The sequence below is a fragment of the Peromyscus leucopus genome, chromosome 4 (assembly GCF_004664715.2).
Source record: "Peromyscus leucopus breed LL Stock chromosome 4, UCI_PerLeu_2.1, whole genome shotgun sequence".
NCBI lineage: Eukaryota > Metazoa > Chordata > Mammalia > Rodentia > Cricetidae > Peromyscus > Peromyscus leucopus.
The window spans coordinates 60081341-60369698 of NC_051066.1; the positions used below are offsets into that span (position 1 = coordinate 60081341).

Sequence of the window (288358 nt, forward strand, 5' to 3'; positions counted from 1 at the left end):
GTTTTAAGCCTTCCGACATTAACCACTGAGCCATCTCTCTTGCCCCTGGCTTGGTTTTTGAGAACTGGGTCTCTGTAGCCCAGCTGACCTTGAACTCTTAAACAGTTCTTGCCTTGGCTTCCTATAAGCTGGAATTACAAAGGAGTTAGCCACTGGGCCTGGCAATGTATTAGACGTATTTTCAAACATTTTTGTGTATAAGTGTGCTTTGTACATGAGTTAGCTTTAGGATGTGAGTATTGTTAGTTGTTCATATACGTAAGCAACTCGAAGTGAGACAGATTTACACTGCACCACCACTTCTGAATAATACTGTTTCTATAGGTGTGCAGACATTTCCTTGAAGCTATTGAAAATAACAAGTATGGCTGGTTTTGGGTGTGTCCTGGAGGTGGCGACAATTGCATGTATCGCCATGCACTTCCTCCTGGGTTTGTTCTGAAGAAAGACAAAAAGAAAGAAGAGAAAGAAGATGAGATTTCATTAGAAGATCTAATTGAGAGAGAGGTAACAAATATCTTTTCTCTTAAAAGCTATTTTTAATTATTTTTGTAAATTCTAATATTAACCACTTGGGGGCAATAGCATGTTAAGAAAGGAAAAATAATATGCCCTTTTCCTAAAGTTACTGTACTTTAACTACTCTTGAGTATCTTAAATGTCAGGTTTACCATTTACATTACCAAACATGCTGTAATTATAGGAGTGTGTAGGGTATTGTTTTTAAAGCACTATCTACTGCTGTTTTCATACCATGGGGTTGTTTTACATGCTTTTTTATGCCTCGTGTTGATGGGACTTCTAGGTTCTTTGCTTGGTGTCCTTTTCTCTTTGTAACATACTCACATGAGTGTGGAAGGGAACCACTCTTCCAGGTTCTGGTTATGTTTCACCTATCCGGTTAGAGGAGGAGTGTCTGAGTGAAGAGCTTCTTCAGCTGCTGTTCTCTAGCTCAGTGAAGAAGAGGATCGTGTGAGTTGGAGGGCGTTGAGGAGAGGATGAAGTTGAGATTATTGGGGAAACTAGATTTAGGATTGTTTGCTTCATTGTGTGTGTGAGTGACTAATACTAAGATTGTATACACTCCGTGCGTGGCTGTGTTGTTTGTGTGTCACACAGGATGAAATAATGGAGTGGGGATGTTAGAGTCAAGTGTGCTGGAGAGAGCTTTTACCCTGGTTGCACCACTTCCTAACTGTTGATGCTTGATGAATGTCCTGCCACCCTCTGCGTATTTGTGGAGATCACTGTGGTAGTATAGAGAGCTTTTAGCAGTGCACGTTCAGCCAGTTCTTATGTTTTTACCCATTTATTACTTAAGCCCCTGAGAAGTGCAGGTAATATTGCGTTTTTTGGTTTTATCTCTCATCTGAAAGAGCACAAATGAAGTTTGGATTTATTATGATATTTTTTTAATCTATGAGTTTTACTAACAGTTTTTCACATCAAACTTTTCAAGAGATTTACCTCAGAGTGCTAGCTGGGTTTGGGGAGGGGGGTGGTAGTTGTTTCACTCATTGCCATGCAAAGTAAAAGTACCATAATGTAGTCTATTTACTGTTTTAGGGCAGTCACGGGGAAATGATTACCTACATTAAAAGGAAAATGCTGTTAAACAACTATGGGTGACTTTAAATCTCTTCCCTCTGCAGCGTTCTGCCTTAGGTCCAAATGTTACCAAAATCACTCTAGAGTCTTTCCTTGCATGGAAGAAAAGGAAAAGACAAGAAAAGATTGATAAGCTTGAACAAGATATGGAGAAGCGGAAAGCGGACTTCAAAGCAGGGAAAGCACTGGTGGTATGTCCCAGACTCACCCTGATGGCCCCTCATTCTTCGGTCTCACGGTTTTTTAAAGTGCAAGATTCTGTCTTGTCTTTAGTCAGTGTGTCTAAAAGTAATGGTAACTTCCCCTGAGATGATGATGTATTGTGTCTGAATAGATCAGTGGTCGTGAGGTATTTGAATTTCGTCCTGAACTGGTCAATGATGATGATGAGGAAGCAGATGATACCCGTTACATTCAAGGAACAGGCGGTGATGAGGTAAGACCAAGCTTTGACCTCCCATGTTGATCCTACTGGGGGGAATGGTAGAGAGAACAGAAACGTGGTTAAAAGCATCAGCCACTGGCCAGACTGGAGTTCAGGTACTATTTCCATCAATAAGAAACTTTCTCTAGACCTCCACTCTTACCTGTAGTGCAGGTAAGTAATTCCTAACCCAGGCTGCTTTGAGAATGAATGAGTTCATTGATGTTTATTTTTAGGGTTGCTTTCTTTATAGAAAATTTAGTATATGCTGAGTGGTGGTGGTGCACATTTTTGATCCCAGCACTTGGAACACAGAGGCAGGTGGTCCTCTGAGTTCAAGGCCAGCCTGGCATACAAGGCGAGTTCCAGGACAGCCACGGCTGTTACACAGGGAAACCCTGTCTTGATAAAACAAACTAAAACAGACCTTAGTACAGTGCCTTGATCAGTGCTATGTGCAATAGGTGTTTTTTTTTTTTTTTTTTTTTTTTTAAAAATTCCCTTAAAATTTGTTCTGCAAAAACAGGGATTAAGGTCACCACATAAATAGTAAAGAACATGCAAGAATGGCAGTTCTTTAGCAGTTCCACTAATACATCATATATTTTTTTTGTGTCATTGTCATGTAATTCCAAATTGAAAGAATGTCAAACTCCAAAACCATGATTCCAGAGAAGGAAACCTCAGATACAGTATTACTGCTTTTTTTTTTTTTCCTCTTGAAAGATTAAGGGGGCAAAATGAGTTTTCAAACAGTAGTTGGTCACTTGTTTGATAATTTTGTTTCCAGAAGATAATGTGTCAAGATTAAAAGTGAGTTGAGGAAACTTACTTGTAATAACTTTGCTTGCTCTCTGTTGTTAAGGTTGATGATTCTATGGGTGTCAATGACATAGATGTAAGCCTGTACATCCCAAGAGATGTAGAAGAGACAGGTATCACTGTAGCCAGTCTTGAAAGATTCAGCACATATGCTTCAGATAAAGATGGTAAGTATGCTGCCCTTTTCAGAGTTCCAAAGAACTAGTAAACTATTTAGAGGGAGCTAAACTGGCCTAGGCAAATGCAGGTAGGTGTATACAGGCTCTAGAATGGAAATGTGAACATTTGGCTAAATAAAAAAGGTAGTGGAAGCTGAATGACGTAATGGATATTGAAACCATGGACTAAACTTAGAAGGAAACTGAAAACGAGTTTAGAGATGTAGCTTTTTAGTATTCTCCAAAGTTCTGTGTAACTATCTACAGACAAAAAAACAGGCTGAAAGTCATCTGCACTAGGGTCAGAATGAATGAGCTCAGCTAGTCAGAGTGCATAGCTTAACAATCGAGAACATACTGCACACACCATTGTTACAGGGCAGACCAAAAAAAGTGCTTACAAAACACACAGCAATTGAGTGAAAACATTCAGAGACTCGAGTTTCAGGGGATAGTAGAATCACGGGTAATTTCTTAGTTGCAGTTAGAAAAAGGGATGCTGGAGTAAGATGCCTGCTGTACTAAGACAGTGGAGAGTTAGGGTTATTAGTTGCAGTTAGAAAAAGGGATGCTGGAGTAAGGTGCCTGTTGCACTAAGACGGTGGAGAGTTAGGGTTATTAGTTGCAGTTAGAAAAAGGGATGCTGGAGTAAGATGCCTGCTGTACTAAGACAGTGGAGAGTTAAGGTTATTAGTTGCAGTTAGAAAAAGGGATGCTGGAGTAAGGTGCCTGCTGTACTAAGACGGTGGAGAGTTAGGGTTATTAGTTGCAGTTAGGAAAAGGGATGCTGGAGTAAGGTGCCTGCTGTACTAAGACGGTGGAGCGCTCGGGAGAAGAGGACAAATGAGTGCAGACCAAGTGTCAGAAGCAATGTGGGCACGGGAGGGGCTTAGATGGGAGAAGTGTGAATATATGTGTCAAACAAGGAAAAAGGCTCTGCTAGGGGAGGAGGGAGAAGGAACAAGTCCTGGGGTCCCAGTACAGTTTACAGTGAGAGTGGAGGGAAGGCTTCTTTCTAAGTGGGGCTTTGGGGACAATGTCTGAAGTTCTGATCCCTGTGACCTGGTGATCAGAAATGTTTAAATGAACTAAAATTGAAACAAGGCTGTTAAATTGTCTTTCTGTTAGTGTTGTCGTTGACCAAGAAGAGGCAGCGTCTTTGGTTTCTCGTTTATGGCCTGACCTTGCTGCGGGAATTTCAGGGAAATAATTCTGGGAAAGGAAGACAGGCATCAGTCTGCTTTCAGTTGCCACTGTAATAATGTCTTTTATTTCTAGGCGTTACTGATTTCAGTTTTGTTTTGTTTTTGTTTTCAGAGAACAAATTAAGTGAAGCCTCTGGAGGCGGGGCTGAAAATGGTGAAAGAAGTGATTTGGACGAGGACAATGGAGTGGGGGGACAAGAAAATGGATCCATCGATGCTGTTCCTGTTGATGAAAATCTGTTCACTGGGGAAGATCTGGATGAACTAGAAGAAGAACTAAACACACTTGATTTAGAAGAATGACACCAAACAAGTCAAGGAAGAAAATCAGGTCAGCTCAACACGATCAACATGAACTGAAATTGACTGCATTAATTGCTTTGCCACCTAGAATCAACAGGATGTTTATTTCCCCGTGATGATTCTGGAGGAATACTGTCCTCCAAAAAAGGAATACTCTCCCTCCGTCTTCTCTTCTGACTTTGACTACATCTCCTAGTAAGTTCAGAGTAGTTGATAACAATTGAAAATGGTCATTACAGAAGATGATTGTTGTTGTAACTGTCCACTCCTGTAGGAAGTGTAACTGCTTCTCCAGCTTTTGGTTTTCATTGGGCATGTGTTATTTCCAGGAACAACAAATTCATACCTAAAATACTTTCCGTTTGATGCAGTTTTTAAAGAGTGGTTTCCTTTCCTTTGTATTTATATGTTTTAAAGACTGCCTGAAAGGTGGGCACTGTACTTGATAAAGGAAACTGCATATGCAAGTTCAGTATTGTCCATCTGGACAGTTAGGTGGACACTGAGAATGAACTTGGTCAACCTGACAGGGTCAGCTACAGTGCCCTGTATTAAAGCTGTTTAAAGTTCTCCCCTTTTTTTGCCAATAAAGTTGTAAATAAAAACCATCATACATCCAAATCCAACTCTGGTCTTTTTATGTTTTTCTGTGAAGAGTTTCTTAATATTCCTAGGTTGGTATTTTAATTAATATTGATTATATTGGCTGTGGGTGTCATAGACGCAAAGATTGAATGGATTTTCTTGGTACGTGTTATATAACCATGGAGTACTGACAATGTTAACAGTTGTTTTTCATTTCCTAAGTACCTAGTTAATGTACTTGTTACTTTAATTCCGGAATTGTTGGATTACCTAATTAAATGGTTACTACAGTTAAATACTTCCTTGGAACCAACATTACATAAAATTTGATTACTCTGTTTGCAAATTCACCAGTAAACTTGGGGCTGAGGGTCTTGGCCATTGATGTCCCTTGAAAATTTAGAGTAATAGCATGTTTTAAATAGACATTAAGCTTTTATAAGTATCTAAGGAAATAGCATTAAAATATCAGGTGACCTAATTCCTAACCTGTTTTCTGCCCCAGAGAAATTGAATCCTAAGTTTCTGGGTTTTAGTTTTTTATTTACCTATAAATTTTAATACTGATTGTGGGTCTAGGATATAGCTCACTTTCGAGTACAGAAGACCCTAGTTCTGAAATTGTTTTTTACAAACCTGTTTTCTAAAAGTGCTTTCAAAATCTAACTTAAGAAAAAGAAAGACTATTTATCTTATTAATTGATAACCTCAAAGTCTATAAAGAAATTTGTTTTTTAGCTCTTATTTATAGTTAACATTTTCAAATATAGAATATAATGAACCAAGTTTATTTCCTTTCTACTTTTTATATAAAAATACTGTTTTATACTTTATATCTACAAAGTATTTCTTCCAGTCTTTTTGTGAAGAAGTTTGATTACTTAATGAATTACCTAATGACAAAATAGTCTAAAGAGTACATCTTTTTTGTATTGTTCACATTAATGTCAGTCTACATTAATGCAGTTAATATGAAATTGAGTGTGCTTTTCCAATCTTAACTTTAAATAGTTTTTATTACAAATTTCTCTTACATAATTCCCATTGTCAACACATCTTTGTATTCTAATTTCAGTGTGTAACTATTCATTTTAAGAGATCTGGAGTTTAGAAAAATCATGAACCTAAATATAAGTTTGTAGATGTAACCAACCGTCTTATCAAATAAGAAACACAGAACCAATGTAAAAGAGAAAGCCAAAAGATCAGAGCTCAGAGCTAAAATCTCACCCTTCCTCCTGCAGTGGTCTTAGCTTCCCGAAAGAGAACTATTTCCCTGTGTGTAAGTCGGTTCATAGTCATTCTGCCTTCTCATTGGTTGTAAACCCAAACACGTGACTGCCTCGTCACTGTCTGTATGTACAGCCCCCCAGGTCTTAAAGGCATATGTCTCCAATGCTGGCTGTATCCCTGAACACACAGAGATCTATGGGATTAAAGGCGTGCGCCACCACCGCCACACTCTGTCTATGGCTCTAATAGCTCTGACCCCCGAGCAACTTTATTTATTAACATACAATCAAAATCACATTTCAGTACAATTAGAATACCACCACATAAGTTTTCTACAAGAGAGGAAATATAAGTTTGCACTTACTCCATATGCTCTATTAAATGAGCTCTTTTCTCCTTACATAAGTTGGAGTTCATGAGACCATACTTATCCTATGTTCAGTAAGCTCATTGTGTGACCTCATGTTTGACAGTCTAATTCAGAATAGTCTGAATTTCACCTTACCTTTGCATAATGGCTTCTCATAATCTAAGCCCCACTATACATGAACTAATAAAAATTGTATAATCGTATAATATCTCTAAGTCATCCATTGGATGATTTTTCAATATGATAGTAACAAAACTGCAGGTTCACAGGTTTAGATACAGATTATTAAGAAAGCCTTATAGCCGGCTCCAAACTTAAGCATGAACTCAACAGAGGGCATTTGGGACAGAAGTAGGTATATTATTGTGAATGTCTTGTTCATATCCAGGATGGAAGCTTTGTATAGAAAATATTGTCATCACAGACTATAGATCTTCATCACATCTGTTCAATATAGGACTGTTCTGATATAAATACTGTTAAGTAAATATTTGCAGGTACTTATCTCATTGTTGATACACTACAAACTCAACAGTGAGTATTTCTGTAAGTGAATTTCAAAAATACCAGAATTAAAAATGGACTACCAAAGCTGGGCGGTGGTGGCACACACTTTTTATCCCAGCACTCAGGAGGCAGAGGTGGGCAGATCTCTGTGAGTTTGAAGCCAGGCTGGTCTAGGTCTACAAAGCGAGATCCAGGACAGCCAGGGATACACAGAGAAACCGTGTGTGTGTGTGTGTGTGTGTGTGTGTGCGTGCGTGCGTGCGTGCGTGCGTGCGTGCGTGCGTGCGTGCGTGCGTGCGTGTGTGTGTGTGTGTGTATAACCAGGGTGGTCTACAAAGTGAGTTCCAGGACAGCCAGGGATACACAGAGAAAACCCTGTCTATGAATGAATGAATGAAAGAAAGCAAATGATCTTGTTTTGAATTTTTCAATCTTTAAGCATATATTTCTAATGATAACTTTGCTCAATAAAGATAATAGTTCTCAGTTAGTAGAGATTAATAGAAGCTAACTTTTATTTAAAGTAGAATTTGGTGATGTATCTTTCTTTATACCTTCATCGACATACCTGGGTAAAACATTAGTACAGGGTGCTTTTAATACTACTTTTTTTTTTTTTTCCAAGACAGGGTTTCTCTGTGCAGCTTTGCGCCTTTCCTGGAACTCGCTTTTGTAGACCAGGCTGGCCTCGAACTCACAGAGATCTGCCTGCCTCTGCCTCCCGAGTGCTGGGATTAAAGGCGTGTGCCACCACCGCCCGGCAATACTACTTTTCTTATGTTGTATATTTTCTCTTGTATTTTTGGTAATGTAGAAAGAAAAAGTGACTGTTTTTATTCATCCAGTTAGTAGATAATTTTACACTTTTCACATAGACAACATTTTTTTTGGTGCAATATATATAACCTGAACTATTTAACCTATTTTTAGATATCACCTCTTTGTGTTTTGGATGTATATTTTAGAAGGAGAATATCAGAAATAATGATAGCATATTATTATTTGGTGTATCTAGTGGCCTAGCTATTAATATAGATACTTTGCAGATAATCTGTAATCAGACTTTGCAGTGACACTTTGGGGGTTTTTTGTTTTGTTTTGAATCAAGGTCTTAATGTAGTTCAGGCCTTGAATTTGCACTGTAAGCCAAGGTTAATCATGAACTCTCTTCCAAGCATTGGGGCTGCAGGAGTGTGCCACCTTGATCAGCTTTTTGGCGATTTTGTTGTTGTTTTCTTTCTAGATTTCATTGTGGTTTGTTGTTTGGGTGAGTGGGAGGGGTGGTAATGGGGATGTCCTTTGTGAAAATAACATGGTGGATATTTATCATGCAAGAGTTACTTTGTACCTGGTCCCGAAGACCAAAATCTCTGACAGCTGATCTCATTTTCAAACAAATGTAACTAAGACTAGCAGACCCTTGTGGAGCTCAAGTACCAGGACCTAATGTACCTTAGTCCATCTAGTAAACCTTGCACTGTTAACTCAAAAGACAGTAAAGTCTGGGGATGTGGCTCAATGCTGCAGGGCTTGCCTAGCATGTACAAGGCCCTAGGTTCAATCCCTGGCACTGGATGGTACGGGGGAAGGCAGCTGTAAGTTATACTTGAGTTTCTTTCCAAATGTGCAGCTGTGTTCGTTTGGTCTGAATCCTAAATTGTACTTTTGTGTCTTAGGAAACGGTATGCAGTCACCATTATGACTTTTAATACTGTATGTTTTCAGAACGGCCTTCCATCGTGTACAGAAATGTATCAGAGAACGCATCATTAGGGGTGTGTCAGCAACTGGAACTTGACAGGCTGCAGGCATATTGTGTGATCATGTGCACTCACTCTAGATGTTTTTAGAAGTATCCATCCTTGAGTCTTGACACTGCTAATAATCAGGGGAAGGGAAAGCCTGAGCAGGTAAATCTGGTTTTGGTCAGTACTTTTGTATTTAACATTTAAACAGAAAACAACTAGATATGTGGAGCCAGGTGTGTTAATTACACACATTTCACCATTCTGTTGGCCTGGTACGCTAAGAGATATAAGATATTCCTAGATGTCTTGTACTGGTTACCCACAACAGAGGGAAGGGGTTGGAGATTTATTTTTAACTTCTTATTCTAGTTGGAAAATATTTTTGATCCATTAACTTTTTTATACTGGAGACCCACCTCCGACCCCCTACTTGGAAGGAAAGTAATCATTTGATGGCTTCGGCATGTTTCATGTTGTAAAATTAAAAGAACTGTAATCTAATTTGAGCTGATTGTTCCAATTTTTAGTGCATGTGTCATGCTTTCCCCCAAAGTAATTTTCTAACTGAAAGGACAATGTGTGTGCTATGTAGCCTGATGGGACTTGTCAGGGTGACGCTTGGGAGGCGGAGAGGCAGGAGGATTTTGAGTTCTAGGCCAAGCTAGACTGCATAGCAAGACTTTATCCTGAAAAGTTTCAAAAATAAATGCAGCCTCAGAACCACTTAGATGTACAGGAGGCCATAGACATCTGCCTTTGCTCTCCTGAAAATGGTTTTTTTTCTCCCTTCCCTTTCCTCCCTCTAAAACATTCCATATAACCATAGTTCCATTCTCCTTCAATGTCATGGCTCCCTGTTTCATTAATTGTTAACGCATGAGTATGGATATACATATATGCTCCTATGTAGAGCCTTCAGTTCATATTTTTATAAATGTAATGACCTCAAAATTAGTGAAAACTAAAAGTTAATAGCTCTATTACTTGGTAGTTTCTGATTATAGGCATCTGTAAAAGACAAAATTATGAAGGGTGAAAGATACTTTTATTAAAAAAAAAAAACAAAATACAAATAATAGAGGTATTAACAGCTGAATTATCTATAAGATGAAAACAAGTGAACTAGGGCCTCGTAATGTTTTTAAGGCCATATTATTAAACAAGTTTATTTAATAATATGCTAATATTTATATACCTCTGTGTCTATATGTAGCATGCTACTGTACAAATGCAAATGAATGCTGTGAAACAGAACTTATGCAGGACATGCTAGTCTGGCGGAAGGATGGACTCTGGACTGAGTCTACAAGTTGATCAAGTTCGAGGACTTGTCTGGAGGAGGTGGAAGGAGGGTGGGTGGGGGGGGGGGGGGGGGGAGTAGGGAACATGCTGATATGTAGAATTGAATGTATGTAAAAAAAAAAATATATATCACAAATAAAATAAAAAAAAAAAAAAAATGTTTTTCTAGGACTGCAGAGGTGACTTGGTGGTTAAGAGCATTTGTTGTCTTCTGGAGGGTGCATGTTTGATTCCCAGCAACTACATGGTAGTTCACAACTCCAGTTCCGAGAGATCTGACTCTCTGGGCATTAGGTGTGCATGCAATACACATAAATAGAACACTCATACATACACATACATAAATCTTTGAAGGGTGGGATTCCAGACAGGGTTTCTCTGTATATTTCTGGTTGTCCTGGAACTCACTCTGTGGAACAGGCTGGCCTCCAACTCAGAGCCACCTACTTCTTACCTAGTGCTAGGATTAAAGGCTTGCGCCACCACTACCCAGCTAAGATTCTTAAATATGAAATAACATTCCTCATGTTCCCTGAACAGAAATGTGTGGCATTAACAATCTTTACAAGATTGTCAATCTTTTTTTCATTTTTTTTTTCCTTAGATAGTTAAAGACAAAATGCAAAACTGACGGAACTTGTCCTGAGGCAAACATCTAAAGCTTAGGAACAAACTAAAGTGAGCCCCTGCGGTTTCAGGTGTTGACCACAGACATAGGCAGCTAACAGGTTTCTTCTTGTGCATTGCTGCTAACAGGTTTATTCTTGCACTTGGGTTTGTATGTCTCATTTCATTGCATAAGTGAGTAAGAGTCTGCACATTACCTATAGACGTTCAGAGACCTTTCTGAGAAAAATAGAGTAGTATTTTACATTGGGTTTTGCATGGAGATGTGGGCCACCATTTTAAGTAAAACTTTTTTAAACTGTGAGCTTAAATTGTAAACTATTAGATCACTTGGGGTGGTACACACCTTTGATCCCAGCATTTTAGAAGCAGAGTTTGAGACCAGCCAAAGCTACATAGTAAAATTGTCTGAAAAACAAAGAAAACTCATAAGTTAACACCTAAGCATAAAGTAAATCAAGTCTCAAAGATTCCTGTAATTTATAGGAATCCCTATAAATTTAAAACTAACGTTTTCAAATATCTTCACTCAATTTTTAACAGCTTTAAGGTAAGATTGGGACAGTAAACATCTGATATGTAACAGCTGATGTATTTACCAGTGAAAACATAGTCAATGTATAATGTATGCTTATCTTCCCAAGATTGTTCATGCGCCTTTGTAATCCTTTCCTAAAATGAGCACTTAATTTACGTCCCCAGGAAAGTAATAATCACTCTAGGTTAGTTTGCATTTTTATAATTTTATTGGAATCATGTTATTTTATTTGTTTATTTGCTTTCACTTGGTATAATTGGAAATTATAGGTAGTAATAGTACATTTTTGGAAATTGCTAAGTACTTTTTGAGTGCATATAATGCAGTTTGTCCACTCACCTGTTGGCTGGTATTGTTTGTTTCTGGTTAGGCACCTTTACAAATAGTCACCTGACTAGTCATGCACAGATCTTTATATGAGCAGTGCTTTTCTTTTCTTTTGACTAAATACAGCAACATATGGTTCCCGCTTTAAATTTTAAAGAGAATGTTAGAGTATTTTCTAAAGTTGTGCCATTTTTATTTCTAACAATGGTTTATAAAGTTTCTACCTTTCCTTGATGTGTGGTCGGTTTTAAAGGGGGTAGGCTAAAATTTTGTTTAAAATTTATTTCTAAGCCGAGTGGTGGTGGTGGTGGTGGTGCTGCTGCTGCTGCTGCTGCTGCTACTACTGCTGCTGCTGCACGCCTTTAATCCCTGCACTCAGGAGGCAGAGGCAGGTGGATTTCTGTGAGTTCAAGGCCAGCCTGGTCTACAGAACTAGTTCCAGGACTACACAGAGAAACCCTTTCTCTAAGAAACAAAAACAAAATGTATTATTTCTTTATATGTGCTGGTGTGAGTTTATACATGGAGGCCAGAAGAAGGCATCAGATGCCCTGGAACTTGAGTTACAAATGGTTGTGAGCTGCCATGTGGATACTGGGAACCTGAATCTGGATCCTCTGCAAAAGCAGTAAGCATATTTATTTAACCTCTGAGCCACCTCTCCAGCTCCCAAAATGCAGTTTTTGCATGTAGTGAACAATCCAACTGGTGTTATACAAGTTGTTGAAAAGACTGAATTCATCTTACTTTGTTTTTTTTGTTTTGTTTTGTTTTGTTTTTTGTTGTTGTTTTTTTCGAGAATGGGTTTCTCTGTGTAGTATTGCACCTTTCCTGGATCTCGCTCTATAGACCAGGCTGGCCTCGAACTCACAAAGATCTGCCTGGCTGTGCCTCCTGAGTGCTGGGATTAAAGGCATGCACCATCACCCGGCTTTCATCTTACATCTTTATAGGCAATCAAACAGTAGTTCTGTTTTTTGTTTGAGGCCCTTTTTTGGGGAGAGGGGGTAAGCCATATTCTAAGGAGTTATTTTCTTTCTGTTTATGGATTGTCTGCATGCTTTTGTGCTACAAAGGCATTCTTGCATTTTTATGATCTTAAATGGAAAGCATTCAGTAGGTATGGTGACTCAATAGGCCATCTTCACAGCATGCTATATTTTAATTTCTAGATTTAATTAAATCAATTAGCATATTGATGAATCTGTAGTTTACTTCTATTTTTTGGTGTTGGGAATTAAATCATGGCCTCTTACATGATCAGCAAATACTTTCATTATTTCATCATTTGAATCCATTCATTCTTTAATTCTATAAAAAGGGAATCTCCCAAATAAATTGCTGTCAGAGATCTTTTCATGTAAAAATTAGTGACAGTATATTTAAAGCCTTGTAGAATTTATGGAAGTTCAAGTGTTCAGTCTGTTGCATCAGTAAAGGCACAAACACAGTGCTGTGTTGTTTCCTGTTGGGTACCTTCTGAGAACACCATTAGTTTCATCATGGTGGGAACATGATAGAGAGCACTAATAGGAACCCTGATGATGAGGGTCAGCAGAGTTACATGGACAGATGTGAAGAGATGTGTAAGGCTGCTGTTGGTGTACTTCAGCATGCTGGTTTTTGTTTGTTTTTGAGACGGAATCTCATAGTGCAGGCTGGCCTCAAAACTGGGTGTGCGCAGAGGATGACAGGAGTTGTTGGGTTTGATCCCCAGCACCCTTATAAAATGTTGGGGTTGTTATTCCAGTGCTGAGAGGCAGAGACAGTGAATCCTAGGGGCTCACTGGCCTGCCAATCTTGCCTAATCAGAGAGCCGCAGATCCAAGTGAGAAACCCTGTCTCGGAGACGAGTGCAATGGTTTAGTGGATAAAGGTGCTTGTTGCCAACACCGATGATCTGAGTTTGATTCCAGGGACCCATGTGACAGGAAAGAACCAACTCCTGGAAGTTGTCCTCTGACCTCCACGTGTGTGCCATGGCACACAGGCCCGCACATAATTAGAAGCACAGTTCTGGTAGTTTGAATAAGATGTCCCCATAGTCTTGGGCATTTGAACACTTCGTTCCAGTTGATGGCACTGTTGGAAGTTGGGGAGCTGCAGTTTTGTTTGAGGAAGTATGTCACTAGAGGCACATACTTAGAGAGTTTAAAAACTAGAGCCATTTCTAATGCAAGCTTTTGGCTTCCTGCCTGGGATTAGCCGATCTTGCTACCATGCCTGCCATGCTTCTCTACCATAATGATGATTGAGTCTTACCCCTCTGGGACTGAATGCCCAAATATACTCTTCCATAACTTGCCATGTCATGGTGTTTTATCATAGCAATAGAAAAGTTAACTAATACAATGGTGAAAGATCGGCCAACCAAAAGAAGTGGTTCCCTTGATAAGTAATAAAGTCTGCATAGTGTAGATCCCCCCACAACTGCCTGAATTCATTGTACATTCGGCATTCTTAAGTGGATACATACATTTCTCTTCTAAGTAGGCCCTAAAACACATTACCTTCTTTCACAGAGAATTATAGCTGAGTTGGTATACTGTGTTTTGGGTTTTGATACAGTGTCTTATTATGTGGGCCAGGCTGGCTCTGAACTTGATCTCCTTTGTTCTAGCCTTCCACTTTTGCCAATAATAAACTTGATGGAAATATTAAGCAGGAAGTAGGCTATGAAGTTGCCCATAGGTTTCCTGACAGTTGGTAATTTCATCTGGCCTGACAGGGAAGCAGTTAACAGAACTGCCTGTAACTCTGTTTGAAACCTAAAATTGGAGGAATTGTAGATCCTTTCCATGTGCTCCAGGCTTTTCTGCCATCTTCGTATTCTGTCCCTTGCCAGCCTCACTTGCTTTCATGATTTCAGTAATCACTTCCACATGAGTGACTATCTCTAGCCCCATATTTCCAGTAAGCTGCTCACAGCAACATGTGTTTCCTGCAAGTATGTCAGATTCCAAACTAAAGTCATTGTTTTTCCAAAACCTAGATTTTTTTTTCCTCATTATTGGGATTTTATTACCCAGAGACTTGGACTGAAAACAACCAGTCACTGTACCACACTAGGATTTCTCCTACAGCACTGCTCTTTTCTGTTCACGTGGCCACTGTCTTTACCAGGTTCTTAGCTTTGTCCATAATTTGACACACATAGTTCATATTTCAAACCAGAGACATTTTAGAGTGTGAGGTCATGCCAAAGCAAGTTCTTTTAATAGAAATATTAAGACAACGGGTATACATGGGACTGTCCATTCCAACCTGAGATTATAGTCACCAAACTTATCGTTAACCTGTTTCTTTCCCAGGAAAATCTGCCCAACCAGATTTAGCTTTTAATAGAATTCTGTAAGTCATGAGTTCTCCATCTTTGTAATTCTGCATGTTCCTATTTTTTAAATACTCCACATTTCCAAATAGGAATAGCTTTAAGAATCTAAAGATTGGGGGCTGGAGAGGTGGCTCAGAGGGTTAAGAGCACTGGCTATCTTCCAGAGGTCCTGAGTTCAATTCCCAGCAATGAAAGAAGACTATACATAATAAATAAATCTTTAAAAAGAAAGAATCTAAAGATGGAGTTCTTTCATGCCTTTGAGTCACCAAAACAGAGGGCCCCAAATTCGCAGTTGTGCCTTTCTACTTCTATATACATATCTTTGAAGGGGAATTTTGTTATTTTGTTGGAGGAAGGTATTGGTTGTAAACTTGATATATTGGTTGTAAATTTGATAGGACCTCCCTTAGGAGAGGCCTCGAGGTATGCCAGTGAAGGATTTCCTGATAAAGTTTACTAAGGTAGGGAAATCCACCCTAAATGTGGGCAGCATCATTTCACAGGCTACATGAAAAAGACAGCAGAGCAGCAGCTTTCAGCATCCCCTGCTGCTTACCTGCAGTGCACTGTGAGGTCCGGCCTGCTGGTCCAGCCACACTCCCCTTCTCCACTGTAGTCGTCTCCCATGTGCTTATGGGCATGAGCCACCAAATCTGGCTTTATTTGCACACTTTGACTCCCATAGTGTTGTTTATGCACAACCAAGAACTCTTGTCATTCATTTTAGTGCCCTCTCGCATTTTGGTAATAAATATTTAACAATTTGATCATCACATGTTTTACCATCAAATTCATTTATTTTGAAACATTAAGACTGAGGCCTATGGTGCCTTGACCAAATATTCCATATTCTGTCATAGAAAGGTGACCATGACATTTAAGTACATTCACCTTATTCAACCTCACTAAAATTTTTCATCTTGTAAAACTAAGTTTATATTCATTAACCACTAATTCTCTTATTCGCTTAGCCCTTGACAAGCATCTTCCCACTGTGTTTATGTTAGCTAGTTCAAATGAATGACATCATACAGCATGACTTCATCCATGTTACCATGTGACTGGATTTCTGTTATGCTATGTAGTACTTCGTGTGTGTGTGTGTGTGTGTCGCATTGCAACATTTCTTTTGTGAATCTCCCATCTCCTGGTTGTTTTAAATAATGCTGTATTAAAAGGAGGGTAGCTGGACAGTGGTGGCGCACGCCTTTTATCCGCACCCGGCTAATAATGCTGTATTAAAAGGAGGGTAGCTGGACAGTGGTGGCGCACGCCTTTTATCCCAGCACCCGGGAGGCAAGTGGATCTCTGTGAGTTCGAGGCCAGCCTGGTCCACAAAGGGAGTTCCAGGAAAGGTGCAAAGCTACACAAAGAAACCCTGTCTCAAAAACATAAATAAATTAAGTAAGTAAATAAATAAATAAATAAAAGGAGGGTGTACAAATACTTCTGAGCTTCAAGTTTGAATTCTTTCTGCAGTATACTCAGAACTGAAGTTGATGAATCAGATGATGGTGATGTTTTCACTTTTAAAGTAATATCCATTTAGTCCTCATAACATTTCCACCATTTTACATTCCCTCTAACAATACACAGAGGTTCCAGTTCTCCACACTCTCCTCAGTTCAGCTCATTTTCCTTCTTTGGAGTAAGTTAATTTATAGTACAAAGATCCAAATTCATTTATTTGTAGATAGCTATCCAATTTGTTCTCCATTTATTGAAGAAATATTCTTTCCCCATTGTGTAGTGTTAGCATTCTTGTCAGAAATCATTTGACCAGACATGAAGAGAAGTTTCCCAAGACTCCACTCCAGATGAAGAACTCCAGGCAGGCAGTGGCTGTTGAGAGAGGATGAGTCGGTTGTTTCAGGGACAATGAGGGCAGCACTAACTGGACTCAGCAGGTGTGTTTGACAGTAATCACAGAAGGGGGCGTGTACATGAATTCAGGAGGGTATGTGGAGGAATTGGGTTGGGGAGAGCAGGGTGGAAATGATGCAAATAAAGTGTATGCAATCCTCAAAAAGCATAAAAATCATTGGCTGTTAAGAATTCTGCAGCCGGGCATTGGTGGCGCACGCCTTTAATCCCAGCACTCGGGAGGCAGAGCCAGGCGGATCTCTGTGAGTTCGAGGCCAGCCTGGGCTACCAAGTGAGCTCTAGGAAAGGCGCAAAGCTACACAGAGAAACCCTGTCTCGAAAAACCAAAAAAAAAAAAAAAAAAAAAAAAAAGAATTCTGCAGATCTACAGAATCTTAATGGCTGTTGCGCTGTAGTAAGTTTGAAAATCAGGAAGTATGCCTGGCATGGTGGTGCACACCTTTAATCCTAGGCAGAGGCTGGCAGGTCTCTGAGTTGGAGGCCAGCCTGGTCTACAGAGTGAGTTCCAGGGCAGCCAGGGCTACACAGAAAAACCCTGCATCAAAAAGAAAAAAGTCAGTAATGCTTCTCAAGATTCTTTTCTTCGGGGTCCTTTGAGATCCCATGAATTTTAGGCTGGCTTTTTTCATCTGTTCAAAGGATGCCACTGTGATTGTGGTAAGTATTGCATTGAGTCTGGATCATTCCTGGTACTGTAGGCGTTTTAATATGAAGTGTTCATATGGGCAGGAATGCTTTTGCAGTTACTTCTCTCTTCAGTGTTTAGCAATGTTTTACAGTATTTTGTGTACAGGTTTTTCACATCCTTGATTAAGTTTAGTGCATAATATTCTATCCTCTTAGATGCCATGGCAAATGAATTTTCTTTGTTGCTGCTGTTTTGTGTATGTGCATGCATGCATGCATGTATGTTTCATGTGTTAATTATATTTTGCAGCTTTGCAAATAGTTGTGGATTTTTTTTAAACAGGTAAAGCAATATTACCAAAAACCAGATAATTTTATTCTTCCTTTGGCTGCCTTTTCTTTCTTTTGTCTTTTCTTTCTTTTCTTTGTCTAGTTATCTAGGCAGTGTGGTGTACTGTGGGAATGCCACCTGTGAAGCGCTTTCCTTCATGTTGAGAGTATTCTGGCCCTTAGGTCTCATTTTGAGTTTCCTTCTGTTTCTATTTCGTTGAATACATGTTATCCTTAAAGGCTATTAAATTTTTTCCAAAGGTTTTTCTGCATTGAGTTCATGGTCTGTTTCTGTGCATTCTCTTAAAGTGATGTAATAAATTGATTTTTATCTACTAAATTGATGATATTATGCATTTCTTTCTTGTTTATATCATCTTACAAGGAGTATGCAAAATAAAATATAAAAATGCATGTATAAAAAAGCATATATTCAAGATAAGATCTTACTGTTTAAAACTATTTTAAAAGTTTAAAATGAGACCCAGATACATTGGTGTACACCTGTAGTCACAGAACTCAAGGATTTGAGGAAGGAGAATTGTGAGTTCAAGGCCAGCCTGGGTTTTTTAAGAAGTACAGAAAATGCAAAAACTTCAAATACTCTAACTCATAATACTCAATATTTTTTTTTCCATTGTGTTTTTTAACTCAATCCTAGAAGCCTTGTTCACAAGCCCGTGAGCTGGACCAGTAGGTAAAGACCTGATAACCTGAATTCAGTGCTGAGAACTGACTTCTGCAAGTAGTCTTCTGATATCCACACACATGCTATGCATGTACCCCTCATACACACTGAAAATAAATTATAAAAGAAAACCAACTATATTCACATTGTAATTTATAATAGGTTAAAAGTAAGACCATTGTTTTATGAGAAGCTCCTCATTCCTACTATGTATTATGGAGGTATTGTGGTCACTGATGTAAAAATTTGTACAATTTATGTAGAAGGAAACAGTCTATTCAGATACTCATTTGTAAGCAATGGGCTTGCAGGATGAATCAACGTGACCAAGGTCCAGCAGATCCGTTCAGACTGAATCGAACTCTGTGACCAAAAGGATTGTTCAGTGGCATCAGTAAGCTATTGTGAGTAGGATAGCCAGCTAAAGAGGTGATTTGTTGCACCCCTGGAACATGCCCACAGCAATTCTTTGAGCTATGACGTTGAGGTTTTTGAGACAGGGTGTCACTGTACAGCCCTGGCAGTACTGGAACTCACTTTGTAGACCAAACTGATCAAAATGTGCCTACTGATAATGTGTTGTCCAGACTGTGAGAACCTAAGCTTAGTTTGGATGGAAAACTCATGAATACGTTGTATAGTTCACTGAAGTCACTGTAGAACAGAGAGGGGTCAGTGGAGAAACTGGTCGTGAGTTCTGTCCTAGCTGTGTTTGGTTCATTCATTCTGTCAAATATGGGGGAAAATCTCAAATCACCATTTTGTTTGTAAAGCACCTCAGCTTCATTCAGCAAATATTTTCACAGCTACTTTGTGCCAAACTGTCTTCTGGGTATTGGGAGTAGCAAGAGCTTTAAAACAACCCCTTAGAGAATGATGAAAAATGAGAGCTGAGCTACTGGGGTGGGTTGTGTAGAGCACAAACATGAAAGTTAAACCTAAATTCCCAGAGTTCCAAGGGCTAAGCATGGCTGCCCACATAGGGTAGGGTTTCTTGCATCTGAACTTTCACAAGCCCAAAGGACTAGAGAATATAAATGTGCAGGCAGAGGGGCCCTTTGGACCTTACAGGTAGAAATTCATAGGTAGTGTGTTATTTCTCCTCCCGCTCTGTTAGAGCCTTGGGTGCCAAGTCTGTGTCTCATCTTTGTTCAGACACTGCCGGACACGTGTGTGGAAAAGTGTGGCTGATTTGGACTGCAGTGAGCTTTTTCTTGACATCATTTAACAGTCTAATCCGACACCATGAACAATTGCCTTGCCGTGTGAAAGGAAAGTATAACACTCTGCTGGCTCCAAATGAAAGTGGACTGTTAAAGCAGATTCTCGAGAAAGCTGAACAAAAGCAACAAGACGTTTGTAAACTAAAACACATTCTTGGCACAGCACAATGTTGAACGAGGCAGAGAATATTTTCGACAACAAAAGAACTGAGCAAAATGAATCGAAAAATGTGGATATCAAACTGAAGGAGTTAGACTATAGGCAATAAACCATGTGGGGCAGCCATCCCAACATAAAGACAAAACACTGAATTTTTTAATGTATGTGTTAGAATTGTTGGATAATGTTAATAGCCATTTCTAAGTGTTGCAAACTCTGGAGAGAATTAGATTATTTCTGCATGAATTGAAAAATGAAAGATAGGTTGATTGAGAAGGTGCCTGAGGATGAAATGTAGGTTGGTTGTGCAAAGAATTAAGAAACAAGACTGCCCTTTTTCAGTTTTCCTTGTTCTGTGAAGAAAATAAGCAGGCTATCTCAAATGATTTCTTTGTGTCCAGGATATAGCTCATCCCAAATAGCTTTTGCATTGCCTGGGAGCTCACAAAAGGAGTCCTTCAAGGATTTCTAAAAGCTATGAACTAGTTTGAGTACACTATGCTTTCTTTGTGTGTGGTATCCAGCAGTTCAACATTCAAATAGGCACTTAATAAATTATGTTGCCTTGAATAAGTTAAGTCAGTTTTTTTATAGTTTCAAATTTATTGCTACTGGGACAGTCATAAAAGTATCTTTTTTAGAAATGTCTCTATACTTTGAACCACATGTAAAAGTAAATTGTTTCTTAGATATGCCTTTTAATCACAATTCTTTGCCCACTGATAAGCAAGTTCAGGGAGATCCTTAAACCATGTTCGGTATAAAACCTCATTGTGTCTGGAAAGAACAGATGAGCTAATACATTTTCTGTTTCAGTTGATTCATGTTCTTGTCATCCTAGGATGGGTTCCAAGGACAAGGTAGAGTTCTGTGACTACATGGAGACACGTTTTGTCATTCTTTGATTTGTTAGAAGTGCCATGGAGAATTTGTACCCTTCATTGTTACAAAAGCTAACTGGTTGTAGGACGAGCTGGATGGTGAAAATACAGCCACATACCATCACCCTTGACATTTGCAGGCTAGAAGGAACTCTTGTTTTGTTTTTGCTTTTCCCACTTGGTTCCTGGCTTCACTCACTGGCTCAGTAAACAAGACTTGTTGTAGAAAGATTGAAAGTCCAAATGCAGCATGGTGGAAATGGCAAGAATTGAAGGCCTTTGTACAAATCTTCCTCTCCCCCTGCCTTAGTAGCTGGATGGACCATAACCTCCTGACCTCCCTCCATGGTCAAAGGCAGCAAACAAGATTCACCCTGAGGATGTGGAGCTCTGGAGAAGTGTATGTGAAATACAAGCATACAGGCAGCCAGCTATGTGTTGGCTTGCCTTGTCCCTTTTTATTCCTATTACACATCATATTTCAAGAAGAAAAAGCTGTCACACATTTCTGCATCTTTCATATACACAAATAATACATTCTTATTGATACTAATCATACAAATCTACCACGTGTAATATCAACAGTACTAAATCATGAGTATACTAGCAGCTCCATTTTTAAGTTTGTATTACATTTATTGTGTGTGTTCATGTACACACATGCATTTATATGCATGGACCCATAGCATACATGCAGAGGACAATTTGCTCTACTACATTAGTTCCAGGGACTGATCAGCAAGCTTTGGGGCAAGCACTTTTATCCAGTGAGCCATCATACTGGGCCGGGTAAAGTATTTTTCATGAGCCTTGATTTCTGAGTTGTTTGAATAATTTTCAGGATGCTGTAAGAAACATTAAGTACAAGGGTAGGCTACCATTGTTTGGCAAAGCTTGATCTAGACTTTTTTGTTTGTTTGTTTGTTTTTGGTTTTTCAAGACAGAGTTTCTCTGTAGTTTTGGTGCCTGTCCTGGATCTCGCTCTGTAGATCAGACTGGCCTTGAACTCAGAGAGATCTGCCTGGCTGTGCCTCCCGAGTGCTGGTATTAAAGGCATGCACCACCACCACCTGGCTGATCCCAGGAAACTCACTTTGAGCCAGTTGAGGTAAAGGAGGACTTGCATCTCAGCACTCCAGAGGCAGATGCAGGCAGAGCTCTTTAGTTTGAGGCCAGAGGTCTACACAGTGAGTTCCAGATCAGTTGGGGCCACATAGTGAGATGGCCTCAAAAAGAAACCAAGCCTGCCACTTGGTTGTTTTTGGCCTGATCCACAAATTCAGAACCCAGATAATCCAGAAGGAGAAATTCTTTGTGTTTGTGCTGTTTTCAAAGTCCATATGGATTCAATGTGTTGAAGACTTGGGCCACCCAGAAGATCATTGTAGCACTGCCCTCTGAAAAAAAATAAAGTAAATCTTTTGTCCTCTCTCTGCTTGTTGCCATTAAATCATACCCTCTTTGGACAGTCATGTTTCTTTATCTGTGAGCGTGTCCACTTCTAATGAATCCAACAGGAAAATGTGCCTTGGGAAGGCTTTGTGAGTCACCATTTGCAACGACTCCCAGGACACGTGGGATTTTGATCAATCTGTCTTACTTTTTTTCTTGTTAACATGTCTTGTTATAAAGAGTCCCTTTTGATAGGGAGCAAACATCACACTTTGCCTCTCACATAGCTGTTAGCCGTCAGAAAAGAGAAGGTGTGAGCAAACGTGTATTTACTCAGCAGACAGGGAGTCAGTGGCAGGCCAAAGTAAAGATCCCACCCAACTCCAACTCGTGAGCCGGTGTTGTACTGGAGTTATTTACAGGAGTGTGGGTGAAGGGCTTACTTATAGCAGCAGAAAGGACTCACAAGCTCCATCACCAAGGCCCACCCTAGCTAGCATAGGTGACTGCTCACAAGAGCAGGGAACATGGGGCACGCTGCAACCCCGCAAACAGCTCCGCATGCCCGAGGCTGGTCTCTTAAGGTGATCTGAGCCTTCTCCAGGCCCTGGGCTGACCTCTGCTTCTTCCAGGGGGCTCAGCTTATCTAACAGTGACTCTCCGCAGTCTTCACTGCTTACATATGGGGGAGGGAGGTGCGCTAAAGAACCCAGTCAACTTCTGGGGCTTTCTGAAATTATGATGTTTACTACCTGAGCTTGGTGAGAATGTGTTTCACCTGCCTTCAGAATATCCTGCTGTTTCATCTCTCCTTTAGCATCTTATAAGGAGCTTCCATCTTAGAGTAAACTGCAATGCATCGTGACCACAGTTCTGAAGAGAAAGAAGGTGAGAGAGAATCAACCAATGAGTTGACTGGAAAAATAGAGCCCTGGCATGGTAGCGTATGCCTTTAGTACCAGCACTCAGGAGGCAGAGACCACATAGAGGAACCTGTTCCAAACCAACAACCAAAAGGTAGAGTAGGGTCTCAACCAGTGCAAGGCATGAATTTGAAGTGGGAACAACCACCTAGCCACTCATCTTCAACTGTGTTCAGCTGCCCAAGTACGAAGCAGAAAAGTACTTTTGATTTTCGAGATGGTTTCTCTGTGTAGTCCTGGCTGTCCTGGAACTCACTCTGTAGACCAGGCTGGCCTCGAATTCACAGAGATCTGCCTGCCTCTGCCTCTGTGTGTTGGGATTAAAGGAATGCGCCAATAAACCTGGCCAGGAAAAGTAGTTTGGTGGGGGGGGGGGGCAGAACTTGTTATGGCCAGCACAGTAATGATCTGCAGGAGGAAAGAGGTCAGTTAGGTTCAACACATCTTAAGTCGCTGGTGTTAGTTCAAACTCCAGGAGGCTGACACCAAGTAGTTTGTTTCAGACTTAAGCACAGCACAGTTTGGTGAAAACCTTCCCTAGTGACTCAGTCCCATGTGCATAATAAAGCTTAAGACATCTCTACAATCATAACTCCTTGTAAACTACATGTGACACCTTCCATAAAGATGGGTTCTGTAGATGGACAAGCTCCATGATAAGAGATGATCCTGTGTGGTCTCGGTCACAATGATAGCACAAAGCTTACCAGGCTATTAGCCACATCTACGCCCAGGCTTCTGGGCAGAAAACAGGTTATGCATCCCTTCCTTTGAAGGGACAACTCTGTGTGTTTAACATCCCTGGTTCCTCTAGTGCCTATTTGTAAGCGCAAGGACCTCAGTACCTCCCATGGGGGGGAATGAAGGCTAGAGCACAGACTCTGGAGTCAGACTGGGTCCAAATTCTGGTTCTGCCTCTTTGTAGCTCCATGATCTTAAAAGAACTGATTATTTGTAAAGTGAGTATAATGCAGCCTTGTTTTCCCTTTGCAGAGAGATTAGAAGCAGAGAAGAGGTGTACATAATTCCAGGTTGATCTCCCAATCTGGAGTTAGACACACATATTCTGTCATAGTCTCACAGTGTAGACAAGTATAAAGTACACAGAATGGTGACTGACACATGCAAAGCTTGAAATAAGAAATTTGTAATCTGCTGAGAGAGTGAAATAGAAGATTGGGCAGGAAAGCTAGAGGTGTATGATGTAGCTCTGTTGGTAGAATGCTTGCCTAGCACACACCAGGCTCTGGGTTGGACCCCAACACCATGAAAACAGTTTGGTAGAAGTCAGAAGTTCAAAGTAATCATCAGCTATACATCAAGTTTGAGGCCAGCAGGGGCTATGTGAGACCCTTTCTCACAAAAAATAAGTAACAATAAATAAAAGTGAGGAGAGGTTAGAATGATGAATAATGAACTGGGATTCTACTTCTTTAGATCTTAGTACATATGAATAAAACTTTTGATGTCAGGGAAAGTCCTTCAGGCAAAGGAATGTTGGAATTTTTTTTTTTTTTTTTTTTTTTTTTTTTGAACCTCAATGACTGGGAGGCAGGCAGATCTGAAACAATCTCTCATGGAGTTCAATGATGAAAGGAGAAACGTATGCCAAGAAAATGACAAACACTTCATGCAAATATGAGTAATTCTGAGTCTTAGTTGAAAGTGCTTTTTTTTTTTTTTTTTTTTTTTTCTGCTGTAACTAGTTTAGTGGTCCAGGACTGACTCTAATCCCTGCTCCAAGGCACCTCACACATTTTGCATACTACTCATTTCAGGAGTTTATAGTGTTCCGTGGAGCTTGTCATGAATCTTCCATGTTCCATGTTCATTCACCTCAAATCCCATGTTCTCATTAGCATTTTTGGTCAAAGAAATGGCAATTTCCATGTTTGTTACTTTTATACCATTCCATCAGTTTCACTCTTTCCTGCTGCAGTGAGTATATCATGGTTTTGTTTTGTTTTGTTTTGTTTTGTTGTGTGTGTGTGTGTGTGTGTGTGTGTGGGGTGGGTCTTTTTTTAATGTCCCATAAGGAAACATCAGAGGCATTAATGAGGTAACAAAGTATTTACCAGTCAAATAATGAGCAAGCAAAAGTCTTGTGCTTAAAGGTGTGGCCTCTGGAGCCATCACCAGCTTTCACCTCCTTTCACTTCTGCTTGCTGGGCATCCTTGATTTGGGTTCTCAGTTTTCTAGTCTGCAGATAACAAGACTGGCTATGAAGATACATAGTGAGTACAAATGTTTAGAACAACACTTGATACTGTTATGAGCAGCCCACCAGAGATGACCAACTACTCAGACACAGTTTATAGCCAATTGAAAGTCTTTATTCCAGTCAGTTGGGACTACACTCAGATTTTCAGAGACCTAAGTATAGCCCTGAGCATTTAGACCAACAGGCTTTGAAAGGCAAAAACCACATCCGTTACCTTCAGCAGCAGCTGCAGGAAAGATTTGCACTAGCAAGCAGTTTAACAGAAGACAAGATAAGCTGTAAGTTTCAGGGGGAAGTCTGGACAAGCAAGCAGTTCAACAGAAGGTAAGATAAGTTAGCTGGGGCATCTTGACCTTGGATTCCTAGAATAGAGTTGGGTAATTTTCCATGGGATTCTCCATCAAGGAGATCAAATTCTAGTTAAACCTGAAATAGCCCCAGTAAGAATACAAATTGGCGAACCTCTGCACTGTCCTCCCCTGTCACAATATACTATGCTCTCAACAAAAATTAAACATCACAATTAAATAGCACATGCAGATTATCACTTTTTATAGTTGTCTTCCTAAGTACCAAAACTTGAGACTCAGACAAAAATATTTGCATACCCCATCCTTTTGGTTTGCTTTTAGTATTTTCTAAAGAAACCCTGGGCCTGTCCTTACAACAACAAAAAAAATCTCTTAATGATAACTTGGTAAGTGAGGGGAGGGTTAAGAAGTACAGCAGAGATAGCTCAGGTGGGATAATGAGTTCATGTTCTCTACCATATACTCCTTGGGGTGTTAGGGCTGAGTTAATAACGTGTACAGTTCCTGGTTCAGCATTTGCCCTCTGCTGCTAGAGAAAAGACAGCAGCAAGAAATGTGAGAAAGAACCACCTACCTGTATCCAAACCATCACTGAGCCTTCTTCACAGACCTGGAAACATCCATCCAGGTTCCTGCAGGACTATGAACATAGTTTCTCTACCTGCAATGCTCTTACAGCTCCCAACCCATTCATTCTCACCTCCACTTTTAGATGAGATCTTGGTTATTCCTACAGGATTTTCGTAGAGGTTTTGTTTTGTTTCATTGGCTGCCTAAGTCAGATCCAACTTCAGTCCTTTATTGTAGGGAAACTTCATCCTGGTGCTAGAGGAGGCCAGAAGGCAGAGAATCCACTAAACCTGGAGTTACAGGGGGTTGTAAGCCTCCATGTGGATGCTGAGAACCCAACCCAGGTCCTCTGCAAGATCAGTGCATGCTGTTAACTGTTAAATCATGTCAGCAGCTTTATTCTCTTTCTTTTCTCCCAGTACTGGACTGAAGCCAGAGACTCCTGCATGCTAAATAGATAAGTTACCCCTAAGCTACAAAATTTTCCCTTCTGGCCTTCTTACCCTTTTTTTATTTTGACCTAGTGTGGTGGTTTGAAAGAAATGGCTCCCAAAGGCAGTGTCACTATTGAGAAGTGCGGCCTTGTTGGAGTATGCATGGTACTATGGAGGTGGACTTTGAGATCTCATCTATGCTCAAGCCATACCCAGTGAGGCAGACCACTTCCTGCTGCCTGCAAGATGTAAGACTCTCAGCTACTCCAGCACCATGTCCTCCTGCATGCTGCCATGTCTCATCGTGATAATAATGGACTGAACCTCCAAACTGTAAGCAAGCCCCAATTAAATGTTTTCCTTTATAAGAATTGTCATGGTCATGGTGTCTCTTCACAGCAATAAAAACACTAAGATACCCAGGGTCTCACTGTGATTGCCCAGACTGGCCTTGAACTCACCCTGTAGCCCAGGCAAGCCTTGATATGACACCTTCCTGCAGTTGATTCCTAAATAGCCAGGATTGCATTTCTACAGCCAAGCCTAACTTTTGTAGCAGGAATCTTAAAAGTTCTTATTAATAAAAACAAACCCAGAGCCAGGTATTGGGGTGAATGCCGGAAGATCAAAGAAGCAGAACAAGCCACAGCTACCTCACCTTTACAATTCCTCAGCTGATTTTGTTTCCTCAGACTGGATGCCTCTCTGCTGAACTGTGCTGCTCAAAAGCCTAAAAGCTTAACCAGCTAAAGTTCCTAGTTTTTCACACCTTGTATACATTTCTGCTTTCTGCCATCAGTTCCTGGGATTAAAGGCTCACTTCCTGGGATTAAAGGCGTGAGTCACCATGCCTAGCTGTTTCCAGTGTGACGTTGAACTCAGAGATCCAGACAGATCTCTGCCTCTGGAATGCTAGGATTAAAGGCGTGTGAGCCACTATTTTCTGGCCTCTATATCTAGTGGCTGTTCTGTTCTCTGACACCAGATAAGTTTATTAGGGTGCACAATATTTTGGGGAACACAATACCACCACAAACTTTGTTCCCATTCTTAACACTTGGAGACTTTTCTCTTCCCTGTAACTCCTCCACTATGAATGACTGAAGAGTAACTGAAAGTAGTGTCCAGAGGAGAAAGGGACCAGTATTATACCAGTCAATGGCTATGTAAGTAGGGCAAGGAGAAAAAAATAATCACATTTATTTATTTATTTATTTATTTATTTATTTATTTATTTATTTAGGTATAAAATTGTGATGGTTTGAATAAGAATGTCCCCCATAGGCTCTTCTGCTTGAATACTTGGTCCCCAGTTGGTGGAACTATTTGGGAAGGATTAAGAGGTGTGGCGTTGTTAGGTGAGGTATGTCACAGGGTTGGCTTTGATGTTTCAAAGGACTTATGTCAATCCCAGTCTCTTTCTCTGCCTTTTGGTTGTATTTCAAGATGTGAGCTATCAGCTACTGCCCCAGCACCTTGCCTGCCTGCCTACCTGCCTGCTGCCATGCTTCCCACCATGATAGCCATGGACTCACCCTCTGAAACTGTAATCCCTGGTCATGGTGACTTATCATAGGAACTAAGGCAATGGTACAAGAGCTGCAACTGTTCTTACACACCTTAGCCACCTCTTCGCTACTGACTGCACAAGAAAATTCATCCAGTGTTTTTGTTGTAGTGCTTCTTGACCTTTTGGCTAAGATCAGTTGTAGTATTTTTGTTGAGGACTTCAGCCTACCACCTGCCAAACCAGAACTCTGTACAAAAGCAGAAACAGTTCCAAATGAGAGACACTTAAACAACACATTAACATCTGCTTTCTTTAAACACTTTTCTCTCCAAGACTAAAACCACTTACAAAGATAGAGTTCTCATAACTTAGCATGTCTTTTCGGTGGTGGTAACACTGGGGACTCAACTCAGATTGTCACACGTAATTTAAGTGCTGAACTGCTGACCTACATGCCAGCTGCAGGGCAAGCCTGGTAAACTCCTCCCTTCCTTCTTTCTTTTAAAAAAAAAAATGTGTTCATCTAATGTGTGAGTGTTTTGCCCACAAGTATTTATGTGCACCACATGAGTGCTAGATGCCCTCGGAGGTCAGCAGAGGACACTGGATCTTCTGAAACTAGAGTTGTGAATAGTTGTGAACCATCATATGAGTGCTAGGAATCAAACCTGGGTTCTCTGTAAGAATGGCATATGCTTTTAACCCCTGAGCATCTCTCTAACACAAGCCACTTTCTTTGTAACCCCTCATTCAAATGTCAAATGACTTTTTCTTTCAGAAATTTGAAAGGTCCTGGTGATACAGCTGTAGAACTGCTTATTAAGTGTACTTCAATAAGGAAACACAGTAACAGCTAATGTTGTGAAAAGCAACCACTTTTCTACATTGATACCAAGTAGCATAGATCCTAAAGGACTGAAAATTCTAGACTCAGGAAGGGGAAAAATTAAATTTAGTTTGATAATATTCTCATTTCCTTTTCTCCATTCTTCCTGGAAAAGAAAATTTGCCTGGAAACTTCTTTGTCACTGCTCAGAAACCTCCATAAAATTCCCCTAGTGACACAGGCCTGGTGAGTTTCACATTGCTCAGTCTATTTTCCCATTCTCCACATTCCCTCTCTACTTTGAAGAAAACATTCAATCCCATTTAGTCAAGGAACATAATGTTAATGTGTTAATAGGCTACTACCCAGTCTCAAGAAGATAATAACACCCTTTATCCAGTTAAAATCTTAGTTCCCAAAAAGCCCTGAGGGATGACTAATGTGGGGAATTTCTGCCTGAGACTCATGGGTTGAAATAAAGTTGAGCCATTGAGGCTCTCTGCTTCCTTTCAATGACTGCTATAGGGAACTTCCTGTAATTGACATGGGAGGGGCTGATTCAGAAAATCAAACAAGCAGTTCTTACCAATAAAACACCCTTACAGCCAAAGAGAGCAAAGAGTTCTGTGCAAATTAACAGTTGTTTCCCACAATAGGCATATTTTTTAAAGATAAAGTCAGGCAGGCCTGCATCCCAAAACTCAACAGACTGAGGTATGAAAGGTCAAGGCTATAGAGCTACATAGTGATACCATGCTCCACCCGGATCCCAAAAAGGAAAATCAGTGGAGCATGGTGGTACATCTCGTAATTCTAGAGTTTGAAGGATAAATACATGAAGATAAGGAGTTCAAGGCCAGCCTCTTGGCTACATAATAAGCTGAGGCCAGGGCATCCTGTCCTTCATGAGATACACTTTTCCTTCCCCCTAAGGAAAAAAAAATCATTTTCAATTAATATATATATATATATATATATATAACTAAAAGAAATGAAGCTTCAAAATAAAATCTCCACCTCCATTTCAGTCAGTCTGTATACTGAATTTTATAGTATGGTGCTACAAATTACTATTAGGGTCAGTGAATTAGGTAAGTCACAAAAAAATTGTTTATCCACAGAATGTATCACTTTTATATTATTTTTCTTTGATTCAATAACCTTTTCCAGACAACTTTGTTGTTGTTGTTTGGGCTTTTTGTTTGTTTTGGTTGGTTGGTTGGTTGGTTTCTCCGTGTTGCCCTGGCTGTTTTGGAACTTGCTCTTAGACCAGGCCTCAAGATTAAAGGCATGCACCACCATGCCTGGCTTCCAGACAACTTTTTTTTGCTTTGATTATTAAATGTATATTTCTCAAGTTACTTTTAAAACAATTTAAAAATATTTGCTGGAATCATTCCTTTGTTAGACAATGAGAGCTATGTGAAAATTCTTCTGTTTTTGTTGTCATAATAAATTTAAAATGTATAACAATCATTCTCTTAGTTAGAGTTACTATTGCTGAGATAAAACACCATGACCAAAGAAATTTGGGGAGGAAAGGGTTTATTCATCTTAGGCTTCCACATCACAGTTCACAATCACAGGAAGTCAGGACAGGAACTCAAGCAGAACAGGCAGGAGCTGATGCAGAAGCTAGGGGAGAGTGCTACTGACTCGCTTGCTCCCCATGCCTTGCTCAGCCTGCTTTCTTATAGAACTCAGAGCACCAGACCAGGGGTGGCCCCACCCACAATGGGCTGGACCCTCCCCCATCAATCACTAGTGAAGAGAATGCCATACAGGCTTACTTACATTCTGTGGGAATTTTAAATGAGGTTCCCTCCTTACAGATGACTTTAGCTTGCACCACATTGACATAAAACTATTATCATGTTGATCTAACCCACTAGATGCTGGTTGCACACACCTAATCTTAGCACTTGGGAAGCAGAGACAGAGAATCAGCCATTCAAGGCCAACCTCAGCTGCCCAAATCTTGAGGCCAGCATTGGCTACATGAGACTTTGCCTAAAAACAAAAAAACAGCAACAAAAACAAAACAGTGAGACGCCTCAACAGTAAGGGCACTTCCCACAACGCAAGTTCAATCCCCAGAGCCACATGTTGGAACGAGAGAAACAACTCCCACAAGCTGTCTTCTGACAGCTACTTTTACACCACACACACACACACACACACACACACACACACACACACACACACAAATAAATAAATGTAAAAAAATTTAAATAAATAAAAATGATACAGTAGAAAAAATAAGCAAAAGTTATGAACAGTAACATAAAAGAATTAAAAGGAAATAGCCACAAACATTTTGAAAATATATTCAAACTCTTTTGTAATGTTAATCCCACTGGTCAAGAATAAGACCACTACCACAATTTTAAGCCAAATTTGAATCAAGCTTTAATTAAATACTGGCCAGGAGAATGGTCTCTGGCTAGGATCATTCAAGGGTTCCCAGGAAATGGCCACAAGTCACATTTTTCAGAACCTTAAAAAGGCAAACCTACAAGGCCACAATACTTCCCGCCAGGTCCAATTAAGGGCCAGCATATCCTGACATACTTCCTGTAGCTGGAAGTTTCTCCAGTCCTCTACCCCACAGTCAGGGCAAATCTCTCCCACCCACATCCCTCAGCTACTTGGTCCCAAGTAAACACACAGTGGCTTATATTATTTACAAGCTACATGGCCTATGGCTCAGGCTTCTCGCTAGCTTGCTCTTACAACTTAACTCAGCCCATGTGGCTCACAGCATCTCCCCACTCTCCTTTTCTTCTCCTCTCTCCAGTTCAAATGTACCACCTCAGCTTATTCTGCCTCATTATTGGCCAAACAGTTTTATTTATCAACCAATCAGAGCAACATATATTCACAGTGTATAGAAAGATATCCCACAGCAACTTCCTACCTGCATACTCCCACCTACATCCCAATCAGGGGCAAGTGTACATCCTGGCATAATTCCTGCCCATGTACCTCCTGTCTACATGTGACTAAGCACATCTATTACAACTGAGTCAAACAAATTTGTTTAGGGGGCAAAAACATGTGGCTTGTTATCTTCCATAAACAAAAGCCTCCAGCATTTCAGGAAGTATCTGTCCTTGGGCAAGGGGCTTACAAGTTAGAGACATTTTTGTTCATGGCTCTCTTAGGCACAATAATTAAAACTTAAAACATGTCAGGTGGTGGTGGTGCATGCCTTTAATCCCAGCAATTGGGAGGCAGAGGCAGGAGAATCTCTGTGAGTTTGAGGCCAGCCTGGTCTACAGAGTGAGTTCCAGGACAGCCAAGACTACATGGAGAAACCCTGTCTCAAAAACCAACCAACCAACCAAATAATTAAATAAAACATAACTTTGGTTTTCACATTTCTCCCTTGAGTTGTGTCCTAAGTCAGATCTTTGACTCTGTGATGGGTATCTGTTTATATTGGGATCTGATAACCATCAGCTTAATAGTACCTAGACAAGGAATTATCAACCATTTAAGGCATTAATGATGCAAGACTCAACAGTAATTAGCAGAAACAGAATGGCCAAAGCCCTACCATGGCTGACATCAGAATTACTATCTAGGTGGAGCCTAGAAATGAGAATGGGACCAGTCATTTATTTCATCTCTGGTCCCGCCCCCCCTTTTTTAAAACAATGCTTTTTTAGTACAGTCAAATTATCCCAACTAATTCCAAATGGTTTGTATTGAAATAATTTTCTCTTAAAGCTATACAATATCCTCTCTGTTTATGTAGAGCAGGTTGAGTTCCCTATCATATTGTAGAACTATTTCAGCTAATGAATCTATCTGTTGATAGAGCTGGGTCAATTTGGTTTTAACAGGTGCCAGAGGATGTGGGAGTATACAGCAGATGACAACTAGTATTCAACAGGTCAACCTACCAGATGAATAATTCTCTGATGGGGAACAACCCCACTTGGCAAAGCCATGGGGTCAAGGAGTGTAAATGACTAGTTGTTTCTGGCTGTAATTTTTCTTATGTGCTACTACATTTCCTCCCTAAAAACTGCTATGGGTATTTTTCCCACTGCTTGTGTGTTTATCTCATGTATATATTCCATCTATTGGGCACACTTACAGCTGTGGATAGTCAGGAAGATGATTTCTGCTTAAGCTATATAATTCTGATGGATAGAAATAATACTAGGATATTTTTCTAAACTCAGACTAACATAGAAAAATTCTTGGCTACAAAGACAGCCTTTTACACATTTTCTAAGACCTCAGAGCAAATCCAAAATAGACTAAGTTGCCCTGGAGATGATTTGATCAAAGAGAAATTCTCAAGTGTCTGTTGAACCAACGTCGGGCTGATAATATTGAGACATGGCTTCCTGTACAGGTCCTCTCAGTAGTTGGCTTTCTGCACGTACTCCTAGCCTCAAGGTTCAGCCAACTAACTGTTTATTGTTTAAGTCCTGAATTTCAATGTCATTCTCTATGATGTCTCTTAGGCTACATGCTTACTTTACTTACTATGCCCAGTCAGCATGACCTCCCTAGCCTGGAAGAAACTGTGTGACTCATCATGTGTTATTAGAATGGATCAGACCCTGAAAACGTAACATATAGTTGTCCAGAGTTTGGTGTGTGCATGTGTACATACGTGTGTGTGTGTGTGTGCGCGCGCGCACACGCGCGCACGTGCGCTCAAAGGGAGATGTAGCTGAGTGTGTAAAGAGAGAATGTGTGGATATTTGTAACTGTGTGGAGACAGAGATGTACATGTAGGACAGAGATGTGTGTGTAGAGGAGAGTGAGTAAGTGAGTGAGTGAGTGAGTGAGTGAGTGAGTGAGTGAGTGATGTAGAAGAGAAATGCAAGTTATGGGTGAAGAAATGTAGCCGGGCAGAGAGAAGTGTGTGTAGGAAAGAGCTGTGTGAAAAGAGATGAAACTACATATAAAGATGTATGGAGAATGTAGCTCTCTAGAGATAGATTTTTAAAGAAAGATTTTTCAGATGAAGTAAAAGAGAAAGTCACCATGAGAAAGCATGTGCTTCCTTATTTTTCCCTCTGATAGAAAAGTCAAGCTCTCAGATAGATAAGATTTTTTTTCTAAGTCCTCACTACTCTCTAGACATTCTTTTTGCTACCCTGAAGGCTGATCTTCCTGGGCTGCCTTAAAAAGGTAACTTTCCTGGTATGCCAATAGGCACTATTGGTAGCCATTTTGTTCCCTGTGCCAGGGAGTTTCCTTTTGATCTAACATTCCAGCCTGTTGGGACAAGGGACAACATACCCTCTTCTGTAACTACTTCCTGCTGAAAAATAGGATTTCGTTGTCAGGGCCCAGGAGGGCTGAAGTGCTAGTCAAGGGTTGGAAGGGGATTCAGGCAATGAGGCACTCACCAGAAGCGGTTGTTTCCCTGACCCAGATAAGAGACAGGAAATATTTACTTGGGCTGTACTGGTCCACATCAGCTTTCAGCAAGTCCAGGGCTTGCAGTTGTTTGGAGCAGGTTATAGTCAGCACCTGATGCTTGGATGGTGTCTGTTTACGAAGCAGAAGTCTGCTGAGACAGATAGACTAGGGACAGAAGTTAAAATTTAGGAACTTAAAGGAAAAAATCTTACATTTGGAACTTCCAGGCCCATAGTCCTGGTAGTTGTGGCACGAACAGGAGGGAGGGAGGGAGAGAGAGAGAGAGAGAGAGAGAGAGAGAGAGAGAGAGAGAGAGAGAGAGAGAGAGAGACCCCATCCCCAGGAATAGACAGGTAGGGAAACTTAGGCTGTATTTATATGGAGTCCCTTTGACCTGTGAGAGGCAGATCCAATTCTCATGACTCCCTCAACTTCCTGAAACTTATATGAATTTTTTAGTTTACAAAAAGACATACAAGTTTTACATATATTAGCATGACTACTGTTTTAATTTTTACTGAAATTCATATTGTAGAAAAAGCAGCTAGCAGGTGTGTCTATAAAACAGCTGGAGTAGGCTCACACCTTTGAGTCATAGCAAAAGCTATAACTTTGGATTAAAAAAGGATGAACATTCTTTTTTCAGTCCAGAGGGCTGTATATATAGATTTGACCAAGATGTTTTTAGCCCAATGAGAAGCACCTTTAAGTCTATACTTAGAAGACAACCAAAGGAAATTTAAAATCCTGAGCTTGTGACTGATAATAGCAATCAGTGCTCTACCATCTTATCAGAACTCCATTGATCAATGTTAAAACTCTGAACTTTTGAAGTCTTAGTATAACAATAGCATAGAAGGGGGACAGAAGTCCAAACCATTTCCCATTTTTCACATACATTAAATCACTTTCTAACACCTTTACAACTTGTATTTCAGAACATATTTAAGCTTTCACATCCTTAGACCTTTATATACCTTAGCACATTTTCTTAGACCCTCAGAACTTGCATAGAGTTTTAACCCTTTTTCTTATAATATAACCATTTACCAGAGACTGCATAGTTATTACTGAGAACAGTCATTGCACAGTAGGCTCCTTTAGTGGAAAGTCACATCTGAAACCTGTTTATCACTTAATACGAAGCCTGTTAGCAAGGCAAACCTGTCTTCCTTTTTCTAACAAGAGACTTAACTGAGTCTGACCCGTTTCTGTCTCTGCAATGTTTCTGTCTTTGCAACAAAACATGTAGACACATCAGAAAACACAGACCCATCCACTCACACAAAACAGACAGACAAAACTTTCTTCATGAAACAGATGGGAAAAAAACCTTCCAACCAACTAGAACCAGGCAGGCAGGTGACATCTAGCTATTTGTCCTGGATGGGAGAATACTGGGATCCCACTGAACCCCCTCCATGTCCCAGATCAGGATCCTATAGAAAAAAAAACAGACCATGACTCATTGGGAGGCCTCCATACATGTGTGCTGCTTTTCTGAGCAGGGTAGTTCACCCCAGTGGTCAGAGAGCTGAAGGCAACCCCAGGGTCTTGGCACATGCCTCCTGAAATAGCCCCTCAGCTCTGGAGTTCTGTAGTGAAGGTCAGGCTTTAGAATTTGGGGAAGTGGTCTGAATCTCACTGGGGCCTCGAGAATATGACCATGACCACAACTTTGAGCCAAATTTGAAGCAAGCTTTAATTAAATACTTGCCAGGAGTATGGGCTCTGACCAGGACCATTCCAGGGTTCTCAGGATCTCCTGCCCACATATCTCCCACCTACATGTGATCAAGCATGTCTGGTGCAATTGAGTCAAACAAATTAGTTTAGGGAAGTGAAAACATGTAGCTTGTTACCTCCTATAAACAACAGCTTCAGAATTTTAGGAAGTATCTGTCCTTGGGCAAGGGGCTTGCAGGTTAGCGGCATTTTTATTCCATGGATCTCTTAGACAAAGTAATTAAAACTTAAAACACAACTTTGGTTCTCACTCTAACCAAAAAAATATTAGGTGAAGGAGCAATAAAATGTTAAGTTTCAAACCTGGGCAAATGGCTCCTTGAGGTGCCTCCTTAACATATGAAAGCAGACCTGGCCCACAGGTTCTCCCAGCATCCCTCAGTCCCTACCTGTTACAGGATATGGCTACCATACCCCGGCCCCTACCCTGAACTCTGCAGCCTAGGGGGCTGTGCTGCTCTTCCCTGTTTAATCCAACCATTGTCCTTACCCATCTTTTTGTACCTTTGCCCTCGTGGCTGCTGCACCTCGTTCCCCTCTCTTCCTTCTCCCTGGCCCTCCTCCTCTCTCCAGATGGCCCGGCTCAGCCTGGTCATGTCAATTCTGGACTCTCCCAGGTGTCTCTGCCTCTGGCTATGCTCTCCCTTTTATCTACAATAAACCTTCTCCTCCACTACACCTAGGAGCAGTCATGTTCTTTCCTTTTTTTTTCTTTCCATTCATAAGGCATTTTTAATATTTGCCAAATTATAATATATCAAAATTTTTGATATTAGCAAAGTTTGGAAAAGAAGAGAAATTCTTATTTTTATACTTTTGAATTTTTAAAAATTAATTAATTTTAAACCCTGACCTCAATTTCCCCTCTCTCCTCTCTTCTCAGTCCTTCCCCCCTACCTCGCTCTATTCCCACCCCCCAATCCATTTGTCCTCAGTTTCTGTTCAGGAAAGAGCAGGTTTCCCATGAACATCAACAAAACACGGCATATCAACTTGCAGTGAGACTAAGCACCTCCTCATGTATTAAGGCTGGGCAAGGCACCCAGTATGAGGAGGAGGGTCCCAAAAGCCAATAAAAGAGTCAGAAACAGCCCCTGATCCCACTGTTAGGAGTCCCACAAGTGGACCAAGTTACACAACTGTCACATGTATGCAGAGTGCCTAGGTCAGTCCCATGCAGGCTCCCTGGTTGTCAGTTCAGTCTCTGAGTTCCTATGAGCCCAGGTTAGTTGATTCTGTGGGTTTTCCTGTGGTGTCCTTGACCCCTCTGGCTCCTACAATCCTTACTCCCCCTCTTCTGCAGGATTTCCCCAAGCTCTGCCTAATGTTTGGCTGTGGGTCTGCACCTGTTTCCATCAGTTGCTGGATGAATCCTCTGATGACTATTGGGCTAGGCACCAATCTATGAGTATAGCAGAACATCATTAGACATCATTACCTTGACATTTTTTCCCTCCAGTCATGTTTGGTTCTATCCAAGGTCTCTGCATCATCCAGCCTGTGGGCCCTGGTGCTCCAGGTGTTGTCAGGGGGTTATTTTTACACTTGGGTTAAAAGTATAAAGTATCAGTGATACTTGTATCCACTGTGTTTAAAATGTGTGCTCTTTGAAAGCAGTTCAACATCTGTGTATCCTAGATAATATCCAACTGGATGCCCATATACAAAGCATAGAACCTTCTACCTTATTTCTAAAACTTAAATTAATAAATAACAGCCCTCTATATTCCAGAAAGAGCCACTAATTGATATCCAAGATTGTCCCCACAGGATACTTGAAACTATATGTACAATATTGGGGCTATGTCAGGAAATGGCCTGAGAGGACAATCTAACAGGGAAGAAAGAAACTGAGGCATCCATTTTAAAAGACAACAGTCTTAAGAATATCTTACATTAAGCCAGATGCGTGACCAGATTCTACCAGATCAATGGTAGAATGCTTACCCAGCATGCTCCAGGCCCTGGGTTAAATCCTCAGTACTGCGGGACATCAAGAAGCTCCACCCATTGGAGAATTTCTCCCTGGGAATTTCTCCTTTGGGAATCTGCGATGTCCACTGCTGCAGGCATTTTATCGTGTTTTCTAACTTTACTTACCCAAATATTCACTAACTTCTGAAGCTTGACAATATCCCCTAGAGATATGTAAACTCCATTCATGGTCTTCCTTTCCATATGGACCCACATCATATTCCCAAGGATGAACACTAAAGTCTGACTTAAGGAGAATCTGAAAGACTAAATAGCGGTGTACACTATACCACTAGCCTCAATAGGTTTACACACAAATGTTTTACATATATTACCCCAGTTAACCCTTACTGAGGTTCTACTGATAGGAACTCTCATGACCTGCATTTTATGAGTGAGAAAAGAGAGGTGCAAAGATTTGGTAACTTCCAGGATCCTTATCTACAGAATGTCAGGACTGGGGCTTGGAGCGGGGCTCCTCTCACAGCACACATGTGCCTCCTCACGTGGCAGTTCACCTGCACTACTCTTCTTACTGCTTTCCAACTTACTGAGCCAGAAGCTCCGCTTCCCAGGGTACTACCCAGCCCAAGCTCCCAAGATGTCACCTCACAGATAGTCTGCATTCAAGATCTTGACCCCTAAGAACCTGCATCCTGACCTCAGCTTCCTGCTCTTGATCCTCCCGATCACTGCATTGGCTTTAATCCTGATGATGTCCGTTTGCGCTCTGAACCCTCTTTACTCTTCACTTTATCCCCTTTCCTGGGTACATCTGCTGTGTCAGCAGTATGCTCTTAACTGCTATGCAGCATCTCTGGTCATGTTCATCGTCTCTCACTCCTGTCTCAGCATTTTTCAAGTTGAATGTCACGAAAAGCATGCTGCTGTCCCTGGTACTCCAGAGCACTTTCCACGGCTTGGGAGAGTCAGTATGCTGGCCTGACAGTGTGAAATGTGTCTTGTTTCTCTGTGTTCATGACAACTCACACTTTACATTCATCAGCAGACAACGCTCCACTTTTTTCATGCCTGTCCTGTCCTTCAGCTCCCACACCAGTCCTGATAATCTCTGGCTTTTAAAGTCACTTTCTCATTTAACACTAAGATCCAAGACACCTGACTGCCTTTGCACAGTCTCACTTTCTGGGTCTCAGGATCTCTCTCTAACATGTTTGTTCAGTCCTTCACTCTGTCTTTCAAAGAACAGTGATTCTTTACCATGATGAGGCTCAGCCTAAAGTCTATTCTCCTTCTTCCCTACTTTTCTCTGTGATGTTATTCCCCGAGAACCTTCTTGAAGGAGTTTTCCTTTACTCTTCCTAGTTGAACCCCTGAGAATACTCTTCCTCCTTATAAATTTCTTCTCTTGACCTTGCCACACTGTCAGCTACTGCCCGGCTTTTCTCATTTTCTTTAGCATCATAGCTCCCATATTCCTATCATCACTCATTTCCTTGGTTTCTGGAGGTTTGGATTCCACCCTTGGTTTCCTTTCTAAAAACAGCTCCTTCAAAAGTCACCAGTTACCCTACACTTGGCAATACCTACAGTTTTTCTCAGGCCTTTCTGCACCATTGAGCACAGTGGAACATTCCATTCTTCTGTGCCTTTATCCTCTCTTGGAGCCAGTTACTAGACTCAGCTGCATCTCCCGCATCACTGTTCTCTCCATAGGTGTCTTTTCTGGCTTCTCTTCCTCTCATCTCTCTGAGTAAATACCTACTGTGCTCGTCAGTGCTCCTTTCCCAGTGTTCCCTCAAGGATCTCGAATGGCACCCCTGTACATATTATTCTAAATACACCGTTAGTCCAGATGCCCTTGTGTCCCTGATACCCACAACAGACTGGCCTTCAGAGGTCCTCAGTCTATAGTTTAAAATATCTACATGTGCATCTACTCTCTGTAATTTTAGAGTGGGACAGACATAGAGAAGATCCTTTAAAGAACCCTTAAGGAAGGGCGGAAGGCTGTGTCTTCCTGATGCAGCCACAGTAGTGATCATGGTAGTAGAATCCTGATGACAGCCAACATTTGGGAAGGGTTGAAGGCATGCCAGGCACCATTACATTTAAGGACTTATGGAGTCTTCACAACTGGCCTGGGGATGGAGCTCAGTTGGTAGAGTGCTGAGCTACACGCTTGAAGCACTGGGTTCCATCTGCTGCACCACAGCAAACCTCCTGTGGTATCATCATCCACCTGTAACCCCAGCACTTGGGAGGTAAAGCTATGCCCGTCAGGAGTTCAAGGTCATCCTCAGCTACATCACGAGTTTGAGGTTACCCTTGGCTGCATGCCTCAATTTTTTTTTAATTTTAATGATTTATTTATTTTTATTTTATGTGTGTTGGTGTTTTTTCTACGTGTATTTCCATGGGAGTGTGCCAGGTCCCCTGGAATGAGAGTTACAGAAAGTTATGAGCTGCCATGTGGGTGCTGGGAATTGAACTTAGGCCCTCTGGAAGAACAGCCAGTGCTCTTAACCTCTGAACCATCTCTCCAGCCCACACACCCCCTACACACACACACATACACACACACACACACACACACACACACACACATACACACACACAACTTTTTAAAAATCTTTCAATGTGAATGCTACTAACAATAGACTTTTAAAGGGTTCTATACACAGTTTGTGCCATAAAAGTTGACAACATCAATCATTAATTATTGTCCCCATTTGACAGATGAAGAAAACCAAGGTTCAGATACCCAATAAGTGACAATGCTGGTGCTGGTGTTCGACCTCATCTCTAGAAGGATGATGATGGTGATGGCTATCGTTTCTTAGCACCTGCAGCACAAAATGCATATCAATGTTATCTAACTTTTAGAAGCCTCTGACACATTAGGATACCCACTTGAGAAAGGTTAAAGAAAATCGCTGTCGCTGAGGTAATAAATCATAAATTTGCTGAGGTACTCCCCCCCCACCCCCACAGGAAGAACAAAGTGAGCTAAAAGTAGCTAGAGTCATTTACCTACAGGTCCCGCTGGCTGTTACTCAAGTCTGAGCTAATTGAGTCATCTGAGTCATGGTTGCTGTTAGGTGTCAGTCTGAAGGCTGTGGGGTGGCCAGATGAAACACTGTTTCTGGTCATGTCTGGACCAGTGACTGACTCTGTGGCCTCTGGAAGGTAGACTACCAACTTCAGTGTGGCTGCCTGTCATCTAATTCGTGAGGGACTGGAGGAGACAAAAGGTGCTGGGAGGAAGAAATGGACCCTCTCTCTCCTTCCTGCCGGCCTGCTTGAGCACAGATTGGCATCATCAGTCCTCATGGTTCTCAGTCTTCAGACTTGGACTAGACTTTGAGAGGTGCTTCGCTTGGGGGCTTCTCAGGCTCCCAATCAATCATGTGAGCCCATGTCATATAGTAAATTTATCTCTCCCCCTCCCTCCCTCGTCTTCTCCCCTCTCCATCGCTCCTGTACTGTACTTGGAGACCCTGGTTGTGCAGAGACAGGGGTCAGCTGCGTTTGCTGTCTCTCCCGATGCCTCTTGCTCTCCTCCCTCCCCTCATGCCATTCCACTCTCATGGCTCCGCTCCTTCCTTAGAAGGCTTCCTGACTCTTATCCCGGTTCAACTTGTCCAAGTAACAGCCATATTAAAAACTATCTCTTCCATGTTCTTTTTCCTTGAAACATCCACATAGTAGTGATTCCCCCTCCTTTGAATTTTCCACCACGTTTTATTTTGCTTCTCTTACTTTAATTGTTCACCATTGTTACCATTATTTATGAAGACTTTTTATTTATTTATTTATTTATTTATTTATTTATTTATTTACTTACTTATTTACTTATTTATTTACTTAATTTGGTTTTTCTAGACAGGGTTTCTCTGTGTAGCCCTGGTTGTCCTGAAACTCACTCTGTAGACCAGGCTGGCCTTGAACTCACAGAGATCTGCCTGCCTCTGCCTCCCGAGTGCTGGGATTAAAGGCATGCACCACCATCACCCAGCATCTTTTATTTTGTTGATTAGGTTATTTGTTAGGGGGGTTGCAGACATGCCGTGGTGATGTGTGTGGTGGTCAGAGGACAACAACCTGCTGGAGTTGGTTCTCTCTTCACTGTGGGATCCAGGGGCTACATTCAGATTGTCAGGCCTGGGGACAAATGCCCTTACCCAGTGAGCCGTCTTGCCAGCTCAGAACTTATTATTTTTACTGGATTTCAACCTTCTCAAGCAAAAGAAAGTATATTAGTAACTAGTAGTATATAACTTGGAGTAATCTGCTAGAACACATTGTACAAAACAGAGCTGGAAAATATGGGAACTCAAAAAAGAATGATTCTCCTTTTTAAAGTCAAAATCAAGGAAAAAAAGGGTAGCAAATTCCTATCTTTACAGAAATACCGGCTTTATTACTGATTAAAAAACAGATTGGAAAATATGACCAACTTCATCTTTTACTGAAGTAGATTTATTACCCACCTGTCACATACGATCTAGATGTGCTGAGGTGCTCCCCAGGGGCCATACCTGATTGTGCAGAGAGTAGATCCGATTGTATCCAGTTATTTATTTATTTGGTTGGTTGGTTTTTCGAGACAGGGTTTCTCTGTGTAGCTTTGGTGCCTCTCTTGGATCTTGCTCTGCAGCCTAGGCTGGCCTCGAATTCACAGAGATCCGCCTGGCTTTGCCTCCCGAGTGCGGGGATTAAAGGCATGACCCTGGTGAGACCCTATCTTTAGAACAGAAATAAAAGGAAGGGAGGGATGGAGGATGAAAAGGTGCAGTGAGTTCTCTTGGCTCTCACATCCACTCCCTCCTCCTTCCCTCCGACCACATCCACTCCTTTGTGTCAGCCTTCTATCTGCAGAAACACTTTCTACCAGGGGCTCTCAGTGGCCACACAGGACGGAGACACAGGTAGGCAGTTTTCACTGTCCTTCCTGTCCTCCATGCCAGCCTCTGCAGATTCACGTTTGATCACGTTTGATCCTGCTTCAGCCTGCCTACCAGCCTCCCCCCTACCCCACCTGCCTACCCCACCTACCTACCAGCCTCCCCCTACCCCACCTGCCTACCAGCCTCCCCCCCCCCCGCCACCTGCCTACCAGCCTCTCCCTACCCCACCTGCCTACCAGCCTCCCCCCCCCCCCCCCCCCCCCCCCCCCCCCACCTGCCTACCAGCCTCCCCCCCCCCCCCCCCCCCCCCCCCCACCTGCCTACCAGCCTCCCCCCACCCCACCTGCCTACCCCCCCCCACCTACCTATCAACCTCCCCCCACCCCACCTGCCTTACCAGCCTCTCCCCCTACCCCACCTGCCTACCAGCCTCCCCCCACCCCACCTGCCTACCAGCCTCCCCCCCACCTCCTACCACCTCCCCCCCACCCCACCTACCTACCTACCAGCCTCTCCTCCCTACCCCAACTGCCTATCAGCCTCCCCTCCCCACCTCACTTCTCTGCAGACTCCGTATCTTGTTGCAGACTCAGAGCCCCCAGCTCTTTCCCAACAGGCTTCTTAGCCTTCCCCCCTGGCCCAGATACATTCTACTGTGTGAGCCCCTGATTGTATTTCATATCCCTTATGACACAGATGCAAAATTTCTAAATAAAAACTGAATCCAGGAACACATCAAAAGGAAAACCCACCATAATCAAGTTTGATTCATCTCAGAAACACAGGGATGATGCAACATACATAAATCAATAAATATAATTTACCACATAAATATATCGAAAAACAAAACCACCGGGCAGTGGTGGCGCAGGCCTATAATCCCAGCACTCGGGAGGCAGAGGCAGGTGGATCTCTGTGAGTTCGAGGCCAACCTGGTCTACAGAGGTAGTCCGGACAGTCTCCAAATCTACAGAGAAACCCTGTCTCGAAAAGTAAAAGAAAGGAAGGAAGGAAGGAAGGAAGGAAGGAAGGAAGGAAGGAAGGAAGGAAGGAAGGAAAGAAGGAGGAAGGAAGGAAGGAAGGAAGGAAGGAAGGAAGGAAGGGAGGGAGGGAGGGAGGGAGGAAGGAAGGAAGGAAGGAAGGAAGGAAGGAAGGAAGGAAGGAAGGAAGAAAAGCAAAACCCACATGACCATCTTGTTAGATGCAGCAAAGTCCTTTGACAAGATCCAACATTGGGAGACTAGGAATACAAGGGACATACCTCAGTATATTTAAGGCAGTTTACAGCAAGCCCACAGCCAGTACCAACCTAAAGAGAGGAGCACAAAGCAATTCTCCTAAAATCACAAACAAGACAAGGATGTCCACTCTCTAGATATATTGAATAAATACTTAAAGTCTTAGCTAGAGCAATAAAACAACTGAAGGAGATTAAGGGGTACGAATAGGAAAGGAAGCTGCTGTCTTAGGGTTTCTATTGCTGTGAAGAGACAAGTGGTGGTTTGAATGCAATTGGCCCCATAATCTCATAGAGTGGCACTGTTAGGAGCTTTGGCTTTTTTGGAGTGAGTATGACCGTGTTGGAGGAAGTGTGTCACTGTCGGGGTGGGCCTCAAGGTGTCCTATGCTTAGGATACCGCCTAGTGTTTTAGTTGCTTGCAAGATGTAGCACTCTCAGCTCCTCCACCATGTCTGCTGGCACGCCGACATGCTCCCCATCATGATGATAATGGACTGAACCTCTGAAACTGTAAGTGAGCCCCCTCTGTTAAATCATTTTCTTTGTAAGAGTTGCCGTGCTGAGTTCGAGGCCAGCCTGGTCTACAGAGCTAGTTCCAGGACAGCTAAGGCTGTTCCATAGAGAAACTTTGTCCTGAGAAACAAAACAAAACAAACAAACAAAAAAGAGTTGCCATGGTCATGATGTCTCTTTACAGCAATAGACACCCTAACTAAGATCATGACCCTGGCAACGCTTACAAAGGAAAACATTTAATTGGAGCTGGTTTACGGTTTCAGAGTTTAGTCCAGTATCATCTTGGTGGGAAACATGGCAGTGTGCAGGTGCAGGCAAACATGGTTCTGGAGAAGAAGCTGAGAGTTCTACACCTTGGTCCACAGGCAACAGGAGGTGAACTGTGTATCATACTGGGCATAATTTGAGCATATATAAGACCTCAAAGCCCGCCTCCACAGTGACAGCCTTCCTCCAACAAAGCCACACCTCCTAATAATGCCACTCCCTATGAAGGCCATTTTCTTTCAAACTACCACACAAGCAGGCACAATACATTTTCAGGTGATATGATTCTATACATAAAAGACCCTAAAAACTCGACCAGGAAATTTAGACCAGGTATCTATCTGTCTGTCTGTCTATCTTCTGCCTGTTTGTCTGTCTATCTATCTATCTACCTATCATCTACCTATTTATTAAGTGAAAGAAAGAACACAAAGTTAGATGAGTGGGAAGGTAAAGGAGGATCTCAGGGGAGTTGAGGAACAGAAAAGAATATGATCAAAATACATTGTGTAAAGTTTTCAAAGGATAAGTAAAAATAATAATTTTTAAAAAGAATCTGGAGAAAACTGAAAGGGCATTCTATCTTCTCTTAACACTAGTCAAGAGTTGTAGAACAAGGAACAGCAAATGAGTGGATTATGGAAGAACACAATCTTAGAGATGTCCTGGAATGCAATTCTGATGACAGTAATGACGACAACATGTGCTGCACTTTACAATAAGCAAGGGCACCATTGAAACCTTTCCTCTACGTTCAGCTATCACCCCTAGTTAACTCTGAAAAAAATGTACTCTTGATATTATCTACTGTTTGAGTAAGAAGAGCTGAAAAGGTTGGCCAGTCACACAGCTGCTGAGCTGCTGAGCTAGACTACAAAGATTGCCACCCTCTGTGACCCAGTTGTTTGTTGTGGAAAATATTAGTGGCCATATCCTTTACGTTATGCTATATGAATACCCCAACCCACACTCCATTTCTCCTCCCACAGCAACTTTAAAAGTGCATAGCTTCTTTTTGTTATGAATGAGTTATTATTGGTTTGCCTATTATTGTATGAGCACACAATTAGATGGTTACATTATGATGAAACCTTAGTTTGCCAGAACCTTGATGGCCTTCTGCAACAGCACCCTATAGTAAAGAGCATCCTCTATTTCTAATTTTCATTGTTTTTCTATTTTAAAAAATTTTAAGTAATGAAATTTATGCAAGAGAATTTTATTATATATGCATATATGAGAATACATACAAGGGCAGACATACACATATATATTTATATATATACATCTATATTTTCTCTATTCCTACTCCCTAATCCATGTAGGTATTGCTTTTTCTTTTAGAAATTCAGTTTACAGGGTTGGAGAGATAGCTCAGTAATTAAGAGTACTGGCTGCTTTTCCAGAGACTCTAGATTGGATTCCCAGTACCTACATGGCAGCTCACAATCATCTGTAAGTCCATTTCTAGGGGATTCCATGCTTCCTCTGGATTCTGGAGCACACAATTTTTTTTTTAAGTTTAGTTTATGAAATTATGCCACTTGGACTAGTAACACTCCCCCTAAGAACCACAGACTAACCAAACCCCAGCACCAGGCATGAGAAACCCCCTTGAACTAGTAATACGCCCCCTAAGAACCACAGACTAACCAAACCCCAGCACCAGGCATGAGAAACCCCCTTAGACTAGTAACGTTCCCCCTAAGAACCACAGACTAACAAACCCCCAGCACCAGACATGAGAAACCCCCTTGTCGGTTGTTAGTTAACAATATTAACTATTGCTCTTGCCCTTGGTTGTTTTCCAGGGGTTGAAGGTAAGTACCTATTGCTGAAGACACCATGCACTTTGAACACAGGACTCAGAGGATCCAAAGTGGATCTGACCTGAAAGCCTCCTCTCCCTGGATTAGCTTTCATAGTACTCAGACTATCTATTCAAGCTGCCAAGGAAGAAAAGTGACCAATGGTTCTACCCAGCTGTGACTCTTACGACCAGAATGACAAGATATGACACTTATATCTTGGAATTCAAGAGACTGCTCAATAAGCGGGAAATCACGCCTGATACTAGAAATGGAGCCAGCTTTTAGGACTAGCAAGATCTTGGATCTGCTACCACTACTGCCACTTTCCTAAATCAGCAGAACACCTAACTGCATTCTAAATACTTATTCTTGGACCCCCAGATAAGTGTAGCTCTTACTCCTCATCAAAGAAACTTCTCTTTGCAAAAGATGGAGACTATTCTAGAAAGCCACAGCTGGTCAAAATGCAGAGCACAACCGATCATGACATGCCCAGTTCCAATGAATACATCTCCAATACAACTTCTGCACCTAAAGCTCAGTGAACATTTCATTAAGGTGAAGAGGAAAGATTTGGAGAGACAGAGGACTGGAAAATCTGCTATGAGACTGTGTCTCCTAGAAATTACAGGGATGCTTCACCTGTGATGCCTGTGCCTGTTAGTTTTATATCAACTATAGTCACTTTTAAGGGGGAACCTCAATTGAGAAAGTGTCCTTACCAGATTGGTCTGTGGGAAAGCCTGTGAGGCATTTTCTTAATTGATGATTGATGTGGGAGGGCCCAGCTCACTGTGGGCAGTGGTCCTGGGTGCTGTGAGGAAGCAGACTGAGCAAGCCACTCAGCAGCATTCCTCCATGGCCTCTGTGTCAGTTCCTGCCTCCAGATTCCTGCCCTGGATGATGGACTTCAAACTGTAAGGTGAAATAAATCCTTTCCTTCTCAAGTTGCTTTTTGGTCATGGTGTTTTATCACAGTAATAGAAATCCTAACTAAGTCAATACCTCAACAACATGGCTGTCCAAACAAGATCAGAATAAGGACAACAACCGACATGCTCACTGCATTGTGGGGGAGGGGATCTCTAGGCTCCTGCCCCTAGACAAAGAACTACAAGTGACTAAGGAATGCTGAGAGATGGAGAAATCAGTTTTCCCAGAGTTGATTGATTATCCAGTACCAAGTGGTCAGCCCTTAAATCGCATACATACAAGTAACAATAAGCAGAATCAGCAGGTTGTAGTGATATGTATTCATACACTTATGTAACAATAACAAAGAACGAAAGGACATCACTTTGTGGGGGCGGGGAGAAATTACTGGAAAGAGGAAAGGGAAGAGGGAAATTATGTAATTATATTTTCATTTTTAAGCATTTTAAATTCGGGGCATATTTTTTAAGTTTACTTTATTACTAAGACTCAACTAGGAAGCATAAGCAGAGGCTTGTGTGACATCAAAGTCCTAACACAGCAATGAAGAATTCCTTGTCAAGTAAATCAGGCTTGGAAGAACTGAGTGATTATCTCTGGGAGGCTGAGTCAGAATTAATTAGAAGTAATGTCTTACAAAAAACAAAAAAGGTACAGGCAGCATACAGTTATCAGGCACAGCTGCTTCCAATGCTACCAGCAGTAGAAAACCCCAGAGTCACCTTCCTTCCTTACACACACACACACACACACACACACACACACACACACACACACACACACACACACACACACACACACACACACACACACACACACACACTCACACACATAGTGTAACAACTGAAAACAAAATCCCCCCAGTATTGCTGCAGGAGAACTAAGGGTGCATTCATTCGATTTAGAAGTCCCAGGACACTGTAGAGTGCGTGTGTAGGTTAGGGCAAGCAGGACGAAGTCTGGAGAGCATTGCACGCAGAGACTGACTTCCCAGCGCCACAGTCGCTGTGGCGTTTGGGTCCCTGCTGTAATGGAAAATGGCTCCATGCATGCTAGGTAAACACTTTACCAACTGAACTGTGCCCCGCCCTGGGCCGGTTTTTGTTTCTCTCTTCCTCTCCTCCCCTCCCCCACACACCTATTCTCAGGATCAAAATTCTGCCTACGTGCTTCATATTTAAATGGACACATTTCAACATCCAAATTGATAAGGTTACCTCTTAGTCACAACTGAAAGGTGGAAAATCCACTCTTCTGGAGTTGCCTGTGTTCAAAAGAACAATGGCATGGGGCCTAACTGCTAAAAGCAGTCAAACACCTGAAACAGTGTTTATATGTGTATATATTATACACATGGGCAAAATACCCTTAAACATAAAATAATAAAAATGTAAAATAAAGCGTAGGTGCTCCACTGAGGGGTTATACCATCCATCCAGTCACCCCAGAGTTGTTCAGGACATGATACTAAAGAACATGAGTTACAGTGACTTCATACTTGCCAAGATTATTTCCTGTTTTCAAGCCAGTGGATGTTCAAATGCTTCTGACTGTGTCACTTGTCTGTGGAAACAGAGTCGTCAAGTGACTGAATCATTGGACAGGTTGTTTATTACTACTGGTGTAATAGAGAGATGGGACAAAATATGTGAGGATGACCAGTGAAGCCCAGCCAGAATTATAGGCCAAGTGACTGGTATAGACAGAACAGCTAAGACTACTCAGTCTGAAGGGTGGGTCAATACTAGCCACCTTTTAATGAATGAATTCCAAAACAGGAGTATGTTTTCTCAAGATCCCTACTGTGTGCAAAAACAAAAACAAAAACAAAAAACAAACAAACAAAAACTTCAGCATGTTAACAGTGCCTAAAGCAAGTTTGAAAATTGTAGTAAACTAGCTGATCATCTATCTACTGGGCTTGTGACAATAGCCACAATTTTGGTTTGGAAATTCCCTCTCTCCACATTGTTAAACCATGTGGCTCCCACTCAGCTAATTTTACTCAGAACCTCTGGAGGGAGTCACGTGAGCCACATGTAGACAAAGAGAACATCATTTTACGTAGTCCATTGTTAGTTCACAACCAGGCCTGTCTTCGGCACTCTCAGACTTGGTCAGAGTCAACAGGATGGCAGGCAGCTTCTGTCTTGCTGAACTCCGTTTCAGAACATTTGTCACCAAGAAGAGCCTATCACATAGCACACGGAACCTGACACAGAGCTCAGGGTTGAGCCAAGAAACGGGTGCTAAGAGCTGCCCACACCTGATATTTCGGTTACAAAAACCAATGAATTCCCCGTCTTTAGCCTGTTCTTGTTTGAAAATTCTATTGTCTGGTTTTTGCTTTCCTTCTGTCTCCACAACTTGTGCATGTCTTCTACTTTGTCTGAAGCAAACAGTAGCTGATTCAAGAATTAGACATTCAGGAAATCCCCTTTCTCTTCGGTTCATTGAGTAAATGCTGTTTTGTTCTCCAGAACGTCCTGACTCAGGTAACCAAAGCCAGGTTATTGCTTCTTCTCTGAGGAAATTTCTCCACTCAGACTTGATCTGCCACCTGGCAGTGACCCAGAAGCTAGTGCGGTGGAGACTCAATTACTCCCCGCTCCATGTCTTAGCCCTGCTGCTTACTGGCTGAAGGACCTTGAAAGGCCCTGATTCCGGTTTCTCTTCTGCCTTCACTATTCCTGCTACCGTGGCTCTTAGCAGCTCTGCTGGGTGGTCATCACTAAGGAAGGGCCTTGTCTCTCCATGGAAGCAAAGATATCCTCTCCTGGTGTTCTGTTCTCTGCTCTCATAACATGGTGTGCACAGACTTCTGCCTGCTCAAAGCAAACAAGCAGTTCTGCAGCTGTGGACACTAGTGGGATGTCCTCTAGGCAAGTTCAGTTCGTATGTCTCCAGGCTCAGAACTCTGGCCCACATGAGATGCTATTTGCAGGCTCCCAGGTGCATTTGCCAGCATATCTGAATGGTTTGCTATTAATCAGAGTTTCCAGTTCCCCCTCAGCCAGTTTGATAGTTTACTTAAGTGGCTCACAGACTTCAGGAAAACAAACATGATTCCTAGTTTACTATAAGGACGATTCTGAGGGATAAGGATGGAGAGGTGCATGCCTGGTGTGAAACCTGCAGGAAAGGGCACAATGCTTCTATGCCTTCTTTGTGATCTCCATTTATTCAGGTTTCTGGAAGCTTTCTGAACCCTTTTTGGGAATTTGATTTAAGCTCTACTATATAGGTATAATTGGTTTAAATCCTTGGCCATTAGAACTGGCCTTAGGAATTCTCCCCACCCTAGAGATGGCGTGTGTGTGTGTGTGTGTGTGTGTGTGTGTGTGTGTGTGTGTGTGTGTGTAAGTCTCAACCCTTTAATTATGTTTTTTTGGTCTTTCCAGTAACCACCCACCCACCCCGCCATCTGTGTGTGTGTGTGTGTGTGTGTGTGTGTGTGTGTGTGTGTGTGTGACAAGAGAGAGAAGAGAGAGAGAGAGAGAGAGAGAGAAGAGAGAGAGAAGAGAGAGATGCTTGGGATCAAACCCAGGCCTCAGACATCCTAGGCAAGTACCCCTGAGCACATCTGGGCCTTATTTTGAAGTTGCACTGTGACTGACATCCAGTAAGTCAACTTATTAGCACAGGAAAAAAAATCAATTTGGAGACTCAAAGGATTTTAGGAGTTATATGGCAGAAAATGGAGATGAAGACAAAATGTGTCTTTTATTTTAATTAATTTTGGCTTTCTGTGACAGAGTCTCACTATATAGCCCTGACTGTCCTGGAACTCACTGTATAGCCCAGGCTGGCCTTGAACTCAGAGATCTGCCTGTCTCTGCCTCCCAAGTGCTGGAATTAAAGGTGTGTGGCAGGCACCATGCCTGGCTCAAAATATGTATTTTATAATATCCCAGTGGGAAAGCAACACTTTTTAAAATTTTTATTTTATTTTATTTTTCTCAAGACAGGGTCTTGCTATATAGCCTAGGCTATCCTGGAACTCACTCCATAGACCGGGCTGTCCTCGAACTCACAGAAATCCACCTGCCTCTGCCTCCTGAGTGCTAGGATAAAGGCATGCATGCACCAGCCCCGTCCGACTGAAAGCAACAGTTTTTAACACTTGTTGAGTACACATGAAGAGACAGCCCCTGGGGCTGGGGAGATGACTCAGCAATCACAAGCCTGATGATGTGACTGCAATCCCTGAATCCGTGGAAAAGTGGAAGGAGAGAGCAGACTCCGCAAAAGTCATACACACCCATAATACATACACTAATAATAATCAATTAATTAAAATTATTAAAGAGAGAGAGAGAGAGAGAGAGTGCTCCTACTAAGAGTTTCACATTGGCTACCTAATGGAGTTAGTCCTCTCAGCAATGTTGGCATGGGTTTATTATTATGCCCACATCATAGAACAGGAAACTCAGCCACATATCAGTTTAACTTCCCAAACTTAACAACCAGTAATTGACAGTGCCATAAAGAGAGACGGGATAGCGGGCAGGAATAACACACACCTCCTATAATCCTAGCACTCCAGAGGCAGTAGAAGGCGGCTCTCTGTGAGTTTGAATCTGGCCTGATCTACACATTGAGTTCGAGGACAGCTAAGGCTACACAGAGAAACCAAGAGAGACAGAGACAGACAGAGGGACTTTCCTGTATATTGCAGCCAGTCTTTTCTCCTCCTCCAGATACATACATACATACATACACACACACACACACACACACACACACACACACACACACACACACACACACACGATGTGAAGAGGCAGGGGAGGAGAGTGGGATCAAGCACAGACCTGAGGATTTGGTTACGGCAATAGAGTAAGGAATCCAGAACATTTGGAGGAAGATCTCATCCAGAGTGGAAAGAAAAGAACAATAGAACATAATTACAAGGACGCTGATGTTCTCCATTTTAATTACTCACAGCAAAGACGGTGCTGGAAAGAACCCATGTGCCTTCTTCCTGACAGGTTTAGACAAGAAACTTAGCCTTGCTTCTCTGAGCATAGTTTTCCTCTGGGTGTGCTCTCTACATATTCTGGAATTCAGCAAACCCCAGTGGTCTGTTTCTTTTGTTCCAGGTACTACCCCAAACATGGGAACATAATCACTGGAAAAATAGTCAGTGTGCCTGACCCCAAGAGCTTACCACCTAAACATCGCACATGTAAGAGTTAATCCTGATAAAAGGAAAGTCCTAGAAAGTTGGACCAAGGATGAAGATAGAGAAAAGGGGTGTTATTTAACAGCTGTAGGTGGAATCAACAAAGACTGTATTGAAATTCTTAAATCCCATCCTGGCTGACAATCCAGAGTACGGATTAATACACCTACAGATGCAACTTCACGTAGCATTTAGTTGGTTCATTAACCCTGTCACCCCATCCAAGGCAGAACTCTCGTGTGACACTGACCTTGGGGACACATAAGCAAACAGCTACTCCCAGGTAGGGAGCCAACGACAGAACAAAGTGAGGACACAACCAAAACCCAACTTGGCAAACCAATGAGTCTCATTGGGTTTAAAGGAATGTGGGTGAAGGGTTGCTTACGGAAGCAGAGAGGTTCAAAGCAAGCTGCATTACAAGCCTACACCAGCAGGAGTGACTGCTCACCTGTGATGGCTCTAAAAGCTGGAATCTGGAGCACACTGACAGCCGCAGACAGCACAAGAGCTTAAACAGCTTACTTTCTAGACAGTTCAGTTAGTCCAAGGCTCTTCTCGGCTGGTCTCTGATTCTTCCAAGTGGCTTGGCTGGTGTCTTAGGGTTTCTATTGCTGTGATTAAACACCATGGCCAAGAGCATTTGGGAGAGGAAAGGGCTTGTTTGGCTTACACTGACTGCCACACTGTGTGGTCCATCACTGTGGTGGTTTGAATGAGAATGACCCTCATAGGCTCGTGCCTGAATACATGATCTCCAGTCGGTGGAACTGTTTGGGAAGGATTAGGAGGCGCAGCCTCGTTGGAGGAGGTGTGTCACTGCAGTTGGGTTTTGAGGTTTCAAAGGACTAGTGTCATTCCTAGTGTGTCTTGTCTCCTGCTTGTGAATCTAGAAGGGAGCTATGAGCTGTCCTTATCACCATGCCTTTGCACTGCCATCACGGACTCTAACCTTCTGAAACCCTAAGCCCAACTAAACTCTTTTATAAGTTATCACGGTCATGGTGTTTTATCACAATAGAAAAGTATCTAATATAATCATCAAAGGACGCAGAAACCTGAAGACAGGAACTGACCTAGAAGCCCAGGGGAATGCAGCTTACTGGCTTGTTCATCACGGCTTGCTCAGCCTGCTTTCTCTTTGTTGTGCTTTTTTAAATGGTTGCTACCTTTTAAGCTACAGCTGTCTGAATCAGCAACTGTAACTTCACCGCTACCAGCAGCCGTTAGGCCACAAGGGCCGTAGCCGGAGGGAAATCTGTTCTCTCAGGCTCCAACTCTTGCAAAGATATGAAGAGAACTTAATTAAACCTCTCTCCCTCTAAAGAACTCAAGATTCAAAGGTTAAGGTGGAATTCTGCTCCTCAGAGAGGCTGAATAGCAAGTGGCTCACCTCCTCTCCTTGCTTGCCCAGCCTGCCCCCCCTTATCAACCCTTTCTCACCTGGCTCCTCCCTACCACTTCCTGTCAGGTAGTTGCTGACTCAGCCTCCTGACCGAAGGTGAATTTTAATCAAACACATCTTTGCATTATTAAACAAACGTTCCAGAGCATTAACAAGAGTAACACACCTTGAAATATTATTCTACATCTTTTACAACTTAGGACCACCTCCCTAAGGTTGCCATCCACAATGCCCTGGGCCCTCTCACATCGATTTGGTGGAAACATTTCCTTAATTGAGGTTCCTTCTTCTCAAATGATTCTGCTTTATGTCAAGTTGACAAAAACCAAAACAAAGCAAAACAAAAACAAACAAACCCTATCCAGGACAGCTGGCCTGAGCCTATTACTAGGCAGCTCAGCTCCTATGAGAGTACCTCTCAGCGTCCTTATAGCTAAACGTGTTTGGGAAAGGAGGGGCTGTTATGCAATATTTTGTTTGTGTTCTGACAAATAAAGCTTTCCTAGAGATTAGAGGGCGGAGCTAGCCACTAGTTAACCATAGAGTCAGGCAGTGGTGGTACACACCTTTAACCCCAGGACACTTGGGAGGTGGAGACAGGAATATAAGGTGGGTGGAGACAGCATTGAGGGCCCTTTCTATCTAAGAATTCAGATGGGTAAGAAGTCACTAGTGGCTGCTCATTTGCTTCTCTGATCTTTCAGGTTATTACCCCAATATTTGACTCCGGTTTTTAATGATAAGACTAATTAGTATCATGCTTCAAGGGGCCTAGTGTTTCTGATCAGTTTCAGTAACTTCCTTAAGCTACTGAATTGTTTACTTCCTGAACTTAAGTAGTTTCCTACAGGATAGAATGTTTCACCTCCCCTTAGAACATGTTGTTGTTAACTCCCTGTTAACATCCTGTGTCTTAACAAGCTTCCCTCTTAGAATAGCCAGTTGTTACCTGCTTTCTAATAGCCTATGTTTTAATGAGCTTCCCTCTAAGAGGGACAGTTTTAATCTCAATGGAAACTGTTGTACAACAAACGCCTATGAAGGATACTGCGCTTGAGGTGTCGTCCTGGAAGTTCAGAAGGACTGGCCTGCAGTAAAACTGAATCTGCAGCGTTCAAATTTAGCTTCTAGAATTTGGCATTGTAGCTCAGAAACTGAAAGCTAACTGGCCATTAATCCTGCTAGTTTTTTGTTTTGTTTGTTTTTTTTTTTTAATGAACTCCTGCTTTCTTTAGGATTTACTTTCTTTCTCTCAGCTTGCTAGTCTAACAGGGAGCTAGAGTTTGGACCCCCCTTTATTTATTTATTTATTTGTTTGTTTGTTTGTTTTTATGTGCATTGATGTTTTGCCAACATCTATGTCTGTGTGAGAGTGCTAAATCCTCTAGAACTGGAGTCACAGACAGTTTGTGAGCTGCCATGTGGGTACCAGGAATTGAACTTGTGTCCTCTGGAAGAGTACCCAGTGCTCTTAACCACTGAGCCATCTCTCCAGTCCCTTTTTAAAATGGATTTTTTTTTCAGCTAGAATGTAAGGTAACGGATTTCTTCATAGAGTCCAGATCTTGAATGTCTCCCCAAAGTCACGTGTTCATCCCCAGCTTCATCGCTGGGTTACTGCTGTTGGGCTATGGTAAGAACTCTTGAGAGATAGAGCCTGTGAGAGGTCCTCTGATCATGAGGGTGTGCCCTGAGGGGTATATTTGATGCTAGACCCCTCTTCTTTTTTGCATGGCTCATGATGCAATTGATTTACAAGGTCATAGACAATGTTTTTCCTAAAAACACTGACTCTTTGCTTGGCCCTACAAATACTCAATGCGTCACTAGAGCAGGCTATAAATGACCATTGCCTTTCTGCCACCATTTTGCCTCTGTCACCTTTGCTCTGAGTCTCTGTCCTCTGAAGCTACCTTGAGTTCCAAGAACAAAGAGACTGATGAGCAAATATCTTTTTTGTTTGGTCAGTTGGTTGGTTTGGTTTGGTTTTTCAAGACAAGGTTTCTCTAGCTGTCCTATAACACGCTCTATAGACCAAGCTGGCCTCAAACTCTGCTTCCTGAGTGTGGGATATTAAAAACATACTCCACCACACCTGGCTAGTGAATATCTTTGACAATAGTCAAATCTTCCCCAGGCAGCAATTACTTTCTGGTGACAAGAACCCACCTGACAAATCCTGAGACTGTGACTAATCTGACCACAGTTTGACCAAAGCTGTTTTTGTACGTCTTTACATCCATCCTCCCACTTTTCACCTCCCTCTATAACCTAAGAATTATGTCAGTACCAGCAAACACACAGCTAAGAAACTAATCTTTTGTCTTGCAAGTATGGTTATGCTAATTAAAGTTCTTTTACAACACTACTCTTTCTTTAGTTTCTGGGGTAAATGATTGGACCTAATTTGCTAGTGTACCCCATTACACACACACACACACACACACACACACACACACACACAGAGTCTGAAGCCTAAGGCCTAAGACTCCAGCAATACTTTTCCCCTGCCACCATGCTCATTGAAAAGGATTGCCTCACCACAAGTCCAAAGCAAGAAGACTAGTTCATCATGGGCTGAAACCTCCAAAACCAACCTGTCCCTTGATACAGTGACAGAAAGCTGACTAACAGAGTAATGTTCACAGCTAGGTCATAACTTGCTAGGACTCATTAATGTGCAAGGAGCTAGCCATGAAACAAAACGCTGCTGTGGGCTGGTGTAAAATTAACTACTAAATTTTATAAGTTGCAGAAAATCTTAGCAAATTGTTGATCTAATGAAATATTAACATCTTGCCTGGTGGTGGTGGTGGTGCAAGTCTATAATCCCAGCACTTGGGAGGCAGAAGCAGGTGGATCTTTAAGATCGAGGCCAGCCTGGTCTACAGAGCGAGTTCCAGCACAGCCAAGGCTATGCAGAGAAACCACTGCTTGCTTAGCACGCCCCTAACGCTAGGTTCTATCACGAGTGTCACATATACCTGGTGTGGCAGCAAATATCTATAAACCCAGCAGAGGTGGAGGTAGGCGGAGGTGGGGAGATAGGAGGCAGAAGTTCAGGATCTTCTAAATATAGTGCTTACTCAGTATTCACACGGTCCTTGGTTCAACCCCTACCACTGCTAAAATAATGAGTAAATGAATAAATAAATAAAACTAAAAGTTCAGATTTCTGCAGCAGCTTAAAGAGACAGGAAAAGAGGCGGGAGCCTGCTTTTACAGAGAGGAGGACCATGTTTATTGGCGAACACAGCAAAGGGGCATGCTTCCTCCTGAGGGAAGTCACAGGGCTCTGCCAGAGGACAAAGATGGCTGCCACCCTTTAGAGGGGTGGAAATGGTTGTAGCATGTAGCTCACGTCTCCCTCCCGAGTTGCCCACCCAGAGACAGGCTGTCCCAACAGACAACCAAGAAAGGAAGGTCGAGCAACATTATTTCTAATCTTGTAGGAATCTTGTTTTAAGAGTGAGGCATTCTATCAAGGGTCATACTCAGCTACCTATCCTGGAAGGAAAAGGAAAAGAAATAGAGATTTGATTGGAAGCCGTGACCTCTATATAAACCCATTGTCTTGTATTGCTGGGAAGAGGAGAATGGAAATGCCTCTCTTTGGGTTCACAGCAGAACATCTCTGTCTAGACAATTGCATTGAGGCATAACCGTAGGATGCCAATTGAAACAAATGAAAAAACACCTCCAAAAGGATAGTTCCATAAATAAGACCACAGGAAGTTCCTACAGCCAAAACAATTTTGGGTCGTGTTTCAGACACATAAGGAAATAACTCATCTTGAGTGAAGGCCAGCGGGTATTCAGAGATAATTATTAGACTCTCCCAGAACTTGGAAATGCAGAATAGTGTGATATAGGCTACAAACGTTGTACTTTGAAAATAAGTGAACACAGAGAGAAAGAGAAGAAACATTATGAAAAAAAAATTCGATGAAAAGGGGAGAGTGTAGATGTGAAAAGGGACTAGAGAGAATAAGTGAAAAAAGAGAAATACAGTCACTGAGAGGTTGCAGCCTATGCTGGAGGCCTCTTACCTGTGAGTGGCAGACCCAGAGCCCCAAACTCAGCTTAGGTATGATCGCCAAGCCACAGCAGCTCCCAGCAAGCCTGAGTCTACACTAGCTACTTCTGTATTGAAACCCTGCTTCTTCGACTTGGTGCATCTTCAGAATGAGCATATTAATAAAAAAAATTACATGTTGAAAAAAAAAATGCCGGGTGGTGCACACTTTTGACCCCAGCACTCCAGCGGCAGGGGCAGGCAGATCTGTGAGTTCGAGGCCAGCCTGGGCTACAGAGTGAGTTCCAGGTCAGCCAGAGCTACACAGAGAAACCCTGTCTCAAAAACCAAAACCAAACAAACGAAAGTGCCTGTTGAGGTGGAACATACACTAAACTGTAAACTCTTTTGTTCCTGTGGGAAATTAGCAAATTTAAAAAAATGTTCTGAAAGTCCAAGCAAAGCAGATCTGTTCAGGATCGGAAGAGTGAGGGACACAAGTCACAGAGTTCTCATTTCAGCTTCTGAACTGTGTGCTGTCCGCTATGCAGGGCTAGTCTGGGCTAGACAGTTAGGAGACTGCTTGGGATCATGGACTGCAGATGGGATGTTGGGGGTGCTGGTGACGTTTAAGACGATGGAGTTGAAAGGTGTTTAGTATTTTATGTATGTTATGTAGTTATGCATTTATTTTACTTACTTAGTTTTTATTCGGTTTTTCAGAGCAAGGTTTCCTACTGCCTCTGTCTCCCTAGTGCTGGGATTCAAGGCATGCATCACCACTGACTAGATGGGTATTTAATATTTTAAAAATTTGCTTACTGCCAGGCGGTGGTGGCGCATGCCTTGAATCCCAGCACTTGGGAGGCAGAGCCAGGTGGATCTTTGTGAGTTCGAGGCCAGCCTGGTCTACAGAGCGAGATCCAGGAAAGTCGCAAAGCTACACAGAGAAACCCTGTCTCGAAAAACCAAGAGAGAAAAAAAAAAAGAGGTTTACTATATTAAACACCATGTGTGTGTAAACATAGTACATATCAAACATTAAATAGTATGTGTATATAGGTAGTGTGTGTGTAGTTATCCTGCTGTCACAGTCCCTAGGGTAACTGTGTAAAGAGTGTTATGACAAGTATGTTTTTTTACCTGTCTTACTCTCTCCCATCATTCCACAAATACTAGCTTTGTGCTCCAGAATCTCAGGGTAGTTATCCTCTCGAACTGTGATCTCCATCCTCACTATGTCCCATGAGAACTCACACATAAAATGCTGAAAATGTTAGTGGACATCTGAAGGTGTAAGATGTGAACATCATGTGGTCGATGCCTGGTGGTGACAGATGACCTATGATGCTTGATTACAGTAGATTACGTTTTCTCTCCTCCAAATGTGCCAGAACCCTCATGAACATGATTAAAAGTGGGGGTCACATTAGGGGTTCGAAGAGTCGCACTCAACTAATGTTTTTGCTTTTGGAGTTTTCACTGGATAATTTGATTTGTTTTTGGCAGGCGTCCAGTGCCTGGAAAATATAAGGACACGAACTAAAACCGGACCATCTGCTTACTCCGGGCAATGGTGTGAGGGCTCGTGCCTCTCAGCAGCTGTGGGAAAGGGCTCTGCAGAGAAAGTCACTCAACAAGAAAGGCAGCGTGGAGCGGAGCCGGGCTGTGGTGGCATACACCTTTCATCTCAGCATTGGAGAAGCAGAGGCAGGTAGATCTGTGAGTTCCAGGCCAGCCTGGTCTACAGAGTGAGTTCCAGGACAGCCAGAGCTGCTATACAGAGAAACCCTGTAGGGAAAAACCAAAAAAAAAAAAAAAAGGAAAGGAAAAAGAAAAAGAAAAGAAAGAAAGGCAACTTGGCCAGTGCAGTGATCAGTAGTAATGAACTGTACTTTGTCCCCTGTGTGAAAACAAACCCAGGAGGAAGTGCAGCATCCATAATTCAAGCTGGTTTCTTTGACTGGTGTAAAGGAAGTGAAAGCCTTGCTTTCTCCCAGGGGGGAAAAACAAGTTGCAATAGTAACTAATACTGAAGAGGTCCTTCCTTCACACCCAGAAAGTCTAGACATTTGAAAACTTTCAGATAACAAAAACTGAAACTTTACAAAAGAAAGTATTTATTTTGCTCGTTATCTCCCCAGAAACAAAAGTCACTAACATAGAGCTAAACAAAACTTATAGATGAGCACTTGGCATGAAGGTGAATAAATAAATAAATGGATGCAAATAGCTAGATAAATTTAATTATGCAGAGAGAGAGGGCACTCAGAGGAGGTCTCTCTCTCTCTCTCTCTCTCTCTCTCTCTCTCTCTCTCTCTCTCTCTCTCTCTCTCTCTCACACACACACACACACGCTCTTATTGTCCTAATGTGGCCTAAGAGAACAATCTATGGATTGAATTGAGTGTAGAATCGCAGGCTAAACAGTAACGTAGAAGAGACTGTTTAGTGCGATCCTTTGTCTCTCGTAGGTGTTGGTCTTGAGCTTGCTTTAGCTATTGGGATCTACTGACATATCAGTTTATCAACTCTACCATGCCTTTTTGTAAAGGTACATAAATATGATTGAAAGAGGATGCATATCCCTGTCTAAATAAATCAGTAGCCCAAATAACAAAGTAAACTCGGAAATGAATATGAAATACCGTACTAAAAGTTGTTTACCTTCTGTGATGGCTGGTTTAAATGTCGACTTGCCACAAATTAGAGTCACCTGGGATAAAGGGGCCTCAACTGAGGAACTGCCTCCAGCAGACTGGCCTGCAGGCATGTCTGGGGGTGTTTTCTTGTTTAATGACTGATATGGGAGGACTCAGTCCACTGCGTGCTGTGCCATCCCTTGGAAGGTAGCCTGGGTTGGGTAAGAACGTCACTGAGCATACTGGAGGAAAGTAGGCCAGTGAGCAGCCTTCCTCTCTGGTCTTCATTTCCCACTCCGGCTTCCTACCTTGAGTTCCTGCAGAACCTGTAAGCTAAAAGCACTTCCTCTTCAAATTGCTTTTGGTCACAGTTTTCTCCCAGCAACAGAAATGCAACTAGAACACCTGCCTAAAGCCTGCCCTTCTTTGCTGAAGATTAGTAAAGGTGAGCAGAGATAACAAAACGAATGAGGACAGGTCTATGTTTAACTTCCAGGGTGATCAGAAAAACTGGAAGAAAACAGGGAAGGGAATTCCATTCTGAAGGCGATTCATTATTATTTAATGTAAAACTTGTGTGACAATTGGAAAAAACATCTTTAGCTACTGCTTCATTTTGAAGAAAACTACTGTTAATGCATTTCCCACCAATATACGTAAATGTAGGCTCCTTTGTGGTCTGGTCATATCCTGCAAACTACAAAAGGCAGTAGACTTTACTGAGCATGGCAGAAGCCCCAAAAGCTTCAGATACACAGGAGCTAAGCTCCACTCATTATTTGACCTTTCATTTGCTTGTTTTCAGTCACATCCTGTTTTTGTTATGTAATTACCAATGGGTCCCTGGGCAAATCCCTCCTTTCTGCCTCTTAGTCCTTTCTGCCTCTTAGTTTCATTTAAAAATGCAGCTGGTGTTGGGCTTGTTTGTATCATTATAGGGCTGTAAAGGTTCAATGCATTTCAGAACAGTGACTGGTTAACAATCATAGTTACTGTTTTATTACCACATTGTACACTGCCCTGCTGCTTGCTGTGTGGGCTGTTCTAAGAACATGTTTATGAGCCTTTCACGGAAGGAAGAGCAGACCACCATTGTTTAGAAGTAAATCGCACATGTGCATGAACACACACATTCTCAGTGGGCTGACTTAGGAGGAAGAACAGACCTCAAACTGATTTCTATTTTGCCCTCACATACCGTGGAGCAAACATTTGCTGAAAAGACACACTAAGAGAAGGAAGCACAGGTAGGGGCTTTCAAAACAACTTGCCAGTAAACTCTTCTGAGTTACCTTTCCAAGTGGGTAGCCTTTGAACCAGTAAGTGAGGGGCTCCTGTACTTGAGGGAAGCGGACACTCCCAGGCTTCTTAGGGCTATTTCCCAATGACATGGTCACTGTGGTTGCTGCTAGTGAGAGCGGAAGATCAAGAATATTCTAGAATGTCTTCCCTTGCTCAGTAGTAGCGTGATCATCTGGCATGTTCAAGGCCTGGGGTTCACTTACCAACACTGCAAAAAATAAATAAGTAACACACCATTGACTTATAATAAATAAACTACAGGACGGGATTGAGCAGCGAAGAGGGAATTGCCGAGGCAGCAGGGTGAAAGAGAAGCAACACACGCTGGATGAGGCAGACCAAGGGGGGGAAACGTCAGAATAAAAGTGAAAAAGAAAGGTCAAGACACACACAGAACATTCCTTCGTTTAAAGAGGACTGAGCAGAAGACAGAATGGCGATTTAAGAGAGCCGGCATCAAATGGACGCCTCGGAGTTGACAGTAATTAAGAAGACCAAAGGAGGTATTTGGCCAAGAGCTAGCCAGCCATCTGTTTCCTGTAAGTGTGTGTTATATTCATGTCTGTAGCTCTGAATGCGCACTTTTATTAATGTTGACATGTCTTTAGAGGAAAAACAGCTTAAAGGTTTGATGTTCTTCCTCAAGACATATTCCTGACTCTAGCCAAGCCTCACAGAGAAATATAGCAGAAATTCCATTTTTTTTTTTTCAGGATGAACTACACTGAGGTAGTGGTTGTTTGGCTTCCACTAGAAACATTAGGAAACATAATTTTAGATCCATGGAAAAGTATTTTCCGACAAGTATGATGTTACAGATAAAATTTCCAAACCTGGAAAATATTTAGTGGAAATGTATTGTTTTTCTCAGTTGCTTGGAAAGCATAACTGAACACGGACTCATTAGAGGGGACTACTGGTAATGTTTCAAACTCCAACCCACGAGATCACACTAAAAAGAAAATAATATGACCATTCTGAGTAAAGTGACTCAGGAGGTGGAGGTAGAAGGTCAGTTAAGTTAGATATATCAGGAGTTCAAGGCCAGCCTGAACTACATGAGGTCCTATGGGGGGGGACCCCAAAAAAAACCTAAGTGTGTAATAATCAGCACTGTAATTCCCTTTTTGTTTTGTTTTATTCCCCTAAAGAAATCACCTCCCACCTTGTGATAAACCTTACCTGGCATAAATGTGACTCAGTGGACAGCCATTCTCAACTTCGGCTGAATTTAAGAAACACCCGAGGAATTACAAGCATGAATACTGACACCTGGCTCCTCCCCCAGGCGATCAGCTGTTGGATTCAGACGGAATGCACTCCAGTTATGAAAGTTTCAAAATCTCCCTGGGAGATTCTTACACCCATCAAAACTTGTGAAACACCAAAAACCTTAACCCAGGGCCACAGGTGGCTAGCACAGCCTTTCCCAGGAAGCACGGTGAGCAACTGAGGATGAATTAGAATCTGGATTTCCCCAAGCCTCCCGCCCAGAATTGGAAAGAGTGAGAACAGTCTGTAGGAATTCTTGTCAGTTGCCAGTGTCGTCTTTCTCCGATGCTAGACAGTAATTATGCAGCTAACAACAGATGAAAGAAGACCCCAGCCTTCATTCTCTAAAAGGCAGGGAGGTAGTCTTTAATCTATCTCTAAGGCACTCTCTGGGAAAACAAAGGGTGGATGGCATGGCTCAGATCTACCCACGGAAGGTTGGCACATAAAACGGAGGCTGCCTAATACGGAATGGATGTCAGATAAACAGTTTCCTTTTTTGTGTGTACCAAAATATGTCTCAAATAGCACACAGAATGCATGTATTGTAAAGGCATTCACTATTTATTTGTGATCCAAATTTGTCTGCACAGCCTGCATTTTTCTTCTGCTAAATCTGGCATCTTTTTACATATTCCCAGGAGAGTCTCTAGGTCCTACCAGGGGGAAGTGGGAAACGATACCATATATGGCCAAGTGCCTGCCCACAAGCTGTCTAGACTAATTGACTGTGTTGTTTCTCAGCAGCCCAGATGGCCAAGACTGACTTCCCCAGGCCAGGCTGGTGACTCATTCAGCTGGAAGATTAATGGGAAATTTACTTGCTGACTCAGGAAGACGTGAACCTTGGCAAACGTTTCCTTCCATTTAAATCCAAAGTGGGAGAGAAATCCAAAATAAATATTAACTACAGGGAAATATGGTAAAATATTTTAACATGAGAGAATAAGCAAGTTAATCACGTTTTAGTTTATTAAATACTTTTTTTTTTTTTTTAAAGGCAGGATCTCACTATGTAGCCATGGCTGTCCTGGAACTCACTATGTAGACCAAACTGGCCTCAAACTCACAGAGATCTGCCTGCTTCTTCCTCCCGAGAGTGCTGGGATTAAAAGTATGCCACCTCTACGCCAGGCTAATACTTTTTTTTTTAAAGAAGAAGACATTTTTGTGGTTTATCAACTATTGCCACAAAGTATTTTTCTTTTTTTCTTTTTTTGGTTTTTCGAGACATGGTTTCTCTGTGTAGCTTTGGAGCTTATCCTGGATCTCGCTCGGTAGACCAGGCTGGCCTAGAACTCACAGAGATCCGCCTGGCTCTGCCTCCGGAGTGCTGGGATTAAAGGCGTGCCGCTACCGGCCCTGGCGGCCACCACGTATTTTTCTTGAGAATTACTGCTGCATATGCTCTCTCAGGAGACACTTTCCAATAATATATTTCAAATTTGTCTTTTGATGCTGCATATAGTCTATAAATATGGTGGCAAAGCCTTGGAGTAGAGATTAAGTGTGGGTAGGACAACAGCCTTCCCTTTGTTCCTAACACAAAACAAAAATTGCAACCGTGGGCATGTTTGGGTCTCAATGCCCGAGTAAGTATTTGATTTGCCCTTTGTCCCTGACTTCAAAGGTTGGCTTCAGTCTTTCTTTATTCTGTCCATAGTATTTTTTTTATTGATTGATTGATTATTAGTTGTTTTGTTTGTCTTGGTTTTGGTACTTTTAGACAAGGTCTCACATAACTCAGGCTGTCTTCAATCTCATTATGAGCCAAAAATTACCTTAAACTTCTCCTCCTAACTTTAGCTCCAGAGTTCTGGGATTACAGGTGTGTACCACCATGCCTCGTTCATCATCATGTTTAATTAAGACCTTTTATTTTAATCAAAATCACTTAAGGACAAGTTAAGGCAGTATTTGAAACTAAGTTTCCATTAGCCAGTTCTGGCTCTCTCTCTCTCTCTCTCTCTCTCTCTCTCTCTCTCTCTCTCTCTCTCTCTCTCTCTCTCTGTGTGTGTGTGTGTGTGTGTGTGTGTGTGTGTGTGTGTGTTTGCAAAGTGTTGTAGAAATGGTAAACCTAAGGAACAGGAGTCAAAGTATTTACCAAGCCAAAATGGATATAAAAATTTTATGAAAGGCTAGATACTGTGGACAGAAACACACACACACACACACACACACACACACACACAGAGAGAGAGAGAGAGAGAGAGAGAGAGAGAGAGAGAGAGAGAGAGAGAGAGAGAGAATCACTCCCTCTGATTAGGAATAGGGTCCTTACAGCAGTTAAGAGAATAAATCTAAAGGGAAGTAGAAGACTAATGCAAATCTAACTTGAAACCCGGGATAAGAACCTGAAGAGAACATCAGAAAATGGAAGGACCTCCCATGCTCATGGATTGAAGAATTAATACTGGGAAATTGGCTACACTATCAACAGTAACCTGCAGATTTATGGCAATCTCCACAAAAATCCCAATGTCTGGAGCCTGGAGAGATGGCTCAGCTGTTAAGAGCACTTACTCTTCTCCCAGAGGACTGGGTTTGGTTCCCATTGGCTCCCAACTACCTGTAACTTCAGTACTGTGGGGGATCTGAGTGAGGTCTTTGGTCTTCTTGAGCACCTGCACTTACAGGCACACACTCACACATACACACAAATCATTTAAAAAATCCATCCCAATACCAATCTTCAAAAAAGTAGAAAAACAATATTAAAATTTACATAGATGCATAACAGACACCAGAATGCCACAGAAGGATGAGAACAACAGACAAAAAGAACAACCCTGGAGATGTTCATATTTGGCTGCAGATAAACTATTTCATATTCGCCTTGGAGTTGAGAGCTGTGTTTTTTGTGTCAACAAGGAAAAGATAGCCTCTTTCAACAGTCGTTGCTGGGAAAACTGGATATCCATGTGTAGAGAAACTAGATCCCCATCTCTTACTCTGTATGACAATCAACCCCACAAGAATCAAAGACCTTAATGTAAGACCTGAAAATATAAAACTGATAGAGGAAAATGTGGGGGAAACATATCAGGATAGACAAGGACTTTCTAAATTAAGACTCTAATCACTCAGATTGACAAATGGGACTTCATGCAATAAAATCTTTCTTCATAGCAAGGGACAACATCAAATGTAGAAATGGCCTACAGGATGGGAGAAAATATTTGCTAGCTGTACATCTGACAGAGGATTGCTATCTAGACTATGTGGTGATATATTGTGTCCCCCAATATATTGTGTACCCTAATAAACTTATCTGGGGTCAGAGAACAGAACAGCCACTAGATACAGAGGCTAGAAAATGGTGGCACTCACACCTTTAATCCTAGCCGTCTGGAGTCAGAGATCCATCCAGATCTCTTTGAGTTCAAAGCCACACTGGAAATAGCCAGGCACGGTGACTCATGCCTTTAATCCCAGGAAGTAATGGCAGGAAGCAGAAAGGTATATAAGGTATGAGGACCAGGAACTAGAGCCTGGTTAAGCTTTTAAGCTTTTAGGAGCAGTTCAGCTGAGATCCGTTTACTCAGAGGCTTCCAGTCTGAGGAAACAGGATCATCTGAGGAACTGGCTAGGTGAGGTTAGCTGTGGCTTGTTCTGCTTCTCTGATCTTCCAGCATTCACCCCAATACCTGGCTTCAGGTTTGATTTTATTAATAAGAACTTTTAAGATTCATGTTACAAGAATATACAGCTGGTCGTGTTGGCACACAACTTTAATCCCAGCACTTGAGGGGCAGAAGGAGGCAAATCCCTGAGTTTGAGGCTAGCTTAGTCTACAGAGCTAGTTTCAGGACAGTCAGGGTTACACAGAGAAACCTTTCTCAAAAAAAAAAATGTATAATATACAAAAACTCAACATACTAAACACTAAAAAAAAAGAAAAGAAAAGAAAAGAAAAATCAACAACCCAATTAATAAATTGGGCAATAAAATAAGCAGATGGTACTCAAACTATGAAATACAAATAGCCACTAAACACATTAGAAATATTCAACATCACTATGCATTAGAAAAATGCAGATAAAAACACCGTTGAGATTCCATCTCACCCCAGTCAGAATGGCAGCCATCAAAAATGGTAGTGAGGATGTGAACCAAAGGGAACTCTTATGCTTTGCTGGTGGGAATCTACATTAGTCCAACTATGGAAATCAGTATGAGACCTGCCGTATGACCAGCCACTCCTGGGTATTACCCAAAAGACTCCAAGTCAGTACATCACAGAAATACTTAGGCATCAGCATCTATTGTAGCTTTGTCTTAGAACCAGCCTCCGTGTTCCATCAACAGAGTAATAGATAAATAAAATCTTGTATGTAAACACAGTCATAAAAGAGAACAAAGTTAGCTCATTGGCAGCAAAGTGGAGTCAATAGAGATAATTACATTACAGTAATCAAGTCAGTCTCCAAACGACAATCACCACACCATTTCTTTCATTCCTGTGTCCTTGACTTTATGGATACATAATATGTGTATGCACAACATGAAAGTGGGAGCGAAACTGTCCAGGGGAACAACGGAGCCCAGTGAGAAAGGAGGGGAAAGGGAGAGTAGTGGGCGGGGAGCAGACCCAGCGTACATCGTACACTTGTGTGAAAATGACTTCACGTAACCCAGGAAAACAAAATGAAATGGAAAACCAGTGAGGGAGAGAGAATGAACTCTCTGGTCTTGTCACCTGTGACAGCTGAAGGGCAGCTGTTTGCCAGAGCATGAGAGGGCAGCTCACTGTCTTTGAGGCAGTACATTTATGGCACTTTTTGTCTTCCCTGAGTGAGGGGCTGTTGTGGGCCATTGGGAGTTAAGCTCTAACTGTATGGAGAAGGCATCACAAGCCCCTGGGTCAGGTCCAAGCAGCTCAGTCTGACCATGAAAGAGTAGATAGCTTTGCTTTTTAGCTTCGGCCTTCTTTCTCTCATACAGTGTTCAGTGAGAACATTCTAGAACAACACACAATTCTTTGGTACTAATAATTGTTCTTATTAAATAAGTTCATAGTTGCTGTGCATGGTAGCATGCACCTCTGTTCCTAGCACCTGAGAGCTAAAACAAGCAGATCGCAATAATGAACCCCCAAAACTTCCAGGTATATTTTAATTCCTCCGTAATGAGAGGTACTCCTTTTTCTCTTCCATCTTCTTCTCTCTCAAATCTTTCCTGGGGAGGTTTACCCTTGGAGCTTAAGGATACCACTAGCCATGATAGTGAAATATGCTACTTGTGAACAAAAAATTCCTAAAAAGAAGCTGTGTTTGGTTGTGAACAAAAAACTCCTGGAAGGAGTCTGTGTCTGCAGAGACTGATGGGCAATTGGAATTTCAGTACTATGGAGAGAGTGGAATTTTGTAGGTTCAAAGGCTAATTACCTTATCTTGAGCTGATTTTAGTCTTCTGGAACAGCCATTCCTTGCCCTATTTTATCTGAACTAACACCTTGTGATAATAAATAAAAAACACCTTAAAAGCTGTTAATTTAAACCAACATCTCATGATAATAAACAAAAATCTCTTAGAAGCTGTTAACGTAGAACTAACACCATGTGGCAATAAAGAAAAATCTCTTAGCAGCTATTAACTTAGCAGAACACTAGCCTCCACCACTCCAAGAGTGAGGAATGTCATCAGATAACATTTTAGGCCTATAAAAAAAGCTTCCCCCATCTCCATGTATCTGCCTCTCTGGTATGCCTACCAGCACATTTCAAACTTGCCTTAATTTCTAATTTTCTTAGTTCTGCAAAAACTATAAAAACTTCATGAAACTGTTTCCACATTGGAGGACAGGATTTTGGGGTAACCTAAATCTGTATTCCTGAGCTATGGTATAGAATAAGTGTTCTGCCATGGTCTAGAATACAGACTCTAGAATAAGTCATATTTTCTCTTTCTTTGAGGTAAGGACTGTTTCTTTTGTTGATGTACTTTTTGGACCTAAAGCAAACCAATCTGTTTCTAGGAAATGTTAAGTAACAACTTCCATCTCAGAGAAAAGTCCTCAAATAACATATTCTGCAAGTTTCATGGCACTGCAGTTGTTGATGAAATCATGGTGAGTTCTCAAAGTGTTTTGAAGGAAAATAAATATCATCACACGTGTTTGCAGTTGACACTCTCAGAAATCAAGAGTGTTTCTCCATACCCTGAACCCAGTCTGGACATGTAATTTGCTTTTACCCAATATATTGTGGTGGAGATGAAGTTGCACAAGCAAGCCTGTGCCTTAGGAGGTGTCTCAGTTCATGTTCTGTTGCTGTGAAGAGACACCATGATTATGCCAACTGTTATAAAGGAAAGAATGTAATCAGGGCTTGCTTACAGTTTCAGAGATTTGGTCCATTATCTTCATGGTGCAGGCAGACATGGTAGCTGAGAGTTCTACATCCAGATCCACAGGCACCAGGAAGAGAGAGACACTGGGCCTGGCTTGAGCATTTGAAACGCCAAAGCCCACCCCCCAGTGACACACTTCCTCCAACAAGGCCACACTTTAATCTCTGCCAAGTAGTGCCACTCCTTGATGTCGAAGCATTCAAACAGATGAGCCTCTGGGGCCATTCCTATTCAAACCACCACAGGAGGGCTTTCACGTTCTATCTTTTTGCCTCAGGACACTTCACCCACTGAAAGCTATGTTGGAGAACTGCTCCAGCCATATAGAGGATGAGTCATGAGGGGAACCAAGGTGCCACGGTGACATTGGCATTGCTGTACACAGGAGTGAGGTCAAGATGGTTCATCAGTTAAGAGCACTGGTTGTTCCTCCAGGGGCCCCAGGTCTGGTTCCCACATGGCATTTCACAGCCCCCGTAACTCAAATTCCACGAGAATCCAATGCCCTCTTCTGGCCTCCTTGGGCACTGTCAGTATTGCAGCTCAGATGGAAAGGAATTCCTAGCAGTCGAGAGCCAAGGGATACCCCAAAGTCACCATAAGCATAGCCGCTTACAGCCCTGCTCCAGGGAAAGGTTTCCCTAATGTAACAATGTAACAACTCTGCTCCAGCAGAGGAAGGTTTCCCCAGAGAACTTGTTACAGTTCTGCTCAGGACTTCCATACTTTGATAGTTGGACCTTGGTAGTCAGCTTCCGGAGAAGGAAGTGGCCAAATAAGGGAATAGACCTTGGTGGCTAGCTTTAGGAATGTAACCTAACAATCTTTAGCAAAAGAGAAGGAATGGGGGAGATCCTGTTCCCAGGCCGGATCTGGCTAGAGTCCCTTCAGGTAGAATCCTCAAATTTTAGTGTATCCTAACCTCCTTCAAAGGCACTGCTGAAAAGAGAACTCCTGGTGTCTCTCCCCCAGTACTTCCGCTATAGTAGGCCTGCCTCAGGAAACTGCCACCACATCTCCATGCAAGGACAGCAGATAGAGAGAGTCCTCAGAGCATCTTAAGAACACACCCTGGCAAAGAATTCATTCAGCATGGAGGAGGCCGGAAAAAAGCCATCCTATGACTGTCCATTGCCCCTGCACACAGAGACACTGGAGTTGTCTGACGTCTCTTTGAGACTCCTTGGGGACACGAGGAAGAATGTTGACAGTCTCAGATAACACAAACAGCACCACATTATTACTGAAGATCAAGCCGATCTCACCCTACTGCTGCAGTATAATCTCACACATTTCTGTGGCTTTGTTCTCTCTGAATAGAGAAATAACTAGTGAACCTTGTATTCTCTGAGCTCAGGGATTGGCTTTCACAGATTCGTGGCTCGGTGTCGCATTTAGAGATGAGCTTTGTATCCTAGCCTGGCAGAACTGTCAAAGGCATGAAAATTAAGAGAGAGAAGGTGGAGGTGTTGATACCAGAGCAGTTTCTGGTTGCCTTTCTTCTTTTTATTTTTCTTTCCACCGCACTATACTTGTTTGGTGATGCCTGAATTAGTAAAGGAAAACCTCCCAATACTAGAACTGGAAAATCAGGAGTGCAGATGGTACAGAGATAGAGAAAAACAATTACCTTTAACAACTGATACTTGGCAGTTCTGGAATGATAAGTTGGAAAGGCCTTTAGGATCTCCTGACTGATTCTCTACCCCTTGAATGAGGACCCTTTGCAGTTCTGCTCAGCCTGGGAGCCACTGGCCACATGTGACACTGAAACATTTTACACTGCAGTTTCATTTTCCAGCCATACTGGTAACAGTTCAGTACTCAGTGGTGAAGCGAGTAGTTGGAGAGTTTAAAGATGAGTATTTCCATTGCCACAACATTTTTCTTTCTTTCTTTTTTTGACTACTGTATCCCAGTCCAACCATTATCCATTTTTAGCTGCTGCTTCTTCTTCTTCCTCTTCTTCCTCCTCCTCCTCCTCTTCTTCTTCTTCTTTCTTTTCTTCTTCTTCCTCTCCCCCTCCTTCTTCCTCTTCTTCTCCTTCTTCCCCTTTCCTTTCCTCTTGCCCTTCCTCTTCTTTTTTTTTTTTTTTTTGAGATAGAGTTTCTTTGTGTAATAGTCCTGTCTGCCCTAGAACTCCATTTGTAGACCTGGCTTCCCTGGAACTCAGAGGGATCTGCCCACCAGTATCTCCAGAGTACTTGGATTAAAGTCATAAGCCACCACTCCCAGTACTTATTTTCTTCTTAATGAATGTCATTTACTGTTACATTTTGGGTCAACCATAATCACTAGGCTATCCTTAAAAGTTTCTTCCATGTGTTCATCTGACACTGGCTCAGGTATTTGACAAGATGTATTCTCTATAGAGAGTATTTCACTAAAGTTACTGCTTACGAATTTTGTTTTATTTTGTTTATTTTTGTTTTTCAAGACAGGGATTTTTTGTGTAGCCCTGGCTGTCCTGAAACTTACTCTGTAGACCAAGCTGGCCTTGAACTCACAGAGATTTACCTGCCTTTCTCTCCTGAGTTCTGGGATTAAAGGTATGTGCCACCGCCACCACTGCCACCACCCAGCTACAATTTTTATTTACCATAATTTATATGGAAATAGAAGAGCTAAAAAGAAGCCTAGTGTGCTGGTACATACCTTAATTCTAGCACTCAGGAGGCTGAAACAGGAGGATTGTGAGTTCAAATCCAGCCACTTATGTTTTGTTTTATGTATTTGTTTGTAGCAGTGCTGAGGATTGAACCCAGGGCCTTATGAACACGAGAAAGATACTCTACCACTTAGCTATGTTACTGGCAATGTGGGCTATGTAGTGAGATATTTTCTGAATAATAATAAATGATAATAAAAACAACAGCTAGAATGAGGTATTCTGAGTAAAAAAGTAACAATGTTAACTCAGAGTCAAAGAATTTTACTCATGTCTAAATGGTAGAATTAATTTGGGTAACTATTTGCAGAAGTAATTTCTACTCCAAAACTTAAAAAAAAAAAAAAAAAAAAAAGTCAAACTGGCAGGGCAGATCCCAGCACTCAGGAGGCAGGCAGGTGGATCTCTGTGAATTCAAGGTCAGTCTGGTCCACATAGTGAGTTTCAGGACAGCCAGGGCTACACAAAGAAACCCTGTCTCCAAAACAAAACAAAAATCTAACTGTAGAAATACCTTTATCCTTTGAAAAAAGAATGCTGAAACTGTATCAAGCCTTTAATTCATTTTGCTCCCATGATCTAAGCCTAATTGAATTATGTAATTAAGAGCTCTGTATTAGTGAACATAATCATCTCCTGTTAAATCCAAATATTTAACATTTCATGAAAATCCCCCGGCACATTTCCATAATGATAGAAGTTAGAATTCCAAATGTAGAAATTCTTAATTATCCCTTCAGCTTTAGAGGAAATTGGTGGAGACTTTAGGAAAAACAAAACAAAACAACAAAAAAAACTCAAGTCACCAGGTGGTGGCACACGCCTTTAATCCCAGCACTTGGGAGGCAGAGGCAGGCGGATCTCTGTGAGTTCGAGGCCAGCCTGGTCTACAAAGTGAGTTCCAGGAAAAGCGCAAAACAGAGAAACACTGTCTCGAGAAAAAAAAAAAAAAAAACAACAAACAACCAAACAACCAAACAAAAAACCCAAGTCAATCGTTCAATAAGAACAAAGCCAGGAAAGGGGCCAGCCCAACCAAAAAGTAGAGGATCTCTCACAAGAACTTAACTCAGTTGTTATGTGAATACCAGCCGCTGCAGAGCCTTCCACAGAGTCTACAAAACTCTCAGTCACTAGAAAGGGAACTTACTCCAGCTTCAGTAAATAATGATAACTTTGGATTAACAAGAAAACTGCCGGACAATGCTGTTGTTTTAGCTACTTAAACAAACCAACCAGATATGGACAACATATGTAGATTAATTTCTTTTTAAACCAGGCAAGAATACAAATATTTGGCACTCACTTTAAATACTTGTTAAAGAAAACTAAGGTGAATGTATCAGTTAGTCTGAGTTTATTGAGAGGTAGTTCAGGAGTTAAGTGTAATGGCTGCTCTTCCAGAGGTCCTGAGTTCAATTCCCAGCACCCCTACGGTGGTTCACCACCATCTATAACTGTATTCCCATAGGATCCAATGTCCTCTTCTTGTGTACAGATGTACACACAGACAAAACACCTATATACACAAAATAAATAAATATTTTTTTTTCTTTTTTCTTTTTTGTTTTTGAGACAGGGTTTCTCTGTGTAGCCCTGGCCTTACTGGAACTCACTCTCTAGACCAGGCTGGACTCGAACTCAGAGATCCAATTTGCCTCAGGTATGCGACATTACGCCCCACTAAAACAAATACAATTAAAAAACAAAGTACAATTGGAAACCTAAATAATGGCAACTTAAACGAAGACAGCTGCACCACTTTTTCTTGCATGGTACCCTGTGTAGACACATAATCCAAGCCTAGAACGGGTATCATCTTAGACCATGACTTCCATTGCTAAATGTGCTCGCCATGCTCACAAAGCAGCTGTGCAGCTATCTCTACACCCAAGCAAGTTCCCAGCAGCTGCTGTGAAGAAAAGAGGCAGGAAGTAGCGATCCTGATACTTATGGCACCCTTTCTTCCCATCAGCCTTTCTGAAGATCCTGACAACTTGTACTGGCATCTTTGGCTGTCCAGACCGGCACTTTTCCAGCCCTTCCTACACCACCATTTGTGAAGGCCTTCTGGTTGTAAGTATTTACATTTATCATAAACACGAAGGAAATACATTTTAGAAGTTTAATTTATAATCTCCACTAACAGCAAGGTCGTATTTATTAAAAAAAAAAAAAAAAAAAAGAATAGGAGGAGGAAAGCATTAGCATCCATTTGAGGACTTGCTGGCCGCATTTCAAACTATCCCACATGATTCTGTTTATGAGTCATGACACAGACACAAGTGCTTGGAGAACTACTGTGTTCTTCTGATGTTATAAACACAGCTGTAGTCTCAGTACTTGGGAAATGGGGACAAGAGGATCAGAAGCTCAAGGTTATGACCTAGAGAATGCTCAACTCCATAGACAGTTTGGGGCCAGTCTTGGTGCACGAAGCCTTGGTCAAAATGAAGGGTGGGAGGAGAAATTCCAAGCTGGGTAGAGTGGCTCACTTCTGTAATTTCAGCATTTGGGAATTGGAGACAGGAGAACTGTGAGTTCCAGTCTAACCTGGCCTAAAAAGTGAGACTGTCTCAGCTCACTCCCACCCCCACATACACACACACACAAAGGAAAGGAAAAATATTGTGTTAGCAAATTCTGAACATACTGGAAATGCTTGGCTTTTTGTGACTAAGCCCCATGTGGAAGAGCACATAGAATAACTTTTAGACCTGGGATTTTTGTGGTTAAAGTACTATATTAAGACAGGATTTATAGGACTATAACCATATAGTTAGAATAGGTCTAGTTTAAAAACATTACAAAAAAACAAAAACAAACAAAAAACAACTCTCCTCAAGTAGTTATCTTGTAAGAAGATGCTGTAATTTTTAATCTTAGTTCAGTAAAAGGCATGATCCCTTTTAAAATTTGTGCATGTTTACTATATGAATGGGACTCAGAAAACCCCAGGCTCATCTTTAGAATTGAGGTTACCTGCTATCTGGAGAGCAGTGTGGTTTTCAGAGTGAGAAGCAGAGGACACTGGGAATACACAGGACAGTCTTGCTGTCCATGCGTCATTATCTCCTTAAACCTCAGACTTTAACCCCAAGTGGTAGCAGAGAATGAAGAGCAGTTACATTTTTTTTTCTTTTTTTGGTTTATCCAGACAAGGTTTCTTTGTGTAGCCACCTAGCTGTCCTGAAACTAGCTCTGTAGACCAGGCAGTGATCCGCCTGCCTTTGCCTCCCAAGTGCTAGGATTAAAGGAGTGTGCCACCACTGCCCGTCGTGGTACAGGATCTTATGTGTAAATATTCACAGAGTATTTCCTGTGATTGGCTTTGCAAAGATGCTGGCCTGTGCTTGGTAAGACACCCCCCCCTCCAAGGTTACGTAGCATATCTTTTAGTGAAATTTTAAGTATATACATGACACTGCACAGAATTATTTAATGTTATTAGATGAATGTATGTTGTCACTGTGTAGATGTAACCGTCTTGTTAAATAAGAAACACAGAGCCAAATACAGAGTTAAAAGCCAAGAGGTCAGAGCAATAGCTAAGAGCTGAGACTAAAAACCTTACCCTTCACAGCCGCTGCTGTCCTACCTCTCCGAAAGAGAGCTACTTCCTGTGTGTCCTTTTTATTGACTTTCTATTCTGTCTTCTCATTGGTTGTAAACCCAACCACATGACCTCCTCTTCACCGCCCATCTATATAGACCTCCAGGTCTTCTATGGTTGGTATTGAGATTAAAGGTGTGTGTCTCCATGCTGGTGGTATCTTTGAACACACAGAGATCTGCCTGTCATGTGATCAGGATTAAGGGCGTGTGCTACCACTGCCAGACTTCTGTTATGGCTTGCTATTAGCTCTGACCCCGAGGCAACTTTCTTTATTAACATACAAATAAAATCACATTTCAGTACAAATAAAATATCACTATATCACTGAGATGCTCTTCTGTCGTTTGAAGCATCTCCTCCTCTTCTCTCCTCTTTCATCTTTGAGACAAGTTCTCACACGTAGACCTGGCCAGCTAGGAACTTGCTACACAGACTAGATCCTTCTGTCTCTGACTTCCTAGTGCTCAGATTAAAAACCTTTGCCATCACACCCAGCCCATTCACCAAATTCTTCAGCACGTTATGTACAACACAGGAAAGACTCTGAGCAAACTTTTAAAAATTGATTTTATGTGTATAGGTGTTTTGTTTGCATATATATATGTGCAGCACGTGCATGTCTGGTGCACATAGAGGCCAGAAGAGGAATTGGAATTGGAGTTACAGATGTTTTAGTCAACATGTGGGTGCTCAACCATTCTACAAAGAAGGGCAGGTGCTCTTATTCATTGAGCCGTGTCTGCAGTCTCCAAGCTCTGAGCAAAATTTACACTTCAGTCATTCACTGATTGAAAGGTTCATTGATTAGGTAGTAGGAACTGGAAATGTAAAGAAGCAGGTCAAGATTTCTGTCCAGAAAGAACACTGTTGTCCACAGTAACTGAACTTAAAGGGTTCTTATTTCTGCGGCTTTTCTTCTTCCAGCTCTAAAATCATGTCTACCTGAACTCCCTAAATCAATGATCAGTTTTCCAAAATCTCGTCCCTCCAAGCAAGAATCCAAGAATGAGGCCTGAATTCTTGTGTGTGGATTTGGAAGGCTCACCACCTAACCTTTCCCTTACCAACGCCTTTGTCAGCCTGTGAGATCCAGGTCTACACACCGCATCCGGGAGGGCTGTGCTAGCTAGCCTTGGAGTTTATAATTAAGTTCAGTGTGTGGGGGATGGAAGGGGAGGGAAATAGCTTATAATTACAGAGTTCTGTTGCTGAGTGCCTGCCGGGCTAAGTGGCAGAAGTAGGAGAAGCGGATAACGCTTTCCGCATTCTTAAACAAAAGTCGCGGAGAAGTTCCAGGAGGAACCTGGGAACGAGGTGTCCCCGGGCCTCTTTTCGTTTCACTGTCGCCATCCTCTGGCTTGCTGGGTTGGGCCGGAGGCCCAGGTGGAGGCGCGCGGCCACTGTCCCCCTGGTCCTTTGGGTCTGGGCGGCCGTCCCGGGGCGGGTTCCGAGGACCCGCTGCCAGCGCGCACGGAAGTGCGCTCGGCCCTCTCCGGTGGGAGGCCACCGTGAGCGCGACTTCCTTTTTCGCCGGGCGGCCCGGCCTCCCTGGCTCCTCCTTCCCTCCCCCCTCCCCCCAGCCCGAGCAGCTCCCGGTCCGAGGGACGGCGCTCGCCTCGCCACTGCTGAGCGCCAGCCGCCGCGCTAGGGAGCGACCTCGCCGGAGTCCCGCGTCGCGCACCGCGCCCCCTGGGTGGCCGGCCAGCTCAGCCGCCCGTCTCCCCGCCGCCCGGCCGCCCTTGACCGCTAGCGCACAGCACAGCAGTTCGGGCGCTCGCAGGCGGCGGGCCCCGAGCCCCGGGACAGGGACAGGAACAGGGACTGTATAGCCTTTGGGCTCCGCGCCCCGGCGATGGCTGCTCCCGGGCGGCTGCTGCTGCGCCCTCGCCCCGGTGGCCTTCTGCTGCTGCTGCCCGGCCTCCTGTTGCCCCTCGCCCGCGCCTTCAACTTGGACGTCGAAAGCCCCGCCGAGTACGCCGGCCCCGAGGGAAGTTACTTCGGGTTCGCCGTGGACTTCTTCGCGCCCAGCACGTCTTCGTAAGTGGCCGCGCTGGAGTCCCCAGGCGCCCCCTCCCCCACGGCGCGCCCCCACCCAGCCTATCCGCACCCGGTGGTTGGCTCCACCAAACCGGCCTACCCACTCCATCCCGCGGCTGGCTCAGGTCCTGCAGGGATGAAACATTTGTGGGGGATGACCTAGCCTGGCACTCACCATTCACTTTCACCCGGTCCCCAGCTTCTTCTGATTGCCCGGGGACACTGGGAGAGAGCTTTGAAGGAGCTCTGTTAAACATCCAGGAAAAGTGAGAGATCAGTACAGGCTGGTCCCGCGGGACTTTTGGCTTCTCTGCCATTCTGTGCCTTGCTTCACTTGGTCCCAGAACTTCTTTTTTCTCCCGTACCAGTTAGCCTCTTCCTAGTGCCTTTCGCCCTCCCGAAACTAGCCCTTCCCAGACTCCCTCCCTTAGTCTGATTCTTTTGATTTTCTTTTCTAGACACTAGGATGAGTGATCACATTGTTGCCTTACATTGTAAAGGACTGTGAGACCTCTGCGTATTTGAGGTCCACCAGATGAATGGAATGGGTCATCTGTTCCTTTTCCAGTCCACTATTTAGGTCATTGTTCAGAAAGAACTGGGGGCGGGGGGGTGTTTGCTGAGTTTTCACTCGCTTCAGGCCACTTCAATACTGGAAAATTCAGCAGTTGACCTAGGCTTTCAAATCACCCTCGTTCTGTGGTGCCTCGTCCCTGAGGGATTTGTAGCAGTTATTATCATTTTTGGATTAAAAGTTGTCTTTGATTCAACACTGGGCTGGCACCGTTCTTACCCCTGCATGTTAGTGTTGCAAACACCGATTTAATGGATGTCTATGATGTTTGTTACATTGTTTTGGGTGTTTCTCAGTGTTCGCAAGTGGTAACACCTTTTGTCTTAACATTTTTCCCCCCAAGATGTCTGTTTTGGGGAGAGGCACTACATAATTTTGGTGGTCACTACTTGGGGAGGACCATTTTCCTGATATATGCTTAGTTTGAAGGTGGTTTATTGGGACAGTCTTCAGGATTTATTGACATCATTTTCCTGAACACTGCCGAGTATCGCTGATACCAGTCTTTAAGGCAACACATACCTTGGGTGAAGTTGGTGAAAACTAGACGTTTTGTAGCACATGGCTTTCTTCACACCGACTGTGCTTTCTGTGAGACCCGAGCGCTCCAAAAAAACGATAGGAGCACCGACTGCAGGCACATTTAACCACTTCACATTGATGTGGTTGATCTCTTTGAGGGGGTAGAGTAGAGCTTGGGATCCTACCTACCCAAGGGCTCAGGCTGCTGAGTCAGCAATGCACCTCTGAGCTGCACCCACACCCCTTTGATCTAATCATTGTAGTTAGCTCACCATTTGACATTTTCTCCTTTCTGGGTATGTTTAAGTGTGTGCTTTTTATATCATGGGCATTCTGGTTGCTCCCAGGGTGCACCATTTAGATTTAATTGTACAGAGGTTCTGACTGAGAATATATTCTCTGCCTTACATCAGGAATTTGCATTTAGATAATTCAGAGTTGATGGAATGTTGTACAGGTGCTATTCATTATTTTATTGTTATTACTATTGCTGCTGTTTGCTTCTGTTAATCTCTGGCAAAAGTTTAGTGCCCAAGACACATGGCAGGCTGGTAAGCTTTTCAATGTTTTTGCTATGGAAAACAGCAATATGGAGCTGTCGGTGATATTTGCTATTGCTGATTGCAAGGCATGTGACTAATCTTTGGAAAACCATATGGCCAAAGAATATGCTATGAGCTCACACATTTACAAGACCTCATGCATGGATGTTAAGAGTAAGGTACTGTGGAACTTGAGAGATTGCACGTTGTATTTTGAAACAGTCACCAGCGACTTTGGTACCAAGAGACTAGAGTTCTCTCTCTAGCCTAACTTAAAAAATAGAAAGCAGCTTTGAGCTGTTGTTACCCCCTCACCACAAAATAGACCCAAACAAAGGTTTCTGCTTATTACACTTACTGACTTTTTCAGATTAAATGAAGATTATTACAGAATTATGCTTAATCTTAAAACAAAACAAAAAACCAACACAATGCCAGGCAGTGGTGGCACACGCCTTAAACCCAGCACTCAGGAGGCAGAAGCAAGCAGATCGCTTGAGTTGGAGGCCAGCCTGCTCTACCCAGCGAGTTCCAGGACAACAAAGGCAACACAGGAAAATCTCATCTCAAAAAGAAAAAAAGAAAAAAAAAAAAAAACCCAAACAAACAAAATTATGCTTAATCTTGTTAAAGGCACGCCTAAATTCAGCAAGCATTGAAATCAGCAGAACTGTATTATCAGTTGCATAGATTGTTACCATAAACTTTTAAAGGAAAACTATATAATCAAGTGTTTGTTAATGAAAGAGCTTCCCCCCACCTCGTGTTAGATTAGTGAGGAGAGTAGCAGTGATTATGTACATTTATGATTATTCCGGTTTCAGGGATCTAAATACTGAAGAATGGTTTACCTCTCATTTTCCTTATTATAGAAGATTATGATTGAACCATCTCCAGATTGCTGTGGGAATGAATGCATCGATATTTATTAAAAAGAAGTGCTAAGCAAGACTGCTGAGAGGAAGCTGGGCATTGTGGTGCACACCTGTAATGTTAGCAGGAGAGAGATAGAGGCAGGCGGATCAGGAGTTCAAGGCACACCCCAGCTATGTCCTGAGTTCCAGGCCCGCCCGGGTGACAGGATCTCTGTCTCAAACCACAGAAAAGGCCCTGGTTTCAAGTTCTTTTCTCCATTAGACACAATATTACAATAGTTTGCAGGTTATTTAGCCTGGATTAGCCCATGTGAACTCATTTTGTCTAAAAATGAATTGTATTTGCATCAAGAGATGTCAGTTGCACCTCCATTTCTATTAATGGAACCCACTTTTTCTCGGTTGCCCTGGAGATCATTTCATATTCCTCCCTCTCTTTTTCTATTTTACTTTGTCTCCTACTACACTCCTCCGAGATTAGTCACTGCTTAGTCACCAGGCAGAGTGTGTTTCCAGTCTCTGCTTCCTTGGGAATGCTTCCTTGCTTCTCTCTCTGCTCCCTGTGTCTGCCTGAGCCTGGGTCTGGGCCGCTGAGAGCCTCTTTAATCTGCCTGTCATTTGGCTGCCAGACCTGCAAAACGCCTTATATGTTTCAACCGGTTTTATATTTCTGAAACATTTTTTTTTTAATCTTGATATTCTGTTGCTGAATTCTTTTCAGCAGTAGTTCCATTGGCAGAGAAAACCCAAACCTTGATGAAGGCCTCTCGTAGCCCCTGGTTTTTTTAAAATTTCAATGTTGTAATCATTGTCACAGGATTTGAGGCTGAGGGCAGGAGAGGATTGTCCCAAGTTTGAAGCCAGCCTGGGCTATATAGTGAATTCTAGGCTGGCTAGCTTTGACTACAGAGCGAGACCTGGTCTCAACACTCCCCCCTCCCCCAAAAGGATTCATTATATTTTCATAAACTTGAATGTAACTGTTACTGTGTTGGTTAATTTTTTCCATCATAAATAATACATAGGTATAAACTATAGCCTTTATTATTTGGAAAGCACATCTTAGGTCTGTCTGTTACTTCTGATTAAGGCCATAGATTTATTGGGCGGATGTGGTGGTGTATGCCTTAACTCCCAGCTCTTGCGAGGCACAGGCAGGTGTACTTCTGTGAGTTCCAGGGGAAAATGTATGAAATTTGTTAACTACTGCTTCCGTTTTGCTTTACATAGTTGTTGACCTGAAGCATTTGTTTGCCTGTAGAACAAATCTGAAACTTGAATTACACCTCAACTGTTTTATACACATTTCTTTTTATATACATACATAGTCTTTTTCAGGAGTTCCTTATGGTGTGGGCTCACCCTAGAGTCAGCTGCATATGTGAAACCTGCTTTATCTTGGAGAGGCCAGTGATGAAAGCAGCCGAGTAAATTAGTTCGTTTGGAAAGTTTGAAAATGTACTTGTCATGGCTTGGCCAGCCGCCCTGCTTGGTAGCTGTACTTCCATTCTGTGAAGCAACTCCGCTTCCTGCCCTGCCCTGGGTAGGAAGTGCATTTGAAGGGCATCCTCACCAGACTGCCTGAAGCTTTCCTCAGCTTCCGCTTCTTTCTCTTCCTCTCTACTCCATTTTCCTTCCCATCGCTTATCTTCCATCATTTCCTCTTTTTTTTTCTTTTTTCCTTCACCCTTCTTTTTCTGCTGCTTCTCAGCATCTTCCCAGTTCTTAGCATCATAAGAATAGCACACTCCTTTCTGGAGTCCCGAGGAGGCATTCTTGGAAATAAATCCAGTTATCTCAAAGCACAAGTGAAGATGTGGCTCTTGATGATGTTCTTGGACAGATGTGTTTTGGAGTGAGATGGCGTCTGTGAGGAGAAAGCTGAAGGCATGTGAATCTTACATTGCTTAGCTTCAAAATCTACTTGTTCTTCAGGGAGGTCTTATCAACCATGTGAGCAGGCTCCCCACCTGTCCAGGAAATGCCGAGAGCCGGCTCCCCTGCCCTTTGCTTTTCCTCTTTCCAGTTAATTACTTGAGCACTAATGGCTCTTTGAGAACATCTGGCGAAGAAAGGCTCCTTTGAAAGCAGATTTTAATTTTCACTTGCTATTTCATTAGGAAATAGCTTATTAATGTTATCAACTGCTGTTTGGAATGCTAGTGGCAACCGTCTTGTACTATTCCTAAGCTTCAGACACTGTAAGTTTTCACTTATCTACTCACCACCTGGGAAATAATTTCTTTCAAGTAGTGACGGAATATTGTACCTCTGTTCCAGAGAACTGAGAACAGAGATTTCAAGTGACCCCTCAGCTGACTTGCGGTGTGTGTGAGGTGTCCCCTCCTATTTGCCTTGGGCGGTGCTGCTTGTCACAGTGCAGACAGATTCTGTCCCTTACTTCTCCTACTCGAGGTCAACTGTTGTAGACGATCAACACACGTTCAAGTAATATCACTTACTTTTGTAAAGTTTCATTGATAGGCTTCTGGGTTGTTTTTGTAGCATAAATAATTATATAGTTTTATAGTCCTTAATTTTCTTTCTTTTTCTTTTTTTTTTTTTTTTTTTTTTTTTTTTTTTCTTTCTTTTTCTTTTTTTTAGGCAAGGTTTTTCTGTGTAGCCCTGGTTGTCCTGCTGTCCTGGAAATCAGTCTATGGGAATATATTATGGGAATATCTATCTATCTATCTATCTATCTATCTATCTATCTATCTATCTATCTATCCATCCATCCATCCATCCATCCATCTATCTATCTATCTATCTCTCTATCTATCTATCTATATGGAAATCAGTCTATGAGAATATATTATGGGAATATCTATCTATCTATCTATCTATCCCTTTTTAAGATTCTTTACTTTCTCCAAATCTCTGTTTGTCTCTTTCAAATACTAAAGTATCAGTATCACTTAAATGTTAGTGGTGGTGCAGACCTTTGATCTCAGCACTCAGGAGGCAGAGGCAGGTAGATCTCTGAGTTTGAGGCCAACCTGGTCTACAGAATGAGTTCTAGGGCAGCCAGGGCTACACAGAGAAGAAACTCTGTCTTGAAAACAACAACAACAACAAAAAATCCAAAACGAAAACCAACAACAACCCCCCCCCCAAAAAAAACCAAAAAAACCCTAAGTATCTTAAAAGTAACTTAAATATTACATTGACATTTGAACAAATAAACTTTTTTATTCTAAATTTTTATTGCATTCTATTTATTTTCTTATTTGTAGGTAGAGGCACACTTTGCCACCATGGTACACATATAGAGGTCAGAGGACAACTTCAGAGAGTCCCGTCCTTCCACCATATGGGTCCTGGGGATCGAACTCAGATTGTCAGGATTGGCAACAAGTCTCTCTACCCACTGATTCTATTCTTTAACACTTTTTAAAAATCGTTAACCTGCAGTTTAGATCCTTACAGCCATCATGTGTTCCTTTTTATTCTTCTCCTATTTCTGTGCATTTCACCAGTGGGCAGGACTGCACATGAAGGGATGTGTAGGGAAGCTGGGTTGAACATCAATATTAGCTCTTCTAATTACCGTCCTTTCATGCCTGTGATGTGCAGACAGCCTGATGAAAGCCGCAGCCCGGTTTCGGGGCTGCTCGCAGGCACTCAGGCTGTGTGCTGCCAACAGTGACATTTTTATTCAATACCCTCTCCTACTGTGCCCTTCTGCTTTTGCCAAAGGCCGTCCCCTAATAACTACGGAGGGCTCTCTGTTTTACAGTTGCCAAGTCAAGAAAATATCTGAAGTACAAAATTAAATAGAATTGTTACATGAGGAAATTATTTTAAGGATAATTTAAAGAATTGGATGATTAGGAAAGTCTGATTTCTGTGGCCCCAGAGTTGGAATACATTGGAAACGATTTACTGATGTGTGGTTAGTGTAAGACTGAAACCTGTAGTTGATGAATGTGTTGTTACCTGCCTAGGCAGAAGGGTGAATTAGAGCCCTGCATTCAAATAAGCACTTCTTCATAAGTAATGAATAGTTTTGACAAAAAAATTATAGAAGACCCTGAAAAGAAATGTGCAAATGGCAATCTAGACGTGAGTTGCTTGTGGGTGTCAAGGAAGATCAGCTGTTCTGACTTGGAACCTCCCATGGTTCACACAGAGAACTCTGCAGGGAGGACCCAAGTCCTCTTCAGGATGCAGACGTTGAAAAGCAGCACATAGACAGTCTCAAGAAACCAGATGACTGACCGCTGACTGGCCACTTTATGACTCAGCCTTCTCCCTCCCCTGATCCCAAAGCTTTCATTTCAACCTCATGTGGTCAGAGAGAAGGGCAGAGCATAGGGAAACGCTGGACACTGTCACTACATTTAAGCTTGAAGGGTTAGGGAAAGGGACATGTTCTAGATTTGACAGCATCCCATGGAAGGGGGACTGGGCTCCCTACTCCCACCCCAGTGAGAGGACAGCATCTCACAGAGTCCTACTCTGTGTATGAATTACTTTTCTGTTTATTTGGGCTTACAGTTCCAGGGGAATAGTCCATATAGTGGAGGAAGCATTGGCAGCATGTGGCTGGATTAAGAAGCTGAGAGATCACATTTTCAACTACAAACTTAAAGCAGAAAGAGTGACTGAAGTGGGGTGAAGCTCCACACTCTCAAGTCCCATCCTCGTGATGTGCTTCCTTCAGCAAGGCTGCATCGACTGAGGTTTCCATAGCCACCTTACATTGCACCACTGGCTGGGGTCCAAGTGTTGAAATGCCTGAGCCTATGAGGAGCATTTTCCTCTCTTCTGAGCTCTTATCCTAGTTCTCTACTGATGAAACCACTGATGGGAAAATCACAGTCCACGGGCCACATCTGGCCACTGCATGTCTGTGTAAATACAATTTTATTAGAACCAGAAGTATTCTCTTTCTCAGAGAAATACTGGGGGGAAAATCATTTTCTTAAGATAAAAATGGACTTTCATGGTACCCTCTCCGCCAGTTAAGAAAAAGTTTTTTGAGAAAGAGTCTCCTATAGCTCAGGCTGTCTCTGAACTTGGCTTGTAGCACTATGTAGCCAAGGATGACCTTGAACTTCTGATCCTCCAGTCTTTTCCTATATGATGAGATTACAGACATGTGCCATCACACCTGATTTTAGGTGGTACTTGGGATTGAACTTTTTGATTGTACTGTGTTGTTTTTTTTTTTTTCAAGCTAGCCAAGCGCTCTGTCAGATGGGCTACATCTCCTGCTCACCTTCCCTGTTTGGGGTTATTAGAGATCCAAACTTCAGTGATGCTAGTCAAGTGCTGTGTCACTCAGCTACATATCCAGACCTGTGGCCAGCTTTTTTTGATCTAATTGAGAGGAGAAAACACACACACACTTTATACATTTACAGCCAGAAAATTTGCATAGTCTGACTTGCCTATGTTAATCAACATGCTCTGAGAGAAACAGGGGTTTTGTAATGACAAGGCGTTTCTTTTATCTTGTGAGTGATTTGAATCTCACACTCAACCTATTTTTTTCCTTGTGAAAGATTCTTGCTAAGGGAAAATGCAGCTGATTTCTTATTCAGAATCATTTTGGCTATGATGGGAGAGGGGCCGGCATTGGTGTTTTGCTTCTGCCAAATATGACTGCATAAAGATTTATTAAACAGGGCGTGGCTTGCTTGGGAGTTTAATTTGCATTTTGAATGTGTGAGTTTCAAGGTAAGTGTCGGAGTAAAGGATACCTATTACTTAGCAGTCCACACAGCAGATTTCTGTTGATCTAGGTGAGATCTGACGCTACTACCCGGAATAAGTGAGGTTGAAACTGATTTTTAAAAATTACAATAAGTACATTTCATTTTTAAGATGTAGCTTCGTATAAGTTTTCCTTTGCCAGAATTTAAGTGACTTGTTTAGCCAAATGAAATGGTGGCAAGGAACGTATCTCCTTAGTGCTGCCCCGACCCCCCTCTGCATTCCCTCTTTTGACACCCCTAAACTAAATCTGTCAGTTTCTTGAAAAGAAAGGAGAGTTTCTTTTATGATACCCCTCTCTCGCTCTTCCTTACCCCTCAGAGCTCACCCTTGCCTGTCTTCTCTCTGAACTTCTCCTGGGTGCAGATGTCCATTTTGTGTTGGGACTTTCAACACATGATTTCTCACAGACCTCTATCTGACCGCCAGGCCTCACAGACATAGTGATGGGACAGACTGAGAACTGAGTCCATGTTTTCTCTGGGATCTGTCTTCCTCTCCCTATTCGCTCAACTAGCGCGCCAGATAGTGAAGAGTTGGGTGATGTTTTTCTGTCTTCTCCATTTCTGCGTTCAAAGTCATTGGTGCTCTCTCTCTGTTCATTCTACTCCAGCATTTCTCAAATCTCCCCTATCTTTTCCCCCATCTCCTCTGGCTAAGACAGGTCACCATTCCCTCCCCGAGTTTGCTTTCTTTGTTCCATTTTGTTTGTTTCTTTGATTCTCTAAAGGCAAGAAAGTCACCTTCCTAAGGTTTGAAATGGAACCGAGATAAAACTGATGGTCTTACTATGTCTGAAGGGCACTTCGTGACCTAGCTTTTGCCGGGCTGCCAGGCTGTTTTGGGCCATTCCCAGCTTGCTCTCTCGTCTTAGCCACACCATTTGTCTCTTCTGTCCTGGAGACTACGTTCTTTCCCACCCGGGATCTTTTTGCCGAGCTTAGGGTGCTCCCATTTTTTCACCCTCCTTTCCCTCCGTCCTCCCTTCTTCGTCAATCTCCTCTAAGCAGGTTCCTCTCAGTTCACCGTGAGTTCCCTAGAGACCATTTCCCTGCATGCTTATCTTCCCGTTCTCCTATGAGCCCTTCCTGGAGAGAGTTCCCTTTATCTCCAGGAACTCTTTCCCCTCCATTCCTGGGAGATAACTTTCCTTTATCTAAGGGAGGCCTGCACTCCTTATTTCCAAGAAATCTTCTCTTAGCCAATTGTTTGTCTCCTTCCTACTCCTGTCAGGTCATGTCGAGTGGTTGGTTTGTTGGCTGGTTTCTTGTGGGGAGGGCAACGTCTAGAATGTCTTTAGTGCCAGAACCGAGCCCGATGTAGCACGTATGTTCAAGCCTCATATTAAGTTTTTTGGATGACTAGAAAACAAAAAGTTGGCCAGGTGTGGTGGTGCATGCTTTTAATCTCTGTACTGGGAGGCAGAGACAGGGGAATCTCTGTGAGTCCAGGCCAACCATAGGCTGAGACCTCGTCTCAAAAAGAGGAGGGGAGGAGAAAAAGGAACTTAGGAGAAAAAAGTACTGTGTGTGTGTGTGTGTGTGTGTGTGTGTGTGTGTGTGTGTGTGTGTAGGCATGTGGACTATGGCAAACATGCATGGAGGTCAGAGGTGAACTTTTGGGGAGTCAGGTGTCTTCTACCATATAGCTTCTGGGAATTGAACTCAAGTCTTCAGATGGAAACAATCACCTTTACTATGTCATTGGCCCAAAAAACTCTTATGTTTTTAAAATGTACAGTTTGGGGTTGGAGAGATGGCTCAGTGGTTAAGAGCACTGGGTGTTCTTTTAGAGGACCCAGGTTCAATTCCCAGCACCGACAAGCAGCTCACAATCATCTGTAATTCCAGTTCCAGGGGATTTGACAGACACCCTGTTCTGAACTCCTTAGGTACCAGGCACAAATGTTGGACACAGACATACATGCAGGCAAAACACTCATACACATAAAATAAACACATCTAAAAAAATTAAGACGCACAGTTTGGATGATGTACATTTTTAAATGAACACAACAGGAATTATAGTGGGGAAATTACGCCATTCGAAAATAGTTTTTAAAAGTATTGGTGGATTAAATCAGAAGAATGTTTCATCATAAATCATAATGTAAATCTTCCGCTTTGTGTCATCTGAACTATCACGGGCCCTTTTGTCTTGTAGCAGGATGTTTCTCCTGGTGGGAGCCCCAAAAGCAAACACAACGCAGCCTGGGATTGTGGAAGGAGGGCAAGTTCTCAAGTGCGACTGCTCATCGAGCCGCCGGTGCCAGCCCATTGAATTTGATTCCACAGGTAAACTTCCATTTGTCCATTCTCCGGTGTCCGTTCTCTTAATTCACGCCGTTTGGTTGGTTGGTTGGTTTCTGAGACAGGGTCTCACTGTGTATCCTTGGATAGGCTAGAACTCTCTATGTAGACCAGGCTGGTTTTGAAATTATAGAGATCTGCCTGCCTCCATCTTCTGAGAGCAGGGATTAAAGACCACCATACACAGGCTCATTTGTTCCTATTTTTTTGCTCTGTTTTTGTTTTAATGTAACAACAGGGCAGGAGAGACGCTCAGTGTTTAAGCACACTTGCTGCTCTTGCGGAAGACTGGGCTTCAGTTCCTAGGACCCACTTGGCATCATACAACCATTTGTAACACCATTTTTAGGGGATCCTCCAAAGTCATGCCCGTGGTACCCATACATGTGTGCAGGCAAAACACTCACCCACATAAATAAAAGCAAATAAATCTTTTAAAAAGTAACAGCTTAGTAACATCATCACTCCACATGCACAGGGAGAGTTATCTATATACGTGATTTGTATGTTTTACAGCAATTCTGTGTATCTCCATTGTTTTGGATGTCTTCCAACTTAAATGGACAGTGTCAATATGTAGACATTTTGGGAAAAATCTATTACGATAAGTTTATATCTCTTCTGGGAAGAGGGAGGTCTCAAGAACATCAGAGATTGCTGCTGTTTTTCTTGGAGCCAAACTGAGGCATGACTCACTGACCACTACAGATTACTCTCATCATGAATGTGTCCCAGGCCTGGTGTGATGCAAAAAAAAAAAAAAAAAAAAAAAAAAAAGAAGAAGAAGAAAAAGAAAAAAAAAGAAAGAAAGAAAGAAAAAAAAAGTTGAGGAATCATCTTGAGTATTCAAATAGATTTAAATGGCTAAAAAAATCAACAAAATTTTATCTAAAATGTATTAGAAAAATTATTGTGTTACTGATAACAGTATAATTTTAATTTTTGGAACACGTTTCAATGTAAATCAAGGTGGTGGCGGTACAAAAAAAAGTTAACCTCAGGAAGATGAGAGATAATCAAATTTTATATTTATGTCATTGAAATAGAATGTGCAGGCTCCCACATACATTTATGTTGGTATATTCTTATACATATACCTTGGATAGGCTAGAACTCTCTATGTAGTTCGGGGAGAGGCTGGAGAGGTGGCTCAGCAACTAAGAGCACTTGTTACTCTTGTAAGGACCGGGGGTTTGGCTCTCAGCACCCACATGGTGTGGCTAACAACCATCTGTAACTGCAGTTTCAGGGGTTCCGATGCCTTCTTCTGACCTCTGTGGGTATGAGGCACGCATGTGGTACATACATATTCATGCAGTCAAAACACTGCATGGATATATATATATATATATATATATATATATATATATATGGATATAGATGAGTGTACAGATCATTCATGTAGCAGGCTAATGTAGTCTGTTACTTCTGCTACATGTCAGAGCCACTATTAGTTTCCTATTGCTGATATCATATGTTATCTCAACCGTAGCTTCTTTTATTATTGCTGGGAATTGAACTCAGGACCTTGTGTGGGAACGCATGACCTCTGAGCTTTCCCCTTCAGCCCCAGATGTCTTTAAACAAGTATTTGTTACCATCACTCCTGGAAGTTAGTTATTTAGAGTGGATCTCACTGGGTCAAAGTCAAGTCAGTGACCCTGCATTTCTTTTGGAGCCAATGGGGTGAGGGGTGGGGGATTGGGGGGGGGAGAACCAGCAGCTTGGTTCCCCTTTGTTCAGCGAAGGCCAGCAGTGTCAACAGGATTCAATGCTGCCTCACTTTACAGTTGACTGCCCTGCCTCCCCTTCCATACACCAGACTTTTCAAGGTTCTTCAGTTGATCACACCTGCCAAGTCTTTTATGGCATGTGATTTTCCATATTCGTTGGGAAGATTCTGGAAAGTAGGGCATACATCTCTCATGGAGTGGCATTATTCTATTGGCTAGCGTCTCTTTACATATTTTTAAAAATTCATATTGATTATGCTGAGAGCTGCTTCCAGCAAGAGCTGTGTTTGTATAAATAGGCTTTGCTCCTTCCCTTGTTCCTTTTCTGTTGGCAACTGTGGTTATTTGGAATGCAGAGGGGACTTAGAAGACGGAGATTCAGGCTGATACTGATGACCTTGGGAAAGGGTTTTCATTTGCTAGTATCAGTTTCCCTGTGGTCAGAGAAAGCAGGGCTGCCATGTAGATCAGAGGAGTTCATAAGTATGACCTTGCTTTACAGACAACCAAGCACTTCACAGGGGAAGAATGGATTGTTTATTACAGCCCCTCACTAAACCTGCACAGAGAATAATCATGAAAAGGGACTTAGGAAAAAGGAAAGACATAAAGATAATTGTGGCTGCTAAGTGAATTATGTTTTGGTTTACATTTTAGTCTCTGTTACTGTGAGTTTTGGGGAAACCCTCTCATTGCCAGATGCTTTCCTTTTCCAAGGAAACAGATGTTGCAAACATTTTGATCACTGCCCAGTTTTATTAAAAAAAAAAAAAAAAGAATTATTTCCAGCTGGAAGTGGCCTCATGTGCCTCTTACTCCAGCTCTGTCATGGGCAAAGACAGGAGGGACCTTGGAGCATGCTGGCTGCCACACCAGTTCCAGGTCCAGTGACAGACTGTCTCAAGGGAAGAAGGCAGAGAGATAAAGGAGACACCCAGTTTTCTGGCCTCTGCATACGTGAGCATGGGCATGCGTATCCTCACATCCGAGTGCATATATAACACATGCCTGCCCCCCTCCCCCTTCCAAAAACACTGGTTTCCACTGGGGAAGGAAGGGGCATGCCTCTTTCCTTGGAAATACAGGCTTGACTGCAAGCTTGAGAATCATGTCTTTTGGAAGCAGAAGAAAGCCCTAACTTCGTCCTAGAGAAGGTCAGATGTAGGATCCTATTCTTTTTGTCCTGAACATCTTGCTGCTGCAACACTCAAGCTTGTTTCTAGAAGGTTTCAGCTGCAGGCAGTAGACAAGCCTGGCCATGCAGACTCTCATCCAGAAGAATGTTGTGGAGTTATTTCCCCACACATTCCTAGGCATTGCTTTAAATAACAAATGTAAAACTGGCCTCTGTGTCGAGCACTTTCCAGCTCACTGAGACGAAAACACTTAGGTAGACTCTAAAACATATTCCTGCAAGTTTAACTTCCTCCAACTGGTGAGTTTTTGTCTCTCAGAGATAAGTCCAGATTGAGTAGCCTTATAAATACAAAGTTACAACAAATGAAACATAACCTTCTTTTCCTGGTTGCTACAGCCTGAATTTAGACCAAAGTTTTCTCCCTTAACGAACATGTATCTCCTGTTAGAATCAATCATCTCCTGGTTCAGAATTGTATGATTGGAGGTCTGATAAGCCCTTTGGAATAGATAATTTTGTCCAGTTCTTTTTATTAATGATTAACTAACATATAGCTAATAATATTTTATTCAATATCTGCAAAATTTGACAAACATTTCACGATCCCTTTAAATCCTCCTTCTACTCACGGTTTGATCCGACTCATACCCATTCTTCAAGACTGGGGTTGATTTGATTTTTTTCCTTTGAAATCTCCAGTAAAGAGATTTTGTTTGAAACTGTCTGGAGCTTTCAGATCCCTTCCTCCCCAACACTAGACAGAAACAATCCGCCATTGAGAGAGCAGCACCGTCCCACAGGCCTTGTTCTTTGTGCTGTTTCCTGCAGAAGCTCTGGGACTGCTGGTGGGGTGAAGGGGGAGGGTCTGAGTAACTATAAATAAACAATGCTGGTACCCAGAAAACAAGCTTCAGCCGCTGTCTTCCGGATACGCTTTGCTGACTCCTCTTGTTTACCTTTAGAGGACAGCTGTCTTAGGTAAACAATGTTTCTGGATAGTTCTGTGGAAATTAGTAACAGCTTGCAGCTTTGGGAGGGACACGGGAGGGGGAGGGGGGGGAGATGAGGGAGGGAGGGGACATGCACCTAGCCAGCCAGATCCCCTGGAGTCCACCCTGGTGATGAGCAGAGTGACAGATGTCATAGCCACATTGCTCCACATCTGTGTTTCTCCACCAGCAGAGGCCTTGTGTCTCATTCACTGTTGCCTTCCTAGCATTTAGACAGAAGGTTTAATGTATGATCAAAGTGATTTCTTCCTCTGACCTCTGAAGTTTCACATAAATAATTAATTCAATTGAGAGATTTTTTTCTTTCAACCAGATTTATTTTTAGTAATATCTGAGTCAAAGTGGTATTTGGGGTGAAAACCTGCTTAAGGAGGTTTTTAAAGTGTTTGTTTTATTCAAGGATTAATGTGGGATGACATTGTTTTAATAACTTATTCTAGCAAACAAAAAAACAACAAATTCTCTAACGACCTAAACCATCTCATTATTCATAAAAGCCATAGTAAAGAATAGGACCCAAATGACTAAAACCACATTTAACTTCTAAATAAAAGTTTACTCTCTTATTTCTTTTTACTATTTCAGCATTTCTGTTTTAAAAAGAGTGGTATAATCTTGTTCTAAAAGATGTTCTTTAAGCATAAAAAGAAGAGACAAAACACTTAGCTTTGGGGTAGCAGTGTATCTTCGTCTTCAGATTCAGCATTATGTTAATTATAGTCCAGTTCTCCAGCAAGCTGAAGGCCAACTGTCTGGCAGTAGTTTGTGAAATACTTGGAAGGAGAAGACCAAGGAAATAAGTGTTAGGTGCTCACAAGGAGGCTGGGACGGTATGCGCTGGCCATTGCTTCTGTCCGTACCATTTCGTCATGAGAGTTTGGTAAGGTGCAAATAACAATTTTGGAAGCTTGAAAAAAAAAAATAGGTGTTTAATTTTCAAGTCTCTAGTGATTTGTGCCATGATTATATTTATTTTATTTATTCTTTTCAAGACAGGGTTTCTGTCTATAACTGCTCTGGCTGTCCTGGAATTAGCTCTGTAGACCAGACTGTCTTCGAACTCACAGAGATCCACCTGCCTCTGCCTCCCGAGTGCGGAGATTAAAGGTGTGCCACTATACCCTATCCTCTGTAGTTTTTGGGATAATACAAGTGAATTGTCAAACGCGTTTTGTAATTGTGGACAGAAATCTTTACAGTCTTGAGGTGAAGTGGTGTTTGAGGTAAAAAACAAAAACAAACAACAAACAAAAAGCATTTCTTCCAGTCCCAGATCCCCTGGTCTGAGTTCTGTTTCCTTTTCAAGTGTAGCTCCTCAGTCCAGCAGTCTGGGCGTTCCGGCATAACGAAAACGGTGACTTCAGGGCTGTGACTCAAAATATTTACTTCCCTCTTGTGTCCCAGATTGGCTGCCAGCTCCGGCCAGGTCCTGAATGAGCTGCTTGTGGGTTTGTTTGGAGAGAAGCCTTTCCTTCTTCCTCCTGCCTGCCCACTCTATTCACACTTCCTTTCTGTGAAGCCTCTGTCTGATGTGGAATCTGGTATTTTAGGACTTGGGCTCTGCAAAGAAAATTCTGATTAGTGAAGACAAACTTCCTTTAGAGCAAGCTTCTTGAATAGATAATGATTTGAAGTTGTGACTGTTGACGCTGGAGGCAGTGAATGCAGTAGATGGCGTGTGTGTGTGTGTGTGTGTGTGTGTGTGTGTGTGTGTGTGTGTGTGTTCATGATGATTGACTTAACTTTAGGTGTCAATATAGACCAATGCATCATATCAGCTGTGTTTAGTGATGCAACTGAAAAGTTTTTAAAGATTTATTTATTTTTACTTTATGTGTATGAGTGTTTTGTCTGCATGTATGTCTGTGCACCATATGTGCAGTGCCTGTGGAGGTCAGAAGAGGGCGTTGGGTCCCCTAGAACTGGAGATACTGATGGTTGTGGCCCACTGTGTGGGGGCTAGGAATCATTGGGATCCTCTGGAAGAGCAGCCAGAGTTTTAAACCTCTGCACCATCTCTCCAGCCGCAAGACTAAAAAAATTTAATCACATGGCTGCTGATTCCGAACAGTTCTCGGTTTCAGAGAATCTCCAAGGTCATTTTTGAAAATGAGTGCCCCTCCATGAAGTACCACTTCCCCTAAGGCAGTGGTTCTCAACTTGTGGGTCATGACCCCGTGGACAGTTCATACCAGTAGCAAAATTACAGTTATGAAGTAGCAACAAAAATAATTTTGTTTTGGGGGTAGTCACCCCAACATGAGGGAGGAACTGTATTAAAGGGTCGAAGCATTAGGAAGGCTGAGAACCACTACACTAAGGAAACTGGCCTTCTACTATTTAATTTTTTTTTAAATTTAGTTTTTAAAGATAGGGGTTGTCTTAGGGTTTCTATTGCTGTGAAGAAGACACCATGACCGTAGTAGCTCTTATAAAGGGAAACATTTAGCAGAAAATTTAAAAACTAATTTAAGGCAGGCTTGGTGATACAAACCTTAAACATTTAGTTGAGGTGACTGCTTACAGTTGCAGAGGTTTAGTCCATCGTCATCGTGGTGGGAAGCATGGCAGCGTGCAGGCCACGTGTTGCTAGCTGCGTCTTGATCAGAAGGCAACAGGAAGTGGTCTGAGACACTGGGTGGTATCTTAAGCACATATGAGACCTCAGCCCAACTCCACAGTGGCACCCTTCCTCCAACACCACCCCTACACCCGTAAGGCCACATCTCCCATTAGTGCCCCTCCCTTTGAAGGCCATTTTCTTTCAACCCACCACAGGGGTCTACTTGCTATGTAGGCTGAACAGGCAGGCTTCGAACTCATAATTTATCTGCCTCAGTGTCCTGGGTGCTGTGATTACAGGCTTGCATCACCATGCCTGCCTTAAATTAGTTTTTGAATTTTCTTCTTTCATCAAAAAACGCCATGTTTCATGTCTGATGCTTTAAAAAACAAACAAACAAACAAACAAAAACCCTGATTGTTGATTTGTTCTCACTAAGTGGTAAATAGTTTTTCATATGGAAAAGAACTATGGATTTTATACTTGTTGACAAGTATAAAAACCAGATATATAAAATTTGCATGTATTTTCTGTGACTTTTTCTAGTTTTAATTAATCTCATATCCAGAGACGGGTTCCTGAGAGTCATTATGACAGATATTTCCTTCCTTCCTTCCTTCTTTCCTTCCTTCCTTCCTTCCTTCCTTCCTTCCTTCCTTCCTTCCTTCCTCCTTCCTTCCTTCCCTCCTTCCTTCCCTCCCTCCCTTCCCCTCTCCTCCTCTTCCCTTCTCCTTCTCCTTCTAACAATCCTATAATATATATTAAACATCACAACAGGAACACAAATGCTTTTGGGATGCACTGATGAGCTATTCCATCAGGATCTTGTGCATGACAGTGGGTACCTCCCACCCTCACAGTGAGCTGCATGGAGGCATCTGTATCATAGGAATCAAACAGGAGAACCCTGAAAGCAAGCAAGCAAATGGAAGGAAGCTCTGCAGAGGCAAAAGGCCATAGGAGGAAGGTTGCCTCATGTGGTTCTAAGAAAGTCTCCCTTTTCATTGTATGATTCAATTGTAAAAAGGAAGTGAGTTCTGAGAAAAATATTTGAAGTATTCTAGTAGGGGGAAAAGGTGGTTCTTCACCAGGGGGTCCAGCTTGGCTCTGGTACTGATTTGGGATTGCAGGGCCTGTCCCTCCTCTGGTGTCAGGGCTGAATGCTTTCTCTTCACCCCCGGGGGTATAGCCGCACCAGCACAGCATTCTGAAAAACTGCTGCAGACACCCTGGAGGTCACAACCTCAATCTCAAGGAAGCAGGCTGTTGTGGCTTGGTCATCCTCCTCAGTCAGCGGCAGATTCCCGCAAACATCCAGAAGGGCTGCAGACTCCGTGGGTGTGGTCGTGCGTACTGCAGGACCCTTACCAACTAGGGCAGTGGTCACGAAAGTAGAGGTGGGGTTGCGGTTGCGTCGAGCCATACTCAAGGTTACAGGAGCCCCATCCCTACACACCTCTCCTCACGATGTTTGTGACAGCTTCTAACTCCTTCAGTCTTCCCCTTTCAAAACCAGATCCACTTTCCCCAAATCCCCAACTCTTCAGCTCTTTCTCAATGTCCTCTAAAAGGGTCAGCACCCACGCTGGCTCTCTTCCACCCAGGCCCTGCTGTGTACATCTCCACAGGGCTTGCCCCATCCAGGTCACAGAAAGCCTTCAGCCGGTGGCGGTGGCGCTGCTTCCTCTGCCCTTGCAGCAGCCCGCTTCGAGAGAAAGGCAGACAGAGAAAGCAAACCCCGCAGGCCGCGGCATGGATTCACTCTGAGGTCCCAGGGCCCACCAGGATACCCCCACACTCGAAACAGTAGCATCTGTTCTAGTCGGCTGTCACAGATGAACAAGATGTCCACGAGCAGCAGATGGAGTGGTAGCTCGGGCTCCCGTCCTCATCGAAAAGGAAGAGGGTCTCTAGGAGCTTGTCCTTACGTGGGGCACACATTCTTCCCTCAAACAAGGGGTGCTGCATATGCACCTGGAGACTTCCACAACGGGACGATGTCTTCCATGTTCCATGCGTTCACGGTGACTCATTGCTTGATGATCTCTCTGCCTGGTGGGGGTGAGGCAGTGGACAGCAGCTGCCTGGAGTCTACCAGTACCACATCCACGTTGTGTTGGCCGTCACGCTCAGGAAGGGTTTGGGCCACTGCACTTCGAGGTGGTCGGCAGGGTCAGGGCTAGAGCCACCTGGAGTTTTCAGGTTCCAGGTTCCAAGGGAGAGGGCGTTGGAGCAAGAGGAAGGTGCCTCCCAGGAACCCACTGAGGTTGTCTACTAGAAGGATCTGTGTCCCAGGGATGGCGGGTGGCTGGAGACTTTGAAAGGCATAGGAGAAAGTATTTTCTATTCCACTTTATTTTGATCTTATTTCTATACTCTTCAAAGATTTATTTTTCAGTTATATGTAATTTTGAATGTCTGGGCCATGTGTATGCAGGTGCCCTCAGAGGTCATTGGATGCTCTGAGGCTGTGAGCTGAACTTGGGACCTTTGAACCATTTCTCCATCTGTCTGTACTTCGTTTGTTTGCGGGGAAGGAGGCTCAAGACAGGGTTTCTCTGTGCAGCCCTGGCTGTCCTGGAACGCTGTAGCCCAGGCTGGCCTCAAACCTCAGAGATCTGCCTGCCTCTGCCTCTAGAGTGCTGGGATTAAAGGTGTATACCACCACCACCACCGGGCTGTTGCTTTCTTTTTGATTTTTTTACTTTTATTTCATTTGCATTGGCGTTTTGCCTGCATATATGTCTGTATGAGAGTGTTGGGTCCCCTGGAACTGGGGTTACAGACAGTTGTGAGTTGCCATGTGGGTGCTGGGAATTGAACTCGGGTCCTCTGGAAGAGCAGTTAAGTTCAATGCTCTTAACCACTAAGCCACCTCTCCAGCCCCTGTTGCTTTGTTTTTTAAAGAGAGAGTTAGACCATGGTGACCGTAACGAGTCTTGCTTCTTGACAATACACGGCAGCAGTTCATGCTACTGTACGCAAACTTAGAGCAAAGTACATTTGTGGAGAAAACATTTAAAATAGTTTTGGAAAGCGGAATAATTAAATAATATTTTACAAAGAGGAAACATCTTCCAAAAGACCAGGACTAAAGTAATTGAAGAAAAATGACTTAGCACGGAGGGTGCTTGGATGATCCCTGGGAGGCCATTCTCAGCACAGCAGAAAGACCCTTGACAACTGTGTTCCTGGCTTTTCCTCCCCTAGTCGTAGACAACCCTTAGTTCTCTTATAAGTCCAGGATTACCTACTCTTCCATTTCTTTGCACAAAACTTTCTCTTGGACTAGAACAGTGATTCTCAACTTTCCTAATGCTGTGACCCTTTAATACAGTTCCTTATATTGTGGTGACCCCTAACTATAAAATTATTTCATTGCTACTTCATAACTGTAATCTTACTACTGTTATGAATCATAATGTAAATATCTGATATGTGAGCCAAGGGGTTGTGACTCAGATTTAGAACTGCTGGTTTAGAAAGTATTCCTTTCTTGGTACTGTACAACTGTATTCAAAGGTTCTCATGATTGTATTGTATTAGACATGTGTTTCCAGAAGAAACTCTGGCATCATGCATTAGGTCATGAATGAATATCATCTGGATTTTTAGGTAGCATCAGAATTTCAAGTGGAAGGAATGAAGTTTTCCAGGCAAGTGAGCCTTGAATACAAAGGCTGTGTGTAGAAATGAGACTGCCTAGTTCCATGGACTGAAGACAGCAGGAAGGGAAGACTTACATATCATAACAGGCATATCTTGGGGCTTTGGTACAAGTATATCCATTAGGATAATACTCAGTAGTATGCCATGCTCTCAGAGGTTTTATCACCCTACTTTAGCCATGGACCTGTGTCCTAGACCCCAGTGATAGGCTTTGTTGAGATTCTTAAGTGTAGTGAAAGAACACATACATGTGACTTGAGGGTATATGGAAGTTTCATAAATAAGACTGAAATAGCCCCACACCGGAAACAGTAAGAGATACAAAGGAGTCATTAAACTATTATATGGTTATGGTACGGGATATTACACAATACCGAAGATAATGCCAGAGATTTACCATCACTGATTATTTGGAGGGGAAAAGGTACATATGTATTTTAGTAATAATTTTAGTGTGTCTTAGATATTTTGCTTGAAGTACCTGTTTATGGCTGAAGATTTATGCCTTATGTTCATGAAAGCATTTTTTAGGATAGAAGCCAAAAGTATTAGCAGAGGTTGTTTCTTTGTGGCATTTAGACCCATCTTTACATACAACTTTATTTGTGTGTGTGTGTGTGTGTGTGTGTGTGTGTGTGTGTGTACATACATGTGAAGTCATGGGCCACTTATTTACTCTGTCTTTTACTACCTTGTGCCATTTATAAGAGTTGCACGTGATTTGATATTCATACACATCTTTATGCTATGGCAGGATTACCTGGGAACATAACAGGTGGTCACAGTGTTTGTTAGCGTTATCTAGCAATTTAACTACTTGAACTGAAAAACCTGGTTTACAATCACTTCTCCACATCTGCGATATGATAAGTGATCGTGTTAATAGCAAACTTGAGACATTTACAAGTCATTATGCAATTTTCTTTCTTTTTAAAGATTTAATTTCAAATTTATATGTATGGTTGTTTTGCCTACATGTATGTATGTGCACAATGTGCATGCAGGGTTTGTGGACACCAAAAGAGGGTGTTCTGGGACTGGAGTTCCCGATGGTTGTGGGCTGCTAAGTGGGTCCTGGGAACAGAGATTCCAATACTCTGTAAGAGCAGCAAGGACTTTTAACCACTGAGCCATCTCTCCAGCTCCTCACATTTTTATGACTAGCTAACATTCCTAAGCTCTGTAAAAAACAAGAGATGACTGCAATGTAGTCAAAGTGTTTGGCTAATCAAAGATACACTATTCTTTTTTCTTTTTTTTTTTTTTTCTTTCTTTTTTTTTTTTTTTTTTTTTTTTTTTTTTTTTTGAGACAAGGTCTCACTATGTAGCTCTGGCTGTCCTAGAACTCACTGTGTAGACCAGGAAGACTTTGAACTCAGAGATCCACCTGCCTCTGCTTCTCTGCCTCCTGAGTGACTAAGGGCATGTCCTCCTCCCGACACACACACACACACACACACACACACACACACACACACAAACACACAAAGGTATACTATTCTAAATCTGGCTGGATAGAAATGAATTTTCTTGTACTAAGAACAGTCTATTTTGTTTCTGACCACTCACAACATTTTTTCCAGGTAATCGAGATTTTGCCAAAGATGACCCATTGGAGTTCAAGTCCCACCAGTGGTTGGGAGCTTCTGTGAGATCAAAACAGGATAAAATCTTGGTAAGTCTTTAGGAATTACCTCAGGTGAGTGGGGCCAGTTTATGTGGCACAGGAAGTTTTGTAAGTTCAAGTTGGTCTGGCCAAGGGCACAAGGTATCATGAAAGACCAGCTCTGATCCAAGGCTGACCATGTGAGCATGCTATCACTCTTGCTCTCCTGAGACGAGGCTCCTGCTTCTTCTGCGCTCTGATCTACACTGTTCATTTCTTCCCGCTCCATGGTAGTTCCTACCAGTTTATTTCTGTCCATCACATTTAGGAGTAGAATGCTTTCAGCTGATCAAATGCTTTCATATTTCTTCTTTAAAAACTGCAAAAACAAACAAAAACCCAATAAACAAAACAAACAAACAAACAAACAAACAAATAAAAAACTGCAAACAACCTGCTAGTCTTCCGTTCTGCTACGGCCCTGTTCCTCTGCCCAAACAGTTGTTTAAAATGTCTTTGAACATGAACCGCCTCCACTTCTAATGTTATCCTCCCAGTAATCTGAGCCAGGCATGAGAAGGCCAAACCAAGGTCACTCAGACTTCAAGATTATTAAAATGTTACTGCTCCCTCATTTTCAAAGAGATGTTTGTTACCGTAATGTGTTATTTTCTGCATGGGTACTTAATTCTTATCTTCTTACCCCTCAGCACCATTGAACAAAGTCAGTCCTGTTCTCTCACACACCTTTTTAAAAAAATACTAAGACGATTTTATTTTGTGGGTGTGGGTGTTTTGCCTGCTTGTATGTCTCTTTACTGCATGCATGCATTGCCAACAGAGGCCAGAACAAGATGTCAGATCCCCGTTACTGGAGCTGCAGACAGTTGTTAGCTGTCGTGTGGGTGCTGGGGACCTAACCTGGGTCGTCTCGAGGAGCAACCAGTGCTCCTGACTCATGAGACGTCTCTGAGCCGTTTCTGTACTCTCTCTCCTCCCCACACACGTTTTGGCCCCCCGCTGCCCGCTTTGAGACATGATCTCACTCTGTAGCAGGGCTGTCTTTGAACTCACAGTCTTCCAGCCTTTACCTTCCACGTTCTGAGATTACAAGCACATGTCTCCATGCCAGGCTTAGTCTTATGACTATTTTGTAGTTTATGTGACACCACATGTTCATGTTTTATTCCTCAGTATCTTGCTCACTTTTTTTTTTTTTTTTTTTGAGACAGGGTTTCCTCTGTGTAGTTTTGGTGCCTGTCCCAGGTCTTGCTCTGTAGACCAGGCTGGCCTTGAACTCACAGAGATCCGCCTGGCTCTGCCTCCCGAGTGCTGGGATTAAAGGCATGCGCCATCACCGCCCGGCCTTGCCTACTTTTTTGATGTCTCGGTAATGGTTCTTCTTCAGTTCCTAAATGTTGGGGTGTCCTTGAGCACTGCTAAAGGCTCCATTGTTTTCTCTAGCTAAACCATTTACCCAGAGGCTCCTTTCTTGTTCCATGTCTGTGAATACAAACTGTACAACATAATCTCCAAGTCGATGTCTCTAGCTATTAGTTGGTCCTAAATCTTTAAAGGCATTTTCCTAAATTATCTATCTGCCATTCTTAGTTGTCTGTTTAGTAGACCACTCTGAATGAATGTGGTCAAAGTGGGATTCTTGTTATCCTCTATCAAAGAGCGTGAACAAATAAGCAGAAGTAACTTTTCCTGGATGACTTCTCTGATGTATTGAGAGGTATGGCTTCCTACTCTAACTACCCATGATCCCTGTCAAAATATATCCACCTCCAAAAGATCTATTGATAGCTCTCCATCTTCGTCATCTGCCCTGCAGTGGACCGTCACCATTGCTCATCCAGGCCAGTGCAAATGCTCTTCTCATCAGTCAGCTTCCTCATGCCCCAACCTCAACCTGTTCTTTGTAGCAAGACTTAAGGGGATCAGCATTTCACCCTTTTGATTAAAACAGTAGAGTGGCTTTCTATCTCTGAAGTTGATCAAACTGGCATATATGTGCTATTACAATCAGGTTTGCTGTAATGGGGGTTTCTATTACTGTGATAAAATGCCATGACCATGAGCAACTGGAGGAGAAGGTTTATTTCAGTTTATAGTTCCACTTTATAGTCCATTATCCAAGGAAGTCAGGGTAGGAACTAGAGGCAGAAGCCATAGAGGGGTGCTGCTTACTGGCTTGCTCCTCAGGGCAAGATCACCAGCCCAGGGCTGGCCCCCACCCTGATCTGTGTCCTCCCACATCAATCTTTAATCAAGAAGATGTTCCACATGCTAATTTGATGAGGGCATTTTTTTTTTCCTCTGTTGAGGTTCCCTCTTCCAAAATGACTCTAGTGTTTGTCAAGTTGGCGTAAAAACCAGTCAGCACAAGGTTATAGACTGTCTTTCTGCGTTACCTCAATCCATCTTAAATATGTCAATGACACGTGTTTTTCAGCTTATTTCTTCCACATAAATCGTATGTAGTTTCTTCCATTTCAACCAGTACCTAGAGTTTATGTTCCTTCCACCTGGAGGGTGTTTTGTCGATTCTTATTCAGTCATCTCCTTTCATTCAGTGTTCACTTTTAATTTCATTTTCTCAGAGAGTCCTCTTTAATTATTTCATTTTTACTTACCATTTTTTAAATGTGATGATGGGGTGTTAGGGGAAATCTGTTATAGAGTTGAGGTTTCAGTAGGACATGAGAAGGCATGTCAAGTGTCAGCACTTAGAGCTGAAGGCTAGTGGGAGGGAGAAGGTGTGTGAGGGAGAAAGATGTATAAAGCAAAAGCAAGCTCAACACGCTGCTTATCCACTCTGCAGAGTCCAGGACAGACATGCAGAGAATGGCTCTTGTCTTTGAATTCCACCAGAGTGGATGTGAAATAGTCCAAGGTCAGAGTTTCTCTTAAAAAGTTAGTATAGAAGTATGCTGAGCTTTCTTTTAGCAGCTTAAAATGTTAAACTTTTGGAAGTTTTGTATGCCATTAAAACATTCATTATTCTACCACTTCTATGAAATATTGAAATTGGACCTTTGGGAAGTTTATTTGGAAAGTACATAGAAGAAGCAGGGCAGGGTATTTTTTTTTTGTTTATTATTCTTATTACTTGCTGTATAACTTAGGGGTATCTCCTGCAAGCACAAGGATGTGATGTAGTTCAGAAGTTGACTCAACCTGTGACCTTAAAGTCCAACACACAGCACCCAGAAACAGTGCTACTTGAAACAAGAGCTTTGCTGACTTTTGAAAACACAAAAATGTAGACTCCAAGTATAGTCTTCCAAAAATCTATTCCTGATCTTACCTGAGAGGCTTAGAAAGGACAACAGAATCTGAAAAAGACCTTTCTTGTACATTAAAGATTTTTGCAAGACAGGGTTTCTCTGTGTAGCCCTGGCTGTCCTGGGACTCACCTTATAGACCAGGCTGGCCTCGAACTCACAGAGATCAACCTGCCTGTGACTCCTAAGTGGTGGGATTAAAGGTGTGTGCCACCACTATGCAGAGAAAAAGACACTTCTTTAAAATCTTTATTCACTCTTGTGAGAAAGCAGAGGGTAGTTCTGAATTTCTCAATGCTTGGACTCTTGCATTCTGAGTTAGCATAGATATATGAATTATTAACTTTTCAGAGGATTCCTGTATCATGGACCACACCTTTGTTTTTAGGCTTGTGCTCCATTGTACCACTGGAGGACCGAGATGAAACAGGAGAGAGAGCCTGTTGGAACTTGCTTTCTTCAGGATGGAACCAAGACTGTTGAGTATGCACCATGCAGGTCAAGTATGTATGAGAAGCTGCACCTGCTTTCAACAAGAGACCGCAGGAGCCTAGTTTTTGTGTGAGATGCATTGTGTGTGTGTGACTGTGTGACAAAATATGTAGACATTGTGAGATTTACAGAGCAAATGAAAAATATTCTGCTCATACAAAGACATTAGAAATATGAATTAATCATGCTTCTAAGAACTCAGTTTGGCCATCTTTGGTTTCTGATAATTATTATCTGATTTTGGAAGTCTGTTATTTCCAGTTCAGTGGAAAGATACTCATGGGAGCTTTTCTCAAGGAGAAATGGGCATCACAATTAAAGATTGTGAGTCACTAGATCAGGCCTGGAATCTACTTTTTTCTGTTTTTGTTTTTTTTGGTTTTTCGAGACAGTATTTCTCTGTGTAGTTTTGGTTCTGTAGACCAGGCTGGCCTCAAACTTACAGAGATCCGCCTGGCTCTGCCTCCTGAGTGCTGGGATTAAAGGCATGAGTCCCCGCCACCCGGCTGGAATCTACATTTTTAACAAGCTCTATAAGGTAGTTTTGTTGGGCCCTAAAGTTTGAGAACCATGGTTGTAGAAGAATAATGATGCTAAAAGTAAATTTTAAAAAGATGACTTCCTGAGCCAGTTTGCAAAGGAGGGTGAAGATAGAGTTTAGGTGTCTTCAGTCTAAATTTGCCAGGCTTTACTTTCATTGGAATTTTAACTAACAGTGAAAAGCCCACATGTCTATTGGTTATCCCAGCAACCTCAGGTTTTTCCCTAATGTTGGTTGAAATTCCAAAGAAAGTAATGTCCAGGTGATTTCAAGCACGTATCATTTTGGTTACACCTTTTCTCTGCATATCTTTCTTCCACATGAGATCCCAGACCCTTTGCAAACCTACTTTTTGTTGGATTGACCATGACTTTACATCCTCTTTATACCAAAGACATAAAAATAAATTGTTGAAAATGCAGTCTTGCCTGGTCTATAGGGCAAATTCTGCAAGATGTTCCATCTACACCTAAGACCATAGGCAGTACTGAATCCTATGTGCTACTAAATTTCTTTTCATGGAGTGTTTATTTAGGGCAATTTCCCAAGTAGTAACTTCAGAACATGATTAATAGTGAGTAACTGAAACAGTGAGCAGCCAAATTGTGCTAGTAAAGGAGACTCCATGTATTGTTTCCACCTGGTACAGAATTAATTAGCAAAGTCCCAACACCTAAGCCTCTTCCTTCGAGGCTCATCCTTTCCTTGTTGGGTGACATTATAACAGTAGGTCAAAGGAATGGCACAGGCTTCTGGCTTCTACGTATTTGGATCTCCAGGGAATTGCAACTTTTTTAATTAAACAATTATTAATTAACCCCTTGATCATCCTACCTATTGTAAGTGGGAAGTACACATCAAAAGATTGATACCCATGTAGAGAGCAAGCCCTGCATGGGTGAAGACAGAGCTTCATCCTCAGGGTTTGATGTCATCTGTCTCATTACATTTGCGGTGGTGTGTAGGTCATGGTACCATCATTTTTGGTTGTAAAAATGTAAGGACTACTTTTGTGTTTCTAATGTCCATATTGTAAAGACACTCTCATTTTGAAAAATATAACTCCATAGCTACGTGGAGGGAGCTAATTATTATGTGTCAGTAAAACTGATGTAGAACACATATGCACATACATGCATATTTCCCCCTATAGACTAGTGCATGTGCTTGTGGCGCACATCACACACACACACACACACACACCACACAGGCACACCAGTGATCTTTGTTCTCATTTGAGAAATGCAGAAACTGAGACTCAAGACAGGTGAAGCATTTCCCCCCACCTAAATTCCCTGGTACTGAATGGCCAAATAAGAATTTAAACTCAGGTGGTCATTTTTTTCTTTTTGGTGCTAGGTGTTGTGTCCAGGGCTTCATGTATATCAAGCACTTTCACCCCTGAACTATGCCCTCTGACCTGTAGGTCTATTGTATTCCAAAGATCCCTTCCTTGCATTATTAAGCAGAGAATATGCTTTCCATTCCAACCACTTCTGGAAAGCATTCTAGTGATGAGTCCTGTGTATCTGTTTCTTAAGGCTTCCATTTATTTGCTTCAGACATAAAAATTATGAAGTAATGAAGCCTTATTTTCTAAGATAATTAACATTCTAACTATAGTGGTCTATAATTTGTGAACTTGCTTTTAAAAATACTATTTTGTGGAACTAGGCAGTGGTGGCACATGCGTTTAATTCCAGCACTCAGGAGGCAGAGGCAGGTGGATCTCTGTGAGTTTGAGGCCAGTCTGGTCTACAGAGAAGTACCAGGACAGGTAGGGCTACACAGAGAAACCCCGTCTTGAAAATCAAAACAAAAAAATTAAAAAAAAACAAAACAAAAAAACCCTTTATGCCCCCCCCCCCATTTCCTGAAATATTTAACTGCCTGGCTCTTTTCAGAAGATGTTCATGGAAACTCTGATATAACTAAAACATCTCAAGAAAAAGCATCATAAAACATATAAGCGGAGGAAATGCCTTTCTTTAGCAAACCAGGAGTACATGCTGCTTGGTCAAACCTTTGAAATATGAGACGCCTAATTAAGAGGGGGCCACTTATCCAGAGGGGACACTCAGGAGGAGGGAGAGTTTGAAACTCTGGGTCACAGCCTCAGAGTCTACAGAGGCTACCCTGTAACACTGGGTAATTCCCTTAAGCATACTGAGCCCTCACTTCATTACTGGTAGAACACTGGCCCTGGCCAAGCGTTTTAGAGGAACTCTTTGATAGTTTGTGTTTTATGCATGCTTCAGTAAACTGGACAGTCCAGAGCAGGAGGATTCCAGTTTTTCGAGGCTGCATGCTCACCTTTTTGTATCTTTGCTTGTATTGGCTGTGTTGGTTTTTGTATGCGTGTGCTGGTGTTTGTTTCTGGGTTTTTTTTTTTTTGTTGTTGTTTGTTTGTTTGTTTGTTTGGTTGGTTTGGTTGGTTGGCTAGCTGATTCATTGATTTTGTTTTTCACATGACCTATGTGTACAGCCTGGATAAAGCGCTTCACTGCTTGTTTTCCAATTACTTCTTTATTGCTTGTGATTACTTTTGGCTTTCAATGACAGTATCCACGACCATAGTTGGCCTTAAGCAGTAGCCAGATGTCCATCTGTTGAAAAACTGCCTGAGTCACATGGTGTGAACACTTATGTTCCCACTGAGTCCTTTGTCCCTGATCTCTAATTTTGATAACCATATTTGGATACTTTTCTCAGTTAAGTTTTGTAGTTTTTTTTTCTTCTACTTTTTCCTTATCCAGATAATAATGGTCTGGTTGCTGAGAGAGGTAGCCCAGCCAGGTAGTATTCAGGAACATAGTCGTAGTTAGCTGGTTGACCATTATCAAGATAGTTAATTTCCCCAAGCATTAGTCTCCCCTCTGTACAAACGGTGACTAATAATCACATCTCCCCAGAGATTGTTGTAAAACCTGAAAAGAAAATGCAATGTGAATAGCTTCCAGTAAGTGCCTAATGCAGACCAGTTGAACGCATTGTCCTAATCACCAGTAGTCATATTATTTCCAGGCCTGACCAGTGGGAGAAGTGTTGGAGAAGTGCTGGTCATCTGTGGAGATAAACACTGAGCCCTTCACTGAACTAAGTTGTATTCAGCACAAAAGTTTAAGTTGTCAGACACACCCAGCTTAGTATGTGCTGGTTAAGGAAATTTTAAGGAAGTTGTGTATTTCAGCTGGATGTCCCAGGAAACCAGCCAAAGCAGACAGTGTCATAGAACTAAAAAAGGCAAGTCTTCGTAGATAATTGAGGATTGTTCCCTGATGCAGCTTGACTGGAGGAAATGCAGGGCTGCCTTGAGGTAGAGGCACAATTCCTTGGTATGATTCACCAGACGCTGGAAAGCCCAGTCTACATTTTCCTGGTCCCTCTTGGTTAGAAAAATTTACATTAGAGTAGTGTTACACTCTTGTGACTGTTTTCTTAAAGCAGAAACTATTTTATTGTGTAATCTTGGGGCAATTCCCAGATTTTAAAAATGGGTTCAAAAGTTTTGAAGGGATTATTTCACATGCACACATACACATACACACAAAAATTTTTGGAAGTTTGACATTATGATTAAAATGAACTACTTTTGGTGTCTGTATTGAGTGACCTGTGTGTGAGGAACTTTGGATATATTTGCAACATCGGGCATAGATTCTTTGGTAACTGAAAGATGGCATAAAAAGGAAGAATTTAAAAATAAGCATCTCTGTGCTGAGTGCAGTATCGTTCATGATTAAAGTTAGTTTAAATTAATTGGCTAATTACTTAGTTCAAAATTGGTCACTTTTTCTGAGACACACAAAAAAAGAGTAATTACAGGAAAGCAAATTATTAACTGCTGTGGTTGGAAGACACCTTGAGAGCCATGTTTAAATGAATTTAATTAGCTCCTATGACTATAGTAAGAATAGTTGCATATTTTACTTTTCATAGAACATTAAGTTTGGACTTTGCAATTTTCTGAAATTCTGCACCATGTTATTTATAGTTCTTTTTTGTTTGTTTGTTTTTGAGAGGGTCTTTTATGTAGCCCTGGCTATCCTGAAACTCACTCTGTAGATCAGGCTGGCCCTGTAGATCAGGCTGGTCTCAAACTCACAGAGATCCTCCTGCCTCTGCCTCCTGAGTGCTGGGATTAAAGGTGTGCACCACCACTGCTGGCTTAGTTTTTCATTTTTATCATCTATAAAAACGCATACATAGGAAATATATGTGTGTGTCTTTTTGTTGTTTTTCCTAAACTTAGCAAAGACACAGCAACCGCAAGGCACTAGGAGAAAGAAGCACTTCAGAAAGAAGGCTTAAGTTTGGGGGTGAAAGCTCACTGGTGTTCATGTATAATGGGTCACTATTGGTATCTTTTCCAAAAACAAGATAAAATTGAATAGAGAGTGTACCTTATAGAGTACTTTGAATAGCATAGTGTCTTGTGAGATTTTAAGTTATGTATTTATTTTGCATACTCAAAATGTTTGACGCATTGTGATACAAGCTCTAATCTTCCTGTGAGTTGTGTCTGAAGCAAGTAGTTTAATCCAGCTATGGGGACCTGTGCCTTAATCCTAGCACTTGAAAGGCAGAGAAAGGAGGATCCTGAATTTGAGGCTAGTCTAGACACTACATAGTGGAATTCTGTCTCAAAAAAAAAAGATCTTAGCCCTTGGCAACCTGCCCACAGAGTCCACTCTCCAGTGTCTCTGTTTTTGTATCTGAGATGAAGAAATTGTCCCGAGAAGCATGTGAGCTAGTATGACAGTAGCCAGGTGCCTGAGTGAGTCCTTTGAAGAAACCATGGGTTCAACAGTAGCAGATTTATTTATTTCACGCTTTGTTTGTGTTTTTTGCTTGTTTTGGGGTTTGTGTATATTTCCAATCTTTTTATTTTAGAAAATATTGATGCTGATGGACAGGGATTTTGTCAAGGAGGATTCAGCATTGATTTTACTAAAGTAAGTTCTCATTCAAGACAGTTCAGATCTTTACTGACTCAGCTGGGTTTGAAAATGCATGGTCCTTACTTCAGCTTTCTTATAATTATTATTATAATTAATGAAAAGAGTCATGAAGCCGTCTGTTCATTTTGATATTCTTTGGCTTACAATGTTCCCTCTTTCATAAACATTGCTTATGTGAAATGGTGAGACAGCAGAGTGCGAACGGAGGAAAGGAGAAAATCTCTTCAGTAAATGATTCTAACTATGAAGACATTACAGTTTCTAGGGCAGCGAGATTGTCTCAGCCAGTAAAGGCATTTGCCATGCAAGCCTGATGACTTGAGTTCAATACCTGTAATCTGTATGAACTGACTATGAGTTTGTCCTCTGATCTCCATATGCACACCTCTCTTACTTACATCATGCCCAAAACACACTCACACACACACACATATACACATACATATACATACTACACACACATTCACACACACATATACACATACACACACTCACACACATATACACATACACTACATACACATATACACACATATACTACATAAACATACACACAAAACACTCACATATACACATTCATGAGCACACAATACATTCACACACATATATACATACATACACATACTACATACACATTCACGCACACTCACACATACATATACACATACACACACACTACATACACATACACACACTATATAAACATACACATAAACACCCCATACACACATTCACAAACACATATTTACACACACACTTAAAATTTCCACTTATGGAGATTTATAGACTATTAGTTTCCTTTTCAACTGAAATTGGCTCTTCACAAAAGCTATCAATAGGGCTTTTGTTACAAAATCAGCTTGATTACATAAAAGCCGAGAACCGTATCTGTTTACCATCTGTTTTTGGTCTGTAGGTGCCAAGTGAAGGTGAGGTGGTTTAATAATGGGGAAATCTCATGAGCAGGATTCTGTTTTTAACTTAACTGACATGCCCTGCACACCCGATAGTCTTCAGTCTACCCAAGTAAAGACCCCATCAACATTTCCAAAGACAAGTTTTATAAGCGTGCTTCTTTATGGTGTTCTGTTCACTTCACCATCTGTTCGTCAGTGTCTAGACATTTTGAACATCGAGTGGGTGATATCAACCCCTCTTGGGAGAAGCTGCAAAAATAGATTGATTAAATGAGCTTCCGGCCCTGAGAGGTGGCACATACCACAATCCCAACACTCAGGAGGCTGAGGCAGGAGGATTGCAAGCTCTGGAGCTACTCAGGCTCCACCAGAGTAAAAAGTAGCAGCCAAAGCAACAACAGTAGCAAAGAAAGCAGGATGGAAAGTGATATGTACATTTGGGAGGAAAACAACGCCTCCCTCTAGCAAGAAAGCAATTCTGAGACACCATTCACAAACACAAAATACCTTTTTGGTTAGACCCTTACACTTTGTTACAGGTTTAAAAAATGCTGGTGTCCTTCACTGAAACTTCACCTCTGAAGCCACACTTCGTTAAGACTCTGAGATACTAAAATGGTTTCTCTTTGGCAGAACATTCCTCAGTGATCATTGGAAAACGTATCTCAAGTGGTCATAAATCTAATAGACAAGTGAAGAAGCAATCTTTTCCTTATTGTAGCAAGTGCTGTTTCCATCAGTACTTCCTTCAGAGTGTACAGGATAGTCAAGGTCTCCTGGAAAAATGTTTCCATGTTAAATGAAAACGTTAGACTCCTTAGTACCTTTAATAATGATAATTAAGTTCTTAATTCTTCTAGAAAAGTAAATGCATACTACTGAAACTGAGTCAGCTGAGCTAATGGCTTGTTATTTAATTATAATATGTTAATTTAATACATGCATAAGTATCTGTAATGTTTAGCATGCCAATTTCTGTGTCCAAGCTAATTGTTTTAAGCATCTCCCTTCTGTTCTGTGATTTGATCTAGGCTGACAGAGTACTTCTTGGTGGTCCTGGTAGCTTTTATTGGCAAGGTAGGTTCATATTTTTCAACTGAATACTTGACTACTTATTTGCCCATGAAGTATCTCAAATTATATTAAAGAAATGTAACTTAATAAGTAACTTAATTATCTACTATACAATATTTTTAGAAAAGAATTTGATATGCTTTCTATGGTATATATTAAATGTGCATATGTTTGAGACAGGAAGTCAGTAGTTTTAAAAGTAAATTTAAAGTAAACATATAAAATCATTTTAAATTTTTTTTCTTTTTAAATTGTTAAGTGCTGTGTATTTTATTTTTATACTCCAGAGGCCATGGCACATAAATTAGTGACTGTACCCTTCTGAAAGCTCAGGGTTTTAAATTGCTCATTAGAATACCCAAATGATGGCTTTAATTTTTCTAATCCCTGCCCTTTAAAGTTAGAAGACTTGTGAATGTGGCGGCGCACGCTTTTAATTCCATCACTCGGGAGGCAGAGGCAGGCAGATCTCTGTGAATTCGAGGTTTACCCGTGGTTCCAGGACAGGCCTGGCTACATAGTGAGACCCTGTCTCAAACACAAACACAAACAAACAAACAAAAGATCTTAACTTGATAATTAAATTGGCAATGATATAAAGATAAAACACTATCCAGCCGTTCTAGAAAAGTCTAACTTAACCGTCATCCAAGTGTAGAAGGGGTCATTATTGCCAACAGTTTGAGGGAAGAGGTGAGAAAAGACGAAAGTCATGCAGCAGAGACAACACACTAAAATAGGCAAAAACGTCATTTGTTTGATTTGTTAGAGATGCACATTTATGTGGCTAATATGTTATTTGTTTAATTTCTCCTAAAAAGTGCTGTTCACAAGATCAGAACTTCCTTTTTTGACAGCTCAGTTTTAAGGGTCTTTGCTTGGAAGCACGGAAGACAGCATGACTGTATCAGTTTGAAAGTCTTTTAACTTTGAGTTTTACTTTTTTATTTTGCTCTGTGATTTTTCCAAATGAGTCTCTTTGTGGGGCACTTCCTGCTTTCATTCCATATCTTGAAAGAGATGGAAAAGACAGGTATTTATTGCAGGAATAGGGAATTTGATGAATGAGAAATAAGAATAGAGTCCAGAAAATCCAGGCATCAAACCCGTGGGCCAGTCCGCGAGGTGCACTAAGATGTGTGAGTGTGGGTTTCGGGGATTCATGCAGCTATGGGGAGGGAAATTTAGGAAAAGTAATTGAGTTTTAGTGTTGTAAAACAAACGCAGCATTTTAAAGTGCAGATGAAGGAACCATGACCACTGCTTCTTGTTAGGCATGACGGTGTCGACAGCTTCCCTTTATAACCTGGATGAGCAGTTTTCCTGATGGAGTCCTTAGCAGGCCTGTGGGGCTTCAACCCCCAGCACTGGGGTAGGGGGTGATAAAACAGAACCAACAAACTTGGGTTTATTTTTCTTCCGACTAAGCGGAGCCAAGGGAGGAGATGAGTATTCCTGGAAAACAACTGTGAAAGAGTCTAGATTTTGTGATTCTCACCAGCCCACTGATTTAAGACACATCTTCTATGATATATTGATATCGTGATTATATCAGTGGCCTGCAATATACAATTAAAGACTCAATTCACAGAGAATATTTTAGACAAAGTTTTTTTTTTTTTTTTTTTTTTTTTTTTTTTTTTTTTTTTTTTTTAAATGGTTTAGTGTAGCTAAAGTTTTCCTGGTCCTGCCTGGCCCACAGTCAGGACAAATCTCTCTCACCTGATAGTCCTGCAGCTGCTTAGACCCAACTGAGTAAACACACAGAGACTTATATTACTTATAAACTGTATGGCCATGGCAGGCTTCTTGTTATCTAATTCTTATATCTTAAATTAACCCATTTCTACTAATCTATAAGTTGCCACATGGCTCATGGCTTACCGGTATCTAATCTTCAGCCTTCCACTTCCCCGAATTCTCTTCTCTGCTTGTCCCGCCTATACTTCCTGCCTGGCTACTGACCAATCAGCATTTTATTTATACAGAGCGATATCCACAGCAGTTTAGGGTTATTTGGGACTAATAATTAGAAATAGTGATGCCTAGTCAGGATTGATGGTGAACATTAATAAGCCTATCACTCAGAAGCTGGGACAGAAGAGTTGAGAGTTCAAGGCCAACCTGGACTATATAGTGGGACCCTCCCACCCCACAACAACAAAATGAAACAAAGCACTAGAAGTAATAATGTCCCCCAGGACTTTTGTCCACACAGGTACCACCCATTGCTTGTACCCCGAAGTTCCCCTTAGAAGTCTGTTTCACACATTCATGTCTGCCTCCCCTCAACAGGCCAGCTCATTTCGGATCAAGTGGCAGAAATCATATCTAAATATGACCCCAATGTCTACAGCATCAAATATAATAACCAATTAGCAACGCGGGCTGCACAAGCAATTTTTGATGACAGTTACTTGGGTAAGTAAATGCAAAAATATAGACTCTTTGTATGGAGTTGTGGTGTATTTGTCCTGTTTTGCATAAACTACTTCAAGTAAAAAAAAAAAACAGTTTATGTGAAATAGATTATTTTTTAAAAAATATCTAAGGGGCATACAGCATTGGATGGGTGTTGAATGTTTAGGTTATGCGAGTAATTTGGTAATTGAAACTGAAGACAGTGCTTATTTATACACTGCTAATAATAATAGCTAACCTTGGAATGTGATTCCCGAGTTCTAGGTACTGTCTAAGTGTTTTCTTTGTGTTGCTCGTGGAAGCCCCACAAGTCTGTAGAGTGCACCATTCCCACTCCTGTTTTGTATGTGATGGCGCTGAGGAGGCGCGGAGGCCCAGCTGCTGGTCGACTGTGCTGTGTCACAGCCTAGGCATTTTGACTACTGAACTTTTAGACAAGGTTCTGGTTTCAGGATTTATTGGTGTTTGTTCTCGCCCTTTAAATTTCTTTGTTATTTATGGAAACAAGTCACACCACAGAAGTAGGACTTGATGACTGAGAGAATTTGTTATTCTTTGTTCCTTTTGGGAAAACTGCAGATTTACCCTGTTTTTTTTTTTTTTTTTTTTTTTTTTTTTTTTTTTTTACACTCCTTTGTCTTAGTTTTCTAATAGGGACACCCCCATGTTGAGGATTTAACTGACTCACTGCCTTTAAAATTTGCCTGCCATATCCATATGAATCTTTACCCCAGAGGGGAGAGAAGCTTCAAATACTCTGAAGGGATTCACCATGTCTCCCCTTTCATTCCTGTCTAGGTTACTCAGTGGCTGTGGGAGACTTCAATGGTGACGGCATTGAAGGTAAGAAGAGTTTGGGCCACCCTTAATCCTGGTCAACTAAACATTTGAAACACAAGACACTGAACATTTCAGCAGTTTGCATCCATCACTGTGGAATATACAGAAGGAAGGAAGTGTTGGGGGTGGAAACCCCTGTTCTCTGCCACGAGTTCTGCCTGGCAGGGTGGCTGTGGGCCCGGAGCTCTTTCCCTGTCCCTTTCCAGGCCCTGCTAAGTCCTGTCTGCATGGAGAGGCTTTTCCTCTTCTGGGCTGTGGGCAGAGCCTGGGAGTCGGCTCTTCCTCCTTCCTCCTTGCCTTGGCTCAGAAGTCAGTGTAGCAATCCCGGGCATCAAAAAGGTCATGCTTCTGGCCCCAGCCGCCAGTCTCATTTCAGTTGGCTTTGTATTGTTTATCATTACTGTAAATATAGCTTTCCTTAGTTTCTTAGTTGATCTTTCTATTCCTGTTTAATAAAATGGCGAGTGATTTGAGGTCTTGCTTGCTTGTGTGAGGTCCTGGCTGTCCTTGAACTCACTCTGTAGACCAGGCTGGTCTCTGCTGTGATTAAAGGTGTGTGCCACCACAGCCAATGTATTTGAGTTCTTGATAATGTTTTTTTTGACTTACAAATTACGTTTTTATAATTTAAAATGCAAGGGTCACTTCATATGCAACATCAATTCAAAAAAAAATCTCTAGTTTGTTTTCTACTAGATTAATAAAACTTAAAGCTCTCTGGAAGAATACCTATGTTTATAAATTCCAGTGTTTGTCTTAAAAAATGAGTAATTAAGTTTTTTTCTTCCCTAGATTTTGTTTCAGGAGTTCCGAGAGCAGCGAGGACTTTGGGAATGGTAGGAGTGATAAAGATTGTTTTAAACATCTGGGCAGGGGCTGGGGAGATGGTCCGAAGATGGGAGAGTTCTTGTCTCACAAGCCTGAGAACCTCTGTTTAGATCGCCATGCACAAATGTAGATGCAGACCCATCACACTGTAACCATAGTGCTATGGGTTCAGGTGTAGAGTCCGGTGGATCCCTGGAGCTTACTAGTCAGTCGTCACACTAATGCACGAGCTCCAGGTTTAGAAATAGAGACTGTCTCAAAAAAGGACGAAGACACTCAACTTCCACCTCTGGCCTCCACACACATACACGTGCATCCTGTCCTCCATGCACATGTCTCCACAAACATGTTCATAACCCCCACCCCACCCCAATCCTTTAGCTATCATCCGTTTGACTGCATTTCACTTACTTCTGTTTTCCTACACAGGTTTATATTTATGATGGGAAAAACATGTCCTCTTTACACAATTTTACTGGCGAACAGGTATGCTATTAAAACGTCACCTTTCCATGATAAGAATTCACCGAAGAAAACGTGGCAGTGAAAATACAGATGTCGTACACAGTGTAACGTGACACAGCTGTGGAAGTGTCCTCCTGCCGCTGCTTTCTCTCGAGTTCGAGTGTGTGTGAAAGCCACAGTTCATGTCTTCTGTTTTCAGTTTGGCTCCCTAGTCAGTCAGCATGTCGTGGAAATGGCTTGATGATTCTACACATACAATGCTGTAAACAGAATTCTCAGGCTTCAGTTCTTTTTGTTGTTGGTGTTTTGTTCTTGTTTTCCAAGACAGGGTTTCTCTGTATAGCCCTTGCTGTCCTGGAACTCAGTCTGTAGACCAGACTGGTCTCCAACTCAGAGATCCACCAGCCTCTGCCTCACAAGTGCTGTGATTAAAGGTGTGTGCCACCACTGCCTGCCTTGTTTTAGGTATTTTACCTTTGTTTTTAACCAAAATATTTCGGTTTAGCAAACCTTTTTGTCTTTGCATATTATAGGTTTTTTTTTGTTTGCTATTTTTTTTAAAAAATAAAATTGTACATATACAAAAGTGTAAAACTTCCCTTTGATGTCACTAAAGTTTCCTTAAAGAATGACCTATGAGCTGAGTGTGATGATGTAGCACGAATCTTAGAAGGTCTTATTAATAAAAACAAAGCTGTAGCCAGGTATGGGGTGAACGCTGAAAGAGCAGAGAAACAGAACAAGCCACAGCTTCCTCACCTCGCCAGTTCCTCAGCTGATCCTGTTTCCTCAGACTGGAAGCCTCTGAGTCCTTATCCAAATGGATCTCAGCTGAACTGCTTCTCGAAAGCCTGAAAGCTTAACTGACCAAAAGCTTCTAGTTCCTGGTCCTCACACCTTATATACCTTTCTGCTTTCTGCCATCACTTCCTGGGATTAGAGGCGTGAGTCACCATGCCTGGCTGTTTCCAGTGTGGCTTTAAACTCACAGAGATCCAGATGGATCTCTGCCTCCCAAGTGATAGGATTAAAGGTGTCAGTGCCACCATTTTCTGGCCTCTATGTCTGTTTAGTGGCTGTTCTGTTCTCTGACCTCAGATAAGTTTATTAAGGTGCACAATATCTTGGGGAACACAATATCACCACATGATGGCTCACACCTTTCCTACCTGCCCTAGGGAAGCAGAGGCAGGTGGACCTTGAGTTTGAGGCCAGCTTGGTCTACAGAATGAGTTCCAGGACAGCCAGGGTTACATACACAGAGAAACTCTGCCTCAAAAACCCAAAAAGAAAAAGAAAAAGAAAAAAGGAAAAGAATAATTTGTGTGTTTTGGTTTTATTAGGTGTCAAAAAAGGCACAATACAGATGTGTGGGGTTTTGATGATATGTACATAGTTGCACTGTAAAATAAAAATTCTTCAGTTAAGCTTAATACAAGCTGTTCTGAGTGAGTATAGATGTTTTATAATATTCTTGTTTGTGTGTCTCAGAGAATTAAGTTACAAGTTGGTAACAATAAAGGAAAAGTTTCACAGTAAGCAGAGAGAAAAAAAGACCTCCCAGTTTTGGTATCCAGGGCTTTAGCCTTCTTATTTCCTGGAGTGTGTTGGGCTTTGGGAGAGAGAAACCTCATGGTGGAGACTCTGGAATGATGAACACGAAATGTGTTTCACCCGTAAATTTAGAAAAATTAAAAAAACCTTATTAAGTGATTGTCATCATGTTAGTAGAATAGACAAAGACTGAAGCCCTAAATGCACAGAAAGAGGAAGCATCCTATCAGTGGGCTATAAATGTGAACCACATGATCTGGTGGATGAAATGTAAATGTTTTGTTCCATCTTCTTCTGCAGATGGCTGCATATTTTGGATTTTCTGTAGCTGCCACTGACATTAATGGGGATGAGTAAGTTTTAAAAAAATGTTTCCAGAAACTGTTTTCCTCTGTGTTTATAGATGCTTGACTAAAACTAAACAGTATTTCTTCTGTTTCTTTGTCTGCTCCCTGTTAATCCTCTGTCACTCTAAGGAAGGAATTTGACACTCCCTAATCATGACTGTGGGGGAGCCTCCTAGTTGGTCCTAAGCTTTAAAATGGTCTACAACAGTGGTTCTCAACCTTCCTAATGCCGTGGCAACCCCCCAACCATACAGTTATTTCATGGCTGCTTCATAACTGTAATTTTTGCTACTATTATGAATTGTAATGTAAATATGGGCAGGATATTTGATATCCTGCACCCACAGGTTGAGAACCGCTGTCTTAAAGCATGACACTGTGATTCTATGCGTGATCTGCAGTGCTTCTATGTTGCCCTAAGAGGCGTGCGGTGGTGGGGGGGGATGGGAAATGGAGTTTTAGTGAGAATGTGCTGATGGGGGGCTGGAAAGACTGCTCAGTGGGTAAGAACACTGGCTTGTCTTGCAGAGGGCTTGAGTTTGAGTCACAGCACTCACACGGTGGCTCATAACTATCTTAATTCCAGTTCTAGGGATCTAGTGCCCCTTTCTGGCATCTGAGGGCACCAGGCACACACAGACATACATGCAGGCACAACACCCATACACATAAAATAGAAAATTAAGAGAAATGCGGTTAGATGGAGTTTGATCTTGTGTGTGAGGACATTCTCTCTTTTCCAGTTATGCAGATGTGTTTATTGGAGCGCCTCTGTTCATGGACAGAGGCTCTGATGGGAAACTCCAAGAGGTGGGCCAGGTCTCAGTGTCTCTGCAGAGAGCATCGGGAGACTTCCAGACTACAAAGCTGAATGGATTTGAGGTTTTTGCCAGATTTGGAAGTGCCATAGCTCCTCTGGGAGACCTGGACCAGGATGGTTTCAATGGTAAGTTCCAAGTGATTTTCTGTGTCACCTGAAGAAGTCCAAAAATGCCTTCTATAGAAGCTCTTATGAGCAACCCCCCCACCCTACTCCACCCCACCCCCACCCCCGCCCAAGGCAAGCACATCACTGACACCAAATTTAAAAACAATTTTTTTTTTTCTGAAAAATGAGCCAACATTTTGAAAACTTAACTTTCATGAGCTAGAATGTCAAATGATTAAATTCTGAAGGGACCTTCATTCCCGGGGAGCCCTCTGCCTCCCGCTGCATGGCGGCGCCCTCTGCTGTCCATTGGGCTCCAAGTGAAAAATAGCTCCCAGGCTCCTTGTCAAAGCAATGCTGACCGAATGCCTGCCTCAGGTGTGAGTTTCCACTAATATTTTTATAGCTGTAGCTTTATAGTGGCCATGAAACCTCAGAGAGAGGTTGTATGTTTTTTCATGGGGACCTGTAAAAGGCTTAAGCCCATTGTTTTATAGTAGTCCCATTTCAATAGTTGTAGATCCCTTTAAAAACAAAAGCTGGCTTTTGCTACACAACTGTTTTCCAGATCCTGAAATACAGATTAAAAATTAGAAATAAGAAATATAGATTACAAGGGTTTTTTGTTTTGTTTTTTTGTAAAAGAGTAGTAAAGAGAGAAGAATTGTTGATTTGTTCGTTTTATCAGCTATATATATGGGTACGCCCCCCAATGTAATAGAAAGTTATTAAGAAGGAAACTTGAGAAATTCCATAGTACAGATGTCACTGACCCTCTAGTGGAAAGGAAATGCCTCCACTCTGGCCTTGAGGACAGTTGCATGTCCTATGCCAGCCTGAATAACCGTAGAGGATTTCAGGGTTAGTGAACACCCAGCCCAAGTTATATTTTGCTTCCTAAGATAGTCTTAGCTCTTTGTTTTTCATCAATGAACATAGCAGACTGTAGACTAAAGCTCATAACAGGCTGTGGGAAGACAACAGTCAGCCAGGCCATACCATTACTTAGTGACAACAAAACCTTGAGATAAGAAGGAAAACCATTTGGATTTTCTACCTTGTGGGTCCCTTGCATTGTAACTGGGTCTGTGGAACAGCTAAGACACGTGTGTCGCTTTGTCCCAAAGGTATTCCAGTCACTTTAAAGACATTTCCTGGGTATTGCCATCTTACTTTTCATATTTTTATTATATTATTTGGCAACAAAATGTGTAAACATCAGCAAAAATCTTTTAGTTTTATAAAGTTTTTTTTTTTTTTGGTCTGTCCTGGAACTCACTCTGTAGACTAGGCTGGCCTCAAACTCAGAGACACCTACCTGCCTCTCCCTCCCAAGTGCTGGGATTAAAAGCGTGCACCACCACTGCTCCGTTTATAAAGATTTTTTTTTCATAAAGAAGTTTTAGATAAGTTTGGAGATAAATACCTCAGAAGTGTTGAAGGTCTATAAGAAACTGTGAATGGTAACGTCTCCAGTGGAAGATTTGCTGAGGTATGTTTATGTAAATATGCTCAGATGTGCTGTTAGCTAACTGCGATCTGATTTTGTTCAGATCTGAGTGCCTCTGTTTCAGTCCCCCAAGCCCCAGCAAAAAGAAAACTTAGATATCATCAGAAGGTGAATGAGTTACTTGCTGCTGTTACCTGATACGCAGCAGCGTAAGAGAGGAAGCATTTACTCTGGCTCCCAGTGTGAGGGGATGCAGTCCCTCATGACACCGAGAAGCATAAAGGGCCTGGTCTCGTTGTGTCCACAGGAAAAAGCAGAGAACAGACAGACAGGAAGGGCGGCCGATGACAAGATCCAAAGGCCTGCTCTCTCTCCCTGCAACAGTAATCTACTCCCTCAGTGAGCGTTGACCTCTGTGGTGTTCCACAGCCTTCCAGAACAGCATCATTACCTGGAGACCAGTGTTCAAACCCATGAGCCGGTGGGGGTGGGGGACAGGACACTTCACATTCAAATCACAACAAAATGATATGGAAAACAAAACAAGTAACTAGTGAGGTTTCGTATTTTTGTGTGGACAGGGTAGTTTAGTCCAGTTTTTGTCATTATTGCCCAGCAAAATGAAGCGGAGCAGAGGGAATGAGGTGACACCTAGAAGCGACAGCCGGAGCAATCAGAGGAGGAAGTGACTTCATCACCTTCCTGACTGTGCCAGCCGGTCCAGACAGGCAGCCTGGAGGGAAGACGTACACAGAGTGCAGAAGGGTTTAGAAGAGACAGTTTATATCAAACAGATTAGAGCCATCTTTTGCTGGGAAATTACTAATTAATATTTTATTATTGTTATTAAGAGATTTTCTATTCATTTAACATACCAACCACAGATTCCCCTATTCTCTCTCCTCCAGCCCCCCCTCCCCCAGCCATCCTCCCCAACTCCACCCTCCATTCCCACCTCCTCCAAGGAAAGGTCTCCCATAGGGAGTCAGCAGAACCTGGTACATTCAGTTGAGGCAGGTCCAAGCCCCTCCTCCCTGCACCAAGGCTGCACAAAGTGTCCCACCATAGGCACTGGGCTCCAAAAAGCTGGCTCAAGCCCCAAGGGTGGGTACTGATCCCACTGCCTGGGGGCCTCCTAAACAGTTCAAGCTAAACAACTGTCTCACCTAGTCCAGTCCCATGGGGGCTACTCAGCTATTGGTCCACAGTTCATGCGTTTCCACTAATTTGGTTGGCTGTAAAAGAAGATTGACTAATTAATATTTTTACTGCATATGTCAATTTGAAGTTATCCTTTAAAACTTGGGAAGGGTTAAAAGGACTATTTACACAACAAAATAAAAAGGTAATTATTTCTAAAGAATGACATATTCTTAGGGCTTATAGATACCAGCTAGTCTTTTAAGTGCTTAAAATCAGAGGTAAATCAAGACTCGGTGTGGTAGGGCATACCTTTAATAGAAGTGCTGTGGAGGCAGAGGCAGGCAGATCTCTATGAATTTGAAGCCAGCCTGGTCTATGTAGCATGTTCCAAGTCAGCCAAAGCTGCATAGTGAGATCCTGTCCCAAGCAAAACAAAACACCAAGAAACAAAGAGGGTAGTCACCTACACACATTCTTAGTCAGGCAGTGGTGGCACACCTTTAATCCCAGCACTGGGGAGGCAGAAACAGGTGGATCTCGGAGTTTGAGGCCAGCTGGGTCTGCAGAGTGAGTTCTACATAGAGAAACCCTGTCTCCAAGAAAACAAACAAACAAACAAACAAACAAACAAACAAGAGAAGAGAAGAGGGTAATCATGCACACAGATTGTTAAGGAACCTAGCATGCAATACAGTGTGTATATGTCAGAAATATTTTTTTAAAAGGCCACTAGAATATGATTCCCATGGTGTTTGAGATACTCCCAGGCATGGTGGTCTCACATAAAAAATGAGCAATTCAGACATGTTTGGTATCTCAGGTATGTCACTGAGGAGGAATAAGGTGGTTTAGTACAGTAAGAGTATCAAAGCAGTTTGGTGTGGCTGGTACAGGGTGGCCTTTAGAAGTCACAGAGACATCCATGTCTAGGCTGGTAGCATCAGAGAAAAAAGAAATTGGTGTATTACATTCATTTTCAAGCTAAGAGTGGCCACCATGACCATTTAGTAACATTTAGGGTTGTTTTAAAGAATTAAACATTTTACATGCTTATCTTGTTTCAGTATAAATTGAACAAAATCAAGAAGTCAGAACTTTGAAATTTATGAACCAGATTTTAATTTTGTAAAATAAAGCTCATGTATGAATTAGAAGGAGGACCAGAGTGAATTTCAGATGAGGCTTTTCATGTATCATCATCCCATCTGTAATTTAAGATGAAGCATTTTAGGTCCAGAAAACTGAAGTCTCTTTCTTGTCCAAGGTCAGACCCAGAACATCTGCCTCCAAATTAATGTCATTTTGCACAGTTTTCCTTGAATCTCTTTGAATTAGAATGTCACTTTTTGTTTTGTTATCTGTTGTTTTGAGAGTCTCACTGTGTAGCCCAGGCTGACCTTGAACTCAGAATCTTCCGGTGTTAAGCCCGTGACCCTGTGACAGCCTAGACTGTTACTCTGCAGAACTTCAAATCACCAGTTATTGTAACAGATGGGCTGTATGAATGGTATTAGCACCGAGAATCTCTTCTGGCCATCCTTGCCCACTTTCCTAATTCCCCATTCCTCCTCTTCCATCATTCATCGCCTCCACCCTGCTCCCTTTGTCCACAGATATTGCAATTGCTGCTCCCTATGGTGGTGAAGATAAAAAGGGACTTGTTTATATCTTCAATGGGAGATCAACAGGCCTGAATTCGGTGCCATCTCAGATCCTCGAGGGGCAGTGGGCTGCGCAGAGCATGCCCCCAAGCTTTGGCTATTCCATGAAAGGAGCTACAGATGTAGACAGAAATGGATATCCAGGTACTTTCCCACAAATACACATGGCTCTTGGCTTTTTCAGTTCCAACAATATTAGTTATTCTGTTCTTGATGTCATTCCATTTAATGTTTAAGTACCGATGAAGACTTTACTATCATCGTCAACAGGGGCAGGAAGAAAATACAGCCATATTTGATGGGAGTATACAATATGAACTTTTTATTTATTGTCCTAAAGCTTATAGTAAAGTATCAGAAAAAAAATTATAGAAGCAATCAACAAAAGCCAAATGCACATTCCAAGTTTTGAAAGTGGCATCCATTGATGCTTTCAATGAGCTAGTATTTTTATGGACTGGTGCAATGACTGGTGTGTGTGTGTGTGTGTGTGTGTGTGTGTGTGTGTGTGTGTGTGTACTCATGCATGCGCGCACACACACATGTATGAGTGTACCTGTGTGTGGAGGCCAGAGATTGTATCTAGTGTTTCCTTTGTCACCTTATATCTTGAGACAGAGTCCATCACTGGAGCTCATAAATTTGGCTGAGCTGGTTAAGAAAGTCCTAGGGATCCTCCTGTTGTCCGTCCCCGTCCGTCCGTGTCCCGTCCCCCCCCCCCCGCCCCCCCCCCCATGCTAGGATTACAGATGCATATAGCACCATACTTGGGGGATACAAACTTACTTTACTCCTGGAGCCACCAGCCCAGCCTGGACCAATCACTCTGATTAAAAAACAAAACAAAACAAAAAACAAAAAAAAGTACCATTTCATTGAATTTTCTCAATTACAATTGTGTGAGATGTAAGTTAAATTAGGTCACAATTTAAAAAAAAAATAAAACAAAAACAAAACAAAACAAAAAAATTAGGTCACAATAAGGCCATTTGGTGGATATGAAAAGTAACTGAGAAAAGGTAACTCACCGAAGATTTTCCACTGGGTTAATCTGCAGAGTAGGACCATCAGTTTAGATTTTTACACCCTTTGAGTATTATAATGGATCCAGAATCAAATGGCTCCTTTTCTTTACATGAAATCTATAAATTTAGAAAACCCAGATGACCTTTGTTGTTGAAATAGCTAATCCGGATTCTATGTCTAAACTCAGTGGCATGCTTATGAGCACAGTATGTGCATTTACAGAGCTTAGCATAGCAAAGTGTGTCTTTCCGTTCTCCCTCTGATGCATCTCTATTCGGTGATTGTTTGAGGCAGGGTTTTGTTATGTACTCCAGGCTGTCCTGGAACCCACAATCCTCCTGCCTTTGTCCTCTGAGTGGCTAGGATTACAGGTGTGCAACACCATGCCCAGAGCATCCCTTCATTCACATGTATGTACACCCCCACACACATGTGTGTATACATAAATATGAGTATATAGCACATGGGTTTTTGTTATTTTATGTGCATGGGTGTTTGGCCTGCATATATGTTTGTGCATCATGTGTGTCCAGTGCCTGCAGAGGGCAGAATAGGGTGTCAGATCCCCGGGAACTGGAGTTACAAACAGTTGTGAGCCACCCTGTGGGTGCTGTGAACTGAACCTGGATCTGCAGGAAGAGCAGCCAGGGCTCTTTAGTGTGGAGTCATTTCTCTAGTCTCATATGTTTTTCTTTTTGTTTTTTAATTAAAAAAAAAACAAAATCCAGCATCATGGTTTATATGCTGTCATTGTATATTCCTTTAAAATTTTAGGAACATTTATTCTAAAACATGTATTTCATGTCTTCCATTCTAATAAATAATTGCATAGTATTTTATTTTACCTTATATTTTGGAATTTATATCTGATGTATAATTTTGTTGTATGCCCCTAAATATTTCCTTAGGACAAAATTCTGTATTTGTTATTTCGGTGGCATGCTGTTTGTATGTGTGTGCGCACATGCATGTGTGTGCACTGTGGTAGTGCTTCTTAGTATATGTGGCTGTGGGTGCACACATACTTGTGCATGAACTGTGGTAGTGCTTGTTTGTATGTGTGGCTGAGGACATATTAGGAGAGTAGAGAATGTCTGTGGAGGTCAGAGTATAACCTTCTGGTTGATTCTTGCCTTTCCACCTTATTTGAGACAGGGTCTGTATGCTGCAGCGTAGGTTGCCTGGGAGCTTCCAATTCTCCCATCTCCTAGTAGGGGCATGCTAGGACTATAGATTTGTACTATGTCCTGCTTTTCCCTGGGTTCTGACAATCTGAATTCAGGTCATCAGGTTTTCCTGGCAAACACTTTTTCCCAGTGAGCTGTCTCCCCAGCCCCAAGAAGCATGCCCTTTTTGAAGCCATTAATATACATTTCCAATTTTCAGTTTTATTTCCTCCACAAAATGGCTTTTGTCAATTTTTTAAACACTCCATAGCAATGAACAAGTGCTTAGTTTCCCACACTTGTTATTTTATACTAGTTTTGTCTATATAATAGGCAAGTAATAATTTCAGTGGCTAGTTTTTGGATATTAGTGAGGATAAGTATTTTTGTATATTATATATTCACTTTTATAAATACTTAAAATATCTTTATCTTTATTTGAAGTATTTTTTCATTTTCATTCTTTTTTTTTTTTTAAAACTTGTCCAGTGCCTCAAATATTGAGATACTATCTTCTTAATTCTTGTACTTTTTTCCCAGTTTCTCTTATTTGCATCTCAGGTGTACAGAAATTTTCGATTTTCATGAAATCCAATCCCTCTATCTTTATATTTTCTTATATTTTTCTGTGTTGAGAGAGCCTCCTCAAATTTAGCTTATGTAGAATGTGGGATAGAGCTCTGATTTAATTTTATCCAAACTGTGAGCCAGTTTTACATAAGAACAAGTGCATTTTGTCCTTGCTGCTTTGAATCCCATCGACTCTCATATACAGAATGTTTGTTTGTTTGTCTGGGGTTTGGTTTTGAAACAATAGAGAAAGAAAAATGCAATTTCCTAATGAAGTTACAAACTGCACAGGCATCTATAAAGCAGTCTTTTGGGGGGCGTTTATTTGGGCACAGATGCTTCCTTACTGTTGTTCTTTTTACTAAATTCCTATTAAAAATATTTTTTTTTAGCTATTTATTTTTTCTTATTATGTGTGTGGGTGTTTGCCTACTTGTATGCCCATGCACTGTGTGTGTGCAGTGCCCACAGAGGCTGAAAAAGTACACAAGATGGAGTTCACCAGTGCGCCTGGAACTGGAGTTACAGAGGGTGTGAGCCACCGTGTGGGTGCTGGGAATCGAACTTTTGTACTCTGGAATCAAACCCTGGGCCTCTAGAAGAGCAACCAGTGTTCTAGCCCTTAGAAATACTCTTGTCTACCCGAATGAGAGTCTAGTGGATAGCGATAGTTTACTCACCATTTTGAAATAGTTTTGCCGTCCATTTCATCTTAAAATTTCCTGGCTTTGAGAATAAAACCCAGAAACATGAAGCATGTCATAGAATAATGCGTATTTTAAAAACCATTTTTATAATTAACATTTTTTTTTTATTCTCTCAAGACTTAGTTGTAGGAGCTTTCGGTGTGGATCGAGCTATCTTATACAGGTATGTACCGTATTCTTGAATATAGGAATATTCTGAATTATTTGAAAAAAAATTAGTTAAGTACTTGTTTTTGAATTCCAGTTTAATTTCTTAAAGTAATAACATTATTTGTTCTATTCAGGATTTGCTGCAAATAGTATATATTCAAGGAAGTCTTAAAGAACAGAGATCTGTAGTTTTAAGAAATATTTTTAGAAAAATATTCAGAAATTCCCTTCATTAGCTTTTAAATTTTGTTTGGAGACATTCTTCTGCATTTTCAGTCAGTCATCAAAAATGTGTGAGTAGTAGCTGGGAGTGACCTTGCCTGTGTACTGGCCTCTATTCCTAGACTCCGACAAAAATGAATTTAAGACAGTAGAGGTTTCCATTTTCCTAGAAGAGGTGCCTGTGCCTCAGTGCTATGTGACCATAAAGGTGGTATGTCGTAAATATCAAACTCGTTTATTAAACCAGAGCCTAGTGTATAAATTCTCATTCCTCAGCTGTACCCATGCTCTCAGCTCTGGATGTCATCACTTTCTCTGCCTCAGAACACCAGCTGGCCTCTTAAGTAGGTTGAGGTTCCTGCTCTGTTATGGGCTGAACTTGGAAGAGTGTTGTTACCACGGGAGCTGTGTAAGGCACTGCGATCCATCAACTCCTTCATAGCCATGGAGAACATAAACTTTCAGATTTCTAGACTTTTATCATTTGAAGCAGCTTCTTTGACCTGACCCCACTGGTTTTTAATATAATTCTTAGAGTTGTACATCTGAATTTTGCAAAACCATGTTTAAGGCTGAATATCTTTTTATTTGAAATGCTTTGAGACCAGAAGTGTCTCAGATTTTGTAGCTGTATGGGTTTTCAAGTATTTGTAGAGACTTGCCAGTTAGGCATGTTTAATCTAAAAATCCAAAACTTGAAATAGTCCGAAACATTTTTGAGCATCTTGTTGGTACTCAAAATTTTGAAAGTCCATAGCATTCCAGTTTGGATATTTTAGGCTATGGGAATACTCTCACTGTATATTTTAGTTATAAAATATTGTTAATAAAGAAACACCTCCATGAGGTAAATATTTAAATAATTGAGAAGGTGAACATGGGCAGGAGAGAGGACCCTAGTTTAATACCAAGCACCCACATAGCAGCTCATAACTGTCTGTAACTCCTGTTCCAGGGGATCTGACACCCTCACACAGACATACATGCAGACAAAATACCAGTGTACATAAGATACAAATAAATAATTTATTTAAACATTGCAGTTAGGAGCATATGCTGCTTTTGCAGAGGACCCAAGTTCAGTTCTTAGCACCCATGTCAGGCAGCTCACAGTGGCCTGTGACTCCATCTCCATGGGATCTGATGTCCTTTTGTGGCCCCTGCATGCACCTGCGCTCACCCCCAGTCCATACACATAATCAAAATAATCAAAACAAGTATTTAAAACAAGCATACAGTAAACATGTGTATGCTATACTGTAAATACTCTACTCATTAAGAAGTCACATTTTCCTTTGTGTGTGATCTGTGGGCATTCTGCCTGCATTGCAGGACCTTTTCTCCTTTCCTTTTCACATGCCTGTCAGCACAGGTGGGTTTCCAGCACTCACATGCCTCACTGTGTCCCCTCTGATTAGTCCGATGTCCTACAACTAGTAACAGTTGTGCTTTATTGTGCTGAATTCAGATAGGCCAACCATTTGTCTCACTTGCCTGGCATTGAGCAATTGCCAAGATGCAGGACTGAATCAGGTCAGTTGTGGGTAAAATGAGACTGTCGGTCATCTTATGTTTCCATCTAGGCTAGTAGGCTAGTGCAATTGTTGATGTTATTACCAACAGTAGTGGCCGTTGAATTGCATCTGTGGTGAATAAGAATTTAATCAATCTATTTTTAAATAACATTTTATCTCTTTTTTCCTTTTCCTCTTTAATTTAAAACCAGAGCCAGACCGGTTGTCACCGTAAATGCTGGCCTTGAAGTATACCCAAGCATTTTAAATCAAGACAATAAAATCTGCCCGTTGCCTGGGACGGCTCTCAAAGTTTCCTGGTAAGGATCTTTGGTTAGGACTAGTTGTGATTAAGATGAACAGCTGAGTCACTGTAGCGGCAACAGAGTTAGGTGGCGGGGCTGAAATATCATTGAGGCAGCTTCTGTGAATGCAGTCTGTGTCCATGCCGGATTAGATTCGAGAAAGTCAAGTTTCAGGAAAGCTATCTAGGAGGTCCAGAAATGATAATATGAAAGACCTCAAAGCATTTTAAATTAATTTAATTAATTCTAAACAGGCTCTTCTGAAAATTTGAATTTATAAAAAGATATGTTTTTCTTGGACTACATACATGTGAATAATGTTACAAAAATTATTTTCTCTTAGTGAATAGTGTTACAAAAATTATTTTCTCTTAGTGAATAATGTTACAAAAATTATTTTCTCTAACAGTGTGCTGGTCTTTTGCTTGTTACACACACACACACACACACACACACACACACACACACACACTGTATTTTCACAAATCCAGTATCTGAGTTCTCTATATCATAATTTCTTTTTTGTCTTGCATATGAAATTTTCATGATTTCTGCTACATTTTCATTTAAGTGTACTATAGTTATTTTTTTTTACTTAAATCGAGTCGTGTTATTTTAAAACTTAAAAATTTTCATCTACGTCAAAGTAAATATAAAAGTTAACTAATGAAAAGTCTGGGCTCACATATAATGAGAGCCACGAAGTGCAGCCTGTCTCGAGGAGCACTTCCTGGTTCCTACACAGAAAAGCTAGCTAGAATCATGGGTGTAATAGGACAGGAGCAGATCGGCAAACTGCAGAGAAAAGAGTCTGAGGAGGGAGGGCTTCCTCCTGGCTTCCTGGAATTATTTCTGTAAACACTGGAAGCCTGCCATTCTTACTTGACGTTGAATTCGGTTAAGCAATATGGAGCGCCAGCTCCTTGCTGTTCTGGTTGGCAACCAAGCTGCCAAGGCTTTGGCTTCCATTTTTGCTGCTCTTCTCGGCACTCACCTTTCCTGGGGGTGGCGCGTAAGTGTTGCTAATTTAGTCAAAATTAGAAGGTTTCAAACAGATACCTAGAGCAGTGTATGAGATACAACACCATTTTATAGAAGAGCCTTTTTACAGTCGTGACTAGGGTACAGAGCGGCAAATATATTTTACATCATATTTCAGTGAATAAGAGACCGTGTCTCAAAAAATAAGGCAGAGAACAATAGAGGAAGACACCCAAAGTGGACTTCTGACCTCCATATGTGTTCACACAGGCGAGCTCCTCCCTGCATCTGTACGCACACGTGCATGCAAACGCAAACACACAGACACTTAATGCATAAATAAATAAATAGAAGATACTAAGACGTGAAAGAAGGTGAAAGTTTTTTTGTGGCGCAGACTCCTCTATACCATCAGGTTTCTGCACCTGTATTTGTCAGTTCATCCAATTATGGATAGAAATAGCCAATAAAAAACTGTCTGTTCTGGATATGCGCAGATTTTTTTCTTGTCATTCCATAAAGATGCAATATGGCAGGTATTCACGTAGGATTTACATTGTATTAAGTATTAAAACTACTCTGGGGATGATGTAGCTGTATGCAGACACAATACCGTTTTTTTTTTTTTTTGTTTGTTTTTGTTTTTTTATCAGAGCCCTCAGTATCCACTGATTTTGGTCTCTGGGAGTGGACGGTTGGTTCCTAGAACTACCCTCCACTACCCCAGATACCAAGAGGTGGCCACATTAGAAAAGTGAATTTGGGTGGTATTCTATATTATACCTAAACTAGATTGTAGGATTTACATTTGAAAACATTTTTCTTGCAGTTTTAACGTCAGGTTCTGCTTAAAGGCGGATGGCAAAGGAACTCTTCCAAAGAGGCTGAGTGAGTATCTTGTGCAGAATCAGTGTGCTCGGGGTTCTGCAAGTACACTGCTTATGTTACACACAATCAGGGCACACAACCAGTTACTCAAGTAGTTGTTGTTATCATTTTAATCTGCACTTTTATGCTGAAGACATTAGGATACATAATTATCTATCATTACTTTCTTAGGCAGCTTGTGGATCCATTCCGATGTAGTATATTTGTTGCTGGACATTATGAGCATGGGAATGGTAAATAGGCAGCATTTAGAATGTTGAGTGGTTAATGACGTGAGGTAAAGAGGTGTCACTGGGGAGAGGTCATTGTTTATGAGTCCCTGCCCTGCTGAGAACCGGGGAAGGCTTCAGCCTTCCTTAGAAAGGGTGAAAAGTTTGTGCTACTACATTTAGTCTGTGGAGCCGACACCATTCCTTCTTAGCTGAAATGACTGAAATGACAGCTGAGTGGATAGTGACTTCTGCTAGCAAGTAGGGATAGGGTGGAGAAGAGTGCCAAGAGAGCTGGCTGCTCTCAGTGTGGATGTGCAGAGGATGGCAAACGGGGCCTCGCTGGAACACCAGTCTTGTGTAGAGACCTCAAGGAAATGAGAGAGCGGGGGATGCCCGGGACTGTTTCACACCTGGAAACGGCCCCGAGAAGCCTGTGGTGGAGTAAACCCACTCTGTTTTGAAAAGCCGCCAGGGTAGGGCAGAGCAGCTGTCAAGACCAGAGAAGGGATACACCTGCATTCGAAATTAACATTTAAAGAAATTTACCAAGAGACTAGAGGTTTTAAAAATTTGTGCTCTATGGGAGGAGGGAGGAAGGAGGAGGGGGGTGTCTGTGGATAGCATGAGGAGTGAGTAGAACATTTCTTAATAAAGAAAAAAAAATTGTGATGTAGAGCTGGGAGGCGGTAGCACACACCTTTAATCCCAGCACTCAGGAGGCAGAGGCAGACAGATCTCTGTGAGTTCGAGGCCAGCCTGGTTTACACAGTGAGTTCCAGGACATCTAGAGTTTTTTCGTAGAGAAACTTTTTCTTTAAAAAAAAAAAAAGTGTAAAAGTAAAACAAAAAAGAAAAAGAAAAGAAACTACTTAAAGAAAAAAGTGTTAGAAGGCAGTAATTATAACAACTGCCCGGGTATTAATTTTAAATGATTCTTAACCTATTAGGCTTTCTTTAGTCACATGTTGCAGGAAGGACATACTCAGTTGTCACTTTAAGGGGCAGCTTCATTGGAAACGCTGTTTCAAGTCATATAAACTATTCATAGTACGCAATATAATGATTGGATGCGCACCAATCAATACTTCTTATCAAAATCAGCAAGACAGTTGGATTAATAGTAGAATTTGTGTGTGTGGTGTGTGCCCATGTGTATTGTGAGGGGGTGGAACCCGGGGTCTCACACTCTACTACCAATCTGCACCGCTCATCCAGTGATAAAAGTCTTAATTTACTTCTATTTCATTCCGTGATGTCCTTCCCTTAGCTTAAATTAAAAGCCATTTTTTTTTTCCTTCTGATAACCTGGTTCCATTACCGTCACTGTAATTATGTATGGCACTTTTGGGGGATGAGTGAATTATTTAGTTATTATTTTCTGGAATTAATATGTTGCTGTCTCACCACAATGCTTAGGCATTTAATGAATGTAGAAGTAAGTTACTTTTCAGAAATGAGTTTTCCAGGAGACCTCTAGATTGCTAGGACAGTGACTTGCCCCCAAGGAATGTGTTGGTTATAAATGCTTTGGTTTGTATAGACTTCCAGGTGGAGCTTCTTTTGGATAAACTCAAGCAAAAGGGAGCAATCCGACGAGCACTGTTTCTCCATAACAGGTCCCCAGGGCACTCCAAGAACATGACTGTTTTCAAGGGGGGACAGATGCAGTGCGAGGAGCTGGTCGCCTATCTGCGGGTAAGACGCACTCCGCACCGTTATCTTTTCCTGTTCATTTCTCTTTCCCGTGGACGATTTTTCTCTTCTGTCAGTCAGCTTTTCCACTGTCAAAGCTCAGTGGAGATAGTTCACCCCTGTCAGATGGGAGATTGAGGAGGCCCTCCACTACGGTATTACTGAATGAGTCGTGAGAAAACTTATTTCTTAAATATGGCTGGACTCTCAAGTGTCCAAAGAGTAAGCAGTTCGCTCAAAGTCCCCAGTGGCTAAGTTTGAAATCTGAGTTGTAAACCACTGTGTGAGTCTAGTGTGAGGCAAGAGATGGAGTCCAAGGCAGGGATGGTTTGGACTGTCGACATCACCAGGGATTGAGATTTACCTGGAGCCTTCTGCAGTTTGAGACTTGACTGAGCCTTGCCTGGCACGGAAGGGTCCTGGCACAGAGGTACATCCTGACTCCAGCATGAAGAAGTCCAGTTTGGGAAGCTGGTGACATTGAATCAAGCAGGAATCTGTTGACTTAGTCACTCATTTGCTTTTGCGTGTTTATTTATGGTGTGTGATGGTTTCACTTGCATGTATGTATGTGTGTGCCCTGTGTGTGCCTGGTGCCTGTGGAAGCACCAAATCCTCTGGAACTGTACTTACGTACACCTGTGAGCTGCCATGTGGGTACTGGGAACTGAAGAGGTGGGTACTGGGAACTGGACAGGTGGGTACTGGGGCTTTAGGGGCAGCAAGTGCTCTTTCATGAGCCATTTCCCCAGCTTCATCAGATTCATTTCAGAAAAAGAAAAACAACTACCAAAACCCCCTCACATTTCATGGTCAGGAAGTAAAGAGAGAAGCAGCAGCCAGCTTCCTGCAGTCCCTTCAAAGGCATATCCCAAATAGTAAGACCTTCTACTAGGCTTGCTTTTCAAAAATTTGATGTGTATGGGTGTTTTGCCTCCAGGTGTAACTGTGTACCATGTGCATGTCTGGTGCTCATGATGGTCAGAGGGGGCATCAGATCCCTGGAACTGAAGTTACAGATGACTGTGGATTGCCATGTGGGTGCTGGGAATTGAACTGAGGTCCTCTGGAAGAGCAGCCAGTGCTCTTAACCGCTGAGCCATCTCTCCAGCCCCTAGGCTTACTCCTGAAAACATCTGTGATCTCCCAATATTACCAAGCCTTTACCACATAGACCTGTGGTGGATACTTAAGATCCAAACCACTTTAGAAATCAGTAATAGAAAAGTAAGTTGAAAAGTGATTTTCTGAAAAAACACCAGAAATGTGATTTGAGGTGAAAGTGATGATAATGGAGAATTATTTTTACCTAATTATCATGAAAATTCTATACATCACAGTGGACTATCATGGAAGTAGAATATAGGGGAAATGTATGTGTACTTTAAATGTTATTTAATTTAAATGAAATGTTTGACAAATTTGAAAAAATTAACAAATACCTATAAAATTTGAAATTGAAAAGGGACATAGTGATAGATAAAATTGAGACTTAAATTACAGAATTTCTTGAATAATTATGTACCAACATAAAAGAAAATTTGGATTAAAAAGAAGAAAAATTCTTAGACACATATAACATGCCTGCTATAAGAAGATATGAAAAACTAATAGCTGTAGGATCACTCATATCTTTATATGAAATATATTCATTATATATAATGTTTATATGTAATCATTATATGATTTATACTCATATCTTTATATGGGTGATCCTATTGCTATTTTAAAAATGGAACTTTCATTGTAAGTCGTTTTGGGGTTTTGTTTGTTTTTGAGATAGTGTCCTCTGTCATCTAGGTTGGTCTTGATCCTCCTGTCTCCACATCCCAAATGCCCATAAAAAAAATCTTTACACAAAGAAACATAAGGCCTTGATGACTTTTTTATGCAATACTCCCAGAATGAGCCATTTCTGATAGTAAACACACTTCAAGAGAAAAGCTGGAAAATTTCTAATGTTCTCTGAAGCTTTACATATGTCAAGCTACCAAATTAATAAGTAGACCAAAATGAATTAATTCTAGGGTGAACTAACACTAAGAATTTAAAAGGAGAACTTTCTACATGAATAAAGAAAGAAAAAAACCTGACCATCTTCCTTGGCTGCAGACTTAAGAGACAGGAGAGGCAAGCATCTAAGTCATGAATGTGAACAAATACAAATTTAAATTAACTGAAGTCTGCCAATGTTTGTTACTAATCAGGGTGTGATGGATGGAAATTCATTCGTTGCTGGTGACCCTTTAGTAGTTATGAAGTTTTGGGACAATAACTAGTATAGTAACACAGAACTGATGAGTGTTGCCACTATTTATAAGAATCATCATTGCAACAATTTTTTGTAATAACAAAACCAAATCCAAATAACACAAGTAATCTTAGACAGAAGAATGGATAAACTGTCATAAGATAACATATTGACTTGAAGTGAAGATTAATCTTGAATATATGGATGAAGCTCAAAGTGTTAAATAGAAAGAAAATGATTATGTATGCGCTCATTTCCAGTTAGCCAAAAGAAAAAAAAAAAATGAAGAATGCACTGCTCTGTGTTTATCAGTGTTTATGCAGTATTTATCAGGTCTATATAAAACATGGCACCAGCAAATCAGATATATAAATATCGACCATTATGAAAGAAGTGACCATAAAAGATGTGAAGACAAGCTTGAAAACCATGGTCTCAATAGAGCAAGCAGGGATGGCAAATTGAAATTTTAGCAGCTCTTACCCTGAGAAGGGAAGGTTGAGAGGGAAAGGCAGAAGTCGAACAACTTAAACTACTTTAGTGTTCTGTTTCTACGTTGGGTAGTTGCCTGGGTGCTGATTTTACCGTGTTGACATAAAGTAACAGCTCCATTTAAAAGAAGACAAGAAAATCACTTATTCTGGGAATGTGAGTGACCATGGCCTGGAAGCCACCTCCCCTGGAGCACAGAGTCTAGGCTGCGTTGTGTGTGTTCTTACAGACACAGAACAAAGGAGGTTGGCAGGGTCATCAAGTAGGTGAGAGAGAAAGGACAGTATAATATCTTCTGTAGAGTCCAGATGTCACATTTAACAAGGGAGAAAAATCTACAGGATTTAGATCTTTAACTCGTTCTTTGGTTGCCGGAGGCGAGAGATCCACCAGGCTCATGAATTCCAGTAGTTAAATCTAGCAATCATAGAAGTAAGTCAGATGCTGAGATTTATATCTAAGAGCTATTAAAAAGACAAATGATAGCCTCTTTATCTGCAGTATTACATCTCTCCATAATTGGCAGAGGTCAGCGGTCAGCAGGATATTATATATGTATGTGGTTTCTCCAGAGAACTTTGGTTGACAATTAATGTGCTTCATAGGTATTTTTGTGAGTCAAATTTTACATTATGAAACAAAACTTGATGAGTAGTTTTTACTGAACAACCGTGTGAGTTTCTCTTCATGCTTACTACAGTTACCACAGTGTTTTAGAGGTTGTTAGAATTGAAGGTTCGAAGGATAAATTCGCCTGGTTTTGTGGCTTCTCTGGTTGTGGATTCCTCCAAATAGTTTAGGTTGATGTCATCTTAACTTGAAGTTCTTTTGTTTCAGGATGAATCTGAATTTAGAGACAAACTCACTCCCATCACTATTTTTATGGAGTATCGGTTGGACCACAGAACGGCTGCTGACGATACAGGCTTGCAGCCCATTCTGAACCAGTTCACTCCCGCCAATGTCAGCCGGCAGGTAAAGCACTTCCCAGTTTATTTCTTATCTTGTCCTTTGATCTTTTGTTAAGGTTTTACAGTTTGTGTTCATAAATATCATAAGGGATTGTTTTTTACAGTGTTGGTAGATGTTTAACTAAACAAACCAGAGGAGAAATAATCCAAAGAGTTAGGTCTGAAATCTTTAAATCTTTTCAGTAGTCATAGGCACTGGAACACAGGGTCACATTTCATATACATAGAAGAGTAAAGTGATCCAAGGAAAATAACAAAATACCAGTTTATTTGTATGAGTTTTTTAGTACTTACTGAACATCTACAATGCTTCTTTTATTTTGTATTGAAGTATATATATATACATATATATATATAAATATACTTTTATGTATATATCATATATAAGTTTTGCTGAGTCCAGCACTGTTTAGTCCTGGAAACCTGACTGGGAGTGCTGAGGGACTGCAGGACAGACAAGCATACATGCACAGAAAAGCTGGGATCAGGTGGAGTGTGCGCACTCTTATAGAGTGGCACCATCCATCCATCACACAACTGAGAGCTGTAGTGTGATTGTTACGTACAGCACAGGGGGAGGGGCTAGCTGGTCTTGTAGGAGGTCTCTGGAGGTGAGCAGTCTCAGGCCCTAAACATCTGGGAGGAGGAAGCTGCAGTTGCTAGTTCTTACACACACTGCCAATTTTTGCACTGCGACCAGAGGAAGGCTTTGCCAGTTCTGACCCTGACCTGTATGGGGAAGGCACTGCCATTCCTACGGGTCTGAGGCATTGGTCCTCAACACAGCCATGCCCATGTCAAACAATACACATTGGCTCAGGACTCCATCTGCTCTATACACGTTCCCTTGGGTCTTCCTTGGCTCCCCACAAGCAATTCTTTTCATAAGGCAACACAAAACTTCAGTTTGGTAATTTTGCAAAAAGTGTTGCAAAACATCTGTCTTTAAATATTATTATTTCCTGTCTCACCCCTGTGGTTTATTTCCTGTTCATAGGGCTAGGTTAACACTATTCTCTCAGAATTCATTAGTGTGTGTTAGGTTGTCATATTGTCTTTGACCTCCTTTCTAAAATCTCATGAGCAGCTTTTATTCTGGGGGCATAATGGTAATACGTACGACAACATAGAAAGCAAATTGCAATATTTTTAAAAGTTCATTTTTTATATATTTTAACAAACATTATGTCTTGTTTTGTACCTTGATAATTTACTATATAGGCTTTTTTTTTTTTTAACTATCCACTAGGACTTGTGAACAGTTCTGTGTTCACATTTGATGTTTGGGGTGGGTGGATGTTGTACCGATGGTTCATTTAATATGTGAGCATCTCAGTAGGTGTGCTTTAATGTGGTACTTTATTCAGAAATAACTTTTTACTTGTGTATTATAGTATGCATTTTGAGATATGGTCTGTGATTTTTTTTATAATTTTATATTATTTTAGAAATCTTTATCATTATCATTACTATTTTTTGAGACAAAGTCTGAAAATAAAATAAACTGAGAATGACTTTGCCTTTATTTTCCTTTTTTTCCCTCATGTTTTTGTTCCATGTATCCTACCAAGATCTGTCTGTGTCCTTGTAGTCTGTCTTTTGAGGTTTGTTTTTTTTTCCTTCCCTCACACTCTTCTTTATGGTACATTCCCATGGCCAGATACAGAAAAAACAAGTTTAGACTTTTTCGCTGTTTTCTTCAGATTTATCATTTTACTGCTGTTTTTTTCTTTTCTTTTTCATTTCTTTCCCAGTGGGTTTGTAAATGCTGGGCTTATTTTGACCATTTTCTCCTTCCTTGATGTGTGCAGTCAATTTCTATGATAGCAGCAGAGGCCACACTGTCTTAATGAGGAGTTCTTGCAAGGACATTTATTTTGTCCCAGTTCATACATTTCAGACAGGAGCACAGTTAAAATGAACCCTCATTTCTTGTACTAGATTATATTCCAAAATGCTAACAGCTAATTTGAGATATACAAAATTCTAAGCACTTATATTTCATCATTTTTTTTCCTTATTCTTGATTGCCTACTCTGACATGTCTAAAGATGAGTGGCCAGAATCCATGTAGAAAATAATAACATATTTTTCTTTTAGGCTCATATTCTACTTGACTGTGGGGAAGATAATGTCTGTAAACCTAAACTGGAAGTTTCTGTAGATAGGTAAGTTTTACTCCAAACAGTAAATATAAAATATAAGAAATTTAAATGGAAAAGCACACTTTTCTTTTCAAAATGCTAATGTTTTTAAGGAAAAATTCTTGCAGTAAAGGATAATTTATAATTAGCATATGATAATTCATGATTAGCATTAGTATAAGACAATAATACCATAGTTAAAAAATACCCACTATGCTTTGACTAGGTGCCTGGCTTGGTAGACTTATGACCATTAGCTTTGGTTGTACCGTGAGTCCTACTAATCTTCTCGATACAATCATTGTGGACATGCTGTGAACTGAGGAATGTCCTCACCAATATGACACAGGGAAGACTGTCATGGAATTATGACCAAAGATCAATTAGCAAGAAAAATCAAAGAATTAGAAGCACACGCACAGATATAATGTGACTTTGGTAATAATATGTGTGGGCAGCAGTGGTGTGTGACTGGCATCAGTGTTCTAGTCACAGAGAAGAGCACTGAATTTGCACCCAGTGTGCTATTTTCTGTGTTCTGTTGAGCTGTGGAGGAGCCTTGAACTCTCCTGGGACAGGGGAGGAAGTCAGTCCTGTTTCTTTGAACAGTCCCATGCTCCCCAGGAAGTCTTTTTCTCACTGTTGGATTTGAATTAACTTGCAGTGATCAAAAGAAGATCTATATTGGGGATGACAACCCTCTGACCCTGACCGTGAAGGCGCAGAATCAAGGGGAAGGAGCCTACGAAGCGGAGCTCATCGTCTCCATCCCACCGCAGGCAGATTTCATCGGGGTTGTCCGAAACAATGAAGTAAGCAAGCTGCCCCTTTGAAAACCACAGCACACTCCCAGGTCTTATTAACATTAATGAGGTAGTCCCTATTTAGTGAGGCCCAAGCTTAGCCATTCTCTCTAAGACTAAATTGCTAGACAATAGAGTGCCCATCTTACATAATTCCTTTCAGGCCTAATACTTTGAATAATATATTGATGTGCAATCATTACGTTTGCCAGCCGAGCATCTGAAAAATGAGGTCAGGTAGATAAAGTCTCTAAGCCTGCCCATCACATTATTAGTCAGAGGCAGTAGGATCAGAATCTAAGTCCTCCAGGGAGCTTCCCAAGGCTTTCACATTTACATGCAGTGGTTGTCCACAGTGCTGGTTTCTTTTTCTAGTTGCTCAAATAGATTTATTTGCTTCATAGAGAAAGGAATTTAAATATCTACTGGATATGGGACAGGGACTTTGTAGTTTCTGCTTTCTTGGCTACTATTAATTTTCTTTCTACATTCCCCCCAACCCCACTCTTTATTTTTTTTTTTTTTTTTGTCCATCAAAGGCCTTAGCAAGACTTTCCTGTGCATTTAAGACAGAAAACCAAACCCGACAGGTGGTGTGTGACCTTGGAAACCCCATGAAGGCTGGAACTCAAGTAAGGTGTTTTAATTCAATTGATTTTTCTCCTTATAAATAGAGCATAAATATTTCCCCCTATAAATATTTTTTTCGCTAGGTTTCTTTATAGTAACTTCAAAATAAGTTGGGTTTTTCTTTGTTATTGTGTTTGTGGACAGTGTTAAGGACTCAGCCCAGGACCTTGCACATGCTTGGAAAGTGCCCTCCATACTTAGCCATGTTTCCTTTGTGTTTAAGACAGGCTCTTGCTGTGTAAGGTCAACATGCCCACAAACTCAGGCTCTTGCTGTGTAAGGTCAACATGCCCACAAACTCAGGCTCTTGCTGTGTAAGGTCAACATGCCCACAAACTCAGGCTCTTGCTGTGTAAGGTCAACATGCCCACAAACTCAGGCTCTTGCTGTGTAAGGTCAACATGCCCACAAACTCAGCTTCTTCCCGGCTATGCCCCCTTACGTGCTTGGTGACAAGGGTGGCGTGGACCACCAAGGCAGCTCTAGGCAGTGTCTTTATTTTTATTTATTTATTTACTTATTGTATGTACGAGTGTTATGCCTTTGTATGCATGCACGTATGCTACTCACACTGTGTGGAAGTCAGAGGACAACTGTTGGGAGCTGATTCTCTTCTTCCACCATGGTAGGACCTGGGGACTGAACACAGGTCATCAGGTTTGGTAACAAATGCCTTTACTTACTGAGTGATTTCACTTGCCCTCAAAGTAGTATCTTTAAGTTAGTGTTGATTTAGAGTTTAGTTATTAGTAGAGTTCTATTCAGTTTAACTAGGATATTAAAATTATAGTTAAAGCTGCATACTCTTCCATAAACTTCTCTTCACGCTGCCTTAAATCTGGTGAATAGACAAAAACACGATTTCAACTAAGGACTAAAATCATAATTTTAGTATTTTGAGCTGCCAGGGTGTCTATGGAGCCTTGAAAGCCACCTTGGCACACACTAGGACCTGTTACTCTTTTAGGTGAGATGATGCCGTCTTACTAAAGCCTTATATCATCTAAGTAGGAGAGACTTAGTTGGGTGAGTCTCCCCTTCTGATGGTGAGCGGGAAGCTTTAGGGCAGGAAGCCAAGCACTCAGGGAGGCTCTTCCAAAGTCCTCTGGAAGGGAAACAGTCCGTGTGTGTTACTGGTACTGAGGAAATTATAGCTGTACATGAGATGCTTTCCAAGAAGCTTCACTGACTGGCACACTGATGGCAGTTATGTGCAGATCTGTTGCCATGATCTAAACACTGCATGCTTTTCTAAGTGTGTTTCCACAGGCTGTCGTTATTCTGCATACATGCTCCCCGGGGAAGAGCTTTTCATTTTCTCATTCTCTCTGGTTTTCTAGCTCATACCTCCTTTAGTTCCTAGTTTTTCTAAGTAGCCAACTCCAGTAATGTGAGTGCAGCCACACAGAGGTACCATTTTTACATATCATTTATGTGATCCCCAAGAAGCCTGCTATCTTTTTTTTTAAAAACTTATTTATTTTTATTTTATATGCATTGGTGTTTTGCCTATATGCATGTCTGTGTGAGGGTGTCTGGTCCTCTGGAACTGGAGTTACAGGCAGGGAATTGAACCTGGGTCCTTTGGAAGAGCAGCCAGTGCTCGTAACCACTGAACCCCAAGTCTGCTATCTTATACCTTCTGTTCAGTTTTCTTTAAAATCAATCAGTACTCTGCCTGCTCAGGATGTCAGGTGCTGGGGAAGGGGACTGGGAGAGGTGTGAGGAGAGAGAGCATGCTCTTGGTCCAGCTCCTCTAACTGTGCTCTGATAAACCCTCCAATGTTTCCTGTCTGGCTTCTTAGCTCAGGTCAGTGGTCAGCTTCCTAGAGCGACGCTTATACTCAGTTGCAATGTTTTCATTGCAACAACAAACATTGTAATCTTTAGAAAGACAGTTAATATCATAGGGAAGTATGATTATAATTAATAATTGTTAAGAAGCCTCCACTATGACATCAGTGGAAAATCGGCTGTAATTATTTTTGTTCACTTTTACCATAAACTCATAAAAAGCATATTTCAGAACGCACCTTTTTATTTGGATGTCAAGTTTGAAGTTTCTGATTTAAATGAGCCACTGACCATCACTGTACCTTTCCCTCTCCAGCTGTCTGCTGGCCTTCGTTTTAGCGTGCACCAGCAGTCAGAAATGGATACTTCTGTGAAATTTGACTTGAAAATCCAAAGGTATGAAAACAATGTATTAGGCTAAAATAACCATTTTTCCTTATAAATATATTCTATACTGCTCCTCAAAGATGGAATAATGTAGATTAAAATTTCAGTACTTTATTATAGGGTTCTTTAATCAGTATTTAATTATACAAATGATTGTCTTGTTAATTTGAGTTTATAAAACAAAATTAAGCACTAGGAAATAAAATTTATCTTCAGTTTTGAATTACACGGTAATTAAAATAATTGCTTGATTGGTAGGACTTGAGTTTCTGTACCGCTTTGAATTGTTTAGTTTTAGTTCCTCTGAGTTTTCCCTTTTAGAGCTTTGATGATAAATGTGCCCAATTCAGTCCTGAGCATGTTTTTCCTTTTTCAGCTCTAATTCTTTTGACAATGTAAGCCCAGTTGTGTCTTACAAAGTTGACCTTGCTGTTTTGGCTGCTGTTGAGATAAGAGGGTAAGTGTGAGTCTCAAGTTGTTGTGATTGCTTCTGAAATGTAGCTACTGGACCCTGGCTTCCCATGGACAGCCCCGCCAGCTTAGTGCTGGTTTCCCAAGGCAGTGGGCTCTGTAGAGATAAGACCTTGAAGGTGTTCCAAAAGGCACAGTAACAGCAATCTTAAAATACATTGATTTAACTTTCATGGCACTTGCTTACCGATTAATCTGATGCACGCTGATTTAGCAACAGTCAATTTTATGCATAGAAAGCTTGTTCATTCACAAGCTTTTCCTTTGAGGCTTTTTAAAATTAGGTCTGATTTTATTCAACTGAATACAGAATACTTAGGAAAATGCACTATGTTGTTTGATATTCATGGTAGGTTTTCTTTGGTCATTGTTTAGGGTCTCAAGTCCTGATCATGTCTTTCTTCCAATTCCAAATTGGGAGTACAAGGAAAATCCTGAGACTGAAGAAGATGTTGGGCCTGTTGTTCAGCACATCTATGAGGTCTGCAGTTATTGGACCCAATAGAAGGCTGGAGAAGGGGGGATGGGGCGGTGGAAAGAGCAGCTAAACTTTCAAAACCCATCTTAGACCATTTTGATGTGGAGTTTACATAGTTTGAACATAATATACCAGAAGTACTGTTTGTAAGTTCATTTTTTATAGACAAATATCTTTGTTTAAAGAAAGCAAAAGCAGCTCTATCTGAATTAAAAAAAAATAATCCTGTGTATGCTCCACAGTATTTTGAAGTTCTGACTAAAAACTGGAAATGCGTGTAAACAGTTTTATTTTCTCTACAGAGGCTATATAGTCAGCATTCCATTTTCTTTACAATGTCATCCTGGTAGATCTTTCTATACTTGAGAGATAAACATTGCTTGACTTTTGTGCATAATGGTCATAATTACAGTCTAGCGGTAGAAACTGTTGGTATTCAGATCCCATTGTTGATATGATTTCTAGTGATAACTTAATGGAAGGAAAGTGGAACTAATCTTTGTCCAAGGTGCTTACATTTTCTTTTTCTTATTAGCTGAGAAACAACGGTCCAAGTTCGTTCAGCAAAGCAATTCTAAATCTTCAGTGGCCTTACAAATACAACAATAACACTTTATTGTACATCCTTCATTACGACATTGATGGGCCAATGAACTGTACCGCAGATACAGAGATCAACCCTTTGAGAATTAAGGTAGTGTGTTTTAAGTAGCTCTTTATTACTGTAGCTTTTTATTTTCTTTCTAAACGTAAAAATGAAACACATGAAATGAAAACAACTATTACAATGTATGAACTCTACAAAAAAGTATTTTAGTTCAGCTGGGTGGTGGTGCACACCTTTAATCCCAGCACTTGGGAGGCAGAGGCAGGCGGATCTCTGTGAGTTCGAGGCCAGCCTGGTCTCCAAAGCGAGTTCCAGGAAAGGCACAAAGCTACAACAGAGAAACCCTGTCTCAAAAAACCAAAAAAAAAACAAAAAAAAAAAAAAAAAAAAAAGTATTTTAGTTCATAACTAGTACACAAAAAATTAGTCCATTTATGTGATAGGTAAGAATCATTTCTGTAAAATTATAATGAACCATAGGTTTATGAGTGTTCCATAAGCCTCAGGAATTATTCTTGACTACTGCATCTCAGTTTATTAAATGTATTATATAAGGCTATTTTATTGTAGGAATTTCTGTCTTTAGAATAAGATACACCATTTTACTTGTGACTCTTGATTTACAGAGCCTAGGAAAATGTTATTTTATAGGATTTTTTATTTTTTTTGTGATAGTGATTCTTCTACAATATATATTCACATAAGAATATTACATCTTATATAATCTAAGGAAAGTTCAGGAAACAAATAAAATAAGCCAGGCTCTATGGCACATACCTGTAATCCCATAACAAGTTTGAGGCTATCTGGGATTACGTTTTGTGTTCAAGGCCAGTCTGCTCTATATAGTAATATTCTGCTTCCCAAACTCCAAACAAATTATACTCAAAACTCCTATGATGATGCTCATCATAGACATACTGTAGAATTTCAGGCTCTCTTCAGTGTTGGTATTGGTTTCCCTCTAGGGATGCATGGGAAAAAAGCAATGGTTAGGAAACGGGTAGATTAATGATAATTTGTAGGGTACATTAATGACTTTGGTCTTTTATTTTCGTCTTTTCTGTTCACTGACCATTAAGCGGTACATTTTTGGTCTTACCACATTTTCAAGGACTGTGTGTTAATCCTATCTAAGTATCAATGCCCAGATGTCAATGTGAACTGTTTCCCATTATCATTTAACCCCTGTCTGACAACGAAATCCACGTCTAGTCTGTGCAGACACCCGAAAAGAATGACACCGCCCCTGGACAAGGAGAACGAAGTCATCTCATCACCAAGCGGGATCTCACCCTTCCTGAGGGAGATGTTCACACTTTGGTAAGTGCCATCCCACGGACGCACAGGGTAAAGATCTAAAAATACGCGATTGTGGGACAGATGGATGACCAAGTGGTAGCAGCAGTGGGATCTGCGTCCTATAGATCGTTTAATAAAAGCGTTTTGTATCTGTCTTCCTTGACTGTGCTCCTCTAGCTGGACTTTTCTGATCTCATCTTCCTCTTTGATACTTCAGTGCCGCATGACAGGAGGAGCCAGGAGGCCCAGTGATGAAAATGTATGAAGAAAATGTGTTGTTTATTATTTAAAATAAGTAGATCTGAAACCAACACATAGAAAAACTGGTAAAGCCCTTTTGCAATCACTATTTATTATTAATTATTATTATTTTTATTATTTTGGTTTTTCAAGACAGGGTTTCTCTGTGTAGTCCTGGCTGTCCTGGAACTCACTCTGTAGACCAAGCTGGTCTTGAACTCACAGAGAACTGCCTGCCACTACTTCCCGAGTGCTGGGATTAAAGGGGTGCACCACCACTGCCTCATAATAACATTTTATTTTATTTATTATTTATTAATCTATTTGAGACAGGCTCTTGATGTAGCCTGGTTTTTCTGAAATTTACTATGTAGACCAGGCTGGCATCAAACTCACAGAGATTCGCCTGCCTCTGCCTCCCAAGTGCTGGGATTAAAGGCGTGCCTCGCTATCCCCTACAGTCACTACTTTTTTAAAAACCTGTGTTTTTGTGTTACATTTTCATTTGTGTGTGTTTGTGTATTTGTGGCACACACTTGCCATGGTATACCTGTGAAGGTCGCAAGACAGCTTGTGGGAGTGACTCCTTTGCTTCTAATACGTGGGCCCCAGGGAATGAACTCAAGCCCTCAGGCTTGGTGATGAGAACCTTTGCCTGCTAAGCCATCTTGCCAGCCCACAAACACTGTTTTTCTATGACCTAGTTCTAGGGTCCTTTACCAGGCTCATTGTTCAGATACTAACTTTCCCAGGCATCATCTTTTCAAGGGCATCATCTCTCCTGGTTCCCTATCTGCCTCCTCTTCCTCCTGCTCCTCCTCCTCCTCGGTCTCCATTTTCAGATCCTACATTGAACTTCAGGGTCTGTTTATCTGCTGATTAGAATTCCTCTTACATGTCTATCAGAAAATAGCTAATCTAAAAATATATCATGGAGTTTTCCCAACGCCTCTCTTTCCACGGTGACCCACATGTAGTGAATATAAACTCCATTCTCTGTACAAATCCTTCTTTATCGCTCAACACCGCCCTACATTTCATCCAATGTCATCACTATCTACCTTGTAAAGCACTGAATTCTGACCCTCTTTACCAGCTCCACTCCTTCAGTGTGACTTAGACCACCCTCTTTCTCTTAACTTTTACCTGCTGTGACCTCTGACTTTATGCCCTTATCTCCCCCTGAGTTTATTTGCCACAGAACCTGTTGGGGTTCTTTGATTCCAGGACCTTCTCAGCTGACTCAGAAAATTACAGGTGGCTGGAGACAGTGCCCAGTGGTTAAGAGCATCAGCTGCTTCTCCAGGGGATCTGAATTTGCTCCCTAATACCCACAGCAGGCTATAACCCTCAGCTATAACCACAGTTCCAGAGGGAGCCAGCATGTCTGGTTTCGAAGAATACCATGTTTGCAGTCGGGTTTGCTTATCCTCATACAGTTACATGTATTTAAAAATAAAATATTCATAAAAAAAAGAAAAATAATCAGAGCTCCTAATGTAATAGGCTTTATAGTGTCATAGTCTGTAACCCACACGCACTCCGGGACTGGCTGTCTCTCTGTTTGTACCTTTCTCTCTTCCCCACTTCGCTTTAAAAAAATTAGTATTTATTTATTTTTATATCAAAATGTTTTTCATACGATATATTTTGATGAGTTCCTCCCAGATGCTCCTCCACATTCCTACTCACCTAATTTTATGTCTTTTTCTTTTTCTCTTTGAAAGAAATAAGAAGAAGAAAAAATACACAAAAGTCCCACAAAAACACAGAAACAGAGGGAGGAGGGGAGCGAAAGACCAATAAGACAGAAAAATGCCAAAGCAAAGCAAAATGGAAAAAGTCCACCAGAATACTATTGAGTCTCTCTTGTGTTGGCCAACTATTGCCGAGCACGGAGCCTGCCCTGGAGTGTGGTTGATATAGCCAGAGAGACTCTATTGGGGAAAGCGATTTCTCCCTTTGCCAGTGGGCATCAGTTACAGCTAGGTTCTTAGTTAGGGGTCAGACCCCATGTTCACTTCCCCTCAGTTCCCCGCCTTTGGCTTGAATCTGGGCAGGGTTTGGACATGCTGTTAGCAGTTTCTGTGAGTTCATATGTGTACCAGTCCTGTTCTCTCTAGAAGACCTTTCCTCAGTCATCCATTACCTCTGGCTCGTAGAAGTTTTCTGCCTTCTTTTCCACATAGACTTCACACTAAAGCCTTAAGGGGAGGGGCTTTGATAAAGACATCCCATTTAGCACTGAGTACTTCACAGTCTTTCCTTCTCTACACATTGTCCAGTTATGGGTCTCTGTGCTAATTCTTGTCTACTTCAAGAAGAAGCCTCTCTGATGTGGGTTGAATTAGGCATTGACCTATGGGTATAACAGTATGTCATTAAGAGTCATTTAATTGGTATGTTCCTTAAGCAGAATAATAAATAGTATTAGGTTTTCCCCTTCTCCTATGACCTATCTATTCTCAGGTCTTTGGCCACTCTTGTGTAAATGGACCACATTTTCATTATCCATTCATCAGTTGATGGACAGCTAGGCCCTTTCCAATTTCTGGCTATAGGAACAGGGTGGCAACAAACATGGATGAACAAGTATCATGTAGAGTCCTTTGGGTATATCCTCAAGAGTTGTATAGCTGCATCTTGAGGTAGATCAATTCCTAACTTCCGAGTAGCTGCCACATTGGTTTCCACAGTGGCTGCACCAATTTGCACTCCCACCAGCAATGACTAAGTGTTCCCCTTTCCCCACACCCCCACAAGCATGAGCTGTCATTTGTTTTATTGATCTTGGGTAAGATGAAATCTCAAAGTAGTTTTAATCTGCGTTTCCTGACCAGGGATGTTAACATTGCTTTGTTTCCCAGCCTTTTGTGTTTCATCCTTCAAGAACTCTTTGCTTAATTCTGTGCCTCATTTTTAATTGTGTTATTTGTTTTCTTGATGTTCAGGTAGTTTCTTTTCCTTCCTTTTGTATTCTAATACTTGTAGCTTGAATCTTAAAAAGGTCTTATTAATAAAATCAAACCTGAGGCCAGTTATTGGGGTGAATGCTAGAAGATCAGAGAAGCAGAACAAGCCACAGCTTCCTCACCTCGCCAATTCCTCAGCTGATCCTGTTTCCTCAGATTGGAAGCCTCTGTGTCCTCATCTGAATGGGTCTCAGCTGAACTGTTGCTAAAAGCTTAACCAGCCAAAGCTTCTAGTTTCTGGTCTTCATGCCTCATATACCTTTCTGTTTTCTGTCATCACTCCTTGGGATTAAAGGCATGAGTCACCATGCCTGGCTGTTTCCAGTGTGGCTTTAAACTCACAGAGATCCGTGTGGATCTCTGCCTCCCAAGTGATAGGATTAAAGGTGTGTGTGCCACCATTTTCTGGCCTCTGTATCTAGTGGCTGTTCTGTTCTCTGACCCCAGATAAGTTTATTAGGGTGCACAATATTTTGGGGAATACAATACCTCCACAGATACTAACCTATCAGATGTATAATTGTTAAAGATCTTTTCCCTTTCCGTAGGCTGCTGCTTTGCCTGAATGGTGATGTCCTTTGCCATATAGAAGCTTTTCAGCTGTGTGATGTCTCATCTACTAATTGTTGGTCTTAGTGCCTGGGCTAACAGTGTTCTGTTCAGAAAGTCCTTTCCTGTGCCAAGTTCAAGCCTGTTCTCCATTTTTCTGTTCTACCAGATTCAGGGTATCTGGTCTTATTGGAATTGTCTTTTGTGTAGGGTAATAGATATAAATCTGTTTTCATTCTTCTACATGTAGCCATCTAGTTTGACCAGCACCATTTATGAAAATGCTGTTTTTTTTTTCAGTGTGTATTTTTTGCTTCCTTGCTAAAAATCAAGTTTCTGTAGATGTGTAGACTTATGTCTGGTCTACGGTTAGATCTATAGATCAACATGTCGGGTTTTACTTCAATACCATGCTGTTTTTATAACTAGAGCTCTGTAGTACAATTTGAAATCTGGAATGGTGATACCTCCAGCAATTCTTTTATTATGCAGGATTATTTTAACTATCCTGAGTTTTTGAGTTTCCATATGAAGTTAAAGATTATTTTTTTCAATTTCTGTAAGAAGAGAACTATTGGAATTTTGATGGGGCTTGCTTTTGATAGGATGGCCATTTTCACAATGTTAATACTACTGATCCATGAGCACATTCTGGTCTTTTCTATGGTTTCTTTCTTCGCTGTCTTAAAGATTTAATACAAGTCTTTCACTTGGTTGGTTAGAATTATCCCAAGATTTTATTTATTTGTTTGTTTGGTTTTTGGCTGTTGTGAAGGTGTTGTTTCCCTGATTTCTTCCTCAGTCTGTCATTTGTATGGAGGTAGGCTACTGATCTTTGTGTTAAATTTCATATCCTGCTACTTTGCTGAAAGTAGAGGTTTCCTGGTGGAGGCTTTAGGGTTTTTTATGTATAAGCAGATATCTGTAAATAAAGATGTTTTTATTTATTCCTTTCCTATTTGTATCCCCTTAATCTCCTTCAGTTGCTCCAGCTAAGACTTCATTTTGAGTAGGTATAGAGAGAATGGACAGCCTTGTCTTGTTTCTGATTTTAATGGAAATACTTTGAATTTCTCTACACTTAGGTTGATGTTGGTGATAGGCTTGGTGTAAATTGTCTTTATTATGTTGAGGAATGTCTCTTGTATCCCTATTTTTATCATGAAAGGATGTTGGATTTTGTCAAAGATCTCTTGTACATCTAATAAGATGATCATGTTTTTTTGTTTGAGTTTGTATAGTAGATTACTTTTATTGATTTATATATGTTGAACCATCCCTGAATTTCTGGACTAAAACTAACTTGATGATAGTGGATAATTCTTTTGATGTGTATTTGCAAGGGTTTGTAAGCATGTATTGAGAAACTTTTGTGTCTATGTTCATAAGGCATATTGGTCTATAATTTTCTTTTTTTGGTGGATCATTTTGTGTGGTTAGATATCAGGGTAATTGTGGCCTAGTAAGGTAATCAGGCAGCATTCCTTTAGTTTCTCTTTTGCAGAATAATTTGAGGAATATTGACATTCATTCTTCTTTAATGGTCTGATAGAATGTTGCACTTAATTCATCTGGCCCTGGACTGTTTTTGGTTGAAAGAGTTTTAATTACTGCTTCTATTTCACTAGGGGCTGTGGGTTTGTTTAAATTGCTTATTTGATCTTGATTTAACTTTGGTAGGTTGTATATTTCATATATTTCTTTAAGGTTTCCAGTTTGGTGAAATGCAGATTTTAAAGTATGTCTTTATGATTCTCTGAATTTCCTTGATGTCTGATGTAATGTTTTATCTTTAATGGCACCAATTTGGATCTCTTCTGTCCATCTTTTAGTTAATTTGGCTAAGGATTTGTCTGTCTTGTTAATTTTCTTAAAGAACTAACTCTTCATTTTATTGGTTCTTTGTTGTTATTGTTCATATTCTACCGATTTCAGCCTGAGTTTGATTATTTATTGCCATCTGTTCTTTTTTGTGTATTATTTCTTCTTGTTGTTCTATAACTTTTAGGTATGTTGCTAAGTTATTAATATGAGATTTCTCCAGTTTTTTTTTTTGATGTAGGCACTTAGAATTGCCTTCATTATGTCCTATAGGATCAAGTATGTTGTATCTTCATTTTCATTCAATTCTAAATAGTTTTTAATTTCCATCTTAATTTTAGCCTTGACCCATTTTTCATTCAGTAGTAAGTTCAGTTTCCATGAGTTTGTAAACTTTCTATTGTTAATATCTGGCTTTGATCTGTGGCGGTCAAATAGGATGCAGGGTGTTATTTCATTTTTCTTGTATCTATTGGGAGTTGCTTTGTACCCTAGTATGTGGCCAACTTTGGAGAAAGTTCCATGAGTTACTGAGAAGAAGGTATATTCTGTAGTGTATGAGTGAGATGATCTGTACATGTCTGCTAGGTACATTTATGAAATTATTTAACTCCAGCAGTTCTCTGTTTAATTTGTGTCTGGATGATCTGTTTATTGGCAAGAGTGTGGTATTGAAGTTACTCATTATCACGGTGTAAGAGTCAATATGTGATTTTTGCTGTACGAGTGTTTCTTTTATGAACTTGGGTGTCCTTGTGTTTGGTGGACAAATGTTCAGAATTGCAATATCCTGCCCATGGATCTTTCCTTTAATTATGTTGTATCCTTCCCTATCTCTTCAGATTAGTTTTGCTTTGATGTCTTATTTCTGAGCAATTAAAATATCTATATCTGCTTGCTTCTTGTGTACATTTGTTTGGAATAACTTTTTCTGTCCTATTACACTTAGGTGATATCTTTTCTTCATATGAAGTGTGTTTCTTGGATGCGGCAAAAAGATGGATCCTGTTTTCTAATCAAATATGTTAGTCTGGGTCTTCTTATTAGGGAATTGAGACCATTAATATCAGGAGTTATCAATGATTCCTGTTTATTTGTTCTTAGGCTGTGGGCTTTTGTTCCCTTTCTTTTGATTTACTGTGGATTATTATTCCTGTGTGTCTATTTAACTTCTTCAGACTGAAGTTTTCCTTCTAGTACCTTCTGTAGAGACAGGGTCTCTCACTGAACCTGGACCTCTTTGATAGACTAGAATAGCGGCTATCGAGCCCCAGGGATTCTCCTGTTTCCCTTCCTAGCAGTAGGATTGCTGGCATGTGCTTCTGTGCCTTACTTTAGTCTGTGGGTGCTGGGTTCTTTACTGACTCGCATACCTCTATTTCTTGCTTAATTCTATTCTGTTGATTTCTATGTGTATTCTTAATGATGATAGCAAATTGTTTTTTATTACTATAGCTCTATTTCCCTCTTTCTTTCCTTCTTCTTGTCCTCCCTCCCTCCCTCTCCCTCTCTCTCTCTCCCTATCTCTTTCTTTCTCTCTCTCTTTCTCTTCCTCTTTCTCTTTCTTCCTTTCTTGATCTCACTGTAGCTTATATTGGTCTGGAATTTGTACTGATCCTCCTGCCTCAGCTTCCAGAGTGCTGGGAATACAAGCTTGAGCCACCATGTTTGGCTTATTTTCTTCTTTTCAAGGTGATTTTGGATGTATGGTATTTATAGCAACTCCTTATGGACTTTCAGGTCAGCTTGGACATTTCTTCGGGCCATTTGTATCTTATTAGCAGTTCGAAATTCTGACTGTGAGTTTGAAAACTCCTGCCTCCTAGAACACAGGCTATCCGGTTTGGTCTTCTTTAATTCCTTTCAGCAGTATTTCTTAGCTTTTAGTGTACTGGCTTTGCACTTGTAATTGTTGAGATGTTTATTGTCCTTTTGGATGCTGTTGCTAGTGTACAAACTTCAAGTCATTTTTGTATGTTGAACTTGTACCCTGCAAGATCTGTGCTGTTTTGTTTCTGTACTTACTCATTAGCTCTTTGTTAGTTTTAGTGTAGTTTGCTTTTTCATTGTTTGTTTTTGAATACATATGTAACACATAAGATCTTTTCATTTACTGAGAGACAGCTTTTCTTTACCTGTTCACTACACTGCTGCTGAAGCACGCTGACTAGAACTGTGCAGTTGACCAGAAGCGGCATGACCAGACTCCCTTGCCTCATCTGTGGTCTTCTCTGACTGTAGGGTTAGTTGGGATTCTGTCAGATGCCCTTTATCGGGTGGAGGAAGCTCACTTCTCCTTTCCTCAGCTCCTGGTGCCTCTCACTGGACAGCACTGCTGTGAGGTGCATGCACGTGACACAGTGCAATGGGACCAGCACACGGAAGGGGGTGGATATTTGTTTTCCTTAGCCGCCAACCTTCAAGATCTCGCTGAAAACACTAATTACGGCAGATGTCCTCAGCATGTGATTTTTCTCTCTGCGGGTCTCACACAAATGAACAATTAAAGATTCACTGCTTTCTTTGCTTTTCTACAGTGTTGCTGTGATCTGATTTTTATGTCTTAAAATGACCACGTTGGGGGTTGCCTAAAGAAGGTTGAGTTGTCATAAAAATGAACTTTTCAGTATTATATATTTTATGTTTCTAAAATAATTTATGTTAAAAAAAAAAAAAAAAACAAAAAAACACCGCTTTTGCTGGTTGTGACGGCCCATACCTTTAATCCCAGCACTAGGGAGGCAGGAGCAGGTAGGTCTCCTTGAGTTCCAGGCCAGCTTAGTCTACATAGTGAGTTCCAGGACAGCTAGGGCTATAAAACAGGACCCTGTTTCAAAACAAACAAAAGTTACAACAAAAAGCAATGTGACAAGAGCCCAGAGTTAACTGCTGGCTGGCTGTTAAGCGTTATCCCTAAAATACAGAGCGATCTATATACAATTTCTCTTCCGCCTTCCTGTAAGAATGCTTAATGTTCAGATGTTAAGTGTTAATGTTAAAAAAAGACAGTGTGATCTTATTTTGTAAGTAAAAATGATTCATTCTGGCAGGGTTGTGGAGTTGCGAAGTGCCTGCAGGTTGTCTGCCAGGTTGGTCGACTGGATCGAGGGAAGAGTGCCATCCTGTACGTGAAGTCCCTGTTGTGGACCGAGACGTTTATGAATGTAAGTAGATAGATGTACCGGCAGATGCACACATTTTTCAAAGGAGTAATAAAGGGCTGCTACCTAAGAAACCTTCCTGTTGTTGTGTCCATTCAGAAGGAGAACCAGAACCACTCTTACTCCCTGAAGTCGTCCGCTTCATTTAACATCATCGAGTTTCCTTACAAGAATCTGCCGATTGAGGATCTCTTCAACTCCACACTAGTAAGTCACTGGGTTCAGAAAGTGAACGAATGCATGCAGTGCAAACACTTTCGATTCTTTTAATGGAAGTTTAACTACAATAATTGAAAGTAATGAAGCTATTTGAGAGGATTAACATTTTAGACTTGAAAGCATTTCCTTCTTTTTATTTTTTAATTACATTTGTTGTGGTGGTAGAGGAGGGGCACATGTCACATTATTCATGTGGAGGTCAGAGGACAATTTTCCAGAACGGATTTTTTTTTTTCTTCCATTATTTCGGACCTGAGGATTGAACCTAGATTACCGGAGGATTGAATCTAGATTATCACTTGTGGTGGCAAGTGTCTTTAGCTGCTGAATCATCTCACTGTCCCAGGATTATACTCTTGTTCTATGGTATCCTTTATTTCCTTATCCTAGAGTTACTAGAGCTGGGCCTTTGTCTTTAGTGCTTTGTTTTATGTAACAGAGTTTTTACTATATTCCAAATTTATTGGGAGATATTTTTGGTTATTTTCTCCTCACTAAGTTATAAGGTTGGTAACTAACTACAACAAGTAAACAAGTTCTGAAGATATTTAAATACTGAAAATGGGATCAGCTGTCATGATCTGTATTGGGTTATTTACCAGTCATCTCATACGAAATCTGATGGGAGCTTTGTGTGCATGCTGTTGACACCTAATGTGCTCTCGCTGAATTATTGTATCAAAACAGAACATGATGTGAATACCACTAAAATAAAAATTAAAAGTAAGTCATGTACTCCTAAGTCAGAGAGCTGTCTAAAGCTCAATGTGTTTTCCCCCACAGGTCACCACTAACATCACCTGGGGCATTCAGCCGGCGCCCATGCCTGTGCCCGTGTGGGTCATCATCTTGGCAGTTCTCGCCGGACTCTTGCTATTGGCTGTTCTGGTGTTTGTCATGTACAGGGTAAGTAATGGACTTTGGAAGGGAAGGGGAGAGACGAGGAGGAAAGGGGAAGGGATAGTGGGGGGGAAGGATAAAAAGAGTAAAGAAAAGAAGAAACGGAGCCACAGTGACGCTGCTGGGTCAGCCGGGATTATTTCAGGATGGGAAACTAAACAAAAATGCCGTTTGAACTTTCGAGCTGATGATAGAGTCACTCAGTCGTATTTTTTGCATTCTGTTGAGAGAGCTATGCTTTTTCTCTAACTGACAGATGGGCTTTTTTAAACGTGTCCGACCACCTCAAGAAGAGCAGGAACGAGAACAGCTCCAACCTCATGAGAACGGCGAAGGGAACTCTGAAACCTAACTGCGATTCTTAAGCTGCGCCACTTCCGGATCCACTAAAGTTGCCACTTTGGTGATAGATTTATATATCTTTCATGAAGAACAAAATCCCAAGATTGTATTGCTGAGGGTACCCAGTAGCCTCAGTTTACCCACAAAACTGAAACGAGTATTTGCCAACTTCTCTTTATAAATAGGTTCAGCTTAACATTTACTTCACATACACTGGCGAGTGTTTTTAGGCATTTAAGTGAGGAAATTTCAAGTGATAATCCTTGTTCAGTGTACATAAGGCACTTGAGTTACCACATTATATAACACGGTACCTCTTCAGTTACTGTTTCTAATTTACTATGTGGGGTTTCTCTCTTCTTCGGTGTTATGTTAAAGCAATTAGGATTTTTAAAGCAATTCAAATTTAGACCTTAGCGTCAATAATTTTGCACAGGTACTTAGAACATTAGTACACATTACACTACAGTTGATTTTGTAAGCTACTGAAGACTCTGCAATTGCATGGACTTAGATTTTAATATCATTTATGTAGTTGAACTTTAAAAAAATATCTGATGTCATCAAAATTCTTTCCTGGGGCTATAGCTCACTTCAAAGCATGTGCAAGTCCCCGAGTTTAATCCTCCACACTGGGGGAAAACAGTAGCTTCCTGTATTAACAACGGTACAATATTTTTATATGAAAATTAGGTTTTTATTTATGTTTAGTCTGCATTGTATTTTATTGTATTTTAACTTTTGTAATTTAAATTCTATATCAAATCTTTTAAGCCATTTCATGCTGAAAATTCTATAATTGAAAACACTCATTAAGCAATAGTTTGATCTCAGCTGAATCATGATGATGACTGAAGCCATAGGGGTTGGAAGTTGTTTCTGAGGCACATCTGTTTCCTTTGTCTGGCTGTTTGCTACATGTGAAAGATCGAAAGACCCTCTTTGTGGTCCTCTGCTGTAATTGCTCACCAAAATGACATTCTTTAGGTAGACTGGGGCTTCTAATTGGTGTTAATTTATTTTTCTCCTGTATTCATATTTTCCTTCTATTTCCAAAATGGAGAATGGGTCAAGACTGTCTTTATAACCTGTAGGAAGGAGCCTGGATCTCCCACTCTTACCCCATGAGAAATGCTTGGAATTAGCATTCCAAAGGTAGCTCCTGGCTTGCTTCTAGCATGGGTGAGAGTACCTCAGGTTAAGCAAGCAATGCATAAAACCTGCCTCGGCTGTCAGAATAAATGCTAAAAGAAATATTTTTATAAGCAGCTCAGGTTACTGAAAATCTTCTGAAGCTTTCTTACATTTGTTAACATAAATTTTCTGGGGCTTTAATAAAGGCAGCAGAGTTAGCAAGCTATGGTCTTAAGTGGCTCTGATTTATTCACAGTTCCTCAAGGCCATGGGATGACTATCAATTATAGCTATTTTTGTGCAATTACATCATGCTATGCACTAGAAGTTGAGAATTTTAATAGCTTTTTAAACTGCTGTTCTCATTAAGGAATGAAAAATATTTCTCCTAAATAACTGAATATTTTTCTACATTTTAAAAATAATTGAAGTTTGTCTCACCATATCTTGTGTTAATTCCATGTGCATATGGCTGAGCTAATTTGGAGAATTTATTTTCATAACATGAAGCACATTTCGGTGAGTTGTACAAGTTAGAATATAGATAGGACCCTATATTTAGCTTTAATGAACTTTTAATAACTTTTGGGGTATAAAATTTTTTAATGGCTTGAAAGATCATAATTATATACATAAGTATATTTTTAACCAATAAATTTAAATTCTTTTAAGAAATATTTTTATCTTAGGGCCAAGTGTTGCCCACCACCATGCAGTCACTCAGTTGGCCTATAAAAACTTTCACCTTTTCTGTCTTCCTTCATAATAGCTGCCATTCCTGAAAATCAATGAAATTCATTCTTTGGCAATAGAATCAATGTTGATTTTTACAGTTATTCCTTTATGGCTTCTTTGCCAAGGAGTAACTTTCTGTTACAGATTGAAAGATGTTGCAACTGGAAATTAACATGAGGTGTGGTTTTCTACAGTAGTATGGATTTTCTTTGAAAAAGTATAACTTTGTATCTCTGTAAAATTAGGAACTGTAATTTCACAGTCAACTCTGAAAAGAATGTTGATTCTTTTTCTTCTATAGCAGTATATGAATATATTCAACAGAATATCAAAAGATCATTTTAGCTTCATATTTACTGAGAATTAAAATTCATTTCTAAGTATAAAGTTTCATAATCTAGTTCAGTTAAAACAAATTGAGTGATCCAGAGGACATTTGACAAGTGTGAGAAATATTGACACCAATATTGATTTCTTACAGAGATATTTTTTAGAGTTGATACTTTAAAACATTTGTGTCAGGGTCACCCTCTGCCACACACACACTTATGTTTAATTATCATCATAATTCTGAATAACTATAAAAGGTGAAACCATCAAAATGTTATTGTCTTAATTCTACCTGAATTATGAAATTACTTATTACTTAATCCTCACGAATACAACATTATTTACATAGTGAGGAAATTGACTAATAACAGACAAATTTTGCTGTTGCTTTAAGACAGCCGTGGGGGCTTTGATAGTGAGCCTAACCCCAAGGAGGGATTTCTGTGGCAAAGTATAGATAGAGCAGCTGGTTCTTGTAGGGCAATAGAGTGCTAAGGTGGTATCTGTTCCCGTGTGGCAGAATGTCATGAAGAGCCTCATGGAGAAGAAGAGTAAGTTGTTCTAGAATACCTGTGTGGCCATCACCTATCTGAATGTCACCTTGTTTTTATTCATGGGTGGCTTGTACATTTAATTTGATGAGTAAGGGGAAAAGACAAACAAAATTGTATTACAGGATCTAAAAAGGCAAATAAAATTGCGTAATGTCTAGTGATTTGTAAAAGGTCTCTGAACTATGAACCTGTGGATGTGCCATCTGCAGTATACACTGGCATTCCTTGTGATTCCTGCTATGTCATGCTTTCTGTGAGGGGTACTGAATCTTTGGTGTTTGTTGTCATTGTTCTCAAGTGCAATATAACAATGTAATGAAACATATAAGTCACTATTAATTTAGTAAGCCTAATCTCAATAGAGACTTATTAGTATTTTTTTTGTTGTTGTTGTTAGCAGAAAATTCTGCTGTAGTTGTAGATACACAGGTGAAGTTTTTTTACTTCTAAACTATTCATTCTGCATTTTATTTTAGGTGGAAAATGAACTATTCCATAATTGTTTTAAAACACTTTCAGCATCTTGGGGTAACTTGGAAGATGTGTCTATCAAATTACTTTGCTCTTTAAGTAACATGGAAGGTAATTTTCTTTGGCTTCTCTTGTGATCGCCCACATTGGGTGAGACATAAAATGAGTCTGTCCTGAAATCTGTCGTTTGCTAACTTGGTTTGAGTTAGTACAAGTAGGTACCACGTTCTGCTTTGTTTCCAATGTGTAACTTGGGACTGTACAATAAACTTGAACATATGGTGCCAGCTTATGTGTCGATTTTTCCCTCTCCTACGGTCTCTTGTTTCTTAGTCTCACAAACCAGCAGTAACACATCAAAACATCGACTTCAGCGTGGTGACACAGCTCTCTAAAAGTTCAAATTTTTAAGAGGGTTTAGCTATCCAGACAAAAGAAATGCACAAACCAAGAGCAAAAAGATCCTAATGTTAAGCCACATTCTTAGAGAGGAAATGCATTCTTAGCATTTCAATAGCTCTGGAAATAATAGAATCATGCAAGTGAGATCGCATGAAATTAAAAGGCTTCTGCACATCGAAGGACACAGCAGAGTGAAGAGGCTGTCTCCAGAACAGATGAAGATCTGCTTTACGGCCAGCAGAGGATTAATACCTAGAACATGTAAAGTGCTCACAAAAATAAACCATCCAGTCATTTAAATGAGCAGACAAAATACTCAGGCTTATTTCTGAAAAGATGAAGTCTCCGTAGCCAGTAAATACATGAAAAATGTTCAATATCTCTAGCTATCAGGGAAATGTACATTAAAACCACAGTTAAATTCAATGCCAACCCAGTCAGAGTGGCTATCATTTAAAAAGCAAGCAAACAAACAAGTACTAGGGAGCACGTGTCAAAAAGGAACTCCTTGCCTTAACTGGAGAGAACATAAGCCAGAGTAGCTACTATGGAAATCAGTATGGAAGTTCCACAATAAACTAAAAATAGAACTATCGTATGACCCAGCAATAGCAGTTCTGGACATCTAAGCACACAGGGTACACTTGATCACCCATGTTTATTGTGGCATTGTCCAGTCCTAGTCAAAATAGCCAAGCTATGGAATCAGTGTAAGAGTCCATCAATGGATGGATGGATAAATGAAATGTGTTTACAATAGAATTTTATTTCTGCAATTAATAATGCCATTAGTTGAAGGAAATAAATGGGACTGGAGCTCATCAGATTAAGTAAAATAAGAATCAGGAAGACATGTTGTTATGTTTTCTCTCGTTTGTTGATTGTGGCACATGTCTAAAATGACTGAAAGGTGAAGGGGAAGAAGAAGGCAAGTGGTAGGGAAGGGGAGGGTGGAGAGAGGCTAACACAGGGTGTGTTCAGAGTACATGATACACTCGAGAAAATGGCATTGTGCAACCCATTGCTTTGAAGGCTAAAATACACTAAGAAAATAGAAGTCTTTAGGGTAAATACAAATTTGCTGGAAATTTAAGAATATATTTCTAAACAAATGATCTCTAATTTTCATTGCACAGAACTTTATTATTTTCACTCCCATCAGGTTGCTTTAAGTAATATACATTTACCTCTTCATTTCTTAAGTTTTTATGTCTGTACAATTCTAGTGGAATAAAACATTCCTAATACCCAAATCCAAACAGCTCCCATATTCCAAACTTCCAGCTGTGAGGTTGGTGATCAGTGTCAAGTTGTGTAATTGGTAAAGACTGCGCATGCTACAAAATCTGAAACACTGCTGAACCCAAAAATATCAGATAAGAAAGCTCAACATGGATGAAGTGTCCTATACAAATTTTATGGAAGGTGCTTTCCAGAGTGGTGTTTGCACTGTATCACTCTCATCATAAATGTTTGCCATGGGGACAGTAAGCTGGATGAAGACATTGTACAATGTAACACTGAAACCACATTAATGTACAGTTTTAGATTTCCTGTCCCCAATATTCACTGAACTAAAGTGGCTGGAAAGTAATACACACATGATTTTTAGAAATGATTGGATAGAAAACCATTTGTTAAAAATGAAGCATTTTTCCTGGCCCATTGGTGGGTTTTAGTGTCATTTTAAACACCATGCTCCTAGATCGCCTTTCTCACGCTCCTTTTTTATCCAAGGAATGTTCTTGCAAACGAGGGTCCATTTGTTGCAAAGCACTCTTGCTTTCGTTTCAAACAGCTCCAGTTAACACAGCAATACAGTTCTGAGCTAGAGAGACGGCTCAGCGGAGCTGTAGACCACAGCAAAGCATGATAATTTGACTTTTGTCTTCAAGCCCCAGATTGTGGTTAGACACTAGAAGAAGTCTTGGCCCTGTGGGAAAAGTTTGGTAAAGGAATATGCATTTGTTTACTTTAAGGTAAAATAACTATGTAAGATATACTTCAGATACTGATTTTTAAATGTATCTCACCCAATGTTTTTTTTTTTTTGGATTCATGAGTGACTAACCCTCATTGAATCAGATAATGCAGATTTTGTAAATTCCACGCATAGTGCCCATGTCAACTGTATGAGAAATGGAACATATAAGAACCATCTGAACACTTAAACTTATCTCTAAGAACATGCTACGATATTGACTGACACAGATCACTTGTAATAAGGCCATGTTGTAGCACATTTGTTTACAGAAGGTTTGATTGTGGAAAAATAAAGGTGATTTATCAGCAGTCAGGTCTCTGGAGCTGTCTCCATGTCCTCCTTTCCTCTGCTCGGATGTTGAGGTAGCTTGGACTGCAAAGCAGGAAGACAGACAGCTTGAGGAGGCTGAGGAAGGCTCCCAGCCAGGAGCCCCTCTGCCAATACCACCTGCTCACACAGGCAAAGCTGACAGAACCAAAGTGCAATGTGAGGCATCTCCCTTTGCCAGCTGTTTTCCAAGCAACATGTAGTCCATATATATTTTATAAAAGATTCACTTAAAAAAAATCAATAAAAGTTGAGACTTGACATTTCAAACTGTAAATGGCAATGCCACATACTCCTGGTATAAGCGTGGGCAAAGCGCGGAGCCTCTCAGGTCTTTACTGCTTCCATCTGTTTAATAAGACAATGGGAGTTACTTTCTAGAACTGCTCTGAAGAATATAAGGAGAGAATGCCTGTAAATGTCTTATTTTATTTTATATAGGCATTGTTTCTATATTCTTGACCACAGCGATTTCCCACCACTGTGTAGACTGTTGTCTCCACCAAGCCGGAAACATTGAGAGGGATGATAACCTTAAGAACGGGGAGGTTGGGGAAAGGGCAGCTGACGGGTTCCGCCAGCTAGGAGGTAAAGAGTGATGTCACAGCCAGATAAGACCGACAATATGTACTTCCTGCAGGCGCTTCAAATACAAAGCAAGCTCGTTTGTCAAGCTAGGTTCCTTCCCTGTAGATGTACGCGGTACTCGGTTCCACCAGCTGATCTCGATAACGTCATAAGCAGCCACCCAAGATCTCAATTTGGCCGGTAGACCTCAAATTCGACACACTCAACCCTGTCCCCATCAACTCCAATTAACCATCTCTCTTGATGCTAACCCCAAATACCGATTTCCCCTACCTTTCCTCTTGTTTCAGGCTCATGCATCTTTGGCAGCTTCCCATTTTGTTGTTGTTGTTGTTATTTGTTTGATTTTGTTTTTATAACAAATGCCTAAATATGGCTGTGTGTTTTCCCTATCTTTCCCCCTCTAGTCTATCTTTCATGCTGATACACAGTGGTCCTGAATATACATGGCTGGTCGGGTATCTCTTTCCTGTTTAGTCTCCTCAAAACGGTCTTTAGTGTAGAACTCTGCTTGCTTATATAGCATCCAAGACTGTTGGAGTTGCCATCTGTGAAACGCCAGAACAGTGCCCTACACTCTAAGTACATACGAGTGTCTGCTAGTTATTTTTAAACAGCCTCGTATTTTCCACTCTCCTTTCACTGTGGAAAAGGGTCAGTCCTCTGGTATCTGCTCTCATGCTTTCCCAAGCACATTGCACTTTTATGCGTCACACACACATACACACGCACACGCACACGCGCGCGCGCGCGCGCGCACACTTCCAGTTTTTAGATGACCTGGTTGCTCCTATTTCTGTGTGAGCTCCTATTTTGTACACTCTGCCTCCCCCAGTCCCTTCCACAGACCATACTTAATTTCGTTCAACTCTGTGTGAGCTCTAAATGCCTGTACTACTTCCTCAATTGCAGCCACCTCAGTGGACTGTGCTTTGCTTCTATATTGCCTTGCTCTCACAGGTGGCAAGCTTGTCGAACGAAGGGATTCTATTTTATTTATTCCAAGCTCCTGACTAATTGCGCAGTGAGTACCTTGTTAAGTATTTGTTAAGTAAGACTTTTGTTTGTTTGTTTTTGTTTTAGTTTTAGACAGGGTCTTTCTATATATATATATATATAGCCCTGGATGTCCTGATATTCACTATGTAGAACAGGCTAGCCTCAAACTCACAGTTATCTGCCTGCCTCTGCTGGGAGTGCTGAAATTAAAGGTGTGTGCTGCCATATCTGGTAAGACTTTAAAAAAAAAACAAACAAATGGTCCAGGCCACGGTGGCACACGCCTTTAATCCCAGCACTCAGGAGGCAGAGCCAGGAGGATCTCTGTGTAGTTTTGGTGCCTGTCCTGGATCTCGCTCTGTAGACCAGCCTGGCCTCGAACTACACAGAGAAACCCTGTCTCAAAACAAACAAACAAACAAACAAAACAAACGAAAAACCCCAAAACACATGAAAAGTGTAAGTTACAACAGGTAAAAGTATAATTCGGAGTATTTTATGATAAGAAAGAAATTCTCATTTAAGTAGAAAAAGAAAGTTTATTGAAAGTCTGCAGAACATCAGTTGATCTTGTAAGCAGGCCAAGGCACAGCAGAAAGTATTCAGTTAAAGGAGCCTGGCCTTTGAACCAATGATACCTCGTGGTTTCTTGAGGGTAATCTTTGTCTACATCGGGGTCAAGTGGGAGGAATTTCATTCCACTTTGCACACATTTCCCTGCTGCCTCGGTGAAGACTGAGGATCCGAAGGTTCTTCAGCTCCGAGAAAGTCTCTCCTGTTAGTCTCTACCTAGCTAAGCGCCCGAGCACCAGCATCACCTTGCGGAGCACTTGCCCGGTGGTGGCGGCGGCGGCGGCGGCGGCGGCGGGGGCCCGGTCCCCGCTCGCCCCTCCCGGCGGTCACGTGCACGAGGATGCGAAGCCCGCTCGCCACCCTCCGCCGACCGCTCCTCCTCCTCCTCCTCCCGCCGAAGCTGTGCACCACAGACAGCGCGAGGGGGAGCGAGCGAGCGGGCGCGGCCGGGTTCCGCAGCCCTGGCGCCCGCCGCCGCCCGCAGCCCCGCAATATGCCTCCGTGGCCCGCTGGCTCTCGGCCATGGCGAGGCTCTGCCGGCGCATCCCCTGCGCCCTGCTCCTCGGCCTGGCCGCGGTGCTGCTGAAGGCGCGGCTGGTCCCCGCGGCCGCCAGAGCCGAACTCAGCCGCTCCGACCTCAGCCTCATCCAGCAGCAGCAACAGCAGCAGCAACAGCAAAAGCAGCGGGAGGAGGCGGAGGAGGAGAGGCCAGAGGTGCCTGGGGCATCCTCTACTTTGCCGGTTCCAGGTAGGTCCAGCAGCCCGGCCCTGCTTTGCATCTGTGCCAGCGATCTCGTCTGGCTTCGCGGGATTTTTAGCTCCTTCCCCATCTCCTCTTTGCCTATCCTTGCCGGTCCCTATCCCTCCGCATCTTCCCAGGTTGCCCCTCCGGCCTTTGGTTCTTTGCTCCGGTGGGAAATCTTCCCCGCAGAGCACTGCGGTGGGCTTGAGAAGGTCGGGGACCGTAAAAGGAGAGGGGCAGGGGGAGTCAAGGTGGGTGCCTGCTTCCACTGATCTTTTCATTTTTTTTTATTTATTTTTTATTTTTCCCTCCCTTCTTTCTGTACACACACACACACACACACACACACACACACACACACACACACACACACGCTCTCAAATCCCTTTTGCATTCTGTTCTCTCTCCTCTCCTAGATACCGAGCAGTTTTGCCATATACACCCACACAGCTTTTGCACTGTTTCGCCCTGCCTGCTGTATTTAAATTTAGAACCGGAAAAAGAAATCTCGATTTATTTCATTCTATTTCTCTTCTTATCCCAGGAAAGGTTTAAAGCCGCTTGCAAAAAAAGGGGGAGGGCATTTGTTACAATAAGGTGAAAGAAAACAATAAACAGGAGTTTGTAGTTGAAGGAAGGGATGAGGGAGGGAGACAGGTAAGCATGGAGCGACGCTTTGCCCCTCCCCCTGAGGGGAATCTCCTTGTAGAGGAACTTAAAGGAGCCCTCTCCTGACACATTCGGTAGGGGCGATGAAATACGGGTGTAGTATATATGACCATTTCAGTCCCCTATTTTCTGTTTCCCCTCCCCCAGTTAAAGCTCCTGGGTAAGCAAAGAGCTCGGCTATCCATTTAAATAGCCTTTACCCAGCCCCCAACCCAGTTAGTTACCTTCTACACTGTAGATTCTGCCTGGGTTTGGAAAGCAATGGGGATTTTATTTTTATATTTTTTTTTAAGCCACCAATTTTCTGACTAGTGGGCTGAGGTTTCACAAACCGAAGATGAGTGCTGTTCTAACACTGATTTTTTGTTTTAAAATCTGCCTAGTAACATCACAGAAGATGCTGAAAATGAAATTCTGTAGAATGGAATCAGCATCTTAGTTTATCTTGCTTGCTCATCTTCAGAGAGCAGTTCGGAGGCATGCCAGCTGTGACTCATGACACAGCCCCGATGATTTAATTTCTTGGAGTGCTTTGAGTATAGGATGAAATCACCACAGTGCGCAGGAGAAAGCTTGTGTTTCTGACACCCTCTTAAAACGATTAATAGCACTCAAAGGTGGCTAAAATGGAAAGGCATGCAGTGTGTTTGGATCTTACTCAGTTTTCAGTACCTGAAAGTGTTGACACCATGGAGTGCACAAGGCTGGTGTTAGACATGGTAAATGTGGAGAAGTTGGAGATAGTGTTTTCATTACAAGAGAGTTACATCAGCAGTGCAGTAGAAGTCTGGGAGAGTATTGATGAGTTTCACGGTTTCTGATGTTTGGGTCTTTTAGGAATATTAGTGAAATAGGTTTGATTACCATAACATAATGTGATCCAATGAGGGTTATGAATAATAGCAATAATTTGAAAACTTTGTATTTAGAGTGAAAGTTAAACTTTTTGTTTTCTGATATTTATGAGAGATATTTGGAAAAGATGATTATTTGGAAAGCTAGCAATCCTGTTTTATTTAGCTTTATTGAGATAAAGGATCTGCTGCCCAGGAGTTCACAATGAGGTCTGAAGAGTAGCATGGCTCTTCTGTCTTTCTCAAACACTCTAAACCCCAGTCCAGCAGCAAACAAGTGCAACCCAGTAGATTACAGTCAGTTAGCCCATATACAAATGAAGTTAAAATGTCCCCTGAGCTCATTGTGATCTCCACAGTGAATGGGTCCTATTTCAACCTTTGTTCTTTACCCAGATAGACATTTCTATAAAACTATTAAGTGGGAGAATGGCCCATGCTCAGCTCATACAGTTGTGTGGAGGGATCTGGCCTCTTTGGTTTCTACCTTCCTGCAGTGCTTGTACTGGCTCTCCAGGATAGCCACACTGCCCAAATGTTTCTTTCATTTGTAGTGGGTTCAGGGGCCAGACTTCTGTACTTCCTGTTTTCTCTGCACGGAGTTCTGAAACTTAAGTGGGGGGGCATGCATACTAACTCCTAATTTGCAGCCTCTTCTGCCTTGGTTGATCCCCACCCCATGCCTACCCTTCTTTTTAATTTTAAAAGTATTTATTTATTTACTATTTATTTATGTGTTATGTGTGTATGTCTATGGGTGTGGGGGTGTAGGTGTCATGATTGGGGAGTCGAGGGGACAACTTACAAGAGCTGGTTCTCCTTCCACCACATGGGCCCTGGGACTCGAACTCAGGTCATCAGGCTTGGTGGCAATCCCTTGACCTGCTGAGCCATCTCACAGGCCATCCTCAGTAAGCCCATGAGGGCATAGACTTTGCTGCGGTCACTGATGTATTTCTGTCACCTAGAGATCACTTGGTATGTCTAGACACTCATCTGTTTGTGGGTGAGTGAGTGAAGAGGTGGATGAAGAGGCTGGCATCAGGGGACACTCATTTCCCAAGTGTTTGTTGAATATTTAACATCTTGTGAAATTCTTCATTAGAATTTGTATAAAAATAAATGTTCTATGGAAAGACTTGTAAGTATAGATGATAAAGGATATATCTTGGATCTTTAGCGTTCGCTAATTCCAGTGTTTGTTTTAGTTTGTCTACCTGGAACTAATTGATGCTGATACTCGAGGCAATTACTAGACTCTGTCAAGAAGATTCTGAACCTGAGTGCACTTATAATCCCCTTGTGACCTAGGTGGCATTAATGTATTACATCTTTAAATAGTTGTGGCTGAGCCTGATCTGTTCTCTGCCGCTGTGTGACACTTCTCATGCCTTGGACATGGAATGTGAAAACTACAGAATTTTCCTCAGGCAAAATTTAGAAAACTAAGACACATTGAGTGATGTATGACTGAGCAGAGAAATTGACCATCGGCCTTGGTAGTTATTCTCTACAGTTTACTCTTCTGAAAATTTCTCTGTGTTGTTGAGAAATAAGAAAGGTTAAAAAAAAACCACAAATATATTACTTTTAAAAATTAGGATTTAAAAAAGTATGGTTCTATTTTCTCATTAACTTATAGAATATTGTCTTTAGAGAGTGATAAGGAGAAAGGCCAAATTTTGGATCTGTCAGGTCCCTTTGTTTCCCATGTCCCATGTGCAGAAGTCCTCATCTCCCCATCTGTGCTAGTGTTTGCTAGAAATAGATATTTGAGGGGCTAGCAAAGAATTAATTTGGGAGCTGGTGGTAGTTGAGTCAGCGATATCATATTCACTCTGATGGCCCATTAGGCAGGAGACATGTGGAGCTGGAGGCACGGGGAACTGAGAAAATAATGAGTGGCATTAAAATTCCCCAGGAGAATGTCTTTGGCACATAGAGTCATGAAAAGCTTAATTTTTACGGTCTGAAAAATTTTAATCATGTGTTTATATCTATGTAAATAATTTTGAAAAATGCTGAATATATATAAAATAAACAGATAGTATGATAGACTGTACCAGTCACTTGGTTTCACGATTCCGCCATTATTGTTTCACTCATCCATCTAACCATTTGCAATTCATGGATTTCTTTTCTTTCTTTCTTTCTTTCTTTTTTTTGGTATAGTTCTTTTTTGTGGGGATACGTGCACATATGTAAATGTACATGTTACTGTGTTCTTTTGATAGACAGGTTTTTACATCTAACCAGTACCGCTCTGGACATGCAGTGTTTATATCATGGTGAGAAGTTCTTCTTCACCCCCTTCCCAGGCTATCCCTGCCCTTCACCCAGAGTTCAGTGCTGTTTTGATTGTCTTCATTGCAGTTTAGTTATGCATTTTCTAGAACTTCAAATATCCCATATCATGTGACCCTTTGTGTTCAGCTTCTCTAGCTTGGAATAATTTTTATTAACTTCAATAATTTTCTAGCACATTAGTAATTTACTTCTCTTTACTGATGAGTAGTGTTCCATATTGAGAATTGCACCGGTTCCGTTTAGTGCTTCTTTTGTTGTGATTGTTCAGATTGTTTCTGGTGATGGAGGCTGCTACCATCCTTAAGTCTTTGTGTGGACATGCTTCTTATATATCCTGCATAAGTGCCTAGGAGTGGAATTGCTGGGTCAAATGGTGTACTTTAACATTTGAATATTACCCAGTATTCTACGTAGCTGGGACCTATATCACTTAATCTAACGATGAATTAAATTACAGAATTACACTTTCTCTTGACTTGAAATGATTTTTGTATGAAAAGTGTACAGGGCCTATCTACAGTACTCAGTATTATATTCTGACACACATAATGGAATAGTTATTATAGTAAAGCACTGTAAATGTCCATCTTCACCTTGAAGTTACCAAAAATGTATTCTTAGCAAATTTCCATCATATAACACAGCGTGGTAACTCTCAACATTGTAATTCCTTATTACCTATATTTGATTTGCTTGCTCAGTCTATATATTTGCAACTTTGTACCCTTGTCCTGTGCCATTTCTTTGTCTTGGTAGTCATTGTTTTTCTCCTCATTTTAATCTGCTGTCTGTGAAAACATGTTTATTTACTTTTTGTGATCAAGGAATTTGAAAAATCAGTAGGAAAAGTAAGATTAGAAATCGTTCCGTTTGGAAGTACTCATGCTTTAGAGGCCATATTCCCAGATGGATGATTATGATTTTTTTCCAGGATTTTAACAACCAAAGGGAACATTTAGTGGATGCTGATTACAGGTTGAAAAAACACATGTCATTGTGTTGAATTTGAGTCCAGTTGGTTTTGTGGTGGTTTTTACAATGTTCTTAATGTGACTCAGTAGAAACTGTACCAAATATTTTTCTGAAACAAAACTCTACCCTCAAGAATACAAATATTGAGCTTGATTCTCTTTCAAAGTTCTGTCTGACTGGGTCAGTCACAGTATTATTGTCATCCATTTGCTTGGCCTAGTGTGATGTTTAATTTTCTTTTGTCCAAATTGCCTTAGCTAGAAAATGAGTGCCGTGTTTTCCATCTATAGTCGATAGAATTTGTGTTTTGGAACATTTACCTCCCTAGAAGATTCTAAAAACCACGAAAGCTGAGCATTTAAGTGTTTAATTGATACATAAACTAGACAAACAGCTTCTGCTGGGGCCAAATGGTTGTGGCACACACCTTTAATCCCAGCACTCTGGAAGCAGGGCAGTGGCTCTCTGAGTTTGGCTAGCCTGGTCTATAGAGGAGTTCCAAGGATACACAGAAAAAACCCTGCTTCAAAAACACAAAACAAAACAAAAGATTTCTGTTTGGGGATGCCTTGTGAATTGGCCTTTTGTGAAGAAATAATCTGTATGTCCAAGACGTTAGCTTTCTATACATATTGCTTTTCATGGTTGTTCATATTGTTATTAGGCTGTATTCTTGGCATAAAATGAGTGAAGGATTCCAAATGCTGCTTCATGGAGAGCAGTGGATGCTGAGGAAGTAGCAGTCACTCTCCATCATTTCCAACGTGTCAAACTCTCCTCAGTACCTAATGAACCAAAGCGAGCTAGCCCCAGTAATGCATAAGGCCTTTCAGAACCTCGAGTTCACAAAGGAAGGTCTCTACGTTAAGGTTTTACATCTTACACAGATTTGGAATTAATTTCATTTATAAATGAGATTTTAGTTTCTTTTTAACATGTCCCCCCAAGTACATTTCTATGTTTTATAGTCCTGGAGGGAATCACTTAAAATTTAGATAAATTTTTGTCAGTAGCAATGTCTATTCTTTAGTATAGACTTTGAGACTTCAGTAAAAAATGCTGCTTATACAATTTATTATTTTTATTTAATTTCCCCTCCTTTAAAGATTGTATCTGTTTGTGTACCTCAGGCTGGCTTTGGATTTATAATTTTCTTGCTTCAGCCTCTTTAGTGCTGGGATTATTAGTGCATGCACCACCACCCTTGACTTAATGGACATATTTTAAATTCATTTGTTCTGCTGAAATTTAGAGTACTTACTGGGCCAAGCCAATTATCATTCCTTTGTATGGACCCCAAAGCTGGGTAATCCCTTGGGTAGCTGGAAGTCTGTAGATGTGCCTGGCTTTAACTAGGGGCTCAGGGTGAGAAGGCCGGCCTTACAGCGCAGCTTCCTGCTCTAGGTGTATCACAGGCTTCCAAGCTTCGACCTCTCTGTGTTGCTATTCCAAAGATCTGTTGCTGTCATTGTTTGTCTGTTTCGTATTAGGGATGTGACTAACAAATCAGAGGGCTAAACAGATGATTTATTATTGTCCTTACCACGTTGATTGTACTCAGAGGCTGGCCAGAGAATGCAGACACCCCGGCTCTTGTGATGCCTGCTACTTCTGCCTGCTCCCTTGTTTCTCGGGAAACAGTCCAAATTAAGTTATCCGAATGTGGCTCAGGATGGTTAAATGGGTTATGTTTTTTCAAAAACATAAATACATGCTCCATGTCTTCCACATTTGCACGAATAGGATTGGTTGATAAATGTCTGGGTGACCAAGGCAGGGTGGGCAGGGTTACCAAAGGAGCGCCTACTCACTGTGAAAGTGAAATAGGGGAAACAGCAGCCCACATGACAAGCACATTCAGCTAAAGCACAACAAACTATATATGGGTTAATAATAAAACGCGTGCTGTGAAATAAAAATTGTGAGTAATTGGGGTACTACTAAGCTGTGGTGGCTGGCCTTGAATTTGTAATCTTCCTACTTTAACCTCCCGAGTAGCTGAGATTATAGTTATAGGCTTGTATGTGTGGCTCAGTGTTTCTTTGTGTTAATTAGAGTTCAACTTTTATTATAATTATATATGAGAAAACTATAGTAATGCATGAAATAACTAATCATTTTAAAATTTCATTTACAGTGAAGCAGTATCTAAATTTTAAAACACGTAATTAAAAAATCAGAAGTGTTGCCATTGTAGGTGGTACCTGGGTCTGTGCAAGTGTTTTGGGAACCAGGGCCTCTTGGACTAGAATGAAAATGATCTTGTCTTAAGGGATTTTTTTCTGGAGATGTTTGAAAAGTGAATAATGGGAGCTAAAATAGGGTCATAGGTCATTCAAAGAAACTGTATCACCAGCTATTTACCAAATCCAATGAAGCTGTCCATTAATGATAATCTAATTCTTAGAAAATATGAGAGAATGAGTTTTCATCATAATTTAAGCATTCATTGCCACCTGGTTCAAATTTGTGAATCAGAAGAACATGAGTTTCAAAATTGTTTCTCTGCTATAGCACTTCCACTAGGGAGGAGGTCTCGAGACTCAAGAAACTTGTCAAATGTAGGAAGTGTATATCTGAGAGGTCATACAATTCATTGTGACCATTTTGTGACTTCACTGACCACCCCTCCACCACCACCAGTAGGAAAGCACTCTCCATCATGAATCCTTGTATATGTGAAGGAGTTTTTGCCCCTCCTACCTCATCCTGCAGGGCTTCTAGGCAGCCAGTGGAAAGATATGGAGGGCTCTTGAGAACCCTAAGAGAGACACATCATCATTATCAGCTAGTGTTCAGTGTCTATGAGATTTTTAAGAAAATCCTTAGTCCCCAAAGTTTAAGAAAACTTTACCTGGTTAGTTAAACATTTCTAAATAGACTAATTGGGAAAAGAACAAAGGAATTATTCAGACTGAAATGATTTTTTTTTTTGTGTTTTCTTAATGTGATTTTTCTTTTAATTTTTGGGTAAATTATGGTGGGTAAAATTATGATGCTTGACGGGAATATAAGCAATTCTTCCAGGAAGCCCAAAAACAGCAATTTCTTGGGACATAGCCCTGTGGCCAGTTCTTTCAGGGTTGGCTTTTCAATTCTGTTTGCACAGTGACTACCAGTACATAATACCCTTTTGATAAATCATATGACTTTGAATTGTTTTACATATAGGTTCTGTTATGCAGTAAGCATACATATACCCCAAAACCTGTTACTTTGGCAAACAGCTATAAAATCCATCACTTGGCTATTCCACAGGAGGACGGAGTCACTGAGATGGAGGGAATGACCTTCATCCAAGCTGTGATGATGCTCTCATCTTTGGGTTCTGCCACACCTGAGTCTAAGCCTCAAGCTGTTCTAGCAAATAAGGGCTCATCCTGGGAGTCAGAAGTTCCCAAAGAAGGCTTTTATGAAACAATACTTAATGTATTAAACTTTGGTCTTTAAACAATTTACAGGTCAAAGTAGTAACTTCAGCCTGCAAAGATTTAAATCTTGTGATTTAACTATCAGTTTTCATTGCCAACACCACATCAGGCTTTGGAACTAATACCATCTTTAAATTCAGTGGAACATATTTTTCTTACTTTTTTTCATTCACGCCTTTTCTGCTTTCAGGAATAACTAATGGATTTGGGATTTGGAAAAGCTAGTGCTGTGAAGAATGAAAGGACTCTGGCAGCTGCCTCTGTTTTTAGGACTTTATCTATCTTGTAGCAATTATTCCTGCATTTGAAAACCCAGACAGGGAAATGCAAAGATTCAACAAGTATATGTTGAGACCCCCTCAAACTGCAGCTACAGGGAAGAATGTGGCAGGACAGACATGAAGGTCACAAGGATGGAGATATCTATCCCTGACAAATCTTGGGGCTTGTGGCCATTTCACTTCCTGTGATTTCTGTGTGTAAGGACTCCTGCTGGGATCGTGTGGGCCCAGCATGCATGTGGTGGCTCCGGCACAGGTTTGACAAAGGCAGAGGAAAATGTCTTGACTCAGTTTCTCCCCTTCTTCTCGTATCAGCACTCCTTACCAGAAATGCAGTAGAAAATCTGTAATTCTTGAACAACAACCTAATGATTACATTAAAAACTGCATTTACACATTAGAATTACCATAAAAAGTTGCTGACATTGTCATATATGCTCACTAAATAGATTTATATTTGACAACAAAAATCAGTGGGTTTTTTCCATTTGATTACTATTTTTGGCTCTTAATTTTTCTGTCATGAGGTGACTTCATGTACTGCAGTGTCTTTAAATGCCAGCTAGATGCTAAGATTCCCCTGAGCTCTTCACGTGGAGATATAATGGGCATTTCTGCTTCATTATGTATGAGACTGGAGTTTTAAGTTTTCCACCACACCATGCAGAATCGACATTTGCCTCACATTTCTTACAACAAAACAAAACAAACAAACACCCAGTGCTGGAGCTGGCATGGAGGCCTATGCCTGTAATTACAGCGTTTGGGGGCGGAGGGGTGGGGCAGAGGCAGAAGAAAGAAGAGATTGAGAAGAGTTTGGGCTACATGAGGTCTTGTCTCAAAAACAAACAGAAGTCCCAACTAACCAACCAACCAACCAACCAACTAACCAAACAAACAATCCAACTTCCAAACCAAAGATCAAAACCAGTATTAGATATCAAGCCCAGAGCCGTCATGCACGCTAGCTCTGTACTCTACACTGAGTTATATCCCCAGCCCTAAATATTTTTATTTTGAAACCAACTTCCCAAGTTGCTACTATTTGCCAGGTACCGTGTGAGCTACCTGCGTTACTTACTTGTCTCGTCATTAACAGACACAGTATAAGGAGGGAAGGGCTTGCTCTGGTCCCCAGTTGACAGTCACACGACCTTGCAGCACAGCCTGTTATGTCCCTGTAGACCAGGGAGCGGAGAGGATGGGCTAGAAGCAGGGTGAACGTCAAATGAGAAACATGAGGGTCCCTTCTTCCAAAATGACTCGAGTTTGTGTCAAGTTGACATAAAACTAGCCAGCACATTAACATACAGTAGAAAACTTCCCTTTGCTGTTAAAAGCATGGGGGTGTCATGGCCTTGACCAAATGTTGTTCTATTCTTACTTAGCATGTCAGTTCTCCACATAACTTAAGAGATGGGGTGTGTCTTGACGTCTGTTAAAGCCTTCCTCTCTTGTCCCTCTGTGGTATGTGCCAGCCTGCTGACACTCATGAAAGCATGTAAAGGTGTTTTCTTTCCCAGTCAGCAGCTCCAGACTTTGTTACTTCATGTTGTTATGCTATCTGAATGGAGACTTCTACAAAATACAAGTTTCTGCTGAATGAGGAAGCTCTTGAGGCCTATGATGCATCAGGACTCTTCATGAGTCCTGGTTTCAGTTGAGGCTAGAAGTGTGTTCACAGCCAGAAGCCACATAGCTGGAAATTCCCAATGCTGAAGAAAAGGTATCAAACTGACTGTAAGCTGTATACCTTGATATATATTTTTCCTATATATAGCATGCATTTTATTCAATTATCTGTTTAAGACTATCTGGGGTCTGGATGATAAAATATGGCAGATGAGCTTTGTTATTATGAGGTTCACAGTTTAGAAAGGAACAGAAAGGTTTTATAGTTTTTCTTTTACCACTTCAGGCCTCTGGTAAAGCGGTTTCTACATAAAAAAAAAAAAAAAGTCCATTAAATTCTGTAAATCTTCCAGGCTGGGAGAGCTGAGACATGAAGCAGGTGGCTTCCCGGGGAAGCATATGGACAGATTGTGGCTGTTCTCCCTCAGGCTGGGGCCCAGGATTCTCAGGGCACATGTATATAGTATGTTGTCTTTTGGGCTTTCAGAGACTGAGGGGAAGGTTATACCACATCACCCCAGTGACAGGGAAAACTATTATTTATAGCAGTGAATCAGTATAAATCTCTGCAATGGAAAGACACCATCTTAACCCCCTTAGACCTCTATTTCTACTGTTTCATTTATCACCCTCCCAGAGACTCAGAAATCATGAAGTCTGGGTTCTCCCCTGCAATTTAAATATATGGTCACTGTGGTTTTTGTGTCTGTTCCTGCTATTTTATTTGCTCAGCCATTTCCCCTGGCCAAATCCCGTTCCATCTGTTTGGACTCTGGTAATAATATATTAGGTCTCCCTGTGTCTCTTCCTTCTAATTCAAACAACCTGGTGCCATGCAACTTCCCGGCTTTCTTTTCTTGAAGGATATAATTTCTAACATAAAAATGAAATTTTACCATATTGATACTATGTTATGTTAGAGGTCCCCATCTCCCTGCTCCCCATGACTGTTTATAATGAATACTTGCAAATATATTTTTGAGTATATTGAAAATTGAGACAGAGTGATGGATATTCACATACACTATCAAGGTAGAGCACACGTTAAGATGTCACCATATTTACTTATCTCTATTTTTTTTTTTTTTTTTTTTTTTTGGTTTTTCGAGACAGGGTTTCTCTGTGTAGCTTTGCGCCTTTCCTGGAACTCACTTGGTAGCCCAGGCTGGCCTCGAACTCACAGAGATCCGCCTGGCTCTGCCTCCCAAGTGCTGGGATTAAAGGCGTGCGCCACCACCGCCCGGCTTTACTTATCTCTATTAACCTCTATTTTTACTCTCTCTCTCTCTCTCTCTCTCTCTCTCTCTCTCTCTCTCTCTCTCTCTTTCTCTCTCTCTCTGACTCATGCAGCTTTGCAGGGTCATCTGAAAAACACATCTGAGTTTCATTCTGAAAATATTTAGCTTGCTTTCTTAACATCTAGTTAACTTTCAGCAGATAAGTTTTTAAATGAAACAATTTAAAAAACTTTGCAAAAAGAACTATGCAAACATCAGTGAAGAATAAAATACAACAAATGAATAAGTGAGTCTTGTAGTCCATGGGTGTGGAGGATTCGTAAGATTCACTTTGATGTTACGTTGGTAAAGATGGCACATTTATATCTGCATGCCCACCCAGGATGGTAGCACAGTGTTATTTAAGGTAGTAGCGTTCTGGCTGTATTACTCTCTGCCATGCTTCCTATTTGTTTTCTTCTGTGGTCACTGTTTCACCAGTCTCTGGCCGTTGTCCCCTACCCTGTGTATAACTCTCATGGTGGATGTATACACGCTTATACAATTCTTTTCTGTCCCACCCTCCTGTCTATGCTGTCCCCATCGTTCCGTGTTTGTGATGGAGATTGGTGAGCCCATCCTTGGTCTTTACCCTGAAAGAGTCAGGTATTCTGTGAGCAGAAAAGAGGAAGGTCAGACACAGAAATGGACATCTCGTCCCAGTTAATGTCTGGCTACATGACTTCTATCCTTGGGGTTTGTTTGTGTAAAACACCTTCTTGGAGTCAACACGAGGATGGATTCTCATGTTTGCATCAGCAAATCCTGATGGGATTCGTATAGCTGTTGGCCAAAAAGTCTTAACTAGTTCTATGTTGTTTCCCACACTGTCTTAAAGCCAGGCAGATTTAAGATCCGTTGACTTCCTCTTCCTTTTGGTGCTATCCTGCTTCTTTCTCATCTCTGACTCCAGCAGAAGTCCACCTAAGTCTGCCTTCATCACATTTGCTGACTCACGATGATCTCTCAACAAACCACTTAGACCCTTTATTGGATGAGTCTGTATCTGAAACATGGTGTTTAAATGTCCCCATTCTCAGTGTCTCATTATTCTTCCTTTAGAGTTTGTGAATTCCTTTAGACCATAAATATATTTATTCACCCATTTCGTATCCAACAATGTCTAACATTAGGTGGCTGAGAAGTATGCTGAGTGGGATTTATTGGTAATTGTCTGTCTGCTTGTTAGTGTGAGGATCTGAACTGTATTTCTATGGTCCTCTGCTACGTGAGAAGCACACCAATGTCTGCAAAATGCTTTTTTAATTAGCAGAGTTCGTTTCAGATTTATGAGTTTAGGGCAAATGCTGATGGCATTATAATGAACTGAGAGATGAGTTCACTGAACCCATGAAACACTTTGAGAATCGTCAGTCCCTCTGATATCAATATCTCAAAGTACCATTCTCAAGTCTAGAGCCCTTCTTGGGGAAGATTTTCCCCCTCTGTTCTGCATTCTTTTTGTTTCTTTTCACTTCTGTTTTTTTTTTTTATTCTTATTAGCACTTAGTTTGTCACCTTTTGGTCCAAGCTGTGACCTCATGCCTCCTCACTCCTGTTCCCCCCTTGTTCTCACCTTCAGCATTTCCTCACTCTACAGGATTAATTTAGATGTCCTTAGGATTCTTTCTTCTAAACAGGAATCTTTGCATTTTTCTCCCTCCTCTCAAAATATTGTTCACGGGCCTCTGACACATAAGTCACATTTCTAAATATACACTGCAAATTGGTGTACTAATTTGTCCTCAATCATCACCAAATGCACGGTTGATATTTGTGTGTATCACAAAAACATGACAAGGTTATGCTATTTTTTTTTGAGCACTTTATGAAACTAAGTAGCTAATTATGTAACACTTTGGGCTGTAAGGTTGGAGAGGGATGAAATAGGTAGATCTGAGCTTTTATACGAAGTTGGGGGGTAGGAAGAGTGAGATGAGTTGAGGGTAGGAAGAGTCTCTGGGCTTGGGGTGTGAGGAGGCTGGGCTCTGCTAAGGTCAGAGCTAACCTTGAGCTTTGCACACTCCTGTAAGCTTCCATGTTTGACGGAGGTGACTGAGAAGTCTTTCAGGGCTAAGCGATTTGGTGGTCAAACATGCACTTCGGTGCTAAGACACAGGGAGTTCAGATTCTTATCTCTTCCCTTTTATAGGGTGTTTCTAGGTGAACTACAAACAAAGGTCTTTGAGTTGGAGATGTGGATGATGACAGTTTGTAGGCAGAATTGTGGTAGAGATGGCGGGTCTGACACCCAGGACTCAGTGGACACTCATCAAGTAATTACTACTACTGTTCTTTTTAAAGAGAGTTCATGCTGTAGCCCAGGCTGACCTTGAACTAGCAGCAGTACTCCTCCTCCTGGGACTGCAGGAATGAGCCCTCACACTTGTCACTAGACCTACTAAGAATGATTTTTAGGAAATTATATATCATAGAAATATGACCATTTTATCTTACTGACTTTTATTCTATGATATTTTGTTAGAAAGGGTTGAATAAACTAAAGAGGAAATGTACCCATCTTATGTGATACTAGTTTTTTTGTGTGTGTGTGTGTGTGTGTGGTGTTTTGTTTTTCTATTCTAAAAGTGAATCTATGCTTCTGCTAAGAAGTGTTAAGGCATTTTATGAGATAAAATTATTTCTGTTTTTCTTTTTAAAACAACCTAGAAACAGTATTGTCTTTGAAACACTGCCTAAAGCAAACAAGGGAAATATATTGAACAGCAAAAAATTAGTGAGGTATTCATCTGTGAGCTTTAGTTTTTCAGTATCCATTGATCCCTTTGTTTTGCTGAGAGAATAAATTGGCTCACAAGAAAGGCTGAGTCAAACAATGGTAGCTTGTCTTTCTTTTTTTTCCTGTCCAGGAAATCTTAGCTTGAGCTAACAGTATTTTCAGCATACAAATAAGCCAATTAAAGCTGCCCTGGTCCTTTGGAAAACTTATTGAAAAAGATGGCGTTTTAAATAAGAAAACGCCAGTGCTCAACAGCCTTCCTTTGTCTCTCTGAATTTGGCATTGTTGGGTAGTTTCATTTGTTCACTAAAATGTGAGTCCTGAAACACTGTCTTTAGAAAGCAATTCTGCTGGAAAGCAGATGAAATCTCCCCCCCCCCACTCGAATACTTAACCTCAAAGGAGTAGTAAATTATGTTTCTCTCTAGTAATGTAGTCACTCTACAACAGAGAAGAGCATTAGCATCCTAATGGAGGCAGCCAATTGATTCCTATATTGATTAGATTGAGAAGACAGTGTTCTGTGAAATTTAAGGCTGATTGAATCCTAAAATTGTTACGGCAGGTGCATCTAAATAATTTAAAAATATCATTTTAAACAAAATTCACAAGCAAAGCAACATGCTAAGGCACTTTCCTTGAAATGAAAAACCACATGTTAAAAGTATTCACAACTTATTTATCCTTCATTCCATGTCTATAAGTAGGAAACAAAAGAAAGCCATGAGTTATTAAGGCCAAACAGGATTCCTTAGGAGTTTATTAAACGTTACTGTTTATAATATGGGTTTTCCAAATTAAAGGAATAAATCCAGTGTGAGCTTAGAAAGTTGGTAGGACAAAACCAAATAGGGATGTCAGGATTTAGGAATCATTTTTAGTTCATTTTGGTTACGAGTGAAAACAGGTGACTCAGTCATGTTTCTAGTTCAATGTCATGCTGGGTGCCTTTCAGATGTGAGTAAGACTATCTTAGGAGTTCATACAAAGAAATGGAATCACTGACTTGCGTTGTCTGTATAATGTTTGTGTGTCTGAGGCTATCTACTTAATTCTCAAAAGAAGTTGTAGATCATGAAAATGGCCTTTGTCTACTAGTAATCAAAAAGTAGTCCCACGTCCTGCATTTCCTGGTTATTGCGACTGCGTGCTTTCTTTCATTTTGTCCATTTCAGTGAGTTGTCCTTCTGCATTCCTTGTTTGTTCCTTCTGGGACTTTCCCCTTTTATTCCTGACGTTGTTGTTCTTTGGAACAGTAATCTTTTGGAGTGTCCGTGTTTTGCGTGTTGGTTTTTCCACTGTCTGATCAGGCTTTTAACACTGTTTTTTAGACTCTTTTGTGGCATTCTTTTGCATTTTACTTGAATCACATTTATTAATGACTGCATTCTTGCTTAGTAATTCCTTACATAATGTCATAGGATAACATCCGCCAAAACAAATCAACCCTGCATTTAATCTTACAAAATTTTCTGTTCATATAAGTTCATAGTAAGTAAGTCTTAGCCAACCCAGAACTTATTTTGTGTAAGGCATGGGGTAGAAATAAAGTAAAATGATTTAAGCTCTTGAGCATCTTTAAACCTTTATATGTTGTATTTCTGGTTCTCAGTGAACCTCAAGAAACACTGGAAAGTTAAAAAGTATTCATCCCTTTTAATTCTTCAGAATTTAGTTATTTCTACCTTGTATGTCATTTTTATTTAAATATATATTCTAATCTCTTAAATTATTTATGGAGTAATTATTGCTTTAGAAAAGCCTTTAATATGAGCATGATCTGTGAAGCAAACGATTTCATGCCATATATTAGTGTGAGAGACTCAATACTCAGCTCAAGAGGTTAGTAAACTCATTTATTAATGAAAGGATGCTGTGTGTAGTATCCACTAAGACCTGAAACAAGATGATGTCTGTTAAATGAAGAGATCACCATTTAATACCAGAAAAACAAGCAAGACTCCCAAATTTGCTTATTTACCGATGTGGAGTGTGCTGCTGACCCACACAGTCTTTCTTGCCAGTTAAAAAACAGACTTTACAGTATTGTGTTAGCATTCTGGGACTGGATGCCTATTGGAGGGGTGGAAGTGTGATGGGAACAGCAGAATCCACTCTCTCAGTTTGGCTGGGTGGTCAGAGGGCGGTTGGCAGGGTGGGTCCATTCCTGACTTACTGATGCTCAGATCCCTTGGCAGGTTAACCAATTTTCAGACCAGCGCTGTGGTTCTAAACCCATAGAACTGGCATACTGATTAATGTTTCATGCTTCTTTTTGTGCCTACCTATTACCATGGTTACAGAACATTCTGTCTTAGTACTGTGAAGATTTCTTTTATGTAGCATGATCTGTTTCCAGAATTGACTGATCCATAAATTTGACTATTTTATATTTTCTGCAGAGAAGCTATTATTCAGATTTGGGGGTAGTAAAAGGCAGTATGTCTGGTTCTGGGTGGATTTGCCTCTATACAGCTTTTGGCATGGCTTGAGTTGGGGGAACTACATTTACATTCATATAATATTCTGTAATCTACTAGCTATTATGATATCATTTGATACTTCATTTGTTTATGTTTAAACAAAAATGAGATTTTATTTCTTTATTTATTTACTGGTTTTTCAAGACGGGGTCTCTTTATATAGCACTGGCTGTCCTGGAACTATCACTATGTAGACCAGGCTGGCCTCAAATTCACATAGATCTGCCTGAGTCTGCCTTCTGAATGCTGGGATTAAAGGTGTGTGCCACCACCACACAGCTTAAAACAAGATTTTCTGAAACTGGGGAATACTATATGCACTACTCTGTAGCTATGAGATACTGAACAACAATACCGACAATTTTTTTGTCTTGTTAAAATTGGAGATAATACCTAAAGTATTGGTGAGACTTAAAATAACCTGATAATGTTTGCCTAGAACACTTCCTGGTGGTGGTGCTTCTTGCTTAGCCAATGTGTATTGACTAAATAAATCTTCACTTTAAATTAGACTTTTTCTGTCCACTTCATCCTAGATCAATTCAAAGAATGTTAAATGAACAGCTCATTTTTATTCTTAATAGAGGTGATGAAAGGAAACCAAGTGTTTCAGTCGCAAATGTGGATCATGGATCAGCATTTGCCATAACATTTAGTAAGCATCTCCACGACTATTATGTGAATTATATTATATCATATATTATATCAAAGTTTTATTGGAGTTGTTTAGTTTTGTAGAAACAGTGTGTTCTGAGGCTCCCATAACAGGGGCCGAGTTCTCAGCCCCCTTTCCATTACCTGCTCAGTGCTCCTGGCTGAAGCCTGGCCCTCAGCTTCATTAGGACTGGTGTCTTTGCCCACCTTCCTAAAGTTCCCTCCCATCTGGATAGCCTCTGCTTGCTAAAGTGAAGAGACTTCCTGACAACAGCTTTCCTTCTGTCAGGAATTGTTGTGGACCTTGATCTGGCTTTATGTCCTGACTAAGCATTTCCATAGGGTTCCCCTCACCCGAGCTCCCTGCGCTCAGTTGAAATGGCCTATTGATCTGTCTGCAGCCTTGCCCAGACTTTCTGTTCATAGAACATGGATCAATGTTATTTTGTTCTGTTCCGCTGGTCATCAGTGACAGCCTATCACCCCAATTGACACTTATTGCTTAATAAATAATTGTTAAATAAACATTACGTTCAAAGCACAGAAATCTCAGCACATTAAAAAACCCAACATGGTACTCATTACTTGCCAGGTTGCTTTTGCTTTGGATCCATGCTCCGACTTTTGCTCTAGTTTTGATTTTTCTTTCTTTGATCCTGGCGTTTCAGCAGTTGTCTCCAGTTTCTCACTATGCAGCTTATTACAGATTGCTCCCAGAATGGTCCTTTTAATACCCAGAATGTCTTGCTGAGAGGCTGGACCTTCCTTCCATGGGCAACATCCACTTGTCCCTCTGCTCCCTGCTTTCTTGGTTGCCGTGACTGTCATTCCGTCTTTCCCTTCAACACTGCATTTCTTCCCTTTGAAAGAAAACCTTGGTTACACTCATGCTTCCCTTTCTTCTGGATGTGTCTTCACCTCAAATTTTAGAACTTATGGACTCTTGGTTTTAGTATTAACCAATTCATAAATGAAAACATTCAATATCCTGGACTAGAACTCATATTCCCTCTCCTGTATACCAATAATTCTTTATCCGTACCATTTTCATAGGATCCTCTCACTAGAGCTTGGCCTGCCTTGAGTGTGGAGCTGAGGAAAATCAGATACAGTGTCAGCATGCATAAAATGTAACATAGCTGCTGACATATAGTGCATTGGATAGACTGGATACTGGTGTGAGCGTTGCTCATGCCTTTGTATGACATGCCTGGTTAGCATCCAGTACGGTTTCCTGAGGGGAGTTTAACTGGCTTCCAACACTGAAGTGCTACATATGGACTTTCCTTTCATGCCAAGTATGGATTGCGTTTGTATTGTGTCATGTCTGTTTCATCCTTTACAATCTTCTGGTGTACTTTTCACTGAAAAGAATTAATTAATGAATGGTTATATTGCTTGCAATTTCCAGGACTGGCATTCCTATAAACTCTGCCTCCCATTCATGCTTTGAGTTCATGTTGGCTAAGGTTTTGGGCAGACCATGTTCTTCTGGTACTTGATTTTTTTTTTCCCCCTTTGGCTACCAAGTACTCTTTTCAAATGCCAAATTACAGGGAAATCCTGCATTTTTCTAAGGTATTCAGGGAGCCTTGGAGAAAATGCTGGGACTCACTCCATTTAAACCCAACCACTCTTCCAGGTTGGTGGTCTCATCTGGTTAAATGGAGTGTTGACAGGCGGTTTCAAACCATTTCTAAAAGACACACTGAATGAAGTGCGCTCCTGGCGGTTTCTAAGTAAGCTCCATTTTCTCTTCTCCAATTGAAACAGACTTTGCACGGAGCGCTCTTCAAGAGGAAAGTGGGTCTTATTAAGCCATTTCCACTTTATTTTACTGTGAGTAAAGGGTATGAACCCATCAGAAGAACCATAAAAAAACGAAAGGACACCAGCAAAGCTCTTGTTGTTCTCTGTCTATCGTTTGTGTCTTTAATTTTTCTGCTAAGAATTCTCTCAACCCACAAAAGAGGTGTTGTGAAAAACAAAAGCAAATGACTATGTAGGGAGGGAAGGATAAGTTACCAGGAAACATACTGATTTTAAAGCTTTATTGAACATTCTTTCTTATGCTAGCTAGCTCCCTGGGGAGATATGGGCAATTACATTGATACATTGACTATAGTGAAATAAAATAGGAACATTCTCCTGCTGAAAATATAAATTGGTTTCTCATTCTGGAAAGCGTATTAGCAATTCCCATCAAGCAGCTTTGAAGCATCCATACCTTTGACCTATTATTTCTCCTCCCCAGGAAGTAATCAAAGGCTCAGACAAGGTACTTAGATTTTAATTAAAGCATTGTTTGCAAATGTGAGAAATTGGACATGATTAACCACACTGTAATAGGGTATTTCAATAATCTGTGGGGTTTTCTTTAATAATATAATGCTGATTTTGAAGAATATTGAATATCGTGGACTTAGGCTTATGATACGATCTTAGGAACAGCACATCGGTTATTAGTTGATTTTTTTTTTTATTCCTCCTGCCTTAAACACTTGCTATATTGAGTCAGATCCTGATCTCCTGAGGTTGTTGAGATGGTCAATGGGAACAGTTCAGTGGGTTTCTTTCCAATCTGTTCCATATTCAAACACACACACACACACACACACACACACACACACACACACATACACACACTGCAGTGTCAGCTCTATAGATCTATATTACTCTGTATGTTTTTTTTTTTTTTAAGTGCTGAATATAAACCAAGTTACTTCTGGGAAATAAAGGAAGAAAAACTTTATTTTCCTTCGATTTTTCTAAATTCCAAATTTTCTATATATATTATATTTTTAAAAAGCAATTAAAGGAATTGAGTAAAAAGTATAGACTACCAGGTATTTAATATGGGAAAGACACAGAAGCAAATGACCAGAAACCTATTAGGAATCAGTGGGTAATTCTCCCCTGTCCCTAACAACAACCTAGCAATAGCTATGAGAAGGCTTAGCTGCTGCCAAGGTCAGCTTTACTTTTCTCAGTATCCTGTATCTGTGGCTCTGGGATGCTCACTCCTCCAAGAGAACACAGTAGAGGTACCATGAACAACTGATTGTCATCCTGGCTCAGCGGTTCTCAGGCTTGTTTGCAGTTTAAAAACATCTCGGACCTTTTGAAAATACGACTCACTGGTCCCCATCTCAATGGTTCTGATAAATTTGGGCTGGAATAGAGCCAAGACTATGAGCAACATTTCTCCAGGGCAATCTGCTTCTAACCAGAGTTGAGAAGTGCTATCCTAGGTCAAAAGAGTTAAGTATTCTGGAAAAGGTAACAATGGTAATGTGTTACACACGTGTAATCCTTTTGTGGAGTATATGTTCATGTTCTTGCCTGTGTGTGCACACATGCATTTGTGTGTGCGCACATATGGAGTCCAGAGATCGACATCAGATGTCTTCTTCAATTGCTCTACACCTTATTTATTTATTTATTTATTTATTTATTTATTTATTTATTTATTTATTTATTTAGAGACATGGTTTCTCTGGGTAGCTTTGTGCCTTTCTTTGGAAGTCACTCTGTAGTTTTTTTTGTTTTTGTTTTTGTTTTTGTTTTTTTGTTCTGAGACATGGTTTCTCTGTGTAGTTTTGGTGCCTGTCCTGGATCTCGTTCTGCCTCCCGAGTGCTGGGATTAAAGGCATGTGCCACCACCACCTGGCTGGCTCACTCTGTAGTTTGACACGGAGTCTCACACTGAACTTGGAGTTCACCAGTTAGGCTAGACTGCTCATCAGGCCCTAGGGGGGGTCCTCCTGTCTGCTGTCTGCCCAGCGCTGGGATTAGTCATTTGTCATTACACACAGCTCTTACACTGGTGCTGGGGTGTCAAACTGAGGTTCTCATGGTGCACAGCAAGTGCTTTACTCATTGAACCATTTCCCTGGTCTCTTAAATTGATATGATCTTGCAGGATTCTCATTCAACATTTTGTATATAGTCAAGCAATCAATCGTGTATGCAGAAGATAAGCAGACACATGCATTTGCAATACAGGGCCTTTAAAAGTAAAAGGTATGTTCCTCAAATGTTTTTGGTAAGATGTGTGTTCAGAGTTTGTACATTGGGGCTGTGCCAACGGACAGCCAGAACCCTGGCCCACCACTGTGTGGCTGCTGGCCACAGGGGACATTATGATAAGCAAGTATGTGGTGGAAAGATGGAAAAAATTTTGAGGGATTTTGGGAGGGACATTTTCAGTATTAGATGCAGCCCTTCTTAGAATATCAAATATATGTATATCAGTGGACAGTTCACCCACTGGCCTGGAAAATACATCATCTCATCTGGTCTCTGTCCATCAGTTATATCAAACTGGGACTACTTAACATCACATCATTAAATTTCAAGGAAAGCTAGAGCACACTGTATCTAACTCAAATAATTCACACCTAATCAGTCCCCAAGGGGACATTGTGCCCTAGCTAATGAATCTAACCTAATTTCCACTGTTCATTCATGAGAGGGAACACTGAGGAATTGTGGTTTCCTGGAAGGCATTTTTGTCTTTCCCATATCTATTCCCACCAACATATTTGAAAGACCTAGCCAACAAATCATTGCTATTCAAAGGTCCCTGGTGGATGACTCTGTCTGTCTGTCTGTCTGTCTCTGTCTCTGTCTCTGTCTCTGTCTCTCTCTCTCTCTCTATATATATATATATATATATATATATATATATATATATATATATATATATATGTATGTATGTATGAGAAATGTCCACAACTGGTTTATTTATATTAAAAACCTACCAACTAGAAGTAAACTCATCTTACAATTAGTAAATGATTAAACCTGACTCTGGTACATCACTACCATGAAATATTACTGAACTGTAAAGACAAAAGAACTGTTGATACATACTACTTGGATCTCAAAGTCTCATGTTAAATAAAAAAGACAAGCTCATTTAAAAAGCGATTGTATTAGTGACCTTTCTCGTTGCTGTGACAAAGTACTCAATAGAAGAAACATAAGGGAGGAAGGCTTTCTCTGGGCTCACACTTGGAGGATAGAATCCATCACGGGAGCAAAGGTGTGGTGGCAGGGATAGCTGTGTGGACAGGAGTGCATGGCAGCAGTCTTTTGAAACTTGGTGGGAAGGCTCCAGAGAACCAGATTGAAGCTAGTCCGGACTATAATCTTCAAAGGTTATACACAGACTGACTCACCTTCATCGAGCAGACCCCAACCCAAGAGGTTTCTATAAGCTTCTCAAACAGCACCCTAAGCTGGGGACCAAGTATTCAAACACATGAGCTTGTGGGAGACAGTTCACATGCATACAGCAGTGCAACAGCCATGTCCCAAATGAGTCCATTGGCATAACATTTTTGTCCCCGGTACTGGAGACTGAACCTCAAGCCTGGTGCATGATAGATGCTCTACCACTCCGCTGTATCTGTAGCTCTTTTTTAGATTAACATCATTTTTATGTACTCTTTGAAATTTTCATGCATATATACAATGTATCTTGATCACATCTATCCATCATTGCCCACCTTCAATTCCTTCCCCTCAGGATCCCCATCTTATTTCCCCCCTAACTTCATGTGGATTATCCTATTTTAAGTGGCAGTTTATTAAGAAGCTCATTTCTTTGGTTGTAAAATAGATTTTGGAGCAACTGCATTCAAAAAGTTCTTAAATCATTTTCACGAATTTGTCTTTTTTTCCTAACAGTCCCCCTACCTATATTCTCATTTTTATCACTAGCTTCCATTTTTGTCCCAGTATTTATTTATTTTATTTTATTTATTTTTTGTTTTTTTTCAAGACAGGGTTTCTCTGTGTAGCTTTGGAGCCTGTCCTGGAACTCTGTAGACCAGGCTGGCCTCGAACTCACAGAGATCTGCCTGCCTCTGCCTCCTGAGTGCTGGGATTAAAGGCATGCGCCACCACTGCTCAGATACAGTATTTTTTTTTTAAAGATTTATTTATTTATATATTTTATGTATATGGGTACTTTGTCTGCTTGTATATCTGCACAGCAGAAGAGGGCGTATGACAGTTGCTAGCTGCCATGTGAGTTCTGGGAATTGAACTCAGGACCTTTGGAAGAGCACTTAACCACTGAGCCATCTCTCCAGCCTTGTTCCAGTATTTTTTTTAAAGCTGTATAAGAAACAATGGGAGATTCATGTTTGCTTTCTTTCTTTTCTTTTTAAAAAAATTATTTGTTTATTTATTTATTTACTTATGTATTTATTTATTTATTTATTTATGGATTGTAGTTTATCCAACACAGACCAGTCTTCTCCAACTTCACTGAGGTGGTTGACCACATCCTTCACCAAAGAGGCCTCTGAACTGGAATTCTGTTGCTCTGCCAGTCCCCAGACTCAGCTTTCAGTACTAGGGTTACAGCAATCCTTCGGTAGTTGTCTCTGTCGGCTTCTCCTCTTGTAGATCTTGAGGTTGCTCACTCTGGAGACCTTAGGGCTGAAGCCAGTCTCAGGACGGCTTCAGGGTAACAGGGTCTGTCTCTGGAAGCTGGTGGAGATAATTGTGGGAATACCAGAGACCCTCACTGGTAAAACACCCACAGAAACGTGTCCGTGCTCACTGCTTCTTCACATGGCCTTCACGTCATGAAGACTGGGCACACCAGTTCTGAGTGTGTGGGCATGCGGACATGTTTCTTGACTATCATTATCCCCTCCTTAACAACTTCATAAACAGCAATCGATTCTTTGTGGACATCTATATATTGGCGCTGCAAGGTTGGAGGCCGAAGCTAGAAAGGAAGCCATGTTTGTTTCTAAGGAGAAGCGTCATTGGCTGCCCCTTTTTTGTGTGATTTGAAGTCCTTTTGACAGTGTAAGAAGCAGTGTCTGTGTGGAAGAGGTTGCTGAAGGAAGCTGTTAAGAATCAGAAAATTGCCGGGGGGTGGCACACACCTTTGATCCCAGCACTCAGGAGGCAGAGACTGGCAAATCTCTATGAGTTCAAGACCAGCCTGGTCTACAGAACAAGTTCCAAGATAGCTCTGTCTCGAAAAAACAAAACAAAAAACAAAAAAACCAAACAAACAACCAACAAACAAAATCAGAAAATGTGTACTTTGTCTAAAGTATAAAACTTAACAAATGCATTCTCTCTTTGTTCCATTTGCTGCTTGAGTCTTAGCTATCTCCTTTGTATCATTCTTTGAGGTTACTAGTTGGTTCTGAGTGCTCCTACCTTGTGGTACCATAAAAAGAAGTCCATTCATTAATCCAGCCCTTCCTTCCAAAGCAAGTATTTAGTATTTGAGGATATTGCAATAAATAAAATGAAAAAGTCCAAAATTTCCCAAAGCTGGAATTCCTGTTAGGGAGACAAAAATGAACACAATGAGGAAATGACATGCATCTTAAGAAGGTAGGGTGGGAAGGGTTAGAGGCTGGGGCCTTGGCTCAGTCGGTGCAGTGTTTGCTGCAGAAGCATGAGAATCTGAGTGCGGCTCTCTAACACCCGTGTACAAAGTTGGGCATGGTGGTGTATGTGCCTGTAATCGCCATGCTGGGGAGGCTAAAACAGGATGTTCCCTGGAGCTTGCTGGTCAATTGGTCTAGCTGAATTGGGAAGCTCCGGGTTCAATGAGACACCCTGTCTTAAAAGGGATAATGATAGAGGAAGATGAAGAATGAGCCTTTCTTCACATGGGTACACACATAAACATGTGCATGTGCAAATGCCACAGTTAGCATGCACACACATGTATGTGTACCCGAAAGAAAGAAAATATTATGGTAAGAAAAAAAAAAAAACAAAGTTTGAAAAGATTGTTAAGCAGCAAGCCTGATTGCTTAATGTTTGTGTGTTGTGTGTCTGGGAATCTTAATTGCTCTTGGTCAGCTTCTGGAGTATGACCCTCGAAATATTCCTTTGTAACTGATTGGTGATGATGTCTTATGTATCAGAAACTATAGTTCCAGCTCATCAAGGCTTCCCAGGAGTGTTCAGTAAGTTCCTGATGTGTAGCTAGTATTTATGCTGGAGTACTGTGGTTTGCTACCCTGACTTGTCATGTAACAGGAGTGTGTTCATATAACCAGTGTCTCTATGATAGCCTTGGGTTCTAAGGCTTAATGAGCCTTTCCCACACAGAGACACCTCACATTTTTCTTTGTAGCACACCACTAGAGATGGCTCCAGAAGGCATAGGCCCAAGAACCCTGTGCACAGGTATGGATTATACCATGGGTATATTTTTCCTTTTGTTTTTCATCATCCTCTACTGTAATTAATCTTCACAATGGGTATAACCTGTCAGTTAGCCCTGAGAGTCATTCTGGTGTGTCACGAAAACTTGAAGGTGGCTTTAGGAACCCGTGAGGGGGATTGGGTCATGAATGAAAGAAAGCGTCAATTGATGAAGCTTTTTATGAGTTTATGCCACATGTCATTTGATATCTGAGAGGTGTGAACATGTATGGTGTGTTCAAGAAGTGTAAGGAAGCTTCAGAGAACTAGGAATTAGCAAGGGTTAAGAAGGGAGATTGTGCCCAGAAAAGAGAAACAGCAGGACATGCCATCAGACAGAGACATTCTTGATGACATCAGCATGTGCTTGTTGGGTGAAGCACTGTGTTCCCATCTTTTCTCTGCTGAAGAATATCTGCACTTGTTTCCATTTTTGTTTGTTTAGTGCACTTTTTCTATTTTTTTGTAGATTCGTCATATCTTTTTTATTGTTTTTTAAATTCTTCTTTTTCTTAGTCTTTTAAATTTTTTTGTTAACTTCAGAAAAGCTTCACATTCTTTCTTGGTCTCTAATGACAAATTTGACCCTGGCCTTGGGTGGTCCCTCAGCTTCAGTCTAACTCTATCCTTGCAAATGAGAAGAAAAATCACTCCTCCCAGCATCCCCACATACCCCGGAGAATGTCTCGGTACAGACTGATGTCTGTGCTGAGTGTTGAGGAAGTACTCACAGCTTTCTGGGAATAAACTACTTCTCCTAAACATCTTTGACACTCACTTCTGGGTTGACCTCTACACAAGAGACCTCTTCTAATCTCAGGCTGGGCTAGACACCCTGTCCTTCCAGGACAACCTTAACCAAGGTTTTTTAAACCCATAAATTAGTAACGTGCTTTTAACTTTCTCCCAGTGGGTTATAGGTTCTCTGTACTTCACGCCTTCTCAGATATCCTACATAAGAAGCCTGTATTGCATGTATTTACAAGGAAGGGAGTGATTTTTGTGAGTGACTCTAAGGTGTTGTGTGATTTGAATGTTATTGTCTGCCATAATCCCATAGTCTCATAGGGAGTGGCAGCATTATTAGAAGGCGTGGCTTTGTTGGAGTAGGTAAGGCCTTGTTGGAGGAAACATGTCGCTGTGGGGGTTGGCTTGGAAGTTTCCTATGCTCAGGATACAGCCCAGTGTCTCATTCCATTTCCTGTTTGCCTGCAAGATGTAGGACTGTCACGCTGCCATGTTTTCCGCCATGATGATAATGGATTGAACTTCTAAAATTGTAAGCGACCCCCCCCCCAAATTAAATTCTTTTATTTGTAAGAATTGCCATGGTCATAGTGTGTCTTCACAGCAATAAAAGCCTTTACTAAGACAGGCAGTATAAAAAATTGAGACACACAAAAAACGTCAGGATGACTTTTGGACAGTGTGTTTAGGAGCTTGGGTAAAGCTAATTCATTTCCACTGAGGAAAAGGGCTCTGTGGGCAGGAGCGAGTCAAATCCTGATAGCTCAGGGCTCTCATTTCCTCCCCAGCTGAGTTCCTTGTTCTTGAATTGTAAAGACTCTTTGTGTGATCTATTTTGTTAGCTTTGGCGAACCACACTTCAAGTTTTCAGTCTTACTGGGAACAGCCAGGATTTTATTTGTTCTGTAACATTTTTTTTTTTCATCTTTGAAGACCGTGTCCTTGTGGTAGCTCTTTAATTTCTTAGATTTGACATTTCCTCTATAATAAACACTAGTTTATAGTTTATTGCAAATATATTTGTTTCCAAGATAAACAGTATTTTCTTTCTCTCTCTCTTCCTTTTTTTCTTTCCTGTCTTTCTTTCCTCCCTTCCCTCCTGTCTTCTCCCCCTTCCTTCCCTAGGCTTCCCTCTCCACAGCCCATAATATTTATGCATCCAATTCTGGGAATTAAGCAATGAAAAGGTGGCTTTTCTATTTTACCAAGTTTTTTTTTTTTTCTTTTTTAATTCCATGCCATTTTGTGCCTTTAAAGAAGGTAGTCAGTGTGTCCATTTGAAATGCTGTAAAGATTAAGCCGTGTAAGCCCTCTCCACACTGCCTTACAGAATGCATAATTACATGTCCTTTCTCTTCCTAAGCTCCTTTGCTGGCCTGGCTCCTTTCTAAGCTTTCAACTCCTGTTTCAGTTAAATAGGGAAATTGAACTCACATCCTGGAAGAAAGGCTTGCAAAACCACCCTCTTGGTGCTTGTTTGTAACTGTGATAATAAAAGGTTTAATCTTTTCTGTGGCCTGTTGTTTTAACATTTAGGAAGCTCTGCCCTTGCCTTCTGTAGTGAACTTTTCAGGTTAAATGTTTTCATGCAATGTATTCTTCCCTGGCAACTGTGGGATTAAAACTTTGTACTTAGTTCTGAAGTTTGCATCCGGCAGCGATTTCAGAAGAGCTACCTGCTTCTCCCAGGAGCTTGGCCACTTTGGTCTTCTCCATTCTCCTCCTTGCTCTGTAACTCTCCTTTCCTCATCTTCTCCTCTGTCCTTTCCTTGCTCCATCCTTTTTCCAACCGGTATATGCCCACATGGCAACCCTTATCAAGCCCCATAACAGCATGAGGCTTGTGGGAAACTGTTGGTTATTGAGATGTCTAGTCTTTTGAGCGAGAAGACAGATCTGTAGAAAAGACAAGCGAACACCAGCAGATACCATGTTCTCTGAGACCTGTCAGAATATAATGTAGATGACATGGAGAAAAGATGTATATTTGAAAAGGGGTGTTTGACTTAAACCAGAGTGAATTGAGATTTGCATAGCAGAGTTTTTTTTTTTTTTTTTTTTTTTTAATCAAAGTTGTTTGTCTTAGTTAGGGTTATTATCACTGTGATAAAATACCATGACCAGAGCATCTTGAAGAGGAAAATATTTATTTGGCTTGTTTCCACATCACTGTTTATCATTGAAAGAAGGCAAGGTAGGAACTCAAACTCAAGATAGGAGCCTGGAGGCGGGAGCTGATGCAAAGGCCTCGAAGGATGCTGCTTACTAGCTTACTCTCTATGACTTGCTCAGACTGCTTTCTTATAGAACCCAGGGCTATCAGCTTAGGGTAGCCCCATTCACAATGGACTGGGCCCTCTCCCATCAATCACTAATTAAGAAAACATCCTACAGCCTTCCTTGTCTGCAGCCCTATATTTTGGAGGTGCTTTCACAGTCAAGGCTCCTTCCTCTCCAATGACTCAGATTGTATCAAACTGGCATAAAACCAGCCAGGATGGTGTGTATTTGAGATGGAAGTAAGAAATGCATAATTCTATCATAGCCAACAAGTGGGTTGGTCTTGGATAGTGACTAGTGATCCATTTAAGTATCAACACAGAGGAGGATTCTGCAACCTTTTTCTGTAACATAGTAGTTATGTTAGTCCTTGCAGGCTGTATGGTCGCTGACACAACTGTCAACTTTGCCAGGGTAGGAAAAGTAGCCACAGATTCATAGATGAATGAACTTGACTGTGTTACCAGAAAACATTTTTACAAAATCAGGCAGGGGGTCAGAGTTGGTGTGCAGGCTGTGGTTTGACAGACCGTGATGGAAGAGCAGGATTAGAGAGAAGTAGGTTGCATAATGGCGGCAGATGCCAGAGGATTTTGGATGCTAGCCTTGAGCTGGGAACCGATATTCTCTTTAATGAAAACCAAGCCTGGTCTATCTCCCCTTAAAGTTATAAATACACAGACGTTTAAATTAGAACCAGATGTTTTCTATTTATAGCTTAAGATAGCTACATGCCCAGCTATTAATTAAGACATATCTGCGACTGAATATTAAATGTATTAAAGTGGTACATGGAGAGCAAACGTGGCCTCTGAATGCCCCCACTAAAATCTGAGTTGGGTCAGAGGCAGAAGTGTGGAGTCTTTAGACTTCTTACTATGACTGCTCCTTAGGAAGGGACCAAAAAGTCAGCTTGTAGAGAAAACCAGAGACTGCTTGACCAGGCCCTCTAGAGTCTCTAAACTCAAAATGTCAAAATGCCCCTTGTTTAAAATACCAGTGTGAACTGATCCCAAAGTAGATATTGAATCCGCGTCTTGGCTGTTGATAGGCATCGTTAGCATATCAGCTCTGAAGCAGCCATTGCCTCATTTCACTGCACACCGCGTTAGGTGCTACAGAAGGTGCTTTTGTCCGCTTCAGTATTGCTGTCACTTCCACCATCATCGGAAATTCTGCAGTCTTCTCCTCCTCCTCCTCACGTGGTGTGTCCCCTCTAGCCAACCTTCCCCAAGGCTCCATTAATGTTTGTATGCCCAACACTACCCCAGTGCTGCTGCAACCTGAAATCGGCAGTTCGTGAGCACTCACTGAGTGAATTCGTTGTGGTAAACATTTGTCCTTGTTCATAACAAACGTTTTGAAAATTGTATTACTGTGTTCTCCATTGCTGCCTATTTTTCACTGGGGATTACATCTTCTCCTGAAGTCTTTTGGATTCATTTCCTTAAAGTATGTACTGCTCAGTTTATGAAGGCTTCTATTTTGGCATTATAGTCCTAGGAAGACGTTGCAGTGTATCAAATGAAATTATTGTGGTTGCTCCAGCGTGCTGGGGAGAATTCAGGCTGGTTTTTACACCAAGAAACCTGGACCTTTGGTGGTGCCAGCTTTGCACAGTTGTTACCTACATGTTGGATACAACACCATGAGATGTTGCCAGATTCTCTCAGAAAGACGTAGGCTTGTAATTGTTTTCACCTATCCCACATGAAGATGTTGTCACCAAAATATATGCCTGTAAGTATTTTTAGAAATTCTTTCCAAAATTTGACTTACCCACCCTATAGAATAGGAAACTATTCTTTTAAAAGGACATTTTTTTGTGCTAAGTTAATACTCATTGAATTTTGGTGATTCACACCAATTAATACACATGATAAGTGATAATCAGTAATCACAGGACCTAGCTCATCAATATGTGCTTTATTTTAGTTTTTTTTTTTTTTTCAGCTTTTAAATTATATGTTTCCTAGTGTGGCTGAAATCATTTGTTATTGGCCCATTTTTAAACCAATGGTGACATATTGAAAAGAAGATTATGTGGGCATGAAATAATGATTATAATTAAGTGACAGAGAAAATAATATGTTCGCAGAAAGCTGAATAAACAATGGAGAAAAGTAGGTAGATCATGGAGACAATTGCATTGCTGGTTGAAATTATGCATGTTTAATCATGGGATCTGCTTCATGTAGTGGCAAGTGTTTTTGATGGTAGAGGGAGTGGGGAAGCAGGGGTGGGGGTGGGGTGATGTGGTATGTAGTGCCTCTGGCTGCCAGTGCCGCCTGCTTCATCCGCTGCTGCTCCGTAGAAGTCGGAGCATTCTGTTTAAGTGATGAGCAGGTCATTCTTTATAGCTTATGTCTTTTAAATTGTTTTGACCAGACTTTCACGCTTTCAGTCAATGGTTTGCTCCTTTTTTTTTTTTAAAAATGCGTTTGCTGTAGCTTATGCTGGGGTGAGAGACAAATCATGTTCAAGGACTGGGGAAAGAAGCCAGAGATAACAATTGAGTGTTTGCTTTTAAAGATTGGTGAGGAGGAAACAGACCAGTAAATGTGATGAGGGTCACAAATAAGGGATAATGGGGGACAAAGAGCCAGGGAGGTGCTATCAGAGGGACTTACTGGCTTCATTTCTCCTTGCCTTAACATTAGCAGATACCTTTTAGGTTTGCTGGATAGGATGACATGTAGTTCCAGCCATGAACCCTGTGTGTGTGTGTGTGTGTGTGTGTGTGTGTGTGTGTGTGTGTGTCTGAAAATGCCCGTGTTTTAGGATGCCAGCTTCATTAGGTGGAGTTGGGGAGGAAACAACTACCAGATCACAGACAGTTAGTCTTTTTCCAAGTTGGACTAGAGAAGAATTTGCTAGCAAGGCCTCCTTGGGCCCTAAGCTTATTAGGTGATTGAAAGTGTAGCTACAGGGATGTCATCGGGGCGACACTGTAGTGTTGGTAATCTTTTTTTCCCCCTAAGTACATCTTCTGATCAAATCTGTAGCACATTCTGGGGAGGGATTGTTTTAAATCATTTTATTAATCGAGCCCAGCTTTGGGTCATCTGGAGCCAGTGTTCTTTATTTTGATTTCTGTTCTTTCCTAAGCTTAGAGTAAATGCAATTTTCAATTATTTTGTGAATTTTGTTTAGGATCTTATCCACCCATTAGGATTTTTTTTTTAATAGAAAGGCTCTGAGAATTATTTAAACTGATGTTTGAAGCACATGAATTAATAAAACCCTCTTTAGGTTTTCTTTCTTTCTTTTTTTCTTTTTGGTCTTTCGAGACAGGGTTTTTCTGTGTAGTTTTGGTTCCTGTCCTGGATCTTGCTCTATAGATCTGTCTGGTCTGGCCTTGAACTCACAGAGATCCGTCTGCCTCTGCCTCTCAAATGCTGGGATTAAAGGGATGCACCATCACCGCCAGGCCTTTGGTTTTATTTCTTAGTGCAGTCTGGAAGGAACTATTTTAAGTACATTTTGTTGCTACAAGTACTTTACAAAATTTTAATAGGAAATTCATTTAACTTTTGCTTTTACCCAGGTTTTGGTTCATCTTTTTTCCTTTCTTCTTCTTCTTCTTCTTCTTCTTCTTCTTCTTCTTCTTCTTCTTCTTCTTCTTCTTCTTCTTCTTCTTCTTCTTCTTCTTCTTCTCTTCTCTTCTCCTTCTCCTTCTCCTTCTCCTTCTCCTTCTCCTTCTTCTTCTCCTTCTCCTTCTCCTTCTTCTTCATATTTAATATATTCTTTCTTTCTTTACTTTCTCTTATACAATAGAGTGGCCTGTCAATTAAGCGAATATATTTGTAGTTGTACCCTGTAGCATTTAACCTTTGTGTTTGCGAAGCAAGCAACACCACTTCTGGCTGTAATAAATGCAGGGAGCTCATAGGAGAGATTATGAAGATGCTCATAGTCCGAAAGGAAACTTGGGACCTTGCTGAAACAATATGGATTAGAGCTCATAGGTTTTTAAGGACAGTTCAGTTCTAGAGCTGTTAGCCTCTGTGCCTTTATTTTCTTTCAGGGTACTGGAGGTTTGACCCCAGTGGGTCAGGTGGCTGATGGAGTAGCAGCTGCTGGTCTCCTCCACCTCCCCACTTAGATTTTTTTTTTTTTTTTTTTTGGTTTTTCGAGACAGGGTTTCTCTGTGTAGCTTTGCGCCTTTCCTGGAACTCACTTGGTAGACCAGGCTGGCCTCGAACTCACAGAGATCCACCTGGCTCTGCCTCCCGAGTGCTGGGACTAAAGGCGTGCGCCACCACCGCCTGGCTAGATTTTTTTTTTTAAGTACTAGCTGTACCCATTCAACTACATTTTGTATAGAAATCCATTGTGCCGTTTACATGACAATATTTTGCTTATGCAAGAGTTTAGTTCCCATTTAAGCTGGAAGGCGTCAGCCCAGAAGGCGTCAAACCTGTACAAAGAACTACAGGCAAATAAAGACTGCTGCAAGTGGGAGAATTAGTCTCCCCAGGAAGAAGCACACTGAGTGGTTATTTAATACCAACTGGTCATCCCTGAAACATACACAAGTAGCATTATGCAGACAGAGTGGGTTGTACTTAGGAATACACACACATACATACGTGTGTGTGTGTGAGGGGGGGAGGTAACTACAATTGATAAAAAGGGGTCATGAAGTTGAAAGAGAGGAGGGGTATATCTGAAGGTTTGGAGGTAGGAAAGGGAAAGGAGAAATGATGTAATCATATTAAAATATCAAAAAATAAAAAAAATAATTTTTTAAAAGTTGGGAGCCATGATTTAGGGTGTGTGTATGTGTATGCACGCACACACGTGGTCAGAGGGCACTTTTTTTCCTTTTAGTTGGTATGAAGAATTAAAGGTCTCAATAATGATTGCAATGATGTGTTCTTTGAGATACAGTCATGCGACATGTAAGCTCATCTTTAGGCTTTGGAGAGGATCAGAACTTTTTTGTTTTTTGGTCTGCTGAAATGCACCTTCTCAAGGATGGAGTGATTGTTAATTGGTTCTATTTATATTTAAAATGATCCAAAAGCAATTTGGGTGTGGTTAACAAAGTTGGAACAAACAGGCCTGATAGTGATTTGTTAACAGTAGTGTGGCTTAGTCAGCATTAAGTAGGATTTCTCTTTTTACTGCACATGCTTTTCCTGATAAAATGATGCTAAGTAAGAATGGATTTGTTTTTGCAAATACAGAGCATCACTATTAGTCCTTAATGAGGTGTTTACAAAAGTGTTGGAATGGCTGTGATGTGGTTTTCCAACTGTAGAAAAAAATTATTACTAATAATCACGTTAATAACAAAACATATTTGCACTAACTTCATTTTGTTTCCTTAAGTAATTACCATTCTCCCGGTGTTCCAGATGAGCATTTGGACTTCAGGGTGACAGACCTGTGGTCACATAGCTAAGGAATAGCACAGTGGGTCTCTACTCACTCCAGAGCCCACATACAGGATGCTGTGGTACTTTCTTCCAAAGGCATTTCTATGTTGCACATTCTTTATTTTTGCCAGAAACCACGGGAGGTAAACCCCAGTGAGCATACAGTCAAGATCTACACTTGAGAAATAAGACCAGAGGGTTCAGTAATGCTGGCTTTAATTCTCATTGTCTTCACTTTAGATTAGTATAACATCTTATGTGGGTAAGGAAAAATTTTGTTTTTGATTTTGGAGAAAGGTTTCTGTGTGACATTTCATGTAGTTGAAACAGAAACTCATTCCCTGCCTTCTAGCCAACAGAAAATGGAGTGTATTCAATTAGAGTTAAAATTCTGTAAGTTGAAAATAGACAAAGTAAAAAATGTGTTTTCCTCAAGATCAGTTCACTGCTCTCCTTTTAAATGACAAAAATTACAATAATAATACTGTGCCTTATTAATAATAAGTATTCTAATTTACTTTGTTTTACAAAGAATAATGAATTTATGGAATGTTTTTACCTTTTTGTACAGCCATTAATATATATCTCCTAAATTAAAAAAAAAAAGATTTGTCTTGTTATTCAGAAGTATTGAATGACATTTTAATGTTCAATGCCATACATCTAGGGTTCGACCTGATTCAGTTTCTGGCTTTTTTTTCTTCCAGTGTCTGTATTTATGTTAAAAGTCCAGGTGAATGACATCATCAGTCGCCAGTACTTGAGTCAAGCAGTTGTGGAGGTATTTGTTAACTACACAAAGACAAATTCTACGGTAACTAGAAACAATGGAGCAGTATTGATAAAAGTGCCCTACCAATTAGGACTCAGCTTAACCATCATTGCTTACAAGGATGGCTACGTCTTGACACCTCTGCCTTGGAAAACCGGAAGGATGCCAAGTAAGTACTTCAGTGGTATTTTGCATTCACCAATGTAAATGATTTCTCTCTCTGTTGGGGGAAAATCTGTTGAGCTGAAATTGAGAATACCTACAAGAATCCCATATGGTATGTTTAGAAGTAAAAGGAAAATTTGTAGAAAACCCTCTTTGCCTATTTGGGATGGTAAAACAAAGCACCACAAACCAGGAAGCTTGTAAACAACAGAGATATTTTACACAGTTCTGGAGGTGAGGAAGACCAAGGTTGAAATGGCACTGGTTTTACTACTGTCTGGTGAAGGCCTGCTTTCTGGTTTAGACAGCTACTTTCCATTTTATAGATGTCTTCTTCTCACTTTGTCTTGACATAGAAGAGTCTTTGGTGCTCTTTTTTTTTTTTTTTTTTTAAGGCAATCCAATTCCATTGATGAAGCTTCTGCTCTCTTAATTACTCTGGAAGCTCCCCACCCCTTTTTTTTTAAAAAACACCAAGAGCTTTCTTTGGTGGTGAAATTCAGGTTGACAACAATACTGGCATCATAGCAAATCGTGAAGTCACTTTATCTTCCACAGAGACTTGTACACTACCCAATTGTGGATGCCTTTGGTAATTACCCTTTCCTGCTAAGTAACTTCTCTGATGAAGGTTGAGTGAGGCACTGATCTATGGGTGTAGCAATAAATCATTGGCAGTCATTTTATTGCTATGTTCCATTATCAGAATGATCATAGTAGGTTTCCCCATGACCTATTTAGTATCAGGTTCTTGGTCACTTTAGCAATGTCAGGTATGGGTTCCATCTCATGAAAATGAGTCTTAAGTTCAATGAAGTGGGTTGGTTAGTCCCATAATATTTATGCCACTAGTACACCTGTTTATCTTCCAGACAAGTCACTGTTGTAGGTCTCAGGGTTTGTAGCTGAGTAATAGTGATGATTACCTCTCTCCTCTGGTTAGTGTGTAGAGTACTTTTCAGCACCACAGATGATAGTCAGTAGGGGTAAAGCTTCCAGTTAGTCCTCACTCAATTCCCACATGTTCAATGATATAAGTGTGTGATGTCTTCAGCAATAGGGCCTTTATTGTCAGGATGTGAGGCTAATCAGTAGCCTTGGCAATTGTCTGTGATGTTTGTGGGTGGGGAACCTATGGAACTTCTCTGTCCAATGATTCAACAAGATGTAACCCATTCCCGGCACTGATGGATTTATTTAGCAGCATAAGATGTCTAGGTGGGGTGTTCTTTCCCATTATATGATGATTCAGTTTAAATCTCTCTCAAATCTGTATATATTTTAGGAAGCTTCTACAGTAGTAGGTTTCGATGTGACTTTGAAAAGGCCTTTAGTGTGAATGTCCCTCCCCATACTCCCTCCTTTCCTCTGCTCTTCCACTCCTCCCCATTTATTCTTCCTTTTCTAATTCCTCTTTATTTCTTTATAACTACATTATATTTCCCTTTCCTTGGAAGGTCCCCTCCTCTGCCTTGGACCCTTTCTGGGTACCTATCCTAGGTGATTATTTTAATCGAAACACATACATCTCTAAAGCTTTAAAGTTAACATCCATATATAAGAGAAAACATACAATATTTGTCTTTTGGCTCAGGGTTACCTCACATGGGATGATTGTTCCTACCTCCCTCTATCAGTTTACCTGCAAATTTCATTTTCCTTAACAGCTGAATATTATTTCATTGTGTCAATGTACTACTTTTTCATTATCCATTCATTAATTGATGAATCTAAGCTATTTCCAATTTCTGGCTATTATGAATGGAGCTGCAATGAACACGCATGAGCAAGTATCTCTGTAGTAGAATGTAGAGTCCTTTGGGTATATCAAGAATCTTTTGAGGCACACTATGACAGAACTATGCCTGCCTCAGTTTCCCCTACATTAAACATTTTGATTGTATTGTCCTATTTCACAGTATATTCTTCAGTTACACTTTCACTGTTCCCTCAAAGCCAAGCAAATATATGGCTCTTTGAAGACACTGTTTTGATTACTGGAAAATTAGCTGGTAAGTACACTACTTTCTTACTAATGAAGTTCTTAGAATGATTATTTTATAAGAGAATCAGGGTTGATTATAACTTGACAAAAGTTCTAGTTGGGGATTGGTGATAGGTTGATCTGAAAAAGTTCTTATCTTATCATAAAATTGTATTTTTGTGTATTGAAAATAACTATCTTCAGTACCCACTGCACATGGGAATATATGATATGAGGAAACAGTAGAAATTGCTGTCTGTCCTCTTTGTCTCATCTTTCAGTGGGGCTTTTATAGCTGGTGAAACAGTGACAAGGACAGACATGTTTCCTAGACCTCTGGGCTCCCTAACTGTTTCTGTTTCCTTCTGTGCCTCCAGTGTGAATCTGGATGCTAATGTGGGAGAGGCCTGTCACTGGGGAGTTCCGATCGACCGTCTAGGCAGCCTTCACTAGCGGTATTTGTTACTTGCAAGTCCACAAGAAAGAGTGCAAAAGGCCTCATTGGGGGTATTGGTTCAGGCAGTTGTCCTCCCTGATTCACCAGCGATGACGATGACAGTTTGACCCTTTCTTTACCTCCATGTGTCCCTTAATTGATTCTTAAGAGAAAAATAGACATTTTGCTTCTGTTTTGATACACAATACATAACGCCTTTATAAATTACAACTATTTGTTTGATTTGTATTGGTCTATTAATGTTCAGCGCTAACATAATGGAAATGACTAAAAGGCAGAAAATCCTCACGAATAAGTCAGTCAAGAGAGGCATGGCCTAAAGAATTGCTTGTGAAAACTCACATTTAGAAGCATTTCTGAAGTATTAAATAAGAACACTTAATAGTACTCAAGTTAAAACTTGAGCTTGGGCTTGATTAATCTTGGAGTGACTTACTAAGTAAGGCTGTAGATCCTCTTTCCCTAGATGTTAGAGCATTTGGTACTCATTTTGCTAGCGTTCAGCAGAATATAATGTGGAGTTTTGTGTGGAGATTAGAAAGTGAAAAGGAGCCACATGGCCACAGAGAGTCCTGGTTTCATGCTGCTGGGGCTTTAATGAAATTAGATACAGATGTTTCTAACATTGTTACATCTCTCCATAAAGTACCTACTTCTTTTCTTAATGCTCATAAAATATTTTGTCAAGAAGGGATATTTTTTTTGGGTGGGAGGAGGCTAGAGAAATGGCTCAGAGGTTAAGAGCACTGACTGCTCTTCCAGAGGTCCTGAGTTCAAGTCCCAGCATCCACATGGTGGCTCACAACCATCTGTAATGAGATCTGGTGCCCTCTTCTGTCATGCAGGCATACATGCAGACAGAACACTGTATACATAAATAAATAAATCTTTTTTTTTTTAAAGAAGACATTTGGTTTATAAAATAGAAGTGCGTTCAGTATATATATATTTGTAAACGGGAATAGAAAAAAATGAAAACTTTTCTTAGGAAATGCAGGTAATTTACACAGGATGCATATTTTTACTTATAAGAAATTTGTATATTCAGCATTATTAAGCCATATGTTTTTAAAATTTTATTGTTTAGGTTAGCATATGAAAATGTGTATTTCGTCATGATATCTCCATACATAAAGGTCACATATTTTAAAATAGAATGTATTAGATAATATTTTGAGTGATCCAAAAATACCAGATTGTTTCCTCAAATAGCTAAATAATAATGAAGATATAATTGTGCTATTTTACTCCAGTGTTTTGCAGGTGTTATTTTTCTCCCTTTATGAAAAAATCCTAGAAACTGATTTTAAGAATTATCTGACATTATCTTTTAATATCACACAAATAATTAAAAGTTGATACATTTTTCATCCTAATAACTTAAATGATTTCTTCTGCATTTATCTGTTATCTTATTTAAGTCCAAGGCCAAAGGTAATATATCTGATAACTTACAATTTTAATTTTGGAATTGATAGAAATATCAATATGTCACTGAGTTCTCAATTGATAAATATCCGAAGAGAGTCCATTCAACACCACTGAAATGAAGTAATACACACATACATCTGAAATCTGGCATTTGGAAGACTTTAAAATTACTGTGTACCTATCTGATGGAGAAACCTACCCACTTTAGTATGTGGTTGGATGTCTCGAAGGGTGGCTATTATTGAATGTTGCTGGAAACCTATCCTAAATTAGCATAAACCCAAAGGAACCATTTATTTTTTTCAAAGCAGGCTCTACTTTAGGCAAGGTTTAATCTGAAGGACTCAAGTTGGAATAATTGAAAAACAATTTTTCCTCTCTCCATTTCTCAATTCCACCCTGTAAACACTGCCTCCATTTTCAAACAAGCTCTCATTTTGGGTTACAAAAAGGGACCCTGTGGGAAACAAAACAAGCCTTCCATTCTTTATCCAGGCAAGCACACACCTTGGTAGTTGTGCTTGGGACTAGACCTATCATTAAGCATGAACAAGATGCTTGATTGGTCTTGGCCCATTCTGACACACACCATCAACCTCACTCCTGTTACAGAACCACACAAGCTGAGGATGGTCAGTATATGGTTCCCTAAAGTGAGATCTGAAAGAGCCATGAAGAAATTCTGGGCAGAATCAAGCAGTTCTGGTCTGGAGGTGCTTTTTGATCTAAAAGAACCATATGTAATGTGAATGCTGAATGCTATCTTTTCTATTCCAGAACTTTACATTAATATTATTCTTATTACTGACATCTTTTCCCACAACTTCTGCTTGTACTCAAGTTTCTTACGTGTATCCATGTAAGCATCAATGGCTCATTTGTGGTTCACAGATTGATACTATTGTGGAATAAAAGTACTCTTTATATAAATAGAAAAAAGGAAGCTTCTTGGTTCTGAATTTAAAGTAATTATGTGAGATGTTGATGACACTCAGAAATAATTATAACCACATCCTGTAGAAGAAAATGTCCTGACCAGTGATGCTGTTTTTAATATGTGTATGTTTCTGTCCATTTGTTAATGGGATTTCCTTTCCAGATGCCAAATCTCAACCAAGTGTTCAGTTTTCAAAAGCCTTCATTAAACTTCCTGACAACCATCATATTAGCAACGTGACTGGCTATCTAACAGTTCTACAGCAGTTTTTAAAGGTGGACAATTTTCTGTATACGACTGGAATCACTCTTAACAAACCAGGTATTTTCTAGTTTTTAAATATGTAATCACATTTCTAAAAAACATCAGTACATAAATTTTTCATCAAATACCATTTATTTATGTTCATGATATTACACATTTGATTTTTACTAAAGCTTTGCAAAATACATGTTGCTTTTGAAATATCTAAGTATTAATTGTTTATAAGCAATTTCTTTTTATCCAAGAAAGAATAGTTAAGCCAGGTGTGGTGGTCCAGTCCCTGAGAGGCCAAGAGGCAGGCAGATATCTGTGAGTTTGAGGCCAGCCTGGGTACAAAGAGGGTTCTAGAGCAGCCAGGGCTGTTACGCAGAGAAACCTTGTCTCCCACAACAAAAAAACAAACAAACAAACAAACAAAACAAAACAAAACAAAACAGAATAATTATACCACAGTCTTTGGCATCTATTATGTCAAACTAATCAAAATGCCCTTTCATTTTAATTCATTAAATTTCATCTGAACCAAAGTAAGTAGGCAAAATACAGAAAAAGCTGTGATTATTGCAAAATTTACAATATGATACATTTAGCAACTTTGACTTAAATACATATCCCATTGACTTTTTATGCAGTTAGTCTTTAGCAAATTGATGAGAAGTGTCAGTTAAATAGCCAGAGAAAGTATGCTATCAGCTAGTCTCTGAGTTATGTTTACCACGGTGACAGAGCTGAGTCAGCGATCGTGGTTTCTACTTGATCTGTCTTAGCTAGGAAAGAGACTAGTCCACAGTCCGCAGCTTTGTTGTTAGGCTCGTGTGATTTAAAAGTTAAGGGATGCATGGATTTTTGCTTTTAAACCAAAATTTAAAACACAACCACATTTGTCACACCATTTCTCCTATTTGTGAACCTAATTGAAACACCACTGTTTAAAATTACCTCAGAGGGCGGGTGGGAGGAGGGAGGACAGGCGAATCCGTGGCTGATATGTAAAATTAAATTAAATTTTATATAAAAAAAATTACCTCAGACAATTTATAATTTTAAGTATTTTGGTTGTGTCAAATTTTGGTTCATTTGGGCACATCTAGAAATGAGAGTAAAGAGGGTATATTATATAAATAATATATACTATAAATTATAAATAAAACTGGTATTTCCAGTGTTGCAGCCAGACGAAGCCCAATCTTCTGTCAAACCTGTTCGCTACTGCACACATCAGTCACTGCTTGAGGACACTGCCTGGTCCATGAAGCAGGTTTTGTCCTTACATGGAGCATACCGGAGTTGACACGTTAATACTCCTATTTCCTTGCTTTGGCTAGTGGGCTTGTTCTGGAGTTATCTCCCTGATTCTCCTCCTTTACTGTGTCCTGTGTTGGCTTCTTTCCATGTGTATTGACCTTCCACTTCATGAGTGGTTATTTCTGGGGATTACTTCCCCGGTCAGTTCCTGCTCAAATTATCCCAAAGCCTGCTTCTTGAGGAAGCTGGTCTAAGACATCCGACAAGGTTTTTCTAGATGTAAGTTAGAGGATGCGCAAAGTCAAGACAGTTACATGAATGCCACACCGCTGGCTGTCTCAGGTGAGCTCATGCTGTGCTGGAGGATGTTCAAGACAAAGCTCATGAGACCTGGGCAGGGTCACAGTGAGTTTTCCTCTCAAAATCCTGCTTTAAACATGCTGAGTCTTGTAAGGGGACTGACTTCTCTGCTTTGTCTAGCCTGGTGTCACTGGTCACACGTGCTTACTGAGTTTGAGATGTCGTCAGAGCACCAAAGGTCCAGGTTTTGTATAAAAGCCACATGCAGCTGGCAGCCCACCTATTGGATTACACAGTTCTAGAGCCCTGTGAATCTACAGGTGCTTTTTGGTTTTTAAATTGGAAGTTAGGATTAGCGCTTAGGGCATAGAGTGTGTGCACTCGATGCAGTATGCCTGTGGAGACCAGAAGACATCTTCTAGGAGCCAGTGCTCTCCTTCCAAGCAGGAATCAAACTCGGGTTGTCAGGCTTATACAACAAGTACCTTTACCCACTGAGCCATCTCGCTGGCCTGGGATTACACCTTCAAAAACATTTGGTTGGATTCCAGTGTCCTTAAATCAGATGACTCTGAAAGAATTAGACTAACCGAAGCTTACACCTATTGGCCAATGTTACATTCTTAGCCAGTAGCTATTTATGAAACATATTAAAATTATATTAAAAAAATCTTTAATGTACAACTAATAGAGTATGCATTAGAATGGGTAACAATGATGAAATAATAGAGTAAAATGAATTTTAGAGTCATAACAATTTATTACGTATATGCAACCTCTGAGTATAATCCTAATAAATTATACTCTATTTTAGGTTTGGAAAACATTGAATTGACTCCTCTTGCTGCAATATGTGTGAAAATATATTCTGGAGGAAAAGAACTAAAGGTGGATGGCTCTATTCATATATCTCTTCCTCTTCTACATACAAATCATGTAAACATGGGAGATCGCATACCTGCTTGGACGTTTGATATGAACACAGGTATGGTAGCTAAGATAAAATAGAATATTTTTCTTTTGGACATTTGGATATTTAATCTTAGAGCTTTATACATATCTAGGCTTTCACTAACATTACCACTCTGTACACTTTGTTAAGGACCATAATTGGCCTCACTGGTGCATGTATTTGTGAGGGGAAATGATGCTAATTCACTGTCTTGATTGCTTTTCCAATTGCTATAATAAAATGCCCTGTGACAAAGGCAACTTAAGAGAGAGAGATGATTTATTTTGACTCATAACCGTGATGGTTGTAGTCCATCGTGGTGGGGAAGCTTCAGTAGAGGAGGGGTTGAGGCAGCTGGTCACGCTGCATCCATCGTCAAGAAGCAGAGAGTGATGAAGGCTGGTGCTCGGCTGGCTTTCTCCTTTCTCCTGTTCTGATCATGGCCCCGTGGCTGGTGCCACTCACAGTGCAAGTGTCTTCCTACTTCAATTGACCTTCTCAAGATAATTCTCCACAGGCGTGCCAGAGGAGGCCCATTTCTCAAGGTGACTGTAGCTCTCATCAAGCTGACAATTGAGGTTAACCATCATACACATTATGTAAAAACAAACAAACAAAAATTTGAACATTATTCACCTACATTGTCTTGTGTTCCTCTAACATTCTGAGGAAGAAGTAACTTAAGATTAAAAAATATTTCCTCAGGAAATTTTAGTAGGCAGTATGAGAGTATCTAAAATCTTGGTTAAGACCATCAAAAATATGTGTGAGTATCTTGACAATAAATTCCACAAGAGATGGAAGGAGTGATGGTCCCCCTTTAGGGACTCACCTAGTTACAGATGCTGCGGTGATTTGGGTTCTATTTTGGTCATTTAATCATTTCCTCCTGGATCTTCTGACTTCATTCTTCATTGCAAAGAAGACCAGCTCTGGGCTTGCTTCCCAGCTACAGCAGCACGCCTGCAGTAAACTGCTTTAATTTCTGACACCTCAAATGAAAATTGCATGTGAAGTCTGACTCATTCATAGTTGCAGCTCTGGATGGAAAAGAAATTGTTCTGCAAAAACTATCAGTAGCATTAGAACAACGGTTCTTAAAGTGATAAGGTCACAAAACATATGCTGTACATGTGTTTAATCACAATCTCAGGACAAGTGACAAATAACTACCTGTTGATGAATTGGGATTTATTCCTCTCTTGTTAAGTGTCTGGTGCTAGAGACTGAACTCTGGGATTCAAGCACTTTACATCTTAGCTAGCCTTTAAATTAGAATTTTATTCCTCACATCCTCAGGGTACCTAAGTTGAGTTTTGTTATAATGAATTTGTCTCTTTTAGTCTTGTCAAATCATTCACATTATGTCATCATGTATGCATTCTACTGAGTGTGGTGTGATATTTAAGATTTATCATCCTAGATATTTAGTATCATGGTATTTATAATTTCTGAAATGTTCTGAATTCTTTACATGATTACCAGCAAACTGTTTGTATACTTTTGGTTTAAGGTTTAGAACTATCCCTAATTGTTGTTTTTCACTTACCATATGTTTTAGGTGCTTGGGTGCATCATGGCTGGGGAATAGTCAAGGAGCATAACAGTCATTTGATTTGGACCTACGATGCACCACATTTGGGCTACTGGATAGCAGCTCCATTCCCAGGAGCTAGAGGTACTGTAAAAGTGAAACAAAGTAATTTTAAAGAATAATGCACATAGCATGCTGGAGTTAATATCAGCTGGCCCCAGCTTAGCCTAAGCATTGCCATGTAGCAGGTGAGTGAAACCAGACAACTCCTTCTCCATCCCCTTTTCTTATACACAGGACCAAAGGATTAAGCTCCATGAATTCTAAGCCTCTTCCTGTCACATCTAATGAATCTATGAAGACTGAAGTTGCTTCCAGTATTTTCTAAGTTTATGTTTTCATGAGTAAATTCTGCCCAGCACAGTTAGATTTTCTGGCTTTAAGAAACAGGGACATTTTGAGTAATTTTTTAAAAGGTGAAAAATGTGTGTAGTTTACAGGTTCCTGGGGAAGGCAGACATCTCTGCAGCTCCAGAGAGCTGACCAAAGCTTGCTCAACTCCTCACCAGGTGGCTGCCACCGACGCCAGTCCTTTCCAGTCTTTCTGCCCACAGTGCCTGATCTTTCTGAGGAGGAAGACTCTGGGGGACATGAGGGGAAAGGATGTTGGATAGTGTCTTTAGATTGTTTTGAAAGATCAGATAGATGATATGATATACAACAAGATCATTGACCTGGCAATTTGAACAGAAGGTGACTGGAAGCTGGTGGCCACACATCAAGAATTCTTCACTAGGGATAATCCATGCTGATCTAACACAAAGTATTTAATATGGTATCAAATTATGCAGGGAATCTGAACCTAAGGAAACCTCACATTTATCACATCCAGTAAATTTATCAAAAATTAAAAAAAATCATTATGTATTCAATATATTAAATCTTCCTGAATAGAACTGGGCATAATGATGCACACCTTTAATCCCAGCACTTGGGAGGTAGTGACAGGCAGATCTCTGAGTTTGAGGCCAGCCTGGTCTACATAGAGAGTTCCAGGACAGCCTGAGCTACATAGTGAGATCCTGTCTGGATAAAGCTGTAATAAACAACAACAACAACAAAAAACAAAACAAAAACAACAACCCACCCCCACAAAACAAGCAACAAAACAACAATAAAATAAAAAACAAAACAAAACCCCCACAAAACCTTCCTGAATACAGAAACATCCTTTCACATGGTAGAGACTGGATGGTTCTGTTACCCTGACCATCCCTCTAACTCAAATAAGAACCCCATAGTTCTATATTTTGCTACTGCATAATTTAACTTTCCATTTTTACAACTTCCTTAAACAATTTCCTTCAAAGTTCTCTTTAGGGCTCGGAAGCCAGGACCACATATTTTAGGGTTTTGTTTTCTCAGCATCTCAGCAGCGGGATTCTTACCAGTTCTGTAAGAGCAAGGTGTTGTGCAGCAGCCAGCCATTTTAGCCGATATATTATTTATATATAAGGTATTTGAAGCATGTGAGTGTTTGGGGTTGGCTGCTCTGCTGTTGGGCTTGGCATGGTTCAACTCAACATGTTTTCCCATTTCAGAACTCAGGTTGAAGGCATAGTGACTTTCTGGGGCGTACTCTTCCCATGTCAGAGTGCCTTAACAGGATGGCCGAGCCACATCACATGCTTTGGTGCCACATTAAAAAAAAAGCCTCTTCCTCTTGGATCATTTCAAACCAAGAGTGATCCCAAATGTGGATTCTGCACTTCTCTCCCTGTATCTTTCTGTCTGCTTCTAACAAAGGGCTTTGTTTCATTTTTATCAAATAGCACAGAAAATATGGTATAGGAAGGAAATGAGGAATCTCTTAATTTTTTTTACTAGCATTTACAAAGGAAGAATTTACTGACCCCCAAGTATCACTCAAAACTGCAAACAGATGCTACCAACCTGTATTCACCTGTTGCTTCCAACATTTATGGGGAATGTTTATTTTCTTTAAGTTGCTTTCAACATACTGACTACTTTCTGAAAAAGAATACCACAATGCTTACCCATTATTCTGGGTCAGGGGCATGAAAGAGTCCCAAAGGAGAGATGGGGAAAATGATTTTAGATTAAAGCTATAAACTCAGTGTATTTTGTAAAAGTGAATTACATGGGAATTCCAAGGCATAGTGAGGTGGGTTACATTGTTTTCTTAAAGGTAAGTTAAACTGAATAGGCTGAATACACAGTAGGGAAACAGGTTGAATACAAACATTTAGATGATTTGGATGCATGTTATTAATCAGGATTCAATATTAAGCAAGAAGTTCAGTTTCTGAAGGCAAGTGGTATTTTGGAAAAAGCTATTCCCATAGTCATGCAACCTCATTCCAAGTGTTCAAAATTCAATGGTCAAAGCAAGTCACGAAAGATGTACTTCACCACTTCTTTGAAGGAAGCAAACCAATAGAATTGAACATATATACTCAGTCTGCCTCATCCAGGATAGAACAAAACTAAAAGTCTAACCCCAAATAATATGTTTTTCTGTGTTTATGTTGAATCATACAGGTTCTGGTATAAATGAAGATTCTAAAGACATAACTGCCTACCACACGGTGTTCCTTACAGCCATATTAGGGGGAACAATAGTTATCATCATTGGATTTTTTGCTGTACTACTTTGTTATTGCAGGTGAGAACAGCACTAATCTATGTGTATAGACAGAGTTTCATATTATAGTATAATTTCAGTATGTTGTGTGCATTATAGAGTTTGTTTATAGAAATAATTATTAGGGGTTGGGGAGATGACTTAGTGGTTAAAAACACTTTCTCCTACTGAGGCAGCAAATACGAGGCTGGCAAGGGTATGTACCAGGTCCTCTGCATATGTGTTGTAGCTGCTAGGTGGCTTTTTTGTGGGACTCCTAACAGTGGGAGCAGGTGTGTCTCTGTTTCTTTTGCCTGCTCTTGAGACTCTTTTCCTCCTATTGTGTTGCCTTGTCCAGTCTCCATATGAGGGTTTTCCCTTGTCTTATTGTATCTTGTTTTGCTGTGTTTGGTTGTTGTCTCTTGGAGGCTTGCTCTTTTATGAAGGGAAACAGAGAGGAAGTAGATCTGGGGGAGAGAAGAGGTGACAAGGAGCTGGGAGAAGTGGAGGGAGGGGAAACTGTGGTCCAGGTGTACTGTATGCAAGAAGAATCTATTTAAAAACAAAACAAATAACCAAAAACAAGCAAACAAACAAAAACAAACCACTTGCTCTTCCAAAGGACCTGAGTTCTGTGCCCAGCACTCATATCTGCCTGTAACTCCAGTTCTAGGGGCTCTCACATGCACATACATACACATAAATAAAAATTAAAAAATTACAAAGAGATCACTTAGCCTTTAATATATTTAGATTGGAAATCAAAACAAATGTATTCTAATAATCATTAGATATGTATTTATATGTTTTGGTATATTTTTCTTTGGTGAATCTTATAGATTGTAACTTTTAAGTATCCTTTACTGTTTGCTTTTTCTCCTCTAGGGGTAAATGTGGAACACCACAGAAAAGAGAAAGAAATATCACTAAACTTGAGATTCTCAAGAGAGACCAGACAACATCAACAACACACATAAATCATATCAGTTCAGTCAAAGTTGCATTAAAAGCTGAGGACAAGGCACAGTTATTTAATGCCCAAACCTCATCCTACAGCCCCCAGAAAAAGGAAAGCACCAAGAAGGAAGCAGAAGAAAGAATTTCCATGGTGAAAACTCGGGACAATTTTAAAATCTACAATGAAGATGTTTCCTTTCTGTCAGGCAATCATAATAACTACTCAAGAAATCCAACACAGTCTTTGGAGCCAAGTATAGGAAGCAAACAACCTAAGCATATTAACAACAATCTCTCTCCATCACTAGGTGACGCTCAAGAGGACAAGAGGTATCTCACAGGAAGTGAGGAGGTATATGGGCGTTCCCACATTCCCGAGCAGCTCATGCACATCTACAGCCAGCCCATTGCCATCCTTCAGACATCAGACCTTTTTTCCACACCAGAGCAGTTACATGCTGCTAAGTCCGCCACTTTGCCACGAAAGGGGCAGTTAGTCTATGGCCAACTGATGGAACCAGTGAACAGAGAGAACTTTACACAAACATTGCCCAAAATGCCAATGCATTCTCACATCCAGGCCCCAGATGCCAGAGAAGAAGACATTGTACTTGAAGGTCAGCAGAGCTTGCCATCCCAGACTTCCGACTGGAGCCGATATTCCAACAGCTTGTTGGAGTCTGTGTCTGTTCCTGGAACTCTAAATGAAGCTGTTGTGATGACTCCCTTTTCATCAGAACTCCAAGGAATTTCAGAGCAGACCCTCCTCGAGCTGTCCAAAGGCAAGCCCTCTCCCCATCCCAGGGCATGGTTTGTGTCTCTTGATGGAAAGCCTGTGGCACAAGTGAGACACTCCTTTATAGACCTGAAAAAAGGCAAGAGAACCCAGAGCAATGATACAAGTCTGGACTCTGGGGTGGATATGAATGAGCATCATTCAAGCAGAAAGCTGGAGAGGGAGAAAACATTCATCAAAAGCATGCATCAGCCCAAGATCCTTTACCTGGAAGATTTAGACCTGAGCAGCAGTGAGAGTGGAACCACAGTTTGCTCTCCTGAGGATCCTGCATTGAGGCACATCTTAGATGGGGGTGGTGGAGTTATTGAAGAGCATCCTGGGGAAGAGTCTCCAGGAAGGAAAAGCACCGTGGAAGATTTGAAGCCAACACATCTCCCACTAAAAAAAGAGGCCGACCACCACCACTAGCCAAAAGAGATAGCAAGACTAACATCTGGAAGAAACGAGAGGAGCGTCCACTGATTCCCATAAACTAATTGTGAGAGCCATGTATCTCTGTCGTTTCATGGTGTGTATTCTTGCTTCTTGTAAATTGCAGTATGAATTTAGGAAGCTGAGACTGAGCAATCTCATGGGCCTTAGACACATCTCAAGCAAAGTAGATGGTAAAATAATAATTCAAAAATCAGAAATGCTTTCCCTGGCCCATTCTTTTTTTTTTTTTTTTGCTTTTGAGTGATGAAGCTATCTAAGTTTTCAAAAATGTAAAATATGTTATCTGAAAATGTTGCTCAGTTTGCCAATTGATACCGACTCTTAAGACTACAGTAGTGAAAAGTGTGCTAAAGCTGCTTTCTAAAATCTTACCTCTGCCTTGGTCTCGTGGGACATGAAGGCAGGTGTCTTCTTCGGGCCTCATCCTCCTGCAGTGTGACTATGATGTCTCTTCCTGCCTATGCTTAAAAACAACTTGATAAATGTTTGGACGGATGTTAAAGACCAATCAACACTTTCCTTCTTAAGATTCATGGTTTGTGGATTGTCAGCACCAAAGTAAATCCTGTGCTCCTGTAACACGGGCAGGAAGTCCCCAGTTCATCAGAGGAGACCCAACTCTGGTTATTTGGGGATATAGGTTTACGGAGAAAATAAGGCATTGACTTAGGTAGAAATTTGAGAAGTGAAAACTCTGCTGTTGTCTTTTTATTTTCAAATGAAGTGACCTTAGTTGCCAGGTGAGAGGAGGCTATGGTTTGCTTTGAGGTTCACTGATCTGCATAGGCTAAAATCTGTTTTTAATACTCTTGTCACAACCCCAATTCAAATTCAGTCATTTAGTGACTATTACACTTGATTAAAAAATACAAAAATTTCTTGTGAATGCCAAAACATGAAGACTGTGGAGATAAAGGAAGTGAATATTCCATGTAATTGGGTAGGAAAGGAAAGGCCATTTTCCTGATATTCAAACAATCTCCAGGGTATGAGTTAGGTTTCTTCATGTTGACACTGTTAGGAGATGTTTGAAGAAAACATTCTGGGTTTCAAGGGGGAGCTTGCTTTGTCGCTTGTGTCCATACAGCCTCACTGGTCAGTTCCAGGCTTTTATCAGTGTCCTTTCCTCAGCGTGAGCTTACGAGCCGTTTTCAATTATGTGTCCTTAACTCTTCTACAGATCAAAGCTCTTTGATCCAGTCAACCCATCCTGTTCTACCTAAAAATTCTCACGAGGACACATTTGTGCAGCAGCTCTCCCTTCCCTTTTGGTGGGAAGGATGGTTCTTCTCACCCCCTACCATTCAATGTATGACAGCAGAGGAGATTCAAGCCATCTCAACAATTTAAGGAAACTAAAATAGACACCCCAACTTTGTAGAATTGTAGATAGTTATTCAATGGAAGTCAGCACCGCCCCCGCCCCAATCAAGACAATAGACTTCAGCCGGTTTTTCCTGCAATCCCTTCTGTAGTATCCTATCTGTTGGAACTCACCCGGCTTTATGAATTCAACCCAAAGAATGCAAAGACCTTTGCCTATGTTTCTGTATATGACTGCTCTCCATATGTGTTTGGGTGACACCTAGGCTTCCTTTTGGGGGTAGAGTGACAAGGCTCACATTTAGACAAGGGGGCTTTTATTGGTCTCACACAGAAATAGATCATAAACAGCATGGAATGACTTGGAGAAGTTTAAGGAGTTAGTGCTCTGTGGAAGTGCCTTTGACTCGGACTTGCGTTAGGAGGATTAATAACATCTTTCTTCAGTGTACATCTTGTTAGCCAAATCAAACAGATGTGCAGGTATTAAAAACTATAGAGCCCTAGTGTTTCACGTTGGAACAATGAATTTTGCATGTAACATTTTCTTTTGCGTGTTGTTTCTTGAGTCCACAACATATTGGTAAATTGTTTATATTGGAATGTGGTTAGGAACTACATAGTAAAGTGCTGCATCTCCTTAACACTGTAAGTGTATAGCCTCACCTTTAAAAAGGTTTTGTGTCTCCACTGGGCAATGAAATACACATATAAACATATGAGTATATCGCCCAAGTACGCCAGTGACTTCCCTCATTCTTGTCTAAGGGAAATGAGATGATGCATCCTAAGGGCTTTTGTAGAACTTTAATTTCACAAAATCACTTCAAAAAATACTGCATGTGCTGTTTTTGATTGGGAATTTTAGGCAGCTTATCTTTTCTAATCAGAAGAATGTGACTTCTCATTTGTGAGCAGTTCACAATTCCCTGTTTAAAAAGCTGAAGCCATCTACTTTTTCTTAACCCACATGATAAACCAACACTATTCACTACTTTCTTAAATTTTTAAATTGAAAACCAATGCAGACTTTTGCATATGTAAACTAGCAAATTTTGGTTACAAATTGCTGACATTTGTGGATCCTTTGTACATAGTTTGGATATATCTTGAAGGCAAAGCTATCAATTAACCAATAGATTCATTTACTAAAGCACAGCTGTATGCAGTTTTGATGACCTTGAAACTTTATAAAATCCATTTTTATGACTTTGTGCAGTTGAAGAGGGATCATGCCCTTTTATAGTTCACAGTATGCTACGAAGATCACAAATGCTGAGGAATAAGAGCTCTGCTTTGCTTTGGCAGTTACTGTCTGGCCATTTTCTATGTATTTGGATCCTCTGCTATCGATATATACATATATTATAGGGTTTTAGAGGTTTTGGGTTCAAATATTGTCCTTCCAAACTTCCCAGAAAGGTGAAGCTCAAAACTACACATTAATTTCTATGGCTTGAGTTACTTATTGTCGTGTGCTGGCATCATAGAGAGACCTGACTTGGTTTCCACTTCAGATCTAGAGTTGACGTCTTGCCCTCTTGTTCTCAGGTGTTTCTATTTTTTTCTTCTTTGTATTCTTTCATTAGAGAAATCTCATGTTTTGGTGTATTTATTGATGTTGCTGTATTTCTTGAACAGTCTGAAGATTTGTAAAATGTTACAAACAGTTCTTTAAGGATAATAAAAACAATCTAAATATATACTTGTTGCAGTGTTTAATTTCAAGTAACAAGCAAAAGCTTCCTCCCTATATTATTATATAATATAGTAAATAATCACTTCTTTTTGTTCATTATATCCCATGGTAAAATGAACCCCATGTATATAATGAACTTGATAACTATTTTTATGTCTCCGGAGTTCCCAGTTTTACTATTGAAGCTGAGTATAGACAACTAGTTTTCCCTGAATGGGATTCATTAATCTCATAGCCATTTTTAAGATTATAATTTATTTTAAATTCTAAGTGAAAAAATGATATAAAGCCCCCATACCTCTTTTCAAAATACTCTTTGGGCTTTTGACCTCAGACTAAGTGATGACTCAAAGGCCCTTCACACTCAGATATCCAAAGTCCTCTCTTAGCCAGCTGAACAACATTTGGGTTCAGGCAGGTGGTAGTTGGGGGGCTTTAGAATACCTTTGAGAATTATCCTGGCTGCCATGTTTTTAGACCTCCTTAATACCTTTTATTCATTATGTGACAAGATATACTTTTCAATAGATCTACTGGGTATTGGACTCTGAAGTCACTTGGCATGCAGTACTGCAGACACACTGATCCCACTGGCACTATGCTAGAACCTGCCACCTGGAGCCCTGCAAGCTCCAGCATGGTTGAGGCTACCTGTGTGTCAGAGCCTGGGTGCCTGAAGGCTATCGGATTCTAAGAAACGATGTGGCTAAGTCATGATCAGAAGCATAGCTGCCAGAGCAATGAGATTCATGAGCTGATCATGACACTCTGCTCTCAGAAAGAAAAACAGTATGGGAAGAATGATGGGAAATGTAAAGAGCTGCAGAAAAAGAAGCTGGGTAGAGACAGGGATATTTTAATGTTACGGAAAGTGATTCTTCTCATATACTTAATGGTTGGAACAGATAACCAGGGCCCTGCCCCTTCGACTACATACTGGAAAATATGAAACGAGGCCTTTGTGTTGTTTTATCTTAGCTCCATAATTAGCACCTTTCCTCTGCATCTCTAATAAGAGATTCCTTTGTCAGGATACACGACAAGATAGCTTCCTTCCAGAAGTATGCTCTCACACCAAGGGAAGGGTAGAGAAAAGTGCTTTACTGTATGAGATTTGGATTTGCCTCTCCACCAAAATGAAGATTCTTTTCTTGATATTTTTATCTTTATTGAATTCAGATTCTTAATAGTTTAATGTCAGAAAAGTAGTCAAGAACTCAGTAACAGTTTTTAATGCTAAATGTAAAATATTTTGGTATCATTAATATAAACTCATTGCTATAAACGCACAGGAAATTTCTGGGAGGGGAAATAACTTTTCTTCCTGAAATAGCTCTGCTTAAAGATCACATTTTTTACTACCTGTGACACTTGTTAAAATATTGCAATGACGTATCTCTCCACTTTGCTTGCCATGACAAGTAAACACCTTGGCGTTTCTGGTCACATGATGAAGTATATGCGGATGGAACATTTCTTAGCTGAAACCTGCATTTCCTGGTCTTTATAGCTAAACTAGGTGTATTGCTAAATAATATTCCATAATTTTGTAAGGATAGCCTAATTTTTTCATGAGTTGGCTCTTTTCCTTCTTTTGTTCAGGTTGACAGTGGTTTCATAATTCATGTGTTCACTGTTTCTAATCCCTGTAGACCTTATTAAAATACTAGACTAACTCCAGACAGTGATTCAAAAACAAACTAGATAATTACAGCCCCAGGAGTCTCTCAGCTTGTTATACTTCAATGACTTCATTAAAAAATCTTTCAAAAATACAGCACAGAAGAGGACAATTGTGGCTACTAGGAAAGGTGAAATACTGTCTCAGACTACTTTTTATTTTGTATTTCCATCTTTTAGCTCAGAAAATATATCTCTGTCATATACCAAAAGTGCTTGTTAAAAAGTTATACACAAGTTTATCTCTGCTAATTAGCACTTTGTATTAAGTGTATTTTGAAATCTTAATTTCTAACTTAGATAATCTCTGAAATATTTGTATCCATTAAATAGAAAAAAAATTTAATTGTTAACATGGCTTTTACAATTTTTCCTGTTGCTTATTTTTTCATTTAGTGTTTATTTCTAATTTTTAAATGTTTTAATTCCATGTATGGTTTATTAACTATTTTGTTCATTCTTTAAAGATTTTATAAATTACACAATATGTTTTGAACTGTTTAATAAATATTATTTATTTGACTACTGACTGTTAAGGTAGATGTCAATGGCGAGAAGGAGAGGTTTGTAACTCAAGATTTTCTTTTTTCTAGGGAGCACTTACAGTTATAATAACAAAGGAAGAGTAGGAAAAACAATTACTGGCCTAGGCAGATATTTTGCTTTCTTTCTGTGTTGATAAAAATGACAAATTATTTCTTAGTAGTATTCTAAAAGTCAATTTATTTTTATTTCTATTTATTTATTTATTTGTTTGTTTTTTGGTTTTTTGAGACGGGGTTTCACTGTGTAGCTTTGGAGCCTGTCCTAGAACTCATTCTGTAGCCCAAGCTGGCCTCGAACTCACATAGATCTGCCTGCCTCTGCCTCCTGAGTGCTGGGATTAAAGGTGTGTACCACGACTACCTGACTCTAAAAGTCACCTTTATACTAATGATTACTAATACACATACTCATTTTCTAAACTCTTGTTTGTTTCTCAAAAAGTATTCCTGCCTATGGTATGTTATTTTGCTTACAATCAAAGAACAAGTTCTAAATTATTTACAACAGAACTGTACTTGTCCTTCTTCTTATTCAGACGTACCTATCTCATCCTGCTTTCTTTTAGAAGTCAAGGTGAAATTTAATACTATTAAAATTAATTTTAGTAAAACAATTTCAGTGTAAGTCAGATAATTTCTAAAAACTCATCTGTCCAAGACATACTCCTCAATTCACTTCTAAAGAAAAGAAAGCTGGCATGTTAATTATGTATGCCCCACTATACAAGATGTTCTAGGTTCTTATACTGTACTGATAACTTATATTTTGTTTGCTAAGACCACAGTATCCCTGTGAACGTGAACTGTGCTTTAATACCCTTAATTTCCAATAATACCTTTGTGACATACTAATAAATTGATGAACAAATACACGGGAATGGATTTTGTTCAATGGAAACATCTGAAGTGTTCTGAGACGTGGGGGGAGTGGTGTTAGCAAGATGGTAGAGCTCCTGTGGTCTGGGGAGGGGACAATAGTGCTTGCTGCACAGCATGACGATCTGAGTTTGCATCTCAGCACTATCATAAAAGCTGGGGGCACGTTCCTGTGACCCCTGTGCTGTAGTGGGGGACAGAAGTAGGAGGTGCTCACTGGCTGTCAGCCTAGGCCCGGGTTTAGTAAGAGATTCAATCTCAAAGGAATAAGACAGAAAATCATACAACAGGATATCCACTGTACTCTTCTGGCCTCTGTGTATGTACTCATAGACAGGTACATGCATATGCCAGACACATATTTGTGCTGTGACACACACACACACACACACACACACAACACCTACCCATCCATGTGCATATGACACACACACACACACACACACACACAGCCTCCTTGCTTGCATCTACAATAGCAGTAATTTAATACCTCTCCACAAACCAGAGTCTTTATAGCAACATTGGGATATAGGTAGGAGGCTATAAAACACTGGTAAGGGTCCAAACTGTAAAAGTCTATTTATATTGTTAATATTTAAAAATTAAATTGTTTTAAGACAGTTTCATACATGTATGCAATACATACTGTCCACTCTAACCCCACACCATCCTCTCCACAAATCTCTCTCATGTTCGTATCTATTTTATTTGTTTTGTGATCCCCTGGAGCTATCTATTGGCGCCTGATGGGCTCAGCAGGAAGTATAATACTAAAGACAGTGGTGTTCCTGCCAGAATCTACCGATATTTCATACCTAAGTGATAAATAATGGGATCCCCTGAGCACTGCCCTTCCTTGTATTAATACTGGGTCTTGTGTGGACCCAAAACAGTTACAGCTATGAGTGAATGGCTGTAATTGTTGTATGAGTCAAGAGAATGGCATTTTGTAGCTCTTCACCCTATCTTCCACTTGTACATACTTCCTGTTGTCTTCCACAATGTTCCCCAACCTTTAAAGGCTATGGTATGAATGTCTTATTTGGGCCTGGTCCATGTGGTCGGTCAGAAGAGATCATCAGGGGCATGACTCATACCTGGTACTGTAAGTCCAGCTAACAACCCAGGGCTGGTGAGGTCACAGACTCAGGCAAGTCATTTACTACTGATATTTAACTAAAATAACAGTGCAGCAAACTTTCTTCTAAATATCTGTGCATACACTGTGTCTTAGGGTTTCTATTGCTGTAACGAGACACCATGACCACGGCAAGCTCTTATAAAGGAAAACTAACTGGGGCTGGCTTACAGTTTCAGAGATTTAATCCATTATCATTATGGCGGGAAGCATGATGGCATATAGGCAGACATGGTGCTGGAGAAGAGCTCAGAGTTCTACATCTGAATCCAAAGGCAGCAGCAAGAGGCTGTGACATACTAGGCCAGGTTTGAGCTTCTGAGACCTCAAAGCCCACCCCTAGTGAACTTTCTCCAACAATGCACACTTCCCAATAATGCCATAAGCATATGGGACCGTTTTCATTCAAACTACCACACACTGATAAGCAAAAGATGCTTTCAGCCTTAATCAGAGAAGTTTCTCTCTACAATAAACAGTGGTGAATGCAGAGAGTAATGGCTTCCCAAAATGCCAAGGAAAAGGGATGCTTTGAGAGGAAGGGATTGGTTTCAGATGTTAGGCTGGAAGTCTGCTTCAGCCCAACTCTGGGTTCAGAAATGGCTCTGCCCGCTTGCAAATGCTACTGACGTGTTTGATTTTAACCTCTGAGCCCTTTAGGTGTCAGCATAGCCCAGTGGCCTAAGGCGCCAGACTCAAGGTGACATGTTTGATTTTAATCTCATCTTTAAAAACATCAAACAAGGGAGCCAGAAAGAGTCATGGCCACCAAGTCTCACATAACAGGCCTACCATACTTGTTCCTAGTTGTGGACCCTGAAATGGTCCTGATATGTGACTGCTGCCTATTTTAGCTATTAGTGGAAAGCAGTGTTGTCCTCTTTTAGAAACCCAGAGGGTAGAAACACACTTGTCTAGTGGCAGGGCTGCAGACCATGGTCTCTGCTGTGGAACTGACTTTGGTTAATGATTTGTTCCCAGTACGTCTTATCTATGGACAAGGGCCAATACTCCTGGCCCAGAGACTTACCCAGGAGCCTAGTGGGAGCTGTCCTAGGGACCCATAGGAAGCCACACCAGTTAGCATAGGTAGTGATTTCCTTGTTGTCTGAGGACTTTATGCAAGCCCTCATCCCAATAGGGCTCCACTTCTAGGAATGTATCCCCTGGTAATAACATTCAGACCAAATATGGATATGGTAGCAGCTGCATGGCCTGGTTTTAGCCCTACTTGACTATAATCCTGGAGGCATTTATATAAACCGAGAGACCAGAAAGGACAAGGACTTATCTTGACAAAACCAGTTAGTAATTACAGGAAGAAGTGTTTTTATTTTCAGATGCTAGCATTCAAGGCTTTGCAGGTAATGGACGATTTAGCAAACATGAAACACCAGAGAAAATTAAAGATCCAGGAACCAATCCTGAAAAAAAAAGAGGCCCACAAACTACTTGAAAAGTCATTCACAGTGATTCCCTTAAGGCTCAGTTAACAGCAAGAAAACACCAACAGAAAACTACACAAGATCAGGGTAACAATGAATGATGAACCTGGAGATTTAATTAAGAAATAGAAAGAGGACAACAGAACCAAGATGAAATCCCAGAGCTGAAGAAGGAAACAGGAGAACTGAAAAATCCAGTTAGGACCTTCAGCAATGGAGTCCATCCTGTAAAAGAAGTAATTAGATCGAATACAGTGTGCTTAAGGTTAGTGTATTAATAATAAGAAATATAAAAGAATGAAGAAGCAAAGGACTGATGTGATACCATCAGATATCTCAGTAAATAAATTATTATATTTTAGAAGGAAGAAGAGTAAGATAGAGGAAGAGAGGGAAATGAAAAAAGAAGGAAGAAGGGGAAGAAGGAAGAGAGAGGGGAAGAGGGAGGAAGAGGAGAGACAGGGAGGGGGAGTCTATTCAAAGAAATACTATGTGAGAAATCCCCAAATATTGGGAGATACGTGGACACCTAGATTAATAGAAGGATTTTAGGCAACATTGAAACAAATACTATAATTAATGATAAATAAATGATCAAAAGAAGATAAAGACTTTTTCTAGCAATAAGAGAAAAGTGATGACTTCTACCGAGGTGCATCTATGGTGCCATCAGTGGGCTTCTTAACAGACCCTTGTGAGTTTAAAGGTGGGGTGGGATGATATACTCAAAATGCTTAAAGTCCCACAACTATAAGCACTGTTCTAGCCAGAAAAACTGCTCCCTTAAGATGAGAGAAACATTCCCAGATGAACTAATGCTGATGGAATCCATTGTTATTAGATCTTCCTCAAGAGGAGGAATCAAAGGATTCTCTGCGTGAAACAACATAAGATGTGAAAATATAGAGCTCACTGGTTAAAGCAAATACACAGTCTGACTAATACAGAAATAGTATAGAAATTACCTGCCTCTTTTGTACAAAAGCTGAAAGCAAACGTATTTAAAAATGTAGTTCCGATAATGTTAATTTATTATTAAATTACTAAAAGGCTGTAATGTATAACATATGTAATACAGGAATCAAGAGCATGAAAGATGTTGGAGGAGGGAAGTAAAGTGTAGAGTTTTGCATGTGCCTAAATTTAAATTATTATTTGCTTAAAATAGAATATTGTAAGTGTGTTTTATGTAAAGTCTCATGATTAATTAAAGGGAAAATTTTCTCTAGTGTGCACACAAAAGATCAGAACAAAGGAATTAAAATCTGCTAGTATAAATTTTAGAAAATCATAAGGGAAGATGGAAATATTGAAAAAAACAAAGGAATTACAAAGTAATCAGTAAACAAGTTAGAACATCAACAAGAAGTCCTTATAAATCAATCATTACTTTAAATGCAAAATAATAAATTCTCTAACCAAATGATGCACAGGGCTTGCAATTAAAAATCATCAATCAAATATAATTCTTTACTATTTCTTCAAGATCAACAAATACGTGCATACAAGAGACTCTTTTAGCGGGGCTGCCTATGAGTGTATCAGGCAAAATAGCCTTCAAGTCCATAACTATGTGATAACATCAATGTCTTTGGCAATGAGTCAATCAAGAGAATCTAATATTTATAAATCAGTGTGTCCTGAACATTGGAGTATTTACTATACCACAAATATTAACAGATCTTCATGGAAAATTTTACAGGAATACAAAAATATTTGAAGTCTCCAATAACTCACTTTCAATAATGGATAGATAATACAGACCAATGTCTCTAAAAACAATTAGATCAGGGCTAGAGCAATGGCTCAGTGGTTAAGAGCACTGGTTGCTCTTCCAAAGGACCCGCATTCAATTCCCAGCACCCACATGGCAGCTCACAACTGTCTGTAACTCCAGTTCCAGGGGATCTGACACCCTCACACCAATGCAAAAATTAAATAAATAAAAAACAGTTAGAACTACATGGAAACAGTAGACTTAAAGACATTCTAGACCAGATGGTTATAAACATTCACAAATAGATCATGGCTTCCAACAGCAGCAGAGTACACAACCTTCTGTAGCATATGTAGAACATTATTCAGGAATACTAAAAAATTGTGTGGCTACTAGAATGATCTCAAATGCAGATCATGATGGTAACTCAGTAAGATTCTTGATTGCCACCCCAGTAACACATTAAGATGAACTGCTATTCATGTACCGAACTATCTTTACAAGAGCTGAGGAAACTCTTTCGAGAAATCACAATGTCTGTCATTAGCACAAAAACTTAAAGAGGTGATGCTGATGACAGAGGCAGATGCCTGGTCACCCACTCAGGTTAGAAATGCACCAAGCCTTCATTCAGTTTTAAAGCAGTCCAAGATGGAAGTAGATGTACCCCTTTAGGGAGTAAGAAGAGAGGCAATCTCGGCTTTGGATTTGAAATCCAGTACCAGGACTTCTGCAATGAAATCCTATTTTGGGAAAAGTCACATAAACCCTACCCTTCCAGCCAACACTGATGGATGAAGCTGCTGGAACTGTTAAGGCAAGTGGTTCCTGGTTACCTTACCTCACAACCATGGGCAGCAGAGCAGAGAGCAAGACTCTGAGGACAGTGCCAGGCTTATTGCCATGAGACACAGTGCATAGTAGACAATGAAGGCCACATATACAAGCCAGAATTTACACTTGGAACCTCACATGCCCTGCCGTCAGCCTGAGCCCTTTGTTGAGGTATAACAGACTCAAGCTTTGGCCTGTGTAATTTCCAGCCTTGGAGTAGGTAGGATGCATCTGCCATATTCCTGAGACTGCAAGCCTCTGGCTGTAACATTCTGTCATGATGCAACTTAATAATAGCCTTTGTGTCCAAGGGACTGTCTCCTTCACTTGTTCCTCCAACTCTGGGTGGTAAAAATATCACCATGCCAGTACTTGTAGATAGGATTCCATAGCTGCCTTGGCACCAAACCTGGATACCAATGGGATGGAGTCCTCTATGGGTCTACATCACTGCCAGCTCGGGCCTGGGTCCCAGTGCACCTCAACACTCAACAGAACTCAGGTTCTGTTCTTGTGAAACTGACATATTCTTTAGAGCCAGCATAGGTGGCCAAAGGACTGCCTTTTCAAACACCACCCAGCCCCAAGCAGCACAGCAGAACAAGACCCCGTTAACAGAGGTAGGACAGTACACTAAGTGCAAGATTTTGTACTGGATCTTAGTGCTGGACTGGTGAAACCTAATGCCACACAGGCCCTTGATAGCCTCATTTCTAGCCCTGCCTGTGGATAGATGAGACCACCAGGCCCTCTTCCTTCCCTAGGACTGTGCTGGCCATGGAGGGCTACAAACTCAAGGTGGGACACAGTTTGGTGGCACTTGTAGCCACAGGTGTGATACCGGAGCTGAGATTGGCCTTTCTCAGAGCCAGGCTACATCCTACAGTAATTTACTAAGCCTGTGCCCCAGGGAGTCTTTTTTAGCCAGTACTTCTAGATCTGTAATTCCCAACTCAGCTCTACCTCCTGGGTGAAAAGAAGTTTTACTATGATATCTTGTGTTTTTTTTTTATTTGGATGATTAAAATACCAGTTAAGCATACCTATAGCCTATGATTTGATTTTCAAATAAAATCAACTTAAATTATCTTTGATCCATATTTTAAAAAAAAATTGGCATAGAACTGTTATACGGACTGCTCTGAGGGTCAGTTTCCCTTTCAGAGTTCTCTCCTCTCCTCTTTACTCCCAGGGTTTCAAAACATTGAACAAGTAAACATCTCAGAAATGCCTTTCAGTTCTAAAGTCAGCTGGGAGGTGGTGGTGCCTGTCTTTAATGCCAGCACTCGGAGGCAGAGCAGGTTGATCTTAAGTTCGAGGCCAGCCTGGTCTACAGAGTGAGTTCCAGGACAGCCAGCATGACACAGAGAAACCCTGTCTCAGGGGGGAAAACATTCCTAAAGTATATGGCTGCGAAAGTGTTTATTTACAAACTGAAATAGACTTTCAAGCACTGAGACTCTCAGTGGCCTAAACCCGTGATCTACCACATTCTCTTTTATATGAGTCAATGTTTTTCATGTGTAGCCTGAAAAACCTCCCTTCATCTCCAGGAAATCATTCACACACACGAATTATAATATTAACCACGTATTATTTGCCTTATTGATCCTTGCCCTTTGGCAATTTAATTATAGTATCAAAATGATTAAGGATCAAAAATGGCCCCATGCTTATCACTCATTATGGTGGTAGAACTCCCCTTTCTCCGCACTCTTGGGTTTTATCTTTGAATTAAATTTTAAGCCCCACTGTATCATTGGTAGTTGTCTCATAGATGCACACCCACCTACAGTTCATGTAGGTATCTTGTAGATGTCTACTGTCTTAGTTAGGGTTTCTATTGCTATGAAGAGACACCATGACCATGGCAATTCTTATAAAGGAAAAACATTTAATTTAGGTAGCTTACATTTTCACAGGTTTAGTCCATTGTAATCATGGTGTAACATGGTGGCATGCAGGTAACGTGGTGCTGGAGAAGTAGCTGAGAGTCCTACATCTTGACTTGAAGGCAACAGAAGTGATGTGTCACACTGAGGGAAGCTTGAGCAAAAGAGACCTCAAAGCCCACCCCACCATGGCACACTTCCTCCAGCAAAGTCATACCTACTCCAAAAGTCATACCTCCTAATAGTGCCATTCTCTTTGAGGGTCATTTTCTTTCAAACTACCACACACACTAACCTACTTTTGTGGCTCAAGGATTTCAGACAGACACTCTTGCAGTCTGAGTTTGTCCCTCTGTGATTAAATTTTGACTGCTTAGGAGTAATGCTAGGTTTGAGAAGGTATTTCCTGTTAGGGCTGTTAGGGATGCAGCCATCAGGCTTTAGGTGGCCTACTCTATATGGGTAGTTCAGCTATAAACTGACTTTAGAGCTTCTTGCTCAAAAAGGGCTGGTCCTGGCAGTAGAGACTCTTGTTCATGCTCATAGGCAGTTGCTGCAGACTCAGCCTACCCACTGGAAATCACTGAATGGATGTAATTTACCAGCAACTTTGAACAGCTGTGTTGAATGGACTCCAGACTGCTAGAAATCCTGGTTGCTAACTGGATGACCTAGTCATGCTGTAAGAATAGAGAGGGTATGTCTTGCTGTTGCTCCATGCTTTTCTCATTACCTTCCAAATTTAATTGCATCTTTTCCAGATTGTCCATTTGAAATGCAATCATCTTTGGAATGGAGGCTGCTGAGATAACTGAGCTGGGTTTGAGCTCCAGCAGGGGAAGGTAGTAACCCCGGACTCTGAATAAGACCCTACCAGTAGTGGTTCTGGATCAGTTTTCACAGAATAGTTTATATGTCTGTTTTTCCAACTCACAAGAATGACCAGGAGCTAGAGACACTGCTCAGCAGTTAAAAACACTTGTTGTTCTTGGAGAGGACCTGAATTCAGTTCTAGTTCTAAGGAATCTGATGCCTTCTTCTGACCTCCACCAGCATCAGGTATGCTCATGATTTCATACATACAGGCAATATACTTATACACATAACATAAAATAAATTAATCTAAAAAGTGGACAGGGGTTAAATAATCCATGACAACAGCAAATTTATTATTTATCGGTTAATGACATTTTAACCATGAAAGAAAAGTTCATCTTGGGAAAAGACAGTAGAGGTAGAACTTGTTTCACAGTAGAAAAAAAAGTGGTACCTTTAGTATTTAATGCTCTAATTGGCTCCTTCGATTCTGTTAGTATTTCATTATAATGGTTACTTTGAACAAAGACTTTTTTCCCATGTATACACTACTAATTATAATAATAGTCCTGAAAATACTTACTCAGTGTATCACAGATAAGAAAGAAGCTAATCTACTCCCACTAGAGTGATTTGCTTATATGAGCCCCAGAGAACACTGTAGCAAAACTCTTGACAAAAGTCCTAAGTGGGATAATATTCTGTCAATGAAAAAGTTAGGAATACTCAGCATGTCCTAACACAGGGAAGGGAATAAAACTAGCTTTCTGTCATTTTTCTCAACTTACTACAATCTCAAGTGATACTTTCAAATACTTATTTCCCTCATAAAGTTGAAAGAATCTCTAACGTTTCTCTAAGTATTAAGCTTTATGAACAGGATGGGAGAAGTCAGGGCTATATAAAATTAAAAGGACAACAGGAAAGAATCCCACACCCTCTGTATTTCTCCCTCAGGAACGTCAGAACATCACTTATACCCGCTAGCTGTGACTTCATAAACTTGTAAACACTGTCAGGTCTCAGCTTGAAGACATCAGACACCCCCTTCCAGGTGGACTATTTTTCTCCTCCAAGCCATGAACTTCATTCTTGAGTTATGTCTACACCCTGTTTCCACGTCCTCACCGCCATTCTTTCTTCAAACCCACACAGTTTGGCCTTTGCTCACATCAGTCCACTTAAACTGTCCTCACTAAAGTCATGGATATTTCCTACCACACAATCAAACCTGCATTCTTCAATCTCAAGTTAGAACATTCCTGTCTCTCAGCCCCTTTAGTAAGCATCTATTACTGATTTGTAAATGTCAGCGTCCTCGAGAGCTCTATCAAAAGCCCTGTTTACTCAATACCCACCCTTAGTTGATATTACCCATTTATGTAATTTTATACCGCATCCCCATTCCCCATAACTTTAAATTCACAAAACATCCATTTTGAGTGGTACACTTGCTTACTTCAAGGATGAGGCTGACAGAGGCTGTTTGCTCCAGTACTGTCTGGAAACATGGCTTCCTAGCTACTCTGGCTGTGGAGGAGAGACTGGAACATACAGGAGCTTTGTGTCATCTATGGCAGGAAGAAACTATTTTTACCTTCTCTCTAGAGCCTCAATCAGAGCTAGTTATGTGAATTTGTAACTGCAATGGAGTCAGGAAGGGGAGAAGCTAGTGAGCCAGGTATTGGTGAGCACAAATTGTATACATCAGAAAAGAATTACCATGGACTTTTCTTCTTCCCAAACTTATCAATAATATTCTAAAGGGCATTTTGGTCTAATTTTCTCCATCACTGCTTATGGGAGAGCATTTTAAAAAAATCAGATTAATGGAAAGGTTTTGCTTCTTCAGGCTCTGTCTCAGTTGAAGAGCCTACCTAATCAAGCCCTTCCAACAATGGTGAGCCCATAATTGATCGTGGCAGGAGTATGGTCAAGGCTTAACAACAGTAAGCCCTGCTTAACTTGCCAAATCTTATTTACAGGTGAAAAGGTGACGAAAGCTAAACAAAATATCAGCATTTTAAGTAGGTTCTGTGTTAGTGTTCTCTAGAGGGACAGAATTCATAGAATGGATGTGTTAAAAGGGGATTTATTAAATTGGCTTCTCCAATATGGTTGAACTGCTCCAACCATGGCTGCCTTAAACTGTCAAATCTGGGACTCTGTAAGTTACTTAGTCTGGCTGGGTGCCTCAGAGTTCCAGTCCGGCACTGAAGGCCCGGAGGGCTCCTGCAGAGTGTCTAGTCTTCATTCTACATTGTAGTCTGTCTTAATTGGGTTTCTGTTGCCATGCTAGAACACTTTGACTAAGCAACTTAGAGAAAAAAGAAAAGGATTTATTTCAGATTATATATCCCCCATCACAATCCACCAGAAGGGAAGTCCAGGCATAACTCAAGGTAGGGACCTGGAGGCAGGAACTGAACCAGACATCACGGAGCAGTGCTGCTTACTAGCTGTGTCTCATGGCTCTCTCAGTCTGATTTTAGCACCAAGGGCCACCAACCAGGGTAGCACTGTCCCAACATTGAGCTGGGCCCTCCAACATCAATCATCAAGAAAATGCAGCATTGGCTGGCCCATGGGCTAATCTGGTGGGGATATTTTCTCAGTTGAGGTTCCCTCTTCCCAAATAACTTCAGCTTGTGTCAAGTTAAAATAAAACCAGTAAGCACAGAGTCCAAGGAAGCAAAGGAATTAGTAACAGCAGCAGCAGCAGCCTAGACAAACTTGCAGCAAAAGCAAAGGCCTTCCATGTCTTCCGTATCCTTTTATTTGGGCCACTACCAGAAGGTGATACACATATTTAGGATAGCCCTTGCCTTACCAGTTAAAGCAACAAAGACAACCCCCCATAGCCAAGTCCACAGGCCAGCCCAATGTAGCCAGCTCCTCACTAAGACTCTTTTCTCAGGTGAGTCTGGGTTGTTTTCAAGTTGACAAATTAAAATTAACCCTCAGGTGGAATCAAACCCTTTCTTTTGTTGGTGTTACTGCTGAGTGCAGAGCCTGCCCACCAAAATTCTATTTAAAGAATTATTTTTGCAAACAGATAATGGGAGTGATTCAAGAAAGCCATTGAGACTTCAGGGTTTGTGAGCTGGATCACTTTCAGCATGTTGACAATGAGGTCTCTGTCTCTAGTAAATGGAACACGGGCATATTTTGACATTAGGTAGATGACCAGTTATTGAAATTCTTCACTGGTGAGTCATTGAAAGTATGCTGCTGGAATGGCTAAGATCAAAAACACTGAGGACAGCTTATGTTGGAGAGGATGTGGAGTAAGGGGAACACTCCTTCACTTCTGGTGGGAGTGCAAACTTGTATAGCCACTTTGGAAATCAGTATGGTGGTTTATCAGAAAATTGGGAATCAACCTACCTCAAGACCCAGCGATACCACTTTTAGGCATATATAATATAATAAAATATATATATATGTATATATCCAAAGGATGTTTGTTCAACCATACCACAAGGCAACAATATTCATAAAAGCCAGAACCTGGAAACAACCTAGATGCCCCTCAACTGAAGAATGGATGAAGAAAATGTGGTACATTTACATAATGGATTATTACTCAGTGGTAAAAAACAATGACAACATGAAATTTGTAGGCAAATGGATGGAAAAAATCATCCTGAGTGAGGTAATACAGACCCAGATAGACAAACATGGTATGTACTCACTCATATGTGGACAGTAGATACAAAGCAAAGGATAACCAGGATGCAATCCACAGGTCCAGAGAAGCTAGGTAAAAAGGACCTTAAGAGGGACTGGAATGGAGAGTCCCAGAAAGGGGAAATAGTCAAGATCTCCTGGGTAAACAGAGAGGGGGTAAAAAGGAGGGGATGGAGGTGAGGAGCATGAGGAATCAAGATGGCTGAGTTGGGGGACGGATGGAGTGGGAGAACAATGAAAGAGATATCTTGATAGAGGGAGCCATTATGGGCAAGGGAGAAACCTGGTGATAGGGAAATTCACAGGATTCCACAAGGATGGCCCCAGCTAAGATTCCTAGCAATAGTGGAAAGGGTGCCTGAACTGGCTTTCCTCTGTAATCAGATTAATGACTACCCTAATTATCATCATTGAACCCACATCCAGTAACACCTACATCCAGTAACTGATGGAAGCAGATGCAGTGATCCACAGCCAAGCACTGGGTTGAGCTCCTGGAGAGAAGTTGAAGAGAGGGAGGAGGGATGATATGAGCAAGAGGAGTCAAGATGATGATGGCGAAAACTACAGAGGCAGCTGACCCAAGCTAGTGAAAGCTCACAGACTCTGAACTGACAGCTGGGGAACCTGCATAGGACCGAACTAGGCCCTCTGAATGTGGGTAACAGTTAGGAGGCTTGATCTGTTTGTGGGGCCCCTGGCAGTGGGACCAGGACTTGTACCAGGTGTATGAACTGGCTTTTTAGTGCCCATCCCCTATGATGGGATACTTTGCTCAGCCTTGATGCAGAGGGGAGGGGCTAGGCCCTGAGTCAACTTAGTATGCCAGACTTTGTTGACTACTCAAGGGAGGCCTTACTCTCTCTGAGGAGTGGATGGGGGGGTTGGGATACACGGGGAGGTGAGGGTGGGTAGGAGAGGCGGGGGGACTGGGGATGGTATATAAAATTAAAAAAAAATTAAATTAAATTTTTAAAAAGTAAGTAAGTTGCTGAATGAGACTGGTATTTACTCCTTGGTAGGAGTTATAAGTCCTTTGAAAAAACAGGAACTGTAGTGGCATTGAGAATGGACGGGCACTGTTAGGCTCACAGCTACCCTGGAAAGCAATAAATGAAACACTGTGGGTGATTAAACACCAAATGTGAAATCCAGAGGACTTTCCTGATGACTAATAAACACTCCTGTGTGTCAGGAAGGCAGAAAGAGCAGAGGGCCCAGCCTTAGTGGTGTGGCCGAGCTCCAGGAAAGGTTATATGTTCAACCAGTGCAGGCAGGTTATGCCAAGTTCACAGCATGGTTAGGAAAAATGTAGAACCCAGGCACGTGGCCATAAATTATCTTAATGATCTCCCCCTTTAAGTTTTGCAGCCCTGACCCTCTCTGAAAATGCAGAAGCAGACACTGTCCTTGTTCGAATGCAAAATATTTCTCCATACGGCTTCATGTGTTCATTCAGGACTTGTCTTTATCTTTTATTATGGCCAATAGGTGTATAATTAGAGCTAACTCTTAATCAGGCCAGCCAGGGACGTGCTGGTCCTCATAAGGCCTAATATCTTCAAGAAGAGATAATCCTACTATTGTGTGTTTTAGGTGTTGGAGGAGAATATGTAGGTCTGAACTAAGAGATTATTTACCCCAGGTTGCTTTCTGTTGCTGTAATAAACATCATTGCCAAAAGCAACTTTGGGAGGAAAAGATTTGGCTTACACTTCCCTGTTACAAAGTTGTAAAGTGGGCTGGTTTCATTTGCAATCCATCACAACATGGACTCGACACATCCAGTGTTGGCCATTAGCAATGTCAAAAGATAATTGCTTGAGCAAAGAGCTCAGAGTCCCATGTTATCCTCCAGTTTTGGACCACTGACCTCCCTTTAGCTTACAACTATGAGTTGATTGTGAGAAGCAAAAGCCCCCACGTTTGGTTTCTGAATGGGTCAGCTGTGTAGGAAGGTTAAAATGAAAGTGCATGGGTCACTAGGTATGGCCTCAGCAGTGGTAACGAAAAAGGGATATTTTTTTCTCCCAGTGGGTGGAGTTACGGCAGTACCTTCACCAATGTGTCGTTCTCATCCCTTCATTACACACTAGGTTATCTATGCTTCTGGGACCCAGCCAGCCTGGTAGGAAAGTCACTGCCTATGAGACTGTACTACTTGAATGGGGGGCATTTCTCCTTTTGTCATAAGCAAGAAGATATTCTGCCTGAAATGTGTCTAACAAAGTAACAACAAAATTAACTAGCGTCTTTTTGAGTCACCGAAATTCATATCCTAAACTGTGCTTGGTATGGAATTAGGTCAGGTGTATTTTGTATGTAGTATACTATGGCAGTAATAAAACCCAAAGTCATTCTAAAACCTTCACAAACAAGTTTGATGAGCACAAGACTAGTACCACTTTATCTTCCGTACAAAACTATTTTACAGCATCATTTCTCCAGGCTGGCATCTGGATGTCATTCTGTTCTTTTGTAACTCTTACACAGTTTTGCTTTCTAAAACATTTTATCCTTAGGGATGATTTTTGAGAAGACTGAAATATTTGTTAGAAAATAAATAGTATTTGGCTAACTGAAAAATTACTTTGGCATTTCCTTAACTTATGTTTCAAATAATTAGATAAATTCTGGGTTTGCTGACAAATATATTTGACCATCTATTTGAATACCAGAACAAGCCAAACTTTCAGTTTTAAAATGCAGCTTATGTTCAAATTCATTGTTGCTACATTTTTATAATTACTTCCTCTTTTTAATTATCTCAAGTTAATTAATACGTTTTAAAAATTCAAATGCCTCCTACATTCTTTCCTTCCCCTCTTCAGCAGGGTTCTCTGATCTCTGAGGGAGGGACCTAATGGAGATTTTCAGTTTAGACTCTTTCTCTGCATAGTGTCTGGCTGTGGGTCTCTGCACCTGCTCCCCCCTGCTGCTGGAGGAAGCCCCTTTGATGACTGGGCAAGGCGCTGATCTATGAATACAGCAGAATATCAGTAGCGATCATTTCATTGATTTTTTTTTTCCAGTTGTGTTTGGTTCTACCCTAGGTCTCTGGGCTATCCTGCCTTTGTCTGGTTCCTGGCCATCCAGGCGGTGTAGGGCATGGGCTCCCTCTTTTGCCATGGGGCTCAAGTTAAACCAACTACTATTTGGCCATCCCATGTGTTCTTCACCACTGTTACCCCAACACATCTTGCAGGCAGGTGTGTCTCTGACTCGTTTGCCTGCTCTTGGAACTTTTCTCCTCTTACTGGGTTGCCTTGTCCAGCCTCGATGTGAGGGCTTTTGCTTTGACTTATTTTGTCATGGTTTGTTGTCTTCTCTCGGAAGCTTGCTTTTTTTCTAAAGAGTAAATGAAGGGGGAGTGAATCTGGAGGAGAGGGGAGCTGTGGGTGGGGAGCTGGAATGAGTGGAGGGGGGGGAAATTATGGTGAGGAGGAACTGTATGAGAGAAGAATCTATCTTCAATTTAAAAAAAACAAATGCCGTTTTCTTTTTTTAGTGCAAAATAAATGATTTTAATTCTTAGCTTTTTAATGGAAGCACAGTTGTTCATTTAAAATATTAAATATTAGTCTTCAAATGCCATTTTCAAAGAACATCCATACTTTTAGAACTGTTTGACAAAGCTATGTGTTCCATTATCATCACGACAAAAATATGGGAGGTTTCCTTCCATGGTACAGATAATAAAAATCAACGATATCATGATGTTTAAAAAGTACTATTAATCTTGAAAGCCCTCAAATGCTGGAAGGAAAGAGCTAATTAGCATCCACAAGTTCTCCTTTGATTCCATACACATGGCATTGCGTGTGTGCATTCATACACATATACACATAAAATGAAGAGTATTATTTGAGAGGCTTGGGAGATGACTCAGTTAACAAAGAGCTTGCCACACAAGCATGAGAACCCAAGCCCAATCCTCAGCACCTATGTTTAAAAAAAAAAAAAAAAAAAGCTGCCTGTAGTGTTTGTAATCCCAGCACCACAAAGGCAGAATAGGAATCCCTGGGGCCCGGTGGACAGCCAAGTGCAGCTGAATCCACGAGCCCCAGTCTTAGTGAGAGAGACCTGACTAAAAAGATACAGTCGATGTCTGCTGCGTTGGCTCCTGCTGTCCACATGTGAACCCTCCCTCTCAGTTCTAAAGTTTCTATCAAGTATTTCAAAAACCACCAAGTCATAAAATATAAAAGTAAAATAAGCATCTGAAAGTTATATTTTTCAGAAGCCAGGATTATTTTAAAATAGCTCAGGTTTAGAAAAGAAATCATAAAATACATATTTCTTAAAAGTAAAATGGCAAAACTACTATAAATGTGTCATTGTTTATTGCATTATGTTTCATTTCATGTGCAATAAAACTCCTTGAAGGAAGCCTAATAAAAAAATCACTACTACAATCTTTGTATAGGTTTGTAGTGATTGTTTGTGTAAGAAAAATGAGAAATCTATGTAGTTTCCCCAAATAATCCTGCATGCAGTGTTAGCCTCTGGCCTTTTTAGAGCAGTGACTCAAAGCAGGGGAGAATCTGTTTCTTTCATGAAAAGAATTAATCAGCATAAAATAAGATATGAATGCTCTATTACTTATTCGCAATTCATAACATCTTGAGTATTCTCATTAAAACACATATTGCATAGTCTCCCATGTAACAGGGTGACCTCTATAAGCTCAGTAAGGTACTCAGAGACAGGAAAGCAAAAATGGCAATAGAATATTTTATATATATATCTGTCAAGAGTGTACATGACTTCTTATGTTCTACAAGTAAAATATTTTGCATGTTAAATATTCAAAATTTTATGATGTAATAAAAATATTTTTTTCATAGTTGAATTCCTTTCATTATTAAAGACAGAGCAGCACTTTGTGTTTGTAAAGGGGGGTGTGCAGGTCGTCTGGGTGGACGGCTATATTTTTGTCTAACTTTCCCTGTGGGATTGTTATGTCTTTTAGACAGACTAAGCTTTGCTGTACCCCAGTTGATAGGAAGATTTAAATCTTCTATAGGTAAGGTACTTGATCTTTTGTCTTGTCTTACGTTAGTACCAAGAGATTTCTTTGCATTATAGTTCACATGTTCACAAACTCTGGTTGTCTTTTGACTCTGACCAGTGTGGTAGTTTTCATAGACTTGTGGGCTTCCCCTTCCAGTGAGACAAATATCCTTATGAACAAGGGAAGGAAGAAATGTTTGAGATGATATTTGCCCCAGTGACCCAGTGGCTGGATCTTGCAAATGTGTGGAGAAATGTCGACCAACTTTATATCCATAGACTAATTTTCTTGAATCTGAATTATCTAATTTGACTGAGCATAGGTCATCTATTGTTAAATTCTGATAGTTGTCTGATGCACTTTGAAATGTTGCCAATGTCTGAGAATTACACTGAGGAATGCTAGGTAAAATTCTAGTTCTATTTTGTTGTAAAACTAACCCAGTACCAGGAATAAAAAGATTTGGCTCTTGCTGCTTTGACAAACAGGTGATGTCTTTGTTTGAAGTCAACTGATGTGCTTGTCCATCCAAGGTGGCGCCTTTCCACATCAGAGGGTTGTATATGACTTGTCTGTCTATAGGGCAGGCATTGCACTTGTACAATAGCCAATTGTCAATACATTTCCTGTGAAACTTGAAACAAAATGATGCAAGTTAATCAGATCTACAGTAACACAACTTACATAAAAATTTCCAGCCTAGTTGTATATTGAAACTATTGAGCAAAGAGGAAGATAATTCTAACTTATCAAGTTTAATGAAAATATTTTTGAACAAGTTCATTAATAAATACAATTCCTGTACTGACTGATTTTCATTTCCACAGTAAATGCTAAGCCCTTTATATGTATCATCTTCATAACTTGGTTAGAAACTCACCATTCAAGGTATTTTTTCATGCTAATTACTTCTAATGAAAGAAAACTCTTAAAAATTAAAAAGTTATAACCAACTAGAATTGAAAAAATGAGTCTAACAATTATGAGATGCAAAATAACACACAGAGTTTCGGTTATAAAAACACTATCAGAAAGTTGAAGTGTGACTTTAAAGCTCTACAGAATCGAGAAAGAGCTATCAATCTGTCAATCCTGTCCATGCCACTTGTAATGAAAGTACATAAAAGAATGCAGCTAAAATGCCATTTATCCTAAGTAGACGGTGTATAAAGAAGCAAGTCTTCCTTGGTGCAAATTTGTCATGGGGGACAAGCTACATTCTCTGCAACATCTTGTCCACATGTGCTGTGGCAGTGAGAAAGCATCTTGGCACAGAACACAACCGAAAAATGAAAGGGGAAACGTCAACGGCCACTTCATTCGTGAGAAATGGCCCTTTAGTAAAAGTAAAATGAGAAGAACATAGCTTTTACCTTGTGAGTACATGGTAGCAGTCTTGTGTATTGACCAAGACAAAATGACTTCAAACAAAGTCGACACTGGTACCCTGGAGCAAGCAGCTTGCTGTTCTTTGTAATCAGCAGGAGAGGCAGTGCCTTTACAACATGTTTTGGTGTGCAAAACTGACTGAATGAAGATAGATAGAGACACCTGAGTGCCCATGTGTGATAACAGATGAGAACGCAATTCAGAGCACAAATTTTCTACATACATAATACAATGGAACCCAAGGTTTTCTTGAGTCAGAGATAAGAAGTCTGTTGTACAGATCTTGAATCTGGTAGAGCCGACTTCATGAGGGACATATTGTAATTTAGCCACATCAAGTAGAAATATTAATGAGATTTTTGTTTATACTTTAAATTCAATAAAAGGACAAAAATCTGAGGGTCAAAGCTGAAATTATTTCACTTCTAAGTATATAGTTAGACATACGTTTAGAAAATACAAACTAGTTTGCTTGTCAACTGGTGAAGTGGACAAGAGTAAGCTCAAATATTCAAGGGTACTGATGTCAATTGGTAGATGACAACTTGTGATAAAATTCATGGGGGGGGGGTACATGCGTACTCCAATATTCCCAATATTCTCAGAATAACAGTGCAACTTTAAAAGCACTGGCTAACATCAAGGTATTCAGTGCTGTTAGCAAGCAGTAAAACAGACAAAATGGTATTTAAAAACAATAGCACATTTCAAGGAGATATTTTGGGTCATATTCACATAGTCTACAGAAAAGTTAACATTTTGTGTTATCTACAGATCGATGCCCAGAACGGTATAAAATTATTCCTGTTTCAAAGATGAGAAAACGAAAACATGCAGAGAGAAGTAAAGTTTGTATCCCCAAAGCCATCTGATGGCCTGCACTTGACCAGGACTGGATTCCAGCAGGCTGACTCAAGTCTCTTGCTCTTCCATGGGGTGCGAAATGTTACTTGGGATACATATGCAACTGCTCAACAAATATGAAACCAAGGAACACGTATAATCCACTCAAATAAAAAATTATTCAAAGACCCTGTGACGTAAGAAGTATAAAGCTGAGACTCTCACCCTTGCTTTTCCTGAAGATAAGGTGTATTTTCTTCTCCCTCATTTTTAATATCTAAATATTTTACAACATCTGATTTTTTTTCTACTGATCTCCATCTTTGGTTTCTCTTCTGAAATAGGTGGAAAATGAGTAGATGTTATTTTGTAAGCCATAAAAAATTGTTTTCTGATTAAATTATCAAGGTTGCATATTGATAACATAATATTGTAAAATGCTCATTATAAGAATATCTACTTTATCACATTAAAATTATAAATTACTAGTGTATCTCCTGTCCTACTGTGAGGCTACTAGAATGACTTTACTTTCTTATTTTCAACACTGAGGTTTTAACCAATGGAACACTGAGCTTTACTACTTTGAATTCATTAATTTATTTTTAATTTCAAAAAGTTACTTTTTTATGTGTATGAGTGCTTTGCCTACACGTATTTCTGTGAACCACATACATGTCTGGCATCTATGGAGGACAGAGCAGGACACTGGATCCCTTGGAACTGGAGCTACAAGAATGTTCTGAGTCACCGAATGGGTCCTCCAGACGAGCAGCAAGTATCCAGATCTTAACTACTGAAAAATCTCTCTCTTCTTTTATTTTATAAGTTCTGAGGCAGGATTTCCTAAGTTGTGCAGACTGGCTTCAAATTTGTAATACCCAGCCTTCTGCGTAGTTGGGATTATAAGCATGTACTACCATGCCCAACATTACTACTGCTCCTCCTCCTATTTTCCTTATTTTATCTAGTGTTCTCTCTATCTCTGTCTCCCCATCTCTCTCCCTCTCTCTTCCTTTTCTCTCCCCCGCACCCCCCCACCATGTGTGTACACGCAATGGCACTTGCATTAAAGACAGACATTAAATTACAGGAAGAGATCCTCTCTGTCTACCATGTAGGTCCCAGGGATTAAACTTGAATCACTAGGCTTGACAGCAAACACCTTTACCCACTGAAATATTTTGCAGGCTTGCCCAGTTATTTTTAATATAAAAAATATCAATTATAATCATAGGTGTTTTATTTTATGGTAAGAAAAAGGTAGCATTATTCAGCACCAGGAGATATATTATATCTCATCTCATATATCTCATGCTAGGTTTCACTAAGTAGTTCAGACTAGCCTCAAACATGTGACTGTCCTGCCTTAGCCTCCTGAATGCTGAGATGAAGGTCTGTGCAACCACACCTGGCTTCCAGAGATGCTTTTAAAATGTATAGTTCAAAGGATGCCTGGAAGTTCTATGTATTATTATTGTGGGCATGATAAATTTTAATAGAAAATCATAATGGTTATTAGAAATGTTATGATAAGCCTGCCCACAGACTGGGGGCTCTATAATTCATTTTCAGGCTGAGGGCTACAGTGCCTGTTCTTAAGGTTTCTTTGTGATACAGTGCTTGTTATTTTATAAAGCATCAGTACAAAAATTGGTTGCTTTGTGTACACAAGAGAATTCTAAAAAGTATTTTTTTAAATTGAAAGTTGATTAGTTCATTCCAGAGTGTCATGTACTTTACGTGCTCCTAGATTTACTGATCATTTACAACATGACAAATGCCACATTCAATTTAAGTGCGTACCTTACCTCACGAAATACAAAATTGTGGGCAAGATGGCAGCAGCTGTTGAAGCATCCTTGGCATAAGTGATACTCCACACACTCAGTGCACCTGAAACACAACACATCAAAACACAAGAGAGAAAAACCCAGTCATTGCCATGGTGTTGACTCATCTTCCTGGGAATGATCCACACATGGCAAAATCCACTCTGGTTACATTGTAAGTTTATTTCCTATTGCTTCTGTAGGATTGTCTATAAGTTTGTTAGCTTAAATGACACTCACTTATTATCAGATAGTTCCGGAGAATGGAAGCTCGATGAGTCTCAAAAGGATAAAAATAAGGTGCTGGGCTGGCTGTGTCACTTTCTGAGGCTTCAGAGGAACATTGTTACTTGGCTGTACCACATTCTAAAGGCGGCTTACACTTCCTAGCTTGTGGTCCTTACTCCATTTTTAATGTAGTTAAGGGCACTATCTGCCGTTCGTCCATAGTTGTATTTCCTTGTCGCTTTCCATGCTCTCTCCATCTTTCAAGAGCCCTTGTGATTATATTGGGCTTATCCAGGTTGGAGTCATCTTATTTAAAGGTTAATTAATAAGAAACCTTAACTCTGTTGTAACCTTAATTCCCCCCTGACATGTAGCCAGACATTCAAATTCTGTGATAAGCCTGTGGATATGCTTGGAGACTTACTATTTTGCCTCCTCCAAGTCCTTTCTATGATGCTTTTTCAGTTCAATTTAAGCCCCACTGATTTCTTTCTCTAGTGTTCTGTGGGACCTAAGCTCATAGACCTATGATTTGTCATATGTCTATGCAGCACTGACTTCCAGTTGTTTCATGAAGGATAGGGTTACATTTAGCAGGAATCTTTGACCACAGAATCATATTCTTTTTTCATCCCCACAAAAAGATAAATGTATGAAGTCTCAACAAAAACTATTAACATAATTTTAAAATGTAGCTTTTCACAGAAGCCCATTTTCAAGCTTATACTATTAGCAAAAATTTTACCACATAGGATTTCAGTTTACTTGCTACAAAATTCACCAAACAAATATTGTGGGCATTAGCCAAACAAGTTTATTTTTAAATTCAATTTTTCTAATGTTTAGAAAGCCATTTCCCTGAGAAATAAGAAAAAAATGTTCTCAGATGTTCAGAAGACCCAAGTGTTAATTTATTTATTATCACTACTCATATGTACAGTTTTTTAGTAATCAACATCACAAGCCAGCAATGATGTAGTTCTCTTGATACATCAGAGTAGGCTGGGATAAAAACTTAAATAACTCTGCACTGTAACATACTTCCAATGCTTTACCAACTAGTCTATAAGATGAGTCAGCTGCATCATGACACACTGATGGAGAGGCAGCTATTGCTTGTATTTCACAGAACTGGCCTTTTGGGTTGTCTGAAACGTTTGATTCCTTGAACAAAGAGCGGAAGATGGAGTCACAAATGCCACACATGCAGCTTTTATTTGTAATCGAAGAGTAAGTTGTTACTAGTAGTTGTTAGCCAAATCCATGGACAAGTCATGAGAAGCCATCCTAAGTCATGAGAAGCCATCCTCAGATGAGGCTGAGCGTGGAGCAGGGAAGCATTATACAGAGCTACCTTAGCCGTTCCTGAAAGGACAGTCCACCAGGGCAGGAAACAGACAACACCTTGCAGAGGAGTTGACAGCATCCACAAATCCATGACAGCAGTTTTTGACCATCTTTCATAGAAGCAGCTGAGCCACACATTAACCCTTTGAGGGATACCTGAGTACAAGGGCCGGGAACTTCCTGCTTTGTCCCATGGCTCCTCTTCACAGCCTTATCGCTCACATATGGTATTTGGTCCCTAACTGTTCCAGTCCGCTTTTCATGAAAATGATGGAACTGTCCACACAACAGCTGCCAAAGACCAACATTCCGGAGCTAGCCCACCTCATGCTAAATGTCTTACGAGTTCTGTCCTCCTCTTGCTCGAGTTAGATGGCTTTCTGGGGCCCTCTCAGGACAGCCGTTTTCCCATACTGATTTCCATTAAAATGATTAATTATCTTCTGTGTCGCACAGAAAACAGGATTAAAATTGAAGAAAAATAAAGAAATAAAGTACTATTGGGATGAAAAAAATTCTGGTTTTATCAGAAAGTTAAAAAATATTTAATTTGGCTCATCATAGTAAGTACATTGATATATTTCAGAAAAATTGTAATGAAGATTGAAACAAAATAATTTTAAATATATATATAACTTAAAATGTTATTCAAGAAAACATAGTTATCAAGGCATAGCAATTGTGTAGTGGTGGCAATTATAGGAAGGTTTGGGGGTTGTACATAAAAGAGTCAAACTTTTTTCTCTACTAATAGCATTGCTTTTGTTATCACTGAAGTAAATATGAATGAAAACAAAGCCAATACTAAAAGTAGATGCTACACAGTCTGTAATTTGGGGCAGGTAGAAATGGATGAAAAATTCAGCTAATCAATTACTATTCTATTACTACTAGGAGACTTTGGCAATGACCCCCCTCATCCATAGTCCATAGTATTATAGGATGTGAGATATCCAGCAGGACCCTGAACATGGAAACTCAGTTGGCCAAAGACATAAGAATAATGTCGGTGCTTCCAGATGATGCTTCACCGTCAACCCATATGAGAACGCAAAGCCAATATTCCTGTGAAAGTGAGGGAAGTAAAATGAAGTCCTAAACCAGCTGTCATCGCACAAGGCAAATATGGAGGAGAGAAAGGGGGCAGCTTAAAGACGCTCTAAACGCTGATTATGACTCTGCTGGGGACTTACCTGTAGCACTTCCCCTCGATGGGTAGCTGTCTGCAGTTATTACAGGGAATTCCCAGGTGTCTGTCTGGTCGTTCTTTCTCAGACATAGTCATCAGTTTGTTAGAGTTTTTGAATTCCTCCAAGATAACTTTTAGTGGTGCAAACTCTTCCCTGCACAGCGGGCATTTTAACATGGAGCTGTTCAACACCATGTCTTGATAACTAGCTAAGATCTTCATGCATTTTATATGAACGTTATTGCCGCAGCCAAATCTATCAGAAATAAAAATTCAAGTTTATCACTCATGGTATGTATTTGTTGGAAACACTCATTTAAATTAAAAGTCTCTCTGGGACCATCTTTATTCCTTATAAAAATGCACTTTGGACTGATTTATAGATACAGCTGGATTACAAAGAGACAAAAATATAATTTGTCATTTTTATCAGAATTCCAAATATAAGATTTTCCCCATTTAAAGGGAATGGTAAAAAGTTTTACATCATAAAATGACGTTTCATTCATAAGGCCAGAATGAGAGCAGCTTCAACACAAAGGAAAATTAAAGCTGCGATTTTAAATAGAGGGTGGCATCCGACTCTCCTTCTCTCTCTCTCTTGCTTTTTCTTGAGAAATCATGTAGTACCTTAAACACTTGAGCAACCTCAGCAGGGAGAAATTATGTTGGGGAAGTAGTGAGCAGTTTTTCAATATTCGATGGAAGCAACCACGTGGAAACGTGCAAAATAGGTGTAAACTATTTGGCAAGCATTCAAGAGAAAAAAAATGAAAAGCTTTCCAGCAGCCAATAGCTGCTTCAATTTTTAAAGTCCAACTTCGGAGTGTCATGGAAAATAGCATGAGTGACATTCTCTAAGTGAGAACTTTACTAAGTAAAAATTCGAACAATTTAAGTTAGAAGATAGAATTTCTTAAAAATTGAAAAGAACATTTATAACTTCAAAGTAAAATCATATTTACATTCGGAAAATATTGTTGCAGTCATATATCATTACCCTCCCCTCTATAAAAAAAAAAAAACAAAAAAAAAAAAACAGGGGCTGGTGAGAAGGCCACGTGACTAAAGGTACTTGGCGCCCAGTGACCTGAGTTCACACTGATCCCTGGAACACACAAGGTGGAAGGAGAAAAGAAACATTTGCAAGTTGTCCTCTGACCTACAAACATGCAAGGCATGTATGTGCTCCTACCTCCCCAAATCAATCAATCAATCAATCAATCAATCAGTCAATCAATAAATGTAAAATAAACCTTTAAGGGCTTTTTAAAAATACCAGAAAAGTCTTCCTATTCTTCATTACTTAGAGCAGAGGGATGAATAACTGTGGAATGATACTTTTAATGTTCACCCTTAAGACACAGCCTAGAAATATTTAGAGCAGTACATCTCATGAGACACATATTAGGAAACAAAAGAACATAAAGGAAATAGGAATTAGACACAGGGAAGCTTTATTTTGTCTCTCAAGGAAACTCATAATGTAACTTCCTATGAATATTAGACTAGAATTTTCCTAAGACTTTAGAATCCAAAGATCAATCCATCACCTGCAGAAGGTGACGGGGAGTTTCTTCTCCAACAGCACCTCTTGACAAATGGGGCAGATGTCCTCTGTACTGATGTCCTTCTGTTTAAGGCAGCCATCTTCTTCCACACGTGCATTCTCACCACTTGCTCCAAGCTGGGGAGTGTGAACCTGATGTATCCCCCGTAGCAAGTTATTTATTTCTCCTTCCACAAGACCCAACTGGAAAGCAGCTGGTGAAAAATATCAAAGCCTTAGAATTTGGTGGCAAGAAAGGAAACACAAAGATGTAATAGCAGAGTGAGTTATAATTTTTTTTCAAATGCTGGAAAGATGGTACTAGTTGGATTATCAGGGTCACACTGACCAGTTCTTTGTGTTCTGTTTGGAAGAAAAATGGTTAAAAAAAGAGTAATTTATAAAAACAATTCAATTGCCTCCCCCACTTGTTTCTCAAAATAGTCTAGGATGTATCACAGGCTTGAGATGTGACAATGGTAACCCAGGTTTTGACATCATGGTGACATTTTGGTCTTTTCATGTACCTGTAAACAAACACCTCATCAATATACAACAGTATTAAAATAAGGGCTGGGGAAATGACTCATTAGTTAAGAGCACATATTACATTTGCAGAGGACACAGGTTCAGTTCCCAGACCCTTGCAATTACAGCTCCAGGGATTCCAATACTCTCTTTTGGCCTCGGTGAACACTCCCCATCCCCCACCCCCACCCCAATAGTGTATACACACAGAGACACAAACACATACACATTTAAATGCATTAAAATGTACAGTAGTAAGAATACAGAAAAGGAAAATAGGGACATATGAGTAGGTATGTTTGGCTGTTAGTTAAATGAGCGAATAAAGGAGGGGTAGATTAGTTGTGCCTGCCTTCCTGTTTTAGTTTTGTATCCATAGAAAAGAGTGCTTTGGTTAATCAAGTTCATGTCAGATGTGGACAGTGTTCTACAGGACAGCCCATTAGGCTCTGCTCTGCCTGTACCCTAGGGGTGTACATTCTTGAGTTAGGAATTTTCTCCACCCTGCTGTTCTTACAATCCACTGTGTTGCTGATTGTATATAGTTTTAATCTTGGAATCCGAGATTCCTTCTCCCTGTCTGTGGCTCCTTCCCCTGCCTGCCCCCTCTCCCTAACAGAGCACAATTTAAACTCCAGTTGTTAGTCGTTCCCCCCCCCACAGTTCTGTTTATTTTGTATACTTTGAATACATGTAAGTTAAATATTCTATGCAGCAACGTGAAAGCTCTGTTTTCCTGGAAAGATCCCTCTCCAATTAAACACCAAAAAAGGAACAGAAAAAAAATATGGTATTTTTGTTTCAATAAAGAAACCTCGTTTCTTATCTGAGGTGACGTAGCAGGTGCAGGTGGTCTGTGGGAGGAAATCAACTTTAATTACCCAGGACTTGGAGGAGGGTTGTTTGTCATAGAAAAACAACAACATCTGCTTTCCTTAAAAAAAAAAAAAAAAAAAAAAAAAGAATTTCACAGAAGCAGCTGCCCAGGAATTGTTCTGTGTGGTATAGCACATATTAGAAAATAACAGAAACACTTGCGATTGTATGGGAAAGGTAATGTGGGAGACCAAGAATATTCTTCAAGATAAGAACAGGCAGCTAGCCTTGTCGACAAACCTCAATTTATTACACAAATAAAATACCCCTTATTTAATGTTCCTGTGGTCTTGTGAGCATGAGGCAAATAGAGCGTTTGCATATTTATTAAGTTTTATTTAGTGTGTGGTCCTCCCTTATTTTTAACTCACTTCTTTTCCGACTCTAATGAAATTTGCGAGGCTATCACCCATCTCCATTTGCTATTTGGACTTCTCTATGTATAAATTATCCTTTGACTGATTATTGGAATGAAACTGAAAATTCTTTCAAAACATTTCAGAGATTACACTTCTTTGCAAATGTGCTCCTTATGTTTTCTCCGTGGCTTTATTAATTTTTTTAAAGCATATGGTTTCTTTGTGCTGCTAAACTTAGTTCTTTTTTCTTTTCATGTGTGTGCATTGTTTCAATCCTTTCAAAGTTATCATTTTTTAAATAATGGCAATAGTCTTTCTAATCTCTTTTGCTGGCTCTTCTATTGTTTTTGTTATTATGGAATCCACGTGTGGTTGTGTTGGTGCAGGTTGGAGGGCACTGTTTGGCTTGAATTAAGCATCTCTGTATCACCACACAGTTGCCTCAGTAAATTATTGAGAGAAAACTCTTCCATCCTTATTTCAAGTGAATTAAACCAAGAATAAGGCAGAGACATTAAATGAAATCTATTAAATAAATAATAATAAATGGAAGTATACATTTTCTATATTTAAAAAGCTATTTGGAGGCATTTTTGGATTTTCTCTATAGGATCGTTTGACGTGTGGGTGAGTGGAAACAATTCTCCTGCTTAATTTAGTAGTCATGAATAATTGGCTAGGAATTTGCATCTGCCGTTCTTTTCATTTTGCATGACTTTGTCTAAAATTACAGTAATATTAACATGTCAAAATGTTTCTATGTATCTTTATTTTTATTAGAGACTTAAATATGTAGTTAGTATCTTTAAGTTCTATTAGACATGAACCTAAAAACACAGAGAAATATTGATACACTTCTGAACTCTATGTAAATCAGTAAAAAGTACTTGAAAGAGCAATTTGCATGAGAAGCAAACAAAAGTTTTTAACACTTCTATTAAAAATAATGATCTGTTAGGCTAAAAAGATCAAAACAAGAAAGCTTCATCTAAAAGAATATAAAAAGTAGAAATGAAATAAATTTTGAATAATAGGAGGTTAATTTTGATATACCACATTCAGTGGAACATTAGTCATTTGGTGAATTTATCACAAATACATAGACTTGAAGGTAGGAAGTGATAGAAATTATGTGGGAAAAGCAGAATACAGAATTTCAACAAAACAGGTTTCTGTATATATACATGTTTATGTTTATATGCACATATATAAAATCATAAATGCAACATAGAAAATAAAGTTCCATATATTCTTATGGTGTCAATTTGGAAGTTTTAATGTGTTTTTTATTTATCTATTAACAATTTAATTAGAATGACAGATGACTTTGTACATCATTGCATTAAAAAAAAACCACTAGATGATATACTTGTTTGATTAGGAATGTACTTTTGGGAGAAACAGGTTCAATGTTCAAAATATTTCTTTCATTAGGAAGAATAAAATTTCAAAATTAATTTATAGTCAATCTAAATAATTTTATACTTCCTGAATTGATAGTTAGAAAAACAATGGCTTCTGCCTTTAAGAAATGAAAAAAAAACCCACATGAATTATTAGAATGATCCATATATAAATCCTGTTTATTTCTGTTCTTTAACTGGAATATAGAAGCTTGTGAAATAACATGGAAAAACAATATGAAGACTTGCAAGAATGAGACTTTTTCGAGGAAGTCAAACATTTAACGTGGAAGTAGAAAAGAAAATATGTATGAGATCATACAACCTTGCCATCATGCAAAAAAGGATTTGAAGAGATGACTAAGGAGGCGCAAAGGGCAGGCTGTGAAAACAGAGAAGCTGTAGAGATGAGGAATAAGGGCTTACGGTGGTTGAACTATGGTACAAATTCCACAGATAGGAACATTTAGAAATAGGTAGGGTGTAGAATAAACAGAATCTGCAGAATTACTAGACTTGGAAGAGTAAAGACTTGCGTGATTTCTAGGTTTAGAGAGGAAATAGAAGGGGAAGTCAGTACGTGTGGTGGTTTGAAGAAGAATATATTTGAATATATTTGAATGCTTAATCACCAGATAGTCCTCCTGAGTGTTGGGATTAAAGGAGCGCACCATCATGCCTGGTTTAGCCAAAGCAGTTTTAATTGCAATTATGTGTCATGGTAATACTGGTATCTGAAAATTTTTATTTGTTCTATATGAAATTTGTATATAAAACCACTGTGAATCTTTGCTTAGGACAAGGTAAATTATTTTCTTCCAAATAATGCCATTGCTTCATCTTTTCTTTTCTAATTTAAATTTTGAGCAAACTTTCAAGGGGCATTTGTTATTTCGTGTCAGTTTTTATGTGTTTTCATTATTAATATTGCGATGCACCTTCAGTTGAGCAAGCACCACATTGTACGTGTGACACTCAGAGGACATTTCAAGAGTCCTGTCTTTCCTTCCAACATGTGGATTCAGGGACTGCATTCAGGTGCTTGGGCTTGTGTTGCAAGTAATTCTGCCTGTCTGAGCCATCTCCCCAGTCCTGTTTTTATTAAGGATCTGATTTTGAATGTAATATGTAAAACTTGCATTTTTATTTAAGAAGAACCTGTTTGGGGAGAGATAGTTTCCAGGTTCTTTAGGAAAATAAGCATTTGAGTTTAGAATATGTTTCAATAAAAAGTTCTTATTTTTTGTTAATTTCAAATTAGCAAAAGATTAGAAAATAAAAAGCCAGAAACTTACATTCATGGTCCCTGGGAAGCTTGAATTTTTTCAACAACACCCTAATATTCACAAGTAGAAAAAATTAAAACATTAATTTTGATACAATCTCAAGACATATTGTTTAAACATGTAGACTATAAAGAGAATTATTTGACTTGTAATGCAAAAAAATGTTATGAATAAACTTCAACTTAATGTTATGTTAATCATAGTTGTGTTTTAAAATAAGTTGATATTGAAATTGACAAGCAAATTATGTCTGTGCTAATGAGTTTGATCAGAGAGAGTGATTTATTTCTCAAGACACAGTCCTTCCAAGGATAGTGAAGAAATCCAGGTATTCACAATACTTTCTTTAATTTCCTTGCAAGTGAGTGACAATAATTGTTTTTCTACATCTACCATTTTAGTGTACAACAGAAAACTTTCAACTCTCACTAAAATTGTGACATTTAAAGAGGGAAGAAATATATACTTTAATTAATGCATCAGCATTAATTACAATTAACATTAATATACACTATATACTTGGATAATATTTGCATTTAGTTTATAGTTAAAACATTATATGAAATGAATTATGATATATTAAAATCAGAAAACAATGACCATACCCTGCCTTGTCATAAAATAATATTGGAGACACCTATCATAAGTGTTATAGTGATACACTGTACATTTGAAAGGACAATATGTTTATCTTTCTCTCAGATACAGCCAATAACCTATGTTATCAGAGATTCAATAAAAGTGACCAAAATGGAACAGTCTCAAACATGTAAAGTCAAGGCCTTAGAAAGCAAGATACACAGGTATGTGCTATCATGACTGGTTATAAATTATAAGAATGTATTTACTGGGGCTGCAAAGAATACAGGAGCTCAGTGGTTAAGAGCTCTTGTTCTTTCAGAAGACCTGGGTTCAATTCTCCACACCCACATGAAAGTTCACAACCATCTGTAACTTCAATTCCAGGGGATCCAACATCCTCTTTTGACCTCTGTGGGCACCAGGCACTCACGTGGTGCATATATACATACAAACAGGCAGGCAAAACACACACACACACACACACACACACACACACACACACATACACACACATACATCTAAAAATTTTAAAATAATTTTAAAAGTGTGTATTTACTAATTTGTTGGTGTGAGTATAGGAAGGTGAAGCAAGCTTAAGTTGGGTCTACTAAATGCTGAGATTGTCTTCCATGTGTGGAAGATAGTTACCCAATACATAGGTTTCCCTAACACTGTAGAAGTTTCAGATTTGAGAAGTGACCTTCAGTTAGAGACCTCATTTTTATCTCAAAATATTTATATTGAAAGTGAAAAATGTCTGAAACCTGAAATATAGAAAGCAACATGATTTTCATGATAGTGTATTTCAGGAGACAGGAAGTTGTTGAAGAAAGTAATGTCTCAAGAGTAACCATAGATTTGATCATTAGATTTTACATTTGTGCACATGCTATGTATTCAATATTTTTCTACTTTATATTATTAAACTTTTTCTACTGATTTACTCACTTTTCAGACTGAATTGGAATACTTGGAATAATAAGAAATACATTAGTAAAGTGTGGCTACTTTAACTTTTAATCTCCCAATGCCAAACTTCTTTATTTTTGCTATATTCAAACCATGAGAAATGGTAAGATGTGTTTCTTTGTGGAAGATCATTGCTAAGTCTCACTCACCAGCATATATGCTTGCACAGTTCCCCACTCTTCAGAAATGTGGGGCAGTTGCATTCATGAGGGTTTCCTAGCAAAACCTTTAAAAGAAAAGTAAGACAGGAAAAAAAAATCCCAGTTAATTTTTAGAGTTAGGATAAAACTAATTTGATAAAATAACTTTATTAAAAGAGATCTAAAACATTAATTTAGTGACTCTGAACTGGATCTGTGATTGACTGGCACCTTCTGAGGATTATCCTTTCTTGACTTCCTAGGCTGTTTCCACTTCTATATTCTTTGCCTTGGTCAACAACTAGTGCTATGAATCAACACATTTTTTAAAGGGCATCTGTACTCAGGTGGAATTAAATCTAAAATTAAAAGCTTTCACCCCAAACCATTACATTTTTAAGGGATAGAGTTAAAGGCATTTATCTTTTCTAAGACGGTTTGCTCCCTCTGAATTTGGGGGCAGGCATCTGAACTACTTTCATTAGAGAGTATTCAACTTATTCAAGACTATACAACTGTCTAAAACGGTTTCGTTAAACTCAATAAATTGTGTGGTCAGCAAAGTAAGAAAAAATGCTTTGGACAAAGTACAGAGTGATAAACTGTATCCAGTACTCAACTACGAGGCAATAAGTTTCGATTTCTAAAGCAACTGAGAAGTGTTCAGTAGCTCATCTTTGACAGACAAGAGGACATGTAAATATGAAACATCTGTCCTCTTTCAGTAAAATGAAATGGAACTCTTATTCACTCACAAATTTTCAAAGTATCAACATTCAAACTACCCTTTAGTGGGCTGTTATAGTTTTAAAAGCCAATAAAAAGAAAATGAGCATAGTTAGAAAGTATTATAGAGAACCAGATTTTAAGGAGCAAACTTTTAGAAGATAGTAGAATTTTCATTTGATTTACAGGGCTGGTGACCACTAACAAGGCATCCAGGAATACACACGTACCACAAGCCAAATATTCCTATAACCCTCTCCTAGATTTGCTTTTAATACTAAATTCAAGGTCCATCGTCTTACAGGAGTTGGACGCAGTTCGAGTTCCTAACTATCAAGGAAGAAACTTTTCTGGTAAATAGTCTCTCCTTTTATAACTTGCATAGTTTTAAAGTCTAGGGAGCATTTGTGGGGATGTGTCCTTGGGTGAGGCCCCTGTGTGTGCAGGGTTGCGGAAGTTGGCTTAGGTCACCTCCCCTAGGCCCCTCCTTCCTGTCCCCAAATCCCCAAAGAAGGTTGGTAGTGCCATCCTTACTCGGAAATTCCCCTTTTCTGGCTCCTCCTCCCTCAGAAGAAAGCCGGTAGGGCCGATCTGTCGCAGGAGATAGATGCTGCTACTCAGCGCCTGGTCTTGCTGCCAGCTAAGGCTATCATTCAAGTGTCTTCGCCTTTCTGAGGCTTTATTGCCTCCCCGAAGCATCCCCAGCGGCCCAGGCGCCACTGAGCTAGGCTTTCTGAGTCGCCTTGGGTCTCTATGGCAACAGCGTGCAGCGCGGTTGCCTTGGCGACGGTAGCTCTGTCCTAGGCTCTCCAGTGTGCCTTGCTGTAGTTTGGGGCGGGAGAGATTTCCCGAAGTCTGCCTGCAGACTTTCAAAACCCGGGGCCATAGGCACAGCGGCAAACTCCTTACTCTTGTTGCAGATTTGCTCACAGGCAGAACTGGTGAGATCAGTACGTTGGGCAGTCGCAGACCCAGTTACAGTGTGGTTCCGGAGGCTAAAGTTACTCTCTGCGTATTTCTCATCCATTTTCAAAAAACTCAGCATGATGGTTGATGTTCAGAATTCCACAAACGTTTTCCAGTGGCTCACAACAGCATACAATGAGTAAGTCTCTGAGGGAAGATGGAGAAAAATAGGGCTAGCTCTAAGCAGCTCAGGTGTGTGTGTGTGTGTGTGTGTGTGTGTGTGTGTGTGTGTGCGCGCGCGTGCGTGCGCGCGCGCTGTGTCGGTCTAAAAGCTAGGGGAAACTTAAATTGAATGTTGGGGTTGGACATTTGATGTGCTGTCACAGTATCCACAGCCTCTTAAACTTATAAAGCTCCATTTTAAAGAGTTAGAATTTTTTCCCCAAGGTATGAAATGTTGACCCAATTTGTTTCTGGACTTCGTTTCTATCTTCTGAGTTGAGAACTACCCTAAAATATTAGTCAACAGTTTGAGTCATGGTTACTGAATGAGAAGTCATGTCGCTGGATTCTCTCTAAGAAATCAAAAGCAGGAGAAAGCTCTACTTGGTGGATTACAGGAACAAGGAAGGCATTGATACTCTCTTATCAGGGGAGGAAACCACAACTAGATCAGGTCAAAAACTCGGGAAAAAAATGGCAAAAGTCCCCCCCCCCCAGTGTAAAGATGATGGTTAGGGCAGCTTGACAAGGCATCAAGGCATGAGCCATCTGCATAAACACCATGGGACCTCAGGTCCAAGGTTTGAACTGACTTAATTTTGTTTTGCTTTCTTATTAAGTATTGAAGGGCTAACAGCTACATGACCATACTTCGAACATTAGCATCAGTCAAACGTGTTAGCAAAGAAAAACGCTACATATTAAGAAAACCCCTTTAGGATTTTTAAGAGAACAAGATAAATCATAAATTCATTTTATACAATAGTATTTATAATTTAACAACTCAGAATTAATGAATGTCAATTCATATTTTCTATGTAACAGAATGAGTCAGGTTTCTGTAGTCACTCTTTTCCCCCCATCTTCCATGTTCTTGAATGTGTGTGTATGCATACAGTTATTTAAGAATTTAAAAATCAAACATCAATAAATATTTAAGCTATTGCATTTTATTTAGAATGACATTTGCTTTACATGTGATAAATACTTTTTTCAAAAAGGCCCCATACTTAAATTATAAATTGTATAAATTGACTATAGTTCATTAATTCCATTTTGAGGAATAGTAAAAGTAACAGTATCCATGTTCTCATGGGAGTTAAAAGGAGGAAGTGCAGATTGCTAAACAGAACCGTAGTCTCTCTGGCTGACATTTGTCTTTATAACTGACAGTTAAAACTTTAGAAACAGCTTCAGAGTCAGGTGACTGTCCCATCTGCTTTCGTCATCTTTTGAAATTTTGATGACAAGAGTAATACATTTGCAAATGTTTTCAACTCGGAGAATTAAAATTTCTCTTTGAATTTACACTATTATCCTTTATGTTATATGTCAAGGCATATTTTCTCCAAGAAAACTGATTGAGCTTAATGCATTGATAAGTTTGTTTAATGAATGAATTATTAATGCTATTGACCATAGAAGAAAGATGTCAGTAAATTACTGTATTCCCAACCCTAGATGTAAAAAAACGCTAGACTTGCAGTGTTAGCCTAGAAGGAAGAAGACTAATTAAAGTCAGAGGGAGAAGCCAGTTGCTAATCTCAACATGGATGTGTGTAATTAGTCTAGGAGTGATGAACATTGAGATGGGTTGGTGATGATTGAGCCTAGCTGGGACTGCTGTGTGTGGGAAAATCCTTCAGGAACAGAGCTAGGGAGGCCTAATCTACCAGAAATCTTCAGTTATTTTGCTTTGTCTAACACATAGGAATATGCTAGGTATTGAAGGAAAAAAGATCAATGAACTGGATATAATGTTTGGCTTCTGTCTTGGCTGGTTTTATGTCAACTTGACACAAGCTAGAGTCTTCTGAAAGGAGGGAACCTCAATCATGGAAAAGATGCCTCCATAAGATTCAGCTGTAAGGCATTTTATTAATTAGTGAGTGATGGAGGAGGGCCTAGTCCATTGTGGGTGGCACCATCCCTGGGCTGATGGTCCTGGGTTCCAGAACAAAGCAAACTGAGTTAACCGTAGGGAGTAAGCCAGTAAGCAGCACCCCTACATGGCCTCTGCATCAGCTCCTACCTCCAGGTTCCTACCCTGTTTGAGTTGCTGTCCTGACTTCCTCCAATGGTGAACAGTGATGTGGAAGTGTAAGCCAAAGAAATCCTTTCCTCCCCAAGTTGCTTTGGTCATGGTGTTTCCTTACAGGCCAGCTTAGAATGATTAAAGGTGTACAGAGAATATCAGAGTTGATGTCTTCCTCTAGTAAATGTGCACAAAAAAAAGAGAAGATACAGAATTCATTAAGCTCAAGACTGACAAGAAGCAGAACCAAGGACTCTAGTAGAAGGTGCCAACATGGTATCTTAAGCTTAAGAAAAGTAAAATAGTTTCAGTTACAGTGTAACTGTGTAAATTACACCGTGTAACTGTGTAAATGTAGTGGACACCAACAGGGAACCCACTGCCAAAGTGATTAGTAAGAATCTAGAAGACATTTATGAGTTTAAGACCCCACCTTTGTTATTAGACTCAAATTTACACACACTTCAGTTTCCTCCTGCCCTTTATACCTTTTTGAGAAATATAGAGAGTGGCATGTTCGATAGTTTTGACTGTCAACTAGACAAAATCTAGAATCATCCAGAGTGAGAGTATCAATAAGGGATTTTCTGGATGAAATTGGCCTGTGGATATGCCAATGAGGGTTTTTCTTCATTGTATTAATTGACGTGGGAAGATCCATTCTCAATATTGGTGGCAATGTTTTTCATGGGCTGGGACCTGAATTGTGTAAGAGTGAAAGGGTCAAGCTGAGTGAGTAGGCATGCATTTATTTCCCTTTCTTGATTGTAGATATGGTGTGACTAACAGCTTTAAGTCCCTACTATGATGGACTCCACCTGGACTTCTGAACTAAAATAAGTTTCTCTTTAGTTGCTGTTTGTCTGGGTATTTTCATCACAGCAACAGAAACTAGAATAGAGTAAAAAAACTATAAACTTTTTCTCCTATTGACTAAGATGGCCTTAGCAGCCATTTAACTCAACTAGACCTTAGACCATTTTTCCTGCTGGTTTCAGATCCCTAACTTGCCTTGCCTTAGAACAACACTTCAGAAAATTTCCAGTGGAAAATTCTCACTTTTCTGAGATGCAAGTATTCTTCCAGCCTTTTGATGGTATCAAAAGCCAGTAAAATTCTCCTGAAGACTATGGGCACCACCCCTTTGATAAAGAATTACCAAGAAAGAGAAGACTCTAAACCCCACCCTCTGCAGCAATGCAATCCCGATTTAGTAAAGTGTCAAGTAATAAAAACAATGGCTGAGTCACAGTTGCTAACTTCTCTATTCCCACATAGCGATGCTTTTCCACTAGCTCTTCCAAATGCTCACAAATTCCTGTTCTTATCTCACTGTAATTGAGTTTGATCTCTCTGCTTATTGCAATGGCATTTCATGAAGTCTTATGTGCCTGTTTAACTCTACCCAGCACAATATTCCTTGACAATAGATATTATTTAGCTAAGATTGTTCAATTGTTAACTCACATCAAATTACATTTAGCAAGGAGTTTTCTTCTTCTTCTTCTTGAATTAAGGAAAATGGAGGCCAGCAAAGGTCATTGAGTCATTTATGGAGAAACCCTATTTCCATGCTTCACAATCAAGATATAACAGAAATAAATTTGAAACTCACTGTAAGTATTATTAGGACTTTTAATTCAAGATGCCAGACTGGGGGACTGGAGCGATGGTTCAGAAGTTAAGAGCAATGGCTTTTCTAGAGGACCAGGTCCTGTTCCCAGTCCCCATGGGAATGGAACCTGGGTCCTGCTACCTATATGGCAGCTCACAACTGTTTACCACTCCAGTTATAGGGGATAGAGCATCCTCTTCCTCTAGTCTCCAGGAACACCAGGCATGCATGTGGTGTACAAATATACATGTAAGCAAAACACCCATACACATTAAATAATAGGTAAATATATAAAATAATAAAAGATGTCAGAATAAGTAATACCAGTTTCTTTCCAGTTGAAGACTGTGAGATCATAAAAAATAGATTTTGACACTAAATTATGAGTACAGCAAGAGATGGCTGAACTATACAGAAACCTAAGAGTAACCCTAATGACGGTTGCCCTTATTTTTTTTTCCTCTTGTGATAATGTGCTGCCACACAGCAAAGAAGATAGTGCAGTTGCGGTTAGTTACTAATCAAGTGGCTGGGCTGTTTGAAAGGGAGATGATGTGTGGTGGGCTGCTAGAGTGTCCTGAGCACTGTGAAGTCAGAATCATCTCTGATCTCTAGCAGAAGGACAAATCAGAGCGGAAGCATGGTTCGCTGGCCATCTTGAAGATGGAAAGGAACACGTGAGAAGGGCCCCTGGGGCCTCTGGAAGATTAGCTTTTGACTGACAGTGGTCAAGGAACCTACAACATCAAGAAAACTGGACTTTCCCAGTCAAACTAAATGGGTTGAAGGCAGTTTCTAACTCAGAACTTCCAGATGAAAGCATGGCATGGTTGGCAAATGGAATTCAGTTTTGTGAGACACAAGCAGAGGACCTCGCTGAGTCTGCCTGGACTTCTGACCTAGAGACTTGTGAGCCAGGGAATATTGTTTTAAATCACTAGGTTTCTCATAATTTATTTCACAGCAGTAGAAAATACTGGTAATGAAAAAAAAAAAAAAAAAAAACAGCAACAACAAAACAGCAGGGACCATGCCAACCTGAATGGCCTACGAGGCTATGCCGGGGCCAGTGAGGAACAGGGCTTATAAGTCTGGGTGCATGGCCCAACATGGCAGCCAGGGTCCGGGCTGATGTCCGTGGCTTGTGCTCTCTACCGCAGGGGTTCATAGGAACCGTGCGTGTTGAAATCTAAGGGCCGTAATGAGCCAGCCCTGTCCTTCACTGGCCCAGGGACAGCTGACCCCGCCCCTCGCTGGACAAGGCAGCAGGAGAGCTGCCACGGCACCCCCATGAGAGAGCGGATCCTAGCACTCAGGAAAGATGATCCCACCTCTCACCACAGGCAGGGGAGAGCCGGCCTGATGGCATGGGACTAGGAGAACTGGCTCTGCCTGCCACCTGAGAGTGTGGTCCCAACGGCCTGGACTGGCCAGCTCAACAACCACCCAGACCTGGGCCTTGGGTTGACTCACGCTAACAGCTGCTGCATCTGTGACCTGCTGGAGTCTGTGAAGGGACTGGTCCTGAAGAATGATGACCTCAGGATCTCCATGACTCAGGGCAACAACAGGATATCCGAGAGGAGTTTCCATGAAGGCCCAGTGATGATCATGTACCAGAAACTAGAGGCCTTGAAGCAGACCAATGCCTCACTGCAGTGGACATTTTACGAGTGGGGTTGATTGGACAAAAGAGGTACACTGTGTGACACACCACAGCTCCCAATGGCACAAGGATGTAAGAAGAGGTGTTAAAAGATGGATGATCGAGGTGGGTTTTTTGTTTGTTTTATTTTTAATTAATTTTGGGGGACATACATTGAAGGATTGGGAAGTAGGTAAGCTTAGGGCACATGATGTGAAATTTCCAAAGAATCAATAAGGAATTATGTTTTTTTAAAAAGGAAACACTGGCAAATGAATAATTTCAAAAACTGTTAGAACAGATAGGAGGAAAAGAGCCGATAGATGAAGGGGAACAACACTTACATGAGCAGGGAACAGTGTTCTCAATTATTTGCCAGTATTGGATTGGGCAGCAGAGTCACTTCCATTAGTTTTAAGTATAAAGGAGTTTATTATAATTTATAAGCTAATTTTCAGGTTGTTTAGGAGAACCACAGGATCAACCTTTGATCTGAGAGGTACTCAGGGAAATTGTTTCCCTGCATCATGAGGTTCACCTGCATCGTGGAAAAAATCTCCAACACATTCACAAAAATCTGAGGACTCGACATCACACCCTTGTTGTGAATGTTGCTGAAGCAGCAACTAGGGACTTTATATTATCACTGTCATTAGACCACAGCCCAGAGCTTCAGGTCTGCCTTTGGAGAGTCATCAGGACTAAGCTGTGTGCTTCAATACCAATGACAACAGCAATCTGGGAGAGCTTGTACTATCAAATTAGAGAGAGGGAGAGAGAGCAAAGAGGGTAAGGAGATTGAGAAGCTGGAAGAATTTGGCCAGCCACAAATCCAAGCCATTAAAAGAAAAGCCTAATCAGAAGGAGAGCCTTTGCTGTTGACTCCCCAGGGAAGACCTTGCCTTGGAGGAGGTGGAAATGGGGGGGTGTATTGGGGAGGAAGGCTGAGGGGTGGGAGGAGGGAGGACAGGGGAATCCATGGCTGATATGTAAAATGAATAAAAAAATCTCTTAATAAAAAGAAAGAAAGAAGGAGGAGGAGAGCCTTTGGCTGAGACAGATTTTTTTCCTAGTTCTTTTAGAAAAACTGGTCACCCATTTTGGTGATTCCTTCTACATTTGGTGTTTATTCTCAAAATGGGGGAAGCTGCTTTGTTGCTTTGTCTCCATTTCTGCCTGTAACTGTTGTAGTTCTGTAGTCTTTCATGCAGGCAGAATGGATTCCAGTTCACTAGTTCAGGAAGAGGAAGACATGAACTCCATGGGAACTTGTTTCTGTGAAGCATTTTTAAAGACACTCTACCCAGCACTTAGTTCTAACTCACAAAAACTTACATTTTTGGAGATGTAAATTTGAATTTTTGATGTTTGCAAGATAATTAGCTGAAAAGATGTGTAGCTAAACTCCCTACATACGATCTTTGAGTGTGTTGCTTTCAGATATGCATATGCTGATATCTTTACAGTGTTTAGGCTTTCCTGGTCAGTGACTCAGATGACAAAAAGTATTTATTAGCTGGACAGAGATACAAAGTTGGTTTTTTTTTTAATAATTAAAAATAGGAATTGAATTAAGCAGTCTTCCCAAACATTGTTGGGTTATAGTGAAGGAATGTTTTGAATGGCACATGCCTACAAGTACAAGGAGAATTAGAATGGAGACAAAAGCAACATTATTTTGAAAAAAATGTAATGATTGGTGAGTAGTGGGCACCAATGGCAGACTGGTAGAAGGCCTAAATTGAACTTGTGTTGGAGAAGTAAGGACCAATCCCATTTAATTTAGAGAATTCCAAAAGAGCCAATGGATTTATGGGGTCAGCCATCTCTGCCAATGCTACAGAGGGTGCTACAGGATAATATTACAAAAAAGAAAAGTTGATTGAAAACTTCCCCTTCCTTACTTTGACATCCAGGCAACTGTGTCAGCCCAGGAACATTATCAGAGGTTTATTTTACCAGAGAAGTAAAATAGAAGGACTTTCCATAACAGGGTCCCATGCCCAATAGCAGATGGTAGTGCTGTAATTACACAGATCTGCTAAGATGTCTGCATGCACAGAGCCTAGATTTCTGCCCCTTAATCTACACCACAACTAAATCAAATATAAGCTAGAAACCAAGAAATTGCACATAGAAGACGTCAAGTAGCTGAAAGCCAAAACCTTGGAAGAACCATCCTGCCGAGATGAAAGGTGTTGTGATGTCTTTCAGAAAGATGTCAATTAAACCTATAAAATCAGAATACTGCAAGAAAGAAATATGAAGATGTCAAAGAACTTGGAGCTGTGGTGGTATTGTGTCCCCCAAAGTATTGTGCACCCTAATAAACTTATCTGGGGTCAGATAAGAACAACCACTAGATACAAAGGCTAGAAAATGGTGACACTCACACCTCCTAGCACTCCAGAAGTAGAAATCCCTCTGGATCTCTGTGAGTCCAAGGTCACATTGGAAACGGCCAGGCATGGTGATTCACGCCTTTAATTCCAGAAAGTGAGCCTTTAATCCCAGAGAGTGGTGGTAGAAAGCAGAAAGGTATATAAGGTGTGAGGACCAGAAACTAGAAGCATTTGGCTGGTTAAGCATTTGGCTGCCTAAGCTTTTAGGTTTTGAGCAGCACAGTTCAGCTGAGAGCCATTTGGATATGAGGACACAGAGGCTTCCTGTCTGAGGAAACAAAATCAGCTGAGAAGTTGGCCAGATGAGGTTAACCTCCAGTCTGAGGAAACAAGACCAACTGAGGATCTGGCAAGGTGAGGTAGCTGTAGCTTGTTCTGGTTCTCTGATCTTCCAGTTCACCCCAATACCTGACTCAGGTTTAATTTTATTAATAAGAACTTTTAAGATTCGTGCTACATGGGCCATTAAAATGATGGCAGAAGACTCAAGAGGATTGTGAGAGCTCAGGAAATTTCCCCCAAATAAAGCAGGAGAAACAAAACCCAACCATAACCAACCAACACAATAAGAAACTGAAAGAATTCAAGTATGTGAAGATGTATATGAGATTTTATATCTAATTAATAGAAAGTTGAAAAGAGAGAAGAGAAAGAGGGAAGAAAACAGTAAAGAAACATTTTTAAAAACGTGTTAGAGAGCTAGAGAGATGGCTTACTGATTAAGAGCACTGGCTACTCTCCTGGAGGTCCTGAGTTCAATTCCCAGCACCCACATGGTGGCTCACCACCATCTATATCGAGATGTGATGCTCTGATAGAGCACATAAAATAAATCTAAAACAAAACAAAATAATACTTTTTAGAATGGCCAGGCACTGGTGCCATATACATTTAATCCCAGCGGGTGTTTCTTTGGGAGTTCAAGGCCAGCCTGGTCTACAGACTGAGTTCCAGGACAGCTGGATCTACACAGAGAAACCCTGTTTCAAAAACAAACAAACAACAAATAAAGAAAACAACCCCCTCCCAAACCCCGAAACCAAAATCAAAAACCTTGTTAGAATAGAAAAGGGATGAATTAAGCAATCAAAATTATTGCCAAATGTAACTGAAAAGGTGTGCAACCACACTGTTGACTTTGTGTTTAGGCTGGGTATCAAACAAACCTGAGAGAAGATACATTCTTGGATATAGTACTAGAAATAAACAGGAACTCTGTGTACTTGACAGGTGGGTCCTGAGTGGTCAGTATCAAGACTGAATGGGAAAGTCCATAATTCTAGGGATGGACAGAAAAGTCTACTCTCTCTCTCTCTCTCTCTCTCTCTCTCTCTCTCTCTCTCTCTCTCTCTGTGTGTGTGTGTGTGTGTGTGTGTGTGTGTGTGTGTGTGTTAAGGGAAAGAGGAAGAGGAGAAGAGAAGGAAGAAATTGAGAGACACAGTTGCAGAAATAGAGAAAGGATAAGAGAGATTAATTACATGGTTTGGAGTAAAAAATGTGTTTGGGTATTTTATTTGTCATAAACACCTCTGAAACTATAACACAAAGAATAATCCACTTTGCTCTTTCCAGGAAAGGTATGTCTAATCCTAAACCCTCTGGTTTAGATCTAAAACAACCTATCCCTGACAGGTCATATTTAAAAGTTTAGTTGCTAGTGGAAGGGCTTTGGGGAAGTGATAAAACCGTAGGAGTGGGGCTCAGTGAGAGAAGGCGGCCCTTAGGGCCATGGCAGTAGGGATATCTTGGTACCACGTTCTCTTCTCTCTCCATTTCCTAGCCCAGGTCATGGAAACAGCTTTTCTCCACCACACACCACACAGCATCATCCAAACTCAATTCAAGAATGTAGTCATGTGAGAAGATTTCTGATTGCTTGTGAGAAAACTCCAAGAAACCAAGAGTCATGTGACTTCTGTTTCTCCAAAACACAGAAGTGCTCTTGGAACGTATTTTCTTGCTCCTCCCAGGGGTAGCAGATAGGAGTGAGTTTACTTCAAATCATTTATTATATGCCTCTTGTGGAAAAAACATGTTTTTGCCACGCGCAGCTTGCTTGTCCACCACATGCAGCTTGTTCACCACATAGAACTTGTCCAAAAATGTGTAGCTGGCCTTATGTTAAGCTTGTACATCATTTTTTAAAGAAAGGAGAAACACAAGCATTAAAATCACAACTATTAGATTGCTTGCAAGTTGTTTCAAGAAGGAGAAACTTTAGGTGAAGAATTGTGGGATAGAGTCCAAAAGAATATTGAAAAGGCACATAAACAAGAGGAAAAGATCCCTGGTCAATTTTGTGCATTGATTTGGATTGTTTATCAAAATGCTTAAGGAAGATAATGAGGATATTAATCATGAGGAAGAGGTGGATAATTTCTTTTCTTTTCTTTCTTTTTTTTTTTTTACTTACAATTTCAAAGGTCCAGTCCATTATCATCAGGATGGGGAGCATGGTGGTGTGCAGGTAGATGTGCTGGAGCTGAGAGTTTTACATCTTGACTCAGAGACATCAAGAAATCAATTGGCAGTCACACTGAGAGAAGCTTGAGCAAAAGACCTCAAAGCCTGCTCCCACAGTGACACACTTCCTCCAACAAGGCCACACCTTCTAATAGTGCCACTTCCTTTGGGGGCCATTTTCTTTCAAACTATCACACTCATCATGTGCCCCAATTGTACCTCACCTCCCAGTGAGTACCACATGAGTAACCCATGTCCGCCCCCTGTCCCCTTCTCCCTGATCTCCTTCCCCCACAAAGCAAACAAAAAAACAAACAAGTTCATTTTGTGTGATCCATATATTTACTGGAGCATGGTTGAGTTCCTAGTGTCCTAGTGTCCAGGGACAGGGGATGATGAGTCTTTCTCTGCCTGCATCTATACCAGAAGCCATCAGCTGAGGAGAATGGTGTGGTGGCCGCCGGAGAAGTCACTGTTGTGGTGTCTCTCCAACCCCCACCTTGGCTGGTGGTGAGGGACCAGCTCTCCACAGATTGGCTGCCAAGGATCTGGGCCAGCTCTCCTGCACCAACAGAATTAACATGACTTCAGGTGGCAGCCATGACCATGGTCATCTGCATGGGCTTTGTTGGTAACATGGGCTGCAGACCTGAACTCAGCCCTTGCCCTTATCAGGACTACTGAATCACTCATGGCCGTCAGCGGCTACAGGGACCACAGGCCTCAACATGGTCTCTGGGGGTTACACATTCCACTCATGTCAGTCTGGCTTGCCTGGGTAGTTTCTTGAATGAATATTAACTGGATAATCAAAGCTTAAAATTGGTAAAAGAGGCAAAAAGGGAGATTTTCCCCCATTCAGGCAAAATCGGAAGTAAACACAGTGCCACAGATAACTAACTCTGCTGGTGACCCTTCCCTCAGCTCCTTCACTGGAGCCTCCATTTCCTGAAAATGACCCTGAAGCGTGGAGTGAGGAATTAGATAATCCCTCTAAACGTGAATTCTCTCCACTTCTGGATAAAGATGTAGGAGAGCCTATAAAAAGCTGTTTACAACCTAAGCAGCTAGGGAGGCCCAGCAGGGCAAAGGAATTCATTTCCCAGTCCCTTCCCAGCCTCATGAGATATGCTTGGTATTTCTAGTGCAATTTCAGCAAAATCAACATGTTTACCTATGACCAATCTATTTCAAACTCTAGAGGGAAAGACAGCTTGGAGAGTCCTCAAATATTATCTCCAGAGGCAAAAAGAACTACAGCGCTCAGGATTCAGACTAGAAGAGACATTGTGCATTGTGTAGATTCTTCACCTCTTTCAGCTTGTTTTCCCCACAAAACTGTCTCCTGCAGGCATTATTGCACAAGTGGACAAACCTTTGGCATGGATTTATTCACACCATCAGGACCACAAAACAGTAACTGCTTACTTACCTTTTTCTTCTTGCTCAATTAGTAAATCAGCAAGGACCTGATGTCAACAATTGTACGTGTGGTGATATTTTATTTGTGCACCCCAATAAAGCTTATCAGAAGAAAAAGCCAGCCACTATATTAAACATAGAAGTCAGGCAATGGTAGCACACACCTTTAATCCTAGCATTCAGGAGGCAGAGATTCATCTGGATCTCTGTGAGTTCAAGGCCACACTGGGAACAGAGCCAGGCGTGGTGACACGCCCCTTTATTCCAGCACTAGTTAACCATAGAGGTCTGGAGGTCTGTACAGACAGACAGGAAATGATAGAGCTGAGTGGAAAGAGAAAAGTGATGTAGCTGGGCAGAAAGAGGGCATGAGTGGCAGGCACAGAAAAGATATAGGTGTGAGTATACAGGAAGTGGCTCTCTTGGGCTGAGGATTTACTAATGGTAAGAACGTGGCTGGGTTCTTTCTGCTTCTCTGATCTCTTAGTTTCAACCCCAATATCTGGCTTCAGGTTTTTATTAATGAGACCATTTGGCAATTCGTCTTACATATATGGACTTGCTCATTGATGCATTATATTACCCCTAAACAATTTTTAAGAGAGTTAGAGAACTCTATGGATTTTCAAATTTGATTTGCAGTTTACTGTGGAAGGATAAGAAATCATTTTCCAGCTGGGTATTTCCTCATACAAACTGAATATGTGGTTACATTGTCCAACCTTCTCCCATTCCACAGGTATATATTTATTTTGTTGATGCTTCATCTAAACCCTTAGGAGGGATTCATGGTCCAGATAGTCATCAGTCTGTTAAAACTTCTTTTTCTTCAGCTCAACAGGTAGAACTGGCTATTTTAATTAAACTATTACGGTTAATTCATAAACCCTTAAATATTGTTTCAGATTCTGCTTATTTTTTGCCTGCACCCTGGAAGCTACTGGAGTCCATGCTCTCTGCAATCATAGAATCAAATGAAGAGAGTTTCACAGCCACAGGTAATCCTGTAAGAGATACAGATGTCCGGGATATATCTCATACACAAGTATCTAAGCAGTTCAGAAATCTTCAGATTTGTTATTTTCAAGAAGAACATATTGGTAGAAAAGAGGATGTGTCAAATGTATTGAGCAGATTTCCTTTTAAGATAGTTTCAGAGCTTCCTGTAATAGAGACAGAAAGTAAAGAAACAAACTGAGAAGGTCTTAGACACAACTCTATTTTTTTTGTCAGTTGCTCACTTTTAACATAATTTTTTAAATTGATTCTTTGTGAATTTCACATCATGCACCCCAATTACACTCATTTCCCATCCTTCCATAGCCACCATCCACCCTGATAGCTCCCCAAAAAGAAAACAGCAACAAAACAAATATAGTACAAAACCAAAACAACAATCACAATGAAAAATTTTGCTCCTCTTTCCCACCTTTCCATCATATATTCTTGTGTCATAGTAGCCTTGGAAAGTGCAGTATGTCACCCAGTATACCCTTTTGCTCAAACAGCTTTACTTGTAAATGTTCATTACAATGAGTTGGTTGGTCTGGTTCAAGGCCTCTTGCTTCTGGTACACCATCAATGCTGGACCCTCACTGAAATTCCTCTAGGGTATCTTGATGTTGCCCTGAGTCATGAAGATCCTGCAGCTCTGGTCCCACAGGGTCAATCCCTTTACACATCAGCAGATCATAGATGAGGTAGATGTTGGGGTGGGCCAACTCAAAGCCCTGGATGTGGGACTGGGTGGTAGCTGAGCTGATCAGTCTGGGTTCCATTGGGACTGCCCCCACTCAGGTGAGGGTCAGGGCCATCTCTCCTGCACCCACACCATCTGGCCTGTTCTACCACAAGCGTGGTAAGGGGTGGGGCCAGCTTGCCCATTGCAGTGGCCAGGGATGAGGGGGGAGCACAGTTCTCCCAGAGCCAGGGCCAGCTCTCCTATGCCCACACTACTGGGGCCAGTGTGTGTGTGTGTCGGAGGGACAGCAGCTGTCCTGTGTTGAGGCAGCTGGCAAGTGGCAGGACCAGTTCTCTGGTGCCCAGGCCACCAGAGCCAGCTATCCCATGGCCCCCAGTGGTAATGTGAGTCACAGACATCAACACAGATCCCAGCTTGGGTAGGGCCACAGACCCAGACATGGCCCTCAGTGGCAACACAGGCCCAGACATCACATGGCCCCAGGTTGGGGCAGCATAGGTCACCCGTGTAAGCTGGTTCCTCACCACCGTCTCGTCTTCAGTTCCACTTTTCTCCACACTGCATGAACCACTCTGCTTCTCCTTTTCTCCCATTTCTCCACCACACAGAGGCCCCCTCCTGTCCAGGCCTGGAGCTCCAGGTGGGCCTGTGTTGGATGCAACTCTTTTGGTGATCTTTGGGTCATGGTTTCAACCCAGTAGCAACATGATTATCAGACTTCACATGAGCCCAACCTGACAGGGCCTTATTTTTACATCTGGCCATATGTCACTGGGCTCTTGTTTTCCAGGCTGACTTGTTACTATAAGGCTGAGATGTTGCTCAGAGGATCAATCATAACTTCTCTAGAATGGAATTAGTAGCCGGGAAGCAGGACTTTCAGTACTAATTTGGGGCATAGTTGAAAAGGTTGTGGGCTTTAATACCCTTCTCCCAACTGTCCCAAAATACAGTTCTGAATATGGTCCTGCTGCATGGAGCACCAGCTCTGATCGATGCCAAAAGATCAGTTCATTAATGCATGTTCTCATGTGTTCTCTGCCTTCCCTTCCTCCCCTCCCCCCATTTCTTCACTTCTCTTCTCCTGGGATTCCACACACATATATCTTCCCCTAAAATATTGCCATTGAAGTTTTACTCTAGGCTCTTATCCAGAGAACTGGGCTCAGAGGGAAACAGACTGTGTCTTCAATAGCAATAGATTGATAAGACAGAATGTTGTTGGGAGATGCAAAATGGAATTGTAGTTTACCATATAGCATTCTCTGAATATGACTGACATGCTCAGGACATGTTCATCCGTGACAACATACCAAAAGCATGATGCAGTTCTTTCATGAGAATGACAAGGCTGAAAGGAAAAAGTCAAATTCTCAGCTTACTTGTGGGAAAAGCAAATAAAACAATTTAAGGAGTTATTATAGGGTACAGACATGAAAATAAAACCCCGCTAAATTAATTGGCATGTGTCTTCAGAGAGTGGATGACAGTATATGGTAAAAGAGGGGCCATTTCGTCTTAGCAAATGAATTTTTAATTTAGAACTTTAGTGAAAATAAAATCTACTGATTGTTTTTTAAGTAGGCTAATTTTAATTTTCATTTGCATGGAATTTGGTGAGGTGTGGTTTGAAATCCAATGGTGGTGTGTGATATTTTGTTTGTGTTCTGACAAACAAGGCTTGCCTGGAGATCAGAGGCAGAGCTAGCCCTTCGTTAATCACAGAGGCCAAGAGGTGGCTCGCGCCTTTAATCCCAGCACTCAGAGGTAGAGAGAGAAAGTGATAAGGCAGGGTAGAGACAGGATCTCCGCCTTTTGGTGGGAGGATCCGGAGAGGTAAGAAGTCACCACCGGTGGTTGCTCCTCTGCTTCTCTGATCTTTCGGGTTATTACCCTGATATCTGACTCCTGGTTTTTATTGATAAGGCTAATTAGGCTTACACTTCACAATGGGCTCTGTTTTTCAATTTTTTCAAGTAATTTAAATGAAATCAACACTGACGCTGTCTTGCAGATATTTATGTGAGTGTGTTTTTGTGACTCTATAGGGTGAAGGGTGGAAACAAAGATTTCCTGGCAGCACTGGGAGCCTGTGTTTATTCCACTAGGTGTCAGCAGAGCACTGCACTGAATGCTATCTTGGCAAACATTTGTCAGTCATTGCATGTCTGTAAATAGCTTCTACTTACCTCCTGAATGATGAGGTGTCAAACGGAAACTCAACAATTTCATTATCTGGTGCAGTGCGGCACCCTTCTTTGCCTCATTTTTAAAACCATTCCTATTAGAGTCAGCCATTTAAATTAGTTAAAGTTTGGCGCCAATTCCCAATGAGGGAACTGGAGAAGAAATCGACTTCACATAGCACAGGAAGGACAGTAATTCGTGTACTTCCTGTCTCTGCACTCAGGGTTTTCAGTTGGTGGCTTTTCTCTTCAGGAGGTTATGAAAGACATTTGAACTATGGGAAGATCAAACGTATAACGTTTCCCCCTTCTGTCGTCTCGTTTATAAATATGCTTTAAAGGACATGGGCCATTCTCGAGTAGTAGCTGAATGCCATGGGGACTGATGTGCTTACTCCTTAGAAGACTCACGTGTAAGCTAGATATTGTTTAGCTCCCCCCCCCCTCTGGCTACTAAAGCAGCATCATTTGTGTTAGCTGTGTGTTGGCTTGACCCCGACTCATCTGAATGTAAGCTTCATCTTATATTAAGCACAGAAAACATGTCTAAAGTCAGTGTCTGGATATCTGTGAAAATCTTTATTGTACACTTTCATCTTCTTCATGCATATAAGAGCTTTGCTGTTTTGCTTCGTATAACCTTTACTACAATTTTTTTTTTTTTTTGAGATAGGGTCTCACTATGTAGCTCTGGTTGGCTTTGAACTCACTCTGTAGACCAGACTGGACATATACTCAGAGATCCACCTGGCTCTGCTCCCAAGTGCTGGGATTAAAGGTATGCGTCAGGATGACCAGCTGTCACTATATTTTAAACAACAACAACAAAAAAAAAAAAAAAATGCATGCCTAAGTATTTTTCCAAACAATAGGAAATAAAAATGCATTAAAATGCATACTTCAGGACATTTGCTTTTAATGTAGTTAATATTTTATTGAGTTTTTGAGGTATAAGTGTCAGGACAAGATATTCTTATTTTCATTAGGTATTTTACACTTGTTAATCAATGGTTGTTAGGTATGTGTTTGCAGTTTTCCTTTTAAATTTTCTTAAAATTATGGGAAAAATGTATTCAACTATACTATATCTTTATAATAAAAGGATTTTTATTCAATGTTAATATACCCACAACAATAATTGCATAATAAAAGCCAATATTTAGTACAAAGCAACCAACACAAATTATAACAAATTGGGGATATTAGATTATTTCATAGATTAGAAAAAACAGAAAAATGTTGAACAAACTAGTATGTCTACATGCCCTTCTTTTCTTTCATTAACAATCTTAACAAGAGAATTGTAAGCTGGAGACTATATATGTAAAAATATCTAAAATAGGAGTGGGTTTACGTTTGTCTCTGTTAATTATGATTAAAACAGTGTAAGGAACATAATACGTGTATAACAAATGTTTGCTAAAAGGATGAATCAAAGAGAAAAGAAAAGTTTTATTCAAATACCAGTAAGACTTCATTACTTATGGAAGCAGAAATTTGAGGAATTGAGAAAAAAATTTGGTGCTTTCTAACTTAGAAGCCTTGGTGGTAACATTCATAATCAATTGGGACATCAAGAAGAGATATAAATTTGGCAGGAAATACAGTAAATTCAGATTTGGAGATTTTGAGGTGACATAGAGACTGACGTGCCATACTTTCTGACAGAAGCTGACTGTCAACACGTGCATTTAGTGGGAACGTGTGAGGTGGAAATGGTGATTGTGGTGGTTTGAATGAAATTAGCTCATAGAGAGTGCCATTATTTGAAAGGATTAGGACACGTGGCTTTGTTGAAGGAAGTGTGTCACTGGGGGCAGGCTTTTAGGTTTCAAAAGCTCAAGCAAGGCCCAGTGGCTCACTCTCTCTTCCAGATGGAGATGTAGAACTCTCAGCTCCTTCTCCAGCTCCATATCTGTCAGCATGCTTCCTGCCATGATGACAATGAACTGAAGCTTTGAACCACAAGCCATGCATGAACAGGTTCTGCAAAGTCAAGGAAACAATGAAGAACAAAGTAGAGCTGAGGAACAACGACAGTGAATATTAATTGTGCATTATGACATGTTGGATTCTGAGTAGTGAAAGAAAGGGAGAAGAGGAACAAGTTGGTTCAAACTGGGATTTAGTGGGATAATGGATCAGTAATCTTTGTACATACATATGTGCATTGCTGAGGTCCAGCAAGATTTTACCAAATGCACGGGCTTCAATAATATAAAAAGGCTAAGGGTTTAGCTCCTCAACTTCCATACACACCTTTTCCTAAAACAAATCAGCCTGAGAACTCAAGTTAAAAACTTTTTCTTTTTTCCCACACTTTGATCTGCAATCACAGTTTCATCATTTCATGAAGCAAAGTTAGATTTCATATTTCTTACAGTTTGTATCTTCAGTTCTTGAAGGCACGGAAGCTAAAAGCTTGCTTCTTAGATTGTGGGTGACACTATTTATAGCAGTTGGAATCTTTGAAGGTGGGGCCTAGTGGAGGGAAGTGGGGTCCCTCTGGGGAAATGGGAACTTCAGTATCTCTTACATCTTTTGATGCTTTACAAGCATCATGAGGTGAGGAGCTTTGTTCCATCACGTGCTATCCATAGGACCAAAAATAATATAGCCGGGCAACCCAAGCCCCTGACACTATGAACAAAATAAATTTTTCCTCAGATTATGCAAATTCTGTTTTTGTTTGTTTGTTTGCTTTTCGAGACAGGGTTTCTCTGTGTATCTTTGCACCTTTCCTGGAACTCACTTGGTAGCCCAGGCTAGCCTCGAACTCACAGAGATCTGCCTGCCTCTGCCTCCCAAGTGCTGGGATTAAAGGCGAAATTCTGGTATTTTTATCATAGTGATTCAAAACTGGCTGACACAATGTACTCTGGGGGCATTGATCAAAAGAAAAATTTGTAATGATTATAATAAAGTGAATGCCTCCATGTTTCCAGAAAGAAGTCTTTCTGAAAGTGAAATAAGGTGTTGTGACCGTTAATCTACATTGTCAACCTGACGGATTTAGAAACATGCAGGGGACAACTCTGGGTTTGTCTGTGTGGCTCTCTCTAGAGAGCTTTAACTGAGCAGGGAAGACTTAGGCTGAATATGGGCAGCACCCTCCTCTAGGCTGCAATTGCAGACTGACTATGAAAGACAAAGCAGTTGAAGACAGGCATTTATCCCTCTCTGTTTCCTGATGACAGCTGTAATGTGACTGCCACTTCAGGCTCTGGCTGCAACTGTCACAGAAAGAAAAAAAAAAAAGAAAAGGCAACTGAAAAAGGGGTTTTCTAATTCTTTGTTTTCAAAACAGTTGAAGGAACTGATAGGTCATTATGATTCACTTTTTCCATAATATGACTGTGAATTTTGGCTTATAACCTGAACTGAGGTCAATAGTTGAATTATATTGGTAGTACCCAAACTTTGATTCCCATCTGTCCCGTCCTACACTGTTACACTTTTCTCAGTTGCATAAAAACAAGGAAATAATAATTAGTTCACCTGTTTTGTTTTGAAAAAAGTTCTCATTATGTAGACCTGGCTGGCTTGGAGCTCTCAATTTAGACTAGGCCGGATTTAACTCACGGAGCAAGAATTACTATGTTCAGCCTAGTCATTAAATTCAGGCTGAGCACTGCCATCCACTATGAGGCTTATTAATTGTTACATAGAATAAATTATAGAGGAAAGGAACCCCACAGAGTACAAGAGGGAAATGCTAAGAAGGAGCTAAGCAGCTGGATGGCTTGGGAGCTATGAGAATGAGAACACAGAAGAAGCAAGACCACTGGGGGACCTGCATTTTTGTACTGAAATGGCCAAATCATGAGAATGTCATTAATGTCTTCAGGAACTGAGAATTCTTATGATGTAGATGGAATAGGAGTTCTCAAGTGATGTCAACTGTTCAGAGAAACCAAATATCCCATGACTAGTTTTTCTGCGAGAATGAAGACTTGCAGGGATTCGCCACAAGATATGTGATGGATGGATCCTGCTGAAACCTGCTACTGTATAGTTGCAGTGTTAACAGGTCTCAGTACATGTCTCTCATGAGGGATAGCAGTTTGTTTGATGTCCTCAGTGTATCATTATCTTTGTTGAGAACTTTGAATGGCTTAGGGTTTTTTGTTGAATGAATTGGCGGTGATGGAAGTAGGTTGACGGGAAACAAGATTTCCAAGTCTTCACTTAGTAGAACTATTGAACTATTTGGCTAATTATTTTTATTTTTGAAACAGGGTCTTATGTAACTCAGGCTGACTAGAACTGGTCATATAGCAGGAGATGACCTTGAACTTCTTCTTTTTTTTTTTTTTTTTTTTGGTTTTTCAAGACAGGGTTTCTGTGTGTAGCTTTGGTGCCTGTTCTGGATCTCACTCTGCAGACCAGGCTGGCCTCGAACTCACAGAGATCCACCTGGCTCTGCCTCCCAAGTGCTGGGATTAAAGGCATGTGCTACCACCTGCCTGGCCAACCTTGAACTTCTGATCCTCCTGCTTTTCGTGTCCACAGCTTTTTTGGATTACAGGTGTGTACCACCATGCCTGATTATACAGTGCTGGGAATCAAATCTGAGGCTAGGGCAGTAGGCAAACACTTTCGCCAACCTGACTAACTTTTGGTAAGGATTATTTCATTTGAAAGTTTCCACAAACTATCAAAAAAGAAAAATTATAATTCAAATTAATATCATTAATTACATTTTTATACACTGGAATTAAACCATGTATAAAAGAAAAGAATGTTTCTTTGAATAACAACATAGATGTTGACAAACAAAAAGTGTTAATGTGACTTGGTATGACAGAGATAAAATTGTCATGGATTTAGCCTCTGTAGTAAGACTAAAAGATGCTATAACATAAGACTAATAATAGTCTTCAGCTGCTGTTCTTGGAAACATGGGGATGATGCTGAAGTAAAGAATATTTTTAATTTAATATGTATTCATTAAGTGATTATAATTCACAGTTATTTTAGTTGAGTTTCTTAGAGGCTGGGGTGTAGCTTAGAGGTAGAATCTTCTATATGAAATATGTAGGGCATTGGATATGATGCCAAGTAACACACACACACACACACACACACACACACACACACACACACACACATACACACTAACAGACTTGCTAAGTTGACATAGTGGGGTTCTCTTTATTTTCATGGAATAGTGTGTTAGTTCATCGGTACTGCCGTAACAATGACTACAGAAGGATAACTTACAAATGATAGAAACATCTCACCTTCTGGAGATTGGGAAGTCCAAGATCAAGTGTTAGCAGGTTTGGTATCTGGTAAGGACTGCTTTTTATCTATGCTTCCTAAATAGTTCTTATTTTCTATTTCATCCGGAAGGGAGGAACGTGTGTGTTCATTTCTCATAAGGGAGAAAACTGCAAGTGCCTGATTCCTTCTACCTTGAACCTCTTTACACGATGCTAATCCTACCCACAAGAGTGGACTTCATGACCTAGTAAGCTCCCAAGGCCTGTGCCTTTACTACTATGGTTTGGAGAATTAAGGTTTAACATGAATTATGGAGTGCACCCTTCCAAACCATAGCTATTAGTGATAGAGGTATTTGTAGCTGAACTACGAATTAAAGATTCTTCCCAGAACAGGGCCTGTCTCCGACCTGACTCTTTTACAGGCTCTTATGGCCCTACTCCTTATACTGGGTCTCCTTGCTCAGCCTTAATACATGGGGAGGTGCTTATTCTTACTGCAACTTGATATGCCATGTTTTGTTGATACTTATGGGGGACCTGCCCTTTCCTAAACAGAAACAGAGGAGGAGTGGTTTGGGGGGTGGGAATAGAGGGAGAAGTTGGGAGAGGCTGGAGAAGAGGAAAGGGAAATTGAAGCCAGGATGTAAAATCAATCAATCAACCAACCAACAAATAAATTTATTATTTATTTTAAAAAGTTCTCCCCAGTTGATTAATAAGCAAAGTAATGTAACCCCCAAACATTTCACATACTCTCTACATAAATTAACCACACTATCAGATCTGTTGCATCAAATAGGTGAAGCAGACGTTAAAAAACACAACAAAATGCACAGTGACTGGGATTATCCTGTCTCCCTAGGAACTCTCTAGATGTAGGCAAGCAATTTAGGGGATTTAAGTGGTTCTTCTCTTTAAGGTCAACCAAGATTTCAAGTCCCTTCCACTTTGTCTTTCCTGTCTGCCAAGGGTAAACTGGCTTATTGGCAGGAGCCCTGGTGAAGGAAGAAGAGAAATAGAGGATCATTTTTTTTTTTTAATATAAGAAATTTAGAGAAATGATCTGGAATGTGCCCCCATCCTCCCTTTAGTATTCCAGAGGCTGGAATGTGGCTGTTGGTGACGGGACAGTGACATTTATTTGGGTAATCATGTATTGATGTAAATTTAGGAGCACTCTTATCAAAAGGAAGGAAGAGCTTATAGCAGTCTGGATACTTCGTCCCTACACTTCTTTTAGTTTCACAAACATTTAATGAGTAAATGTTAAAAATTACTTTTACTCTGAAAAGCATGTTAAATTGTGTTTTTATGTGGAAAAATGGAAAAGGAAATTTGCTTGTATTGGGACATTTCAGCATATCTCATGTCTAATACACTTTAAAAGCCTTTGTACATGGTGATTCTCTTGGGAGTTGCTTTAATTTTTTTGACATTAGTATGCATGTTTTAGGAATAATGTTAACACACATTTGTCAGTTTTCTGTTTGTTTGTTTGTTTATGAGACAGGATTTCTTTGTGTTAACAGTCCTGGATGTTCTGGAGCTTGATTTGTAGACCAGGCTGGTTTCAAACTCATAGAGCTCCTCCTGTGCCTCTGCCTCCCGAGTGCTGGGATTAAAGGCATGCACCACCACCACCCAACTTGTTTGTCGGGTTTTAAGGAATGAAAATCATGCTATTAAGTGATTATAGTTTGTCTAATTTTTAAGAAAAGTTACTATATATTTACTATATTGCTTTTATAAAGAATTAAGTTATATTATTTTAATTAAATTATTGACATCTGTTACAAAAGGGTGTATAAAAATTTGATTCCAATGGAATTGCACGGTTGCATCCCTTTTTTGAATTAAAATTACTTTTATTTTATTTTCTAAATAAAAAACATGAGCATAAATATTAATAGCTTTTGTAACATTAGTAAGCTAAATACTTTTCTGAAATTGTTTTGTCTGCAAAAGTGTCTCTTTAACCTCCTTGTAACTTTTTTTTTTTTTTTTTGCTAAAGTATTAGTAAGTTCTGGAAAAAAGTATAATTTAACATGTTATACTCTTGCCAAAAAAAAAAAAAATCCTGGCTTGGATTTTATCCAGGAAGACATCTGTTTGCTAAAACTAATAATAGCACAACCCTAACGATGTGCCAAACAAGTTATTTTAATAGAAGTGCTTGGTTTTGAGAGTTGAAGTTGGGTTACTCAGCAGAACCACTGTGTTTCTCAGGGTTTCGTGCGTAATCTTCACGAGGGAATCTGGTGGGACACAGGAGCTGCGGCACGTTTTGAAAGTCAAAGCACCCATTGAGTGCTCTCTATATGATCTTCCAAAAAAGCACTCACTGAGTGCTCCCTCTCTGACCTCCCAAGATTAATTGCATTCAAAGAACGGGTGGATGCCCGCAGCAAGTCACTACTTAAATTGTGGAAGTAGACACGGAGATTGTCCATTGTTTCTATAAGGACAAATACTCATTCAAATGTCTACCAACTGTCTCAAAATTGCCTTAAAATAAAAATTCCACTCAGATTATTTTGGTCTCATTATTTCTCATCCCTAATTTTTCTCTAACATTTCAAACTATCTGTATAAAGTAACAAAGAAAAAAATTCTACAAATCGAATAAGAGTTTTGAGATTGAAAAGGGGATAAAAGTTGTGATTGTGTTCACATTAACTGTTGTGGTCACCTAGCATGTTATTGGCTTTTAAAAACAAAAAATCAAAACAAACCAAACAGGGAAACAAATACTTCCATGTTACAGAGACAGTCGTCACTCATCAGCCCTAAGACTGTGGTCTGATTTCTGTGGTTACTTTGTACATTTCTCATTAAGCCAAAACAGCTTTCACTTAAACACTAAATCCTGTGTCCCACCTGGCCCATGGTCAGGACAAATCTCTCTCACCTGCGGGTCCTGCCACTGACTAGCTCTTTCATCTAAACTCAGCCCATTTCTGTTAATCTATATGTTGCCACATGTTCTATGGCTTTACCTTGTGCCACTACATGCTGCTCCCTGGACAGCGGACTGGCATCTCCTGACTCAGTCTTCCTATTCCCCTAATTCTCCTCTCTGCTTATCTCACCTATACTATACTTCCTGCCTGGCTACTGGCCAATCAGCGTTTTATTTATCAACCTGTGCCATTACATCAGTGACTATGCTCATTCAGAAATACATATAGAATTTATCCAGTAGTGTCTTAGGTGTCAATGAGGAAGTATTCTTTACACCAAAAACAAGACATCCTTGTCAATGAGAGGAAGTAGTGGGATGTCTTCATTACAAGAAAACATTTAGTATTTCACTTTCTTGATCTAGAACATTAATATAATTTAAGCAGCATAAAAAGTCTCAGAACTTAGAATTAAAATACAGTATTTTATGCAAGAAATTTCCATGCAATAAAATTATGTAAGGCTAACATTTCTGAAGGGTTTCTTACTGAAATACCACTGCTATTATGTGCATTAGATCACCATTTTGTATTATTAGCCATCCTCCACAGGCACACAGGATTCTGGATGCTCTGTACAGAAAGCACAGCCAGGGGACCGTTTTTCTGGCCAGCTCTGGCTCTGCATTTTGCTGCTGGCCATGGGAAACAGATTTTGGAGGACACAAATGCTAAGATTATTCCAGGAGCTTTCTGGAGCACCTGGATGTCTTCTAAACTAACTGGTCTCTGCTGACATGATTTTCCAGAATGACGATACTTTTCTGGGAGTATCTTTAAGCAAAAGACTTCATTCTAGATCCCAAGCCAGTTTCAAAATAAATACAGCAGGATACCAGGGAGAAAGATGGAGCTGTAACATGCTGCTGCTTACCTTAACAAGAGAAAGCTCAATTGTTGTTTTAGTCTATTTTAGTGTGACATAATATGGGGTACAGTTTTTAGGGGTGCAATTTTATGACTACTGTGATGTTTGTAGTGGGTAAATGTGATTAATCTAGATGGAATGCATTTGTAGTATCAGAAATATTCTCCTCCATGTTGCTTTGAGGCCAGCCTCCTTCCCCAAACCTGATGTGTTGTCAGATAACAAGACCTCTAGATTTGCCTTTCTTTGAATATCCTAACTTAAATTATATAGTCAGTGGTTTTTATGTCTGGTTTCTTTCACATAGCATGGTGCTTTTGAGTATTATGTATGTTGTTGCCTGTACTAATAGTTATTTTTTTTTCCCTTTTGCAGAGACTTACTGCTTTTAATGCTTATGGGATCCAAGACTTAAAAGTGTTCTGAGACAATTCAGGGCAATTACTTGCCTTAGGCAAGTAGTCTATTTCCTTTATTCCTGTACAACCAGAAATAGCCATGTGACTGTTTAAGCAAGTATGAAGTAAGGATGACTTTGCTGGAGAATATTTAGCAAAGAGGTTTCATCTGTTGTGGAGAGGCTGCAGGGGGACACAAATTATGCTCCCATTAATTGCTCACTTCCAGATTCCTAACTTTAGATCAGGGGCATCTGGAGATAAAGATGCCCTACTGCAGCTATGGAGGAAGTGTCAAGAGAGCTGTGGAGGTCCAGCTGCAGGGCTCAGCACATACCCAGAGAAACCTGTATGCAGAGAACTGTTCTCTTTGCCATCAGTGTTGGGATACATCCACTAGAAATAGCCTGAGAGGGTAACTAGTCATACACAAACAGTGGAATAAGATAAGACATGAAATATTTTGTTAATAGGACAGTTTAGTCTAGTAACTTAGATTAAAAATTGTTTTAGAGTTACCTTTTTTTTATGTCAAACACACACTTTGTTTGCTCAGAGGGTAGATTCTTTGGCTGTGCAGAAGCTTTTAAATTTTATGTATTCACTCCTGTTGGTCCTCATGGCCTGCTCTTGTGCTGCAGGGGTTCTCTTCAGAAAGTTCTTGTCTAAAGCTACAGTTTTAAGTGCATTCCATATACGTTCCTCTAGAAGCTTCAGAATCCCTGATTTTAAATTAAAAATTTTAATCTATTCAACGTGACTTTCTACAGGGTGAAAGATATGGATCTAATTTTACTCTTCTGTAGGCGGATGTCCAGTTTGGCCAGCACTGTTTAGTTTAGGCTGTCTTTTTGTCCACCATGTGTTTTTGTTTTTAGTGTATGAGTGTTCTGTCTGCATGTACATCTGCACACCATAAGGGAGCATTGGATCCCACTGTAGATGATTATAAGTCACTATGTGGTTACTTGGAACTCAACTCAAGACCTCTGGGAAAGCAGCAAGTGCTCTTAACCACTGAGCCATCTCTCCAGCTCCACCATAAGTTTTTGGTGCCTTAAAACAATTAGATGGCCATAGCTTGTTGATTTATCGATGGACCTTGTACTTTGTTTCAGTGATTTTTCTGTCTGTTTTTAGGCCAACACCAGGCTGTTTTTGTCACAATAGCTCTGTAGTGTATTTTGTGTTCAGGTATTGTGTGATACATATGCTGTGTTCTCTATCCTTAGTATTTCTTTTCCACAGAATGGGGAAGAATCTTTACCAACTGTATTTCACACAGAGGTGCTAATATCAGAATTTACCAAGATTTGTTAAAATTCAATGCCAAGATCCTCGAAACTGCTAATTAACAAATGGGCTAATGAACTGAATTCAAAAGAATAAACACAAATGGTCAATGAATATTTACAGAAGTGTTTAACATTCTTAGCCACTAGGGAAGTGCAAATTAAAGCTAGTTGGTGATACCACCTCACCCTGTCAGAATAGCAGTCATCAAGAAATTTGATCACAGATGCTTGCAAGGGTGTGGGGAAAGAAGAACACTTATTGGTTGATGATTGGCTTGTACATTAGTACAGCTTTTATGGAAATCCATATATAAGTTCCTCAAAATTAAAACTACGATATGACCCAGATATAGCACTCCTGAGCATAAACCCCAAAGATTCCAGATTCTAACACAGAAATGGTTGCATGTCTATGTTCATGACTTCCCCTATTCACAATAGCAAGGAAATGGAATTGACAGATGTCCATCAACAGATAAATGGACAGTGAAAATGTGGTGCATATATACAATGGAGCTTTTTTAAATTATAAAGAATAAATGGAACTATTCGATTTGCAAGAAAGTTATTGGAAGTGCAGAACACAAGTAAGGTGATCAAAGCTCATAAAGACAAAAGCGGCACGTCCTTTCTTACATGTTGATTCTACCCGGCAATGCATACATGTATGCGTATGGCTGGATGGAAATGTGGGCCAAGCCTTAAAAGCTAGAAAGGCGGCCAAGAAAGGGTGAAACTAGATGAGAAATGATAGGAGACAGGCCAAGGACATACAGAATATAAAAAACTGAAAATAACTCATCAGGGGTTTCAGAAAGTGGAGAGAATGAGGGTCAGAGATCTAGAAAGACCACTTTGCTAAAAAACTGTCCTAATGATATCTAGTACCTTGGATGGTATTTTGAAAAAGAAAAGGATGCAAGAAAAAAAAGAGCTGTAGAAAGTCCTGGGAGCTTGTCATTATTAACTAGCAAACCTTAGAACAGCTTGTTTCATGATATCTTCCTAGGTAATAGTTAGAAGTAGCTTTCATTTGAGTAACTTTACTGGTTCCCTTGCTGTTGGTAGGATTCCCTGCCGATAACTGTAGTGGGTAGCCATTCCAGCTTTGATCTGGAAGTTCCAACCCCCAATGAGGCTTCAGAGGACCCCTGAAGACCTGAGATCCGGATAGGCAAGTTCTCTTGGTTCCTGGACCCTGGACGCTGGAGGTAGACCAAGCAGAGTTCTCCAGAGAACATGGCCGGACTGCGCCACACCTTTCGCAGACCCTGCAGCCTATCCTTCACTTGTAAGTTACCCCACAAAATAAACCTCCCCTTTAACTACATGGAGTGGCCTTAATAATTTCATCAATAGAGAACAGTGCCATCTTCTCTGAAAGTGCAGATTGGAATTTGGGGCTCACAGTTTTAACCTTCTGTGTGCCTTAGTTAGACAGTCACCACCTGTACTTTCTAGAGTAGCTTCATGTTGTAGTTGGCATGAGTTGGTCCCTAGCACTTTCCTGGGAGAATTCCAATCCATCAGCTTACATAAGTGACTACAGTTCTTCACTTTTAAAGATTTCCCCCACCCTTGGACCCTCTTAGTGTTTCTAGACTGGTTTCAAATCTATGAAAATCATAATGTTCAAGATGTGACATCATTCTTTTAGAATTAAATTTAAGCATGATTTTCATATCATTTTGTAAAAAGAATCGTTAACTAGAAAATTCAATGAATAAGAGCACACTAGCCATACTATCTTCATAGTCTAACAATTGACTTAGTCAATGGTTATTCTTTTTATCTTAGGTTAAGAATATCTACTCTTTGCTGGAAATGTAACCCATTTAATAGAGTACTTGCCTAGCATGCAAGGGGTCTTGGTTTGATCTCTAGCACCATATAAAACAAGCGTAGTGCAGAACCAACTAACATGGGCCCCTAAGGGCCCACAGAGACTGAACCAATAACTAGGGTGCCTGAAGGGGATTGAAGCCTGAAGACATAGGCTCTCTGCATATATGCTATGGTTGTGTAGCATGTCTTGTGGGACTCCTAACAGTGGGAGTTGGGGCTGCCTCTGATCTCTGCCTGCTTTAGGGACCATTTTCCTTATGCTGGGTTGCATTGTCCAGCCTTAATACGATGGAAGGTGCCTAGTCTTACTGCAACTTGATATGGCATGTTCAGTTGGTATCCATGGGAGGCCTGCCCTTTTCTGGAGAGAAATGGAGGAGGAGTGGATGTGGGGGGCAGAGGGAAGGAGTGGGTAGAGGGAGGAGAGGAGAGGAGGGAGGAGAAACTGTGGTTGGGATGTAAATAATAATAATGATAATAATAATAACAACAAATAAAGGAAAATGAACAAACAAAAAACAAGCATGGTGATATATGCCTGCAATCTCAGCATGTAATTGGCAAGAAGATCAGTAGCTCAAGGTAATTCTTGGATACATATGATCTTTGAGACCAGTCTGAGGTCTAGCATATCATAAAAAAGGATATATGAATATACACCATTAAGAGGTTGTGAAGTTATCTCAATCTGTGGTACAGTGCTTGTCTGGCAGGAAAACAGCCCCAGATTTGGTTCCTGATTCTTGAAAGAAAGAAAAAACAAGAGAGAGAGTATGGTGATATTTTATTTGTATTAAAATGTTATTTGTATGTTAATAAATAAAGTTGCCTGGGGGTCAGAACTATTAGTGAGTCATAGGAAAGCAGGGCAGTGGTGGTGCATGCTTGTAATCCCAGCACTTGGTAGGCAGAGCTAGGTAGATCTCTGTGTGTTCAGGGATACAGCCAGTATTGGATACACATGCCTTTAATCTCAATACCAACCATAGAAAACCTGGAGGTCTATACAGACAGGCCATGACGAGGCGGTCATGTGGTTGGGTTTACACCCAATGAGAAGGCAGAACAGAAACTCTATATAAAGACTTTAACACAGGAAGTAGCTCTGGTTTGGAGAGGTAGGACCACCGCAGGAGGAAAGGTAAGGTTTTAGCTCTTAGCTCTGACCTCTTGGCTTTCTTCTTTGCATTGGTTCTGTGTTTCTTGTTTAATAAGACGGTTGGTTACATCCAGAGAGAGAGAGAGAGAAAGAGAGAGAGAGAGAGAGAGAGAGAGAGAGAGAGAGAGAGAGAGAGAGAGAGAGAGAGGGAGAAGGAATGTGCCTTTAAAAGAGTATGACGTATCATTTACTCTGTGGAACTGAGGAAATATGAGTGAATGCATTTAAAACAAATTGAAATGAATGGAAACTATTTTTGTAGGTAGGCCTGCATATTTATTTGGAGTCTGTCAAATATATGCTATTATTACTTATTATTTGGTACTTGGCTCAAAGTCATTCCAAATCAAGGTCCTTGTGATTTTGCAGCCACTCAACAGGAAATCCTGTGCTTAAAGAATTGTTCTCTTTGCCATTAATGTAGGCATGTGTCCCCTGGGAATAGCCCAGGAGGGTAACTGGCTCTGCACAAATAGTGGAATAAGATAAGACATGAAATGTTTTTGTTAATAAAACATTTTTATCATAGTGATTTAGATTGAAAATAGCTTTAGAGTTAAGTCTGTTTTATGCTGAAATCACAGTAAAGAGATTGAAAGTTTTTTTTTTTTTAAACTCAAGAAGGGTCCATATTCAGCTATTACCCCAAAGTGAACTTTAATGCTGTCAGAAATGAATAACTGTTATATAATTGAGATATTCATGATATTTTAAAAGTTACTGTTAACAGTGCAAATGTAGCCTGGGTTTGAAATTGAGTAATTACCACCACATATCTTTGTCCATATATTCAGCAACTATAAATAACTAAGGAATAGTTTTTTTTTTTGTTATTAGTCCTTCAAATAGCCCACAGAACAGTCATCATGGTTTTTTTCTAGTGCATATGAAAGGCTCATTCTTGACAGTACTTATTCCAAATCTTTGCTTCCTCAATGTGAATGAGTATTATAACAATGGAGAATCTCAGTTGATATCTGTGATTAGATTGTCTAGCAGGAGTGTTCAACCTGCAGCCAGATGACAGATGGCACCTCATGGGGCTCTAGATAGCTAGCATTCAACCCAACACCAAATCACAAACTTATTTAAAACATGAAAATTTTGCATTTTTTGGTAACACAATTGCTGGTTCTTGAGGGTGAACTGTTTAGATAGCAAAATGTTGCAATTTCAAAGGTTTTGAGCATGCCTGAAGGGGTCCCCCAGAACTTGAGTTCTGTCTGAATGAAAGAGGCCTTCCACATCATATCAATCAAAAATGAAGAGGCTGATTTACCCACTAATGTGTATACTCTTTTCTGAAGTTGGAAAAAAAAAAGAATTTGTAGATATTCTTTTGCCCTTATTGTTTTCTACAGTTCATGAGAGAATGTCTGCTATATCTCTGCTGTATATGTCTGACATATGAAGAAATGGTTTGATAAACACTGATTTATATTAGATCACATTACACATTAGAGAAACCAATGACTAGAGAGGAGAAATAACTTGCCTGATGTAGAATATCTAGGTGCATTGATGCATAAGCAAAATGGGCTATCAAACAGAAAGGAGTCATTCTGTATCTAGCCCTGTCTGTGCCACCAAATTGTTGGAAACCTCAGCAGAAAAATGACAGTAACCACATCCAGTAACTGATCACAAACACGTAGTGTGTATCTTCAGAACTTCGTGTTTGTAAGGTCCAGTGTATGGAAGTGGCTCCTGCTCTGTACCTCGCAAGCCTTGCTTTAGCCATTGATCATTTCAGTCACTAAGGAGAGCTAATCCAATGCCAGCTGTATTAATGTTTTTTTCGTGGTGCAAATAGAAGGAGCCACTCAAGGAGGAGGGCTGAGTATTGTGATGGCAAACTATGGAATGGAAGCCATGGTCAGCTGGAGTGACTGGAACCACACACAGGAAGAGGCAGGGCCATTCCAATAGCTGATATCTTCAAACACCTACTTCTCACAGGCACCATTCTAAGCACTTTGCATTCCCAATATCCTAACAGCATTATTTGGAGGTAAATTTTGACATTTTTTTCATTTCATTTCACTCAAAACAAAGCCTAGCTAAAATAAATAGTTTATTTAAAGTCACATAGCTCGAAAGGGGTGGAATAATGATTTATTTGGACTTTGATAGTGACAGCTGGACTCATATCTCCTGGAAGTAAGAGAAATAGCTAATATTGACAACTACCAGTGTCTAGGTTTGGTTTTCTACAAGAATAAAATTTTTGTACTTGTAGTTTCTATGCAATTTACCATAGAATCTCTGAACCTTTTGCATGAATTCAGTTTGTTTGTTCCTTAAACAAAAAGAGCTTTTATTAAATGTTGGGATATTAGTATCAAGAGTAGAGATTTCAGGAAGGCTTTTATAACAGGTTATTGAAGCTATGTCCACAAGATGTATATGGAGTAGCTGACATGGTAGCACTGTGTTAGAGATTTAAAAATGGTTTATGGGGAAGAGAAAAAAAAAGAAGAGAATGGAGATCTAAAAGTACAAGCATGTGTAAATCCAGAAATTTGGAGTATAGTGCTAGATTTATGCTCAGAATTTTAAAGCTATTCTAGAACCCAAGAGTTGGGAATGGAGTGTCAATTGTTGGGAGTTCCCAGGTGAAAGATGCTGTCTTCTAATTGGTTGCTTGTAAGATGTCAAAATACATCAAGTCCTGCAGGATACACGTCAGAAGAAGAACTGCATTTCATCTGACTCTAAGAAAACTAGACAGTTCACACAAATGTTCCAAAGATTAGTTTTTTAATTATGTCATTGGCTTGTGACTAAATCATCCAAGTGATGCACATGCTATATAACCATTGTGGCTTGTTTTCACCTTCTCAAGCACACATTCAACTCTTGTTGGGAATTGACTTCTAGAGTGTTTCCATATTGCATGACCAAAAATTTGCATCCATTGAGTAGCTTCTCTGCATTTATCTCTACTTTCCTATTCTTAACAAAAGTCAGTATGCTTTTCACATTGATGGATTTCACTATTTTTTTTTTTTCGAGACAGGGTTTCTCTGTGTAGCTTTGCGCCTTTCCTGGGACACACTTGGTAGCCCAGGCTGGCCTCGAACTCACAGAGATCCACCTGGCTCTGCCTCCCAGTGCTGGGATTAAAGGCATGTGCCACCACCGCCCGGCTTGGATTTCACTATTTTGAGAACCTCATATAAATGGAATCACTCAATATTTGTTCTGAGATCAGTGTGTTTTATTTGGCACACTCTCCTTAAGATTCATCTCTGTGGTTGCATATAGCAGATTTCCCTTCTTTGTAGAAGTGAATGTACTATTCTTTTATGCTGGCCCCACAGTGTGAGTTAAGGAGACTTTCTTCTTTTCAGAACCCCTTAGAAGGGTGTGCATTCAGTATTTTACAGGTTTGCATAAGGTCAGCTGTGAAATCATCAGGTCCTGACTTTTCTTTCACAGATTATTTTTTAAATTTCTCTAGAGATGTTATGAAAAAAATCCTAAATGGACAATTAGAGCTTTTTCTAGTACTGTTCTTTCTTTCCTCCTCTTGTTAAACACAGATTATTTCTCATACAATATAACCTGCATACAGTCCTCCCTTTATTCTTTCCAGTTCTTCCTCATCTCTTCTCTCATCTGGAACCACTTCCTTTCTCTCTCTCATTAGAAGAGAACAGGCTTCCAAGAGATAACAAAATAAAATGTAAGATAAAAACCATCATATCAAAGTTGGACAAGCCAAGCCAACAGAAAAACAAGAGAGCCCCAAGAGAAGGCACAAGAATCAGAGACCCACTCGTTTACACATTTAGGAGTCTCATAAAAGCACTAAACTGAAAGCTATAGTACGTATTTGGAGGACTGCAACAGACCAGTGTAGGCCCTGTGATTGCTGCTTTGGCCTCTGGCAGTTCACATGTGCCAAATGCTCAGTTGATTTAGACCATCTTATTCTCCTGGTGTCTGCCATCCTCTCTGTCTCCCCATTCCTTCTGCCTCCTCTTCTGTAGGGTTCCCTGAGTTCTGAGGGAAGGGACTTGATAAAGACATCTCATTTAGAGCTGTGTGTTCCCAGGTCTTCTCTGTAATGTCTGGATGTGGGTCTCTGTATTTGTTCCCCTTTGCTGCAGGAGGGAGCTTCTCTGATGATGGCAAAATAAGGTACTCACAATCTATGAAATGAAGGTACTCATAATCTATGAGTACAGCAGAATATTATTAGAAGTCTTTTTATTGTTACTTTTTTTTTTTTTAAGACCAGTAGTATCTGGCTTTACCCTATGTCTCTGGGGCTATCTAGTTCTTGGTCACCCAAGCAAGCAGTATCAGATATGGGTTCAACCTCATGGAGTAGGCCTTAAGTCAAATCGGACATTGGCTGGTTATTTGTACAAAATTTGTGCCACCATAGTCCTATCATATTTTGCAGGCCGGACAGATTGTAGATAAAAGGTTTTGTGTTTGTGTTGGTATTTACCTTTATCTTTTGGTATCCTGCAGAGTTTGTTTCCATGTCATAGACGCTAGAACATGGGGATGAAGGTTCTATGTACGCACCAGCTCAACCTCTCCATGTCCAATGAGTTGTGTGGACTTCCCTTCTGGACCAGAGAGGTGAGTGTCCGGACCCAACCTGGACCCCATCTCTGGGCACCAGCCACTCAGGGAAGACCTGCCCAACTTGGCCCCAGGTTCTGGCCACCAGGCAGGTCCCCTTCTAGCCACACTGGGAGGGATCCCCTTTTCCAAGCCCCCCCCCCCCCCCCCCCCCCGCAGCCCTGCAATCTCCACGCCCTGCCCCCACGCCCATCTGCCCGAAACCCCAGCCACTTCCTGAGACTTAGAGACCGGCCCCAGCTCCCATCCTGCTCCCGACTTCCCTTCTGGACCAGAGCTCCACAGGGAAGGATCCCCTTCTCCAAGCCCCGCCCCCCCGCAGCCCCTGCAATCTCCTCGCCCTGCCCCCATGGCCAGCCATCCGCCCGAGACCCCAGCCACTTCCTGGGACTTAGAGATTGGCCCATCCTGCCCTGGACTTCCCTTCTGGACCAGAGAGGGCTACCATCTTGCCCTGGACTTCCCTTCTGGACAAGCGCTCACATCCTGACCTGGACTTCCCTTCTGGACAAGAGTGCACATCCTAGCCTGGACTTCCTGTCTGGACAAAAGCTCCCATCCTACCCCAGACTTCCCGTCCAGATAAGAGCTTCCATCATGCCCCGGAGTTCCCATTTGGACAAGAGAGCTCCCATCTGGACAAGAGAGAGAGATTTCCTGAATCTGTCAGCTCTGTCTGAACCAAGTGCGCTGATACGACCAAGAACGAACCACAAGGAGATGGGCAGACGTCAAGGCAGAAGTACATACAACAAAATGAAGAGCAATACAGCATCACCAGAACCTGGCCCGCCTCCAACATCTAGACCTGAACACCAAAAATTGGAAGAAGCAGAAGAAAACAGCCTTATGAATAACATCATGAAGAAGGTAGAGGCTTGTGTAGAGGAAAAGACCAAAAAAAATGGGAAGAACGCTGTAATCAATGAGTTGTGTTCATGTTGTCTTCAACAATGGGGCTTTGTTATCACTTTGTGGAGAGCAACCTATTGTCTTGGCAACAGCCTGGGTTGTTTGGGGATTTTCATGGGACACTTTTTGGCCAACAACTCAACTGGATGAAACTCAGTCCTGGTACTGGAAGCTTCCTTTGGTGACAAGTGATGGCCAGTTGGGGTTCAGTCTCTCTCATTGTTTAAAGACTTCACTAGGATTGCCGTCATGTATTATAGGAGGACAGATGTTTTATAAGTGTTTCAGTCTCTTTGTTGGTGACCTGTCTTTTTAGGATGCTGTCTCTAGAATGAAACTATTCCTACCAAGTTATTCAAAGCTTTAACACATTGTTCTTCACAGTAGTTCATTATGCCCTAGAAATTTTGGTGGTACCAGTTGTCTGCTTTTCACATTTCTGATTTTATTATGTGACACTTTTATCTTTTTTGTTGATCTAAAGGTTTGTTGATTTTATTTTTTTCTAAAATGTCAATTTTTATTATTTTTTTCTATTCTATTAGTTCTGCCTCTGATCTTATTATCTACCTACCTACCTACTTATCTACCTCATCTATCTGTCTGTCTATCTATCTACCTACTTATCTATCTGTCTATCTATCTATCTATCTATCTATCTATCTATCTATCTATCTCACTGTTTCCTAATTTGGGACCTAATTTGTTCATTTTACAATCCTATTATTGAATGGGATTGCATTAATATACTTTATCTTTTTGATGTAGGCATTTATTGCTGTAAACTTCCACTTTATACTGTTTCACTGTGTGTGTGTGTATTGTAAATTTTCCTATTCTCTACTTTCATTTTCAAATATTGTAAAGTATTTTCTAACTTGACTTTTGATTTCTTGTTTGAAGTACTTATTCTGTAGTATGTATAAATATATCTGCAAATTTTCCATTTTCCTTCTGCTCTTGATATCTGATTTTATCCCATTGTAACTGGAAATGATTTTGGAAAAATTCAATCTTTTTTACTTTGTTCAGAAATTGTTTTGGGTCCTCATGTGTGTCCTATCTTGAAGAATGGTCCAAGTTGCAAAGATTGTATGTTCTGGTAGAATTGTGTGACATATTCATATGTATGTTGTGCACACACACACACACACACAAACACACACACACACACACACACACACACACAGAGAGAGAGAGAGAGAGAGAGAGAGAGAGAGAGAGAGAGAGAGAGAGAGAGAGATTGGCAGCATTTGGTTTGGACTGGTTTTCAGGACCTCTCTTTATCTTCTTCTGCCAGTTTTGAAGGCGAGGCATTAAAGTCCTGCACATCTGTGCTGTTGTTTGTCTTTCTCTAGCGTCCCAGTGGTGTGGTTCATAAGCTCAGGTGTTCTGATGCTGCTGCACATGCTGCCCCCACTGCCTCTTCCTCATGGGTTGACCTTACTGTCATTACAACTGCTCTTCTTTGTCTCTTGTGATAGTTTTTGACTTGTC

At 40.6% G+C, this 288358-nt stretch overlaps 4 protein-coding genes, 1 long non-coding RNA gene and 1 pseudogene across 7 annotated transcripts in view; 4 read left to right on the forward strand and 2 right to left on the reverse strand.

Annotated features, from left to right (window-relative positions):
- Zc3h15 (zinc finger CCCH-type containing 15) overlaps window positions 1-5146 on the forward strand; it is a 20323-nt gene extending 15177 nt beyond the window's left edge. Inside the window, exons 6-10 of the mRNA XM_028884447.2 lie at window positions 325-507; window positions 1653-1799; window positions 1943-2044; window positions 2898-3021; window positions 4330-5146. Coding sequence (XP_028740280.1) covers window positions 325-507; window positions 1653-1799; window positions 1943-2044; window positions 2898-3021; window positions 4330-4520 — 747 coding nt within the window. The 3' untranslated portion in view covers window positions 4521-5146. The remainder of the gene's footprint in view (window positions 1-324; window positions 508-1652; window positions 1800-1942; window positions 2045-2897; window positions 3022-4329) is intronic.
- A 57072-nt stretch (window positions 5147-62218) lies between these two features.
- Window positions 62219-64660, forward strand: LOC119087771. 2 transcript variants are annotated; one of them, XR_005091249.1, is made up of 3 exons: window positions 62219-62912; window positions 63525-63814; window positions 64390-64660. It is a non-coding gene; the product is annotated as an uncharacterized LOC119087771 (long non-coding RNA). The 2 variants fall into 2 exon arrangements; XR_005091250.1 differs by having other exon boundaries at window positions 64393-64660.
- Window positions 64661-77874: 13214 nt separating this feature from the next.
- Window positions 77875-158971, forward strand: Itgav (integrin subunit alpha V). Of its 2 annotated transcripts, none has more exons than XM_028884443.2 (30): window positions 77875-78317; window positions 88712-88842; window positions 100554-100645; window positions 104255-104369; window positions 109793-109854; window positions 111809-111854; window positions 114147-114272; window positions 115071-115115; window positions 115905-115948; window positions 116370-116426; window positions 118260-118312; window positions 119050-119252; window positions 123441-123632; window positions 127075-127120; window positions 129056-129163; window positions 130959-131017; window positions 132770-132924; window positions 136502-136639; window positions 138736-138803; window positions 139444-139591; window positions 140122-140214; window positions 142323-142402; window positions 142770-142850; window positions 143240-143345; window positions 143878-144036; window positions 145165-145272; window positions 153884-153997; window positions 154094-154201; window positions 154997-155119; window positions 155370-158971. In XM_028884443.2, the coding sequence occupies exons 1-30, from the start codon at window positions 78133-78135 to the stop codon at window positions 155463-155465; spliced, it is 3141 nt and encodes a 1046-aa protein (XP_028740276.1). In that variant the 5' UTR covers window positions 77875-78132; the 3' UTR covers window positions 155466-158971. The 2 variants fall into 2 exon arrangements, with proteins under 2 accessions (XP_028740276.1, XP_028740277.1); XM_028884444.2 differs by having other exon boundaries at window positions 88715-88842.
- Window positions 96315-97474, reverse strand: LOC114703599 (annotated as a pseudogene).
- Window positions 158972-163916: 4945 nt separating the features above from the next.
- Fam171b (family with sequence similarity 171 member B) lies at window positions 163917-216106 on the forward strand. Its single transcript, XM_028884442.1, is given in 9 exon segments — window positions 163917-164300; window positions 198912-199145; window positions 201061-201153; window positions 204113-204271; window positions 206574-206744; window positions 208273-208389; window positions 210808-210931; window positions 211775-212997; window positions 213000-216106. Coding segments are annotated over 9 exon segments (2469 nt in total). The 5' UTR covers window positions 163917-164074; the 3' UTR covers window positions 213122-216106.
- Window positions 216107-235059: 18953 nt separating this feature from the next.
- Zswim2 (zinc finger SWIM-type containing 2) lies at window positions 235060-251742 on the reverse strand. Its single transcript, XM_028884458.2, has 9 exons — window positions 251530-251742; window positions 250279-250355; window positions 248588-248628; window positions 244131-244341; window positions 242582-242833; window positions 239793-239877; window positions 238207-238316; window positions 237123-237276; window positions 235060-236383 (listed from the first exon to the last, which is right to left on the reverse strand). Exons 1-9 carry the CDS (start codon window positions 251692-251694, stop codon window positions 235577-235579), a joined length of 1902 nt encoding a protein of 633 aa, XP_028740291.1. The 5' UTR covers window positions 251695-251742; the 3' UTR covers window positions 235060-235576.
- Window positions 251743-288358: the final 36616 nt, after the last annotated feature.

Excerpts from the sequence above, each read along its gene's own strand:
- Zswim2 (XM_028884458.2), bottom strand. The coding sequence starts at position 251,694 with ATGCTTCGGGGAGGCAATAAAGCCTCAGAAAGGCGAAGACACTTGAAT. Across the intron at positions 239,878-242,581 it reads ATCGAGGGGAAGTGCTACAG|GTGCACTGAGTGTGTGGAGT; the intron begins GTAAGTCCCCAG and ends GTTGTGTTTCAG. Across the intron at positions 236,384-237,122 it reads TGCTACCATGTACTCACAAG|TTTCACAGGAAATGTATTGA; the intron begins GTAAAAGCTATG and ends TTTTGTTTCAAG.
- Itgav (XM_028884443.2), top strand. The coding sequence starts at position 78,133 with ATGGCTGCTCCCGGGCGGCTGCTGCTGCGCCCTCGCCCCGGTGGCCTT. Across the intron at positions 104,370-109,792 it reads GTATGCACCATGCAGGTCAA|AAAATATTGATGCTGATGGA; the intron begins GTATGTATGAGA and ends TTTTTATTTTAG. Across the intron at positions 119,253-123,440 it reads GGACCAGGATGGTTTCAATG|ATATTGCAATTGCTGCTCCC; the intron begins GTAAGTTCCAAG and ends CTTTGTCCACAG.